We start from the raw sequence: 288,358 nt of genomic DNA, 5'->3' as shown, positions 1-288,358 counted from the left end.
GCTCCTAATTTGAAACAAAATGGATGGCAGACAGAGTGACACCGCCCCTAATTTCAATTATCCATGGATTACCCCAGGGAGAAATCCCCTTGCATGTGAGCAAGACTGCAGGAAGAATTGTATGAGACAGAAAGACCAAACTGAGGGTAGAAAGTTGAGAATCTAATCCCAACAAAGAAGATTCCCAAGAGACTAAAATTAATAGGATGTAGGTATCAGTCAGAGTAGGCCAAGATACAGTGTAGTAACAAATATCACCAAAATTTCAGTAATTTAAATCAATTAAAGCTTACTTCTCATTTAAGCTGCATATCTTCTGTGAATCAAGAGGATTGTTCTGCTCATTGCAATCACTTAGGCCTCCAGGTGAAGGAGAAGACAACCTCATAAGCATTGTTGGTCACCATGTCAAAGGGAAGTAAAATTCATAAGAGTCACATATTAGCAATTAAATGCTCTAAACTCAATAATACACATACAATTTTTGGCATCATGTACTCTAGAACAAGTACTATGATCCTACTCCCTCACAAAGGCCCAGAATCATGTGCTCAGGATCAGAGAGCACTAATGTCTATCAAAAAGGAACTTGGGAACAGAAGTCCTAAGAAGTACTTATGCCAGTATAATGTTTTCAGAGTTGGGCAGGTTTCCAAATACTCTATCATTAAGGTTTTATTCCTAGAAAGAATATGACTTCTTTCTAAGAATTGAAGAGGAATCCCATAACAAAGCCTGGGAAAGAATAATAAAGTCAGATAACACAATGTTTAATGAGTTCATATACTTTTCTATTCATTTCTGCTTTTCTGCCTCAATTTAAATCAAGTCACCCTTTATGAACCATCATTTGGAGCAAGTGATTTTCCTACTGTATGCCACAGATTCCTTATTCTTATTCATATTAGCTGATTTGACATGCACAAAATTCTTCTAGCTATAGGACCTTATTCTAAAACTTACCACTTTAAAGGCCATATATCCAAATGTAGTCACATTTTGAAGTATATATGAATTTACAGTGGGAGAGGGACACAAGTCACTCCAGAACTAGGTAGAGACAGGATTTAAGTATAGAATTTACAGATTCTAAACTCACATCATCCTTTTATCTTCAAGTCACTAGTAAAGATTTTCTATGTGCTAGGCACCATTTCTGGTATCTTATTCCTCCGTTTTAGCATATAGTCCCCAGCAAAAATATTGACTCCTTTCAATAAGTAAAGGAATTGGAGCTCCAAGCTTGGAGACCTTGGGATAAGTTCAGATCTGCTCCAAGCTTGGTCACCTTGGGATAGGTCCAGATCTTCTGACTTTGTACTAAAAGAGAAACTCCTTCTCTCCTATCTTCCTCCTTTGGAATGATGCAGTCCTTTTAAATGATGCCATCCCATTACTTCACCAACAGTTAGCATTTTAAGCATCAACTCTGTGCAAACCATATAGGTGCCTACCACAGAGACACATAGGACACAATGTCAGTTTTTCAGGAAATTGTAACCTGGTTGAAATGGCAAAGACTGTGTAGCACAATATAAATACCAACTGATGTTCAAGAAGAAAGATATCCACAAACAGTGTAGAAATGCAGAAGAAGGATTACCACTGCAGACTGCCTATTCAGAGAAGATTTCTCACTAAAGTTTGAGTAATGCATTTGAGGGTTCCTGAAGTTAGAATGGCAGCAACAACAGAAGCAAAAGTTTTCAAGGCATGTTTAGGAGACAGTTTCTGGTCACCTTATTGCTTAAATATTAATTACTCATCATTGTCTGCAAGATAAAATATAAGACACTTAGTTTGCATTTTGCATTTGAAGTAGCTTATGTTTCATTTTTATTACCCACCATTTCTCCATTGTGCAGTGCTGAGCTATGAGTCTGTCATTTTATACCTGTGAACCTTCACCCATTGACAGGAACTGTGACATACAGGAAAGAGCAAGGGTCTCAGAGTCAGGTAGGTCTGAATTCTGGCTCTTCCACTTATTAACAAGTGGGACATTTGACACATTATTTAACCTCTCAATTTATTTGCCCATAAAATAAAAATGAAGCAACCACCTGGCAAGGGATATGTACAGATTTAATGAAACAAAGTATGTAAAGCACCCAACTTACTGCCTATTTTATTATACAAACTTGGGAAATGGTAGTTAGCTTAATAATAATGATGCTTTCCTCATGCCAGCAACTCACTTCTACTGCTTCTTAGCTTAGACAATTCCCATAGCACTTTTTCATATTTATAATGTAGGATTATATTACTGCATATTACTTATAGATGGAAGCAATGTAACGTGGTGGTTAGAAACCGAGTCCTGTAATCAGCTGGCTTACCATTTATTAACTCTCCCACTTATAAACAGTGAGATGTTAGACAAGTAATTTGGCTTCTCTGTCTCAATTTTCTTATGCATCAAAAAGAGAAGGATGTTGGCTATCTCATACACACCGTTTTTGAAGATTGAGTAACTTTACATCATGGTGTCCAGAACAGAGCATGAGTGCAATGAGTGGTAGCTGATGTTTTCTCCACATTATAGAGAAAGAAAGAAGTTAAGTTGACTGAAATCAAATGACTAATGGGACAACAACATTAAAAACAGTCCCATTTGTGTATTTTTGCTTTTGTTGACTATGCTTTTGGTATCCTGTGTAAAAAATTATTGCTAAGACCAATGTCAAGAAGTTTTCCTCTATATTTTCTTCTAGGATTTTTACAATTTGAAGTGATATGTTTAAGTCTTTAATATATTAAGTTGACTTTTGTGTATGATATAAGATAAAGATCCTATTTCCTTCTTTGCAATGGATATTCAGTTTTCACAATATCTTTTATTACATGCCATGCATACACAATGGTGTGTGCATAGCATTCTTTTGAAGATTAACTGACTATATATACATGAGTTTGTCTTTATTCTGTTCCATTGGTTCATGTGCATGTTTTATTCCAGTACCATGCTGTTTGTATTACTCTGGCCTTATAATATACTTTGAAATCAGGACAGAAGATGCCTCAAGCTTTGTTCTTCTTTCTCTGGATTGCTTTGGCTCTTCACAGTCTTGTGTTTCCATATAAATTTTAAAATATGATTTCCATTTCTGTGAAAAATAGTGTATATCCAAAGGAATTGAAATCAGTATCTCAAAGAAATATTTGCACTCCCAATTTCATTGCAGCATTATTCATAATAAGCATAAAATCGGAAACAAACTAAATGTCCTTTAATGAATAAATGCATAAGAAAATGTGATACACAAACACACACATGAGTATATATGTTATGTATATATAAAATTGAATATTATTAAACCATGGCAACATGGATGAGCCCAGAGAACATAATGCTAAGAGAAATAATCCAGACATATAAACACATTCTGCATAATTTTAATCACATGTAGAATCTAAAAGCATCAAGCTCATGGAAACAGAGTAAAACATGATGAGCAGGAATTAAAAAGTAGGAAATGAGGGTATTTTGGTCAAAGGATACAGACTTTCAGTTATAAGTTTAAAAAGTTCTGGAGAGTTAATGTATGGCATTGTGATTAACTGAATAATAATGTATGGTATGCTTGAAATTTGCTAAAAGAATAGATCTCAAATGCTCTCCTGACGTACATATGCATACACACATAGAGTAAACATGGAAGGTAATGAATGCATTACTTAGCTTGACTTGATTGTGGTAATTACTTTACTATATATAACTAGATGTATAGATGAAACATCACATTGTACACCTTGAATATATGCAATTTTTATTTGTCAATTATACCTCAATAAAGCTGGGGAGAAGGAATTTTGAGTTAGGTGACTCCACGGTCTGTGCTTTTAATCATCAGATATTTGGCTAGCCCTCCAGTCCTTTTCCACTGTCATTATCTAATACATGGATTTGACAGATTCTGCAGCCCCAACAACTATCAGACTGGAGACAGGACAGCCTGTCTCCCACTTTTGTTCACTTTATATGAAATCTGCATTGGTACCACCGCCTCCTCCCTCATTCGCCGCTCAACGTTTACAGCCTTTGCACATAAATACGGAAGACTCAATGGATAGCACAAACCGTGCAAGTCACATAGTTAGAAAGCAGACCCTCAAGACCAATATCCAGGTCCAATGCCTATGACTGCTTTTTACTGTGCTTTGCTATAAGCCATTATCCCTTTTGGACAATGACATGAGACACTGGGACATGTATTTATTCCATTATGTTAGGAATTTGTCCATATTTATCAGAGTGGCCACTCACTAGACATTTGGTGAGTGAATTCACTGACCCTCTATTTTTTTTATCTGTCTGCTATCTATCTATCTATTTACCTATCTATCTATCTGTCTGTCTGTTTATCTATCTATCTATTTGTCTACCAGCATACCCATCTGCCTTCCCGGCAAAACCCCCTCATAATGCACACTCAAATGGAGAAGAAAATGCTACATAAAGATCTGTGATAGGAGTGGGAGCTGTAGACATCAAGAAAAGCTCTCATGACTAGAAAATTGTATGTTATTCTACACCCAAGGTGCCTTCCTGCCCACATCTATTTCTTCCACACAAGCACAAAAAAGTCACGATTACATTGAACATTTATATAATGCTATAGTTATGCTTTTAGCAAGCAGTAGCAATCATCAAAAGAACTTTAAATACAAATGGAACAAAGAATGGAGGAAATCAAGCTGTATTCTATGATGCAGGAAGAACCTACATTTTTAGGGGAATCTATAATACACAAATAAATACTGTCTGCCCTTTCTTAATGGTCTGATTCATAATCTATGAGTCCCTCTCATTGTATCCATAACCAAAAGGTCTCATTTGGCACCTACATAAGGCTTGCCTGTTTTCTATTTTCTTTGTTAGATTTGTTATTGTCACTTCTCACTCTTCTATTTACTTTGTCTTCTTTAAAAATGTGTTTGTTTTTATATGCTTAAGTTTAAAGACACATCTTCATGTCTTAGTGCGTGTACTTACACATCTAGTCATCAGAGAATGTATGTAAGGCAAAGTAAGGCAAAATAAATAACCTCATATGAACATCTTTATATCATTCTACAAAATGACATATTGGAAGTTCCTTGACGTTTCTGTTATTTACACTTTCTGCATTCCAACAATCACCAAGTCCTGTTAATTTTATGGCCTAAATTTACTTCGTACTCACCTCTTCCTACCTTTAATAGTCACTGCCTTATAGCAAGCCCTTACCAATGCATAGATTATTGAGTGACTGATCTCCATTTGACCAGTAGCAATGTCAGTAATCCCCAACAATTCTGGCCAGAGATAGCCTCTAAAACACAGATTTGATGATGTGCTTTGCTAATTCAATGGTTGTCCATTTTTTGAAGCATTAAATATCAGGTCTTTAGCGTGATGTGATGGCGTGGCCTAACGTGATCTGACATCTGCTCTTTAGCTCCAACTTCACCAATAACCAAGAACAACTAGATGGAAGAGACAGAGCAACTCTAGCCACTTAATTACTGACCATTGTCTACAAAATGGTGTCTGTACCATTGCCCTTTTAACATATTCTTTTCCATGCCTGCTAGAAGGGTTTCCACAGATGTCTTTTTTTTTTAACTACAAAATGGGTTTATTTGAAAAGATAACCTTTCAGAAAACATTTAACTTATTACTCTCTTCTTTCCACTATTCATGATTAAAATAGGTAGTCTTGCCATAATAGGGATTGCACTGAAATACTATAGCTTACTTTTCATTATAAAGTAATGTATTTGCCTTGAAAATATTGAGAAAATATAGAAAAGTATATTTTCTATACTACTACATAAATTTTTAATTAAATTATTCATAATTTTGTCACTCAGATGTAACTTATTGTGAATAATCTGGTGGGCTGTACTGCTAGCCTTTTCTCTAAATACATATTTTACAAAAATACAATACTATTTATGGTGTTTAGTAATGGGCTTTTTTTAATGGAAGGGTATATTGTAAAAATCATCTCTTGCCTTTAAAATTATTTCTTAATATTATTGTCAAGGCTAAAATGTATTTCCTTAGACGAATGGAACAATTTCCTACTATTTAAACTACCATTATAGCCAAAGTTTCTCATTGTAAATGAGAAAGCAATTACATTCTTCATAGCTAAACCCTTGAGTGTGATTGTGGTTACTTCTCTTTGATAAATTTTGACAAGAGTAATTTCAGGATCAATGAGGATGCACAAGCTTAAGTCTTTTCTTTTAATACACATTTCCAAATTGTCTTCCAGAACATTCTACAAATTTGCACACCCAAAGTATATGTATTTCCCCACAAAAGTAAGATAAATGCATGCTATTTCACACACCATTAGACAATCAAAAAGTATATCTGGTTGATTGAATACAATCCTTCTGTGAAGGATTCCCTTGAATATTCAATTTTGACATGTGTATATTTCATATAAATATATACATGTTAATATACATATAAACATATATGTCATTTTTAATTGAGTTGTTTATGCATATATCATTGACTTATATGAAGGTTTTAAACAATATCTTTTGTTTGTCGTGTAGGCCACACCCAAATTTTATCTCCTTTTCTGTCTGCCTTTGAACCCCAAAATGATTTATGATACAATTCATCCAATCCCCATTGACTTGAAATGTGGTATTATGTATTGACTCCTGTATACACTTAGATCAAATTATGAAGATTTAAGAATAATTCATCAGCCTGTTCTTCTATCACTATACTCTTTTAAAATTATTTTGTTTAATATCTATATTGTTATTATTCTCACTATTATAATTTTAATAGTTGCCATTTATTGATCATGACAAACTTACATGCTTCTGTATAGAGTGCTAAATACTTTCACAAAATATAATTGATTTATTCTTCCAAACTGTCTATTTAATCTTCCAAATTGTGTCTATGAAATAGGCAAAATTATTTTAGAAATGTTTCTACCAAAAAACTGAGATAGATATTATCTATTATCCAGTAGATCTGAGATTAAAATTTAAGTCAGCCTGAACCCCAAACTGTGAAGATTCAAATCCATATAAATACTTTCAAAAATGTGTGATTCTTTACTTTTGGAGATAAGCTTTAAAATAATTTATTTTGTAAGGAGCACTTTTTTCTTTGTTTTATTTTATCATTTTTACATTTACTTACATGTGTACATTGTTTATACCACCTCCCCCCAACCCCTGCTTCTGGGCAAGAACACATTTCAATAAGAGTAAGAATTGACAAATAGGATTGCAATAAATTAAAAAGTTTCTGTACATCAAAGGAAACAGACTCAACAGACAATCCACAGAACTGAAGAAAAATCTTTACCTATTCAACAGGTAAAGAATTAATATCCAGAATATACGAACAGCTCAAAACATTAAACACTAAAACACCAAATAATCCTATTAACAAATGGGCACATAATTTAAAAAAAAAAAGCCCAATATCTAACAACAAAAATAGTATTGTTGTATTTTGAAAAATAAATATATATTTGGAGAAAATGCTAGGAATAGATGCCATCAAAATATTAACAATAATTACATCTGATGACAGTTCTGAGAAGTATAATAATAAATACATGAAGAAATATGTCTAATAAATACATGAAGAAATACTCACCATTCTAAGCCATAAAGGAAATGGAAATCAAAAGTACACTGAGATTATGTCTCACCCCAGTCAGAACTGCAAACATCAAGAAAACAAACAACAAATACTGGAGAGGATACAAGGAAAATGGAACACAATACACAATGTCAGAAATGTAAACTACAACCACTGTGGAAATCAGTAAGTTAAAAATAGACCTATTTATGACCCTGCTATATTGCCCTTAGGCATATATCTGAAGGAGTGTAAATCAATACTCAAAAGAGATACCTGCACACGGATGTTTATTGCAGCAGCATTATTCACAATAGTTAAGCAGTGGAATTGGCTTAGGTGCCCAAGAAAGTGTGGTACAAATAACAATGGAGTATTATTCAGCCATATAGAAGAATAACATTATGCCATCTGCAGGAAAATAGATGGAACTGAAGATCATGGTGTTGAGCAAGATAAGCCAAACTCGAAAAGCCAAATATCACACATTTTCACTAATACATGGAATGTAGATTTAAAAATGATAATGATGACAATGATGACAGCATATGAGTGTAAAAGAGGTACAGTTTTGGGAGGAATCACCAGAAGGGGAAAGGATGCTTAGGGTGAACTATGTCTTGTGTGTGTGTGTGTGTGTGTGTGTTATGTGAAGACAGAATAATGAAATCCTCGAAATCCTCTAAATACTGAAAAAGGGAAGTTGGAGAGTGGAGGTTAAGGGAATAGAGTGAGTGAACTTGCTCAAAGTATATTGTATACATCTATGAAATTATCACAATTGAACCCCTTATTCTATCAATGTATGCTAATAAAAATGAAAAAAATCACTGTTTGATTGTTTAGTGGGCTCTCTAGTGAGACATAACAGACATATGTGTAAAGCATATGTGAGCTTTATACATACATGTGTAACCTGCATTCAGACCAAGAAATTTACCAGCACGCTGGAAGACTGCCATACCCTCTTCAGCTCATTACTGCTTCTCACAGGTGAGCTTTGTCCTGACTGCTACACAAGAATCTTTTACTTCCTCTTTGATTTTAAAGAAGCATATGGATCTGCATTTATATTACTGAATGTCCTTTCTTGTTCTTTATGGGAATTTGTATTTTTATTTTTAAATGTCTATTCTAACATCTTGCTTATTTTTATATTTATTATTTTTCTTTTCAGTACTGGGGATCAAATTTGGGGCCTGATACACAGTAGACAAGTGCTCTACTACTGAGCCACTCCCAAGCCCTGGTCTATTTTTAAATTTGTTTGTCTTCTTAATTCAGAGCTGAGTAATTCTTTATATATTCTTGCTACTAGCCCTGGTCAAGTTACAAACACACACACACACACACACACATACACTCACACACATAAACTATCCTGTGTTAGTTGCTGTTCAACTCTTTTACTGAAAAGGGAAAGTTTTTAATTTTGTGAAATCTAATTAATCATGTTATATTCTATATATTTTTCTACACAAAGATTGTCTATATATATGTGTGTGTGTTTATTTTGCTAAACCCTTTATTTCATTAGCTTTTATGCTTAGATATACTGTAAATGATCTATTTCAGTCACATAACTTTTGGTCACAGACTGCTATGAACTCTGGGTTGAAGGTTCTTTTTCCATAGAGAGATACAGCAGTTCAAACATCGGTGTTTGAAAATAATGTTTCCATTGAATTACCTTAAACACATTTTCTAAAATAAATTAAACATATAACTGTGGGTCTGTTTCTTAATCTGTTCTCCTGTTCTTTCATCTATAAGTCAATGCTTTGCCAATAACACTTTCTTGATTACTTGTAGCTGGTGAATGGATGCGGACCTGCTCTGTGCCTGGGGCTCCTTGATACTCCTGGCTATTGTAAGAGTCTATACAGAGCCAAGTGTCTGTGGCTCACACCTGTAAATCCTAGTTACTTGGAATGATCACAGCTCCAGGCAAGTCTGGATAAATAGTTCACAAGACCTCATCTCCAAAATAATCAGAGAAAAATGTACTGGAAGTATTACTCAAGCACCTGTTTTGCAACCATGAAGTGAGTTCAAACCTCACTCTTACTAAAAAGTAAAAGTGTCTCTACACACTACACAGAAATTAAAAGTTTGTTTAAAAGTCTGGCTATTCTCACTTTACCCACATCTTGGCAAATTCTGTACCTCCTTTTGTTCTGACAGGAAAGACAACAGTACAATGCTCTTCTTCCCTAGAAAAACCTTCTCATCCTTTGATAGCTCAGTTGGTAGAGTGGAGGACTGTAGAAATAACTTCTCTTTTTCTAGAATTTATCTAGATTTATTTGGGTTTACAGTTCTCAAAGGGATTAATTCATTTGGTTTTATATGTTAGAGGAAGATGAATGATTTCTTTGTCTATCTTAATAAATTTTCTTAGTATCATGACGCCTAACATTTTCATTTTTGGGGCTTTATCTATTAAAATTTTGTTTTCTTAAGAAACCTTACTATTTCTTTCTTTTTTATTTTCACTGGATTATCTTTTATTTCTCTAATATTAAGTGGTTAAAATTTAGAAAATTGATTTTTCAGCTATACTTCCTGTTTAATCATAAGTAGTTATAGATTCAAATGTGAGCATGGCTTTTGAAGCATGCTACATATTTTCAGGTCACATTTTTATGATTTTTTTTCCTGCGGTACTGAAGTTTGAACTCAGGGCCTTCACCTTGAGCACTCCATCAGCTCTTCTTCTGTGATGGGTTTTTTCAAGATAGGGTCCCCCAATCCTCCTGATCTCTGCTTCCTGAATGACTAGGATTACAGTTATAAGCCACTGGCACCCGGCATATTTTCTGTATTAATAAGCTCAAATACTGTTTATTTTTATTGTGATTTCTTCTTTGAATGGTGAATATTTAATTTCTTGACAGTGGAAATCTTTCTAATTCTATTTTGTTTTTGATTTCTTGTTTTAATAGTTTTAATTTATATTTGAACTAGCATACATTAGTAAGATGAGGGATTTCATTGTGATAATGTGGACAGTGTTCCTTGAAGAAGTTCATCCTATCCATTATATTACCATTTCCCCCTCCCTTCTCCTTTCCCTTCTTTATCATAGTGTTTGGTGGATTTTATTATGCTGTCTTCAAGTATTTATATTTGTACACACATATATGTGTGTGTGTAGCATACTTTGATCCTCTTTATCCTTTATTATCCTATCCTTTCCCCCTCTCTTCTCCCAATCATTTTCCTCCAGACTGTTCTCCTTTCACATTTATGTCTCATTATTCTTTTATTGTCATTTTGATCTAGAATCCACAAATGAGGGAGAACATGTGATATGTGGCTTTTTTAGCTTGACTTATCTCACTCAACATGATGATCTGCAGTTCCATCCATTTTCCTGCAAATGATAGAATTCCTTATTTCTTTATGGCTGAGTAATATTACATGGTGTATAGAATTTTCTTTATCCATTCATTGATTATTGAACATCTAAAGTTATTCCACAGTCTAGCTATTGTGAACAGAGCTGCAGTAAACATGGATATACAGGCAACCCTAGATAACATTTGCCTTAGTTAAGAATTGTGCAGGCACTGTTCTATGTTGGTTGCTGTCTTTGCCTACAGCAGTGTAATAAGATGAAAATTAGACCAAAGTTGTTGGTCTAATATATAACAAAGTTATATTGTTATCAAGATATCTTTTATATTTACAGATATTTTAAGCGCCCTCATTATCAATTATTGAGTGAGATGTCTTAAAATCTCCAACTCCAGTGGTGAATTTGTTCATTGTTTTTCCTTTCAATTCATTGATTGCTTTATATATTTGGGAAATAAGTTGTTAAGTGCATAAAATTTTAGAATTACTGTGTTTCCTGATCTACCAATTCTAATTGTCCAATCTTTTCTATTTTCTTTTTCATCCATTTGTTTTATATTTTTATTTTTTAATTTTTAATATTGGTACTGGGATTTGAATTTAAGGCCTCACACTTGGTATTTAGGGGTTATACTACTTGAGCGACACCCATATCCCTTATGCTTTAGCTATTTTTCATATAGGCTCTTGAATTTTTACGCAGGATGGCCTGGACTGTGAGCTTCCTATTTATCCCTCTTCCATAGCTGGAGTGACAAGTGTGTACCACCATACCCAGCTTATTAGTTGAGATGGGGTCTTGCTAACTTTTTGCATGGACTGGTCATGAATCATGACTTTCCTTATCACAGTCTCCAAGTAGCTGAGATTACAGATGTGTGCCACTATGCCCAGCTTCTTCCTTTTGTTTTAAACAAATATTTCTTAGTATAACATTTGAATTCCACAACTGAATTTTTGGCTACAATTTCTTGAATTGATGCTTTTAATTGAGTAATTGCAATATACTTAAAGTCCTACTGAATGTATTCTGGTTAAAATGAAAATAAATAATTTGGGCTCCAGTACATTTTCAATGATCCTGCTCCTATATTTGATACCATTTTTCCATATTTCATATATGACATTTATATTACATTTACCTATATGAGTCTATATAGGTTTGTTTTATAACTCCAGTGACTCTTATGTTATAGTTCTTGCTTTAAATAGTTATATAGCTTTAAAGAATTCAAGGATGATATAGATGTACATTGCATGAATCTTTTTCGTGGGACATGTTGAGGGGAGCACAGTTAATTGACAGCCCCCAGACACTGTCTACATAAACACACTTCTCCCAGGTTGCTCATTGCCAATGAGACTAGTGTTCAATATGGGAGTGCTCTAGCAGACAGCCTAACTTGGACTTTCTCAAAAATGTGCTGCGATCCCAGACTTTCCCACCCAATCCAGTTTTTATTGTCTATATTCACAAATGTCTGACCTTCACTGTAGTCTGAAGGTTCATGCTGCCTACTCAAATTCTCTCCTTGGTTACTCTTTATATGCTCTTCCCTTAATAAATTTCTAACACACAAACTCATTGCACCACGGACAATTTAATAATGACCTAAGAAAAACCCATACTTCATATATGTGTCTATAAGTGTGCATGTGCATTCAGCATTTCCAGAGTCCTTCATTTCTTCTGTATGAAACTACGTCATTATCTGATATAATTATCTGATATAATTTTCTTTCTTCCTGAAAGTCTTGCTTTAGCATTTTTTTAAATTGTGTTTGACAGCAATGAATTCTGTCAGTATTTCTTTATCTGAGAAAGTCTTTATTATAGCATTACTTTTTTCCTTTCAGCATTTTGAATATCTCAATTCAATGGATTTTGGCTTTCATTGTTTCTGATATTATTCAGCCATTAATCATATCATTGTGTCTTTGCATTTGATGTACTGTTTTAATTTTACTGCTTTAAGATTTTTCCTCTTTTTTAAACAATTTTGCATGATGCACGTGTGCGTGTGTGAGTGTGTGTGTGTGTGTGTGTGTACATGTACATGTTCCTTGAGGGGTTGTGAACTTCTTTGTACTGTAAATCAGTGTGATTTTTTTTTCAACAAATTTAAGAAAAATCTGACCATTATACCTTCAAATGTTTTTCTGCCCTTTACTATCTGCTCTTTCTGAGTCCAGTTCTAGAACTGCACCATAGGTCTCTGAGGAGGTTGATATTTTTCTTCAACTTTTCTCTTCTCTGTAATTTTGTTTGGAAAATTTCTACTGATTTGTCTTTAAGTTCACAGATATTTTTTTTTATTTTTTATTTTATTTTATTTTTTTATGTGGTAATTATAGCTAACATTTTTATTTTATTATTTTTATTTTTATTTTATTTTATTTATTTTATTTTTTTTTTCTTTTATTATTCATATGTGCATACAAGGCTTGGTTCATTTCTCCCCCCTGCCCCTTTCATCTCAAATGTGTGGTGGAACTCATTTAACTTTTTTTTTCATTTTACTTGTTATACTTTTTAGATTTGGAATTTTTTTGGCAGTGCTCAGGCTTAAACTCAGGGCCTCAGACATGCAAAGCAGGTGCCATACAGCTTGAGCCATTCTGCCAATCCTTTCTTGTGTTGGATATTTTCCAGATAGGGTTTTGTGAACTATTTGCTCTGGCTGGCCTCAAACCATAATCCTCCTGTGTAGCGAGGCTTACAAGTGTGGGCCACCTACACCTTTTCAGATTTAGAATTTTGAAGATTTTTTTCACAGCATCCATTTCTCTGCTAAAACCTTCTCCCTATTTCTTCTTTTGTTTTATCTAACTGGGGTTTGAACTCAAGGCTAAGGGCTTCCCACGTACAAAGCAGGCTCTCTACCACTTGAGCCACACCTCCAGTCCATTTTGCTCTGGTTATTGTGGAGATGGAGGTCTTACAAACTATTTGCCTAGGCTGGCTTCAAAACTTGATCCAGCCAAACTCAGCCTTCCAAAGTAGCTAGGATTACAGGTGTGAGCCACAGGTGCCCAGCTCCCTATTTATTTTTTAATACTATCATTTTAATTCTTCAGACCTATTTCCCTTTAAATCTTTGAAAACAGTTATATTAGTTGTTTTAATGTTTTGTCTGCTTCATCAGACAGACACATTCAGAGTCAAATATTTTTGACTGGGTTTTTCTTGTTAGTTTGTTTTCCTTCAAGTTAATAATACTTCCTCATCCTTTGCATGCTTGCAGATTTTTTGGTTGAAAACCAAATATTGCAGGTAGTATGCTATAAGGATTCTGGAATCTGTGGTATTCTTCTGAATACTATTAGCATTCTGTTCTAACAGGCAGTGAGCTTGGCTGTAACCAAATTGTAAATCTGTCTCCCTGTCGTGGGCAGTGGTCTAAATCTGTGCTCAGTCTTTGTTTTTCAGGCATCTCTCAGGTCTCTCCCATATCTGCATATTTTTGTGATCACTCAAATTTTTGATGGGACAATTTTATACTTGGATTTGGGGTCTTACCTGCTCTGTGTTTCTTATCATTCCAGTGTTTCTCTCTTAATTTTCTGGTTTCTTTTTCTGCTTTTATTTTGATATTCTAACAATTGAAAGAAGAGTTTCTGCCACTGAAACTCTGTGTGCATTGGGAAATAGTCACAGGGAAGCAAAGATTCAAATCTCATTAGGAGTAGTTCTATTATTCAAGGATTGACCCCCATCGTTTGTACCAGATCTTTAGATAAGACTTCTGCTATCTACTGTGTGCGTAGTTTCTTACCAGGTAGTAATTGGAACACTGTTGTTACTCAAATTACACATATCAATCTATCAATAGCTCTTTTACTTTCAAAAGTTCTCTCTTAAATTTCCAGTGTTTCTTTTCTATGGAACATTGTCATCTTTCACCTTGCACCAGTAAGTGTGTAGTTTTTTTTAACCATACAGTCTGTGAGTGTTGAGCAGGACCTCAGAATTCTACAACCTCACAGTTTTTCTATGGCACAGGAATAGTCTCTGAAGCAGAAAATCTTCTCCAGTTTCTACCTGCTCTTTTAGTGCCTTTAAACGGTTCTAGTTTTTATATTAATGTGGTTCCATTTTTATCATTATTATCTATGAAAGAAATCACATGTCCTCATCACGCAGCCATTACTGAAAGTCATGGCCCTTATTTAATGATATTCTACTTGAGCTATTTCCATTTATATGTGTAGATAAAATTGTATAGTACATTTCCAACATTTTTGTAGTGCAGTGTTTATTCCAAATTAGTAAAATAAATTTAAAAGCATTGTTTTCAATGCTTAAGAACTATTGATATTGCATGGATACTGTGTTCCTTGAAGATTTAAAGACTTCTATTAACCGCTCTGGGTGCTGCACTGCCTATGTATTGTGTAGAAAGTTTTCACATCACATCTATTATCACTGTGCATTTCAGACTTTCAGTATATCCTTGTATCAGTCTCTTTAATTTATATTGATTAGAAAATACTTTTCTAGATATTTATAGTTTATTAGCAAAGTGCTATACATCTTCTTTCATCTATTTTTCTTTCATCTTTTCATCCATTATGGCTCTGTGGTATCCATGGTTGTAAGTACTTTCTATATCCAAATGTATCTTATTTGACTTTTATGTTATTTTTATTACCCTTTTTTAATTTAGTTGTTTGCATTGTCAGCCCTATCCTTTAGGCTGTGAGCACTCTGAAATCAAGAATTATGCTTTGCTCACCTCTGTCTCCTACTCTAGTAATTCCCATGTCTTTACTAATTGTGTGCTGAACTAAATGCCAAAAGAGAATTATAAGCTGTTTATTAAACTAATCCAAAATGATCAAATGGTACTGCTAAATGAAACAGTGTAGTTTTATTTTCTCATGTGATGAAACTTAGAAGAGTGTTGACTTGTTCAAAGTTACACAGCAAGTTTGCAGAAGAACAGAGATTTCTTGCCAAAAAAACATAGCATCTTGTTAAAATGAATTCAGTCTAAGCCTCAATTACCACATCTTCCAGATATAAAAATTCAAGGGAATGAAATGCTAAGTCCAAAGCAATGTCAAGCTCTAAAATTTTGAAAATCTTTCCATTAATAGTCTGCTTTGTGAAACCATTTTTGCTAATGACACCTGAGTGTAGGACTCCTGTTCTTGGGATGTGTCATCCAGGAGCATGTCAATGTGTGATGGATGTGACTCATTTACAGATTTTTGCAATTTTGTAGAGAATCTCCCGGCTAGTATTTGGCAAACTGGTTTGGTTTATTAAACTTGAATTTTACCATCTAGAATAAATAATGTCTATGTGTGTCCTACTAAAGGAATATGTCCCAATTGGGAGAAACAAATAAGCTGGCTCTTTACTCTCAACCATATCTATTTATTTCTATATGACAATAAATTGAATATTGAAATGACTAGGCTGAAAGTCAGGAAAGTTGGATTTTAGGTCAAATTCTGCCACTAAATTGTTAGTGTCTTATTTCCTTTCTAAGGGTCAAATATTCCTCATCTTTTATTGGAAAGATTTAAATAGGTCCACAGAATCTGAGCACAGCTCAGAGGTGCTTTAAAAGGGTCTGTTTAATGGATAAGGCCAAGAAACTTTCAGAAGCCATATCTTCACGTAACTGTGCAAAATAAAAGGGAAGATAGATATTTTTGGAGTTTTTTTTTTAAACTCTTCCATTAATCCATGAAGTAAAAAAAAAATAGCATGTCTGTTTCAATAGAAGCCATTCTCCAAAAAATTCACAATAGAGATACAAGAAATGACTGAGAAATCACTTTGGGCATGTTTGCCTTAAGGTGGTTGATGACAGGATACATGAGAAAAGGCTTCATAGGACAGGTCAAGTTAGAGATGATCCTTGAAAAGTAAATAGATATTTACCTTCCTTATAACTTCATTCATTTCTCTAATCTTGAATTTATTCAGTATGCAATCATGGGGATTCTGCTGTGGAGCAGATGGCATTTGAGAAATTGAGAGCAGCGTGGGGAGCATTATGGAGCTATAATCAGGAGAAGAGACGGACATTCTCTGTTAGTTGCTTTCTGTTACTGTAATGAAATATGTGATGAAATCAATGTAAAGGAGAAAGATTTATTTGGGCTCATTGTGTCAGCTCATGGTCACTTGGCCCTATTTGTATGGTCTTATAAGTGAGGCAGAACAAAACATCAAGGTGAAGAGCACACATGGTGGACCAAAGATGCTCACCTTGTGGCTTCTGGGAAAGAAGATAAAGAAGAGCATGAGAGAGAGAAAGAAAGAGAGAGAGAAGGGCCAAGGGCAAATTATACATACCATTCTAGGGCATATCCCTAGTGACCTACTTCCTGTAACTAGGTGCCACTTCCTAGTTTCTGCCACTTCCCATTAATGCCATCAAATTATGAATCTATCAATGGAGTAACCCACTGATGACTTTATAGCTCAATGGGTTTATTAGGAAGTAGGTCACTTCCAATGACGAATTTGGAAGAACTAGGACATTGAGAGTCTGGCTTTGGAATGGATATTTTCCCCTGGCCCCTTGGTACCATCTTTTCTTCCTCTCTTTCCTTCTGTCCACCATAAGATAAACCACTTTGCTCCACCATGCACTCCATGTCATGACGCTGTGCCTTGCTATGAACCCACAGAAATGGAGCTGGCTGATCATGGAGTGAAACTGTAAACCAAAATAAATCTTTCCTCCTAAAAGTTGTTTCTGTCATGTATTTTGTCACAATGACAGAAAGCTGACTACTACAACATTAATCCAACAATTACGTGTATGTGTCATTACATGTTACTACATTAGTCCTCGTGTATTCATAGTTTTTCTTTCCATTGTGTCAGTTAACCATGGTCAGAAAATCAAATGGAAATTTCCAGAAATAATTCATAAAGTTTAAATGCATGCTATTCTGAGTAGCAAAATAAAATCTTGCAGCATCCCTTTCCAACCTTTTCACATTTGGGATGTGAATCATCTTTTTGTCCAAACATACCCAGGCGCTACATGCCCATTAGTCACTTAGTGAGTTCTCAGCTCTCAAATCAGTTGCTGTGCTACTATGTTCAAATCACCCTTATTTTGCTTAATAAAGGCCAGAAAGTGCAAGAGTAGTGATTCTGGCAGTTGAGATAAGTCAAAGAGAGACTTTAAATGCTTCCTGTAAGGTCTCAGATTAGGGAAAGAAAAAAATCATATACTGAGGTTGCTGATATCTATGGTGAGAACAAATTGGAGAAAATGGTATATAGAGTTTGGGACTACACATGATTTCAGGCCTCACTGGGGGTCTTGGAAATTATTTCAGACTACTATATAACTATTTCATAGTGGGAAAAGTACAGTGTGACTTGGTAAATTCTAGTGATGGTGGGGAAAAAAGTGTCCAGAAAGGCCTACTTTCCTGAAGATGTGAAATTTGCACCGATTTCTACATTTCCTGGATTAAGTGGAGCTGGAGGAAGGTGATAGAGGAAACGTCACATGCGAAAGTCTTGAAAAGGAAGGGAGCATGGCACCTTTATGAAACACAGACAAAGTCATTAAGGGTGAAGTCCAGAATCGGGGAGGAAGTAGGAAAAGCTCATTCTATGCTAGAGGATTTATATGGAGAAAGCAAGTAACTGACCCTGAGAATTACAGGTAATTGCATTTCATTGGGTCTTTGAACACCTAAGCTAATGAATTGGGATTTATTGATGGAAAAGAAGCTGAGTTTGTGTTATAGAGAGGTTTAGATGGCAGGTTATATAATCCAGAATTAGGCACCATGTGTTAAAAAAAAAAAAAGACATTTAGAAAACTCATTGACCTTATAGCACATTTTTACAAACTTACATTTGTTGCCAGGTGAGATTACGAAGAAGGGGAAAAAGAACTTCACTGTAAGAAATGGGCTCTGTGAGGGACACAATGTGTACAAGCAGCTGGGTGTGTGTCTGCATTGATATTACCACCCATCTTCTGGGTTCTTTTATGTGGCTACTTGCAAAAATGTGTGAGGAACGGAAACTTAGCCTCTCCCTTTTCATCACTGATGCCATTTGTTGTTGCTTTCAGCCTTTTTTTTTCTTCCTTGAAGTGTCACCCAAGCAGTACAAAGTGACACAGGGAAGAATAAAAGCATCTCTTTTTCATAGTTGGATTGCGGTAACAGATGGTCATGTTCACTCAGCAAAGACAAATAGCTCAAATGATAAACACAACAGTGTAGAGAAGTGAGGGAGGAAGATGTGAGCCAGGATCCCCATTCATAGCCAGCCCTGGAAAGAGAATAGTATCTTTTCACAAAGAAGGGCTGTTGGAATACCTGTGCTGCAGAGGATTGGAGTACTCCAGGAGTGAGAAGAATCTGCTGGGGCACACGCTCAGACAATCAGACCCCCCAGCTTCTGCATCCAACCTTTCACCAAGGGTCAGCTAGGGTTTGTCTTAAATTTCTGTCTCTCTTTCCCCTTTTCAAGTGTATTCAGGCCTACATTTTCTCTCATCTCTGTTTTTTCAAAAGCATCCCAAATACTTCTCTCTCCTCTGAGATTTCTTCCCTTCTAGGATCTATGTTGTCAAAAACATCTTTTCTAAAATGCAGATCTGATCATATTACTCTTCCATTTGAAACCCAATAAAGATTCCCTGATGCATTCATCCTGAAACTGGCATAAAATGAATCAGACCCCTGCTCCCGGGGATCCTTTTCTCTACCCAATGTTTTCCTCTAAAGGTACATATTCATTTCTGTTCAATGACTGATGGTGCATTTACACCTCCATGAAGGTTTTTTTTCATGATTCTTGCCTCATATTTTCCCTTTTTGACCAATTTTTAAGAGGATAGGTTCAGCCATTCAACCATTTAAACATTCATCATCTTGTCTTTATGTGGTCTGTTTTGAGCTTGTCTTCATCAGCATTGAGTAATTGACTAAATATTCCCTTTTAACATCACCTGTCTTTTATAGGTCTCTGTCATTTCACCAATGATTATTGAAATGTATTATAATTAGTGGTTAATGTGACAACCTCACCATTATTTGGAGGCTTCCTGGAGAAAATAACAACTCTTCATTAGTTGTTATTTACCCACATAACCTATGATTGACCTCTCAAAACAGCAATACTATAGCTATTTACAGACAGTTGCCAAGAGCAGGAGCTATACTAAGGCCCCCTTCCAAGGGCAAGGTAGCAGAGCCTCAGTATAATCCTTGTGGATCCATGTTGTTCGTCATGTGGAGAATGATCTGTTTGCCGATCCACAAATTGTGGAGACAAATTATGTTCTTAAATCATGGACTCAGTTAAATACTTGAGATGGAAGGAACAATTAAAAGATAGATGGATGGCAGTCATGTGTCTTCCATATGAGACATTCTAGCTAATTTAAAAGTATCGATTAAATACCTGTTGTGTACCAACCTTGTACTAAGCAGTTAACCAAGTGCTCCCCTCAACAGAGATGCTTGTCCTTATTCAAGGTCATTTATTTCTAATCTATAAATAGCTGTGTTTTATTTCCATACACACAAAAATTCCTAGCAAGGACTCAATGCTGCATCAAGGTCTGAGTCCAGTGCTGAACATATAGAGTAGGAGAAATACTGACCTTGGACTCAACAGGATTCTAGTCCTAATTTTGCTATTCTCTCACTGTGAGAGCTTGGGCCAGAACTTCTCCTTCTCTATATCTCAGCTTCACTATCTATTGCCTACTCTACCTCCAGTTTCCTCCTCAGAGTTTCTCTAAAAATACTGTTTCCTTTAACCTGAATTGAAGTAATTCTCCCAATAGTCATCTAGATATAAACACCAAAAGAGGCTGCTATATAATCAAGGGTCTCTCTATTCAGGCTAGTTTAAGACGTTTTTGGAGAGGAAGATTTATATACGGGGAAAAGAAAGAGACCTCTAAGGTAACCTGATTATGGGTCTCGTGTTATTCTGATAATATGTGTCATTAGACAAAGTAGAGAGGTTAGAAATTGGTATGACCTATTGAATTAGCTTGTTTTTAGCTGAATTCATGTATAGTGCTTGGAATTTTGTTGACCTGTAGTGAAAGCTCCAGAAATAATATTGTTCTAACATATAAACAAAAAAACTAAGACCCAGAAAAAAGATATGACATTTCCATGTTCAGTAAGCAATCCCATCACCAAAAGTAATGCCTAAAACAAAAGAACAACTGTGACAGCAAAAAAATAATTGTATAGCCTTTTAGGTTTGCAAATGTCAACAGATAGAAAGACTTTCTCAACTTTAAAAGAGAAAAACCAAACAGATTAAGTGACTTGCCCAAAGAAACACAAGGAATTCAGAACTTGATAGTTTAACACCAAAGCCTCTCTGTATTCCATTTATATCACAAACTTGAGAGTAGATTTAAGTCCTCACCCCACCTCCCTTCCTTGTTTTCCTAAGTTCTTGGCACCTGAGTCAGTTGCATAAGAAAGTTTCGGGAAAGAAGAGTATAACAAAGTTAATGTGTCTGTTCCTTTTCCTATCAATCATCTATCTTCGAATTACTATCTATGCATCCGGGGGATGTAAAGCCCTGATTAGCGCAAAGTGCCTCTTCTCTCTTCAGAGTCCTTCTAGGCTCTGCCTGCCTCCCCAAATACTCCTTTGAGCCCACTGGGAAACCTTGAAATCTCCTTTGAAACTCTGAGCCCCATCCCCCCAGCAGATGTCCAAGGACGCTTGCTCACTTAATGGCCTGCTCTTGAGGATCCATACTATCTCGCTATCAGCCTTTCTGAAACATGCATTATCCATCCGTCCTTGAAGCAAGTCCCACGGTACAGTGATTAAAACAGTTCTGTGTTGGATAAACCCGGTGCAATTTTCCCAAAGTCATCATCTCGGCATTTCCCCCGCTTCAGCAGAGCACCTTGCCTCCAATTTCTGGCCTTGCTCATTTGTTTTTCTTCAGACAATCGTAGAGATCCCCTTTCAGCGACCTCTGCTAAGGGAAGGGAACAATACACACTTAGCCGACATTATGCAGACGCAGTGACAAATTGGTCTATTTTTTATGCTTGACAGAAATGGTAGGGGCAGGGAACAGCAAAGACATATCAACTTATGATATCTTTGACCACTGGAAGGTAGAGTTTGGAAAAAAATGGTTTTTTTTCTTTCTTTTCTTTTGTCTTCCTCCTTGTATCTGTTTTCATACATTGTTCCTTCAGTAAGTCCCAGAATGTGACAAAACTGACAAAGTAGGCTTCAATTCCAGCACATGTTTTCAAGCAATATGAAAGGAGAGCAAATTTTTATCTTTACTCTTCGAGGCTGGTTCTTTCTTCTAACCTCTTTCCTCAGCCTATCCCTTCGAGCGATCACTCTACAAGTGATCTGGTATTATTCAAATGTTGGATATCTTACTCTAACCTCTCTTTCATTCCTCATGTCATTAAGTCCTAGTGACTCATTCTTAGATGTGCTTTTTTGGTTCACCCCTTTTTGCATTTCTCCTGTGTGTTGATTTATTAGGAGGTGACTTTTCTTTGTCAGTATTTGTGTAGTTTTTGTTATTCCAACTGTATTTTCTTGCGCTGAATAACCATCTATTGCTTTGCATTATGTTGCAATGAAAATAAAGCAATGATTAACTAATTATCTTCCTCACCTCTGTGGGTGTTGTATTCATGTCCACTGCTCAAAGGTGCTGTTACTCAGAATTGCATCATGGACTGTCTCTCTCGAATCAGAAAGTAACCAAATCATTTGTATTCTTGATCATAGAGGATTCATTGTGCCTGGGAGATAATTGTATGCAGTAAGTTGCAACATGGAACTGTCCACTTAGAAGTAGATCAGGAAATACAAGGGAAGAAACCAGAAAAATGACTTTTTTTCTAATCTGATCCTTTTCCTGAGTCCTACTCTTCCTGCTATGGGGTCCATCCCACCATTCTCCCAGTAGCTCCTTATTCATCCATCCCCTTACACAAGACTCTGGGATCTTCATGAAAAAAGAGCTTTACATTCTCTATCATGTACCCTCTGCCCCAGTGATTCTTCATATGCTTAAAACTTTTTAATTGAGTTGAATTTTGACAGCCTTTAAAGCTAGAGGCTTTATAACTTAACTTTCATTTTAAATTTTCACTTTTACCTCTCCTTTATTATTTTCATTTTATTTTTCTTGCTCTCTATTAGAAAGTCTTTTAAAATATGTGTATATATATATATACATATATATATATATGATTTCAGCTCTGTGAATGAGAAATGGAAGAAAGGAGAACTATGTGTCCACTGGTGAGCCAGAGAATTGCATTAGAGGATTTTACGCTCAAAAAATATTATACTCCAAGCAAGAAAACCCACAGAAGGAGGTGAACTCCTGTAGAATCATGGGCTCACCTATTCAGGGGATTTAGCTGGTATTATTGTGTTAAGTAAAAAACAAAAGCCCTATTATAAGCTGACTTATGAACTAATAGTATTTATTATTTTACATCATGAAATTTCCAGTTGCAGGACAGAATTCAGAATGGATAAATTCATTATCTTCAAGGAACTGAAATTTTTCCATCTCTCTTCTTTGCTCTCTTTAGAATATAGACTTTATCCTCATGTTCCTTCTCTTATAGTTTACAAGATGGTGACTGTATTATACTGTTCTCATTACTATAACAAAGTTCCAGAGATAGGCTAATCACATAAAGAAAAGAAGTTTCTTTAGCTCACCATTTTGGAAATTCAAAGGCATGGTGCTGAGTGCTAGAATCAGGTAAGGACCTCACGATGAATGGCAGGCGAATGTGTGAGAGGGAACCATCGTGTCAGCAAACAGAATACTAGAAAGAGACTGGATCCCACAGTCCCTACTAAGGGAACGTCCCCAAATGCTACTGAGCCCCACTTTGTAAAGGTCTTCTACCTCCTAGGACCATGCTTAGTCTCTAATACTTACAGGACAAACCACATCTAAACTGCATCAGAGGCCAGAAGCAAGAGTCCTCTTATTTAGTTATTCACACTGAGCAAGGAGACAACATTGCCAATTAGTAAAATGTGTTCTTTCCTTTAGCCAGTTTAGATGGTGCTCCTGGACCTTGATTAAAAAGAGGCACCAGAACCGGAGGTGTGGCTTAAGTGGTAGAGCACCTGCTTTGCAAGCATGCAGCCCTGAGTTCAAATCCCAGTCCCACCAAAAAAAAAAAAAGGAAAAGAAGCACCAAAAAAATTTGACTCACTGGCTTGTGGTAGATTGTGGACCCATCAATGGCAAAAAAGGAAGAGTTACCATGACTTGCTTAGACCAAGATTTCTCAACCATGGCACTCTTGCCACTTTAAGGCAAGATAATTCTTTTTCTTGGGGACACTATTTTTGGATTGAAGAGTGCCATCCCCAGCTCGCTAGAAGTTGATTGCACTCCCTTCTCAGTTATGCGAAATAAAAAGTATCTGTGCACTCTGCCACATGGCATCTTCAGATAAACTTGCCCCCGGGTTTGAGAAAACTTGCTTAGACCAAGAAGTTTGGGTATTTGAGAATCAGACATAGTGTCTGCTGCTAATAACAAACTGTTTCCCAGTTTTCTCATTTGAGAAGTAAACCCTTGAAGTTTTAAGTTTATTTGTTTGTTTATATATTTATTTGTTTGCTTGTTTATGCTGTGGTGCTGGGGATTGAATCAAGTCCTCATACATGCTAGGTAAACTCTACCACTGAGCTATATCCCCAGTAGTTTCTGGTTTTGCTTCTTTTTGCTAACATGGTTCTTATTATGAGTACTCAGACTATTACATAGTCCAACTAGAATCTCTGATGTTTATTTCACCAGTATCAGAATGTAGAGTTTGCAATCGCTACAGATCACCTCAAGGTCTCCCTGGTTTTGTCTCATACTAACCATGCTGCTCTCTACAATGGTATCCCAGTTGGAAATATGCTGTCTGAAGAGGAAGGCCATCTGTTTCAGGTTACACACACAGAGAGAGAGAGAGAGAGAGAGAGAGAGAGAGAGAGAAAGACAGAGACAGAGAGAAAGACAGAGACAGAGACAGAGAGAGAAAACCAGGGAAATTATGACATACAGCAAGCAACGCTGTTCATACTCATTAAAATAGTCACCATTTAATTGGCTGCATTCTGTGAACAGGTCATGTGTTGGGTATTTTATGTTAGTTGTCTTATTTAATCCACAGTAGCACATGTAATTTATGCATCATATATGTGTATATACATGTATTATGTTTATTTTTGTCCATAGTCAAATGACAATATTATATTCATGCATCCATAGTATGTAAAACTCTGGGCATGACACAAAAACACAATTTATCCTCAACACCCTGCTCCTCTAAATTCACTATCTAGTCCAGCATCTGTCCCTGTCTATGTCACTTTCTTTCTGTAAGTACATCTTTTGTAGTTCTGACTCTCTAGGATTCCATCATTTTGAGAATAGTGTTGCTGGGCTCATGCAGCAGGAGGAAGTTGGGAAATTCTGAAAGAAAATGGAGGTCAGGGAAGGAAAGCCTGATCTGCCTTGCACACTTGTCATCACAAGGCTATCTTCTGACTCATGTGATAAATCCTGTTATCTCAGTCACTTTCTTTAGCCACAGCTGCACACAACACAGCAATCACCATCAGAGGGGTCATTTTCAAATTGCAAAGGACAGTCCAGGAGAGGAAATAACAGATAGCACACACTGCCTACATAGATCCATCATGCAGGCTAGAGCTGCATGCAAAATCCCATCTTCATCCTCTATGGCTCTCCTTCATCTTCCATTGCTTTTGCATTTGTCCAGATTGGAACCACATTTCCTGTAAGTATCTAACTGCTCTCTGTTCTTCATTTACTTAATTTTTTCTGACCAACTTAATACTTCACTTCTCTGATATTGAAAATAGAGACAACCCAGTAATAACTATAATAAAAAGCAAGCAGCAGGCCTTTATTTTTTTAAAATGACTTCTCAGTTCATTTTACATGGTCCTTGGCACAACATCTCCATAATCTGGTCCCGTGTCACTACTATCTTTCATGTCTGTCAGATTCTACCATACTGACATTTTTGCATCATACACTTTGTGTCTGTCCCCAACAATATCTCATTAGGTCATGCTGGAGAATGTTCTCTTATAACTCCATTCATGCCCAGGATACTCTCTCACACAATCCCCTTTTTTCCTTTTTGTCACTCTCAGAAGCCAGAGTATAATATCTATTATATAGATGACTGAAAGGAGAACCAAAGAAATGGGTCATAATTCTACTCATGAACTTTGTACATTATAAAGCAGATCAATAGCATCATGACTTCTGATTTTCTAATTCTTTTTGTTTGATGAACAGAAAAGTCAATAATAAGCTATAATAAAAAGTAATTGTCCATGGTTTCTCAACTCACTTTGCCCAATTCTGAGAAAGCATTGCCCAGTCAACCACAGTTAACTGAGGTTCAAAATATTAGATGGAAGATCCCAGAAATAAACAATTCCTCAGTTTTAAATTGCACACTGCTCTGAGTAATATGATGGGATATCATGCTATCCTTCTGTATCTCATCCAGGACATGAATCATCCATTTGTCCACTGTATCCACACTATATACACTACACACCCATTAGACACTTAGCAGCAACTTGGCTGTTAGATGCATGTCTAGGTATCAAGGGTATCAAGAAACCCTTAGGAAGCCTAAAGCTACATCACAATACCTACATCATTAACTTCGCTTCCTCTAACCACTAAGCTAACATCACAAGAAGGTTGATCACAGTACAATAAGATATTGAGGAAGACAGAGTTACATTCAAGTAACTTTTACTGTAATTTATTGTTTTGATTGTTCTACTTTATTATTAGGGATCATTGCTAGCCTCTGTGACTATGTGAGAAATATGCATATATGTGCATGTGCATGCATGTGTGCGTGCATGCGTGTGTGTGTGTGTGTGTGTATTGCTGGGTTCTGTACCATCTCTTGTTTCAGACATCCATTAGAGATCTGGAAATGTATACATTGTAGATAATGGAACACTACCATATTCACCATTTCCCAACACATAATCCAAGCATAAATGGTATACCCCAAATTCCCATGTCTCACAACTGCTTTATCTTCAGATTCCAGCTGGTGATATCAACACAGCCCTTTTAAGGGTATTCACACAAAACTTTCTCTCCTGCTCCCTTTGTCCTAAGCTCAAAGAAACCATCTCTCTGAGATTAATTCTGAATCTTCTGTAGCATTTGTATAAGAGATGCCATATCTTAATTGCATATTTGGAAAACCCGCCCTGTGCCTGTTTCATATGGCCTGCCATTTGGTGTTTACGACCATCATGCTAGAGTTAACAGCATATGGGAGTCATCCACTCTGAATACTAAGCTTACCCAATCCTTCTCTCAGAGCCAACATGACAAATAACTAATAAAAATGATTATAATAAGAGAGGGTCATATAAATGCCAAGTGCAATAGTGATTTTTCATTCTGAAGTTTCTTAATACCTCTTCTTCACCAGCATCATTAATGTGGGGGAGAGGGAAAGGCAAGATATTACACATAATTAGAAATATTCTCTCAAGCTTAATTTCAAATCCTTCTATTAAGGGTTAAGACTCGATTTTAGGGTCAACTTGAAAGTGAGATGAACTTTCAGGGATAATTGAACTAGGAATTGTGTGACCTTTCAAAACATCTCTCTTTGTATTTATGCATTTCCCCAGCCAACAATAATAATAAAATAAAAAGATACAAGAATAACACTTAACTAAATCAGATGCAGATGGCTGTTTTATCAAGCAAAGGCAATTTTTATCATTTTAAAAGCTTTTGTTTTTGTAAAGGAAAGAAAATGGGACATGTTCCCTTGCTTTTTTTTTAATAGAGGAAAAAGCATATGTTTTTTAATTTGAAATGGAGTATTAATGGTGTTATGAGAATTACTGCACTAGAGTGAATTGTAGAAAATGCATTTACTTGCAAGCTTTCTGGTAAATTTTTCTCTGACTTAGAATTAGTGGCATATTATATCAGCCCACCATTCCAAGACAATGCTGTACACACACACTGAGAGTCAATTTCCTGAGCCTCTTTTACTTGAGCATCTTGTTTTCTTTGTTTATATTATTGATTTAGGAAAAATCATTTGGTGTATATTGAGTGTTTACCTAAAAGAGAATGTGGCAATGTATGGCAAGGAGACAGAGAGGGGTATACTATAACTGGGATAATAAAAACCTTTTATCTCTACTGAAATGTATGGTTCACATTATCCTATTTGAACCTCACCATATACCTGAGAGTTACGGAGATAGAGACTATCATGTCAATTTTATAGTTTGGAAGTCAAAACATGTAGAGTTTAATTGACTTTCCTGTGGTGCCCTCCCCCTGCACCATCAGTAATTGAACTAGCACTAGAAGATTTCGCCAGTCTAAAGTTCCTTCTGCACAAAGCTGCTTCTAGATTAAACATTAACCAAACATCCAGAGGCATTTATAGAGCACCTACTGTGTGGCTGGCCCTGAAGTTGAAACAGTGACACACACAACAGCAGTTTAAAATGCTCTTCCTTTACACAGATGCTATCATTGAATTGCAAAGACAAGACATAAATACATGATGTATTTATTGGAATTAGATGTGAGTATGGATAACTAAAACATTAATATAGACTGGTAGTGTGGAAGCCCTTACCCTGCTAGAGGCTTTTAATAAAGGTCTTGAAAGGTACAGAAAATTAATCATGATACTAGCTAACATTTATTATGCAGTTACTATGTTACAGTCATTTGAGCTGTAACTTCATTCATTCATTCAAAACACATTTTCTGGTTTTGACCCAAAGAAAGTAGTATGGAAGCATGCAGTAAAAAAAATCTGGTTCTGACACCTTAACTGGAAGCATGTGACTTCATCCTTTTGGTTCTTAGTGTATTCATCTGAAAAAAAGTGGTTTGGAAAGAGTACCTAATTAAACATTTCTGTGAATTGTGCATACAATAAAATGAAATTCTTGCAAGTAAAAATAATCCTATGATAATTTGTGTTTTTATCATTATAGTTGTTTTTATTATTATTCTGTAATAAATCCTAAGGATACAGAATCGAATAAGAAAATGCAATTACCTTAGAGTTAAGAAAATCTGTCTAGTAAAAGAGATTGTCTATATTCCTTCCTTTCCCTTTTCCTTCCTCCCTAGGCACTCCTCTTCCTCCCTCTTTTCCTTCCCTCTTCTCATCCTCTCTCATTCCTGCCTTCTTTCTAAACATTTTGTTTATTTTTCATCCCCTTTCTTCCTTCTAGAATTATTTATTATATGCCTTCTTTCACCAGAAGAAAAGATAAGTGCTCACCACTGGCCCAGCCCTGAAAGAGATTCCAATCTAAACAGGGAAATAATTCACAAGTTATGTGTCAGTCTGAAAGTCACTTAAAGAGTATCCAATGACTGTGTGTCCCTGGGCTGCAATGGAGTATCTGCATTACTATCTACTAGCTCAAATCTATTCTATCATGAAGAAGTACAACATGTGTATGTAAAATCATTGATCTGTAGACTTAGTATGTTTGTAAACAACACATAGAGCAAAAACATTTCAATTAACAGATTAATATAAAGAGGAAGAGAAATGTTACAGGTTAAAATAAATTTAACAGACACATCAAACACATTGAAAATGTTGATCATGTTTGATTCCAATTTGGAAAAGTATCTTGTGAAGAAATAAACATTTTTGATACAATGAAGAAACATTGAATATAAATTTGATCTATATGAAAATAAGATCTGCATATTATTGTTCAGTGCTATATGACAATAATAATATAACAATATGAATGAGGAAGGCGAGTAAAGAGGGGATTTGGAAGGAGAAGGTGGAGACATCTGTGAAAGACACTTACTGAATTAATGCTAAACATAGTAACATGTGATATTTGTCTCAGAGGACTCCATGTTGAGTCAGAAAACTGTAGCCAGTGGGTTGAATCCAGCTACTAGTTGTGTTTATAAATAAATTCATATTAGAACTCACTCACTCTTATTTATTCACATACTGACTTTTTTGTAATGTTTTTACATCGCAATGGCAGAATGAGTACTTGTGACAGTAATTTTTTTTCCCCTTCAAAACCAAAACTATTTACTTTTTTGGCTGTCTGCAGAATACATGCCAACTCTTGCTGCAGAGAGGAAGCAGGAGATAAAAACAGAAAAAAGAAAGAAAAGTTGCAGAAGGGTAGGGAGAGAATCACATAATGTTGATAGACTGGGTATTGGATACATAAAATATTTTTGTATTATTCCTACTTACATGAACATGTGAAGAGTTCTGTATTTAAAAAAATTAGTAAACATATCCCATCAAGTCCATAGCCATTCTTAATTCATATTCTATCACCTTAAATTTTCCAATGGCTTCAGATTGGTATTTTAGCGTCCTTTCTCGGCATTCTATCCACTTTCCAATATACGCCAAAGTTGCTCCTTTACAATGTAAATTGAATTATGTTACTGTCTATAACCCAAAAGTCTTTGGAAAAAAATCCACACTTTATTAAAAATTATGAACATGAGTGAAATGACATCCCTCACTCTCATGGGCTGTTTCCTAACACCCTCTGTAACAGCCCCTTCTTGCTAATCTTGACAAATTCTAAGCCTATTCAAAAAATCAGACCTCTTACATTACCTGCACTACTTAGGAATACCCTTACCTACCTGACTCCGATTTCTTCCATCACTCAGGTCTCATTAAAGAAGCCTTATCATAAAGGTTAAAGTAACCTCCCCACTAATTAATTGACAGTCTTTATTACCTTACACTGGTTAATTTTTACAGAGTGTTATTTATTTGTCTTGTATATAGTTTTCTCATCCACTTTAGAAAGTAAGCTATATATAAATGGCAACTAACCTCTCTTGTTTCTTACTCATTTTCCAGTTCTTACAACAGAAACAGGGAGAAAAAAAGAGAAAAGAATAAATTGAGAAACTAGCAGATTCATAGTGAGTAGAGGAGACATTCTGAAACAAAGATCATGGGAGTTCATGTGAAGTCAAAGAAGCAGAAGGCTGTTAGGTGTAGAAGACTGCAGAGCAGAAGTCTAAGAGAGATGAAGGAAGTAGAAATTCACCTTGACTTAGCTCACTAGACATTCCTGGAATACTTCATAGGTCAAAGGTGTGGTGTTATGCAGTGGGAATATAGAAATGTCTCACGCAAATTCCTTTATACTCAGTCTAGTGGCCAAAATAGGATAATAGCAACTGAACTGCTAAGCAGTACTGATTATTTCCTATGTTCCATGTGCTGTTTCAGGAACTCTACACTTAATATCCCATTGGCACTTCTTTTTCACAACTCTACGAGATATGTGCTTTTAGAACATCTATTTTAAGTAAAGGAAATTGAGACATAAAGAAAAAGTATGACTCATTTAACCAGCAGGTAAAATACTTATAAACAACTGCCAATGAATTCAAAGAATAGTATTAGTGAAAACTTTGCCAAAACCATCTGTATGACTGAAGGATTAAGATCTATCAGGATGTGACAGAGAAGGCTTCAGAGAGGAGGGAGTCAGCACTGTTCTGCTCCTTATAGAATGAGAAAGGCATTGTCTCCTGGAAACAGGAGTGATGGAATGTTCGGGATGATGGAACTTATTGCTCACAAGAATCTGAGAATATTAAGACCTATTGTCCCAGGGTGATGGTGGTGACTTTTCTGCAACACAACTCATGTAGTTAAGGAGACAGAAAGACAGGCATTAACATGTCAGAGTCAAATATCCGAGACTGTCATTCAGGAAAAGTAATAGGAGAAACCAAATAAGACTTTCTTTCATAAGGCAATAGCTCCTGCTCTATTACAACACAGGATTGTGTCATTCATGGAAGGATTTAATTGAAACAACTGTCCCCAAGAGACTACATTGACCACTTCTGTGCAAATGATTGTGCCCTGGACAATGTGGATAACTTCAAGAAGAATGGAATCCAAGCCCTTGAACCTACCTGGTTTCTAGTCCCTCTCTGTCCAATTATACACCAATAGGTATATGAGAGATTAATGAACATTTTTAAATAAGACTAGTCCTAACCACGATGTGCTGTAATTCTGTGACTTAGAATAAAAAAATAGTGAAATACCTTAATATTTTTATATGTATTACAGGTTGAAATAATAGTATTTGGGACATATTAAGCTAAATATATTGTTAACATCAATTTTACCTGTTTCTTTTCACTTTTCTATTACAGATTCTTAAAAAATTAAAATTCTAATTTGGCTTTCATTTGCGACTCATTATATTTTTATTGGATGATACTGTCCTAGTCTAAACAGCTGCTCTTCCTCTCCCCTCTTGTTGTAACTGGCACTTTACTGTTCACTTGCCTTTACCTGTGCTCGTCTGTCAACTTCTGCTCATTGTTGAATCTCACTCAAAAGGCCACTGTTTCAATTCATACTTTTATGAAATCTCTAACCACATTGGATAATTTGTGAAGTCTTAGAAGTCTTACAAAGTATTTATCATGGTTTTGCTTGCATTTTTACAACTATTTTACCACAGTATAAACTCTTATGAAGACACAAGTTAATGACCCAAAGAGCCTAGTGTAGTGCTTTATGTCAGTTTTTTTCTTCAGAATTAAAAATAATTCAATATTTCTATAATCTGTTATAGAGTTACAATGCATCAGGGATCCCAGAGACTCTGATATGAGAAAAGGAGAGATATATCCTCTTCATATTCCCTTATTCCTGCTGTTGAGACATTGCAGTTAACTAAGGTAGATTCTTAACAATCTTGGACAGAAAAAAAAAGATGCAAAATGAGTGTCTAAGAATGGGAAAGGTTGCATTGGTCATAGAAGGGAAATTAACAAAACATGGATGTATATATATGTCAGACAAGAGAAAAAGAGGGAATGAGAAGGAGAAGGAGGGAGAAAAGATGGAAAGAAACAGGATGAGGAGAAGAAAAAGGAGGAAGTCTAGGAAGTTGGAAAGACCACCAATTTGTGTATAAGATAGTAGAAAAAAATAGAGACAGACTGATGTTAGCTAAAAAATGTTGACCTGATTATCATGTTAAGGAATTTCCCAAAGTGTATGCTCTGTTTTAAATGTATGTATCCTTCCAAAATTAATATTTTGGAACCTAACTTTAAAGTGATGATATTAGGAGGTGAGGCCTTTGGGAGGTGATTGGACTAAGAACTCCACTCATATGGGTATGATAAGTACTCTTAGAAAAGAGCTTGAGGGAGTGATTTTATCCATCCCCTTTTGCCCCTCTTCTATTCTACTGTTTGAATACACAGCAATAAGACACCAGAGAGCAGCTGTCATCATGATCTTGGCCTTCCAGCCTCCAGAACTAGCACATAGGCTGATATCTACTCTAGTTTTTTTGTAGCTGCACTAATGAGTTAACATAGGTCAATGGTAAGGTATTTTATACGTACTTCCTAAGTAGGCTAACTCCTGCAACACATCAACCCTCAGCTTGCAAAGATTTAATGACATAAAAATTTAAAGCTTACATTTACTGTACAACACAATCCAGTGTGGAGAATTAGAGATTCAGGGTATCCTTTGTACTACACAGTCATTTAGGTCCACATATCCCATATGATGTGTTTTCCTCTTTTCTAGATGATAAAAGTCCATTACATCCAACAATAGCAAAAGGAAAAAGAAAGGTTGAAAATTATTAAAGGACCACTCAAGGGGTCATAGATAGCTTCTATTCCTATCTTACTAAACCAAACTCAAACACATGGTCGCACCTGATTTGAAATGGTAAGAAACATGGTCCAAATATGAATTAAACAAGTATTGTCATTATCGCTGGAGTTTCTAGCACAGTAATGTTTATGTGTTTGTGTGTGTGTGTGTGTGTGTGTAGAACAGGACTTCTAATATTTTGTTTTCTTCCATTTAATTCAGGATTTCTAAACGGAACTTCTAAAACTTAGAGACTATTGACATTTGGGGCTGGATCATGACAATAGATCATTTTGTGAATTGTATGTTCAACAGCATCCATAGCCTATACACCAGAATACTAGTATGCCACGGTCTTTATCTCAACTGCCTCATTTATATGCCAGCACAGAGTATTTCTCTCTCCCCCAGTCTCTTTGATTCTCTTACCTCATGACTAATCATTTACCTCTGGATTCTGTATTTCTAAACTCCATTCCTTCATCTTGATCTAAAATACAGAGTTCAACTTTCCACAGTTATTGAATCCACATGCATAGAGAAAGGTATACATTTACTTCTTTCAATCAAGGAATAGGAATCACGCAAAAACTAAAAGTACTACATCCCATTAATATCGACAAATTGACATTCATGCTCTTGCTATCACATCCTGAATTCTTGGTAGATATCACTAATCAAAGATGATATTCTTTCCTTCTGAGCCTAGAGTCTAAGACTCCAAAGAGCACTTGAGGTAGTCAATGTTGATTGATTGGATCCGGCCTAAGAAATTAAAACAATTTGTTCTTTAAACTTTGATCCAATGCCTTAATTTTAGAGACCAGGAAACTGAGACCTAAGGAATTAAATGGATTGCTAAGCAAGCCTATCCAGTCTTGATTTTCTGGCTTCCTAAAATTCAGGAGGCTTGTCAAAATCCTATTCAACTTTATTACAAGTACAGCCTTGGAAGAGTAGTTTGGGTGAATTTGTATTTAACTGTAATTCTTGCTTTTTAAATAGCAATGACTAATCCAGTATTTTAAGCAGACATGGAAGGGGTGAAATTTCCCTGACCACTATGATTTTTAAGAGCTCAAAGAAAAATGAAGATTCTAAATTCCAGCAAATTGCCAAAGCAACAGTCAGATGAAAACAGGGTTAATAACTACCATCTAATACATACATGGATCTTGAATGTGGCTCACATCTTGGAAGGACAGGATTTGCAATTCACTGTTAGGCTATCCGCTTTTATTTTTTTAAGAAAAAAAAAAGAAGAATCCAGTGGGGAATCAGAAACTGTTTATGCTTTATCGTTTGTATACAATATAGTACATTGGGAAGAAAAATTGATCCTGGTTCATTTTCTCATTAGGGTTTTATTTGCCTACCGTCAGTTTTCTGGGCTGAGACCCATACCATCCACTTTTATGTGAAATGGGCCAATGTTCTTATCTTGCCTTTCAATAATTATAGGTCTCCCCAGGAAAGTGGCTTTACAGAGGAATTTTGTAAAGGTTTTAAAGATTTTTATTGTGAAGGATGCAGTTCTTCCACAATTATTAGTTTTAAAACGTGCTTTGCAAGCATTTGCTAGTGGAACAGCTATTGATCCCTTTATTAACGGGAGACTTTCTATTGTACACCCACATGAGCACTGCATCTTGGCATCTCTTAAACTGATATAATAATGCTGTGAACTAAAACTGTCATTTTTCTTGTTGAAGGGCCTCTTATCCCCAGTAATGGTGACAGAATAAACTTTAGGCCTATGGGCAATAGTAGCCACAAATTTCACTTTCATTTTAACAGTTACATTGAGGCTACAATGTTGCAAAATCTACACAAAAGTCAATTGCCAAACCTATTAAATAGATAACCTCCCAAATATCTCTTGATCCAGCCCTCTCCTCTGCATCAGCCCTCACTTAGCTACCAATCATTTCCTTTAGTGAGCACTGTTAAGCAGCTTCTCTACAGGATGTCTCCTGCTGGTCTATCTTCTGTTAGAGTCTAATATTTTCCCCCACTGCCTACAGGGGTAAGTTCAAAGACACCATATGGCATGCTAAGCCCCTGGGATCTGATTCTTGCATACTTTGTGAGTATGCAACTTGACATGCTTCTGCATGAAACTCATGAACCAGTCTAGCAAATTAGAAACCACATATCATATCTCATTTGGTGGAATAGAATAGTTTATGTGATTTCTTTCAAGGCAACAATACAGTCTAATCTATGGCATGAGAATTTTGAACAAGACAGATGAGTTTTAATTTTTGTTTCTTCACTGTGTGAATGGCTTTGAGAAAGTATTTAACCTCTGGAAATTTGTGTTTTAAAATGGGCATAATGATAAGAAAAAAAAGTAAAGGACCAGACACAGTAGCTAGTATATCATTTCTATTGCCATAAAAATGAACAATATTTCCGTAAGTTATATAATATAATGAGAACATGTGAAAATAACAGAGGCAAGTGGGCTAAATGCTCATATCTCTGAATCTCACTTTTCTCATTTATAATATAGAAATAATAGACTGGGCATAGCTGGTATGATGGGATGAAATGTGATCATAGAAATAAAGTGCCTAGTATGACACATGGCATAAAAATGATGTTTTGAAAATGATAGACATTATTGCTATGATGTTCTCCGTATAATAGAACAACACTAAAATCATTATTAAACTGCATTTGAACCTCACTATGTTGGTAGTGATGTAGAGGTGGGGATATACTGTGAGCCTTATATTCAATGACTTTATTTAAATAAGCATTGTTTTAAATTACCATTGTGTTCCAACTATAATTCTAAGTGCTGAAAATATAAAGACAAATGTTATAACACTTATTTTCAGGGAGCTCCCAATTTACTGGAAGAAAGGGGATTTTTAAAAAGGTAGAATATAATATACACATTTGAGAAAGACCCAAATAGTGCTTTGCAAATATACAGTGAAACAATTTGCATTAAAGAAAACGTCATGGAAGTGCTGACAATTTGAGCTTGGAGGAATGGCATTCCACAGGCAGTAGTTAGAGGACAATACTCTGAAAATAGATAACAATTTCAGTACAGATACGGGGATGGGATAAGTCTTGAGAACACTAGAGCACATGCAAAGGTAGTGGAGTGGGATGTCATGGAGCTAGAAAACATATTGACAGGAGAAAGGAGCTTAGTCTGTCATCATGTATCAACCACCAAAGAATTTGGAACCGCAGAGAGGTATGGTCAGAGAATGTTCAGAAAGATGAACTGAAACATAGCAAAGGAGGAAGGACTGCATGGAGATTTGGGATCAGTTAGAAGTCTGTTGTAATAATCCAGGTAAGAATGACTAAAGGAACTACGGAGCTTACTGTGCATATTAAAAGAAAAGTCCAGATGTGAGAAAGGCTTCTGCTATTCTAAGGGAGCAAACATTTAGACCACTATTAGTATGCAGGGAACACTGTTCTTTCTGGTAATTATTGCTATGTTCTTGCTTGCAAATCTAACAAGTTATTTTGATGTCTAAACAAGAGAAGTTTATCTCATCAAAAGCAAATTTCCTTAGCAAATAAGGCCAAGTGAATTTCCTACAGCCCCACACCAGTAAGTGTTGGAACTAAGATTAGCACACAGGTTGGTCAGATTCAAAGTCCATGTGCTTTCCATCCCCATGTTTTCCCACATTGCCTTTTGGCACAGCAAGTCTCACTCTGCTGGGTAAGACGGCAGCATAAAGTGCATGAAGGAGTGTATGCGAGACAAAGATCTGAAAGTCTCTATGAGAAGTAGACTATCCAAAGCCTAGTGTGCTATGTAACCTAGGACTATTGGGCAGGTATTGAAAAAATATTGCTAATAGGCAAAAGTATGTTTTCAAGCATTATGAATCTCACTTTGTGATTAGGAGATAAATAGTTGTCTATATCTTTACATCTCTCTCTCTCTCTCTCTCTCTCTCTCTCTCTTTCTCTCTCTTTCTCTCTCATATCTTTGAAATGACTTGTAGGTACTCCTAGAGTGGGATAATGGCTCAGATGTTTTTCTTTCTATTATTTGGTTATAGCTAATATTTTTAAATTAATGACAGCTTTGGGAATTGTGCATAAAACTTTATGGTCATTTTCTTAATCCCTACAATGTTTTATGAAGCAGGTAATAATGCAATTTTCACTATTTCTATTATTATTAATTATTACCCCACCTTCATATGAAATTGTGGTTCATGGAAAGTAAGCAAAATGCCTAGAGCATGGCTGCTTGTTCCATGATGAATATAGATCACAGGCATTCTAGTGATTGGTAAGGGCACTGGTGAAGCATGCATGCCTCCACAGACTAAGCTTTTTGTTTTCTTTTAGATTTTTATGATTTCCAAATTTGTAGTGGTTGTCTCACATTGTCTTTTTTGTTGTTGTTGTGCTGGGTGGGAACACATGTAGCATTTGTAAAAGTTCTTACAATATATTAAATATGTCATACTTGAATTCACTCCCTCTATCATTCTCTGTTATCCTCCTTTCCCCAGTTCCTGGAATAGCTTCACCAGGTCTCATTTTTCCTGGTGAAGCTATTCCAGGAAATAGCACCATATTCATCTTCCCCCTCCCTCTGGTATCATGACCCGCAGACAGGACCTGCTCTGCCATCCTATTCTTCAGTTTTGTAAAAGAAAAAAAATGACATTCTTGTTTGTTTAAAATAGCTATACAGGGGGTTTCCTTGTAACATTTCCATGAATAGTTGTAGTATAACACAAATTGGTTCATCTCTTCTATTTTTCTTTTACCTTAGTTCCCTTATTATGGAAATTTCAGCAGGTTTAAAAACTCTATTCATTCTTGTTCTGAGAGCACATCAGCCATATTCACCTTCTTAGCTGCAGTGTAATTCTTTATTGTTTATCTATTAGTTCCTTTTACTCAAGATAAAAATATTTTGGTGATTTGTAAATTGATTTACATAAGCTATAAAGCATTATTTCTGGATAATATTATCATTTCTGGATAATATTATTATCTATTTATTCATGGAAAAAATAGTCAACTTTTAAACAACTGTTGTTGCAAAGGAAATACTTGTACTTGGTAAGCATGTAAATTATTTAAGTGGTAAAGAATGAAAAGTAGATGTCCCTGCAAAGATAGCCTTGTGGCCTGCATTTCAAAGAACACTGCTAAAATTAATTTTTATGGATATTTCCAGAAAGTTTGGACATACAACTTAGCATATAGGTTTTCTTTAATTTATTAAAAGCAAATGGTGTCATATTATATATTGCTCCCTATATTGATTTTGTTGTTTTTGCATAAGTGTAGATTTAAGATTCTTCTATAATTGTGCAAAAGGAAATTCTTCCTGTTTGGAATAGCTATAAAATATCCCATTGTATAGGTGTACTTTAATTAATTTGACTAGACTATTTAGAGAGTATCTTACATATAAATGACCAAAACAACTTATAAGATATATTCATAGACATGAAATTACTAGACAGAAGAGTCTGTGCAGATTTTATCATAACTAAAACAGTCAAACACCAGCAGCAGTAGGTGAAAACACTATTTCCATATATACTTACTACCCTTCTTAATTTTTGGCAAAACAATAAACAAAAATCGAATCTTATCACTATTTCACATTCCTTTTCTTTAATTTTGAGAAAATTTGATAACTTTCATAAGTTTTTCTGGCTGTTTGTGTGTACATCTGCATAGAAGAATTTTCTATGAACCATACTTTGATATTCGTTTCAGTTTCACATTGGGAAATAGTTATATTTTTCTTTAATTTATCTGTTAAGGACTTCAGCTCTGCTGCATATCAAATTTTCACATTTTAGTCTTTAAATTTCGTTATCATTCTAAATAATCTACAAAAGCATTTTTGATGTACGTGCCTAATAAGTTACACCTTGATAGTTTCTGGTTTGATAAAGTATAATATACAAAATGATTTTTACCTCAAAACTTTTTTAATTTAAATTAATTTTAACCAATAAAGAAATAATAAAAGCTATGCATATTAATGGGAACCACATAATGCTTCAATATATGTTTACATTGTATAATATTTAAATTTTGGTAAACATAGCTATCTCCTCAGACATAATTTCTTTATTGTGAAAACTTTTAAAGTCCTCACTTCTAATTTTATGAAACATACAGTACCTTCTCATCACCTATTTTGATTAATGTTTACTGTGTCATACATCATCTCAAATTTTTGAACTATCTAATATTCAATTTGGTGTGGAAATTTCAATGAGCATTTACCTTTCATTCTTCTGCCTATACCATATGGCTAGCCTGTTGCCCAACTGAATTATTCAAATACGTTTGAATTACCACAATAATCCATTTTTCCAAGGTCCATTGAACCAATTTGGAGTATTTTTTATGTTCCCCTAATTTGTCAGTTTGTTCTTGCCACAATAACACAGTTTTACTACCTCTTTGTGATGCCCTTTAATATCTGAAGGTGCTCTCATTTCTTTTCTTGTTCAAAATGCTTCTGGAAATTTCTTCATGTTTATTTCCAGATCGATTTTGGAGTCATAGTTTCAAGTTCCAAAGCAAAGCATTATATTATTATATTTGTTGAAAATACACTGAATATTTAGCTTAATAGATATTCTTTATGTCATTTATCCCATCTTATAAAAAGAACTTGAAAAGTTTTTCTCATTTATTCAAATTTCCTTTTATGGTCACCAGTAGAGGTTTACAGTTTTGTTTCTTCATAATAGGCTCTGCACAAATATCATTCAGTTTCTTTCTAGGAAATTAATCTTTATAACCACATTTATAAATGAAATATTTCTTGCATTAAGCTTATGTTAATATGTCATTGAATCTTTATTAATAATTCTAACCAGTTACCTCACAAATTATCTTATTTTAAATAATTTAAGACATTCATCTGTTTTTAGTACTATATAGGATTTTTATGCATTGTAAGCAATTGCCCATATGTCCTCTTTTACGTGTTAGGCTTTATTCTTTTCTCCATAGGCAATGGGAAATGCTTCCAGAACAATGTTAAATAAAAGTTAATATAGAATTTTCTTTACTGTGTCCCTAACTTTAATGGAAATGCTTGTTTCAATATTTCCAAGCTTTAACTGATATAGGGTTAAGTACCTCTCTTTTTTGTATTTTGTTAAGAATTAAAAATTAAGTATAGATAAATTTTATAATTTATTTATTTGGATATTTACTGAGATATCTATAGCTCAGGTCTTTTTTTCTTTGCTTTATTAACGTATTGAGAAATGGTAATATAATACTTAAAATTAAATCAATCCTTTTTCTTAGAAAATAATTTCCTCTTAGTTATTATGTGTTACTCTATTAACTTATATGAAGATGGATTTTATTTTCCATTGATTTTTATATCAATATTCAGAGAGGGTAATATCTGAATCTTTCTATTTTGTCCTAGCTGTTTGTTTCAGTATCAATAATGTTTTTTTCTGATCACACACCCCACTTCCAACAGAAACAAATATATGCATGTTTTTTAATTAGATAGTTAATGGAAATTCTATTTTCCCAAAGCAACAACCTTTCATTATATTTATTAATTCTACCATTTCCATTTCCAAAATCATTAATTTTGCTTTTACATATTAATTCCCACCTTCTGTTTTCCTCATATTTATTTTGCTTTTCATTTTCTAACCTTTTTAGATGAATGATTAATTCATTTATTTTCATATTTTACATAGTAATGTGTTTATAGATATAAATTATTCCCTAACACAATTATAACTCTATTATGTAAGGCTTTAAACATTGTACTTTGTTGTTATTTTCTAGATATTCAGCTATTTTTATTCAGCTTTCTTCTTTGTTTTAGTGGTCATTTAGAGGGTGAGATGGTTGGGGTTTCTGAACTTGTCCTAGTAATTCCATTTTGATTTTAGCGTTACCAGAAAATGATCCTTCTCTTCTCACCCAAATAGTGTCAGAATTGAGATATTTATACTCCAGCTCCTGTCAGTCACTAGTTGAGTTCATGCTAAGCCTGTTAAAAACAGTCTAGTTGGGTAGAAAGGAATTTTTTAAAACAGAAACATGAGCTTAAATTTCTGTTTGTTTTAACCAATTTTGAAATGTTATATAAACAAACACAAGACTAAGATAAGAAAGTGTTCCACGGCAACTTTAGAGAACTTGTATTTGCTGCTTTCTTGTATAGAATTGACAATACCTTTTATGTTTGCTATGCTATTCTGGTCTCTTTTTTAAAATGTTTGTTAGGGTATTTTCATTGTACAAGGTGGGATTCATAGTGACAATTCTGATCAGACTTATATTGTACATTATTTACATCACCCCCATTGTCTCTCCCCCTCAACCCTCTCCCCACCCCACATAAAGCAATTGCAAGAGGTTTCTTACTTCTATTTCATATGAATATGAAGTCCATCTACCGTATACCATCTCCTTATTTTCCCTCATTCCCCCTCTCCTTCCCACTAATACCCCCCCCACATGCACTATACCTATTTAACAGTCCTGTTTCTCCTCTCATCTTCTAGCCTTGGTTTTCCTTCTCCTTGACAAATCCTCTTAAGGTAAGAGCTTAATTAGAAAGCCCAACCAATATTATGTTCATGTACTAGTTTTGAGATTTTCTATACTTGTTTCTTTATATCAATGCATTAACACTAAGAACAACAATTAATGAGAGTAAGATATTCATTTTTGTATCATTAGAAGGTATCTTTGTCTTGATTAATTATTTAACTCTTATTTTATGTCATAAATGCTTGAATATAATATAATACAATGTTATATAACATTTGAATATCATATCTTCATTCAGTATTTTAGAACTTTTCAAAGATACTAGTTTTAAATTCTTCTAACTTTATGCTGTATTTAAATTAATTTGATGGGATTTCAAGGAATAGTATGAGTTCTTCCCCTCATAATGAAATACTACATATTTTCCTTGGATAGTTCTATCATTTTATCTTGAATTAATTTACTATTTCTGTGCCATGCCATTGGATTTTATTTTTGCTTTTGGACCTGTGCTGCTTTGGTTCACTTCTGATTTAGTTTCTTCAAAAATAAAAATAAAACCCTGTCTGTTACATTAATAATTATCAATAATAAGTCAAAATATGTCTTTCTTGCTTCAATGAACATAAATAATCCTTAGATAATCCCTCCATCACAATGAAAAATAAGAAAAATGCATATGTGTGCACACACACAAACACACAGACACACTTCCACTTTCCATGTTCTTGCTTCTCGTTTTTGTTAGTTTTATTACCATGGTTTATAACACAATTTGTACAGTAACAAAAATTCCAGCCATTCTTTATCCTTAGTTCTGAATTAAAATAAATTCAGTGCATAAGACCTTTGTTGCCATAGTTCCTCTATTTCTGTGCATTTTATTTTGCTTCATTTCTTGGTTGGCTGGATTTTATGGGCATCTCTTTTTTCAAGTAAGGCTCAGGGGTGACATTTATTCTGAGTTCTATGGTGTATAAAAGTGGGTTTTGGTTGCCTATATTCTTAAACATTGATTTTGTATAGCATAAAATAATTGGATCATGTTTTCTTTCCCCTGGATCACATAGGCATGGCTTGTATACATTGCTACACTTTATGCTACATTGAGTGCTTTCTAGAAGAAACAAGTTTTGCTGGTCACCATGGCATGTACCTATAATCTCAGTACTCAGGATGCTGAAGCAGGAGGATCATGAGTTAGAGGCCAGTCAACATAGTGAAATTCTGCCTTAATAAACCTCAAACAGAAATGGGAAAGAAGGAAGGAAGGAAGGAAGAAAGGAAGGAAGGAAAGAAGGAATTTTGTCTATCCCTCATCCCATCCACTGTAGGAGATTGTGTTTGTGTGCACACGTGCACTTGTGTGTGTGTGTTTAAACGCCTATAGAAGTCATTATCTTTGAAATTGAAAAAAATGTTATTCACAGTTATGTCTCATATGTAATATGTTTTGTTTAGATGCTCATCTGTTGGTTGAATCTTTAAGTTTTGATGCACCCTTTCACTTTGTATATGTATATGATTCTGTATTTTTTCTGTTCTATCATTAAAAGCTATTTTTTTCTAATTGTTTTTCTTTTTCAGAAATGTTATTAATCCATATGTTCTTTTCTTCTGCACTTCATAGCTACAAATTTCTTTCTGATTACTTTTATTCCTTTTCTTTCTATTTTTTTAAAATATTATTTTTCCAAACCTATCTTCCATAGCTCTGGTTTTGGTGTACAGAGGAGTCTTAACTGTACTGTTTGTTTCCCTTCTAATTTCTTTAATGGTCTTTTGGTATCCTCTGGTGCTTTCTCAAGCATGAGTTGATGGTGTGTGTTTTCACAGGTATATGTTATGCATTATATAATAGTACCATACAGGATCCTATTATGTTGTCAGTCATCATTGAATGGAACCTCTTATTCCAGGTCAGTTATTTATGTTGTATAAAGAGAAGAAGGAGTTAGACAGTTGGAAACTTACTTTACGAGGTGTTGATTTGAACTTTCTCACCATATCTGTCATACCCCCTTAATGGTCAATTTCTCTACTTCTGAATTAATAAGTATCTTGTGCTTGCCTGAAAGCCTTATATGGTCACAGTTCTCTGGCTGATAATTTCATCTGCTCATCTCTTTCAGCTAATTCTGTCTTTTGCAGTGATTATGAAAATAATCTAGTAGCAAATCTATCTTCCAAGGAGGAGTTCAGGCAATAGGTTCATGGAAAATTACTAAAAAGTTTACTGTTGCCATGCTCAAGAGAAAGGTCCAGTCAGAGTTTGAATCAGCTGATCTTTCAGTATTCAAAAGAGTGAGGAGTCTGTATAGCCTAATCCTGTGCAGTTGCAATAAACATGGGGAAAACTGTTTCCTCAATCTTCACCTCACAAGCCATATCCTACATTCCTGCTCCGGGTGAATAATGCATGGGACACTCTCTGATTCTTCCCATAGAAAATGGGAAATATTAAAGGGATGCCTAGCAACTACACACCTACACATTAGAATTACTGACTAAAGACTAACAATACCAAGTGCTGGTGAGAATATAGAACAGGACCTCTCCTTGCTTCTAGGAATGAGAAATGGAATAGCCATGTTAAGAGACAGTTTGACAGTTTCTTGCAAAAGCAAATATAGTTTTATCATTCAATCTAAAAACTGCACTCCTACATGTCTACCCAAGTAATCTGCAAAATGCCATATGTACAAAATCTGCATGTGAATATTTATAGCAGCTGGATTATAAATGTCCCAAACTGGATGCAACAAAATAGTCCTTTGACAGAAGAATGTATAAATAAAGTGATACACCTGATAAAGGGGAATGTTAAATACTACTATTAAGAGAAAAACCTCACTCTGTAATTATTACACATACTATATGACTCTAATGATAGGACATTTGGAATAGTAATTATTGAAGTATAAAATTATGCTCTAAATATAACATAAAATAAAATGGAGTGGGATTAAATAAAATGAAACAAACTATAAACCTATTTCAATATTTCCCTTAGTCCGTGTAGCAAGTGATCCCAGCCCAGGAAAGTCTGGAATAACAAAGTCAATGGGCAGTGAGAACACTCTCTGGGCATCCTAATGCATTGAGGCTACACTTCCACCCCACTTTTAGAAGGCAAGCCACAGAATTCACAGTTTCCATCTCTTATAGATGCACAGTAAGACTTGTGGGAGACTTGAACCATGGGACTAATTCTGGGCAATATAATGTGACCGAAAGGGATATGGAGCACATCCCACTCTTACTCCTAATGCCTTTGTTGGTACTCTCCCTCCCTTCTTTGGCAACCTCCAGAGAACAGATCATTACAATGGACACAAAACAAGAAGAAAAGAGCCTGGATCTTCCTATTGCTACTTGAAATGGAGTTACCAAGAAGAACCACCAATTCAAATAGGGCTGCCATATGAGGGAGAAGTAGAATTTCATTATGTTTTGGCACTGAGGTTTGGGGATTATTACAGGTGATTATTACAGCAAAGACAATCTTCCAAACTGGTTGTTCATCAAGGTATTTGATACCCATTCTATTCATATGAAAAATATTGGCTCAGATTTGAATTTTAGAAGGTTAAAGTAGGAAGAAGTGGAATTACTATTTGTCTGATTACAGAATGGATTCAAGATTCTCCTTATTTAAAATGATACCCTTCACTTCCAGAAGGACCTGCTAATTCCTGTATTATGTAAAAGATTATCTGCTTGTTTTACAGAATTCTGAATTGAATGCTTAGAGTTGTGAGGACAATTGTTTATGAAGATGAAAATGTCATTAATTATAAATTATATTAATATAAGGAAAATATTCTGAAGCATTGCAAAATACTTTATCCCATTTTCCTCCTTTCTGCTATATGTGTTGATCATTTTACAAAAAGTGGAGGATTAGAGAAGTGAAACACAAAGCTCAAGTACATGGAGGAGCCAAAACAGAGCTTGAAACACATGTTTGAATCACTCGTCCTGTGCTCTTTGTTTACAATGTGCTTTCTCTGAGCCAGAAAAGATGCTCCAGTTTCCAGAAGAGTTATGTGAGGCAAGGCAATCCTATGCTTACCTCAAGAATGACCAGCTAGCACTAAGGACTCTTTAGACTTCCCAATAATGACCTAGACAGATATTTGAAGCAATCAGAATGCAGTCTGGCTATTAGGCTTGATGCAGGCAATGCTGTAGGAGCTTGCTGTTGGTTGAATGTAGGCTTAATTACCTCCATAGGGCACGAAATAAGGGAACCTGGGCAATTTAATTCATATCTCTGAGCATAAACCTGTTAATTATTCGTGGTTAAAAAGAAAATTCTATCTTTAAAATGCATGAAAATTTACCTGGCACAAAAAACACGTTCACTATGTCTATAATCATTACAATTCAATAATTGAAGTGGTACCAATAAGCAGTGGAGAAGTTTTGTTGGAGATATTTAACACTTGCTATGGCATAAAAGGCATTGAGCATTTAAATGGTCTATTATATTGTGTGTAAGTTACTTCAGTTTGACCATGACAACTTCTAGTCCCTGAAAAACACATACTCATACAGAAACAACATTTCTTCCTCCATATCTAACATGATCCTACCATAATAGTAAAGTAATAGGTGGTTGCCAATACGAAATAAGAAGCTGTGTTGGCTCACTTCATATTCCAAACTGAATTCAGGACCAGATTGGCTCCAATAAAGAGAGCTTAAAGATAAATTTTAGACTGGTGGTAAGCCAGCTTCTCACACTACCCACAAAGTCTTCCTATTCATAATTGCTGATTATGATTTGGCTTTATTTAATACATAGTGGGGGAAAGATCTGTTAAATATTTTTAAATGTTAGTATTTTACAATTTTATGTTGATATAAATAAGAGTTCATTGCAGAAAATACTTACAAATATGAAGTAGAATATAAAAAACTTTTAATCCTACCAACCATAAATGTGTCACTCCATTTTAAGATTTTTCTATTATATTTTAATATATTTAGGTATAGATCATATAATATGCTTTTAATATATTTAGCATTATGGAAAGAGTGGGCTTGGTGAATACATAAAAAATTTATAGCCTCATTTTTCAAATTCTGCAGAACAGCCAACTAAAAGAAAGTTTTGTTGTATATGAAATTATTCTTTGAAGAGCAAGTCTTTAGTCTTTATGAACAAACATAAATGAAATTGTTCATATGTTGGTGACCCTTCTGAAATGCCTAAAAGTGCTTGGGTATACTGTTTTTAAAGCAGGTGAAACGTTCTTCTTTCCCTGGAGTCTTATCTTCACCATTAATTCAGAATTTTATTTTACTTCTAGGTAGCACAAAGTTATGTTGTAGTCCAACCTGAATTAGTGGAAGTCTGAATTAATAAGATCTGCTTATATTTAATTTTCTTCTTTAAGCATGTGTTCTTCCTGATAAAATCACCTCAGGATGAAAAATAAATTAGTAAGAATTAAAATATGCAACAGCAGAGTATCAGTTCAGGGTATACCTTTAGAAATCAATGAGACCACATGAAGTCTTTAAATCTTGCCCTAAAATGATGAGGTAAGTGGATTGGATCTTGGCTTGGATAAGTAATTCCAGGAAATAAGCTCAGGCCAAAAAGCGTCCCAGGGCCCCTCGGTCTCTGGAGATATAATTTGAGGTCATCAGCAATAAACTTGCTGTGGAATGTGCTAAGGAGGGTTGTAAGGCAAGCCCAGCCCAATTGAATTTAGTACAGATTTAGCACAAGAATAGTGTTCATCAGAGCACCATGGTTGTTGAGGGATCCAGATAGATATGGAGGAAACTCACCAAATCATGAGTTGGTGTTGGAAGGAACTGAAGAATGGAGCAAGAGAAGGTTAAGGGAGAGGAAAGTTAGTTGATATGAATGAAAAAAAATAGTAGATGTTTTGGAGTGCAAATAAAAATTGGTTTACCCAAAAATGAATCACTCAACCATGCTTTGAGTATTGTGACTGTGTCTATGTTGTTCTGAGATGCATGTTTCCATGTTTTGCAGCATATCCCCTTTGCTAAAATCATAGGTAAATACTGAGGCAAGGACTTAGTTGTTCTTCTATCCCCAGGATATAGACCAACATCTGATACAATGATAACACTTTGTGAATGATTATTAAATGTGCAAATGAATGAATGTCAAAAAAAATAATCTCTATGTCTCAATAGTAATTTTTTAGTCTGTAAAAGGGTCAGGTATGACAGAGATAAAAAGTAGCTGACAGAGCCGGCTGTAAGTATTTTGCTGCATTCTGATATGATGTGAAGCAATTTGTGGAGATTAAAGGTTTACATTTATCATAAGTATCAGACATAGACTTTAAGAAATAGTCCTGAGTCTGCAGGGAAGGGATGGTTTTCATTAAATATGTGATATTAATTAAGTTCATCGAAGGTCATTTTGAGCCTCTTTGCATTTTAAGCATCCACATTTTACCACTGAGACCCTGAGGCCTGAGATTTGGAAATCAACAATAAAAAGTTCAGTATTTGCTATGGAGTCAATGTAGACAGCTGTTGGGGGACACATCTGGGCTCCAGAAACACTGGGAGTTCTACTCCTAGCAGCACTACTTATCTCCTACAGCATTCAAGCAACTTTCTTTCCTCTGGCTCACTAATTGTGCACAGAAGGGCACCAAGTACCCTGTCCCATGCATTTTTCCATCCCCTTTCTCATTCCTTACATAAATGCAGAGCCAATATTCTGATGGTTGTATCAGAAAAAACAAGTTACCTTTCTTCTCTGGGATCTGCCTTCTTATAGAGCGGTGTACTGGTTTTCTCCCTGACATCCTATATGCTTAGGTTATAAGCCTAGTCCTTAGGAAGAAAGGTTTGTGGTTCTCAAGGGATGTCTGTGATTTGCTGTGTATACCCATGATTCTGGGGTATAATAACGGAGAGCCCATTATGGTGCACACCTACCCCATGTCCTCGAACTTCTCCTTAGTCAGTAGGACAGGCAATGTTTAGACCCTCAACTGGTCTAAAATTCAGTTGGCATAGCTCCACTAAAACAACACTGAAGGAGGCACTTGACCTCAGAGAATCTAGAATTCCTCATTCATGCAATGGATATGCCAGGGCAGGTGCACTCTGGAATTTGAAGTGTTGGAGAAGAGTTCATTATGTCAGGGGTGCCCATGACCACCCCAAGGCTTGTTGATTCACTAGAAGGACTCCTAGCACTCGAAAGTTGTTACATTGATTGTCAAATATTGTTAGAGCAAAAAATGCAAATTAAAATTAGAAAAGGGGAAAGGGGGTATAGAGCAAAGTCCACTGGAAACTAACTGCAAGTTTCACAGTTTTCTTTCTTTGTAAAATTGGATAGGCACTTTAATTCTCCCAGACCCAGGGAAGTTCACCTGAGTCTTGGTGTGCATGGTTTTCACTAGGGATTAGTTTCATATGCATATAACATCTATGTGACTGGCCTCAGCTACACTGAATGTAAGTTCCCAGAGCAAAAGGAGGTATCCATCATAAATGACACTTGTTAGCAAAAAATATCCAGCCAAATTTGTATGGCAGGAAACAGGATTGTAAGCATATGAAAATACTTTTACAGGCAGAGTATTCCAAGGACTCAGAGATCACCTCTCATGAGTTGCCAAAGGCCAGTCTAGATGATAGACTTTTCTTGGAAATGTGCACGATTTGAGCAACTCAGGATTCCTGAGTTAATTTTTTCTGCACAATGGCCAATTATAAATATTGACTCATTTATGAGGTGGAGGTTCTTAGTGAAATGAAAAAGTGCTGACAACAATGAGGTATGTATTTCAAAAATAAGATTACTATGTTCAAATATATTGCAAACACTTTCTGAAAGGGGAGAATTTTTTTCTTTCTTTTCCTCCTTTTTGAGATAGCAAGATATCTAAATGCAATACCAAATACTTAGTAGGTGCTCAAGTTTTGCTAGATAAAGAAGGACTGAATAACTTTTATAACATGAATTTCGTTGTTAAAACTTTTTCAATCCTGATTTTTCCAAAATCCCAAAGCTAAAGACACTGAGACTCAGTTTCCTCTTTGCAAAATGAGGATGGCCATACTCATCTGTCTTTCACAATCTTTTGGAAAATTAGAGTTGGGGGCCTAGACCTCAGTGTCAGGCACCCAAATGATAAAATGGGCCCTCTTCATGGTACACAGACAGAAGTCAATCTATCCTAGGAAAACCACTTCTTACCTATAAATTTATGCATGTAGTTAACTGGCATCAAAACAAACCTAATGAGTTTCAAATGAGGATATGGTCAAGCCAGACCTTTTCTCTGGCAATAGTGAAGAAAATACCAAATATGAGCATTTTCTGACACAACAAAATTCTGGATGTTGTATACTCGGTGTGGTATTGCCATTCATTTTGCTTCTTATCAGGTGTCTGAACGTGCATATACAGGTATTCAAGAAGTTTATTTTTTATTCAGCTTATTAAGGAGTTCCATGTACATTAAAGTCACTACATAGTAGCAAATCACAGCTGCTCTGAAGAGTTCCTTGCAATATGACAGATTCAGGTCAGTGTCATTAACAAAATTCCAGATTGATGTCTCCAGCCTGATGATCACTGAAGATGGCAAATTCCCTCTGCATAGGGGCATAGAGAGAGAGGGTTTGTCACATCAGATCATTGTGCCCACTTATTGACAGGATACTGAAGAATACTGAACCAGATGCATAGGCATTGATAACAACATTGGAACAGGAGTCCAGTGTTTTCAGTCTTACTTTGTCTCTGTTATGAATTTACTATGTGACCTTTGCTAGGTCTCTTTACCACTCACTTGGGGTCTCTCTCTATCCATTTCTGACTGAAGGAAATAACACATGGATACTGTATTTTTTTCACTCAACAAATGCTTACTGGTCACATTCCTGAGACAAATACTATACAGGATGCAACAGAGGGGGACTGAGGTAAACATACCATTACCTTAATACTGTGATTTTATACTTGCTCCACCTACTTATATGTAATGGATATTAGTTTATTCTACAATATGCAGATTCTAGTAAAGTGATATATTTTTTCCTAAGTTATATCATGTTATGAGTCAATAAGAAAACTATTGCATTCATTAACGAATTCCCTTGAATATGCTTTAAATTCATGTCCTCCCAGGAAAATGTGGCAGAGAACTTGCCCTTCATCTCTACTGACAACTATCAAGAAAACCTGTGTAATTTGGGAGAGTACTGTTTCCACAGAGGACTTCACTGGGGTTGTTCATAGTGGACTTCATTGGCCTCAGGGTCTTCAGAATAGGACCTAGATACTGTCCTCAAAATCATATACCAGATGTCTGTTCTTCAAGGCACATAGGCCATCAGTTGTAGCAATCCAATTCCCCATATGGGAGCAAGATACAGATCTCTATTCACCCATTCTTGGGAAATCCAAGCCACCATATTCCTCTTCCAAAGAATCAGTTCTCTCTTCTGAGTTAAGCATTTGTTCTCTTAGCCTTTCTGCAAATCCTAGAAAACTCACGCATTGGTCCACTAGCATCATTCTTTAGTGGAACAATGTGTGAGTTTTCTAGGATTTGCACAAAAATACCATAAACTTGAAGGGGGTTAAACAAAAATGTATTTTCTTATGCTTTTGGAAGCTAGCAGTCCAAGATCAAAGTGTAGCAGGTTTGGTGTCTTCTGAGGCCTTTCTTCTAACCCTTCATATAACCAGCTTCTTATTATGTCCTCCAAAATCTTTCCTCTATGGGGCACTTATCTCTAATGTTTCTTTCTGTGTTTCCAAATTGCCTCTCTTATAACAACACCAATTTATTGTATTAAGACCTACTTTAACAACAATGTTTCACCTTAATCACCTGTTTGAATGCCCTGTCTCTAAATACAGTCATATTATGAGGTACCAAGTATTAGAAATTCAAAGACACAAATTTTATGGGGACACAGTTTATCCCGTAAAAGGCATCATCACACTATACTGATGCACAGAATAGCATTGTTCTAGACCAAGATGAGAATAGTGCTCAGGTAGTTGTACAATGCTATTCTCCCAGGGGGAGACTTATACAGTATGAACTCTGAAACCATGAAAGAAGTTTCAGAAGCTTCTAACCCCTCTCAAAGGTTGAGAAAAGCCTTTAAAGGATAAATGTTACATTTTTCAAATGGTACATGTAAATTCACAGAAAGGAAGCAATGAGATGGCTTATTTTATTATGAGCGTATATGCAGGAAAATAAGACACAGCTAGTCCCTCCATCAGGATATACCACCTCGTTAATTATAATAATTATTAATAATAGCTATATTTATCTTGCTTTTACTATGTATCTGGTGCTTAATATGCATAATCTCCTTTAATCTTCTAATCCTACAAAGTCATTGTAAGGATCAAAACTAGAAATGTGCGCAGATAACACACTTTCAGAGGAACAGTGGAGAGGAAATGATATTTATTTTGCTTTTAATACATACAAGATATGTCCAGATATTTTCTCTATATAGTCTCTTTTAATCTTCATAACAAAAGCATATGGTGTGAGATAACATTTTCATGTAAGGATGGTGAAACCAAGCTCAAAGAGTTGAACTAACTTGCCAAAGTTTGCACAGCCAAGTCTTCGAATGGGCCAGGATTCACCTGCAAATGAAGCTGACCCCAGATTCTTCCTCTTAGCATTCTAAAGGAGTGAGTGAGAAAAGTGGATATCTTCCATCATTACTAGGCTGACCAGAACTTGAAATGAGACAAGTCATTTTAGTAGATGAGTTCCTGGTACAGACTTAGGGAAGATGTTGGTTCCTGGTACAGACTTAGGGAAGATGTTGGTTCCATGGGCTTTACCCGGTTTTGGGAGGATAAAGAAAATGACAGTGAGGTAGATCAATCAGCCAACATAAGGGGAAACCATAGCAGTGTATGGAAAGAGGTGGCAGGCTGGGCAAGTCCTATTACTGAGCGTCTTTAACGAGCAAGTCAGAAGGATAGGCAGGAAAATGAATGAGTTTAGGTTCAAGAGTAGAACTCCATACGTTAGAAAAAAGTGGAGATACAACCAAAAAATTTCACTGTCATCTTTCTTTGGAGACAAAGAAACTTGGCAGACCAAGTCAGGATTTTAAGAGTAGAAAAGGGATTCAAGTGCTGCAATACAAGAAAAGAGTGGAATGGCAGAAGGACTGACTGGATGCTGAGTGTTTTATCATGTGCTGGCATACTTGAAATATATGCAATAACTGTCAGTTGCTCTTAGGTTAAAATCTAGAATCTTCATCGAGTTGCAAGATGCATCATCAAATGATTATGTAATAGTCTTATCTTTTGCTACTACTATTCAGTATATCACTCCATGTTCTTTCTTTTCTGTCTCCTATCTTTCATCTCAAACTAAACTGCACACTGCACAAACAATATTTCCTTCTTCCCTTCATTCAACTTCTCCTTCAAGACTCTTATTAAGCATCAGATGCTCTGGTGCTTTCCGTGATCTTTCCTTCCTGTCTAATCTAGGATACAGGTCCTTGCCATCCCAATATCATCATACTCTTCCCTCTCCTTAACATGTCCAGTACTTAAAGATCATTGTCTGACTTCCTCTCTAAACTGCCAGCTTTGAAAAATATCTGTTGAACAAATGAATGGATATAACATTGGACTCTAACACCTTCAAGCTCTACTAAGGACAGTATTTCTCTAGATTTTACTTTGAGATTGGACCTGTAGGTGGTAATCAGATGTCTGCAGCTGTAGAGCAGGTGGTCCACATAAGCTGGAAAACTAGGTATGTCCTGCTGGCCTCAATTGCCACGTCAAAATTCAATAAAGCAGGCTCACAAAGTCCCTAGCTTGGTAATTTTCAGCACATTAAGTTTCTACAGTGTTTGCAGGAAATACGAAAAAACGTTTTCTCTATATTTCCACTAATTTAGATTGGGTAATTTCCCCCTTTGCCTGCCTCCTATTCAACCTTTCCCCTCAGTGGACTCTCCTCCCAGGTGCTTTCAATTTGCCACTGTCCCTTGTGCTAGGGGTGGAGTTTTAAGTGAAAGTTCAGGCCTTTTCAGGACTGCACTAGCAGCCTTTAATGCACCAACATAGAAATCTCTCTGTTGTTCCTGGCTGGGTTGCTAAGCAACATCTCTGCTTGCCTGGAAATGGGGTGATGCTGTACCAAGCTTGTCAAGGGAGAGGATCCTGTGAACAGTAACTCAGAGCTCCTACTCTTATAAATTCAGTCTTTTAGACTCCTGTTTCCAGATCCCATTTTTATTTTTTAAAAAAAATCTCTTCTGATTGCACCCTTCCTTTACTTGGGGCTTTAAATAAATTTGTTTGCATTTGTTGCTTGTGATCTTCTGTAAGGCATGGATGTGTCTCTTCTTCCTCTCAGCTCTGTGCTAGAGAAGATTCCAAAAGGCGACAAGGGAAGCCAAGGGGCATGGTTATGGGACAGGGATTGCAAGCCTCAGGAGTAGGCCATGCCTGGCTCAAAGGAATCATGAAATCTAACTTCTATTGAATGCTTACTATGTACGGGATCCCTGGGCAGGCCTTAACTGCACTAACTCCTGTAAAAACTGGCAATCTGCACAACAGAAATATCTCATGGCGACCCAGTGTAGTGGGAGTTATTCTCACAAGTAACAGATGAAGAAATTGGGGTAGACAGAGGGTACATGGCTTTCCAGGGTCATGTGTAAAAAGGACAGCACCAAGAATTGAACCCCTTCAGGCCTTAAACTCAGTGCTGCTAGCCAATCTATCTTTCTCTTGTTACTTAAGGCTTATGCTAAATAAATAATTGTGAAAATGAGATGGACCATTTTTGTGCCCTACTTTCATGATGGGAATAATAACAATTCTCTATTAGGGATTTGTGAGGATCAAATAAGATATATGTTGAGTATATGAGACATCATAGAAGTTCAGTAAACATGTACCTTGCCTTCATTTCCTCTTCTGTCAATATGTGCTGAATCCTACTCCCTAGGACCTAACTGACACTGACCCTATAAGGTTGAAGGATGACACTTGTATTCTCCTTTGCAAGAGACATCACTTAAAGAAGCAACAGTTTTGTAAACATTTAAAATTGCTCATCATGATATAGTAACTTCATTATTTCTCTCTGTCAACGACCTCTCAATGCTCCTACAAGAGAAAAAAATAGTTTATATATTATGGCCAAAGATGACAATTTTGGACTTCTGGGATTAGGAAATGCAAATATTATGAGAAAGTAGGGTTACAGAGGAAGCTGAGAAATGAAAAATGTCTTCTCAGACCACAATCTACTGTCTATTGAGGTCACTCTGTCTTTCCCATCCACTCTGTAGATTCCTACTAGCTATGTAAGGTTAGAATAGATGGGCTGAATGGGTTTTCAGGAGCCTTGGACCATACTAGTTCCAGTTCCATGCATTATGTTGGAATGAGAGAAATTAACCTAGTTGATCAAAGGTAGCCTTTTTGTACCACAGTTTTGGGGAATAAACTACAGGTTTCATCTCCTGACCTCAATCACCCATGTCACTGCTCGCCACCTGACCATTTCATGCCCTCAGTACTAGTTTTCAGGAAAGAACACGCACAAGTCAATAGCATTTTGCTAAGGAGGCAATAGCTCTACCTGGAGCCAGTAGGCTTCCTTGAGCTGTTAGAAAGGGAGTAAGAAATACACCTGGGCTCTGGGCCAGATAGTGGTCTTCCAGATGGAAAATTTGCCCTAAACAGTGCATTTAACCTTATTCTTTGCTGTAGCTCAGTGGTCAATTGTCAATACATTTAACACTATCCTGATATTCTTGATTCTGACTCATGGAGGGATTTAATGGTTCTGAATTAAAAAAGTGGGGCCACATGACTTTTAGAGTATGAGCTATTCCTATAGTTAGCTCTGTTAGAATGCTTATTTGAATTTACTGAGGAAACAGTGTGTGGCATAGTAAAGGAGCCTACATTTAGGGCTAGGATGTAGCTTAGTGGTATAGCACATGCCTTGCATAACAAGGCTCTGGGTTTGATCCCCCAACTGCAAAAAAATAAAGTCCTATTTTTATAATGACAAACCATAATTTTATTACTAGGGGTATAGTCCCAGACAAGTTATTTTACCTTTATAAGATTTAGTCTCTTCATATACAAATCGAAGTCATAATTAGACTCACCTCCTTATGTTGCTTTGAAGTTAAATAAGATGCTATTGTTCCAAGGCAGGAATTTGTTGGTGTTCTCCCAAAGTTCTTGCCTTAGAACCCAATAATCAATATGATAATATTCAGAGGTGGGGCCTTCCTTTGGGAAGTGATTAATTCATGAGGGCTCCACCATCATGAATGAGACTAATGTTACTATGAAAGAACTGCAAGCAGCTCACTTGCTCCCTCCACCATGTGAGAACACAAGAAGGCACCAAGTATGAGGAACAGACCTTCACCATACATCAAATTTGTTTACTCCCTGATCTTACACTTCCTAGTCCCCAGAAATGTCAAAGATACATTCTGTTGTTTATAAATTATCCAGTGGAAGGGTTTTGTTATAATAGCCCAAATGGACTAAGCCATTGATAATGTACATCAAAGTCCTACTATAAAGCTTAGACTGTGAAATTAACTCAGTTAATTTCAGTCTTTTTGTTAATATTAATTTCTATATCTGTCAACCCAAGTCATTCTTTTATTTATGTCAATTATTTAACAAATAGGTAGATTTCCTACATGCCAAGTACTGTTTTATGTTCTTTAACAGTGTTTTTCTTATAACAACCATATTAGATACAACCTATTAAGAATCTCCTTTTTACTGAAGAAGAGATTGAATACAGAGAGGCTAGATGTCTCAGTCAAGTTGCACAGCTAGTAAATAGCCAAGCTCTAAACCTGTTTCCCATCTTTAAGTAAGTGTTCTTACTTCTCATGTCAGAAATATTGTTGAGTATAGTGAGTAAATAACTAGCTTGGGAATCAGAGAATATGAATTCTAATTACAGTTCTGTAGGTGCCTGATAATTCAGGAAAACCCAGAGACTTGGTGAAGCCTTTAAGCTTAGAATCCTTTCTTGCACTAACAACATATCAGGTGACAATATTATTAATTTGTAATTATCTATTATACAATAACACCATATAATTAACAAACCTGTGGCAGTGTTTATAATCATCTCGTAATTTATAAAAGCATTACAATTTCCTCACTTATTCAGGCCTGTGGCAAAGTCAGACCAATCTTCCATTCCTAGTTAAGGCTTGCAGGAATCACTACAGGAAAGCACAGCCATCCTCTACAACATCAACACTGAACTTAGACTTGCAGTTTGGGTACCCATCCCTTTCTCCTTACAGTCATCTCTGAAGCTTCTACTCAAATTGTCAGTGCTGTTTTCTTCTTGTGGTAAACGACCCCATTTACAAGTCCCATAAAGGCAGTGGCACTATAGGAAGGGGAGTGGGAAGTAGTGAAGAAGAGGTCTGTAGAGATGAACCAACTTGGGTTGTAATATTATATGCATGGAAACAATGTAAGAATCTCCTTGTGTTGCTGTCTGTATTTCAAACTAGCAAAAATGCTTTGTTTTTCTTATTATTTGTTATGGTTTTTTGTTCAACAAAATTGGAGAACAAGAGGAGGGAACAGGTTCTGCCTGAAAGGGGGGTGGCCCAAATAATGTATACACCTGTAAGTAAATGTAAAGACGGTAAAATAAAATTAAAAAAAAAAAAAGACCATGAACCTTAGCTACAGCAGAGGCTCTTTGTCCACTCAAGGGAGGCATTTGGATTGAACCAAGATAGCCTTTGAATACATTCTCCAAGCAAGGAATTTTGAGTATAGAGATAAGATACTCAACTCAGGGAGTAAATCAATTTGTGACACATGAGATTCATTTGTTTATTCCAAGATTCTTAATAGAAGTTTTTCTCGTACTAATTTAGCACTATCTCCTTCAAACTTCATGTGCATCATTGAACAAGGTTTGGAGACTCTCTTCTGTTGATGATACAACATATTCAGTACATTGTTTTGCATCCTTTAACCAAACTCAATGTGTTCTGATTTCAAAGCCTCTTTAGTTTAGTTTTTACTAACAAGGAACAGACCTACTAATAAATTTGGTTCTAGTATATGTTAGGTTTTATTAATGTGACCACAACTACAATCTGTATCAGGAAGTTTATGCTTATATAACAACTGCTTGAGAGCAGAATGGTGCAGTATGAACTACATTGACTTGGTATGTGATCCCAGGACAAATGATGCTTGAGATACTGAAAAAAGGAACTAAATTCATGGTTTAAACTAGATCATAGATACTTACCCAAGCTTCATAGTATTTTATTTATTTAGTATTTAGGGGTCTAAGCAATGTTATTTTAAAATGTATGTAAGGGCATATTCTTATTGGGAAAAATTCCAGAGCTTTTACGCTTCTGAAAAACATATGTAACTCACCCCAAATTCAGTGAAATTAATGAGATCTCAAATTCCTCCAAAATTTACTATAAGTTTATCTATGTTCTTGATTCGGATATATTCCATTCCATTCCCTGCAACCTTCTTTTTTAGGCATTAATTGTGTTTGCAATCAGGGCCTCTTGCTTACTAGACAAGTACTCTAACACTCAAACCACTACCCCAGCTCTTTTAGTTTTAGTTATTTTTCAGCTAGATTCTTATACTTTTTGCTAGGCTGACTTTGGCCTGCTATTCTCTCCTATCGCCACCTCCCAGATAGCTGGTATTACAAGCATGTGCACCATTCCTGGTTTTTTCTTTTGAGATAGGGTCTTGCCAAGTTTTTTCCTGGGCTGAAACTGAAATCCTCCCATTTCTATCTCCTGCATAGCTAGGAAGCTGCAACCTTTTTGGTTTGTGTTTGTTGGTAAGGGAAGAAGAGTTCATAGGCAAGTCTTGACCCAGAATGTTGGCAGACTGATATACTAGGGACTAAAAAGTAAAACGTGACCTTATCCTTTTATTCGAAGTTCCTGATAGTGATTTGGAAAGAGAAGAAATGTTGAGATAGGGGAATTCACCAAACAAATGCTGCTTTCTAGATATTTTGGTTGGCAAAGCTGGAACCACTGATATTACACAGGTCTTAGGAAGAGAGTGACTTCCACTCAGCCTGAGGTCATTATAACCATCCAAGTTTCTGGCTGATCCTCAACTTGAAAAATACCTGTGTATAAGATTTTGATGAAGACTGATGATGCTCTGTATATGTGTTTGTGTGTGTGTATCTGTGTGATAAGAGAGGAGAGAGACAGGGACAGAGACTACAGAGAACCACATGCATGTGAGTTTGTCAGCCCTCTAGTTGAAATGGCATGGGACTGATTCTTGTCTTGTGTAAGACAATTGAGCTAGATGACTTTTCCCTGTGACATAATGAAAAGAGAGTTTAAATCTTTGGGTTTAATTCCTAATCTTGGCAAGTTGAAGTTTTTAAAATCATTAAAAATCTCTTTGCTTCTAGAGCTTTTGATTCTATATGTCTGATCTGTCCATTCACACAAGCATAGTGACCATAAATTGACCCTAATGATGCATTTCTTATTTAAAGTCTATTTTGATATTAAAAATGTAATATCAGATTTCTTTTTGTTGAAATACAACTATCCTTATTGATGATTTAATTTCAACCTTTTTATCTTTAATTTTTTAATTTTCAACTTGCAACCTGACAGCCTCTGTTTTCTACTAATTAGTTTGATCCAATTATAGTTAGTGTGATTACCTGTGTAGTAAGTTATAGGATTATATGTGTTTGTACATCCAGGTATTTTAATTATTTTTCTACCTTTCTGCCTTCTTAATTTTAATTTTGGCTCTATTTATTTCAAAGTGGTATGATCTGTATTTGTTACACTAAAGGTAAGTCACCTCTGACCCTTTGATGGTATGATCTCTTCCCCTGATCATTTAACACAATGGAGTGGATCTATATTATGATGGTCACTTCCTTTTTACAGAACAGAGGATAGGATTCGTTATTTGTAATTCATATAATTATCAGTATAGACAACAAGACAAGATACTCCACATTCCAAATTACATTTTTGGAATTGTATAACCCCAAAGTCCTATCACTATTATATCCATTTGTTTTACATACCAACATTTCTACTTTGTAAGATGTAGTGTCTATGAAACTATGATTTTAATTTTTGAAGAGAGACTTACATTAGTATGACCCTCTTCTTGCTCTCCCTTTTAAAGGGGGCAGATATGCCATGGTCTAGAATTTTCCAATGATTTTATGTGATAGCTAATTAATGGCCTTCTGTGGTTTCCATGGCAATGGCACGCTTTACTGCCAGGCCTTATCCAAATGGGCATTCTGTTCACTCTTGTGTCTTAGCATCAGCATATTAATCAGAGAATATAGGTCCTCAGTCACTGCATCAAATTGGTAAAACACTAATTTAATTAGAATCCCTCTTGAAGGCATCAGACTTCTCTTCCTCCCAGCTAGGGGGGAAACTTGTTAGTTCAAAGCACCAAGCAGGCCCAAGCAAGACATTTGGAAATTCACAAAACTTTGTCCCCCTTCTTAGCAAAGTATTTTTCACTCACCTTAGAATAAATTCCTGGCTTCTGAGTTTTTCTGCTTGAAAATTCCTCTATTTCCCTGACCTTTCCCATCATTATACATGATGGTCTTTTCTCTATAAGATGAAATGGTTGAACTGAAATTTTCAAGGTGAAGGGCAGAGGCTTCTCCCACACATACCATTGATGAAGTCTGGTGAAGAATTTAAGATTGAAAGTATTAACAGAGTTGTGATGAAGATTGATTAGTAATCTGGAAACTACTTTGCACATGCAGGAAGTCATTACCTTCAGAGCCTTTGGAAGTGTTTGGAAGGTGGTGATGACAGAGAAAAGGAGAACAGGCAACTGAGCAACAGTCTAAAATTTGCTCCTTAGGTCATAATGAATAGATAATTGTTCCCACTTACATAGATTCTCACTCCCTGAGTAGGCTTATCGTTTAAAATAATACTATCTAAAGTTATTATTATAACTGGCCCTTAAATGCCCTTAAAAGGCATATTTATACAATTGTGTGGTTTTTTCATTTATTATTCTTTTCGTAATTCTGTTCCTTTCTATTTGTTTAATTTCTGAACACTTTCTAACATTCAGAATGCACACATCTCTTCTATAAAACTTTTTCCAACATCATGAACAGAGTTGAACCTTCTTCAGCATTCCTTCCTTTGTGCTATAATTCATGATAGTACTCATTATGGTGTTTTGTACTCACATTTTTAAATTTTTTTTAATACATCTGTCTCCATATTAATTTGTGAAAGACAAAAAAGTGCAAACTGTTTCCTTACAAATATTTGTATTTCTGACATTTTCCTTTTCTCTATAAAGTGCTTAAATATTTGATGATTTACTGGACACCTGAAAAACCTTGTGCTTTGTGGTTCAGCTGCAATGAAACCTCTAGCATGAAGGATTTCCAAACTAAATGGACACAGAACCATCTCAAACACAAGTTCTGAAAACCTATGTAAGTGGTATGTGTTAAAGTTGGCAAAAATATGTCAATTCATACTAAAAATAAGAAGAGTAAAGTTGGAATTTACCATTCTAGAAAAAGAACCCTCCCCTCTACCCACACTTAAACTAGATAATTCTTGGCTTTTTGTGCACAGAAGACCTCCCCTTTCGCTTTAAAATAAAGTATATATCAGGGACGGTATTCACTTTTATGTCACACTATCACTGAATCTAACAACTCTGAGATGAGATGAATCTTCACATTTTATCTAGGACAACATTTTCATGAGGGAGAAATGCATTTTCCAGAAATGGAGATAGCAATGAAGGTATGCAAGACTAGCCAAAACATGGAATGATATTCTAAACATTAGCTATGTTTTATAATGTAGGCTACTATGGGAACTCTTGCTTTTCTTCTGTGAAAGAAGAATTCAAAGGAAAGTGGAAAATAAAACTAATCAGCTTCCTGTCCCTGCAGTGGTCCAATCAGTATACAGTGGTGATTTTCCAGTGATACAGAAATTTACACTGGCAGAAGCTTAGACCAGAGTAGCTCTATTTTCTCTTCCAATGATACATTTTGTGATTCACTTCCAATAGGGAAAGGAGGATCTAGATGGTCCAAAAGCACCTTTTGCAAATTTCACCTAGTGAAAAGATACCTGCTGAGTTCCTAGAGACTAGGAAGCAATGTTTGCCCAAATCCAGCATACAATAATATGAGATGAGCTTTCTTTCTTAAGTCTCTTATTCTACCTTAACCCCACAAGGATTCTTACTTTTCCCAGAAGCCAAATAAATGGCATTGTTTATATGGTGTGTGTGTGTGTGTGTGTGTGTGTGTGCACGTGTTTTGTGTATCATGAGTTTATCAAATCACAACATTTTAGATACTAACTTGGGTAAGTATTTCTAGAAGCCCAATGATAGATCAATTCAATACTAAAACTTACCTTATATTATCTTTTACTTTTGGTGATTTTATTTAAAGTAAAATTTTGTCTCACAGGGAAAACATTTTTAGGAAATCTGATACTACACTGTTTCTTTTAGAAGAAAGTGGGTGGGAGGAATTTCTTCACATACAACAACTATCAAAACAACCTTGGACAGAAAATTACTTCTTCTCTTGGCAGTTTTGTTGGAAGGGAAAACACAACAAAGTGACCAGCATGATTAGAAGGTGTATTGTCAAGGCAATCAAAAGGCAGAATTCAAATCCTTACTTAGGCTGTTATTGTGTGTGTGCAATCATGAGCATGGCATTCTTATCTGTTTCCCAAACTAAAGAGTTTAAGGAGTTAATATCTAAGGTTACTTATTGCCCTGTAACTAGATGAATGTGTTTCCTCCCAACTCTACCTATTGGCCAGCTTCCATTAATTTTAGTTTATTGAAAAGAAAAGAAACCATATAGGTAAGATAGCAGTGACTTTGCACCCCACCCCTGTTTGAAAATGAGTCAAAAGAACCACAAGGAATTAAGCATAAAGAGGGAAGAAATCTTAACCGAAGAAATATCTTCTTTATCTATGTCCATTTCCTCCCATAAGGAAAAATGGCAGTGTCAGTTGTACATTACATATATTTCTCTTTCTTTTCAGTGTTTAATCTTAGCACCTGCACAGCAGAGATCTTTACAATTCATTGCATATGCTCTCCCCTTCACCCCCCTCCATACAGCACCTGAGCCCTAAGAAGCAACCACCTCAAAGCTCCACAAAAGGCTGAGCCCCTTCTTCATGACAGAGTATAGAAGTAACAAACATGCCCAACGGTTTTATACAGTTGCTACAACATTTTAGTTTCCAACAAGTGAAGATTTTTCTCCTTTTCTTTGAATATTAATTACATTTTACAAATTTTTGTGTTTTGTTTTGTTTTGCTTTGCTTTGTTCTGTTTTGTTTGTACAACAAAAAGGGAAAGTCCATGGCAAGGAGTCCCGGGTTAACAGAGTTTGGCGGTCATCTGGTCCGACTGTTTGAGGATCTCGGTGTTGTAGAGATCCAAGGCGTGGTTCACTCTTATGATCTCACTGTTGGTCAGTTTCAGGCGGTGTTTCAGCATACAGGAGAACAAGTCCAGCTGGGGTTTCCCCGGGGCTACAGGAGGAGCCAGGCGATTAATTCGGTCCCGAATATCCAACAAGAGGAGCATCACGGATGAGGAAGAATAGAATTGGCCACCTTGGGTGTAGGACTGGTTTACCTGCTGCACAGCACTGCGAAGGAGGTCAGCATTGAACCTCAGGCTGTACCCGAACACCTGCACATCTGAAATCTTGATATAGAACTGCCTCTTAGAGGGATCAGACAGGTCCACGGGGCCCTGGCCAGTCTCATTACGCAGTAGGGTGGGTAGCCGAGTCCGACTACGTAGGTAGATGTGAACTGTCTCAAAAAATGTTTTCCACCGATTGCCCAGCAAGAGAGTCCAGTTATAACATTGGCTGTTTTGGAGACGGATCTTCTCCCAACGTGGGTAGCCAAACTCCCCAAAGGGCATGTTCCAGCCCTCTGAATGGCTGCCACTGAAGGGATTGACATAAACAAAGAACATGGGGTCCAGGCTGCTATTGCGCATTTGACAGATGCGCATGGACATACCTATGACCATGTGGATGAAGTCCATGCGGTTCTTGTTGCTCTTGAGAGTAAGGGACATGCGCTTGCGCCACCGAGGGTCAAAGAAGGTGTCAAGGCGGATCTCATTGCTGATGAAGGTAGTGTGGACATAAAGGCGTGAGTCCATCTTCTGCAACAGGTACTTCAGTTCCAGGTCCTGGAAGTCCAGGTCGGTCTCAAAGCTGATGAACTGCTCACTCCGCTCAGAGTCCACGTTCTGTGGTTCACAGCGGCCTCGGTACAGCTTATAGCCCTTGTTGCAGGAGCCACAGAGCGAGATGTTGGCCAGGCTACACATGGCGCAGCTGTTGTTTCCTCCTATGATGCAGGGGATGGGGCGCTGGCACAGTGTGGTGCTACCATGGCACACACAACTCCTCTGGCTCTCCAGGAAGGTTCCCCAAAACCCATTCTCATTGCAGTATAGAAGCGACTGTACCCTTGCAAGCCACTGCTGAATTGTCCTGAAAAAAAGAAGGAAAATGGAGAAAGTTAAGCACCATGGGTGGGGTTGCAAGTTGTTGTACACAACTCATAATGTAAATTGGAGTCCCACTCAATTAATGAAAAGACTGGGCAGAGCAGTTATAATAGGAAAGACAATGAAAAAACTGGGAACTACATTGTACTTCCTTGTAATGTCACAAACCAGCTGTATGATATTGTACTTTACACTTCTAATCTAACATGGCTTCATCTGTAAAGATAAGGGGTTGGAGTGAATGTTTTGGGGGTCCTTCAATCCCCGTGATTCCATTATGCTACTTAGTCCCTAAGTAGTTTGATTGAGAAAGTAAAAGTGTGTAAACCTTAATAGTCTTTCTTGATGAAAACACACTGTGAAAAGTCAGCAATGAAAAAAAGCTCAGGGGTTATTCTTTTCATCTACCTGACCATCTTTCACACATTCCTCCAATGGGATTATACAATATCTAACAACTTCAACAGAAACCAATCATGTTTTATCATGACCTAGAAATTGCATAGTGCTCTCATATTGACAATAATACCTTTTTTTCAAAACATGTAAAAAGATGTTATTTCCTCCATTTTTTCCAGAGTTCCAAGCTTTCAATTCAGTGGTGTTTCAACTGCACCATGTACCGCTAGGTCCCCTTTCCTCTGCCCCTTGATGCTATAAATGATACCAACGTCTATACCCAGATAGACACTAAAACATTCCAATGAAGACAGATCAGGGAGCAGATAAGAAGCAACAGACAAATAGGTAAAAATATGTAAGACATTTGGCCTAGAGGCCTCTCATCTTTCCTTATTTTTGTATAAGTCACCCGTTGGCTGTCTTCCATCTCACAAATAATTCCTTACATGTTTCTAACACTTTTTACCCTTCACAGGGCATTTTCACTCCTATTTTCTCACTTGAGCCTCACAACAACACTCTGAAAATAGCTTGAGACTTGAGGTCAGTCAGAGATTGCATAAAATCCTGGCTCTTCCACATGTGAACTGAGGTGGTGCTGGGTAGTTTCCCTCACATTCCTAATCATTCTTACCACATTGGGCTGTTGTGAGGATTACATGAATTTTTACATGAAGGCTTAGCTCCAAACATGGCAGGTATTAAGGGCTTGATAAAACTTAGTTCTTGTTATTCCTGCAAAGGGACTCTCAGGTCTCTTTTATAGACTTGACACAAAAGCTCAGAGGTGAAATGATGGACTCAAAGTCATACAACCAGTGAGACTGGCACACTGCTATTGCTTTTGGCATTTCTGTCAAGGAAACCTTTCTTAAGGCTACATGTGCAGTGGTGATGTAGATGGTGATGAGGGTGGTGTCAGCAGTTCATGAGTTCCCTTTCATGAAGCTGGAAACAGAAGCCCATTTGCAATGTACTTCCTGCAGTGGGATGTGCTAGCAACCCATCTGTTCTATTATTTCCATCAATGGGTCACAATCACCAAACCATAAACACCAAGAGTCAGGGGTAGATAACAGAGCCTACTACTGAAGAGCATGGATGATAGCTCAAGCAGAATTGAGTTAAAGACTCCATTCTGTAACCAGAAATAAGTAACTAGGAACAAGTCACTCCGTCTCTGGAGGCCTTGGTATCCATATCTAAAATGAGGATAAGAAAGCTCATCTCATGCAGCTGGCAAGAGGACTGTGTGAGATTATATATTTAAAGTGCTGAGAAATGCGTGGTATGGAGAAATTATGAAAAAGGTAATAATAAAAAAGTATTCTTTCTTATCCCAGAAAATAAGCTCTTCCTTTGAAGGTACTGAGACACTCAGGGATTTCACTATCTCTCTGGAGTTTGAGGGAAACCATTTTGTTATATCCATTTGAAAATGGATACTGTTGAAATGGCTGCCTGGCTTGCTTTGCTTTAAGTGGGTTGCCTATCAGCTGAGAGAAAACAGTGGAATAATTAGCTTCTTGAAACCCTCTCTGCCTTTTAAAGTCATAGAACTAGTCCTCCATCCAGCAATAAAAACTCCTTCACAACATCCAAGACATTGTATCTGGAACCCTTATTGCCTTGTCAGTTCCCCTGCAGGTCCATAGGCTTGGAAGGAGGGGCCCCTCCTTCCAGGAGCACCTAGCACACAGCTTGTCTCTATAAATGTTTGCTGAACAAATGAATGTTTACCGAATGAATGAACAAAGAATATTAATATTGTTCTTATTTTTATTAAAAAAAGAAAAACAAACTTCTTTTTCTCCCCTCAGGACCACAGTATTAGTTTTCCATACCATCCACCCACACAGCTCCAGGCCTCCCTGGTCTCTGCTTCGTGAGACCAATCCTATTACAGCCTGGAGAACAGCAGCAGGCCCAGCCTTCAGGAAACGGAGCTGGAATACTAATGAGCCGTGTGGCTCCCACCTCCCAAACCAGAACATTGACTGGATATTGGGGTATGAGTCATCTGATATTTTTGCGAGCTGCAGGGGCCCTCCACACAGTTCTGATTGCGTGGTTCCATCTGACAAGAGCGTCATTTCAAAATGCCTCTCTCAAATGGCCCACACTTGCCCCTGTCACTCCTTCTCCAAGTGATTGGACAGTACTCCATTTAGAGCTCCTCTGTTCCCATCTGCAAGGCATTCTATAACTCCGTAGAGCGCCCCCTTTCTCGTGTCTCATCTTTGGAATTCTTTGTCAGTTCTACAGCCCCCACTCCTCGAATCAATGCTTCATTGTGGCTGAACTCTCAGAATCCTCAGTGGGGGAAATAAAAAGATGAAAGTTCCTGGTGATTCTGCAACAAGCAAGGGGGCTAGTGGTGATTAGGATTCCAGCCTTGTCAGGCAGGAGGGATTGGGGACAGAGGCCCTCTGAGATGCATTAGCGGGCTGCATGGCACCTGCGTCTCCTGAGCTTGGAATAATTGTGAGGTTGTGGGCTGCATCAAAGGAGGCATTAATGATACAGCACGAGGGTGCAGAAGGGAGGTGGTGTGCAGGGAGTGCAAGATTGAGGGAAAGAGGATAGAAGAAACAGGGAAAAGGTGGAGAATGTGGAAGGGTGATAAAAGAAGAGAAAAGAACTTGGTGTTGGGATGATGGGGCAAAGATGGAGCAGATAAGCAGAGGGACAGAATGTGATGGAATATAACTAGAGTGGGCAGGGTAGGGGAAAAAAGGCCATTATTCATTTGTCATAACTTAGAGATTCAGGGAATGTGAACACTGGATGGGCCATTTGGGGATAGGCTAGCCATCTACTCCTCTCTTTTCTGCAAGAAGGAGGAGGACCAGAGAGCAAACAATGTTACTGGTGAATTATGATTCCCAGAATCAGTGAACATTCCTTTGCTTTTCAATATTTCTTTAATAGATTAAAAGGAGAAAAAAACAAGCTTATCCCATTTTTGGTGTGCATTTTTTTAATACAAGCAACTTCTAGTGAGAAATCAGACTCAATCTGCACAATCTCATGTATCTTCTCCATCTCCAGTCAGTGCTCTGAGTATGGCTCTTTGGTAGCCATAATCCTCTGCAAGCTTTGACTTTAGGGAGGGACCCTGTGGTGACCACTATCAAACACTCACTGTATACCATGCATGGTGCTGGAGGCTCTTCATACTATGTTCCTAAGCAGCATGTATAACTGTAGCCACCTCTGTGTGACAGATGAAGATGATGAGTACTTGAGAAGTGAGTTAACTTGTCTGAGATCACAAACTTATTCAGCATTCAAATACCAGACTCTACTTCTGGCATGGGTGCACTTTCTGCTATGTACCATAATGTTAAATTATAACAATAAGGCAAGCAAGAAGAAGGAAGCAAGCCACAAGAAGAAACATAAATGGAAATAATGGGAAAATACAGGAAGCTTGAACATGTGAAGGGCTTATTATCACATTCCTTGCCTCCTCTGGGTCCACCAGGGTCCCTCTTCTCCATTCACAGATAATTGGGGCTCACCGCAAGTGCACAGGGAGAGACAAGGGACTAACGGTGGGGGGGGGACTATGATCTATAAATATCATTTCCCAGGCTGGCCAGTGACAGCCTGCCTCAACCCTGGCAACAGAGAAACAGCTTAATAGGCTGGCTCCAGAGGGGAGGGTCTCACAAAGCTGACATAGTCCCACTGCAAGGCAGTCAGTGTAAGGCAAAGAGAACCATGCTTTAAGATGCTTTGCTCAGTCCTTAGGGATCCACATCTTCCAACTGCAGCTGAAACTGAACTCTAATACATCCAAATCAGCACCTTTTGGATGGGCAAGATTTCAATTCATTTCCATGGGGGTTAAGAGAAAGAAAGGAAGGAGAAAGGAGAAGAAGGCGGGAAGCTGCATTTTCATTTCTGAACTGGAAAACCCTGGCATAATTGATACGTATCCACAGTAGCTCCACATGAAGGAACTTGGAACACAGAAGCAGAGAACCTTCAAAAGAAGACATCTTGCAAATGTTCAGCCCATTTCCCTCATGTTTAAACCTGCAAACCAAGACCTGTTTGCTGAGATGGATGATCTGTTTCTCAAGTACTTTATACATGATGGCAGTTATCTCTTTGTCCTCACATCATTCCAATGAGATAAGACTCCCTTCTGATTTCCACTGTACTCATGAGGAGGTTAAGGACCAGAGAGGGACTGTGACTCAACCATGGTCACAAAGCCTTGATATACCAGACCAGATTTCAGAATTTCTGCATCTAAATGGACACTCAATTACCCTATTATATATTCCTTACCCTCTAAACCCAGGTCTGGAGGATACACTGGGCTCAGGGCCATGGAGAGACCTCAGTTGCTCTTCTGCAGGCTCTGTTTTTACCTCATCCATGATTTTCTGGCAAACTGACAGGTCTCCCCATGACACAGCATGGAGTCACTTGTCATTTGGAGGACAGAGGCTCTGCCACCCGGAGCTTCCCATCAGTACTTTCACAAGCTCACATCTTCCTTTCAGAACCATCCGGCTGGGGAGCCCTAGCTGGGATTCCTAATTCAAGCAACCTCCCTGCTGATTTTAATTGGAGGTTTTGCCTAAACTGGGAATGCAGTGCCTGGCCCATGGCATTTTAGGGAAGATCATACAAATCGAGTGCTAAGGGTGGGGGAAGATCTAGGCTAAAATAGGAATAAAAACCAAACAAACTACAATCCATAACTTGTATATGCCTACCAGGAGTGTGTTTTTAAAACTGGAGAGAAAAATGAAAAAAAAAAGGAAGATTGGAGCTCTGAATTATTCTTTTATTTATGTTCTGTGCTTCTTCCTTGGCACTTCTTTGACACTGTAATGGGTGTCTGAGTAATTCTGTACAATTCCACAAAATGTATGCTCTGTAGACCACAGACTAGACTAGGGAGGCAGTTGTTTTTAGGTGTGTGATGATGCACTGTTCTTTTGTTGTGCTGTGAGTGAGTCTGTGTATATGCATGTGTATGTGCATCTGTGTATGTGTGAGTGTATTTAAAAGAATGGTGCTGATAAAAGATGAAACTGTCCATAGTGGTAGATGCTTGAGGCTTAGCTGAAAGGAGCCTTGGTTTATGGCTGTGCTAGTATGAATTATAACTGGCAACCGACTCACTCTGTTCATCACTTTCCCGAGAAATATTTAGCTTTTAATCATTCTCCTATTTGAGTTTCTATCATTGCGTACTAGCCAGTTTCCCCTTCTACTCTCAGTTCCTCACATGCTGTCACAGCCTCAAGTGAGTGGCTCGTAACAATAAGGAAGAAAAGACCAAAAGCAGATTGTATGGTCTCCTGCTCTGCTGAGGATATTTTCTAGTTTGAAATTGTAGGAATGAAGGCAATAGGTCTTACTTGTGAAGGGCTGGGTCAAACAGTGAAAGGAGGAATAAGGAGAGCAGCAATGTAAGAATTCAACGGGGTCTTTAAAATTAGGTTGTCAGGAGCTTAATTGGGGAGGATTATGAAACAATTTTTGCAATTACACAGTTCTGTGTCTGGAAGGAGGTGACAGGCAACATCAGCTGCATATTCAAATTCAGCATTTTGCTTTGGGGCATGACATATTGAAGGCAAGTGAAGGAAGGATCCAGCAGCCTCTCAGGGATAGCAGAAGGATACAAACAGCAGGGTGCACCCAGGTGCAGGGCTGCAAGTGTTATTTATTCACTCACCCTGGGGAGTTAGATAGGTTGCACGATGAAAGACTCAGACCAAAAAGCTACTAAAGCAAGAAGGAGTTAACCAGGGTCTAGTGGGCATCTAAATCAATGACCTGTGTGATCATATCTACAATCCCATATCTAGGGGAGTAAGTTAAATAAAGGCCAAACCCTGTTCTACAGCTATTTGACTTTAGATGTTTGACCTTGCTATTTGACCATGAATAAATCACCTGACCTACTGATGATCTCAATTTTCCTATCTGTCAAATAGGGAAGGTAATACAAACCTTTCATTCTGTCTTAAGAACTGAAATTGAATATGCAAAGCTCCTGGGAGTTGCTAGTGCAAGGACATTTTAACTGACCACTAATCATCATCATTATTGAGGGCAAAGTCAGGAATTGTGGCTCACATCTATAATCCTATCTACTCAGAATATGGGGATCAGAAGGAACAAGGCTAGAGGGAAGCCCAGGCAGAAATTTCAAGAGGTCTCATTTCAACCAATAAAAATCTGAGCATGGTGGTGTACACGTGTCATTCCAGCTACTGAGGGATAGCAAATACGAGGATTGTGATCCAGGCAACTCAGATATAATGTGAGACCCTATTCTAAAAATAACTAAAACAAAAGGGTGTGGCTTGCAAAGGAAGCAAAAGGCCCTGAGTTCGAACTCCAGTACCACCAAAAAAATTTTAAAAAAGGGAATAACCATGCTTTATAAATGTCTCAGGAAAAATATTGCTCTTAGTTACTACCACAGCCCCGTTGATTATAGTCTAATATCCTAGTCTTACTGGTTGTTCATACTCCACAGTTCTAATGAATGCTGTCACCATAATACTTGCACAAGAAAGAGCTAGATGTAGGCTTTGGAGTCAGAAAAAAAAATGGTTATTGGATCTTAGCTCTGCTACTCATGATTTAACCTTGAACTAACTGCTTGTCACTTCTGAGTTTCTGTTGTTTCAAGTACAGAATGGAATAATAACATACTCCTTGAAAGGTTATTCTGAGGCTAAGATAAGATGACGTCGTATATAAAGCTCCTGACCTAGAGTAGGTGTACAGTTTCTCTCATGAAAACAAACTATTGTGTTTCTTGTTTTCCTCTTGAGCTCACATGGTAAATGGTACCTTTGAAATCAGTAATTATAGATTTAAAAATGCAGGGGAGAAAGACTTCAACAAAATCTTTTGGGTCAGTTGACTATCAAATATAAAACAAAAAGAATTGTGATACTTAACTTCTCTTATACCTCCCAATCAAAACAGATGGATTGCAGATCTAAATGTGAAAAGAAAACAATAACAACAACAACAACAAAATAACTCTTACACAAAAGCACAGGAAAATAACTTCATGAAATAGAAGTATGGAAATACTTCTTAAAAGCACTCACCATAGAGGGAAAAATAAAACCCTGATAAATTGGGATATGCTAAGATTAAATATGTCAATCAAAAAATACCACTAAGAGAGTAATGAGAGCTCTCAATGAGAGGCTATGTTTTCAATACCACTAGCCAACAAAACACTGTGTTCATAATACATGTCATGGCCAGAATATTTGTATCTCTCAAAATTCATTAGTTGGAATCTCAGTCCCCAAAGTGATTGCATTAGGAGGTGGGACCTTTAGGAGGTGATTAAGTCATGAGGGTAGAACCCTCATGGATGGTGAATGGGATGAGTACCCTTGGAAATGAGGCCAGAGAGAGACCTGCCATCCTTTATAGCATGTGAGAACGTAGTTAGAATGAGAACCAAAGCCCTTAACAGACACCACATTTACAGATGCCTAGCTCCTAGACATTGCAACATTTAGAGCAGTGAGAAATAAATTTCTGTTACTTACAAAACACCCAGCATATGGTGTTTCGTTATATCAGGCTGAATGGATTAAAAAATACATGAATTCCTACAAATTAGTAAGAAAAAAGTCATTGGCATAAAGAGAACATAGGCAAATGATAGGAGCAGCGGGCACTTTTTTAAAACAATAAAAAAAGGGCGTTCAAAAGACCAATAAGCAAATGAAACTCTACTTTGTTCATCATCAGGACAATGCAAATTAAAATTTCAATGAAATACTACTGCAGCAGAATGGTAAGATAAAATATAAAAACAATGGAAAGTGCTAAATATTGACAAAGGAATGGTGCAATTGAAACTTTCTTGAATTGCTGAGGCAGTGAAACTCATTTCAGCAAGGTTTAGGAAACCAAAGGTATCTACTAATGTATCTAGCAAACTGAGCATATAAATATACTGTGTGCCAGCAGTTCCACCTTTAGTAGGCCGCCCCCCCAAATATGTAAGTCCACTAAAAGACATGTGTACAATGCCCAGGAGCAGCAGAAGTCCATACACCCCGTGGAGTACTCTGGAGGACGAATGAGCCTCAGCTGAACAAAAACAGAGTAGAGTGATCTCACAGAAAAATGAAAAGAAAAAAGAAGCCAGCCATGTTGAGTACATAGTGTTAGGCATGATGGCACACACCTATACCTCCAGCACTAGGGAGACTGAGGCAGGAAGATTGTGAGTTCAATGCCAGCCTGGGGTATATAACAAAAAAGGGGGGAAAAAGCAGAGCTCATGCTACATGGCAAGAAGGCAGAATTGGCCTATAGTGCATGTAGCAGTAAGAAAAGTAATTCCCTCAGAGATCACCAGTGCCCAGAAGAAGATCCTGGGGCCTGCTGCAGTGCAGATAAAATTCTATTTCTTGATCTGGGTGCTATTTACACATGTGAATTCGGTTTTTGGAAATCCATCTTACTATAAACTAAGATGTTTGCACTTTCTATAAGTATGCAATATTTCAATTAGACATTTATAAAATAAGTCATTTAGAACAGCCAGACTAATATTATTAAGGCTGCAACACATGACATTTTTATACCCCTTTCAAACTGTTTTTTGTTTTTCCTTAACTTTTATCTTCACAATTTCTTTATGTCCTATGCTAGGTTAAGGGGGTATCACAAACTTCATTTGACCACTATGAAAAACTGAGGCTCAGAATGGAGAAGCAATGCCTTGATGGTCACCAGTGACTTGTCACACACCATTGTGATTATATCTCATCCACGTGTGAGTGTGCTGGCTGGATTTGGACAGAGGAGTTGGAAAGGAATACTGTGAGGTGGGCTCTGGAGAATGATTAAGAAAAGAAGAATGATAAAACAAAAAAAGAGTTATCCACAAAAACTGGAAGAACTTAGTTCTATTTCTGACTCAATCCCGAGCCTCCAGATTCTATTTCAAATTAATGATTCCAAATCTGAGCCTAAGGATAAAAAAAAAAGTTAAAAAAAAAACAATAAAAAAAGAACTGGAGAAGGTTATTTTCTTGCCTTACGTCAAGGGAGGTGAGTCAATTGCCCCACTTGCTACAAATGTAGAATGACAAACACAGATAGAAATGGAGAAGTCCCTACCATGATTGGCCTGAATAAACCTTGTGCAGCTCTTAGGGTGAAGCGCAGGTGGTAGCATGCACCTCCCCAACCCACCCAGATCTTTGTCTTCTTGAGTTGCCACAACGTTGGGACTCGTTGCCAGCTTTTCTGCTTCATAAACAGAAAAGAAATGTCAGATATTTCTAGCTCAGAGCTTCATTGCCACATGGTTGGGAGGGCACTTGTAGGCTCCTATGATTGACAGACAGCTGCCCTGGGCTAGCCTGGCTTTATTTGTGGGCTTGTATATCTTATTTAATAAGACTTTAACATACATTTAGAGTAAGTCTTTGTCACCCAAATTACCCCTTGCTATAACACATACACACAAACACACACACACACACACACACACGCACATACACACACAGAGAGAGAGAGAAATCAGCAGTCAAGGCCTATCAAAGTAAAAATTTAGTCTAGGGAGAGCAGTCTGTGGGTCCATGGACAGATGTTTAGGGAATGCCTGGACCGTACAACAGGTGGGACATTGAGTCAAAATACATTAAGTGACTTATATGATGTTAAACAAGTTTTACCTGGAAGTCCACACTAAAATCTCCTCCTTCAGGAAGAATCCTGCACATTACCCAAAATTACACTGTTAGTCTTTCTCCAGCCTTCTTCAAATATTTCACCACCAAGGTGAGTGTGCATTGAAGAAAAGAAATAATCACACTTTTAGAAGATTATTGGACACTGGTTTTGAACTGACACTAATTCTAGGAGGTGTATAAAGTCACTGTGGTCTATCACTGTCAGGAGTTTATGAAGGTCAGATAATCTATGGAGTTTTACCTCAGGCCCATCTTACAGAGGGTCCAGTATACATTTCCTGTGTTATTTCCCCAATCCTAGAATATACATATATAATTGGAATACTCAGCAATTGGAAGAATGTCTTTCCTTCCTCCTCTGGTGTTCACACTGTATATATACTCACCACACAATGTAATGATAGTAACTTCTGGGAAATTGTTCATCTTTAACCAACTTCCAAGAAAACCAACAATCAAAAACAATTATAATGAAACAAATAACAATGTACCTTGATTACTGTCTGTGAGTCATAAGCAGAAGAGCAAGCTATGCCATACTCAGAAGTCCTACCCATGGAAACGCTGAAACAGGAGATTTATGTATTTGTGTTATTTCAACCTCCACATGTATGGAAATTCATTTTACAACAGTACAAATTTAATACAGTTTCCCTGGCAGAAACAGTTGTCATTCCATTTTGTTTTACTCTTTAGTAAAATGATGGTAATATATCAGATGATCTTTTAGATTCCCTTCCAAGCATGCCACATCATTTCACATAGGTCATTTAGCTTTGCAGAGCCTCAAATTCCTAAGGTAAAAGCATGAGGACAGGACCAGTCCTGGACCAGTTTTTATTGTATCTGTTAGATTTCAAGCTGTCTTATTATCTTGCTATCTTGTTTACTACTCTCATACTACCTCCTGTATAATGTCTATAATACCTGGAAATTAGTAGGTACTCGCTAAATATCTATTGAATGAAGGAATGGATAGATGAATGAATGGACATTTAGTATAAATACAAAGGTAGATATTCTTTGAGAAATACAGAGAGCTATGACTATGTAGGATGGTAGTAGAAGAAGAAATATTGTTTCTTAATATTGAGCAAGTGACTACTTTCTGTGAGCCTTAGTTTTCTTTCCTGTAAATGGGGAGAGTAATCCTTGCTCTTGTTCTCTCACAGGTAATTCTAAAGATCGGAGATCAGTGTAAAAGCCTTTTGCAAACTTTAAAATATCTGTTCTTAAGGAATTTGTCTTGGGAGTAGTTTACTTTTCAAGATAAGGAATGTCCCTACGCCAAATGGGGTAAATTTATTCCCTAATTATACCAGAAATGTGGAGCCTTCCTGCTGTTACTTTGGCAGCTGCTGGTTAGCAGTCACACCACCTCGCAGCAGGGATGCTACCTGCAGGGATACAAGGTCATTAGCATCTTGCTTAAGCAGAAGGTGTTTGAAACTCTATTCCAAGAAGACAATGTAGAGGATGAGGCTCTCTGTTAAGGAGAAGGGAATCACCACCTGTTGTATCACACCAAATAGTCGGGGTCATAAGCCTCTTCATCTGGTATAAAGCATTCTTTTCCAAGCCTGTGTTCTGAGAACCATAATCCCCTAAAACTTCAAGAAGGGTTCTTTGGCCAGATAAGTTTGAGAAATATGCAAACCTATCCACTTCTTTTGTCACTCCTTTTCACAGTATCTTGTAGGATTAATTTAGGCAAAATAATTTTTGCTTGTTTTCTACTAAGTACATGTACTGAGGTGAAGCTATATTTCTGGCATTGGGAGGAATCTTCTAATCTATAGTTTGTGGGGTTCCCAGACCAGCAACATCAATATCAGTTAGGTCCTAGAACCCATCCCAGACCTATTCAACAAGAAACCCTAGCTGGGCCCATCATCTGTGTTCAAGAAACCGTCCAGGTGAGCCTGGTACCTACTGTAATTTCGTCAGTGAGCATCACATAACACTCATATTGATACACAAGGAACACTGAATCCTTTTATACCCAGAAGAGAGTCCAATGATTCTTTAGTTCATCTTACTAAGCCATATCATTGCTTCTATTTCTCTTTTCCAATGACTTCTTATTATCTCCATGATAAGTTGAAAATTCCACAGCTAGGTGTTCAATCCTTCTGTAATTTCATCCCAACATACAGATCTAATGTCATTCAATAACAATAAGGACAACCACACTAATTGTTAATATGTATTGACTGTTTACTAAGTGCTAAGGACACCACATATATATCTTGAGTAATTCTCATACTATCCCTGTGGAAGAGCTACTATCCTCTTCATTTTACATTAGGAACACTGAGAACCAGAAGACAGTGAATACATAACTCACAAGGATTTAACAGCACACTATTTAGGTCCAAAATCCATTTATAAATTATAAAATCAATTTATAATTGAGATTTCTTATTTCCCATTTCTGGATGAACCTGATCTCATACTCAATTTTTACACATACAGCTAGTCATTATGTATCAGGCACTTCACTTGTCACTAGGAATACACTGGTGAGTAAAACCAATAAAACTAAACAAAACGGGTCTTTGCCCTCATAGAAGTTTTGGTCAAATAGGGAAAATCTGGGATTAAACACAAAATTGCAAATGTGGCAACTATTAGAAAAAATCTGATATGCCAGATGCAGTCATACATGCAACAGAACAGTGCAACCTGGTCCAGTACATCAGGCCCAGCATTCTTCAGAAATCAGATTTTAATCTGAAATTCAAAAGATAAAGAGAGTAATCCAGGAAAAGAGGAAAGGGGATTGTCTAGTATCCCCAACTGGAAAGTATTTCATTCTCTTCACTTACAGGTATTTACCTTCACTGTTATTCAAGCTCAATAATACAGAAACAAAATAGAATTTATTTTATAGGGCTACTGTAAGGATCCAATGAGTTAGTACATGTAAGGAATTTAACACTTTCTAGCACATAATAAATGGTCAATATGTGTCATTACTTTTTTTTCTTACTGTGTGACCTTAAGCAAGATGTTCTACTCATAGTGGCAAGCAACTAGAAATAAAAGCATCTATCTCCATCAGGAAAAACTCTCTTAATTGACCCCTGTTAAGATTGTGCCAGAAAACTGACAATCTTCCTTCTGTCTGGTAAACACGGTGTGTGAATGCCCATGGCACACTGGATACTCTGTTCCTACAAATCCCACACGCTTCTGCCCCCACCAAGAAGCAAGCATACTCACTGAGAGTTTTGATTCTTTATTTACACCAGTTATATTTGCTATTATTATATAATAGAAGTAAGAGTAAAATAAATAAATAATCTGTGAGTTTCTTTTATTCCTGTGGAAACTCATTTCAAATCTATGGAAAAATTCTTTAAAGAACACTTGCTAACAAAAACAGTCATCAAGGACTGCAAGTGTGGTTCAAGTGGTAGAACACCTGCATTGCAAGCTTGAAGCCCGAGTTCAAACTCTGGTTCCACCAAAAAAAAAAACAACAAAAAAAAGAAAATGGCCATCAATTTAAATAAAGGGCAAGTAACTGAGAAAGATTTGGAGGGTTCTTAAAAATCTAAAAACATTGTTAGATGTTTCTTAAGAGTCTAAACTGTTGCTTCATTTTGAATAAACCAAAGTGGGAAATACTAAATAATTGTGACTGTGGTTTATGCAAGAAATCCAGTAGAATGTCAAACAGAATACACAAACACCCTCAAGGAAAGATTTTGGCTCTACTTCGAAAAGCTGGCAAGAGAGTTACGTTTATACATTTTACATTAAAATAAATTGGTTCATTTTTTATGTACATTATGACAGATACATGTACCTCATATATGTATGTATAGAATGTATACATCCCTTCTTCAACTTCACTTTTCCAATTAACCAACAAACTATTGGTCTCTAATTTTGTCCAATAAAGAACCTTTTGCTTTGCCTTTTTACTATTTGCTAAAGGTGACATACATGTTCTATTCCTGCCTTTCCTAGGATAGATTATATTTTTATCCCCATAATACCAATTAGGAAACTGAAGTTTGAATATGTTAATAGTGAGCCAAGTTTTCATAGATAGTGAATGGCAGCCTTACCTTTAGCCTGTCAGTCTCCAAAGTCTGAAGTGTTAAGGATCTCAGTTTTGTTTCCTCTCCACTATCTGGTTACACTTTCTTAGGCTCATGCTTTATCTTATACAAGAGACACATATACTTTTTGGAAGCAGGATCATCATCAAAAATCTAGGGTCTACTACTGCTTTGACCTTGATTATAGTCATGTTACACTTGGGCTTTCCTTTATAGGTTATGAAAGGTTATCGTACAAATTGACCAGGGCATCGGCTCCCTGAGGTAGTTATTCTTTTCCTTACCATACAGATGAGGGAGCAGAGGACCCAGGGAGGTTTAGAGACATTTAGAGGTCACATATCTAGTAAGTGGCAGAGCTGGTACTGTCCCATGAATAAACTGAAAACTAACTTGAATTCAATAAAATATAAGAATCTATTTCCCTCTGTCCCACTGCAGGAGTCTATGGAGATTCAATCTAGAGACAAGTAAGGATAGAGTTCAGAGAAAAGACTGAAAACCAGTGTGGATATTGAGGGTCGTCACAATCAAAATAACTATCATCCTGAAAGTCAGAATCTTTCTATAGATACCAATTAAATACTAATGGAGCAGGAAACATGTTAAAAGCCGACATGAGTTCAGAAGCCATGGCCCTAGGATTGGAGACTGAGGTTGATGCCTCTGAGAGATTTTCATCTCAACAATGCATAATTACATTGTGCTTGTCTGTGGCCTGCACTGCCAGGTCAAGGCCATGTGGGTTTAAGAAGTGAAAATAAACCAAAGACCAAGAATCATTGGAAAATGCAAATAACTACACTTTCTTACCTCAAGTTAATCTCCCATGGATCTTCTTTGCCTCATAATACTATAACCTATCAAAAATAGGTGATAGCAGGATGCAGGTAGAAATAACAAGTCACACAAACAGTAAACACCTGCACTTTTTGAGAACTTTGTTTAATTTTACTAAGTTAATAAGCTCTGAGAGTGTCTTTTGGGGCTCACTTTCTTTCTTCTTTTTTTTTCTTTCTTTCTCTCTCCCTCCCTCCCTCTCTCTCTCTCTCTCTCTCTCTCTCTCTCTCTCTCAACATTTTCCAGTGCAAGACATATTTGTGGGATTTGCGTACAGGTCAGTTGAAGACAATCTCTATCTACAATTTTGACTTCACCAAAGTACCTGTTGGAAGGCCTGATTTTGGTCATAGTCTATTCAGAAATTTTCTGAATGACCTTGGACAAGTCACTGAACTCCCTTCCAATCTTTGTTTCTTCATGTTTAATGAGCAAGAACAATGCACACATATTCAGCAAATGTGGGAAAGCCACAGTTTCTTGTATGGTAATAAGGCTCAGTTTTTAGAAGATTATGTTTACATGCATTTGGGGCACATTCTGAGTGGAAAATAATCTATTTCTCTATTCATTGGGCAGTTTTCTGAACATCCACTGGTACTGTACTGAGAAATATACTAAGAAATACCTGGTGAAGAACGAGAAAAGATACATGAACAGATAGTCTCATGGGAGAGACAGACAGTAAATAAATAATCAAAGTATAGTGGTAAATTGGGATTTGCAATTCAACTAGGAAGTTAGAATGCTAAGAAAGCCTACGAAGCAAGTCCTGAGACAGCCTTTCAATGCACAAAACATGTTCCTGAGGAAGGAACAGCTGAGTTGAGATCTGAACAGGTAGAATCTAGTGCTATGCAGAGATAAGATAGGAGCATTCCATGTAGGAGAAGCAGCCAATGATATACCTATAAAGTGGGAGGGGACAGTGCACATTTAATGAACTAAATGAAAATTAGTGGAGCTGTAGCTGGAAGAGCCAAGCAAAGGTGTGAAATATGGTGCAAGAAGCAGGCAAGGCCCAGCTCATTGTAGTTCTGTCAGTTACCTTGAAATTCTGCTCTTTCTTCCCCAAAGAGTGATTAATTCACCAAAAGGTTTTAAGTGGGGACGGGACAAAATTGAATTTGTTTCTTAAGTAATAATTCTGACAGTTTCATGGAACATAAATTGGAAAGTGATCAGAGTAGATTCTTGGAGACTTAGTTAAGAGGCCATTGTCATTTCAAGCAAAAGAAGATCTTAGTTTGAACTATAGGCTGCTCATTAAAATTGACTAATTAGCATCATCTGAAAGCAGTGCTGTTCAAAGATTCAATTACTGACCTTTTACCAATATTTTTGAATTGAACTATTACTCTCTCCTTCTTTGTGTTATTTCTCCTAGAGTTGGGAAAGACTTCAGAGATAATTAAGCCCCATTGTTTTTTAAATTGTTTCAGAGAAAAATCACCCTATTTTCCCAAATGGGTTTTAATTCAAATTTCCCATAAAGAAAATGGTTAAAGAGCTGTTTGAGTTAAAAGTGAGATACTATTGTTCACTATTCAACATGAACCCCACTCCTGCACTGACTTACTTGAACTCGGGTCCCTTGCTTCCCAAACACTGTCATTTTTAGCCCTTCCAAAGACAACAAAATGATGATTTGAGGACGAAGGTACATAGCTTCCAATGCCTTCCAATGGCTGGCACAGGAATGGGAGACAAGGTGTGAGCAAACATTTATGGTATGGCACAGAAACCAGCTGAAATTCAGCATTTACCAAGGTGACACTACACATCTTTCTTTTCTTCCCATCTTCGTTCCTTCCTACCTTCTTTCTTTTTTTTATTCCCTCTTTTTATTTTTCCTTTCCTTTCCTCATTCTTCTTTCCCCCTCCCTCCCTCTCCCTTCTATATCAAGAGGTGATTTCCACTACAGAGCTGTTTTGAGTCTTGGCATGTCATCTAAACATCTCAGACTATCTCACCCCAAGGATGGGTAGTATAGCAAAGAGATTTCTTTTTCCCAGAGCAGAGCATGAACTCAGTCCCCTACTGCCACAAATTATGCAACTGAATTCCCCACATTTGGGAAAATTTCAGGAGCCAGCACATCCAGAATACAATGGATAAGCCTCACCCTTGGAAAATCACCTTCATGATCATGGTATCCACTCTGCCAAGTAAATATATTCAAGAGATTATAAGAACAGATTCTGCTTGAGTTGGAATCTTGCCTCCTACCTGATGCAAAAATCTTCAGCAAGTCATTTAACATCACTATACCTTGATTTCTCCATTTATAAAGTAATAAATTAGTGCTTAATAGGACAGCTAGGACAGGCTCTGTCATAGGACAGTCCCGGTGCTTGGTGAGTGCTGAGAAGTGTTAACTATTATATATTGCCTTGACCTAAACTCAGCCCTATAACCCCCCCACAATGAGTTTGATTTCAGGCTCATCTTGCATGTACAATCCTCTTTCATAGAAGATTCAAAATTTACAAGTTTACACATGATCTATGGTTAGCACAACAGTGACTCTCAAAGGTAGCAGACAGAAACAATTATACCCATCATACAGATGAGAAACCTAAAGCTTAAAAGTCTCAGTGTTTAATAGTAATGGTGATGGTGACCAAACTCAAATTCCATCTTCTGTGTTTCCTCTCTTTAATTCTATACATCTTAACGACCTCGTGGTGCAGAGACAATTTACACGAACTTCCTTGTGGGTCCCTGTGTCCTCTGACATGTCCAACAGTAGTGCCACGGTCTAACTCCAGGACCAGCTATCCTGTAGGGTAACAGAAGTTTACCACAGCATACCCAGAACCTCATATATGATGGAAATCTAATAAATATTTTGTTGGGTGGCAAATTCCCATTAGCAGGTGTGGTCTGGAATTAGTGTTGTTGCCCTTCTATTCAGCTGCACTGAGTCATGAATCAGGATGGGTCTCATTTATCTTGGTGCTTCCAAAGCCTGGTATATAATAAGCTCTTAACTGATCTGCACTGAGCCAGACCTCTTCTTATAAACTTCAAGGAATGTTCCTGCCTGGGTCTCTATATAAATGGGTTCTAGAGTTGACTTGGGGCTACACATCAGGAAGGTTATTATCAGGCTCACCACAGATCCAGTTCCTGAATCTTAGCACACTAGACTAGAATCTATAAACCCCAATGCTGGTTTGCTGCCAACCCCTAACCTTGATGAGCTAACCCTACTTTGGCATCACGACACACTCCATCCAGGTGCCCCAACCACAGCCTAGACAACATGCACTATTGTGCATGTTTTTACCAAGCTGACCAATACCATCAGCAAGATAATTCTAAGCCTGTCGCAGGCCTGCTGCAAGACCTTGGATAAGTTAATTATATCTCTGGCTTATCAGTTCTTTCATCTGTAAATGGATCTAACAGCATCTACTTCATAGACAGCATGAGGATCAGATGAAAAAAATATGTCATCAACACTCAATCTCACCAGGTGATCACTACGTGATAAGGACTTTATGTGCAAAATGTCAGTGTTTAGACAAAAAAAAGAATAAAAGTAAGCATAATGTAGTGAGTGTTTTCTGTGTGCAGGTCACTGATTGAAATCATTTATGTGGGTTTAATTAGCAAACCATTCCTATGATGTAGACACTATTATTAGCTCCATTTTACAGTTGAGAAAACTGAGCTTGAAAGATTCAATTTTAGTTTCTTTAGTAACTTGCCCTAAAGTAACAACATAAGGTGACAAAGTTCAGTAGTCTCAATACAGAAACTTTGCATAGCCAGCTCTATTACAATAGCTGCTGATTAAGTGGCTGTACATCTTTGTGATTACTATTGTTGTTATTGATCTTATTATTAATCTTATTTTCCTTATGTCTGATATAGTTCCCTCTATCTCCCATTATACTCAATTTTTCCTATGTACCTGATCGCAAGAAAGAAAAAGACTCCTCAGCTCCCACAATGAACAACCCCTCCACTCCCTAGCCCTTTGAGTCTGGGTTAGGCTTTGGGTCAACAGTATATAGTAGAAGGCTAAATTTTAAGATATTTTACATTTCCTTTGTTTTCAGGATGCCCTCCTTTCTGAGCCCAGCTGCCATGCTGTAAGAAGCCCAGGTCACTTAAGAGGGCATGTGTAAGCACTGTGGTTGACAGCCTAAGCTGAGCTCCCAGCTGCCAGCCAGCATCAGCTGCCAGCTCTGATCCACTCTGGAGGTCCAGTCTAGGCAAACCCCAAAGACACCAGCCCCAGACAATGTGAGCAATCCCCAGCTGCATCAAATACAGAATCATGAGGGTTAGTAATACAGTGTCTTAAGGCACTATGCTTTATGGTAAATGTTTTTGCATCAATAGATGACCAAAATAATTACTTTGCCTTCCAGCCCAATATTAAATTTCCAGCAAGCCTTGAGGCCAAGCTCTAAATATCTATAGTTGACCTCTCACTAAATCTTACAGGTAAACATCTCTTTTAAACAACAATAAATTGATTAACATTTATTGACCTTGGGGATATTTTTAATCTTTCTATACCTCAGTTGCTTCATCTATAAAATAACAATAGTAACTGAGAAGGAAATTACTAAATTCCTTTAAGATGCTAGACCTTTGGAAATATATAGTAAATAACTTCTTCCTCTTCCTCCTCCTCCTTCTTCTCTCTCTCTCTTTCTCTCTCTCTCTCTCTCTCTCTCTCTCTCTCTCTCTCTCTCTCACACACACACACACACACACACACTTTCCTTTTAACTGAATCAGATACTTTACTAGGCTTTTTAAATTTTAAAATCTTAATCCTCACACTTAACCCAAAGGCAAGAGTCATTATCCAGTTTTGCAAATGAAGTACAAATACTTACATAAAACCTTATGGCTGGAAAATGACAAGATGGAACCAGGATTTTGACCCACCTGTGTGCAACCAATATGCTGTGCTCTATCCTCTCCTGTCCTGTCTCAACACCAAGCCTCTGGGAGACAAGTAAAATTCTCAGTGACACCTGTTGCAATAGCACCTGCTCAGAGCACTCATCTCCTACAGAGTTCAACAAGCAGACAAATTGAAGCTGAGCAATCAGTTCATTTGCAAATACAAACTTGCTCAGCCAGAGGTGACTTAAGGTTCCCAGTGTTAGCAACTGTCTGACACTGCTCTGTGGCAGAAAGGTGCCCTGCCAGTGTGAAAAATGCTCATTAAAGCCTCTGATTCAGATGTCAGGAAGCAGCCAGGCTGGAAGTTCAGCTCTCCTGGGAAGGCTTCAGAGCCTAGTATCTGTGTGCTCCCAGACCCCATCCCAGAATTCAATACTCCTTAAATTAACATAATTGAGTGACTTGCCAATGGTGGATTCTAGACATCCCTCCAGGTAAGTGCAGGAGGAACACAAGGATTAGAGCAAGCCTTCTTTTCTAGGGAGGATGAGGGTAACACTGAGAGTTCTTTCTTTTTTTTTGTTAAAATATTTTATTTTACCTTAGATTAGGTAATCCAAATACATGAACATATTAGAAAACTTGGATATAATAAAAGGATGTAGAGTGAAAGAGATATCCTTCAGCCTTATCCTGGACCTGGATACCTGTTAATTTCCCTTCCCAATGATAATGACTGCAACCAGTTCCTTTAACATTTATCTATAGTTATCCTAAACCTAAAAGTTATATCTCTCTATATAACTAGATACATATATTTAGGTATGCTACATATAAATATATTGTGATATGTTTACATATATTTGTATTTTGATAGGTACAAAATATTTTTATTAGGATATATTTGTTGTACAGAGGGAATTTATTGTGACAATTCCAAATAGATTTATATTGTACATTAGTTAGATTACCCTAACAGTCTCTCTCTCTTGACCCCCCTCTCTGCCTCATTTAAAGCAATTGCAAGAGGATTCTTTGATCTATTTCATATAAATATATGAAGTCCATGAAGGTCTCAGTGGTGACAGGACATTTCTAGCTATCCACTCATGATAGCTTGCAAAGAACAGAGACACATTAACAGATGTGGACACCTGTGGTCAGAATAAAAAAATGACCTGTCTAAGGTCATACAGTTTATTGCTGATGATAAGGTATGACCAGAAATCCTGACATCCTGACTGTGCAGTGATCTTCCCATTCCCCTATTTTGTTGCTTCTTTCTCCTTTCTAAAGCCTATCTAGCAATTCTTCTGGAATCCTCCTGAGTCTTCCCCAGGTCTAGCATGTCCAGTGATCCCTTTGTTTTGGAGAGTCTTTTCACACTTAACAAACGTGCCTATCCAGTGTCTTTAAACTTGGACTTTATACTCCATTTTCTGAGGTGACATTCAACAAAACTGACAGGTATATCTGTTTGATGTCTGGTAATAGTTAAATATTGCCCTCCTCAACCAGATTTGCATCCAGTTTGGTCAGCCCTTGGAGATGCATAATCTTATCACCTAAAGATGTGAGCAAAATCTACCTTTTAAGGTGATGGGCTGAATTATTCAACCTTCCCTGCAAATTCATATGTTGAAGTCCTAAGTTCCCAGTACCTCAGAATGTGACTGTATTTGGAGGGAGAGTGTTTAATGTATAATTAAATTAAAATGATGTCATTAAGAAAAGTGAGAGGAGAAAGGTGCAGGGAGAGAGGAGCTGCTAGGGGACTTGAAGTCTTAGGTTCCAGAAGAGAAGAGTGATTAAAAGGATACAGTTTGGATTTACAGATTTAGGAAGTATATTGCCTTTTCCTTTTACATCAGATTTGCTAAATCTCAGCTCCAAAGTCAGATAATTCTTTATTTGGGGGACTTTCTGATTCAATAGTATCATCTCCCCTATTGTAATGATCAAATTTGTCTTCCAACATTGCCAAATATCCCCTGGGGCCAAAGTTACCTCCATTTAAGAACCACTGATTTCCATTGTAGCTTTGGACCAATTAATTGACCTCTCTAAGTTTCAGTTTCCTGAACTATACAATAGGGAAATAAATAAATAAATAAGTACTTACACATACACAACTATGCAACTGACACAGAAACTGCTAAGTGAATTTAACTTGGCTCATTCTTTAAAGAGTCATTTCGTTCCTTTTATTGAAATTGAAGACAAGACTCCCAAGTATAAGATGTAAGAAAGATCTTTTCTGGCTGAAGTAGGATGATGACCCCCCCAAACCTATCTTCTTGCCGTCCTGTGATGTGTTCATAGAAACTCTGGAGACAGCATTACAGACAATTCTCAGCCGCAGATCAGAAATCCCTGCAAGAATGGGTCATGAGTGACCTACATTAGAATGCTGGATCCTTCACTGTGTGTCCCTCCCAGGAAGTAAACCTTACGTCCAAGAAGGTGTGTGCCATGACTCTAGTTCACACCTGTAATCTCTACCATCTCTATCGGAGTATCTAGAACATCCAGGGCAGGGCTGGGACCAGGTAAAGCAAGCAAGGCAACTACAACCTAAGGAGGCACTAGCTCTCTGGTAAAGATCCTGCACTCTAGGATCAAACAAGCGAGTGCCTCCTTAAATTTGTCACTGTAAGTTTACCATTTGTTTACTCCATTCCAGGCCCTAACCAATGACCTTCAGTAAATGCATTGATCGATTAATTAGTTGATCCAATTTCTTTACCATTAAGATCGGGATGCTGAAAACCTTTTTTGCAGAGTAATTTTAAAATTAAACAGATAGGCTGGTTGCTGCTAGCTCACACCTGTAATCTTAGCTACTCAGAAGGCAGAAAGCAGGAGGATCACAGTTCAAATATAGCCCAGGCAAATAGTTCATGAGACTCTATCTCAAAAAACCCAACATATAAAAAGATTGGTGGAGTGGTTCATTTGGTAGAGTGCCTGCCCAGCAAGCAATAGGCTCTGATTTCAAATACCAGTAACACCCACACACGAGAAAAAAATTAAGCAGATAGTACATTTAAAGCAACCAGAATAGTGCCACATCGGTATTGTGGCTTGTGTTTGAGGTCTTCTTCAGTCAGCAAGATCAGAGCGAACACAGAGGGTGGATGCTCATGGTACAGCCTCTTTGGGTATCTCTAAGAGACTGGTTCCAGGATAGCCCAAGGATACCAAAATACATGGGTACTAAGTCTTTTAAATAAAATTTGATTAGTTACTGCATATGGCCAATGTACATCTTGCTATACACTTCAAATCATCTCTAGACTTGGGAATATTTTAAATTTGAAGTTGGTTGAATTCAAGGATGCAGACACCATAAATGCGGAGGGACAACTGTATATTCAGGAAAATAGTGTGAAATCCAATATGGTTAGAGCTAATAGTTGAGAAACCAGAAACAATACAGAGCATATGATAATATATAGCATATATCTGGGCCATGCAAGGCCTTGCTTACCACCCCTAAATGCACCACCTGCATTCCATATCCCTCTGCAGGAAACAAGTGTATGCTAACTGACACCAGGTGCCAGATGGCACCTGCAGAGGTGGAGGTGGTGGCAGCACATACCTCTCTCTAGGCAGCTGGTGATTGGGGTTGTGGCGGCAACGCACGCTGAGGCCAAAGAGCTTGCGGGCAGTGCGTTGAATCTTTTGCCTCTGTGCCTCAGTGGCACTCTGCAGGAGCTTGTAGCGGTTCTGCAGATCCCAGTCATTGCCCCAGTGCTGGTGGATGCTACCGATAGTCAGGAAGTGGTTGCTGGGAAGGCGCTTCATAAATGATTTAAACTCATCTGGCAAGAAACAGAGGCCAAGAGAGAAAGGCTAAGCATGGTATAGCAGGCCCCATCTGAAACCCTTTCTAAAGCTTAGCCCCAATTGTCAATGCAAAGACCTGAAAATAAGACCAGTTTGTCTGAGCCAATAGAACACTGGATAGCCTGTCCTGCTCCTAACACTGCTTTCTCATGAAGGGTAACTTCATGCTGCATACTGCATCCATGTTTAAGACAGGGTTTTCCAAACTGTGTCACTGGAATGCCACCTTTATGATAATGATCACATCTCATTTCTGCTTCTTATTACCTTTGAATCAAATCACTGTCTTTTCCTTAAAAAGTGAAAAGATTTTTATGCAATTCTAGATAGAAAAACACTATTGCATGCCTTCAGTAGGATGATAGCTGTGAAAATAAATATGAAGAAAACAATGTTAATAAATTCTAGTCAGATACTGTTGCCTGCTAAGTGACCAAACCCTCATGTCTTCTTTTACTTTGAAATATAGGAAATTAGCACGAACTAGAGAGGTGTTAAAGGCATATTAGCACCCAACTGGAACTCTCTCTTTGATGTAATCTGCAGGTTTGACAGAGAACTAAAATGGACGAAACTCCCCAGTGGGTTATCCAAGTGTTATTTGATGTTCAATGATAGAACTATCTAATATCATCTTGCATTTTTAGAAATTCCAGCAAAAGAGCATGACAATCTCTTGAGTCTCCTTGGTGAAGTTTTCTGCCTCAGTTTGTAATATTAGAGTTTCAAAGCATAATTATGGACTGCAGTTTGACATAGCCTTAGAAATTATCTAGTTCAACTTTCTTGTTCTAAATGGAGGATAGGGGAACCGAAGCCCAAAGTGAGAACATGGTTTTCTGAAGGCAACACAGTCAAGGAGCCACAAAAGGCAGATCTAAAACCTGAGCTGCTATTGTGTGCTCTAACACTTCCTGCCACTGCCTGCCCCACATCCCCTAACTATTGAGAAAGTTGAAAACTTAAAAAGTTGATCATTTTGCAGGATAAAAGACCAGTGGTTGAATTTTTAAAAATCCCACAGCTTAATAATTTTATTTCATATTATAAAGCCTACAAGGAAATTTCAGACATAGTATACATTCATTTTATTTTAAAAAAATGTTTACATAGCTCTCAGTAGGCACCAGGCAAAATCTTAAGCGCTTGATTTTTATAACTGATTTTTATAGCAAATCTATAAGGTAGATACTTTCAGTACAGTCATTTTATAGAATTAGTGTACAGAGAAGTTAGGTAATTTGCCCAAGGTCAAATGGCCAATAGATGGTACAATTAAGATTCTAGTCTATCTCCAAATTTCATTTTCTTATTTTGTATTTACACTTAACCCTCAACAACACAAAGAGCAATCCTGAGGTTCAGCATCTTGACAGAAAAATAACAGGTACTGAGAAAGGCACCTCCTAGCAAACCTCAGGCACCTTTTTGTATACAGATATGCAAAACTTCAAAATCACATCTTTTCTTGTGGGACTGAGGTTTGTACTCAGGGATTGCCACTCTACCATTTGAGCCATACCTCCAATCCTCAAATCACATCTCAATCACTGAACAGTTATGGTAGGTACACTTATTCTTCCAAGGCCTCAGTTTCCCCATCTGTCAAATAGGTATAATGGTGTGTAATCCAAAGGCTTTTGGAGTGGTATAGGACTCTATCTGCCTAAGTAGTTACTGATACATAGAAAATACTCAATGTATGGTAGTGTAAAATTGACAAGGGCTATAATTTGGATAAGAAATGTTCCCTAAAGTCCCCAAGTTGAAAACCTGATCCTCAGGTTGATGCTGTTGGGAGATAGTGTAACCTTTAGTAGGTGAGGCCTAGTTGAGGTGTGTCTTTAAAAGGATTTTGGGAATTCTAGCCCCTTCTTTTTTTTTTTTTTTTTGCTTCCTGGCCACCACGAGGTGTACAGGCCTCCTCTGTCACACCTTCCGGCTATGATGTATTGTACCACCACAGCAATAGGACCAAGCAAGAATTGACAGAAACATCTGAAGCCATGGGCCAAAATAAATGTATCCTCCTTTGAAGCTGATTATCTCAGGTATAGGGTCACAGAAATAGGAAGCTTACTAACACAAGACAATTCAGAACTCTGCACTCATTTATTCAGTGATCTGGCTGGAGGCAGGAGACTGGCCCTCATGACTTATGCTGTCTTACTAGCTTGACTTTCCTTCCATAGGAAGGAAAGGTTCTGCTCACCTCAAAGGGAATAACAGTTCTTGCAATGAACAATGAATGAATCTGACAATAAAATAGCACTTAAAGGGTTGATGTGTTAAGCTACTTGATTGAAAAGAAATAGTCTTTCCCAAAGGAAGGAGGTATAGATCTCCATTTATGCATAGAAACTAGGTCCTGTTTGGCTAACAACACTACAGAGCCATCAAGAAGTCTATGATTCTCAATGTGGGCTGATCATTATTCTCTCCAAATTACTTGTGGCTGAATTGTTAAGCATAAGCACTGATAGTGAACATAAGGAATAAATATAAGCACAAGTCACAGATGCATGTTTGAGTAGATGGATTTGTCTTAATGGGTGAAACCATTTCAGACAGATAAGTACATAGGAATGTAAACTTTACAGAGAGAAAGTGTGTTATAAATCATTTCCTTATTCTGCGAGCATCTTGGCTTTCTGTTTTGTAACCCACCTACTCAAAGTGGCTTCTCTTCCTTGGGAATTAGGATTGTACATTAAAGTTCCCAAATACTTCTGCATACTTCTTTTCAGCAATCAGTAGAATTTTTTTTTTGCAAGAACATTTTATCAAATGCTGTTTTGTTTGAGGCCAAATAATCATCACAATACATTTCCATCATGGACCTTTCTCTTTTATGAATCCCCAGGATTTAAATAGACTAATGGAGGCAGGTCCATGAGTGAGAACCATGGATTTCTTGATGGCTCTTCACTGTTGTTAGCCAAATAGGACCTAGTCTCTATGCATAAATGGAAGTCTATACCTCCTTCCTTTGAGAAGGGGCTATTTTCTTTCAATAAAGAAACTTAAAAGCATCACCTTTTAAATGCTCTTGCAAGACCTTGCAAGAGCAGAATCCCTGATACATCCTGTGCCCTCAGAGCCATATGAAGGCTTAGAGTTCTTGGAAACCAGTCATTTTTAAATGCCACTCCTTGAAGCTATGCTTTTATCTGTGGTACACAGTGGCTCCAAGGTAAAATTTTTGTTTGATCAAACAGTTTTTTGACTAAAGACTTAAATAAATTCAAATATTAACAACATAAACATGTACTCTCATTTATCAGATGAGGGAACTAAGGCCTGAGGGTTAAAGTAGAATTAATACCTTAAAAAAGCTGCTGTGAGCACTGGATTTGGAATAAGAGACTGCATTACCAATGCTGTCATTTACAAATATGTAACCTTGGGGAAAATGAAGATTTTGAGTCTTGTCCTCCCTGCTCTGTAATACAGAAACATCACTCCTTACTTTAATGTAGTTACATAGGCCCATTTAGTTAATGAATATTTGAGTGAAAATTATATGCTAAGTATATATTGAGCATCTTTTCTTGAAAGTATCAAGGATTCTCATGTCTGAAACTGAGTATGTCTTCTTCTTTTTAAACCTTCAAAGGTGATCCTGCTCAGTGAAGGATTCTGGCATCCATCAAATTCTATGATGTGGATATCTAAACAAGGTTCCTAGATATCATCTCAATCCCTGTTATCTTCAGCTTTTACAGTCAACCTAACATCACACCCTATGAAATCTATTTTTGAAGATCAACTCCAGCTTTCCCTTCTAAATATCACAGTCTCTCAGCACACTTCCTATTTTTCTACCGGGACCAGCAACCTGATATACATCAGGGGTATCTCTCTCTTAGTTATCTTGTGTCCCCCCCCACCATTGATCTGCCTATACTCACCCTCTGATCTCTCTATCACAGGTTCTCAGACTTCTGCTTTTATCAATGTGGCCTTTCTTGATGTTATGGTCACATTGACCCAAACTCTAAATCATTTGCTTCCAGCTGCTCCTCCTTCTTTACACTAGCACACTTGAAGTGGCATAATCATTTACATGATTATATAATTAATTCCTGGCTTTCTGACAAAACTCAAACCTCTGTGGAACCAGAGATCTAACTTTAGACCTTACCTACTTAACGACCTTGGATAACTGACTTTCATCCACTGTAACTCGTTGTTCTGAACCATAAAAAGCTAAATTAGCAGAAAAGTGACTTACAGCTTTGACAATCCATGAATTCTTTGAATATATATATATATTCAATATGTATATTGAATATATTGAGAGAGAGAGAGAGAAACATACACACATGCATATGCATACACATATAAACATGTATGGGTGTCTACTTATTCATTTACACTCAAACACAAAGAGACCCAGTAGTAAATACTACTACCTCTGACTCTCTAGAGGCTTCCTGTGTGGTCTTACTCTATCACCTGAGTACAATAGAGACAATACATCAAATGACCACAAACTGGATTGTGCTATTCATTATTTCATTCAGCAATGATTTATTGAGTGCCTATTCTGTGTCAGCTACTAGATCTGGCTCTAGACTCTCTAAACTGACACAGTAGGGTCACTAAATTTCCCCACATGTCTTCCCTAACTCCAATTAGATGAGGTCCCTTTTCTAAATTTGGCTTAAGGTCATTCATACCATACCATTGTTAGACTCTCTACCTGAATTCTCCAGGTCCTTATAAGCTTCTGCCCAAGCCTTGGCCATGTTGGCCAGCGTGAACTCGATGATCTGGATGTCCGTGATGGGACAGTTGCAGTGAGGGAACTCCTCTGCACACTGGCACCGGCACTGGCTGCTTTGGCACACGTACTCCCCCTCACCATTGCACATGATGTAGCTCAGGGCCGACTGGACAAACTTCTCTTGCAGATACTGAGGGAAGATTATCTGAAGACCTGTGCAAGAAGAGCAAGTAGGGAAAACAGAAAGGATAAGAAAGGCATCTCATTACCAGCTTCCAAAGGTGATACAGAGATATCTGAAGTAGCAAGATTTCTCCCTGTGCATTAGAACCCAAATATGTATGGGCGTACCTAGGCACAGAGAGAACACAGTCAGTGAGCTCTCCAGTTGCACCATTCAACTTCTCAGGTCATGATCTTGGCCATCACTGAACTGCATACTCTATTCTGTTATATTAGCACTGAGACCAGAGCAGATCCAATATGGACCTTTTCCATTTGGAGAGAAAACTCTTGTTAAAAAGCACAACATTATTGTTTACCTTTCCTTATTTCTTCATTTACTTTATTTCCTTTCTTAAAATATTTATAAACCCTATTTATGAAGAACAAGTCCCGAACGAGGCACTAGGCATATAGTGATTTAAAAAAGAAACACCACACACAGTCTTTCCCCTAGAGGAGTTTACAATATAATCAGCAGGGGTAGACATGGACACATATCATCAGAACACAGCCTTATAGGACAATGGCAAAGGCAGCCATAGAAGGCAATTGGATACCAGAAGACTATAACTAATGTGGTCAAGGCTTGAGTAGCAGAGAAACCTTTGTACAGAAGAAAGACTTTGGGTTGAAAATAGTGTGGTTGAAAAGCAAGTAAGAGACTACTACGTGGGGTTGGTAGCAGTGGGAGGAGGGAGAATGTGGGGGAAAGGGTACAGGAGGGTGAATACAGTGCAAATACTGTGTACACATGTATATAAATGGAAAAATGAGACCTGCTGAAACTATTCAAGGAATGGGGGTATGCAGGATAAAGGAGAATGATGGAGGGGGAGTTCAAGTATGAGATATTTGATGTAAGAACTTTTGTAAATGCCACAATGTACCCCCAGCACAACAATAAAAAATCAAAAATAGAAAGATGAGCAAAAGAGCAAAGATGGAATAAATGTGTCTGGAAGATTCTAGAAAATTAAATGAACTTGAATAGATGGTTGTACAGTATTGTAGAAAAATATATTACAGAGGGGGCAGAAGGTAGAGTGTATAAAGGACTTTATTTTATAGAATAAGGAATGTGTTTTGTTTTGTGGTGGGTCTGAAGTTTGAAGTCAGGGCCTCATGCTTGCTATGCAGGCGCTCTACCACTTGAGCCACTCCTATCTTGCATTAGGTATTTTTGAGATAGGGTCTCACAAACTATTTGCCCTGGCTGGTTTTGAACCACTAATCTCTGCCTCATGAGCAGCTAGGATCACAGGTGTGAGCCACTGATACCCAGCTGTATGGATTATATCTTGTGGATCATGGATGTATGTTGGTAGTTTTCAAGGGCAAGAGTGATATAATTTAATAAGAGCATGTATCGTAAAAACTACAATATCAGTGAAGAAGAACATCAGAGATGATTAGTTTTCTCTGCTCTAAAAATGAAAAAACTAATAACTATTAAGGGGAAGTAGCTGGCCTGTGGTTATAGAATAAACACACCTGACCTCATTTTCTGATCATTTCTCTAAATTTGAATAATAAAGTCTTAATCCTGAGAACAAATGATTGAAAAGGATTTATCTGGATACCATAAAATGTCTGCAGAGCTGGATCTTAATGCCAATGATGTCCAGATATAATTTCAACTCTGAACTTACTTAATTCATTAAGGTACTTTGATCTGGGACATTTCTTGCCACCTTTGTTGTTGCTTATAGCTTTTGTCTCCAATATACACGGGGGAAATTGTTTACTACCCACTAGGGAAGAGAACTCTAATCTAATTTGGATTGTTACTTTTTCTCAATCTTGTTTCAGGGATATCCCCTAACCCTACTCATCTAAGTTTGCTGAATAAACCGGCATTTCTTTTACATTCTGCTTCTCAGCTGTGTTTGTAGATTTTTGTCTTTGCTTCTTTTTCCTTCAAATTATATATAACGAAGCCCTACCATTTCAACTGTTCTTGTACAGCAACTAAGAACAACAATTTTCTGAGGGTCACTGTGGGAATGAGGAGTGTGTCTGCAGTATGCTTCATAGCAAGAAACTATGTGCCCACAGTGAAAAGTTGGTCACCCTTACAGTTGGGCTCCTCCTAAGTTATCTGATACTAACTATTCAGCTTCTTTCTAGTGCTCTGTTTCTCTTATGTTCAAATGGAATATTTTAGTGCCTACATCGGAGGTATATTTAGAGGACTAAATGAAAGAGCTCCACAAATTAGAACACAGCAAGCAAACAACAAATGTTATCAATTCCTATTTGTGAAGTGATGAAATGGCTGCTGTTGCCGCTGGTGTTGAAGATGACAACAGTGATAATGATGATGATGCTATCTAATTATATTTTTAAAGATTCAACAGAAGCTTCAGGACAAATGAAGGAACAATAGCTGTAGGTATTTAATCAGAAGAAGAACATTTTCAGAAGGGTGTCTTTACTTATTTGGAGAGCTTCTGCAAGGAGGAGGGCTTAGAATCCTGTGTTTATTGAACCAGAAGGCTGTTCAGGAAGGTGTATATGTAACCTACATGGTAGGCACGCTAACAGAGATAGGCGATGGTCTGCTGTACACTGGTCTGCTGTAAGACTGTATAAACTGCATACAATAAGCAAGGGGTCCACAGGAGATGGAATGATTACTTGAAAGGGCTACTGTACAGAGGTATGATACATATGCCAAAAATTTGGGCAAAACAAAACAAACTGTGAAGTTCCTTCTAAACCGGGTGTACAATTCTTTCAGCACATGTATTATTGAGTTCCTTTATCTGTGTCACCATTTTCTCTTCCAAAGCAAAATTTATTTTTAGCTGATTTCAATCCCATATAGGCAACTTGGTCTATGGATTGGGGTTAAGTTTCTGTTGCTTAAAGGAACACTACAGACTATCTTCTCAGTCCTATTTTTTAGCTTGCTCATCATTTTCTTTCTCCCTTTTGTAGGGGATAAAATATTCTATTCTTGGTCCCAGTCCAAAAGGAATTTAGGGAGAACATTTTTAGAAAATTGCATCAAATCATTTCTCTGTTTCGCAAGGATACAAAAGGCAGTATTACCTACCCCATTTAATGCTACTGAAAACATGAATTTTGGGGCTGGGGGTTTTCTGGGAGCAGCTGAAACACAAAACTGACTGCTCTTTAAAAATGGAAACTCAGAACATGTCAAGCTGTCTCTGAGGCAGAATCTCCTAGGCAATTTCAAAAGAGAATAATGAAGACACAGCAATTAAAAAGCACTTTTCTGCAAAATGTCATCACTGTTTAAAGTTACATAACCATTTCTACGGCAGCGGAGGTTCACACAGCAGTCACAGCCAGAGTCGTCTCCCGATGACCTGTGTCCAACAAAGAGGCCCATTGCTGACCTCCAAGATTGGCGCCTGAATCCTCCTGGCTTCAATGGGAGTCATAAATAATTTGGAGGGGGATTTGGCCTGTGGAACCACTGTTTGAAAGATATACAGCTGCTGGCTGGGGTGAAATATTCTATCCCCATGGTTCCCAAAGACACACACACACACACACACACAAATGAAAAGTGAAAAAAAGGCCACCATTATCACCAAGGATATAAATTTTGCCTCATAAAACCCAGGAAGGCAATAGTTGAGAGTAAAATTTCAACACAAACTCACCCACGCTGAACATATGGAATATTTTCTCTCCAACCTTGTTAACTTAAAAAAAAATCTTGTTATACTTTAAAGTGGAATGTTTCACTCTTCCACAGCAAGAGGAGCAGGCAATGTATATGTAGGAACACCCAAGCTGCCTTCCTTCTCTTTTCCTGACCTTTGCTTCATCCCCTCAGTCCTTTCCCCACCTCATCTTCTATACACATATCTGACAACCTTTTCTGCATTTTGTAGAATCTTTGTGTGCTGATCTATCTCCTCTTTGTCACATGATGGGATATCTTTATATTCTTGCTTCACTCCTTCTTATCCCTTAATAGTCTCTTATTACTCACAACACACCAGACACTTTGCCATTTTTCCCATCTTTTCAATGAGTTCACATTGTTCCTATATTCTTTGCTCTGGTCCATGCCTAGAATATTCTTACCCTAGATCTCGTCATGATTCCTTCCTGAAATTCAACCCATATGACAACCAAAGTTAGTTACTAGCTTCTCTTATTTCATTAATTTGTTATTTTACTTCCATTTTCCCCTTTAAAGAGCAGATTTGGGAAGAAGTAGCCTGTCTGCCTACTACAAATCCCCCAAGCCTGTGTAAGCTTCTGACATTCATGAATTCTCTCCCTCATCACAATGGAAAAGAAGGTACCCTGTTAGATTTTGGGAGTATTAGAATAGCGAAGTTACCTAATCAATGTCCCATAACAAAGTAACAAAGTCAGCAATCCAATCTAGGAATTTGGAATGAGATCTGAAATACTTGTGGGTCATTCCACATCTTCATTGGGATGGAGAAGGGACTGAAACAAACTCTGCTCTCCAGCACAGAATACACTGGCAATGTCTTAGCTTCTCTGAAACTCTGGGAGTTTGACCTGTAAGGTTGAAATCTCAACCTCCTTATTTACTAATAAGGAAAGAAAAAAACCATAAACATCACTTAATCTATAATCTGGTGGTTATGGACTGAAAGTCTGTGCTTCACACAAATTTACATCCTTAAACTCTAACCTCCAACATGATTTGATTAGGAGGTAGAACCTCTGGCAGGTGATTAGGATTACAAGAAGTCATGAAGGTGGGGCTGTCATGAGTGTATTAGTGCCCTTATAAGAAGAGACAGTAGGGATCTCTGTCTCCATCTCTCTCTCTTTCTCTGTCTCTCCATGAGTGCACTCCAAGAAAAGGCCAGTAAAAAGGTGATTGTCCACAAGCCAAGAAGCTGATCCTCACCAGACACCATACTTCCTGGAACTTTTGTCTTGGACTTCCCAACCCACAGAACTGTAACAAATGTCTTTTGTGTGACCTACCCAGTCTATAGCATTTGTTATAGCCATCTAAGCACACTAAGACACTGGCATAACTAAATGTGTGATGAATACTACCGGAACCAAAACAGATCCCATTTTAAGAGGAAAATTCCTCCCAGTGGATTAATAGGTATTAGGGATAAGGAATCTTGAGGAAGAATAATCTAGAAGCAACATGTGAAAGACCTCAAGCAATATAAATCCTTCCAGTTGAGAGTCAACCCAATCCTCACTTTCCTTTCTGATTAGTAGCCATCTACTTTTGTTTATTTGTTTCCAAATCCCTAGAGGAGAAAGGGTTCTTGTGCCTTAGAGAAGATTAAAACTCTGAAGGAAAGGGTAGCACAGAGCAGACATCTGTGAGCTCACTGAAGGAAAAACATATTTTATAGCAGTAACAGTTAGGGACCTTCACTATAATGGGTAGGGAATCTGAGTTTCAGAAAAAAATAAATGGGGTGCCCTGTTTTGTTGAGTTTTACACATTAAGGGACACTCAAGTAACAGAAGCACATTCAGGGGACCCCCTACATTGGATATCTAGAGACAATCGATGGCATTGTTGATGTTGCTACCTAAAGCTAGCATCTGGTTCAGTTGAACATGCTCTGTGTGGCTGGGGGACACTAGATGTCTGGAAAAAAGACTCAATTGACAGAATCTGAAGGTGAAATGAAGAAATAAAGATTATGGATCAATCATCATTTCTGGTCCTGATCTTAATTTTGAAAGTTCCTGATAGCAGCTCTTAGCATCATCCTCCTTTCAACGAGTAGTGCATGGGAACTAGATGGAAGAATTAAAGAGGAGGTTTAATACATGTCATATGAGCTTCCTACCCTCTGAGGAAACAGAGGGGCTATTTGGAATTGAAAAATCAAAGCACAACATTCGAAAATGAGATAGAACTGCCTGTTTAATAATTAAACCATTAAAGTAGCATTGGGCCTAGTACATAGTAGGTGTTCAACAAATATATTACCAATATTGAGTAAGTCAGTGATTTATTATAGAGATATAAGAAAACAAGACTGGACATGACAACTATGGAAGATATCATGGTGCATGTGGGCATGGGTTGGGTTTTGAAGTATGAATAGATTCCAAATTGGTCAAGAAGGGCAGCTCTGGATGCCAAAGCAGAGGAAAGACCTTGAACAAATATGGGTCAGTGTGGTAATAACTTGGATGGATCTAAGTCTTTTTTAAGGCATAGACTATGCACTACCATGGGCTGAATTTTCTCAGCTTTATTTTACTTTATTATATACCCTCATCACTCAATGGTATTTTTGATAGATTTTCTCTTTCCTGACCTATTTCATTACCTATAAAGTGTACATTCTATTCAAGTACCAAAAAGAAGAGGGGAAAATGACAAGTTCTATTTTGACTGAGTGTAAATATTCTTCTATCCTGTCCTTTTATCAGAATGCAGCCCCCTGTAGATATCTCTGAGCTCTATAGGAGTCCCAGCTGTTGTCTTGTACCTGCTAAGTTCTGCTTGTCAAATTCTGTCCATTTCTGAAATGTACAAGGTGGAGAGAACGTCAAGGACCACACCTTTTGCAAAAAGCAGGCTGATTCCCTTCTTTGTGAAAGCCCAGGGATTTCAGACTGGCAGATAAAGGACTTTATGGCTCACATAGCCATGCTGAACTCCAGTGTAATGAAGGCATGCAGGTCAATTACCCATCTGTCTGTGTTTCTATTGCTGTGAATTACAGTATCCATCGCTGACAGCTCATTGGAGTGGAATGGAAATAAGAAGATAATTCACCAAGTGAAACTGTGCAGAAAGGCCAAAAAGGCTATGCTCTCATTCAGAAGTTCAGCCCTGTCTCTGTGATGGGTCATTTACACTTTGGGAAATGAAGAAAGGCAGCTACCTGGGGTGGGAGCAGGGAGAGAAAAGGGGATCCCTCTATGTAAAAATTAGGATATGGCCTCTCGTGGAAAGAGTAACATGTTGTCTTTGCAGTTATCACCATCTTTTCTGCAGGATCTTGTAAAGTAGACAGAGTCTTTGGGGGAAAAATACATGTAAGCTGGGATTCAGGACAATAAATCTGAAGTCTTTTTAGCTATCAGAAGTTTGGAAGAATGAAACAGATTGTCTTGGTAGGTAGAGGACTCCTCATCTTTGGAAGTGTACAAGCAGTTTTGAAACTTAACATGTCAGAAATGCTTTACTTAATGTCAAGTTCTAAGTGGCATGTGGTAGATTGTGCTATCTTTAACTCATATCCAGTGCTTCTTCCTAACCTCTGGACTCACACAGGTTCTTATGACATGTTTTGACCAAGGAAATGCAAGTGATATGTCATTTCCAAAATGAAACTATAAGAACCAATACTGAGTTCATCAGCTTTCTTTCACAAGACCAAGAGTTTTCCAGACAGAGGCCTCTAGAGGAGCAGAATCATAATAGGCTGTAAGGATCATGAAGCATACTTGAGAAATAAGCATTTACCTTTGCAAACCACTGAGATTCAGGAACACATAATATAACCTACACTGAAAAATACAGGAGTTGGCAAATTATGGCCACTGGACTGAGCTGAATTGCAATCTATTTTTGTAAATAAATTTTAGTGGAACATAGTCATGCACATGGAAGGGTTGAGTAGTTGCAGTAGAGACCATGTGTCCCACAAAGTCTAAAATAGTTACCATCATGCTTTCTAAAGAGAAAGCTTGCCAACCTCTCTATGAAGTGACCATGAAGATTTGTTGCAACTCTTATTTTCCTATGATTTCACTCTGTTCTATTGCTCCTTCCTTCATTAAGCAAAGATTGATTTGGCATTTAATATGCCTCAGGCACTATTCTGGGCTGTGAGGAAAAGGGCAAGGAACAAGAGAAACTGTCCTTGCTCTTATGGATATTACCTTTACTGTCTAAAAGTGAATAAATAAAAATCAAGAAAGATTTATATTATCAAAGGGATTGGTATCAGGCAGGCTTCAAAATGACAATTTCAAATTTGAAAAAGATAATATAGTCTAAAGTATTAAATCACCAAAGATCAAGAGGCTACATACTTTTTTATTCAATTTCATAAAAATTTTAACCCAAAGAACACTCTTGGAGCTTTAAGGAGAGGTTTATTCAATTTAAATATATGCTTCTTCATAGAATTCATGGTAAAAAAAAAAAACCTGATACCTGTAAGAGTTGATGCTATCTGATCCTTGGATTAATGGATGTCTCCAAATTTCTCTTCTACCCATCTCCTCATTTTAGCTACATAGGCAAGGCCATCCATTGCTTCTGACTGTCTCCGTCTTCAAGCACACCATACTCTTTCCTCTTCAGATTTTGCCTTCAGATTTTATTAACTGTATAATCTTGGAAAAGCTAAGAAACTTAAATTCTCTGGTCATCATTTTCCTCATCAAGCCTCCTTTGTAGGGCTGATGTAAACTTTAAATGAACTGTTTTATATCTTGGTTATGGTAGTAGTTACATGATTGAATGTTTGTTGAATTCATAGAATATTTTAGCCAAAAAGAATAAACCTGTCTATATATAACTATGCATCAATGTGCATAAAATAAATAACACACATGAAGCTATAGTACATATGTTAACTGATACAGAGGATACGCATTTCACTGATGTCATTTCCTGTCCCAAACCCCATCTTCTATTGCTTTCTCTGGAGGCCACAGGTAGTTTAATGTAACCACTCTGTTGGCAGCCAAAAACACCTTGCACTTATCTCAAATTCTAATAGAAACACTTATTGCATTCTATTATGTGTGGTTATATTCGTGTTCCTTCTAGTATGACATATCCTTGAATGCAAGAGGCATTGATCTCCCATTTTCTTGTCATCTAGCATATTAGTGGATCCCAAGAAAATGTGTTTGAATAAAGGTGCATTTAGACAGAATGTGCTTCAGAGAGGACTATGTTTCTCTGTTCTATGATTAGCATGCTCCATCTATCTGGAGCCATCCTGCATAAGCAGAACCTGTATTTTCATTCCCAGTATTACAGCTTGAGACCTGAGCTTAGTTTAACTTCATTGCAGTAATTACAGAAACAAGTGCTCAGAAAGGTCTGTATAAAAAAAATACACAGACCCCCAAAAACATCCAAAGAAAGAGTGGCACTAAAAAGGACTTGATCACTAATTTCAGCACATATTTTGTTTTGGATTTGTTGCTATAAGTAGCTATCTTTTATTTCACTACTTTCTTTAAAACTTAACAAATACAATGCTAGATCACAGTAGGCATGCAAAAATAAAAGCGTTTAATTCAGTCAGGTATGGCGGTTCATGCCAGCATTTGAGAGTCAGGGGCAGGAGGACTGTGAGTTCATGGTCAGACTGGAATACATAGTGAGACCTTATTTCAAAAAAAAAAAAAGCATTTATTAAGAAAGTTCTTTCATTCACCATTTTATTGAACCAAGTGCTACACTAGATGCTAAAGGTATGGAAAATTAATAAGATATGATGGCTGATCACAAAGGTTTCAGTTGGGTGGCAGAATGAGATTCGTAAACGTACAATAATGATAAAGTTTGTACACAAATATACACAGGTTTCAGTACAATTTTTTTAAGAACAGATCCCTGGTTTTGTAAGACAGGAATTTGGAACAGTTATTTTGGATGAGATTAAACTTGCATGGTTTGTATATTCAAGCATTTGCCAAATTATGTGCCCCAGATTCACAGATCTTCACATGTGCCCAGGCTCAAACACATTCAGGAAGCTCTGTCTATTTAATCTACCTTTGGAGACTCTCAACACATATTAGCATAGTTAAGGCACTGAGAAGTCCCACAAAAATAATTGTGTGTCATGATACTTAATCCAATGTTTCAGTGGCAGTGAACATTTGCTAAATTACTGTGTGGTGATAAATAAATTCAAAATCCTAGTGTTTTATAACCACAAATGTTTATTTCTTGCTCATGTTTAATGTTGACTATGTTTTGATTTTGCTATAGTTGACTTCTTTTATATTTCAGAGTTAGGCTGAAGAAGTAGCCTTCATCAGGAATATGCTGTTCTTATGACAGAGGGAAAGGAGCAAAAGTCAACCCATTCTGTCTCCTAAGATGTTTGCATTGCTGTGGTATGTGCCATGTCTTTTCATATTCCATTGGTCAAGGAAAATCACACAGTCACGGCCAACATTACACAGACTCCTCCCACCATAAAGTGCTTCCAATCACATGGCAATGCATTGGAGCATACATAATGACCTTTGAGGGGGGACAGAATACTGAAAACTATTGCAAAATACACTTATTTTTGCACATAGCTTTTTAAAAATATTATGCTACTACATGATCCAACAATTTCTCTCTTGCTCTCTCACATAGATAGATATAAGATAGATAGATAGATAGATAGACAGATAGATAGATCCAAAAGAATTATGAATAGATCCCCCAAACAAAAACATGGTCATGAATGTCCACAGTCTTCATTAAAATCATTAAAATGATGGAGCTACCTCAATGCCTGTCAGCTGATGAGCAACAGATAAACAAAATATGTCATACCTGTACAATGAAATACTAATTCATCCACAAAAGGAGCAGTTTTATTATATATGCCACAACATGGATGAACTTTGAAAATGTGATGTGCAAAAATCCAGACCCAAAAAATCACATACTGTATGTAGTTTCCACAGGCTGGAGAGAGGGAGATGAGGGGTGACTGATAACAGACATAAGAATTTATGTATGGCTGATGAAGAAATTGTAGAAAGAGTGACTGATGCTAGTTGTACAGCATTATGAATTCATTCAATGCCATGGATTTTTATGTTGTAAATGGTTTAAGTGCTAAATTTTATATTGTGTACGTCTACCATGCTAAAAATATATTATTTAAAGCAGTTCAAGCTAATTTAAACAATAACACTTTTTGAGCACCTACTATGAGCGAAACACTATATGAAGGAGAAGTGAGCAAAAATTTTAAAGTGTATGGTTTCCACTCTCGATGCAATTTAGTGGCAGTTGTGGACAATTGTGCATGTAGACAAGACAAAATATATCTAGAATGTAAGAAAGGCCCATATAAAGTACTGTGTTGGCAATGCAAAAGAGAGCTTCATTTAAGATGAATTGTGAGGGAAAAGTAAGGTTGATTTTTAAAATAAACAAGTACTATATCTATATGTAATAAATAAACTAATTATCTTGGGTGATTTATCTGGGTTTTGGCCATCCTGATGCCTGATTTCTGCAGTCAATGAGATAGATAAGGAATCTAATAGGACATGGCTGTTAAGTAGACCAAATTGCCATATTGACCACATATCTGTCAGAATTTCCATGATGCATATTTGGCTACAAGTTAATCTAAAAGGAATAGCTCCATTTGACCACATTCAGACAAATATCCTTGATATTCCATCTCTTTGCATCAGCTAACACCCCAACAGTGCATGCTTGCTGAGAATGTCTACCTCCTTCTTGCTCAAGATTCCAGGTTTCTCCAAGTCATAGGCTGCACTTACTCCTGGAGTGTCCAAAGACCTAATGATCATCTACTCTAGAAGTATTTGGTCTTTTCTGGTTATAGATCCTTTTGAGAATGGGAATAACAATGGTAAGCAGTCACATGTACACATGTATAAAATGGCAAGTAATTCTACAATAATCACAGACTCTAAAATTAACAGCACAATGTATAAGGGTTTGTGGTTCTGGCACATAGAAAGATATAAAAACACTTGTTCTAATAAAAACTATGGTTCTTATTTATATGCCCCATGTTGAGAAACAGTGTGGTACAAAGTATAAGAGCCCTGGCATTGAGCACACCTAGGTTGAAATTCCTGTTTTGCCACCTGTAAGATAATTACTTAACTTTGTGAGCCTCAATTTTCACATCTGCAAAAACTGGGTTTACATGAATTATTAATATAAATCAAAGAGCTCTACATTTGGCACATGACAATTATCCACAAGTAATATTCATGATTATTAAATAAGTCCCAATGGTTTATAGGTATATGTTTGCCAATTAAATGCTGAACAACAGATATGAGACACATGTATTCTCGGTCCCATTTTGCAAATTAAAATATTTATGGAAGTCCAAAGATTTAGTTAACTAGTTCAAAGTCCTATCACCATCAACTGATCCTCTCTATTCTATTTTCCTCTTCCAGTCTTTAATTGATATTTCAACACACATCTTAAGAAGATTTCTCTTCTCTCTGACAAAGCAGGAAACAGAGTACACAGGAATCAAAAAACAACATTCAGATGCAGCCAGATGGGTGGAAGTCAGGATTGCCATTTGTCATGAAGGCATTGTTCTTTTATTGAATAGGCCTTTTAAACAGAGCTCCAGGAAGACAGAAACACAGATTCTCATCAGTACCTCCCAGGCTGCTGTTAACTGGGCAAGTCGGCTCTTGGTCAGGAGCCACTCTTTGTGACATGAAACTACTTATTAATGAGGACTCACATCAAAGCTGTTGACCACAGAAGGCACTGGCAGCAATCACTTAGTGTTTTTCTCCAGGGTAATAAGCCATATGGGGTGGTAAGGTTTTTGGGGGAGGAGATGGCTTTATGAAGAAGAGACCTATTCATGTCCTATCTCCTCTTCCTCTATAACAGCAATTAGGCATGTATTGATTCCCTTGTCTAGCTCCCATGTTTCTGACACAGTCCCATGTCTAGAGCTCCCCAGGAAGAGTAAAGTAAATTTGAAGCCCAAGCAACTAGGAATCAAAAATTCAGAAACCTTGGGAAAGAGTTTTTACCTCTTAAAGCCTCAATTTCTTGATTTTAAAGGCTCAATTTCTTTGTTTCTATAGTAGGGAGCAAGATAATTAACTCTTGGTTGTGGGGTGGACAAGTGGACTAATAGATATAAACACAATGCCTAAGGAAAATAGCAGCTAAAAACATTTCTTCAAGCATTCTATTTGCAAATGGATCTTGAAAGTAGTCATCTTCATTCCCCTTGTGATATCTAACTATTGAGAAAAAGAGTTATTGATGCTCCTTTTCTTAGCCTACTCCTTACAGCTTCTCTTCTTGCCCTCCCTCTTCATTTACTCCCTCCTGTTCATTCCTCAACCCTTCCTCCTAATTCTCTTCCTTCTGAAACAAAAGTGGCAAGGCAAAAATCCCTTCTCTTAAAGAAATCTAATGGAAAAGATAAAATCCCAACATAAATAAATATGCTACAAGGCGAATAAAAAATATAAGCCTTTAAAAGAGGTACAATCAAAGAGCTTAAAGGAACCAAATGGAAGTTATATCCAGTCCTATATGTGTGTATATGTACATGCAAGATAATCCAAATAGGTCCAGAAGACTAAGTAGGATGACAATAAGTTGAGATGGGAATGCAAGACACCACTGACAGAGGACAGAATTGAGCAAAAGTAGAAAGGTGAAAAAAAAACAAAACATGAGTTGGAAGAAAGATGATCTACCTGATTGGCTATCAGTCACTATCATTGCCTCTGACTTGGTAGGTAAGTGTTTTATCAGACACACTTGTAAGAAACTCTCACCAACATTGCTCCAAGTTGAAAGGAAGTTTGGGATCCCCTCCTGAAGTGCCTAAAATACCAAGCTGGGAAATTAGTTCTAAAATTCTAGGAACCTAGAGGAGCCATTGAAAGATTTCATGCAAAGATCAGTCCTAATTCACTATCTTTAAAAAAAATAAATCCAAAAGAATGAATTAATATACACTGAATTCAGATCTATTAAGGATAATATTAATTACTTGATTTGCTGATAAAAAAGCAATGATTAGACTAAAATTTTTCTTTTCAATGACCAAGTAATCTTTTTATGTATATGTATTTGGTTTAGTTTTCTAGTCTGTGATTCACCACTATGGCTACCCCAGTGGTTGTCTTTAAAATTTTATGCAACATAAATAATTGCTAAAGTTCTGTGGATTGATTTACAGAGTTCCTGCTAGGTAAAGAACACCACACTTGTTCATTCACCCTATTTTTAATGAGCACTTGGTATCAGTCAAGCACATATTCCATGGAGGATGCAGAGATAAATAAAGCAAATGTTTTGCAAATAATACACTGATGGAGGTGGCAAAAATAAGACCTAACATTTTTAAATGCTAAATCTGAGCCAAGCATAATTCTTATAAGCATATTCACAACACAGCAACCATAGGAAGTAAGTGAGGAATAAAGGATCAGAGGCCACATGACTTATCTGAGAGCACTCACTGAGCAAAGGGATAGAACTTGTGCTTGAGCTAAAGTCTTCCTCAGTTCAGGACCTTTCCCTGAAACCACTATTCTGCATCAGACCTCTTTGTATGAGGAAAACAATGACAAAGGCCATAATGTAGAAGGTAACCAGAGCAAAAGAAACCAGGCAGCTTCTCTGAAGAGGTGATATTTGGAGGATTCAATTGCATGACACCTGCCTGGATCATGTAGCATCCAATGCAGAAGGAAAGGCCCTCTTGAAGAATGTTATCCATGCAAGGCAGCAAAGCACATGCCTCCCATAGGTCCTTGGGAAACGGTCATTAGGTTGAAATGAATTCAGTATAATGTAGGATAAGGGTTGAGAATTCAGAAAAAACAGAGCTTTTCATGGACTAGTTGATGTGCTTGTTCTTCCTCTCATTAACTCATTCAGCAAACGTTTTCTTGAGCAGTGTCTATAAGCCAGGTTCTATATATCATGCTAGAGAAAGAGATTGTTCTTTTGCACTAGGAGTTCATGCTCCAATGAGGGAGTCAGATTAGCAATGACTATACTTTGTCTGACAAGCCCTAGAGAAGAAGATGGACAATAGAGAGAGTGGCTGGAGAAGTTTTCATGCAGAAGGTGGAAGTTAGGAATTAGAAGATGTACAAAGGTATAGGGCAATACATACTTTAAATTTTAATTTAAGAAAGGATGCCTGTAGGAAAATAGAAATTCCATAGACCTGGAGTATGGACATGATGGGTGTGCTGGATTATGGAATAAAACAAATTCAATAGATAAGCAAAAGTTAGATGATAAATAGCCTGGTGCTAAGTCTGAACTCCACCAAAATCTCTAGGGAAGCTTTGAAAATTTTAAAGAGGAAACCAGCAGCATTTGATTTGACCTTAAGAAGACCACCTTGACAACTGTAATGGGATGGATCTGCAGGTATGAGAAAAGAACCAAGGCTGGTTTGTAATCATTGTTATTTTCCAGGGAAAGGAAAAACAATGAGTTGAAGGGCTGAACTAAGGCAGGGGTAAAGAAGGAATGATTCTGGTGTGAGGGTATTTGTGTTGGGCATTGAAAGATGGACCACACTCATTAATTAAGAGTCTAGGGATATTATTTAAGAAAAAAAGAGAATCTTGGTGGGAAGTTGATAAGAGGTAGAGTCTAGTCTGAAAGGAACTGAGGTTTCAAGCAGAGTCAGAGGAAATCAAAAAGCAGGGGTCAAACAGAAGGAAGAAGAAAGAAAGAGGAAGAAGAGGGAAAGGAGGAGAAAGAGGAGTAGAAGGAATGACTTGAGACCAAGAAATGAAATGGATCGTTTGAATGTGAATATGAGGAGGGATCACTCAGAAGCCAGCGGCAAGCAAGTAGCCTTGCCTTGAGGTTCAGCAGAGGGTAGATGTTGCCATAGTTGGCAATCTTTGACCCTATTTTCATCTACTAGCCTACACTCCCATCTTATAATCTTCACCCGCCTCCCATCTATCTTTCTATTTTCAAAATGGAATGAGCTAATGACCTCACTCTTTTTCACTGAATTAAAAAATACCACATGCTAGTCAACCTAAGAGGCCATTTTGTAAAACATCATTGTTTTGGTGAACAGTAAGAAAATAATACCTGGGCAATTAAACTGACACACCATCAATTATAAGAAGCATTCTAATGTCACAGATGTTAAAATCTGAAAAACCATGCAACTAGAAATCCATGAAAAGTAATCGAGAAGTTCAACAAAATGGCCCCATTACTATATCCATGAATTGTATTCACCCATAATCCCTTTCTTCCTTTCTTTGCAGTGGATGGATGGGTGCTTCCCTCTCTTTGCAGTGGATGGATGGGTGCTTCTATTTAAGGCAAATGATTGTAGTTATACACAAAACAATATTCAGTCTTGCACGCTCAACTTTTTTTTCTTTATTCATATATTTATATGTGCATACATTGTTTGGGTCATTTCTCCCCCCTGCTCTCTGCTCCCTCCCTCTTCCCCCAAACCCCCTCACTTCCAGACAGAATGTGTTCTGCCCTTTTCTCCAATTTTGTTGAAGAGAAGACATAAGCAATAATAAGGAAGACATAGTGTTTTTGCTAGTTGAGATAAGCATAGCTATACAGAGAGATTCCTAGCATTGCTTCCATGCACATGTGTATTACAACCAGAATTGATTAATCTGTACCTGACCTCTTCACTACTTCCCCGTCACCTTCCCATATTGACCTCTGTCACTTTAAGGTTACTGTATTAGCTCCTCTGCAGTGGGGACATCAGACAATTTCAAGTTTTGGGTTTCCTACCCATCCCCATTCCTCTCGTATGTGCTCTCCCCTTTTGCACACTCAATTTTATTCTTAAAATCACTTCCTCTTGCTTGCAGCATCAATTTTTTCCATAGTCTAGCAAAATTTTCATGTTTATATATTTAAAAAGAGGAAAATATCACTTGACTCCACATGATATTATGCTATTGTGTCATCACCTTTAAAACTTCTCTGTAGAATTTACCAGTGATTACATCCAACTCAGTATCTTACCCTTATAAATCCATTGAAACATCTTTTGTCAAGGTCCTTTACTGCTTCCATATTTTCAATCCAGTGCTCAGTTCTCAGTCCTCATCTTAATAATCCTGTCAGTAGCATTTGATACAGTTGACCACTATCTCTGTTTTTAAAAATATTCTTTACTTTGCTTCTAAATATTATACTCTCTTAACTCTCTCTCTACCTCCCCAGCCACTTCTCAGCTTTTTAAAAACTTGTTCTTTATCATAATCGTATCATTCCAACCTTTCTACATTAAATTCTTTGTGGTTCAAGAACTATATTCCTTAATTTCCCTGCCTGTACTCTGTCTGACAATGTAAGCTTGTCTAATTTCTTATCCTTGAGTAGGATTTCTATGGTAATTGATATTCTCAGTTCTCTCCTTTGAACTTCCAAATGCCCACTCAATATGTACATTTGAATGTTTACAAGACATCTCAACTTTAGGAGCAAATCTTCATTTCCCATCAAAACCAGTCCCTCCCACAGTCTTGCTGTATCAGTAAGTGACAATTCTACCATTGTAATTGCTTAGGGCAAACCTTGAGGTCACCCTTGTCTTCTCTCTTACACTTGCATTTTCCAGTCCATTGACATATAATGTCAACAATATATTAAAATATGTTCCTAAGTTCAATTGCTTCTCACAAACTTCATTGCAACCATTATGGTCAAAGCCAACATTTTTCTCTCACCTTGATAAATACAACAGTCTCCTAACTGGAATCCTGATGAGGGTTCTTGTCCTTAACATTCTTTCTGCTCAATTGCCACAGTGATCCATTTAAAATGGAAGTTAGGTCAAGTTTCTTGCATCTCTAAATTTACAATGGTATCTCAATTCATCTAGAGTAATTATAATCTAAAGTCTTTTGCATGGTCTCCAAATTTGCACATGACTTGTTCCTTCATATTATCTTTGAGTGTAAAGAAAATATCTTTTTGTTTACTTGCTTATTGTCTGCTCCCCCAGCACTGACACACTAATTGTAAACTCCAAAATGATTAAGCTTGTTCACAACTGTCTGTCTAGTTCTTAAAATGATATTTGACAAATAGTTGATGCTCAATTAATAATGCTAAAGGAATCAACAAATGTATGAAAGGATAAATTTCTAAATCATCCAAAGATTTCAGCAAAATATTCTCTCTGTATCCTTTTCCACATCAGTGAGCTACTGAGGCAGAGCTCTGCTCTCTGTATTCTTTACCAGATGGCTACCAGATTAAATTACATGACAATGTGGGCTTCTCAAAGAAAGAAGCATAAAAATAAGAAGTTATCATTATGTTATTCTTGTTATTTCTACTATTTCAGTTGTTGCTGCTATGACTACTAATAGCCTCTGATCATTTCCATCACCTTTTCCTTCTCATTTCTCATCCATACCTCCAATCCTCTTCCACCCTTTTTTCTATTTTATTCTAACTTTGCACTATTTAATGACCATTTTATGAATGACAACAAGGTCATTAGGGGCCATTTATATCATCTTCAATGGACCAAAATAAACCTCTGCAGAATCTCTCCTCCCAGCTTCATTCAAACAAACGAGAAGAAGAACAGAGTAATAGAGAGCAACACTGTTTGAGAAGGAGGAGCTTTGTGGCCAGTTGGTTCAAGTTAAAAAATTCCAACTCAATCACTTATTGGGTAACTGCTCTGAGCCCCAGTTTCCTCACCTACAAAGAAGTATGCTATTTATGCCTTACTCATAAGAATCATGTGAGGATCAAAAATACAATAACTATAATTTTGTAATCAATATGAATTCATGATAAACATGAATAAGCAAACCCAAATCAAAGAAAAATAAATCAGTACAGTCCTTGGCACTTGGGGAAGCACTGAGTAAACTGTTGTTCTTTCTGTCTCTACCTTCAGTCCATGAAGTTGCCATTCTGGCTGGGCTGGTCTATCTCTCACTCTTCCATGCTTCTGCTTTATTCACGATTTCTCTTTGCAGAAGAGCATATTATTAAATAAATGTTCAATACTGTATATTCAGAAATGCATACATATAAATAATATGCATACAGCTCTATGAACTGTCATGACAAACACACTCATGTGTTGTTATCCAGATTAGGAACATTACTAATACCCTCAGAAACTCCCTCATCTCCCTTCAGTTGCTACCCCATGGGGAAGTCTTCCCCAGTTAGCACTCTTTCTAGATTTCTAAAACAATTGCTTGTTTTTACAATTTTGGACCTATACAGGAATATAATAATGCAGCATGAAGTCTTTGTCAGACTTATTTCAGATTTGGCATTATATTTGTAAGATTCTTCCATATTGTTGCATGTAATTTAAATCTATTATTTCTCATTTCTGTATGTTAGCTCATAGTGTGAATGTGTTTTTCCATTTTCTTGTTGATGGACAGACATATTGATAGTTTCCAGTTTGGGCTATTTTGAATACAGCTGCTATGAGCATTCACATTTTTTGGTGAACTTGGACACATTTCTGTTGGCATATCTCTAGGAGTTTGAATTTCTGGGTCACAGGGCAAGAACATATGCAATTTTTAGTACATACTGTCAAGAGTTTTCCAAAATGGTTGTGACTAATTTATGCTCCCATAAGCAATATGTGTAAGTTCTCAGTGCTTCACATTGTCACTACTTGATTTTGTCTGTCTTTCCATTTGCACACAAAATAATATGCTATACTGTTAGATTGCGGTTTTAATTTAAATTTTTCTAAATACTAGAAATATTGAGTATCTTTTCAAGTGTTTATTTGCCATTTTAATATTTTTGTTTGTGAAGTACCTGTTTTGTCTTTATCCATTTTGTTTTCTTGCTAGACTGGTTGACTTTTTCTTACTAATCATGTAGGAATTATTTATATATTTTATATGAGTTCCTTGTCAGATACATGTATCACAGATATTTTCTTCTGATGTGTGGCTTGCATTTTCTTTCTATTAATAGTATACTTTGATAAATGAAATCTAAATTTTGTTGTAATTTAATTTTAAGTCTTTTTCCTCATACTTAGTGCTTTTTGGACCATTGAATAAATATCAGCCTACTCAAAAATCCTAAGATACTCTCCTGTCTTATATTTTTTTAATGCCTTTATTTTCCAAAGACATCTCTTTTCTATGGGTCCTCCACCTGAATGGACAGAATAAATCAGTTATTTTTCTAAATTTCCATAATGCTATATATCACTTTCATTACCACTATTATATTTTTCATTACCTTGTCCCAGTCATTCAATTATCTGAATTCTTACTGGCCTTTTTACTGAATCCTGGTCATAATGTTTCCTAAGTATCCCTAGAATTTGTCTATTTCTTCCCACCCCAACTGCTACCTTCATGGTCTTAATCTGTGACATTTTATATTGAGAACTCAATAGTCCCTTGTCACCTACTCCTAATCTACCCCTTGCTACATAATTGTCCACACAGAACCGAGTGGCATTCCAAAATACCCTCTTTATGCCACTAAACCCTTCCATGATGTCTTCTTCTCTAAAATTAATGTTCAGTTCACTAACATACTACAGAGGCTATATAGGATTTGAAAGATTATCTTGGCTTACTCACCACTGATGCCTCTGTTTCAGTTTCATAAGACTCTTTAATTTCCTTGAATGCTCCTTCATAATGACTCTTCTGTCTGCCACTGCATCTATGCCACTAAACCTACTAAACCTTTGGGTCTCAACCTGTGTATCTGACTCCCTAGTACATTAACTCCTCATGTTATCTGGTACCATACAACCCCATAATTTTCTCTATTAAACCCCACTACATTTACTGTTCATTTGAATCTTATTTTCCCTGACAGAATGTGTATTTCCTTGGAGTAGAAACCACACCTGTCTTGTTTACCACTTATCATTTTACCTATCTCATTACTAAGATGGATTCTTAAAATATGTGTGCATAAATAAACACACGTAAGTTAACTTAGAGTGATGGGTGCTAATATCTGCAGCATCTAATGTAAGATTAAGCATATAGTTTCAATAAATATTTAATGATTTATCATTTTCATAAAATCCTAGAAACAACATTGGAAAGGAATTAAAGCTACTTATTTCAGTCACCCAATTCAACTGAACAATGCTTAAATAATCTCTATAACATTCCCACTAAATATCATCTATTTATAACTCAGATAACATGACTCACTACATCATCCAGTAGGTTATTCCAGATTTGGGCATGAATGTCATTAGGAAGGTCTGTCTTAATTCTGGAGATGGAGATTAATGGTAAAGCACCTACTGAGATTGCATGAGTCCCTAGGTTTGATTTCCTAGCTCCAATTTTTTTCAAAAGTCTATTTTATACTGAGTTAAATGTTGGGATCCTTCCATACCCTATTCCCCACTAGCTTGAGGTTGGCCCATTTTATTCATATTAATGAAGCTACGTGTCCTGAAAGACATCCATTCTTGTATTTTAGGACAAGTCCTTCATACTTCAAGTAAACCTCTCTTCACTATTCACACAACACTCTCCTTCAGCACATCATAGCTCCCTCACCATTCCCCTTCAAGTGTGATGCTTGGACATGGACCTAATCCTCCAGTTCTTCCTGGCCCAATATAGAGAGGAAAGAGCTGTCGGCTTCTGTTTTTTTTTTTTTTTAGAATGCATGCCTCCAATAATGGAATCAATGGCAGATCTGGGTTTTGAAGGAAAGACTCACATAGACTCATTGGTTTCAGAGGAAAGAGTTTCAAACTTCAATACAAAACTCAATAGAAATTTAAAATGAAAAATCATGCAGATAGGAGGTAGGGAATCTGGACCGTAAGCTTTATTGACTTCAGGATAAATCATACTTTAACTATCTCTAAAATCTCAAAAACTTCCTTAGCAGTAAGGTCCTGTTAATCCAACCAAGTTTATTCCAATCACAATTTAGAGTTCTTTTAACCCTCAGCATTCTCAGCAAAGTGATGAAACACACACCAGAGTCAATCTGCATGGATTCAAATCCTGGCTCTCAATTCACAAAGTTATTATGGACATCATTTAAACTAACAGGAAGATCCTGGCACACCCAAGGCAGATTTGTCTTTCTTATCCACCATTTTAACAGATATTACCAAATCATTCTCTCTCTACTAAAGGGAATAAATGTTTTCCTATATATTGAGGTTTTGTGGTGGTGGTGGTGGTGATGTGTGTATATATGTGTTAACATTAAAAATCTATCTTGGCCTGAATTTCCCCAAGAGGATTTCTCTTATTCAGAGCTTCCTAGTAGCACTACCAAGCCCTCCCTGCACCGTTTTCTAGCCATCTTCTATAACGTGAGTATGAATCAGAGTTGTCAAGGAACCAGAATATAAAAGTCATATTAGGCTCTATGCAGTTCTGACTACCAATTTCAACCTAGCTTCCTCCCTCTGAAATTCAGAATCACCTTTTGTCATATACCTTTAGGGAAGGTCACATTTTTAGTTTGCTCAAAGTTAAAGCTTGCCATTTTTTCTGACTATAAAGTTAATATATGATCATTGTAGGAAAGTTAAGAAAGGAACTAGAAGCTTGAAATAAATCATCTACAACCTAATCATCTAGAAGTAACCTCTTGTAACATCTGGGTATTTCCTTGCAGTATTATTTTTCTTCTCCTTTTACATTATTAAGATCATGGCATACATTGAATAAGAAACCTTCTGGTTGTTAATTAATATGAAAGCATTTTTACATATTCTGGAAAATTCACTATAAATAACATGTCAATACTTGCCTAATATTATATTCTACAAATGCAACACAATTCACTTAATTTTCTCATGTGGAAAACTGAGATGTTCACATAGTTTTAAACATATTATAAATCATGCCCCTTAAAATAATACCATGTATACCAAAATCCTTGTCATTTGTCCCCTATAACCTCCTCTTCCCTATAATAGGAATTACAAAGGTTTAAATTGTTATTTTAAAAGGTATACTTCTTCAAATACACACAGAGCACCTAACATGAACTTGACATATGATAGCCATTGAGTAAATATGAACATTTAAAAATAGCAACAAATTAATCCTGATGATGGTTATATTCTTAATAATCATATCTGAGAGTATCTTTCTCTTTATGATCCAGCCAGCATTAAGCATTGTCATTTGTAAACTCTGCTAAAATTGTGCATGTGTGTAATGAAGGTGACAATTTCCACTATACAAATAGCAATAATTAAGGAATAATATTTTGATGTGTTAAAGCGAACACAGGAGCTGCATGGTTTTACCTTACAATAATTCTTCTTTTCATCATTCCTATACTTCAAGTCTGGGTACTGAGAATGTGAGCACTTGTCTTTTTTCCAATGCGTGATGTGTAATTTAAATAAGTTAACTCTTGGTTTCAATTTCAGTATGATGACAACACTCAAATGATTTATTTTGTAAGTAATATGCTTAGTCAAATTCTTGATAAAGGTTTGTTTTTGGTAGTGTTATTGTTGATATGGGAGGAGGCAGAATGTCATTCACCTGTCCCTTTACTCCCTTGTATTACTTTCTGTTTTACCTAATTTTTTTAATTATATAGGACTCTTAAAATATGTTATGAAAAAGCTAGTGACTTTAGTTTCATGTTTTATAACTTAATATTCCACATAACTTAGTATTCTACCATACTTTTAAAAAAGTGCACATGTATGTTTAAAACTACAAATAATTAGCAAGAAAAGAGAAAGAGAAATTACGGAGAATCAAAAATTCTGTAAAGTGATCTATATTGCTTGGGATTCAAATAACACCTGCCAAAACATACTGGAATTCAAAAATAATAATGCAGAGATTTCAGATGCTATGATATAAAATTGTAATATATTGGGTCTGAAGCATCTATAAATAATGTTTAGACATTTTCATCAAAATAATCAGATAAAACCCAGATTTTCATACTTTCTATTGGAAAACTAATTAATAATCATGAGTTTAATGTTGTGTATAGGTTAAAATTCTAAAAGTAATATATCATATCATAACTGTCTTAACTTTCATGTGTGTTTGTTTTCATTGATATTTCTGTCCTTCATCTTCTTCATTTTCCCTCCATACCACTCCTCTTAACACCCTCTCCTCCACATCTCACTGATGCTTTGCCCTCCTCCCCCTGCCTCTGGCCCCACCTTTTGCACCAGTTTCCTACCTTGAAGGTGCAGTTTGCTCTCCGTGCTTTGAAGAAGGACAGAACTCACAGAGTCCAGATTGTCATAGCTGTTACAGCCCAGGGGCCCAGTGCGTGTCTCTGTGACCTGGAGTAGACATAAGATGAGAGAATGTTAGGGAGGTCCAGGAAGACCATCAAATGTTATTCCTCAGAAGAGAGGCCAGAAGATAAGTCTTATGGCCTGAGTCCAGGCTCACCTCCTCAACACCTCATTTGTGCCTGGAAACATGCTTGGCTAACAATGACTAGATGGAACATCACAGTGGTCAAATACACAGACTTAAGTCACAATGCCTGGTGTCTATCCCTGGTTATCATTTCACAAGGTCCCTGCAAGTATTCTATAAACTAGTAAGTTAAAGTGCTATGATATATTTCAGAAGCATGTGTTTTGCAATCAGGAAAATCAGCATTAAATCCAAGCTGGGCCATTTATATACTGTGTGACATAAGGAAGTCACTTAGCTTTTCTAAACCTCTGCAAACTCATGATAATAAATGTCTTTCAGGAAGATTGTGGCACAAATGTGATGCATATAAGTACTTAATACAAGATAGGGTTCAGAAATAAGCATCTGATTATAAAATGCTTTTATAAACTGCAGTGAGTACCTATGTACTATTACCAGATAACAACAATAAAATTATCCCCATTTTCCAAAAGAAGTTTCAGCAACACACATAATCAGTGCCACTGCAGGTGGAAAATATCTGGATCTTATGGATCTGCATTTCCAAGATATTGTCTTCAAAGACTCAAGGTGGTGGACAATAGAGGAATGGCTTTTCAAATAAGATTGGTTTAGTAGAAACAGAGGCTCACATCCCTTTGCTCTCCAATATTTGGAGCTGCTTTGAAGTTTGCACCTGACTATAAAGACACAGCCTCCTTTGTTAGGGACTGACAACTTGAGGAATTGTCAACATCTACCTCCTTTGCTCTTTTCCAACAGTCAAGAAGGATCAGTAAATTTCCTTTGTAAGCCTCACCTTCCCCACCTATAAAATTTTAATAATGTTCTTATGCACCTAAACAAGTAAACAGGTCATATTTTTGATGTTTAGCACTTGGGATAAAATAAATACATGGAAGAAAATTGGTTTAGTTTTGTTTTACAAGTAACTTATTCCTTTTTATGCTGAGTTGTAGTATTATTACCGACTAAAAGTTACTCTACTAAATATAACTGTAGTGAGGAAGAAGGGGAAATAGGCAAAATTTCCCCACTTGATTCAGTAACTGACCTTCAACAAATCAGATGGTGAGACAAGTTCTAGTCTACTTGCTGGGTCTTGAGAGAGTGGAAAGAAATGGCAAGCAAAATCCAAGGGCAAATTCAGTGCAGAAACCAGTGCCAGTGTTAGAATGGATTCTTGAGAAGCCTGTGTGCAATTTGTCAGAGAAATTTCTCCTGAAGAGGCAAGAGTGCACTTCCAGGATGCACAAAAGAGGATTATCTTCTGACAGAACTTCAATATCTCAATTCTGCATCCCATTGCGGTGGGGAGGGGGGAGGAGCCATTTGGTGATAATGAAAAACAGGCCTTTGTGTCTCCCTGAGTCTGATGGCTTCATAAAGATCTGTCTCTCAGTGCTGACTTCCCTAACAACACAATCCATCCAATATAGACGATTCTTCTTTGATAATCTGGCCCTTTGTTTGTTGATTTGATTTATTCCTTTCCTTATTCCCTCCTTCCTTGCTAAGACTCTCCATACCACACATTTCTCTTCCTGTGGTCAATTTCTGACTCATCCATCTGAGTCTGCCTTGACCTTCCCCTGCCCCTTTTCCCCTAGAGATATCCTGGGAAGTCTTAATACAAGGCTATTCTGCATTTTATTCAGAATAAGTAAGAGTGAAGACTGAGAAACAAAATGCAGATATAATCTAGATTAAGAAAATATGAGATTAAAAAAATCTGCATTAATTCTTCAAAAGAAGTAATCCTTTATATCAAGAATGTCTTCTCACATTGCTTTATAGAGGTAGTCTCTAGATTTATTGTACTGTAAGTGGAATCTTTTAAAAGTTCCTGTTCCCTGAGACTCTGAATTGAAAGTCTGGAGCTGGTCTATTCAACATGGTTGTAACGTTGAAATAATTAAAATTAAATAAATTTACAAATATACTTCCCTGGTAGCCACATGTTAAGTGTTCCATGATGTCATGTGATTAATGACTACTATCTTGTGCAGCACAGATACAGGCCATTTCCATCATCTCTGAAATTTTTATTGGATAGTGCTGTAGCAGATGAGGATGGCTCAGCAAGCAACAGCATGCCTATTTATCAAATAAAGTTTTACTGGAACACAACCACACCAATTTGCATATGTACTATCTATGACTGCTATGATGCCGTAATAGCAGACTCCAGCAGCAGCAACAGAGAACATATGACTGGCAAAGCCTAAAATATTTATCATGGACACTTTACAAAAAATGTTTGCTGCTCATTGGTCTAAGGAGTAGTTTTAGTCCCTTTTTAAGGTATTTTCTATTTGTGCAACTCTGAGCAAAAGGTTTCAAACTGTGGACCTCAGTTTTGCCATATGTAAAATAGAAGGTGAGGAGAAAAGAATAAAAGACACAAGTGCTTAAAAAATTATTCCTCTAGGTATCAATAATCTAATTCTTGCCAACTATGTGATCTTGTTAGAGAGTGCATCAGTAAACAAGCACATATGGTCCCACCCTAATGACAATGCTTGTGCTAGGGAAGATGACAACACCGGTAAGAATGTTTGACTGGGGCACCATAAGCTACATAAGTATGAAGCCAGAAAATATATCTGTCCATCTATTCTCAGAATGTTTGTATTGCAATGTTGTTGTGTTGAGAACCTGCCACCTCAATCCACTCTCAAGCTGTACCTTGATTGCTCCAGTTGATATTTGGATCTCATGTAGCCTCCTCATGGTGCCATCACGGTCAACGAAGTAGGATGATGCAAGCTGGTGCAACGCTTCAACACTTTGTGTGGCATTCCCTGACTTCCTGTCAAGGCGACTTTTGTCCATATACATAGTCAAAGCCTCCTCTCCTGCATGGAAAAGAAAAGAAGATAAGGAAGTTTACTTAAGCAATTAAGCATTTATTTAAGCATTTAAGTGGGAGGAATGGTACGAAGGCCTGGATCCCAAAACACTCTTGAATCTCCAGCCACTTTTGTCCAAATTTCCTTCTGTTTCTAAAAATGAAAGAAACAATGAAAATAAAATAGTCAGGAGGTGGTTGTAAATGCTAAGCTCCATCATGACAAAAAATCACTGAAAAACCCTCAGACACTGAGTCCAACTCCAACTAATCCATTTCATACTTCTCATTTTCTTACAACACAGCTCACTTCCCCTCTCCTAAGAAAGTTCAGTTCTTTGGTAATATGATGAATTTGGCATAGGTATTCCTTTCTTATTTTTTTCTATTTCTCCTTCTTCCTTCTCATCACTCAGTTCCTCCTTTTCCTCTTCTATATGCTCTTCTCTTCCATTATTTCATCTCTTCCTTTTAAAAAAATGTTTCTTTCAAGCCAAGATGCCCCACCACTGACGAATGGATTAAGAAAATGTGGTATCTATACACATGGAATTTTATGCAGCCATGAAGAAGAATGAAATGTTATCATTTGCTGCTAAATGGATGGAATTGGGGAACATCATTCTGAGTGAGGTTAGCCTAGCCCAAAAGACCAAAAATCGTATGTTCTCCCTCATATGTGGACATTAGATCAAGGGCAAACACAACAAGGGGACTGGACTTTGAGCACATGATAAAAGCGAGAGCACACAAGGGAGGGGTGAGGATAGGTAAGACACCTAAAAAAATTAGCTAGCATTTGTTGCCCTTAAAGCAGAGAAACTAAAGCAGATACCTTAAAAGCAACAAAGGCCAACAGGAAAAGGGGACCAGGAACTAGAGAAAGGGTAGATCAAAAAAATTAACCTAGAAGGTAACACACACACACAGGAAATTAATGTGAGTCAACTCTCTGTATAGCTATCCTTATCTCAACCAGCAAAAACCCTTGGACCTTCCTATTATTGCTTATACTCTCTCTTCAACAAAATCAGAGATAAGGGCAAAATAGTTTCTGCTGGGTATTGAGGGGGTGAGGGGAGAATGAGGGGGCGGAGTGGGTGTTAAGGGAGGGGGTGGGGGCAGGGGGGAGAAATGACCCAAGCCTTGTATGCACATATGAATAATAAAAGAAAAAAAATGTTTCCTTCATCCTCCCCTTTCTAGATGAATGATGGAAGGACAGATAAATAGGCACAGAACTTCAGAGGCAGATAGAAATACTCAGCTAGGGAAAACTATGTCCTCATGCAGAGAGGGAAGACTAAGGCGTCGGTGTCTATATTGCTGCATCCTTTGCACATAGCACAGGGTTGCACATATGATGGACACCCAACAAATACTTAATTCACATTTTTTAAATTCATTCAACATACATTCTTATACATTCCAAGCACTGAGCTTCTGAAAGCATAATAGAGAAGAGGTCATTCGTTGTTGGAGTGGAGTGAGAAATGATCAAAGTACAAGAAAGAAAGGACATGCATACAAGAAAGGACAGATGAATGGATGGACAGATAGATAGATAGATATTTGCATAAATAGAGGACTGAATGGATGAATGATAGGCATAGTTTTATAGATAAAAATAAGAATATACAAGTTCATAGATTTTCCTCCATGAAGTTTTCCTTTGAAATGCATGAATAGATTACTAAGAATCCTAGGGTATAGTGACTTTTACTTTTGAGAACAAGATGTTTCATTAGAGCATGAGAAAGGAAGCTCTAGATATGCCCCGAAGCACCTCATCATTATTCTCCTGCCTCCACTCCCTACTAATTTGTGAACATAGGCATATTTCTTAACTTCTCTGTTCCTCAGATTATTTAGTAGAAATATTGAGAAAAATAGCACCTAATTCTATAGGATTATTATGAAAAGTAAATTAATTAATACATGTCAAGTCTTTAGTACAGTGTCTGGTTCACTATAGCACTTGAAAATCAATGAATATGAAGCAATAGGTAACTCAGTGGTAAAGTATGTGCTTAGCATGCATAAGGTTGTGGGTTCAATTCCCAGCACCATAAAACAAGTACAAGAAAAGAGAAGGGAGGGAGGGAGGGAGGAACTAGTAGTACAGGCATAGACTCTGGAGCTAGACTGTCTTGACTTGAAATAGTTAACTTTTCTATGCTTCAGTTTCTTCATGAGTAAAATGGAGACACTAATGGTACTTACCTCATAGGGTTGTCCTAAGGATTAGATTATTTACATGAAGTACTTGAATCCTACCTGGGACATAGTCAGCATGTTGCTAGTGTTAGCTACCACTTTTTGACAGTTGTGAGTTATTGATTATATAATATTTTTCTTTACATGTAATCAATTCACTAAAATAAAAATATTTAGGGAACATAAACTATCAGTACTTTCTGTAAAACAAAGCCTGGTATGTAAGACAGTTGAAATGTGTTTAGAATGCTGATGACTTTTTGAGGTGAAGAGAAAAAAAAAACAATTTACTTTCAGAAGGAGTTTGTCCTGTTTTGCCCCTAAATGACTTTTGAAATCCTATTTAGCTTTCTACCCAATTATAATGTTGCTTCTTATCAGCCCCTCCTTTGTCCCTGGCAAACTCAAACACACTCCTTAAAGCCTACTTCAGCATCACTTCCCTGGTGAGCTTTCTCAGGCTGACCCTAACCCCCAAGAAAGAGATCATAACCTTCTCTTATGATACTCTAATTTGTCCACTCAGTTCAGTATGCATGCTCTACGCATTTCTTGTGTGTTGAACACTTTGGCAGGTATTGGACTGACAAGTGAATAAGACACTGAGATGGGCTATAAAAGTGTAACTACACACCAAAATTTGGAATAATACTGTATCATCCAACATTAATAATTTTCTCTTTTGATTACATGTTGAAATGAAATATTTTGGTTATATTATGCTAAATAAAATATATTATTAAATTGATTTTCCCCCTTTTTTTTTCTTTTCTTTTTAAAAATGTGGCTCCAAGAAAATTTATAAAGGCATATGTGGCTCACACTTGGGGTAACTTTCTGTTTTTGTTGATTAGTGATGATTGGGGCAGACATAGGCATATGACAATCATTCATCATACCAGGTGAGTAGCCAAGATCAATGCACAGAGTAGAATAAAGACCAGAGAAAGGGTGCCTACACCTATGTAGATAATGTGAACTGCAAGATCCTGATGATTTGGCCTCTCCAGCTGTATCCTTCACTGCTCTGTGCCCATGCTTTACCCTGTACAAAGATGCCCTATTTTCTTTCATTGTTAGGACTCTGCATTTCTGTTCTTTTCCTGGCTAATTTCTACTCATCTCAATTCTTCAGCTGTCAACTAAGACATCACCTCCTCTAGGAACCCTTTCTGTTTTCCCCTACTACTTACCTAAATTGGATTAATAAGTCTCACCATATGTATGCACTGTTCCCTTTACTCTCCAATGCATCACCAATCACATTTCCTGGTGATTTCTATCTCCTTCTCTAGCCTGTATCCTCCACTACATCAAAAGCACTGTAAGGTCAGAGAATGAGAGTCTTATCATTCCCTTGGCATTGCCTATTTAGCACAATATGGGCATGTATTATGTACTTGACAAATTATTGGGAGCTTATAGGTGAACAAATAAACATAAACTGGACCAACTCTGCAGTGTTCATTGGTTGACATATCTGCCTCAACAACTACACCAACACTAGCAAGGATGCATCATCACCATACAAGAAATCTCTAATTTTCACATACCTAGACCTGATTTTAATTCAAAGTAAGACAGTTTACAGTTTCTCATACACCCTTCTCTGTTATGCTCTAGGACATTATGTTTTGTTCTTTGGACTACATTACAACTTGAATAGATCTGGTTTAGAAATGTCTCTGAGCTTCAGAAACAGTGGTTTCCTGGGACAGTATATAGTGAGGAAGAGGAACAAAGAATCTCATTCATCTTTTCATTGTTCCCAGTGCTTCTCCAGAAGTCTGACGAAGAATGGATGCTCAGTTATCATTTGATAGATAAACTCATAGATAGGTGGACAGATGATTGAATGCACAGATGCTTAGATACATGGTTGGAGAAGTAAATGATTAAGTAAATACAGTAAGAGTTAGAACCATGATTCAGAGGAAATAAATATTCCAAGTGCTAGCTAAGACTCTCTTAGGAATCTATAAAACAGAAGGTGAAATAAGCCCATTCCCTCTGGACTGAGAGCTGGCAGAAGCACACCTTAGATCAAGAGGGGTTAATGGACTTCTTGCTGCATTATTAAGACTTAATTTTGTGTTTATTAAGAGAATGTTCTGTTAGAGTTGCTTTACCACTTGGGCATTTCTACCAATTGCCTCTTCACCCCACACAAGCCTTTCCTCCGTCTTCCTGTCCTCCCGGAGGGCTTTGCCTCATTCCCTGAAGCACATCTCTCTGAGGGTAACAAAATAGGACTCAGACACACAAGGATGAGGAAGAGGTAGGGGTGGATCCTTTTACCTTAGAGTTGATAGAAGATGTTGCTCCAAGTAGGTGATTGGAGAATCTGGGGCTTTGGGCCCCTGGGATATCCCTCATCCTTTATTCCTAAGCCCCTGTGACTTTTCTTTTTTCAGCTTTCCTCCCAACCAAAGATAGGTCTCCCAAAATACAGGGTGGGTAATACTAAATATACTACACACAAGCATATACAAATGGATAAAATACATGAGCCCTCACATATAAAAAGGCATCCATGGAATACACACATTTGCATACACACAAAAGTTCACATATGTACACACTTTGCATCCATATATATATACATATATATGTACAATGTATATGTATATATGCCCAAGTATAGATTAACTCAGCCTTGAGAGGCATATGTGAGCATCATTTAGACAGATAGGCATACACATTCATACATGCATACCAGATTAATTATGCATGCCACACAGATAGCCAACCTCCAAAATATTTCCTTTGAACCAAAATATAATCTTCAGAGTGACAAAAGAAAATACCCATTATCCTACATGTCATTACAGACATAGAATTTGTCCCTAAATCATCCTCTATGAGATCATAAATATCAAATATTCTTATGAATTTAATAGATTTCATTCAAAATTTTGAGGAACCCTGGAAATCCGAAGTTGTTGTAGCCCCCATCCCCACCCCCGCCACCAGCTCCTCCACTTCTTCATTCCCACTCCCTATCCCTTCTCTTCCCTCTCCCTGAAGATCTAAAGGAGGTTTGAAGATGTAGTTCAGCAGTAGAGTGCTTGCCTGGCATGCACAAATCCTGAGTTTGATCTTAGCATGGCAAATTTTTTCAAGGCAAACAATGCATTTATTTGTCCTATATATAATAGTTTAAGGCTCATTTTTGTTGCTTAATTATGTCCTTAGGAACTTACTTGATACCTCAAAGACTTTATCAAAACATTACTTCTCAGTGAATACAGTGTTCTTAGGGAAAAAATAAAACCACTATAACAAATAACATTTTCTACACTTCTTTGTATCTAGATGGGGAAACTGATATTAAGATAAGAAAGTGCATTTCTGAATGCCTCTCACTCATCTAGTGAGTGCTAGCTCTTTAGTTTCACTGTATAATGGCAATAATAGTAAGAATAATGACAATAAAAATAATTTGTTGGATGCCAGACAGTTTGCTAAGCACTTTTAATACATCATTTTATCCAATATATATTAAGGAACTGTGATTATTATGTATTAAGGGACTATGATTATTATGACTGTTTACAAAAGAGAAAACTAAGGTCCAGAGAACTGAGTTACTTGTAGAATTAACATTAAACTGGTGAAAAGCAGGGAGCAAGACTGGAAACCAGGTGACTGAAGTACAGAGACTTCTCCTTCATTCACTACAACTCCCCACGCTCCTGCTCTTCCACTGCATAAAGAGGCCCTTAAGAAATATTTTACATGAATGAATGAATTACATGATGATGCAACAGGGTCCTCATATAGTTCCTGGCATAACATTTTATCAACAGGAAATCTCTTCCTCTTCCCTCTCTCTACTCCTCAAAAGTAAGGGCTGAGGGAACATTTAGGGTATGCTGTCCAACAACAGATTTCAATCTAAAGCTTTGCATATTTTAAAATGTTGTGTTGTAAAAACAGGAGAGGAACAAGGCTCTGTGAATAATTTACCACCTCACCTTGAAGAAATTAAAAATATATTTCATGGAGAAAAAAAGTCTTTGTTACTTAGGATTTCCAGGGACTGAGACCAGAGCTCAGCTTTTAATGAAAGAATTGAATTGATCACAATCAGTTTTCCCAAGTGAAATGGGAGGGAGGAGATATTCTAAGAAAAGGGTACAGGCTAATGCCCCACTCAGTGTAGAAATTAACTCATTTTTACTTTATAATGGAATATAATTTGTACTAATGATTTCACATTCAAAGTCCTATTTAATTTAATATCTGATTAATCTGACAACATATATATGCTGATTGGTTGATTATTGGAATGGATGGGTAGGTTGATGAATGAGACAGTTGGTTAAAGAGATAATTGATATTGGATGGAAAAAATAATGCTGGCTTTGTGGACAGAAAACCTTAAGTTAAAAACTTAGCTTTGCCAATTATTAGCCATGCCTCCTCTGGGTCCCAATTCCCTTATTTATGAAACAGAAGTAATATGACTTATCTTGCAGTTTTGAGGGCGACAGAAAATGTACAATGTTTGTTGTGCAGCACATAGTCATTAAGTAGTGCCTAATTATATTCTAAAAGTGAATGAATTTTCCAAATAAATACCTCCAACTACATTCCACATGTTATCAAATTACTAATCTCCTCTTCCTCAAATGTACGCTATATGCTCAGTCTAGAAAATGCAACCATTTCCCTTTACCTAGCCAGCTCCTATCAAACTAAACTGCCACTACTTTCATGAAATTTGTACTGACCACTCCAGTATGCAGTGCTCCACCCTCCTCTAAAGGGTTATCTTCTTATCATACTTCAGTTCACCTTGCCTCAGTCAAATACATCAATGTCTTTTTCTTGGAATGAGCCATGACTAAATGGACCTGGAAGCAGATGTTATAGCACAAAGGAAGTTTTCTGAAAGTTCAGTGGACCTAGGCACTGTAGAAAACACTAACCCAGCACCTAAGAGTTGGTAGATTATAACATCAAATGTTGCATGCAGATTCTAAATGCTTCCAGTCAGTATCATTTCCCATAGTCTTTACAAGTTTCCTCCCTTTAATTCAGCTTCTTTTCCTGAAAGATGGATTAAATATGGTGAAGAGGGTGGGTAAGGCTGATAAGGGCAAAGCAACTGGCCTACTTTACTGTCAATCTATTCCAAACCCATATGAGATGCAAATGATAGCCCATTTGTAAAATAATAACCTCAAGTATCAGCCCCTAAAGTAGACTTAAATAAACAAAAGCAATTCCCCAAACATCTGAAATTTAATTTTGCCTGAGATTAGATTTCCTTCCAAGTAACTAAGACAAACTGAACTAATTCCAAAATTAACCCATATTCCACAAAAATTAGTAAACTCTCAAATTAGACTTTCCCATTAACCTGAATCATCTGCTCAAATATGACAACAACTCAGACAATTGGCTTCTCTAGTAATACATGTTTTTTCAGTAATGTTCAGTGGTACAGAGGCTAAGGAGGCCTTCGTTCATTGGACACAACATTTTCCTTCTACCCCCAGACCCAAGGTCATGAACAACCCATGACTTAATGGCTGCTGACCTACCTCCCAATGTAGCAGAGATGAGGAGGTGGGTGCCGTACTTTTTGATGATGGTATCGATGAACTGCTGAGTGGTGGGTCTCCTGCCAAGCAGACGGATGCTCCTTTGAAACTCCGGCATGAGGGGCAGTGGATGACGGACCAGATCTCTCCTCTCAATGGCTGTGTTCCTCACCTTCCAACGGGCAAACTCCCTGGGCAGGAGAGATGAGCAACACTCCTCAACTTACCATTTCTACCTTCAAGTCAAATCCCAGGCATCTCTCTTTAGATGAGAGAGTGTCCAAAATTACTTTCAATATTTGTCAAGTGATACTTTGATCTAGAGTTTTCAGTTCTCTGAAAACACAAATATTTATTGAGTACTTATCTCATCACTGCAATACTGAACCAGAGAGACAAAGCCATGTCAAGTTGCTTATACAACATGAGAAAAACACAAATCAGGAAGTCACTTGTGCTAGGTTATGGGTGAAAGAGTAGAGATAATTATGATGATGATTGTAACAATGAAGATATTTATGATATGTTATCATCCATAAGAATAGCACATCTCATTCCTTACTTAAGCATAACACTAGCACTGTGATAGGCAATTACTGTCCATTTCTATTCCATCTCACAGGAACTCTCTCTCTCTCTCTCTCTCTCTCTCTCTCTCTCTCTCTCTACCCCCCCATCTACTACTTGCTTGTCCATCTCTCTCACTAGACTATGAGTACTACTATAGAGATAAATAGACCTCATGTACTCACTGACCTTTCTGTAAACATCTCAGTGCATGTTACATGACAGGATTCATAATAATGCTTGCTGGATGAAAGCAAATGAAAGGAATGATAAGAAGGGGTATCAAGAGAGGCAGCAAGGATATACAATGGACAAAGCTACCTGAAATCTAAGATATTTTAAAAATCAAATATTACACCAGAGTTCACTTTAAAATTCCATTTTTACATGAATTCACTGAGCATCTACTATTTAGTAGAAGAAACAAAAATATGCTCTGAAGACCATAGGGAAACCACAAGTTTTCTTTCACGATCAAGGCAGAGGAACACTGAGTTAGGGAATAAAAATATTGCTTTGCCTCTTGAAAATTATGTGAAGCAATATTGGGCAAAACATGTTCCTTCTTTGGATCTACATTTCATCTCCTATAAAATTCAATTAATAATATTTATCATCTACATTCTATGGGCACAGAGATTACATGGAAGATAGTGTGAAAAAAACCTCTGGAAATTGCAAGACACTAATACTGATTTACAACTTCTTCACAATTTCCCAGATATGTACATGTAAATCATTAAAGGTGCATAGACAGTAAATACTGAAAATGAAAACTGACGACAAGTACAAATTTAATGGGAGTTGGTTCAGATTGCTTTTGCTTAAATAACAAGCATTGTTCCTACCAAAGATGCAGTTCCCCTGGAGCGATCAGCTCTCTGACCTGCCTGAAGTTGCATACTCTCAGTCCCTTGAGAAAAACAGACTACCCAAGAGGGCTGTAAAGTCAGTCTAGATAAATGATGGAAAGCAGAGTTTAATGAAAAGGTCTCTCTCTCCTGCCACAATATGGAAGGAATGAATGAAGAAAGCGGCACAGGGCAAGAATAAGTGGAACAGGGTATGAATCAGGCTGGAATATGCCCTGGTAATTCAGTGGTAGCGTCTGACCTATGACTCACAGGAAACTGGTTCTAGAAAAAGCCTTAACATCATAATACATCTCCAAGTCTTGGTGCTTATGGTCTGCATAAGGAATCTCTGCACATAATTATTAACATAATTCAACTTCTAAGGTAACAGAGTGCCTTGTATATCTCCAGTGCTTAAGCCAGTCAACAAACCCCTGAAGGTCATGTAGGAGGTGAAAATGGACACATCACAGTCCCAGTCCTTATGAAGCTCACAGTCTGTCAGGAAAGACAAAGCATTTCCAGTTTATTGTAAATTAAGGACTACAGGATACAAAAGATGAGAGCATGGGTGTCTTGGGCCTCTAGGGAAATCCTCAGAGAGGAGGTCTTGTTTGAACTCTAGTTTTGAAGTCTGCATAGGATTTAGATAAATGGAAGTGCAGTTAAAAAAAGAAACAGCCACATGGAGAAAAGGGCAGAAGCAGAGTGAGTAAAAATGAAATGCAGAATGTGCAATGAGAAGAGCAGAATAGAGGAGGAGTATGAGGACGGATTTAAGAGGGAAAAGGAAGAAACAAGTGGGTTGACTAGGTCTAGGGAGGGATCTTGGAAGCCAGCTAAGGATTTTATATATGGGTCAAGTTGTTTATGACATGAGTCCCAATGAGACATGGACCCACCAACTTGCTTCCAATAAAAAGAACATGAAAGTGACATACTACCACTTTTGTGATTAGGTTACACAACACTGGAACTTCTATTCTGCTCTCTGTCTCTTCTCATATATATTCTGGCTCTTTTGCTCTGTCAACATGACATGGCTGTTTGTCATTTTCTCCATCTTTCCTCTCCCCTCCTTCTGGCTCTCATTTGCTGCCATGTTATCAAAAGATCCATGGACAAATCCATATAACAAGCACCCAAAAGAAACCTCCAGCCAACAGTTCCCAAAGATCTGAGGCCTCAAAAGTAGCCAAGTTGTTATGTTTAAATTACATACAAGCTGGACACCAGTTGCTCACACCTGCAATCCTAGCCCTGTTCGGGAGGCAGAGATCAAGAGGTTCATCATTCAAAGCAGCCCAAGCAAATAGTTCACAAGACTCCATCTCGAGAACACCTAACACAAAAAACAGGTCTGATGGAGTGGCTTTAGCGGTACAGTGCCTGCCTAGCAAGCCTAGAAAGCATGAGGCCCTGAGTTCAAACCCCAGTACTGCCAAAAAAAAAATTTGATATACATATATATATATATGGCAAATAAAGGTGATACATGTGTACCTTTTCTTTATTTATAACTTACACTTTGGCCTGCTTTTATTTTCACATGAACATACATTATTCAAAATTAGTATTTATTTGTATACAGAGAGGTTAAGTAACTTGGTAAAAGTCATCCAGCTAGTTAGTGATAGAGCTGTGTGTAGAAAACAGACATCCTAAATATCGTAACTCTGAAATCTCTTTTCTAATGTAAATTTTGAGAAAGAATGTTAAAACACAGTAAAACCAGTACCAGTATAGAGGAATAATGCCACTCCCACCAAATTTCAGAGTCATGACTCAATTATTTTTTGTTTGTTTTAAATTTTCAGTCTTTAAATGTGGTATTTATACACAATGGAATTTTATGCAGCCATGAAGAAGAACGAAATGTTATTCGCCGGTAAATGGATGGAATTGGAGAACATCATTCTGAGTGAGGTTAGCCTGGCCCAAAAGACCAAAAATTGTATGTTCTCCCTCATATGTGGACATTAGATCAAGGGCAAACACAACAAGGGGATTGGACTATGAGCACATGATAAAAGCGAGAGCACACAAGGGAGGGGTGAGGATAGGTAAGACACCTAAAAAACTAGCTAGCATTTGTTGCCCTTAACACAGAGAAACTAAAGCAGATACCTTAAAGCAACTGAGGCCAATAGGAAAAGGGGAACAGGTACTAAAGAAAAGGTTAGATCAAAAAGAATTAACCTAGAAGGTAACACCCACGCACAGGAAATCAATGTGAGTCAATGCCCTGTATAGCTATCCTTATCTCAACCAGCAAAAACCCTTGTTCCTTCCTATTATTGCTTCTACAACAAAATTAGAAATAAGGGCAAAATAGTTTCTGCTGGGTATTGAGGTGGGGAGAGGGAAGGGACGGAGTGGGTGGTAAGGGAGGGGGTGGGGGCAGGGGGGAGAAATGAACCAAGCCTTGTATGCACATATGAATAATAAAAGAAAAATGAAAAAAAAATTTTTCAGTCTTTGTGAAGCTTGCCAACTACATACCCAGAGTCTGCCATTTACGCTGCTTTTGGAGAAAAACAAAAACAAAAACAAAGGTAAGATGTCAATGCTGTTACCTAGTCCTCCCTAATGGAATGGATGTAAGGCCTACATGAAACAATGCATGAAATGCTGAGCATGGAGCCAGGCCCGTGGGAAAAGCTTGGAGATGTCATTATAAAGCTTTGGCTCCATTCCATGCCAGGCACTGCCCAATCAGAACTATGGACAGAGTTCATGGTCCCAAAGGTATCCAAATGGTTGAATAGGAAAATTTTTAAATTAAGCTCTGCTATTGCAATGACAGTTTTTAATCATGGAGGAAACAAAAATAAGGATCTCTGGCAGAATATGGAGAAATAGGTGGGTGGGAGTGGTGGTGTACTAGCTGAAGTTTGAAAGAAACAGGATTTGGCCAAAGATTGGGTGAGAGTATTTTAGGGAGAATGAGATACTTGTGCAAAAGTGGCAAAGAATGAGAGATAAGACAGTTGGGAAGAGAGGGGTGTGTGTGTGTGTGTGTGTGTGTGTGTATGTATATGAGAGAGAGAGAGATGAACTATAGGAGTACAGACTAAAGGACTGTGTGGCAAATTCTATTACTAGATTTCAGCTTATAAACTTTGTTCTTATTGGCCAACAATCCAAACTACAAATGTTTGAGGCTGGGTTTTTGTTGATCTGTAATCATTACAGGGATGTTGGAGCAAAGACTCTCGTTATCACAGGATTCTATGATTTTACACTCTTTACAAAAATACACTTCAGTAAAAGCACCTAGATCTATTTTGAAGTAGATTTAAACATTTGAACTGGAAAGGTGATTTTAGGGCCTTCTATTTTTCCAGCCCTGAAGACACAGCAGTAAAGAAAATTGATTAAAGTCCTGCTCCCAGGGAACTTGCATTCTGGCATGAGTGCACAAATCACAAAGAAACCAACGTGTAACATAAAAGAGAGAAATGTTTTCCAGAAAAATAAGGAAGAGAAGGAAACAGGATGTCCAGAGGTGGTGGAGTGTCTGATTTCACACTGGTTTGAAAAGGTCTTTCTAATTTGATGCCATTTAAGGAGCTACTTGAAGGAGTGAGGGAGGGGCTATAGGACCATCTGGTGGTGGAAGAATGTTCTAAGAAGAAGGAACAGCAAATGCAAACGTCCTGAGGTAAGAATGTGTTTGCCAGGAGATGAGACATCAAGGAGGAAGGCTTAGATGTGTAGATGAGTAGAGGTGGTGAGATGAAAGAAGGATGATAACACAGTATCCAAATATGGAGAAGAGTGACCAAAGATCTCAAAGGATTTGACTATTAGCCTAAAAAAGACTTAGCATTTTTTAAACTCTACGTCACACAAGAAGCCAATTGTAGATAAATGGATGGAACTGGAGAACATCATCTTAAGTGAAGTTAGTCAGGTTCAGAAAACTAGAAGCTGCATATTTTCTCTTATATGTGGAATAGACCTAATACAAATACAGCAATATTATGAAAAACAGGCCACTCTAAGGGGAGGTCACCTATGAGAAAAGGATGGCAAAAGAAGCAAGTTAAGAAGGTGAATATGGTTCATGTACTTTCTATACAAAAATGAATATAGAATTTTTAAACCTGTGGAAATCACCATAAGAATGAGACGAAGGTAGAAAGGAGAAAAAATAGAAGAGATGAACCAATTCGGGTTATAATACATATATCCATGGAAATGTTACAAGGAAATTCCCTGTTATAAGGAAACTCTTAAGCAAACAAAAATTTCATTTTGTTTTATACAAAAACAGAGAACGTGAGGGCAGAACAGGTTCTTCTTGGAGGGTTGGTACCAGTGAGATGGGGAGAATGTGAGAAAAAGTATAGGAGAGTGAATATGGTACCAATGTTGTGTACAGGTATATGAAAATGGAAAAATGAGACATGTTGAAACAATTCCAGGAAAGCGGGGAAGGGGAATAAAAGAGAATGATGAAGGGGGTGAATTCAACTATGATATATTATAAGAACTTTTGTAAATGTCACAATGTACCCCAGCAATCTGATTATTTTTGAAGAAAGGCATAGGCAAATTTCTGTAAATGGCCACACAGTTCAGTCAACCACTCAATTCCTTCTTTATAATATGAAGCAGTCATAGACAATATATAAATAAGTGTGGCTGTGTGCCAATAAAACTGTATTTACAAAAGCAAGTGGCAGGCCAGATTTTGCTCACAGATAGTATAACCACCTTCTTAAAGCTTCACTCTGACTCCATTCACAGAAGGTATCAAGTTTAACTCACCCAGTTCACACATGGGTGAATTTTGACTGAATAAAATTAAGTTATTTCCCCAGAATTGGATAGCAAAAGACCAGCAGCACTTGATCAGAGCCTAGGGCTCATGAGTCTAAATACAGAACCCTTTCCATGTACCGTGCCACCTGAAAACAATATGAAAGAGAATAAAAGAAAGCCAGGAAGTCTTGCTTTGCCATGTTGTCCAACTGATCTGCTGGCCCAGGAACAATTTCATGTGAATTCTCAGTGAATCAAGCATAACATAAAATATATCTTTCCTCCGAAACCCACAGAGCAAGCAAATTCCTCTTGGAGGAAAAGGCAGAACGCACAATGGCATAGGATCTGCAGAATATGCTTATGCCCAATTAAACATCCCAGCAGGGTGGGTGAAACAATTAGACTGAGATTAAAAAAGTATCCTGGATGGAATGCATGGGGTGTCTGAAGCAAGGCCCATCCCACTGGGGGAGCTAAAGGCAGAAGAGCAGGTGATGACAGGGACAAGAGATGGAAGAAGACTGTACCCAGGGATGCAGGCTAAAATCACTCGTCTCTGTAAATTGTCCCATGAGAGTTAATGTGAAATAATGCTGGAAAGAATTCTTTGTAAATTGCAAGGTTGTGAAAAATAGCTTGCTGCTGTTGGTATTATCATTATTTACTATTATCTGCACATGTATCTACTGACTAAAATTTTCTGTCTTGGTTTCCTCATCTGTGAAATGGGGTGTGAGCCACTTCTAGCTCTTCTGGATTCATGCGTGATTCTGCTACTGATTTCTAGATAATTGAGGCTAACAATGACCTCTGAATAGGCGCAGGGCTATTTTACCTCTCCCCACACAGTATGTTTTATGCCTTGTTTGTTCATCAAATCCGATCTCACTGCAGAGAGGTAAGAGGTATTTATCAAAAACAGACATATGTTATAGGTTTTAAATAAAGACAAAATAAGAAAATAATAGTAGAAAATTAAATTTGGGTAAAAATTATATGTAAATTCATTCTATGAAGTCATGAATACTTGATGAACTTGAACTTCCAACATCTCTGAGCTTCCCAGCACTCAACAGACAAAGGACAATCACAGCCAAAAGAACTACCCCATCAAGAAGATAACAAAGCAGTTGCTCAAAGTTGTTAAGAGAAATGCAGATTCCTTGCATTCCGTGACAAGACCCATACCTTTCCCACAGTTTCTCATGGAGGTGGATGCTGTTGAGTGATATCCTCAAAAATACCTCGAATGAGTCTGACTGCCTCAACATAGCCTAATTCATATGTGAAAACACTGTCAGTAAAGCAATTCCACGAGGGTCAAACACATTATAATCTAGGTATGTTCTTCTCTGGAAGTCTGACTTCATCCAAGGATGCAGTTTAGAATATTTTATAGACATGGTGCTCCCAATAAATGTTTGTTGAAAGCATGATTGATTACAGCTATGGGATGCTTGCATTTGTTTATTCCAGGGCGGCTGATCCCTTTGGTTGCATTAACTAATCATTTGGAAATGGAATAAAAAGAAGCCGCTGAGTATCAGGGTGATGGAGGAGAACTCTGGGTCTGGGTCTGCTTCCATTATTGTTAGCCGCAAATTATCCCCAGAGATGAACAAAAGGAATCACAGAGGAGGAGGGTAAGAAGATGAAATCACTGAGCTGAGAGGAGTGAGGGCATTTCTCTTGCCTGCTGTTCTCAGTCTCTCCCCACAGATCCCCAGTCGGCTCAGGGAAAGGTGAACCCAAGGGCACATGTGAAGTAGAAATGATGCATTTTAACGAGTGAGGGTGTCACTGCCAAATCCCCTGCCTGCATCTGTGCCCTAGAACATAAGTGGGAGGGCAGCTGAGGAAATGCAGCATCCCAGTGAATCTATGGGAGCATTTTGGCCCAGGAAGGGTGAAGAGACAAAAAGAAGGAAAGAGAAATAAAAAGAAAGAACAGCCTCTGAAAACGTGATTATGAATAGCACTATTTTAATTACAAGTAAAGACACTGACTTAATGTCACAGAAAAAATAGTCCTTATTACAATATGCATATAAGTCTAATTTTCCAACTGTGTTCACTTAACTGTTGTCATTTCCATTCTTATATCAACTGTACAATGTTTTTGGAGATCCATAAGGAAACAAAGATCAGAGAAATGGGAATATCGAATCTAGGGAAAGCATAATGGATCAGAGCTACGTGTTCCTCATTGAGCCAATACTTGAGAAGGAGAAACGGAAACCCAAGAAGCATATGCGGACTGACACAATATTCATATACATGGGCAATTTCCAGAAAAACAAGGGGGATTCTTCATGGAACACCGTTACTGAGGGCAGGGGCTACCAAATGTGGGGAGGGCAGTTTCGAATGCACTTCCTTTGTTTCACTCCATGTGCCTGAGCTGTGTATCTACTGCTTTGCCACATAGAAACCAAAACATCAGGATGGAAGGGCTTTTGGAGAGCTCACTCAAGGCTATTACCATCATTTCACAAATGAGGAGACTGAGGCCCAAAGAGAGAGAAAAGGACTTTCTCAAAGTCACAACACTATTGCTGGTAAGGATAGAAGGAGAGGCAGAAGCCAGGTTCCTGATTTTTGATTCAGTGTTTGCACTCTAATCCACAGGTCTGTTCCACTATCCAAGGTCTGTAGAGCACTCAGTCTTTCACAAATCCCTGTCACTATATACATTATCCTCCCACCAATTTGGAAGACAGGAAGAACTGTCATCCCCATCAAAAACAAAGGAAACAGGGTCAGGACAGTGAAGACCACTTTGGCAAATCTGTGCCAGACCTGGGCAGGAAATCCAGATGTTATGATTCTCTGTCTAATTTCTTCCCAGCTTCCTCCTATTCTCTCCCCTCTTGCCCATTCTGGCATCACAATGCAAATGGAGGAGAGGCATTGACTCTACCAAACACCTTGCCAGGACTCCCTGCAAGCCTCTGCAGAAGAAACATAAGGATATAGAAAATCCAGAAAACGTTTATCCTCCTGAGCATCTGAAAAAAAGACACAAAAAGTCATTTTTCAAAGCCTGAGGCACTATGGTATGAGCACAAACTTCCCATCCGGACAGGCCTGGCTCTGAATCCCAGCATAAAGCCACTCACTAGTGGGCAGCTCTCTCAGGGTCTCTGAGCTTCATCAGTGCAATGGAAACCTTAGCACTCACCTTGCAGGGTTGCTGGAAGGATTAAACATAATGAATTTAATTAATCTGGCAGTAGTAGCTACTCAATAAATGTTAGCTATTTATCCTTTGGCAAAGCATTCTAAAAAGGTAGTTTGTCGTATAACACATAACTTTTAATGGATATTTTAAATGATCTTAATGTGCCTATGGGCTCTAAGGATTACACAAACCGCATATAAATAAAATATTTAAAATTCTGTTTACTCGATTTGTCTCTCTGCTTACTTCCAAAGCATCTATTGTGAAAGCATGACTCATAACTAAATATAGATTAATAAAAGTTTGGAGCAGCAATTATTTTCCAATTATCATAAATCCCATTAAACATTGCAATTATATGAGTTTTCTCTTTCAGATCACAAAACTTGAGATCTCCAAGGGACCACAGAGAATGTCTTCATCATTACCATCAATCTTCAGATGGAAACACAGACAATCTGAGAGGGGAGATAATCTTCCCAGAGACACACAGCTGTCCAGAGCAGAGCTGATTTTAAAATTCAGGTCTTGGACATCATGTCTCTGCTTGTTTCCTTCTATGACAATACTTCCTTTTGGGAGAAAAATGAGTAATTTTTCCACCAGCGAGTAATATTTCATTTAATTATCAATTTGTTTCTTGGTAAAATATTTTAGGATTAGGAAGCACACTGCTATGTAGGAACTGACCCTACATATGCAAAGCTAGACCCTTCTTTCATTTTCCTATATAGAAGTCTTTCCTGTCTCTGCTTTAAATGAGTTCAGAAATATATTTTTCTTCAACTTATTCTATATACATTCACTAAATTTCTGGCTCTATGTCAGGAAACAGGGATCTAAAACCATCCTTTACTTAACCTAAATATACTGAAGTCTTTAAAAAATACTTAACTCATGAGTGGGCAAGATATGGCTCACAGACCAAATTTGTTCTACTGCTTGTTTTGTAAATAAATTTGTGTTGGAAAGCAGTCACACTCATTTGTTTAAGTGCTGCATTTTCTATAGCTGATTTTGAACTGCGACAGGGCACAACATGCCCACAAGTCTAAAATGTTTACTAACTGACCCTTTACAGGAAAAGTATGCTGATCCCATTGACCTGTTCTGTCAAGTGTGTATTTTAAGGAAATAATCAAGGATGACAGAATAATGATTTATAGATTGAGCTATTAAGAGAGATAGATCAGTAGATTCTGAGTGATTTTTTGTTTGTTTGTTTGCTCCTTTGTTTAATGTTTTTAACAAAAAGGGTCTCCTGCCTCTAAGAATGTTTGAAAACTTTGGGCTAAAACAAATTAGAAAACAAGGATGTTTTCCCACATGGCCTTTTGGAGCAATTTTATGTTTTATTTTTCTTTTTTGGTTGTTTTCTTTTTTGAGATAGGGTCGTGCTCGATAGTTCAGGCTAGCCTTTATATAGCAAATCTCTTATATCAGCTTCCCAAATCTCTGGAATTACATTGCGGCAACTTAAAATCTAAATAACAAGTGTCAATATTTAAATACACATCGGGAGAAAGTGACAAAAAAAAATGTCCAGATCACACCTGAGTTAAGGGAGGAAAACATTTCAAGTGAAATTTAGAATTTGATGAATAAAGTAACTGACATACAGTAAGGGTGAAAACACCACTGGGGGCTTCTAAAGCATTCTTAAGAGGTATTTGATTGCCCACAGAGCACAAGAAGAAAGAAGGTATGACCAGTTTTCCTACCTGGTGAGACCTGATGAGTTGCACTCTCATGAAAATACAGTTTCAAGAGCTAGAGCCAGAATAGCCAGAAATCACTGACAGCAAGGTGAAGCCCTGCTTGACAAAGCAAGCTCTGACTGTCAGCACTGAGCAGAATAGAACAGGCTGCCCTGGGAAACAGGAAGGTCCCAGACTTTGAAGATACTGAAGCATAATTTGCATAACTGATTGACAGATAAGCTTATGGGAGGGATTCAGAAACCAAGAGGTGATTGGAAAGTGTTACTGTTACTGTCTTTACTGAATAGGAGAAGCTATGAGTTTCAGAGAGAAAAAAATGTATATGGAACACTACTAACTGTCTTCGCAATGTCCAGGAGAGTTGGAAACATTTCAGTTGGGAACTATAATTGTTATGACCACTGACATATGTGTTAGTCTCATATAGGCACCAGGATGATGAATTACAGTTACAGAATGAATTATCTACTTAGTTTTATCAACTCTGAGACAGTTGGACAAGACTCCACAAAGAGATGCCAGTCTTCAGTCTTATCATAAAACTAACTCCAGAGTCTGAATTTTACTTTTTTATTTCTTCTGAAGCATACAAAAATGCTTTCCTTCCATCAAACTATCCTTCAATTAGTTGCTCTTCTTTCAGGTCTCCATACATAACTACCAAAATTATTCTTCTTTGACATAAAGCATTTTGCTGGCCACATCCTACAAAAGCCATTTTCTAGCAACCATTCTTTTTGCAAGCTCACATGGAATCTCGCTCTCTCTCTCTCTCTCTCTCTCTCTCTCGCTCTATCTATCTCTTTTCTCATGCCTATTTATTTTCCAATATCGAACATGCTAGATTTTTAAGTATAACAGTGTATTAGCACCTGATATGGATGGACCAGATACTTTCCATTAATACTCATAAAAGTCTAGGGAAATTTTTATGATGGTTCTATTTTACAGAATAAATTCAGGCTCAAAGACACCAACCCAGTCTTAAATATCTACTACAATATGCGCACAACAGATTCAATTTAGGATTATTTTCAACCTAAGATTCTGTTTAGAAAGCTATAGAAAGCTAATTGCCTATTCTGAATCTCAAGTCCATAAACTTATATGAACTGTACTTTAACTACTTCATATTTCTTAATTACTTCTAGTACTTTCTACAAGGTGCAATTGGTTCTAGAGGAACCAGTACTGAACTGTGGACAAAGACATCGTGAATCAGCTACCTGATCTAATATAGTCTGGACTACCTTAGACATGTCATGATTCTAATAAAAGATTTCACTTTTTCCAGCATAAAATGGACAGTTGGGTTTGATTAATGGCCTTCCAACTTTTGCTTATATATGAAACACCTGATTCATTAATTTTTTCCTTCAAATAGTTGTGCAGGAGACATAAATCATAATTCTGTTTCTAATTTGGGTCTTAAGTCTATGAGAATAAACAATACAGTCAAAAAACTTGCATTTTCTCTGGGGAAAACACTAACAATAATATTTCAATAAATATTTTGCAAAACAAGTGAATGAAATGAGGTATAAATGGTATTTTTCAGTGGATCAAGATATTTGTGAAACCTGTCTCTCCTCTCACTACTCTTCCTTTTGGGAGAAGCACAATGTGAAAACTTTCAGACTCATTTCTATCTGTGCTTTTGGAAATAGGTGCTTATGCACCTATTATGCATTTCCACCACATAATTTGGTGGAAATGCATGTTAAAATACAGAAACAAGAGCTCACTCAAAACCTAGCAACTCTAAGTATCAGCCTCTGCCTTTCTAACGAGCTCCCAGGTGACTTTATGAAAGTAAAATTGGGAGAACCAGGACTAAAGAACTTCTGGGGCCTCCTCTGCTGTGGACAAACACACCCTCATTCCCACCACTCATCCCAGGCATGGATGTCACTCCTACAGGGAGGCTTCCCCACTTGTGCAGGCAGCACAGGTGCCTCCACAGCTGGTGATTATTACCATGTGATAACCTTATTATCATCCATCTTCACTACATAGAAACTTCCATGAAACAGAGATTGTATTTTTTTCTCAGTTCTTAGTACATAGCCCAAAATTTATAAAATACCCAATAAACAAATAAATCAAGGCAGCACAAATGGGTTTATGAATGGCTCTTCTCTCCTCTCAGCATGAAGAAACCCATATTCAGGCACTCCCCACAATCAGTGTTTCACTGCCAACACTGAGCCCCTGGAGCCTGGCAAGTTACCTTAGGACTCTGCCTCTAAATTGCCTAAGTCTTCAGTGATTTCCTGTTTCTATTTATTACTGTACTCTGTTCCATGTGTAGGCAGAGGTGGCAATTAAATACTCGGAAGTGAGAAATTTTGGAATTAATCCTTAACACCTTAGTGCTTTCATTTTTTCATTTTCCAATCACTATCATGTCTAATAAGTCCAGAGATTTGCAGGAAAGGTGTCTTATGTGATTAAATAAAGCAAGGTTCTTAGCCAAGACACACGAAAGCACAAATGCCATCCACCTGGCTGCACTTCTTCCACTTTAATAATCTTACAATTCTTCCTAAATATTACAGCCAAAATAATCTTCTCAATGTGTGGGTTGGCTTATGGCACCTCTTTCTGCTTATTGGGAAGTAATCATGAGTCCCACTGTCAAAAACACCCCCAACACTAGGAAACTCTCTTTGTTTCCATTTAAGATCCCTCATGTCCAGGAGTAAAGATCAAATTTCTGGATATTTCTTCTAACACCCTGTGCTTTTGCCAGTAAATTCAAACTTCTCTGTGAACCTATCAAACCCAATCACCCACATTCACATTTTCCTCAAATTTGTATGAACTTTTAGAAACTAGACATTAACCTAAAATGTACCCTAGACAACTGAACACTGAATAGGACACTGTCCTGCCTGCTTAGTTCTCCAGCTTGTTCTTTGACCCCTAATCTTTCCCTTGCCTCTGCAGTTGCATGTTGTTGCTTTGTTTTTTTCTTAAGCCCTATCAAACACACTCTAACTTCCAGGTCTTTGGACTTTCATGTACTGGAAAAACTCCCTAAATTATCTGATTCACACTTACCAATACTACCTTGTACATCCCCAAAGCTTATCTCACCCTATTTATTTAAATTACTTTTACCCATTTACCCATTTGCTTTCTCTCTATCCCTGCTATGTGATGCATTCTGAAAGGGAAAGGGGTACCTTGCTCTGAGTGTCTTTAGCACATAGCACACAACCTGGCATATGGTAAGTTCTCCAATGATTGAGAAAAGAATGCTTAGTTGACTCCATGACTTCCCATGTATTCAATCATTCAATCAATACTTTTTAAGAACCTACAGTATTAAAAGTACTAATTCTAAATGCCTGAGATACAATAGTCAGTGAGGACAGGCAAACCACTGCCATTGGTTAGCTTACTTTCTAGCAAAAGAGACAAACATGGAACACATCAATCCTTATACAACAAAGTACCTGACATGGTTAGCCTCAAGTAAAAAAGAAAAGCAAGCCAAGGGACAAGTGTAAAGGGTAGAGAGGATTCATTTTAGGATGGGGTAGTGAAAGCTACTCTTATAGAATTAGAGAAACTTAGATGCAACTATTCTCTTCCAAGCAAAGAAAAAAACAAGGGTGAAATGTCCAATGTTGTGAGCGAACTGAGGATGAAAAATAAGAAGGGCCATTTTGAGAGATAAGGAGAGGTAGCAAAGGCTACATGGAGTAGGGTCTAGTGGGTTATGATGGGGACTTTGGATTTTGTATTAAATAAGATGAAAAGCATGTGGAAAGGTCTGTGAAGGGTGATAGGATCTACATCAGGTTGCAGAAACATCAGTCTGGCTGTTGTGCTGAGAAGAGTCAAAGGCAGAGGGGAAAAAAATTGGAAGCAGAAATGCCACTAGACAGACACTGCCATAATCCATATGAAAACTGGTAGTAGTTTAGACCTGGACAATAAGTGGATGCACACTGAAAACGTCTTTTCTAAGTAGAGTTGTAGGATTTGGGTGTGAAAGGAAGAGAAGAATCATAGAAGCTTCCTGACTTGGGATTTAAATAACTGGGTCAATAGTAGATGCCATGAAATGAAAATGGAAACATTGGCACAGGAGCACATTTGAAGAAAGAAATCGAGAATCTAAAACTTGATATGACACCCCTCTGAAGGTTATTAAATTGTTTAGCAATTAGTCTGAAATTCAGGGCATTTGTCTAGGCTGGGGGTATGTATGTGAATCATTAGGACAGATTCTGTAGACATGAGAGCCAGAGAGCAGATGAGATCAGCAAAACAGAGGCACAGAAGCCCAAGTAATAAAATCCCAGGTATTCCAAACTCTAGAGACTGAAAAGAGAAGATTCCAGCAATAGCTATTCTAGTGAACAAAGATCAATGAGAAAGAAGTTGAGTAAAGAGAGGGTTTTAATTCACATGAAATCAAAACTCTCTACCATAGCTTATGTAGACTGGCCTCTGTTTACCTCTCCAACTTCATTCTCTCCCATTTTCCCTTTAATTGCTCTCCAACCACAATGGCATTTTTCAGTCCTCAAATAAGAAGAGATACACTGATGCTCTATGCATTTGTAACCTATTTAACACATTATTCAAAGCTTAAGGCAACCAGATCAGGGAGCAATCTTTGGCCACCAAAGCTAAACTAGTCCCCATCCCAGTAATCGGTTTTCATTATTTGTGGCAATTAAGTTGCTATTGAAATCATTTTATTTTTATCTATTTTTTATAATTTATTGTCTTTTTTCATGTATTCTCTATACCCAAGCCCATTTCCATATGATAGCATAAATACTAGGGAGATAATGATGCCTTATTCATTGAATGGTTCATCACATGAGCTATCTAACTGTGCTCAGCACTTAGTAGATGCCACGTAAATATTCTTTAAACACACAAAAGAATTCATCGTCCAACTCCCATCCATCTCAACCATTTATGTAGACCTTCCCAAGACCTGTGTCTCAATACAGAACATAAGAGGTACTGAGATGTAGACGTTTTGCACTACTCAGTGAATTCTCTGAGCTTGTTTCCTGCACAGGGAAGATTATAAAGATCCTCTCCCCATAGGTTTCCTGTTAGACAAAGGTACATAAAGGGATGAGCACATAGAAGTGCTCTTAAATGATGAGAAATACCTCATAATTCTTACCCTTCCTTTCCCAGCATTCCCAAAGGAGAAATCTCAACATCTTGTGACCCTAGAGTCCAATTCTTTTACATGTGGGCTTTGCCCCCATCAAACACTCTTAAATTATCAATACCAGTTCATCTCTGTTTGAGTGCAGTGACTTGCAATTTCTAGCTTCCTTGTAAACACTCGTGAAATGTTTCACTCTCCCTCCCCTTCCTCGGGGACATGAAGCATTTTTAGCCTTGAATTGCTTCCGCCTCATTTTTACTAGTGTCTTATACCCCTCCAGTGCTTGCATTGGGATTATGGGAGTTTGTCCTATAATCCCTGCTGGTCACTCTTATTCCATGGTTTTTTTCTCTTCTTTTAACACCCCCTCAACACACACACTCCTTTTTATAAGCTAACATTTATATAGTGCCTTCCAGTTTACAAAGTGCATCTCAAATAACTCAGTTTAATGCCCAAGATTGCCCTGCATGGTAGAGGTTTTTACTTACTCCATTTTTAAAATGTAGAAATGGAAGCCGTATGGATGACATGACTTGTATGAGGTCTCAGAACCAGAAAGAAAAGGTACCAGGAGAAGACTCTGAGTATAAGTGAATTTTGAAGTCCTTGCTCTCTCCATTTTACCACACCATTCATTCATTTGTTTGATTATTCACTAATTAATCCATGCATACATTCATTTAGCAAATATTTATTAAGCAGTAGATACTAGATACATTTGAGATATACTAATGAACAGAGCATTTACAAATCTTTCTTGGTGAAACTTATAACACAATAAATATTTTAAGCAAGAAATTTAGAAAGTGATAAATACTATGAAAAAAAAGAAAGGTAAAGGGTAAAGGAAATTTGAAATGCTGCAAAAAGGGGGGCAATTTTAGAAAGGACAGTCAAGGTTGGTTTCATTGAGAAGATGATATCTCAACATACACTTGGAAGAGGAGGAGGAGTAAGCTATGTTGACGTCTGGTGGAAGCAAGAGGAATACCAGGAAATTTGGTGCCTAGAGTGGTAACTGAGGAGCAGGGAATAAGAGGAGGTAATATCAGAGAGAAATGGGAAGCAGACCAGTAAGACATTGTTGGCCACTCTAATGAGGTTGGGTTTTACTATAAAATAAATGCAGAGCCATTATAGCTAAATGAATGACAAATTTGACTTATGGTTTACAAAGACCACTTTGTTGAGAATAGAATGTGGAGGAGCAAGGTTAGAAGTAATGAACTACACAGGAGTCTATAGCCATCATCCAGGAGAGAGAAGGCTGTAAATTGAACCAGAAAGTGACAGGAGAAGAAATGAGAGTTGGTCAGAGTCTGGATTTGTATTTTCAAGGTAGCAAAATTGGAATACCTAATGAATTAAATGTGGTCTGAAAGAACAAATGGAAACAAGGAAAAGTAAAAGGTTTTGAGCAACCTGCAATATGGACCTTACGTAAACTGAGATAGGGAAGACTGTAGGTGTATAATCAGACTGATATTGAGAAGGAAAATCAGAAAAACATATAATATATTTGAGAAGTCTACCAGTTCTCCAGGGGGAGATGTCCAATAGGCAACTGGATTTACGAATCTAGATTTGGGTAGAAAGACTGGAGCAAGTAATATTCTTGATACCTCCATTCAATTTCAAAACTAATCTGAGTGAAGATTTATTTATCTAACAAATATTACATGACTACTACTCACCAGGAACTATGTTGGACACTGGAGTTGATATTGTAGAGAGAAAATGGACATAGTTCCTGACTCAGACTGTTTATAGTCAATCAGGAAAACAAACTAAATATGAGAAATAAATAACTATAACTATAAAGAAACTACATTGCATTCTGTTAAGGTTTTGTTGTGGTAAGTACAGTGGGTAACAATTGTACATAGCTTGAGTACTTCACCTAATCTTCAGGTTTTATTAAAAGTTTCTTAGAGGAAGTAAGATTTAAGATGATACCTGATAAAACAATTTGCTAGGGACATAGAAGGAAGAGAAGTATTTAAGGCAAAGGGAATATCCTGAAGGTGAGACAAAACAGGGTATATAAGAAACAATATGAAGAATTCAGAAGCCATTGAGGTGGGTACAGGATGGGGTGCTGTGTGGACAGAGAAAATTTTGGAAAGATGGACACACTGCAGAAGAGACAAGAAAGATTTTTAAAATTCAATATGGAATCTTTGAATCCAGGAAAGAAAAAATAGCAAAGTTTTGAAGAATATTGAGAATATTTGAACATATAATGTTCATTAGAGTCTACTATACTGCAAATGTTTATTTACTTAGGGGTTTTAATGACCGGATTATTGAGTTCTTATGAAATTTATTTAATATTTTTATCATAATGCATTAGTGAGAGTAATAAATCTAGTTATTTATTATTTATACATGTCTTTATTCCTAGAAAAAGCATGCCAAAATATTATATGGGGGAAATATCATGGTGTCTGAAATTTATTTTCCATTTTTTCAGAAAAAAAGAGAGAGAAAAAAAGAAATAGACAAGAGAGAAAAAAAAGAGAGTGAGAGAGACAGAGGAAAACATTACTGACATACCTAAATAAAAAATATATGATTGTTAATTACCCACTTCTTTGTCTTTGCTAATATTCAAATTTTTGAAAAATAATATTTTGAAAATAAAAGGTTCAGAAATTTGTTCAAAATGAAGTTTAGGAAATATTTTTGAAAGAGAATGGCATGTATATGTGATATGGTATATCCAAACAAAATCTTGTTGAGATGGCCCAACAGAGCATCCATACTAAAATGAGTGTGCAAAAGACCAAAGCTGAAGTCAGGAGAGCAGACAAGACAGTTGTCTCCTAGGAAGTTGTGAGCTGTCTCAGGGGTACCATCTGCAAGTCCTGACATGCTGGTTCCCAGGGAAAGCAAGTCAGCCACCCAGGCACAACCTGGCAAGCAGGTGTCTCAGAAAGGGTGTTTGGACCCTGTGTGTGTTGAATGTACATTTCCCAGGCATTTTTTCTCCAGACCATACCTTTCTCTAGCAACCAACATAAAAGACCAGCCTCGCTGGTGACCAAGCTGACCATAGCAGCCACATCTCCAAAGCCAAACTCTCCTACCCACCCCTCTCTGAATTTATCTGATATTTGCTCATTTACATATATAAATGTGGAGGCAATTTGACACAAATCTTGATTCATCACACCCTTGCCATTAAAAGTAATTCTACAGCTTCTTGGACAAAAGAACACACAAAGTTCCTGATACTTGTTAACAAGCAGGTGATGAACTCTACCGCAGCAAGATCTTCAGGGTCCTGCAATCTCCTCAACACAGTTCTGTCTGCCAACAGAGCTGGCTGCACAGGAAAAAGAAAACAACAGCTTGCAATTTCAGGACCTAGGAGAGAAAACTCAAACATCTCTGGAAAACAGAATGAACCCCAGACCCTCTTCCTGGCTTTGTCGCCAAAATGTTTTGTGAACTTGGGCAAGCTGTGTCTCCTCTCTGGATGTCAGTTTCTCCATCTGTAAAAGTAAAAGTTTAGAGAATACTTCTCTGAAGTTCTTTGCAGTTCATACTGTGATTCTTTGAAGCATGTGGAGAACAAGTGAGTGCAAACTGTGAGTGAAGATCAGTATGAATCCAAAATGAGGCCAGAGGAGTTCTGATGAAGGAGTTCCAGTGGAAGGGAAGAGCTTTGGTAGGCATCAGGGGTGGGTGAGGATTTCAGTGAACAAAGAATAAGGAAAAAGGAACTCCAAGGGAGGAGATAACTGTGAGCAAGGTTGGACTGAAAGCAGCATGAAATGGATGGAAAAGGATCTGCCAGGACCAGCACATACTGCTTCCTCTAGGAAGACTTCCAGATTGCCAATATTCACACTGCCTATCCAGCCTGAGTCAGTCCTTTATGCTGATCTTATTAGTACACATTTATGGGATATGAATTGTTGAGCACTTACAAGGAGTTATGTGTTTTAAATATTGTCTCAACTGTTTGAACTAAAAGGGGAAGATATTTTTAAAGTCAAGGTAAAGATGCAAAAATGTCATGGTTAAAGTGGGTACATTTCTTGTTCAAGGTGCCCAGTTTGCTACACAACCCTTTGCAACTCTTTCATGTTGTTTGTCCAGAGCTTCTTTATCTACTGGATGGCAAGCTTCTCTAGGATGACTATTCTAAGAACCTTGTAGAGAGTAAAAGCTGCTTATAAAAAGTGCAAACTCAAATGTGACACATTTTTCCTATGATGAGTAAAGATTGTAGCAGGCTAGGGAACTGAAAAGGAGGATGAAAGGAATCTACAACCCGACCCCACTGAGTCACACCAGGTCTGTTTATCCTCAGTCATTTCCCAGGTTGCCCAGCCAAGGAAATCTCTGCCCTCTTCTTCCCTTCGCACCTACCAGTGTACTCTCTAAAAGGCAGGTGCTTCACAGCTCACAGAAACAAAAAAGAAATCAAGGAAATGAGGGTGGAGGGAGAAGCCAGCTTCCCTCTGCTGACCTTGCGTGATCTAGCCCTAGAAAGCAGGACACTGGGGGATGAGGCCACAAGAAGGAAAAACAAACTCTAGTAGGAAGAGCAAAATGAAGCATGAAGAGAATTAAATGTTTAAAACAGGATGACTGAGACATGTATTTGGGTGAGGTTTATAGAGAACCTTTGAGGGCCGGACTTCTGCCAATGGATCTGGCTCCATTTCACTGGACTGAGCCCCAACTGGCCCTGATTTGGAAGAGACATAGACAGAGTTGGAGGAACACCCATTCTTTTGCTGGGTAACCCTGGGAAGAATTGTACCAACCCTGCCTACCCCACAGGTTAACCACAGAGACCAAATAAGAAAACATACAAAGAAGCAATGTTATGTACAATCTGCATATTAGGAAACTAGGGCTCAGAGATATAAGTGATTTTTGTCAGCATCATGAAACATCAAAGAGTGGCTCTAAGTTACAGAGAGCAAATACAGCACTTGAATTAGAGGATCTTCTAATTACATGTGTGTGCGCATGTGTGTGCATGTGTGTAGACACATATATAACAAGTATGTAATAAATTTGTGCAATTTATATACTATATACTACATAAAGTTGATAAGCATACAAATTGTGCTATATGCATTATATAATTACATTATTTAATGTTCACAATAACCTTAATGGTTAAATCATATCTCCACTTATAAACTAGGAAATTGAACCTTACACAGGAAAATGACTTGCCCAAAGTCATCTCTAAGTAAACTCAGAGCTCAGATTTGAACCTGGTTTCTTCTGACTCCAGACTTTGGATACCTGAACTGTGATATTATTTGATTACTGATAATTAATGGTTAAATTTCATAATGTATATTTCAAGAGAAAATTCTTACTTTTCTTTGAATAAATACTTTAAGCTTATAAAAGTCTACCTTCAAATAAATAGAACCCCTCTAATCAATGAGGAAACACTACAGTTAATAACCTAAAATCATCTCTAAGTTTCCTATAATTTTGCCCTTCCTTGCTATGACTTTAATATAATTTGTGTCCCCCATGGGTCCGCTGTGACTAAAGGCTAGGTCTCCAGGTTGGAACTCTTGGGAGGTGGAAAGACCTCTGTGGGGCAGGGGATGAGAGTAAGACGTCTTTAAGTCACTGGTGGCATGGCATATTTCCTGTGAGACCTGTTTGGTAGCTCTCATGAGATGGTTGTTATAAAAGGAGCAAGGCTAGCCCTTCCTGTCCCTTTCTCTGTGCTCCTGTTCAACATGAAAACATTTGCTCCTGAATGTGTTCCCACCACGATATGCTGCCACCTATCATGCTCTCCAGAGGCCAATGGGGTCTCCCAATCATGGATATTGAATCTTCAGTGCTGTGAGTTAACTAAACCTTCCACTCTATAAGTAGCCTTTGTTGGGTATTTCATTATAGTGATGAAAAGCTGACAAATACACTCATGAAATATGTGTAAGATCATTAGGACCATACTGCTGTCCCAACTGCTTACTTTAAATGATCCTAATGATGTCATAAAGTTAGGTGGGGAGGTTTCTTACATAGTTTAATATGATGGACCCTCCAAGACTAATTCTGAAATGGACAATCCATTGGGTAGGTCCAGTGCAACATACTAGATGCTTACAAGTGAGTCCATCCATAGCATAAGATCTCCTGAAACCTGACGAGGAGTGAGACCCAGGACCACCTGCAGTGCTGTTTTCACTAGCTTTGTCTGGACACAGTATCCCAAGCCATGAGCTGCAAGTTTCCAAGCACTAGTCTTGAGTCAGTTTACTCTACCAGTGGCTCACATTCTACATGGCACAGACATTAAGACATTTGAAAACTGACTCTATTAACTGGGAAAGGAGTCATATAACTCTGATTACCTTATAAGAGAATTTCCAAACAGCACAACAGTGCCACATCCTCTTGTCCGCCTTCCCCTTTTAATCACTGACCCTTCTCTGCCCCCTCTTTCTTTCCTCCATCTCCCTTCCAGTTTCTCAGATTCTTTGTCAGTTTGCTCTTGTCTTCTCTCCTTTATTTCTTTATCAGTTATCTTTTCTTCTTTATTCCTTTCTCCTTTCCTTCGCTTTTATATTTCCCCCTTATGGCAGCAAGACAAAACATCTTTACTTGAGGATTCATTTTCCCATAATATCTCTAACAGTTATCTTAATGAGTTCTTTCCTAAATTCATCCAAAATAAGGTCCATAACTTTCCATCATATTTCCTAATGATGGTAATTTATGTTCAATTATCCAAGTAATGCATGAATACAGTTTCTTTGGGTTTTTTTAAAGTTTTAATTATAGATAATCACATCCTTATCTTGGTGAAACCTTCCTGACTTTCTTTTAGGTTTACATGAGCAAAGTCTTAGAAATACAGTCTTAGAAAATATAAAGAATCATTTTATGAGTATGTACATATTGGCTTCATATATATGCATACATATATATATATATATGTATAGGCACTACTATATGGATAACTGTATAACAAGTCTTGTTTTAACAGATTCCCTTACAGCACATTTTATATCAACAAAAATAGTCACATTTTATTTTCTTCAACCACTTTGGAGTGCTCCACATTGTCAACAAACCATAACTTACTTATGCATTAAAATATTGGTGGATATTTAGGCTGGTTCTAATATTTTCACTCTTATTTGGCAGGTTGTCTAACAATGAGAATCTATCCATGTTTCCCAGCAGGTAGTTACATGTCTTCTCCAGATAGATGGTATTTCTGGGCCACAAGGTTTGCACATTTTAAATGATATGCAAGCTACTTGATTTCCCTCCAAAGCAACTGTACAAATATAAACTCATTTTTGTGTGGGAGGGTGCTTCTTAATTTCCTCTACTTTTTCTATTCTCCTTTACTTCTATCTTTGTTGTTAGAAATTCATAAATAGTAAGGTTGAAGCTTTGTGTGCTGTTCAATGACTTGTGAAAAATTTACAGTATCATTAACCACCATCAAAGTAAGCTACAGTTGCATCATTCTAAAATGTGCCTTTGTAGTTAAACCTTCCCCACCTCTCAGCCTTAGCAACCTCCATTCTGTCCTCCATCTCCATAGTTTTGTTATTTAAATGGTATCATAGAGTTTGCAGCCTTTTGAGTCTGGCTTCATACACACAGCATAGTCTGTTTTTATATACATCCAACAAGTTGTTGTGGTTATAAGTCGCTCATTTCTCTTACAGAAGTTCTATTGTATGGATACATCACAGCTTGCTAATCCATTCTCCAGGACACTTGAACTATTGCCTGTTTTTATTTTGCCCTTTTATCCATAATTGTTGCCTCTTTGTCTTCTGCCTTCTTTTTTCCAGTATATCAACTTCAATAATAGACCAGATGAAACCCTCCTAAAGGAAGGTGAGAACTTTTGCCTCAGACAGCTTTTACTGGTTCACGAAAGTAGCATGCTTCCTTGTCCTCCTCACTCCACATTCGGGGATATCAGTTTGGTACCTTGATGGTGGGAAAATTTATACCATGAAAATTGACAAACACTGATAAAAAGAGATTTTGTTTTGGAGATGAGTGAGAAAGGAAATCATTGTTAACAATTTCTGCACATTGCAAGCCTTGTTAAACAGATACCATCATATCACAGATTTCAAAAGGATAGCCTACTGAGACAGAACTATAGCCAAACCTCAAATAATTTATAGGTCCTGACAGTGTAGTACAGATGGACACAGGTGAATGCTGAGGGAAAGAGTGCCTGTTGAGGTAAGTGCCTTGTGTTTTTAAGTGGAATAAGAAATTGCCATAACTTTTCAGAAGAGAAAATATTACTTAAGATCTAAGCCTAACTAGGAATTTCTCCAGGCAGGATATAGAGCACCTATGAAAAAAGCATTGAAGAATATCCACTAGATTCTACCCCATGTCCCACTTCTCATTTATTATGCAAACCCCTTAATCGATGCGTTTTGAAAAGAGGTCACCCTACCTCTACTTAAGGAACTCCCCAATGGCTGACTTTGCATCAGTTCCTCACATTTTTCTTCATCTATACAGAATCAAACTATAACCCCCATGTCCTTTCTCACTATTCCCACCTCCCCCCAATTCTTACATGAGGTACAAAAACTTTGTTCTCTGGGACTCTTCTGTATTTACCACTCAAGGTTTATTCAGGATGATCTCTCATGTCCCTTGCAGAACCCCTGACTTCCCTGAGCCTCAGCCCTCCCATTTATCCCTCCCACCTCCCTGAATCTTTTTGCAGCCTTGCTGCACCCAGCGCTGCCTGTATTTAGAGCTTCATCTTTTTGAGTGCGAACCATTCCCTACATAGTCAGTGGCAGCGCTGCCTCCCTGACTAATTCTGTTTATGCTTTTTTTCTGACCACATATAGAGCTTATTAGGGAACCATCTTCATGTTCCATAGATTATGCTTGTGACACTGCTCCAATGGGGAGCTTCAAACAGAGAGATGGATGAGAGGTGCCTAAGAAACTAAGAGAGGCCCTGTAATAACTGAGTAAGGCAAATTCATGTAGCTTGTGTTTTTTAATATAATTTAAAGCACTTTCTGTCAATTGATTTTATTCTGTCAATTGATTTTTATACTCATAATATTCCAACTAAGGAAACAGATATAATATCTTATTTCCATTTTATTGATGAGAAAACTGAGATTCAGGGATATACAGATTTGCCAGGGCTCAGAGCAAATGTTTAACTGAGCCAAGCTGAGAACTCTAACCTCCTCAGGTGTGTCCCAGTGTTCTTCACAGAGGAGAGAAATAAAGCAATATGAATTCGGGATATTTGGGGGAAGTTTTATATGAATTAATACAAAGGCTGAGTAATTTAATATTTGAAAACAAATATGATTTAATGCATGTAGTAATTGAAAAAAATTTGTCTCCATCTACACTCTTTGGTTGGTTTATTCCCATTTCTTTACAACTCACCTCAACTCTGTGATTAACCATAGGAAACCTGCCCCAGTGCCTGTCTGTGTGAGGTTCCCCTCTGAGGGGCTACCAGCTTATCCATTCCATTCATTCATTTTTGTTATTTGCCATGCCACAATTGTTTCACACCAGGTTCCCCTACTAGAATTGAGCTCCTTAAGGGAAGAGGCCATGTCTAATTCACCACAGTAACTTAAGCACCTAAAGTAGTACTTATTAAGTGACAGGTGCTTAACACGCATACCTCAAATGACCAGTGAAAAACCTTTCAGAGGTAGCCAAAGTCCCATTCACATCAATTGTGTTGAAAAACGCAGAAATTAGTTAAAGTGTTGACCATTGAAGGCCTGCATTAATGTACTAATGAGAACAAATTTTAATTAGCATATCAATTCTGTTCACACGAAAAAGATGCCTACTAAAAATGGTTTAAAATATTCACATGAAATACTGTCAATGGCACCCTAGAAATTGTGTTCACACCAATTTATTATTTAGAGATTTTCCTTCTGAGGAGAGAGCAAACAAAACCTCACTACCTGCCCAAATCAGCACAAATTCTGAATTAGTGGGGTCCAAATTAATGATGCTTGCCCAAATGTTCATTTGCTTTGACCTAATAACCCTCCTCCTGGGAACGTGTCCTAAGGAAATAAGTCAAAGGCAAAAAGAATGCTATGTGTGTGAACAAGACCAAAACAGCCTTGCTTAAAATTTTGAAAAGGCAGCAATAAAATAAAAGATCCAATATAAGGAAAGTGGTACAAGAGCTTAGAAGAGACTTCTGTGGACACAGCTATGTATCTGAAACTTAAATTATACGAGAAATGTGGGATATTAATACTGTAGCTGCAGTAAGCTACAGAGGGAAAAAGAATGTAGGGGTTTCAAATAGTGAGTGCATGAGTACGATGTCTAGGGTCCGTAAATGCTGTTGAATTAAGCCCAAATTGAGATTTAATAGTAATTATTTAGTAGGCCTCACTGAACCAGGAATCTCACTACCCAATTTATCATCTAACCATTTTCTCTTTCATTCATCCTTTATATCATTCACTGAACATATTCTATGCAGGAGATATTCAGTATACAAAGAAAAAGACATTATCCTTGTCTTCAAGAACAAACTGATGTGAAAAACTAGCCCCGGCTCAGCTCAGCAACATCATACAATTAGTCTAGTAATAAAGCACGCGAGACACGTTTAATTCTCAAAGAACAGGGAGGGAGGAAAGAAGACTTCTGAGAGGAAGAAGCATTCCCTCAGACCTTGAAGACTGCTTGAGATTTTAACACAAGGAAAAAACATGAGTGAAGTCACAAAGGTCTGAGTGTTTCCAAGGGGTCTTGCAAAAATGAACATAGCGCCACCAGCAGAAAGTTGTAGGAAATGCACATGATGAGGATGAGTGTGGGTTGGAGAACCTTGAGGGCCAAGCCAAGGAGTCCAGCTGAGTCCACGCTGCTAACATCAGTCCCGTGAGTGTGGAAATGAGACAGGCTACTGATGGGTCAAGAATTACACACAATCTCATTGCTCACTGCCTTTCTTGACTGGCCTGGCAAAGATACTTCTCCGCATATGGAATATTTTATTCTCTTTTTAAGAGCTCTTCATTTGTCATTTGGGACAGAAAGTTGGACCTGGTTGCAATCTGCAATCAATCAGCCTGCCTTTTTGGAACAGCCACCAGGAAACTAGTTCTCTTCCTCTGTGGATCTTTCTGCATTGATGTAAGCATTCAAAAATCACTTAGGCAGTGTGTATGAGGAGGGAGAGAGGGCACAGAAACAGAAATAGTAAAAGGATAAGTGGGGGTACTTTAGGGCAGATGGGACTCTCTGTGGGCAAGTAAGAACAAATCAGACTTGCCAGGGAGTATCAGCACTTGGGAGTGTTTTCTTTTGAAAAGTATTGAAAATTATTCATCATACTACATTTGTAATAGAGCCTCATATTTTCACTTACTCATATATAAATCAAGCATTTATTCAGATAGACACATAAACATTTTAAAGCAAAAAACAGTCTATGATATGTATATAGTTGGGTTTGTGCAACTTGCTACATGTAGTTTTCATTTTGACAATGTATTGTGTATTTTTCCCAGATCTGTACACAGATAGTTTTCTTTCTTTTTAGTGGTTTTTTTGTAATATAATTGATCCATACAGTTTCTTTGAGCAATTCCTTATTGATAGATATGAGGGGCTTTTTTTTCATTTTTTGTTCCTCGTGGCAAGTACAGAGTGTCACAATAACACTGTTGTTAATTGCACCTCTGTACACACTGTATTTCTTAGAGATGATTCCTAAAGTGTAATTATAGAACCACAGTTCATAGACATCTTGAATTTTCAAAAACACTGATTTATATGTCCATCAACAATGTCTGAAAGTATGGGCTTCCCTAAGCCCCCAAGGGTTTAAATGATTTTGACAAAGTGTTTCACTCCTCGTTTTCACTCACTCCTGTCCTGTGCCTGAGAATTACCACGTATAGAAGAGATGTCAGTGTTGAGGAGTGTGCTGAACTTGACAATGGGGCTTGGATGGAGAGTGGTTGAGATCCATGTAAGGCAGGAGCCAAGATCCTTGGGTTGTCACCATGGCCCTGCAATTAAGCAATGCTGAGACCCTGACCTGTCACTTCTATAAGACTCAACAATGTGGGGTGAGGCTTCCTAGGCCTTGGTTTCTCATCTGGGAAATGAGGACAGTGGATGTGAAAAGTGAAGGTCTTTTTAGGCTCTGCTATCTAGTGATGCCATAGAAGACTCTAGTAGAGAAAAGATTGAGGCAGGAAGAGAAGGATACAAAAGAGAAGTTTTTGTTAGAGAAAAGCCTTTTAAAAATTCACTATGCAGCAATTCCAGGAGCTATAACCTTTGGAAGAAGGAGAAAGGGATTCTGAAAAGGGGCTAGGGAATAAGAAAGTTGTTCTTTTATTTTTGAAAACCCCAAATTTAATTTTGCCCAAAAATAATGTTTTTCATGTTGAATGAAACCAAGAGGAAAGTAATAGCTGGTCACAGGGGAGAGAGTGTGATAGATCACCACTCAAGGTTGTACGTTTCTGTGTACACCACAAACACAAAGGCTGTCTGCCCCTGGGAGGAAGGTAGATTCTTTTCTCTTCAAAGTGATATTAATCACAGCTGCCAAAATCGTCATCCTCACTGACCACCACTTTGTAGATTTCTCTTAGACCTTTTCAGAGCACAAATTGATGATAGGACTTGACCAAGAATAAGAGCTATGAAGAAACAGAAAAAGGATGAGCTGGGAGCTCACAGATTTTGAAGCCTAATTCTGCCCCTTACCAGTTCTGTAGCTGTAAGTGAAATCATTTTCTCTCTCTGGGCTTACTTGTGTATTTCTTTATAATGAAAAGGTTGGAAAAAAAAAAACCTGTGGTCTTTAAAGTCAGTGGACCAATAATACCAGAGGCATTGGTTTCACTTGGAAGTTTTTTAGAAATGCAAAATCTCTGGCCCTACCCCAAACGCAGTGACCCAGATGCTCTGTAGATGGGGCTCCATGATCCCTTTTAGCAAGTCTTACAGGTGAGTATGAGGAAGGTGCAAGTTTGAGAATCCCTGAACCAAAAGGTCACTAAAGTACCTGCCACTTTCATAGGATGGAGCTTTGTCCTAATGATGATGAAAGGGTGGGTAGAGAGGGTGAAAGTACAAACTAGACAATGTTTTCCTAGTCTCAACTCTCCCAGGCCAAGCATCACACTGGGTTCTGATGCTCTCATCCCTACTAGGTCCTCCCTAGGCTGTTTCTTTCTGTCTTGCTGCTGAAATTATAGTTCTTGGACCAGCAGCATCAGCATCCTCTGATGAGCTTTAAAATCATCTTGAGAAATTCAGAAGCCCCGGTAACACCTGAGACTAAGTGAATCATAATCTGCATCTTTAATCCTAAACTGACTCAGATGCATATTAACTTTAAAGTAACATGCCCCAGATCACTTCTCTTCTTCCTTCGCTTTTCTTGAGTCTTCTTTCTGAACACTTTGCATTACTTTCACTTTACTTTAGTTCCTATTGGAAGTGCTCATGGTTTCTAGAGGCATGACTCAAACCTGGGCTGACTCTCAGATTTAATAAATTGCATGCTATCCAGAAACTGGAATATCAAATTTCACACAGCTAGAAGCCAATGGAGCTGCATTCTTCTCTCCCACTGTGGGAGGCAGTGTGGTACAAGTGAGCCCAAAGCTCCAGCCACCACCTGAGTTCCAATTCCAGCTCTGTCCCTATCTCTGTGTTTGACAAAGACATTGAAACTTTCAAAGCCTCCTTTCTAAAATGGAAATACTTCTGCATGGCTCTGAGTCTTGAATTAGATAATGGGAATGAATGTCAAAGCCCCAATTCAAGACTTATAATAGCTGTTATCAAAGTTACTGTTCCTCACCCTTTCCTTGGGGCTTTTTCAAAAGCTGATCTCAATCACTTTCTCCCTTCCTCCATACTGCTGAAAACGGGAACCAATTTCCACATTTTCCAGTCTGCCCCCAGGGTTTTTATTAGGGAAGCAAATACTGGGTTACACCACTCCTTCCTTCTCAATAAATGTGTTTATCACCCTGTAAATTCCAACATATCAGTAGCTTGTTACAGAGGGAAAAGGTCGCTGGCAAGAAAGATGTGTCATTCTACAGGAAATTTGGGTTTAATATATACAAGGGAGCTGGCACATGGAAATCTCTTTGGAAATGATAAAGTCCTATAATGAAAAATACCACTACAATACTGGGCTCATTTAGGCAGATAAATATTTAATATAGATCAGCCAAGATTAATTGCCTACTGAAATACGCCCGTCCTCTGGCTGGTGAGGAAAAAGAGCATCTTTACATTAATTTATGATGGAGTTTTTGAAAAGGCAGAGCTTCTCGGGTTTATTTTTCTACCATTGAGAAACGCATTGCAAGGTTCCCAAGGCCTTCTGCTAGCCTCTGGGCTCCTGCTGCAGTGTGGTGTGGACTGGCCACTCCTTCGCATACTAATCAAGTTCTTACAGGCATGAAAAAAAAAAATCTAGAGGATTACTGAAATCAGGACTGGAGTAAACCACTGAAAAGGTCTGCTTTGGAGGCTCTTGTGGGACTGGTGCAGACGGATCTGCAGGTTCAGAACAGAGCATATGGGAAAGGGTAATTGAGGGAAAAAAATGAGGGGATCACATGCATGCGTCAGTACTGAGGAATCCAACTTCAAACATTTATATACTTTAACCTTTACCAGTGGAAAAACTAGATATGAATGTTCCCATTTTACAAAGTAGACTCAGGCTGGGAGCAGTTAACTGAGTTGTCTGAGGTCCCATAGGAAGTGGTAGAGGTACAATTTCAGTTTAGATATTTCTTATTCAAGATCCATCCTTCAAACCTTCAATCTAACTACTCTAATTGGTAAGTTTTGCACTTAGGGATTTAATATCATGGAAGGAAATTCAAGTTTAGGCTTTCTGGCTCTAAGACTCTTTATTCTCCTCATCCATTTATGCTAGTTAATTCTCCCACCCAACTTTCCTTCTCTGCCTCTCTGTCTCCTTCTCTCTCTCCCACTCCCTCTCCCTTTCCTTCTCTTCTCTTTCCCCCACCCAGTTCTTTCCTGACTATTCACCAGCTTTCTTGTGTCTTCAATATAATTCTGAGGCCTCAATGGTATACAACTTCTTCAGAGCCTTCTTCAGAGGATCCAGAGGATGTCTGTTCCTGATTTTCAGTGAAGTTTCACTACTAACTCATTTTTAAGAGAACTGGGATCAAGAATGTTAGGATGGAGAATCAAATGGGTTCAAACAAAACCACAAACATGCTTGGGCAAAAAAACTGAAGAGAACCTGGAACAGGTATTCAGATACTCCTCCAGGTATCATCACCATGATCGTCATCATTGTTAAATTAACATGACGTCAGCATCAGTTGGAGATCACATTGTTAACAAATGTTAACAACAACAAAGTTGTCACCACTGACCTTTGATATTGTCAAACATCAATGTTATCAGTACCTTCTGCATCATGAATATATATCCTCTGCATAGCTGAGTATCAAGAGCATTAGCTCTACCATTCTTTAAATGTAACAAATTTGGTATGTATGTGTCTACTGTGAACTAGAAATATGTATAAGGAAGGGTACAGTCTTTGCATATATGAAGTTTTGATGTAGCTGGTAAAAAATATAATTGGCAATGCAGCTAGATTTTTAAATGCCTAAACATTGATGGTTGGTCTTTTGAAAGTACAGAGACAGTCAGACCTGCTATGAAAGAACACACATGAGAGGACTGGGACTATGGGAAGATCCACTGAACCAAGAGATCCAGTGAATTAATGTGTTTGTCATTAATTCATCCATCATTTTGAACAACTCACCTAACCACTCTGATTTCACTTACTACAGAGAAAAGGAGAAGTGTTAGATAAATTTTAACCCTTTCCATTTTTTTGCAATACTTGAACTGCACAAACATGTGGTTAGCTGCAATTTTTTTTGCCCCAAATCACCAAATAATCTGGTTGATTTTATCTTAAGGAACCAAAAGAGAAATCTGAACTAAGAGGGGAGCAAAATAAAACACCTTGCAAATCACATCTATTCTATCTCTCCTCTCTGGGGACCTGATCCTGGATTACTCAGTTTATAGGTTAGAGAACAGTTCAGTTTTAAATAATTCATAAAGTACTTTAAGCTCTCTTTTGAGCATTTTCTATCATATGAGAAACCTGGTTCCAAGGAACAGTTCTTGAATAACATGCTAAATATATCATTGCATGATGAAATTTCCTCATTATCCTGGCTCAGAGATAGTTCACATTTTTTACTTTATTCCACCTACTCTTCTGAGAATAGATAGCTCTAGGTTTGATCCTGGCACTTCTCATCATTGTCTGTGTTACCTGGGGAAAGTTCATTAACTTCTCCGAACTGCAAATAGCTCATTGGTAGAAATAGTATAATCACATCTCTGTGGGAAAGTCATTATGATAATGTTATTGGTGAAATATATCAGAACACAGAGCCTGCTACACTGGACTTGTCCCCTGAAGAACAGAGAATCAAACAGATAAATGAGGCAATATAAAGGACCTAAGAAATCAAAAATGCAAAGATTTCCAGGACCAAATCACATGCAAATGTACCAATGATGCCATCTTAGTGGTAAAGCCTGAGTGTCAACTACACCCTAAGGAAGAAGATATGACCCAACCCAGCACTGATTTAATAAATGATGGCAAACTTATCAAGACATTTCAATTTTTAAAGAAAAGCCAGATGTCTGGATATTTCTCTGAAACCTTCCTTTTACTTTTTAAAGCAGAAGCCTATTGTTATTTTTTTAATTTACTATTTATTCTGGCAGCACTGAGGTTTAATCTCAAAGTCTCACATGTCCTAGGCAAGTACTCTACCTCTTGAGCGACACCCACAGCCCACATTGCTTTAGTTATTTTTCCAATTGGGTCTTGAGTTTTTGCCAAGTGTGGCCTGCACCAGGACCCTCCTATTTATGCCTCCGATGTGGCTGGGATGACAGGTATGTGCCACTACATCCAGCTTTATTGGTTGAGATGGGAGTTTCACTAACTTTTGACTGGTATGGTTTCGAACTATAATCTTCCTGATCTTCACCTCCCAAATAACTGGAATTATATGTGTGAGCAGTGGCACCCACCTAAGAGTACTGTTATTTATAAAACTCATTGTTGGTCAAGCAAAAACATGTCTTTGGGGCAAGATTGTGATGTTCTATTTCAGGTGGAGAACACTAGTGTGGGAGATTGGTAAGTGTATTGTCTATTTGCATGCAAGGACTCCTTTCCTTCACCCTCCTTTCTTCTACCTCATCTGAAGATATTCATTTAAGGATGACAAATAACTTCAACCTCACAGTAGTGTTCTCTAAATAACTCACTGTAAATGATATTGTCAGTGTGTGACTCTTGGAGGCCAGATATGTAAAACAATCACAAATCAGTAATTTTTTCCCTTTTATAAAACTTCCCATGCCTTAGGCATAAATTTATGATGTGTTGTGTGTAAAGCAGAATGCTGGATGCTTTGGAGAAAGAACAGATAACTAAAACATGGAACTTGACCATTGTGAACAACAGACTCTATAGTTATGAAAGCTGGAAACAAACAGTAAAAACATAATACAGAAAGAAAATTTGTGTCTTTCAGTAGTTATTTAACATGTAAATAGCCACTGAATGTCTAAATGTATTAAATGTAAAGCAAAGTCTAGGTGCTATGGGCTCTGAAGAAGAAAGGGTAATGAATCTTGAATAAGATTTCACCATTTAATAGTGCTCTCTCTAGGTAGACAAATTATGAAAAAAAAAAAAAGCATCCCTTTCAGACATAATTGTGGAGCTTCATGCCAGGACACAACCTCTACTAGCCTTCTTCATTAATATTCTCTTGTATAGTGGGAAAACTGTGCAACTGCATATGGCTACCCAGAAAACCAGCCTGAGTTAACAAGGGTATCAAAGGCCTCTGAAGCAAACTTCCACTTGGACATACATTCTCTCTTGATAAGACTATGCAAATTAAAATCTCATCAGTAGCAGCACAGAGAATGATCCCTTAGTTCTATTAAGGTTATCTGTGTTCTGGCAAGTCTGACCACTAAAGACTTTCTTGCTTACAAGTGGCTTCCAGTAACAAAATCCCTCTCTGAAGCTAACCCATGAGAAACTCTCTGCCTCCCAGTACAGGCTCTGCAAATACAAATTTACAAACTTTTTGCATGCAAAAGATATTGGCCCAATGCCTATGGCTTTCTCTAGTTATTTTTCAAAAACAAGTTCCCAAGTACTGATGAAAATCCAGCCCCCTGTAGCAGGTGGATGAGGAAGCAGCTGAGATGTCTGAGGATGTCTTTCACCTAGTCTTGCCTCCCAGAAGTAGGTGGGTGGTACTCAACAAAAGAATAGGATCCAAAAAAGGGAGAGAATTATAGAGTAAGCTGAAATAGAACTGCATAATAGGTACAGTCATGACCTTCTCTCTCTACCATTCTCTATCTGCAAAAGACAAAGGATCCCTGCCCTGAAGCATGGTGAGCTGGCTGCTTCTAATGATACAACATCAATCTACTAATTCCAAGAAAAGAATCTTAGGGAAAAAAGCTTTATTCCCAGTCAGGAGATGGCAATCAATGAGAGTAAATTTTCTGAATTTTTTAGAAAAGAGGGTACCCATGGAACCATAGCATTTAAGAACTGAAAAGGATTGCAGAAAATAGCCCTATATCTCATTTTAGTGATGGGTGAACAAAGACCCCAAAATGGCACTGGATTTAACCAAGTCCATTTAACAAATTAAACATAAAGCTAAGATTAGAACCAAGATCTCTTAATATCCTACATTTTTCCAACCAGTGCTACCTACATTGCTTCATCTCAAGAAGACTTAATAGATGAATAGAAATACATAACAGATATAGTCAGAATAGAAGCAAAAAATAAGGTCATAGACAGCATACACTTTTAGAATAGTTTTACAGCACTATTTTATAAGTGATTATTAGTCTGTCATTAACACTAAACCATTAGCTCTTTCACCTATGAAGTTATATTACTATTTATATCTATAACAATTATCAGGATGCTTGGCAAAAAAAATGGACTTGTATACCTGCATTGTGAAAGAATACATGAATGGTTGAGATGACAATAAACACGGGAACTAAGACACAATTTTTGGTCTATGGCCTACTAATTCAGACTTTCATGGACTTCACCAATACAGAAAAACCCAATGTTCACCTTGAAAATTATTTGAATTGCTAACTTTCATCCAATAGAAAAAGAGTCAGGTCTGTATCAGAGGTAGACAAGCAAAAGTTTTATGTCCAAAGATCTGCAAGATACACTCAATGATGAGGGGATTTTGTTGGGGTTTTATTGTATGATCGTTTTTGTTTTATAATGGTGACTACACAAAATACCATAAGTATAACTGAGGTCAAAAACATAGGAATGAGAGTTCAGGACCCAGGTTACTAACAAGAGTTTTCCCAAGAAGATTATAATGCATTTATCGATTCAGCTGCTGATTCCACAAAGGTCCGCTGAATGCACATAACTTGTTTTGCCTTTAAGGAGGTAACAGAGACCAAAACAGACAAGAATCAATGGCTCTATGAAACTTAAACTCTGAATCAAAATCTCCTCAAAGATGATATGGCTTTTTATGAAAGTTCCTACTTATGGTATGAATAACCAGTAAATTGAAAGTAAATCCCCTTGTGGAGTACAAAGTGTTCTAAGAATACTTGAGGGGTAAAAGTGTATTAAAATATAAAACTTCTTGGGATTATGTTCTGCTCTAAGAATTAAGAAAAGGGAAAATAATCTTCTACATTTTTTCCTGAAAACTAATATGCCTCATTCTCTGTGAAGCATGTTTGCAAAACTCTTCTCCACAATTCTTCTTTGAAAAGTATTGCAAGAAGTAATAATGATCTACAAATGGAGTCAGTTAGTAGTAAGGGCTCATCAAATGGAAGGCACCTGTGGAACAGTTAAAATGAGTATCGAAAGATCTGTCAGAAGACTTGGATAGAAGTCAATGCCCCATCGCTTACCAGATATATTGTCCTGGGCAAATCACTTAGTGACTCAGAGCCTTGGCTACCTCATATGTAAAATGAGTTATTGTTCCCTGCTTCATACACGAAAATGTTTTCTGAACTTTAAAACATTGTGGACAGATGGTGTACTTGTGTAGGAAAAAGAAGTACAGGAAGAGGAAAGATACAAAGAGAAAATGGAGGAAGAGAAGAAACAGGAATAGTGCAGTGATAGACATGGAAACTAGAAGCCTTTAAGATACAGCACAAGGCAAGAATGCCTTCCCACTTCTCTGCAATATAGTACCAGAAGTCTAACTTGTAGCAAAGAGACAAGGAAAAAAATTTAAAGGCAGCTAAATCAGAAAAGAAAAAGTAAAATTACCTGTGTTTGCAGATGATATGACCATATCTAAAAAATCCTGAAGACTCAACAGTAATGAAAACCTGCTATAACTCATAAATGGATTTAGCAATGTTGCAAAATCAACATGCAAAAACCAGGAATGAACTACACAAAAAAGAAATTAAGAAAACAAGAACAAATACTTAGAAATAAACTTACCCAAGGAAGTGAAAGACTGACACACTGAAAATCATGAAACATCAAGGAAGGAAACTTGAAAAAGACACTGATAAACGGAACAGCAGCCTATAATCATGCATTAGAACACTTAATGTTGAAATTTACATATTACCTAGTTAACTACAAGGTAAATGCATTCCCTATCAAATTTCCAATGGCATTATTTGCAGAAATTTTAAAAAATATTAAAATTTTTACTGAACCACAAAAGGTCTCAAATAGCTCAAGTAATCTTGAGCTAGCAGTTCAAACCTGAAGGCATCACACTTCTTTATTTTTTAATATATTACAAAGTGATTCTATTAGCAGTCTGCTATTAGCCAAAAAACAGGCATATATGCCAATAAAATAGAGAGAGCAGAAATAAACATATGTATATATGATTAGTTAATGCTTGGCAAGGATGTTAAGAACATTCTGTGAGTAAAGGTCTGTCTCTTCAATGAATGGTCTTGGCAGAATTGGATATTCACATATAAAAAAATTAGATTATCTCACACCATATATGAAAATGTATAAAAATTTTAAGATAATACCTGCAATCATAATAGTAGTATAAGAAAAAACAGGAGAAATATTTGTATTTATGTAGACAACAATTTTTTTGGAAATGACCCTAAAAGCATAGGCAGCAAAAGTAAAAATAGACAAAGGGAATTGCATCAAATTAAACAGCATCTGCATAGCAAAAGAAATAGTCACAGAGTGGAAAGACAACCTATGGAATGGAACAAAATGTTTCTAAACCATATATTGGATAACTTATTAATATCCAAAATACTTAAGGAATTCAAAATTCCATGGCAAAACAGAAACAAAAAAGCCTACTAAAAATCAGCTATTTTCCAGAATAGATATTTTTCCCCAAAAGGTGACAAAAAAAAGACTAGCAATTGTGTTGAAAGGGTGCTCAGCACCACTAATCCTTAGAAAAATACAAATCAAAACCACAATGAGATATCACCTCACAGCTGTTAAAGTAACTACCACAGAAAGACACGTGTTGCTGAAAGTGTGACGAAAAGGGAACCCTTGTACACTACTGATAGGAATGCAAATTTATGTAGCCATTTTTGGAAAAAACGATGGAGACCCCCACCTCCCAAAAATTGAAATTAGAATTGTCACATGATCCAGCATGACATGGATACGTAGTCAAAAGAAATGAAATCACTATGTTGAAGAGACATGTGCTTTTTTATCTCCACTGCAGCATCATATAACAGACAAGATATGGAAAGAATCTAAATGTGCCTATATCTATCAGAAGACAGCAGATGCATGCAGAAAGAAAATCTCACAGAGAGAGAGGGAGAGAGAGAATATAATTCTGCCTTAAACTGAAAGAAACTTTGCCATTTGGGAATAACATGAATAAAAGTGGAGAATATAACTAAATGAAATAAACCAGATCCAGAAAAACTAACGCTGCATGATGTCTTTTATATGTGGAATGTATGAGAGTCAAACTCACTGAAGCAGAGGATAGAATGGTGGTTGCTAGGGGTCTAGTGGTGGGAAAGAAATGGGAAGATCTTGGATAAAAGGCACAAAGTTTCAGCAATACAAAATGAGTAAGTTCTGGAGATCTAATGTACAGCATGGTAACAATAAATAGGAATTTATAAGACAATACATCTTAAGGAGTCTCACCAAGAAAGACAGACAGGAGAGATGGAGGGAGATAGGAAAGAAGTATGGCTACTATGTGAAGAGATGAATACATTAATTAGCTTGATTGTAATGATCATTTCATCATATATACATATATATATATAATATATATATTCACCATATATATACATAATATATATAGTAGTAACAAGATGTTTCATTCCAGGGGCTTATGTCTTTACACCTCCCCAGCACTCTGCTCAGACTTTGCAAACAGATTTCCTGGGTTTGAATCACAAGTTACATCACCTACCAAATGTGTGACCTTGGGCAAATTACTTCCCTGAGCCTCCATTTCCTCACAATGAGGCTAGAGGTAGAAATATTATAGAGAGTTGTTGTATCAAATGGTTTAATAGGGCTATACAAGCATTAGATATTAGTATCACATCAAACCAGTTTATTAGATCCATTCTTTTGAGATTCATATTTAACTTCCTTCTTTACTAATGAATTCTAACAGCATTTTGTTTTATTCTGTTCATTGCTGTTCAAAATGCAGCCTCAAGCATAGGACAGTTACAGGCTAAGAAGGCTCTACCTCCTGAATATTCTCTCTTTGGAAATCCCTGGTTTTTAGTGGTGCCTTACTGGTCCTTGTTTATAACAACTATTTAAAAGATGGTTGAGCTGAAACTCTTAGACTAAGGACTGCTGCCTACAGGAAATACAATACAATCTCCATATTTCTTTGGCTGACATGTATCCCAGGCCTGGGTGCTCCAGTGCCTTTTTGTAAATCAAAAGAATGTTGAACTCATTATGTTGGAGCACAAGTTATCTTGTCTGGGTCAACTATTCTTGCACATTTTCTCTGGACATCTAAAAGATAGGACATCTAACGGTTCATCTCCAATATTACAGCTGTTGTTCATTTTGTTATCCTAAAATTATGTTCTGAAATCAGGCCATTCAAATGCAATTATTAGGTACCAAAGCACTATCTCCCATCAGAGCAGTGGAATGAATCCAAAGTCAGTGTCCCTGCCCCGTGCCAGTAAACAAGAACAATAGAGCCCATATTTACATGACCTGCAGGGCTTGCTAAGCACATTTACTTTCACTTTCTCTTTTGAGCATCATACTACAGCTCTGTGGGGGAAGCTCTGTGGGGGAGATAAAGATTATAAATTCCTCTTTAAGAAATTAGAGAAAATTAAGACTCAGAGAAGATAAATCACTACTCAAAGATCTAAGGGAAAATAGAACCAGATTCAAATATACATCACCCTAATCCTTCAGGTCTCCCTTGCTGTGTGTAATAACTAAGATTGTGGGGATGTGATTTGCTCCTCCCCCCCAAAAAAGTTCATGTGGTAGAAGTTTTCAGTGTGGTGGTATAGAGGTGGTGAAACTTTTAAGGGGTGGAGACTAGTGGAAAATAATTAGGAGATGGGGCCTCTGTCCTTGGAAGGGATTAATGTTGGTCTAATATTTGATTAGTTATTAAGAGAATAGGGTGTTATAAAGCAAGTTTGGCTGATATGATTCTCTGTCTTCCTGTCTTCCAGGTGAAAATAACCTCTTCCCTTCAAGTGCAACCACCATGGTGCTTTCCACCATGTTGTAACATAGCATGGGCCTCTACCAGAGCTGACCAGATACAGGCACCAAGCTTTTGGACCTCTAGAATTGTGAGGTAAGCAACTCTCTTTTCTGTATAAAGTGCTGAGCCCAAGTATTTCAGTGACATAAAACAGAAAAATAAAACAACTTCCGGAGTATTTTTTCATGTTACTTGAGTACCTCAGCATATCACTTTTAGACTATGTCTTCACGCAAGTCTTATCTTCATTACATGTGCCTAGCACCAAGTATACCCAGAATCTAAGCCCACTGATCTGCTCAAAGTCAGTGACCTTCACTACCACCTTCTTCCAGCCCTCTTTCCTTCCTTAGTTACTCTAGAACTTGTCATCTCCCAAAGCTCTTCCAATGCTGACATATTATATCAAAACACTCCAATCTCTGACTTGTTTATCACAACATCTGCTCTACCACCTCTTCAAGACCTCTAGGTCTGTGACCCTCTCCTTGCCTTTTATCTGCTACCCAGTGTGTTCTCATTTTTGTTTTTAACTTAGATCAAATGATCTATCCATATATTTATTTTTGACTAATACTCTTTTTAAAAATTAATTGTAACTGAGAAGTAAAAGCTATGTATACTTTTGGTATACAACTGATGTTTCAACATATGTATACATTGTGGAACAGCTAAATCAAACTAATTAACATACGTAATGCCTAACATACTTATTTTTTGTGAGGAGAATACTTAACGTCTACTCTCAGTGATTTTCAAGTACATAATGCATTATTGTTAATAACAGTATTGCTAATTACAATATTGAATGACAGATCTTTAAATTTATTTCTCCTATCCAGATAGGAAAAATGTATCCTTTGACCAAAAATTCCCAACTCCCTCACCTCTCCATCACTGCTAACAATGTCTACTCTCTGCTTCTTAGAGTGTCTTTTTCAGATTCTACATATCAAATAAGACCCTGAAATATTTGTCTTCTGTGACTGGCTTATGTCACTTAACAGAATATCCTCCAGGTTCATCCATATTGTCACATGTGACAAGATTAACTTCTCTTTAAAGAATGTGTTTATGTGTCACATTTTCTTTATCCATTCATCTGTTGATGATTACATGTTGACTGCATATGTTAGCTATGATGAAAATGCTGTTATGAATATGGGAGTGATGTACTGATTTCATATCCTTTGAGTATACAAGTACACTTATTAGTGAGTCTTCTGGATCAGACAGTAGTTCTATGTTTTGGCTAAAACTCTTAAGTCTCTGGTCTGACTATCTTTCTACCTCATCCACTTGGAAAATCACCATCATTTTGAAACCAACATGTTCTTTGTCCATGCTGTTATCCAAATTTTTCAGTTATTTTGAAGAATAATACCCCAGCTGCACAGAATATAGCTTTATAAACTGTTGATCATCAACCTTATCAAAGCCCTATTTCCAAATAACCCTTTCATACTTAACTCTGTTTTCCTTGAGCATAACCTTCAATCATTCTGCAAATGGATGACATCAAATATATCCAAACACTACAGATATTTTTGGCACCCCCAGCACTCTCTTCATCAATGACCAGTTTCATATTCTACTTCACAACAACAGAAGTCATTAGAGGTCTCTTCAATCCTCACAAGTGAAATCTATACACTTATCTGCACTCACATCTCTTTTTCTTCTTCTTTTTTCAATTGAGAGGCACCCCTCTTTTAGCTTCCCCCTGTACTCTCATTCTTTATTTTCCTGCCTCTTCAGAAATTCTTTCACCAAAACTAACATTTTTACAATGAGAAAATCATAGAGAAGGAGAACAAATAGTGACTGCCAGGATTGAGAGATGATAGAGATATTTGTATTTATGGAGTTGGTCTGTTCTTGATTATGGCAGTAGTTACAAAACTCTATCCAAGTAATAAAATGATGTTATATTAATCTCCTGATTTGATATTATACTGAAATTAAGATATAATCATTGAGGAAAACTGGATAGACTGTACACAAAACCACTCTGTACTATCTTTGCAACTTCTTAAGAATTCACAATAGTTTCAAAGTAAAAAGTTGAAAAAATATGTTTCAAATTTCCATTCACATACTACTTTAGGGCAAGGTGTTTGCCTCTCTTGCATGGGGCACTGCTAGAACACGTGATTGTCCTGCTGTGCCTTGTGCACCTTCTTCCAACTTTCCCTACTCTCCTCACCAATCCATACTCTACCTTTAGCAAAAGTGAGCTAAAAGGACAAGTGGAACATGCCTCAGGGCAAAATCCTCTGAAGAGCTACCTGTTGTCCTCAGGATATGGTTTGAAAATTGTGTACTGAGATCCTGCAGAGTGCCACAGCAAACTCACTGGAGCACACTGCATTCATTTTAATGATGGAGTATCTTTGTGAGGCTTCACCTTGGGCAAATGGTACAATTACAAAGTACTGCACAAAAAACAATGAGGAACAGGAAATAAGAATAGTGATATCTAATCAAGAAGTTAGGGAACTGTAGGTAATTGAGATTATTTGAAGAAAAAAAATAATACTTTTCCATTAGATTTGCATTCATTTTTTTCCAAATGGCCATTAAGCTTATTAGGACATAAATACTTCATTAATTTGTTTGGACCTAGCTACTTCATAAACAGAATTATTAGCCTAGAGGAGTTATACACACATCACTGAAACATTAAGAACATCATGAAATAAGAAAGTGTGGGAGCTTCTACCTTAAGATTAGATTCAAAGTCTTTTATATAACATGTATAGGGTTTTATTACAGAACCCTGCTACTGACTTCTCTGGCCTGCAAGCTAGCGATTTTTTTTTTTTTTTTTTGCCTGTCTCCCATGCTTAATTACTTGCAGGCCTCTGAACAAGCTTTTCCCTCTCTGGACACTCCTATCAATCAAACACACACACACATACACACACAGATACACACCATGTAAATCTATTGTTGAAAGCTTTCCTTAATCTTGCAACATAAGCTATCACTGGTTGCAGTGCCCCTTCCTTGCACTACTGCTCCATTTTATACTTCTTTCCCAGCATTTCCTAATACTACATGTCTCTACCCAGCTACTCCACAGTGTGAGTGAAGAATCAATAAAGAGCTGGTGTCATCAAAGACTAACCCAGTGCCTGTACATAGTAGGGACAATAAATATTATTGAATTAATTCACTTCTTTACATCAAGTCAGACAATCCCAAACCAGCAAGCAACATAAAAACTTTCAGATCATGTATTCAGTTCTTTCTCATACAAGCCGCGTTCCCCTATCATTGTAAAATAAAACAGTTGTCACACTAGAATCACAGAGAGGCTGTCACAAGTGCTCAAGGATAGTGACTGCACCCTTACTGGCCTTCTCTGGAAAACAAACCTGCAATATGCAGAAAAGCAAAGTAATCCCCCACACACCACCCTGAAATGCTGCTGATTGCTGGGCAGGTGCTCTGTTGAGAAGCCAGCCCTTGGGGAACCAATGTCCCCTGAGCACTACACATCAAAGACAACCTGGTGAGCACCGTACAGCAAGAACTGGAAGATGAGATGTCACAGCCTGTTTCCATCACCTTGGTTGATTAATAAATTAGAAGCTTGCAAATCATGGAACGTGTACTGTATGCATGAATCAATGTATGTTGATAGCTTAAAGATACCTTGCCAGTATGCTGGCTTCTGGATGCCTGTCACATGGGCCTCAGGCATCAGAAATATTCTTCTCTCTGGACCACATGGGCCTCAGGGCATCAGAAATATTCTTCTCTCTGGACCACCTTCTCTATCTTCCCTTATAAAGTGTCCTCTAAGTGCAAGGAGGACCATTTGTTACCTTCACGGTGACTCTGCTATAGAATTCACAAGTCAGTCATGTCCTTGTTCTTGAGGGTTCTAGCAAGGCTCCTCCTTCAGAGTGCCTGTTGCTGAGTTTCCGAGGGTTGGTAGTTCAGATAATTGTTTTAGCTACCAGTCCTCAAGTACTTGCTCTGTACTAAATGCAATCCTATATTGTCTTCTTAATGCTTCACAACAAACTTGGGATTTGTCCACAGTTGACTAATGAAGAAATTGAACCTTAAAGAATTTAAGCTGTGTGCCTAAAAATCCATGGGTGGAGTATAGCAAAACTAGGATTAAAGACAAGTTTGGCCCGAGTCTAAATAATTGCTAAGCCACAGTGACCATTTTAGGATTCACATAAGCTTAGATATGGACTTGTGGCTGGAATTTTCCATTAAGGTGAGCAGGGATGACTTGGGTAGAGATAAAGGGTGGAATTCAAAATGCTTTTCCAGACAGTCTGAGAATCCAGTGCTAATGAGACCCAGTAATTCTTGTGCCCAGAAGGAAAGCCTTGAGAGATAAAGAAATTGCCTAGAGGCAGAAACTTGGGCATTCTGGTTCCTTTCATTAGAGACACAAAGGCATCCAACAGTTATAGTACTCTGCATAAAAGAATGCATCCTGCCAAAGGGTGCAGAGCCTGGAACTGGGGCAGGTGAGTCTGTATGCCACAGGAAGAAGATTGCCTGAACAGGTCTTTAGCTGGGTTTGGTGGCACAAAGCGGTACTTGGAGTTAATGAACTCAGTCTTCATTGCCTTTGTCTTACATACTTCCTTTCTCTCCCTGAATTGCTGCACAGCTTTCTAATCCTTCTTTCTTCCTCCCTTCCACCAGTTTTTCTGCTGCTGTCAGACTACTGTTTTTTAAATGTGTATCAGTGCACATCAGTTTCATGTTTCAAAGCCTTCACCTTTCCTAGTTCCCACACTAGGAAAGACACCAGTTCCAACCTGCTTACCTTGAACCCACTGCAAACTCATGGTACCATTTTTCTAAAGTCATTGTTTTACAAACTGTAAGGCTTCCACCCATTAACAGAGGCTGAAGTCAATTTTGCTGGTAGGCACCAGTCTTGATCATCTAAATAGATGATTCAGAAAATAATAGATTATATTTGAGTGGAATAAATGTATCAAAATATGTAACAGTATGAAGATTCAGTTTTGGTTTTGTAAAGTTTCATTTTAATCGCATTTTTACCTATTGGAAGTCAATGTAAAATATATTTGTTTGCTTGGGTTAAGGCCAAAATAGGTTATAACAACAAAACACTACTATAAATAGCTATCTAGTAATACTCTGCTAATTAACTAGATTTTGCAAGTTAGTTGAAATCAAATTGCCATCCCAAATTCCTTTCATTTTTGGCACCAAGCTGCTCTCTGTTAAAACTCAAAATATACACGCAACATATAAGGATCTACAGATACAGGTTTTCTCCTTATCCCCTGATATTATAGGTGCTACTTTACCTGCATGAGATGCCTTTCTCCTCAGCATCTTCCAATGAAATTGGGATCCTCTTTGGAGATTGTGTTTTGCACCCCTTCCTCTAGCAGACCTTCCCTACCTTTGCCATCCCAGTGCTGGAAGATCCCCTTCCCTATACAAACATCGTTATCAGGAAATTTAGCATTTAGCATGTGGCACTGTGGTAATCTGCCTTATAGTCAGTTTTCCCCAAGATACCATGAAGTTCTTGAGAACAGGAATCAAGACTTTCCTCCTCCATCCCCAGAAGAGTGCAAGGACTGACCACTAGGAGTTTGGAAATTAGCAAACATTTTTCAAATGAATAAATTAGCTGCAGGTGCTCCAGATGAAAGATCCAGCCCCTCCCTTCTTCCTTGCCTAAGATGTGGAGCACAGATCCTATGGGTTTGTTTCTGTTTCTCATAATCTCACCAGGATTAGCACTGGACATTTTTGGTGTCAGTTTAAAGATCCTGTGTCAGTCTGTCCCTGTGATGGGGTAGACAAGCAGGTTCATTTTTAGACACTGCTCCTGACTAAAGCTAGAAAATTGCTCTGCAGAGATTATAGAAAACTGTGGTTTGCAACTCACAGAAGTCACTTCAGTAATGGCATAGGAGCAAAGAGGTAAAATACCGCAAAGGTGCCAATTTGTTAGCAATAAAAGCTCTCATTCTTAGAACTGGGGAATCAATTTTAAATAATCAACACTCAAGATTATTTTGAATTGACACCAGTTAATCCTCCATCTTGGGAGGTCTTTCTTTCTCCACTCTCCTCCATTCAGTGAGGCTTTGATCAGAAATTTGGTTTAAGTGATAAATAAGATGGAGGAGGGAAGGAAGGTTCATGGCTCTCAAGAATGCTGCCAAGGGTGAGTGGTTGAAATTGACAAATATGAACATGGGACGTGGTCCCATTCTCATGTTCTTTTAAGCCAGTTGAGCATGCAGTAAAAGAAAGAGACAGTGTCTGTTAACACATTTGGTCTAAAGTGAATTTTTATGACACAGGAAAAATGTATCCAGACCTAACAATGAGCCTGAATACCTTACTTCCTCAAGAATACTGTAGTTAGAGTAGAAACCCACCAGAATTTCCAGAAGAATGGAGACTGTTAGGAGTGGAGCACTAGTTTACTTAAATACTCTTCTGTAACAGAAAGAATAATTCACTTCCATTGATATATTCCTGTCACCCAGGTCTGAGACCATTATCTAAACATTACATGGAAAATCCCTTTCCTAGTTGATATTCCAGCCATACACTTTGGAAATCTAACCAGGACAATGGTGCCTATGTTTAAGCCACTCCAACTCAAACTCATGAAGACCAAAATCTATGATCACTTATTTAATACTCTCACCACCTCTTTTTTTCCTTTTTCTAGAAATACTGTGAGGGGAGTCTCTCAACCTATGCACAACTCAAATTGTGTGCCAAATAATTCTTTGCTGCAGGACTGTCCTGTGCATTGTAAACATATTTAGGAGTGTCCTTGATTCCTAGCTCCTACCCACTAGATGTCAGTAGTACACACCCCCATACCACCAGTTGAAAAGCAAAATGTCCCAGACATTGCCATAAGTCCCCTTCAGTAGCAAAACCACCACTAGCAATAAGCATCATGGTAGCTTGTGTCCATTGTAGATGGATTAGATCTAAATATTTGGGGAAGGACCCAGGCATTGGGTTCTTTTTTAAAGAGCTATTGCAGGTAATTCAAATGCTCAGTCACATTTTTTGCAAACCAAATCAAGGTCTTACCTCAACTGTGACCCTGCCCTCTGTTGAAATTCCTATGCCTATACCACAGGGTAGAATGCTGAATTTAGGAAAATGAAATGAAAACAGGAAAAAGTAAGGCTTGTGACAGAAAAACTGAAGCTTCTTATTGCATTCTCTCAATCATAAACCAGAAAGTAGATGTAGATCAATGCATTGAAAGCAAACGTTCCACGGGATAATTGTTTTCATTAGCCAGGTATCAGGTTCCCAAACTGAAGAATACTGTGACATAAGCTGGGACCCAAAGAAGCAACATTCAAGCTGTCTAAACCAGACAGATGCATCAGTTCCCAACACTTGGTCACCACAAGGTCAAAGAGATTTGGTCAAATACTGTAACAGAGACTAATAACAATAAAAGCCCCATGGTAAAGAAGCCTGTTTAACTGTGTAACTGTATCCAAGGTTTTATGCATCTAAATAAACACAAATATATGTACACACACACACACACACACACACACACACACAGAGAGAGAGAGAGAGAGAGAGATGCGAGTTATCTGAGAGAGGCAGCATAGCATAGTCAAGGATGCAGGCTCTGGAATCATACCATCTGGTACAGGTCTATTCCACCATTAGTTAACCTTTTACCTTGCACAAGTTATGTAAATGGAGATAACAGCAATGCCTACTAAACAGGATTATTATAAATATCAGTTGAAATCATTTCTAAATTGGGTATAATGCAATGCTAGACACTTAAATTTTCAATGTTAGCAATTGTTGTTATTATTACTTTTTTGACTACAGGAACCTTTTTTTCCAAGAAAATACCTTTTAACATCACTTTCAGCTAGAAATCTATGTAATATACATAAAGAAAAGCTGACTTGGACAAATTTAACCCCACTAATAAAAATATAGCCCTGGAATCAAGAGACTGGAGACCTTTTTCAAGTTTAACCATAAGTCTCCTGAGTGGAGCAGTAATGGGCTTTTATCTTATCCCCACTTCTCTGTTAGCTCTTTGAGGGCAGGGACCATGTTTGTCTTGTACATCATTGACTTCACAGTGCACAGTATCAAGCACATCAAGGTGCCAATGTATACTCTTGAGGGAGTGTCAGGTAAGGAGCCATGTAATTCATCTAAGTAGAATCATCCACTCAGCCCCAGTTCCACTCATTTCTTCAAGCAGCTTTACCACAAAACCATCTGTGGATTTTTTTTGTATGAAACACAAAAAGAACATCAGGAAACACATTAGAACAGAGATTCAAACAATTCTGAAATAAATACATAAGACAGTTAGGCAATTACACTTGGTTTACCAAGATCTGATTTTTGCTCAACTTTCCCATGGATATTTAGAGTGGAACATAAGCCACAAACCACTTGTTCTGCAACTTTTAGGGCAATCCTGCCCTCAATATGAAGCCACTTCTGTCACATAAGTGACCATGTTTACCCCTCTGCCTTGACTCTCTAAAACAAAGCCTACAAATGTTACTATACTTCTCCTACAAAAGTAACTTTTAAATTTTGACTTTTAAAATATCATGAGAAGAAATAAAAATTTCTAGTAATGCATCTAGCTCCTGGGATTGAGAAGGGAAACCTCATTTTATAAAGCTTTAAAATTCTGAGCTCTATATACTTAATGTGATACATCATTTCTCACCACAACTGTACGAGATATTTAATATCATCTTCATTGTATAGATGAGAAAACTGGCTTTTCCTTTGCCCCATAGTCAAAGGAAGTCTGTTGGTATTTGGTGGTAAATCAGATAACTAAGAAGCAGGGAGTCGTGATAGCACACTAAGGCTCATGCTGTAGTGTCAAGTGCTTGCTTTTGGATTTTGGCTCTGCCACTTCCCAGCCATGTGATGTGGTCAATTTGCTCAGCCTCTTAGTTTTCTCATCCATAATATGGAACAATAATAATTTTATTTACAATTTATAACTAGCAGAATGGCTGCTAGTTAGCAGAAAATAAAGATAAGTTATTTTATTAGAATGATTATTTAGAACTCTAATGAAAAAATTGTCAGATAAAAGATCATTTAAATTTTACAAAGCATTCTTATACAAACTGCATTTCATTCAAACTAAAAAGCAGGGCAGACATCATTATCCCTTTCTACAGAGGAGAAAATTGAGTGTCTGAGGGGTCATTCCTATCCATGCAATGACAGTATTTGTTTACTCACTTTTTTCCTCCTCCATTCTTTGCCCCAACTCTGAACTGTGTGGAGGAGTGGATGTGAGTTGTGTATGTGCTTTTTTGTTTACTTTATTGTTTACTTTTGGTCATCTCTGTGTCACTAAATCATAGCACATGTTAATGGCATACAACCAGTGTTAAATTCTAAGATAATTAATTTATAAATGTTGTACGAATGAACGACCCAGAATGAGAAAGCTAAAAGAAGACTTAAAATCAAAGAAAACCTGGGTCTCCAGACTCCTAACTCACAGTAGTCCACTCTACTAAGGCATGTTGTATTTTTTTTGTGGTACTAAAGGGTTAAACTCAGTGCTTCGTGCTCGGCAGGTGCATGCTAGGCAGGTACTTGCTAGGCAGACACTTTACCACTTGAGCCACTCCACCAGCCCTATGTTTTATCCTTAAGTTATAATATTTCACAGAATCATGGAATTTCAGAAAGAGACCACCTCAGCTGGCTCACCCATTTTGTAGACAAGAAAACAAAGGATCTAAAATGTTCCATTCCTTGGCCAAAAGTATGCAGAAAGGAGGTTTTAGGTAAGCTGATCTAGTGTCCTGGTTCCAAGGTCAATGGTGGTGCCACTGGACTTAGGCAGATTCAAGAACAAAAAAATCCCTTAGCTTTCCTTAGCCTCCCTTAGCTCAAGCCCTCCTTAGCTTAAGCTGTCTCAAGTGACATGCATCCTCATACATCCCAAACTCTACATGTTCCCTTGTGACTGTGTGCAGGGACATGAAAAGGAACTGCTGCTGGAATTTGAAAGGTTCCCATCCTTACCACTAAGGAAGCCAGCCTTTGTGTGCATATGCAAAAGGAAGAAGATGGCCCTTTTCTACCTAAGGGAGTCTCCTTTCCAGTTTCTTTCTGAAGCTTCTAGATCATCCTAGGCTCCAGTCTGGGGAGGTGGGAAATGGCTGAGACATGAGATCTGGCCAGTTCTCTAACTTCTGCTCTCTAGCGTCAGTCTGGCAGGAAGGCCCTTCTCTTATGATGCAATGTCAAGTTTCTAATATTCTATATCCACATTAGCATACTGTAAGACAGACATATGGGAAAATGTCTTAGTGTTTCAACAAAATGGCACACAGGAAGGAAAAACGTATCAATTAACAACAGCCCCAATGAGCATTTCCTAGCTGGCTATTGCTCTGAGCTGTACCTATTTGCATGTGTTTCCATGTGCAAATTACAACAGCCCCACCTCATCATAAGTGCCAAATCAATGTTTATAGTATTTATAACTTCCTGGTAATGTCTATCCTTCACTTTTTCCTTTGTAGCATTTATCATGTATATAAACGTTTGTGTGCTTGTGCATGCATATATTTAATGAATGTCAGTTTCTCCTATTAAGAAGGACCTTGTTTATTTTATTCATCATTCTATCATCTACCCTAAATATAGTCCTGGGCCGATAACTGTTGCTTAATAATTATTTGAGGATTAAATAAAGGAAGGAAGAAATAACTAGATGACCAAGGGGCTGGCTTCTGGGTTGAACTCCATCAATTAATTAAGCACGTGACCTTGGTTAAGTTTTATACTTAATTTTGGAGCTAAATAGTACCTTAGAAATTAGCTCCTTGCATGATTGGAAACTTTGTTTAAGCAGTGGAATCCAAAACAAAGCACACATGAAAACTAAGCACAAAAGCAGATACAAATCTCTTTATAAGGAAAGTGGAGGGCTGGGGATTCTCCCTAATCAATCCTTTTACCCCTCTCTCCACACTGCAGTGGTTTCTATGAGTACTTTAATCAATCCTCCACATTTCAAATAGCACAGGTTGAAAGCCACTGATGTACAACAAATAAATGAGGAAAGTAGAATTCAGAAAAGGAGGTGGGCTCCCTAATGTCACAAGATCAGGGCATAGAGAACTAGAATTAGTGTCCAGATGTCATAAATCTCAACTCTTTCACCTCTCACCATCTCTAAAACTACCCCCAAAATGTTTATGAAGAAATCATAATGAAGAATGGGTGAAACAGCTTTATCAGACCTATGAGCACTGTGCATTTGATGTTGTGGGAGGAGGCAAATATCCGGCATTGTATTTGAGAGGAAGGCTTTGGGGTTAGGCGGATCAATGTGTGGACCTTAGCTCCAGTCCTTACTGGATGGATGGCCAACTACAACAAACCCACCCTCCTCTAGTCCTAGTTTCCATTTGTAAAACAGCAAAGCATTGTCCACTTCACAAAGCGTACTGTGAGGACAGCACTTCTTTCCATTCTAGCACACTGTAAGTGTTCACTAAAAGGGTGCTACTGTGGAGCATGCTGTATGTGTGGCTCACTTCAGGGTACCTGTTGAAGTATAAATTATTTCAACAACAGTAACAAACAATTTGATCAGCTAATATGGGTCCTAACTTCTCCTATAAAACTGCACCATTGCCACCACCACATCATAGTATGACTACTTATCCTTAGGCCCACTTACCCTCAGGGTCTAGCGTAATGTCATGAACATCGTATTTGCTAAGAAATATTAGTAAACAAGAACTGCATACCTATAGTTCTAGTGCATTCATCTCTATAACGATGGACTTATACTCATAATTATAAGTCCCAACTTTTTTCCAATTCATGATTTGATTCAAGTTGCTCAGCAGATCAACTTTAAAAGGGAAATAGGAATTTAAGTCATTCCAATCTTAGAGTGTCCTTGAGTCCCAAATGGAAAAGAAAGTCAAACATAAAATCAAGCAGTTGTTATAATCTGTAAAACTCAGAGTAGGATATCTGGATCTCCACTACTTCTTCTGTTCTCCAAACCAACATCTCACCAGTATCAGGAATTTCAGAGAGTGGCATATGTTCTCGAGAAGGCAATATGCACCCATATGTAATTTATGCATAATCACAAATAGCAATGGCTGCATTCTGCCAGAAACTATTTTAAGGATCTAAATTTTAAATTAAGCAAAAGACTACTATTCTTAGGTAATTTAAGAATAGTTCTCCCAAGGGACAGATCTTTGAATCCATCATTATATTGTCAAAATTCTGATGTTATGCTCTTCTGAGGAAAGAAATGCCTCCATATTTCTTACCCTTATACATTTTTCCCTTTTCTTACTCACTCTGAATTAATTTTACTTCCTACAGTTCATAATTCCCAGGGCAATTTTCCCCAATAACTTTTTGGTTATTTATCATTCTTCGGGTCCTACAGAAAGTCCATCTGTGAACTCTTGTACAAACAGAACTATCATAAGACATTAGGCAACTTTCAAACCAGGGTTTGAGCATTCAGTAAAGAATGACAGGCATTTTCAGTTGGAAGTGATCTCAAAATTCACCTGTCTCCAGAATACTGCACCACAAAATGTGCAAAGACTTGCCTACTTTTCATATCAACCACTTAGAAGACCTTCAGATGTGAATTCAGGCTTTCTTAGCTGAAGGCCAATGTTCTTGCTTTCACCATGTTTTCTTGCTCTATATTCTAATTGGCTCAGAAATGTTAGGGTTTGCCCTTTCTTCCTTGACATTAAGCAAAAAAGCTCCAGAGAGGCTTCTGCATCCTGCAATTCAAGTCCACAATATTTATGATGTGTTTGTGATAACAATGACATAGAAAAAAATCAACTGGGGATCCAGAAACAAATAAATTTTATACATGTAGCTGTGTGTATAAATATATATGCATATAGTTCTCTCAAGGATACATATATATTTTACTCAAATAACTTCCAGTTAGGTGAGAAAGAAATATAAGAATACACTCTAATTAAAAATGCCTTATAATTGGAGAGGAATAAGTATAGATAGCTGTAAATACGTCAAGGACATCATGATTAAGTGGAAGTAGAAATTTTTTCTTAGAAATTTTCTTATTTCAAAGACGAAAGTTCTTTGAGCTGTTGGGACCCAGAAAACAATACCCCAAATCTTTGCACCTATTCATGCTGAGTGCTATGAACCAAACAAAAGGAGAACCAAGGTCTCATGACCTTCTTCTTCTCCCTAAACTCAAAGTGAGACTTTCACTGGAGCGTCCTTATGTGCCTACAGATAGATCCTTCAAAAAGGAGCTCAACTGTCATGAATCCCTTCCCCAGAAATCTCATTAACTAGGGAAGATTAACTCACAGGACAGGAGACACTAGCCCAGACAAATTTAATCACGTGCTACCACCTATCATTCCAAGTTGTAAAGAAGAGAAAACAAACAAAATCTACATTAAATGATTAGAGGTTTTAAATGAAATGTTGTATAAGTCTATGCCCAGCACACAATTAGTACTCAATAAATATTAGTTGTTTAATCTCATCACTGTTAAAATGTATGCAAACATTATCAAAATGTGAAAAATACTCTGTGAAAGGGCACAATCTCTTGACCCAGATATTTCTCCATATAGCAAAGGACATCCTGACCCCACAAAGCCTAATAAGAATGAGAGGTGACGGTTATCATACCTGTATATCTTATATCTGGTTGTAAATCCTTGACGGTGTCTTTCCACAAAGGATAGGTAGCTCCTGGAGTGGTGGAAAGGCCCCCTGTCTGAAATAAGCCAATCAAATTCCTTGGAGACATGTTGATCTGTCCCAGCTGGCTCCTGGTGGGAGGGCTGCACTGAGATACGGCCCCATACAAACAGGAAGTAGAGGAGCTCAACAAACCTCCAGTTCATGCTTTTCTGCCGGCCTTTTTCCTCTCATTCTTGCTCCATTCTGTGGAGTCCTACAGAGAAAAGAATCAAGAAGAGAGAAAAGAAGGAGGAAACAAAGAAGGAAGAGGGAAGAGAAAGAGAATGGAAGAGAAAAAAGTTAACATGTCTTCAGCAGTACACCATCATCTTATATCAGTAGAAGGCAGACTTATAAAAGTGAGCACATTTTCTGGTTAACAGCATGGATCTATAGTGATCTGAGCCCATGTCCTTGTTTTGTTATGCTGTTCACGTGTGTAAATTTGTACAAAGTGGTCTCAGGGATGTCGTTTCCTCATTTGTAAATCGAGGATGTGTCTATGTGCATATATCTTGGCACAAAGCAATTCATGTTCAGAACATAGGAATTTAAGAGCAAATGGAATGAGTTGATGAAAAAACAGTCTCATGCAGCCAGTTAGGAACATGGAGACAGAACTCAAATATCTGTCCTACCTATTGTCTCCACAAACAATCTGCCTCCTACAAAGGAGACTTAATAAACAAGAGTTCCTTTCTCTTCTCCTCTCATACAGACCTGTACCCACTGAGCATATGCTTAGCTTTAAATGAACAACACATGATGGCTTTTTAACCTGACTATTTGAGATGGACACGTTAGAGATGCAGAGTTCGTGGAGACTGTTGGAATCCACTTCTACAAAACTCAGAGAAATGTATACAGAACCCCAAGGAAACTTGTGACCACAGAATTTATCAGTTGTTGCCTCTGAGTCTTAAGGTCCCCTGGCAGTCAGAATGGAAGTAAAGGACAAGGGGTTAGGTGGCGCTTGCATACCTCTTTGGTTGGTGTCACAGCTCAGTGGGGCTGCATTGAACAAATGCTTGAGTCCAAGAGTTAGCTTAGAACATGGAAGACAAATCACTCCTGACTTTTGGCCTGACTTAATGCTGCTCATACTTTACTCTTGTGCCCCCACCTCCACTTCTTATTCCAAAATGACTTATCTTACTCCATATTGAAAGGAAGTTTTGAATGTAGGTTAAATTAAGTATACACAGTATTATTTCAGGCAAGTTATTTAACTTGTATGAATCTAAATTATCTCATCTGTAAAATGTGGCCACCTATACCTAGAATTAGCATGACAATTAAATGACATAATTTATGTAAAGTGGCCCCTCCAGTACCTGGCATATAGCAAATGCTCAGTAAATGGCATGAATGATAAGGAGGAGAATGATAATGATGATGGATGTTGATACGATGTTGTCGATTTAATTCTCCACTAGGGAGCTTTCTTGTTCATGGCTGTTCTCATTGCTTGGTGAAGCCCTATTTGTACTTCAATAGCCAGATGAGATCATGTCCTCCATGGTCTTTTCCTTTCTCAACGCCTTTAAAAAAGTATTATTACTTCCACCCTTCATTTCATTCACTCTAGTTGCTCATTTTCTATAACTGTATGTCAGCACTGATTATCTTGTATTATACTTCTTTGTTTCTGTGTCTGTCTTGTTCACTAGGCTGTAAGCATGTAGCCGACAAGCACCTTTAAAAAACAGATTCTTAGCTAGCCATGTGACTGTGAATAGTCATGTCCTCTTTCTAGATCTCAGATTTTTATACCTACCATTTAAAAATATGATGAGGACACAAACATTTTGTCAACTGTAAAGCCATCTTCAGTTTTAAATATACCTCATTTGTCTACGCTTCTAACTGAATATAAGAGGGCTATAAAGATAATAAAAAAAATCAAAAAGAGAAAGATATAGATTTCCTGCACAGCAGACAATGTCCCCCATTTTATTATGAGTTGCCAGAGAAATCTACCTGTCACAGCAAGTCCCAGTTGTCAGGAAAAAGGAGGGAGACATCCATACACAGAATGGGCTAGAGAAAAAAAAAGCTATGGCCTGAAGTTTTGTTCAAAGCCTAAAACAAAACTGTACATGTTGTGCACAGAACTGTAACAGTTACAGCTGCCAAGACTGTTTTCCAGAGCCCACCCAGGTGGCAAAAAGGGGGTGCAGCCAATTGTTCAGACATCCTCAATGTGAGCCACAACCTATACAGCCCTCTACAGAGCTTGTGAGTGGGTGCAGATCGGAGTCTGCAAGAGAATGCTTAACTGTTATTGCAGAGAAACAAGAGGGAGACCATCACAGCTTTCACAAGTGGAACGGAAGTACGGGTGCATATGTGCATATATCTGTGTGTCTGTGTGTAAGGATGTAGATGAGACCTCAGACTATACTTCTAGAATCAGCTAAAATCTGAAAGCTCTATAATCCAGTTTCTCCCAAGTGGGGAACCATTTTGCCAACCTATGGGACATCTTTGTCACAATGAAGAGGAAGCTACTGGCATTTGGTAAGTAGAGGACAGAACTGCTGCTAAACATTCTACAATGCACAGGATAGACTGGAGCAACAAAGAACACTGAACCAACATATCAGTACTACAAAAGTGGAGAAACCCCATTCCAACCCAAGTCCTTTTTATAGATCATGACCTGAGTGAGAAAGTGAGACTCCTGCCTTCTAGCTCCTGGTTAAGAGTTCTTCCACATGTTTTGGCAGGGCAGTGGATGTAGATGGATGTGTTTGAACCTACTTTATTTTGAGGGTCTATGATACATCTACATTTCATCAAGTAGAGATGAGTACTTCACAAAAGAAGTCAGAACATACCTCTCTTGACTTAGAAAATCATAAAAATCCACAGAGAAACAGAAATAAAATGAAAGTTTCTATAAAGTACAATTTAATAGAAATGGAAATTTTGTTGGACTTGAACAAAGATTAGTACATTTATTACCCAAATGTTGCCATATGTGATGTGATAACAGGCACTGTAAGCCCCATTCTGTAAAGACCATATTAGCACTAACTGTGCTAGAGACTCAGGAGAAAATAAGGGTCACATGAATGGTATTTGTTGATCATCTACTATGTGCTTGGCTCTAAAATTGCCTGTTCCCTTGGTAGCAACCAAAGCATCCAGTCCAGATTAGATATTAATAAAATCTATCTCACTTAATATGTAAGCATTAAATAACTTTTCCCAAGTTCACAATTTTTAAGTGTTACATGCAAGATTCCAACCTGCATATATTTCATTTTAAAGTCTATATATAGAACTTATACAACATTCCTCACCTCATCTCCAGGTGAAATTAGGTCTTGCCTTTCAGAGATTCAAATTATAATGCAGTAGCCACACCCATGAATAAGTGTTTCTAATGTAAAATATGTTCCACAAACACTACAACAAAAGAATAAAGTCCAATGGAGGAATAGGGGCCAGTGAACTTGTTCTCAAACAACAGCTCTGGGAGGAGTTCTATCGGGGAAAGAGGGCAGTAAACAAATGAGCAATAATTCAGTGTGGTGATGTGGGGTGCACTAAAGAAAATCAAAGCAGGTCAGACGGGATTGAAAGTAAGGATATGATTTTCTACACAGGGAGGTCAGGAAAAGTGTCTCTGATCAAGGGCTTTCTGAACAGAGGCCTGAAGGAAGGAATAAGCACTGCAGATGCCTTAGGGAAAAAGGAATGTCAGTGGGAGGAAGGGAAAGAGAGAAGGTCAGGTTCAGTTCGTGTTTAGAGACAGTCAGAGGCCAGGCTGCATTTCCATCTTCTATAAGAAACTCACAGTTTAGTTACTGTAAAAGTCATTTTGAGGGAGGAATCATGCATTAAACAAGCATTTACTGGATGTCAGGAACTGCACTGATTGCTTATGTGACCTTGTGGCAATGCCATGTGAAGGAGGTGTTATGGTGCCTATTCTATACATGGAACAAATAGGAAACTGAGGTTCTGAAAGGTCAAGTAACTGACCCAATGCCACAAAGCTAGCAAATGGCAGGGTTAGAACAGTAGGCTGTGTTAGCCAGTTCTAGAGCAACAGGCCACATGTGGCTATCAAGAATTTTAATGTGGCCAAGTCCTAATGCAGATGTGCTAGAAGCATAAAATATGCACCTCCCAGAATTTCCAAGGCTTGGTGGGAGTAATGCAATATAAAATGTCTCACTAATGTTTAATATTGATTCCATGATGAAAAGTTATTTTGCATATATTGGGTCAAATATAAAATACAACAAAATGAACTTCACTCATTTCTTTTTCATTATTTTAATTTTTGTTTCTATTAGAAACTTTAAAATTACACACTTGGCTGCTATTCTGTTTCTTCTGGATACTGGGGACCTTTGATGCATCCTTATATTCTATGACACTCCTCAGGAATGTTATCTATTTCGCATTTCCGTCGACCTCACTCACTTTCCCTTACAATATTTTATCTAAGCCATTGTCCTCTTGCCTCCTGCTTTCAAAATCACTAAACAAACAAAAAACAATAAATACACTGCAAGTAAAAATTCTTATCTTCCAGGGCCACAGCTCTTAGCCCACATTTCCTAGAAACAGCCCAGAACACCTTACACCACCCATTTCAGAACTTTGATTCTTACAAAAGAAGCACAAAGGGAATTTTCTGCTTCTGGGGTTTACAGCTTAGTGACACAAGGCTGGTTCTATTCCAAGTGCTGCCCTTGACCCCCCCATGACCTCCAATGAGTCACAAGCCCGCTGCTGTGTGATGCTCTAGTCTGTCCAGAGCTCCTGACACTGGCTGTGGCACGAAGAGCCATGAGGCCCTTGGCTGAACCGTGCTGTTCATAAGCCTGCAGTGTCATTAAGGGAATCGGGTTGATCCCACCCAGGGTGCATTCTCTAATTGTTGCCACTATAAATTATTCACATCCTAGGCACACACTGAGGAGAAAGAGATGAGAATGACTTTCCACTAGCCCTGTTACCAAGCACATCCTCTGGGACTTTCTGCATGCAATGCTGGGCCATGGCCCACATTCTAGGCCAGGGGACAGAAGGAATGCTTCACCCTTCCCCCTGTCCAGGGTCCCCAGGACCACGGCTGATACTGCACCTGAAATCATCCCACAGTCCCAGTCTGCTCCATCTGGGCCAACTGAGTAGTCTCACTGAGACTTTCATATCCAAACCTGGATCTCTATATGAGTCTTCTCACCAAGATGCAGACGGATGAAACTGAGAGCCCTTGGGTATGTTAATTAGTGTCCATATGCCTCATTTTCCTCATCTGTAAAACGTGGGCATTAACAGGAGAATGAGTACCTCTGAGAGTTCAGATAAGGAATAAATAGGATGTTTAAATGCAGCTATTTCAGTCTTAGTTTCAACTGAAGCATGAAACTACAGATACCAACCACAGTAGTCCAAGAGAGGAGCAAGACCACCACATAACACATAAAAAAGGGCAGCTAAAAGCCAGGTGCTGCTGGCTCATGCCTGTGATCTTAACTCCTTGGCAAGCTCAGATTGGGAGGATCATGGTCCAAGGCTAGCTCTGGCAAAAAACTTCAAGAGACCCATCTCAACCAATAGCTGGATGTAGCTATTGGTTATCTCCCTACAGCAGGAAGCATAAGATAAGCCGATCATGATCCAGGATGTCCTGGGCAAAAAGGAGGCCCGATCTCCAAAATAACCAAAGTAAAAAGGGTTGGGGCATGGCTCGAGAAGTGGAACACCTGCCTAGCAAGCACAAAGCCCTGTATTCAAATCCCGGTACCACAAAAAAAAGGCAGCTAAAACATACTTATGAATACATATAACCTCTCACCCACATCATAGCATAAAGCCTAGGACTTGGGTTTGAGTGGAAACCAATGGCATTGAGTCCTCCCACCAAACTCCTCAGGCAATGAGAAGTCTCCCACCTTGAGCTTCAACAAGAGCACTCAAACCACATGCTAAATGTTCTGAGAGTGTAGGTAAAAATGGTAAAGTGTTGCCAACTCATGCCAAAGAAATCTAAAAACAGAATGTTGAAGTCAGCAATCAAGAGGCAGGCTGAAACCTGGCAGCAAATGCGGGACTGTAATTTGGAAAGCGACTTCTTGACTCATGGATAAAAGGATTGTGGCCCCCCTCCACAGATCGGAGATGGGCCACATGCAAAAGAAAGCCAGGTGAGGTTGCCTAAGATCCGAACCCAAAGGGGAAGGTTCCCAGCACAAGGAAAGTGGAGTCATCCTGCCATTTACCAAGGGTCTGAGGAGTGAGTGGTAGGAAAAAACTGAGAAGAGATATATTTTCCTATATCAAAACAACCACTAGTGAGAGATCCTGGAGAAGAAAAGAAGTGCAAAGATACTGTTAAAAAAAGGTTAGCATGGCTGGGCATGGTGGTGCATGCCTGTATTCCCAGCAGTCAGGAGGCTGAGGCAGGAGGAATCAAGAGTTGGAGGACAGCCTGGGCTACATAGCAAGACCATGTCTCACAGAAAAAAAAAAAATGTTAGCACTAAATGGCTATATCATTCCTGGGTATATGTCCCAAGGAATACAAGGCAACATACAGTCAAAATACCTATACACCCATGATTATAACAGCACTGCTCACAATAACCAAAATATGGAATCAGATGAAGTGACCATCAATCTATGAGTGAATAAGGAAAATGTTGTATATAAGAAAAATTAGAATGCAATGATGTCCTTAGCATTCATATTGGGGGAAATAAACCAGCTAAGAAAGACAAATATTGCATGTTCTCTCTAATATGTAGAACCTAGTCCTTGAAAATGAATGACAGGAATGTAGAACAGGTTCTATTTAGGGATGAGTACAGGTGCAGGGGGGAACCGCAAAGGAGAGAGTTGGGGGATAAACATGGTCTAAACACACGTATGATAATAGAACAAAAAAATCTACTGAAATTGTTTTAAGAAGAGGAAAGGAGGATGGTGGAGAATAAGAGAGGGAGGAAATTTGATTTGGGTACATTGGATGCATATATGGACATGTCACAATCAAACCCCTTTGTACAACTAATATATGGAAATAAAAAATGGGAAAAAAGAACAGGAATTCCTGTGGAAAAGATAAAAAAAATGAGGTCAATGATTTACTTTTAAAAAAGTACTATTTAGGGAACAATTTTCCTTCTTCCTCCTTATTGACCCAACCTTACACCCTGAAGAAGTCAGAGATCAAGGTTAGCAAAATGGCAGCAATATGGCAAAATTGTAAGTTAAGAAAAGAGGAGAATGGTGTAATATACCAAACTGGTCCTTAATAGCTCAACATGTACCACATATGGGGAATACAGGTAAAAAGAAAAAATTTTAAAATTATCCTTAAAAAATTATGACTTAGCCTGAATTAACATCCAGTTATCGAGAACCCTGATAGATGAACAGGTTTAAATAGCGAGAGACAAGAATCAAATGCATTTTGTTTTTGTTTATGTTTTCCAGTCTTACCTTATGAATTCTGTTCCTCCAAAGTAAACATTTCATGAAGAACACTTAACTCAGAGCCCAACTCAATGTAAAAGCCTAATTAAGTCCAATTACAATTTACTAATCAGAGCATACAAGGCAAGAGAAAATATTAGAGATTCTGGTATACACGTTTATTACCTATTTATAAGACTCAGCACAAATTGCTGAGAACCACAAGTCACCAAAGGCACTAGAGACCCAAGTAGGAGCCCTACATCAGGCAGAGGCTGGGTTCCTTTTTTCCTACCCTTCCAGGGTATTGTAATGCCTTGGTATCTATCTGTGCTAAATAAATGATATATAGTTTAGGGTTATGTACCTGATTTTTAACTAAATCAATTCTCACAAAATGGGTAAGTGGCTTAAAAAGATTCCTACCAAAAAAAAAAAATCCCAAACCTATGAATTTGCAGCAATGTTAATAAATCAAGGAAACATGAACAAGAAAAACAGCATAGAATAGCCACACTACAGTGTTAAATCAAAATAGTGAGATCTAATCAGTTTTGTCAATAATTGGTCAGAAACACTCTGGATGATCAAGGAGATCAATTAAAACACAGATTTACATTTACTATTATTAATGCTGACTCTTGTTACAAGTGGATATTAAGCATCAAGGAATTAACATATTGGCTAGTGGAGGTAACATATATAAATAATTTATATACATATAGGAAGGCAGATGGTCAAATTTTTTGCTGTTGTGTGTGTTTATTGTAAAACATATGTAGGAACCACTACAATGAGAGTTAGTTATAATTTGTATATTTTGTATTATAATTTCTAATCACACAATCAACTTCTCTAGGAAATTTCAAACTAAAAACATCCCATTGCCCTCTTTAACTTCACCTTCTCACAGCATCCCCATTCAGATGAATGATGACACAATCTCCCATATCATGCCTGTTGAAAGCTTAAAATTTTCCTTAATTTCCTCCTTCACCCTATTCAACCACCACTGACACAATCCTACATCCTGTCCATTTACTTTGTTTTCTTATTTATCTATGTCTTTTGCCAGTACAATGCCTTTCTCCTATCTTCTCTGTCAACCTCAGAGTGATCTTACAGTTCTCCCTTGGAAATGTCTCTTCTCCTACTCTATCCTCCCTTGACATCTGTCTCTTGGACTGTCACAATCATCTCCCTGTCAGTTTCCTGTTTCATGAATCTCTACTACCTCTTTCCTAACACTTGTTGCCAAGGCAAGTTATCTAAATACAAATATGTTATGACCCTCCCTAATTAAACAGCTTCAATTATTTCCTATTAATTGCCTTCCTAGAGCTGGATCTAATTCCTGCTTCCATTTTACCATATTCTACTCCCAACTCATCATGTTCTCCAAGTTATCTCCCCAGCTGCACTGATGGGACACATTAAAAGCTTTCATGCTTAAGTACCTTTGCTTATGCTGTTACCTCTCCTTGCAATGTCCACCCCTACTTCCCAACGTCACAACAGACTATGCAGACCTCACATGACATTTCAGATGCATTTGTTCAGGCTGACTGAGAGACTTGAACACATACCACTTGTTAGATACTGTACCAGACTCTTTCTCATGTCCCATGACATTAAATGCACAGAACAATCCCACACAATAAATAGAATTATTTCTATTTTGCAGATGGTATGACTGAGGAGTTCTTTTAAAATATAGTTATTTTTATAAAGTAACATCAGAACTGGCAGACGTTAACTTCAGAAAGTCAATTTAAGTTCTATGACTCAAGACTTTAATACACCAAGCTACAAATGCACATCTTCCCTAGCTTTAGCTTTCATAATTTAATAATCTTGAACTATTATAAATCTGCTGTAAGGATGTTAATGAACACAATGGCTGATAAGTCAACCTGAGGTGAGAAACTTCTAAAAATGCTGGCGTTAGAGTAGGCCATAAAAACCTGAATACAAATTAAAATAAAGAGAATGCTTATTTTGTGATCCTAAATATTACTTTTTAAATTAACAATATAAGCATAACTTATGCACAGCATCTTTTTCTTCATAAATGTTTCATTTGAGCCACATTTGGAAATGCACAGATCTAAATTCCTGCCTTTTGAGCTCTCCCCCCAGATGATCAGCCATCTCTGCAGGAGATCTTTCAAAAAGGAAAGTGAAATAAACATTTTAGTGTTTATTCTGTGCCAGTTTGAAAAATCCAACAAAAATCTACTGAGTCCAAGCCATTTTAATTGGCTCTCAGGGTCTAGGGTATAAGATGGAACAGAAACAGGTGACTTCAATATAATGAACTAGCAGGGCAAAAACAGAGAATTCCTAGAGTTCTATAGAGCATGGAACCAGCCCCAGACCTGGGTCTCTGACAATGCTTCCTGATGATGTCATCCAGGCAAGGCCTTGGAAGACAAAGAAGCATTTCCAAAGTAACAAAAAGTGGGCCCTATACCTCAGGCAGGAAGAGAAGCACCTGGGAAAGAATGAAGGGGTTACGCAGGGATATAAGATCTACAACATTTCACAGTTGCTACAGTGGGAATTTTTTGGTAGAATGGCAAAAGATGATGCAAGAGCTGAATGAGGTTCTTTGTTTTGAAATCTTACCTTTACATATAACTGGTACTTTCTTACAGGCAGAGATTCCATAATTCACCTTTTATGTATACCCAGAATCATATGCTAGATGGTAAATCAATATTTATTAAATGAATGAACCATACAAATCAAAAAGCAAGATCAGCCCCATGGGATCAGAAGGGGACCCTGAAGGCTTTTAAATGGAAGAGTTCTGTATTAGAGTTGTTTTTTTTTTTTTTTTCTTTTTTTCATTGTGTGGGTGAGCAGTACTGGAGTTTAATCTCAGGGCTTTGCACTTAACCACTTAAGTCTTCTTTGCTTTAGGTTGCTTTTCAAATACAGCCTTGCTTTTTGCCTGTGTGTCGGGAACTGTGATCCTCCTATTTACGCTTCCAACATAACTGTGATCACAGGTTTATACCACCATGCCCAGCTTATTTGTTGAGATGGGGGTGTCTCACTAACCTTTTGCCTAGGCTGTCCTCAAACCACAATCCTCCCAATCTTCACCCCCAGAATAGCTATGATTATAGGCATCCATGGTCCCTGGCCTAGACTTGCATTTTAGACGAATTACTCCAACTGCAGGGGGTAGTAGAGAAAATTAAGGAGGGATAAAGATAATGTAAAGGAGGCTGATACAACATTCTAGGTTATATATTGTCTGAAAAAGCTGTCTTATATTTGACATGGAGCAAAAAAAGGGGCAACAGTAGCAAGATTTGGTAACGGTACAAGTGGGGTGAAGAAAAGAAGTTATCTATAATAACTCCCAAATCTGGTTTGTAGCCTAGAATTGATGATGGTACCATTCATGTTAATAAACAGTTGAGAAAAGGAATTGATTTAGAGCTAATGATGACAAATTCTTTCTTGGATCCACTGATTTAAGATGTCTGTCTGCAGAACATTCAAGTCAGGATTTCCAGTGGGCAATAGAATCCTTGAGCCCAAATGAAAAGAGACGCCAGGCTGGAGGGAGAGATTTGTCAGTCACTGTGGTCTAGTGGTGGTTAGAGCTCTTGAAGTGGATGAGACCATCCAGTGAACACATGTGAGTCACAAGTGATGGAAGCAAACAGTAAGCAATGTTCATATTTGGGCAGCACGAATAGGAAAAGAATTCCATGAGGTAGATTGAGAAGAGATTTATGAAAGGAAGGAACAGCAGAGAGGTCAAAGAAGAGAAAGGTCTCATGTTTCAAAAGCTACAAAGTGGTGTAACAAGATAGAGCCTCAAAATGTCTATTGTATTTCAGAATATGGGGCGGCAGTTTTTGACAGCTGGAAAGGAACTGAAGATTTACTGAAAGAGATTAAGGCATGAATAGGACATAAGAGTATGGAGAGACAGAATATAGAGTTCTTGGTTAAGAAAGAAAGAGCAAAAGAGCATTAGCCAATGCCTCTCCTTTCTGCCTAGCCAAAGAAAGAAAGTCAACAGGCAATAAATTTTTTTTTGCTTTATATCAAGGCTTTAGTAGACTTTATATACTTGCAGGACAAATACGTAATTAAGAAAGAAAATTAAAATATGGGGGAAAGAAAATTAGTTCTGTTTGAAAGAGCCATATGGGGTCTGGGATTGAGGTGGGATGTCAAACTCTGGACCAGCTATCAAAGAAAAATAAGAAAGTGCCCATGGCTTCAGGAATATAAGTCTGTGAGTCTCAAGTTGCAGAACAAGAAATTGAGTTTCGTCAGATACCTGGACAAAGTATTGTTGGAACAAAGGAGAGAAAAAATAACTCAGAATAAGTTCAAGAAGACTTCTCAGGGGAACTGAGATTTGATTTGGGCTCTGATTCAAAATGATTCAAGCAGGGATTTTCCAGCTGAAAGCTGAAAAAAAAAAAAGTACTTCCAAGCAAGCATTCCATGTCATGGGACCCATATGAGCAAAAGTATGGAATCATGAAAACTCAACTACTATGTGCAAATTAGTAAATAAGATGCTGTGGTGTCTAGAAGGATGAGTGTGGGTTTTCAGGGTGTTTTTGTTTTGTTTTGTTTTGTTTTAAATGATGGTCTCCCCACAGAGGCATATTGAAGAGGTAGGAGACAGAAAAGAAGCCAAAGATGGAACCAATCCTATACTACCCCCGTGCTCAAAATATAATTGCTCGATAAAGAAACAAAGTTCTGATGAGGTGATGAATTCTGAATTCTGCACTATGACTAATCTATTCCTACTATTTAGTGAACCAAATAAAGAAAACACAAATTTTTAAAAAGTATTGTACTGTTTGTTTTCTAAGGGACCAACCAGCCCCATCTGTGTGATTTTGAGAAAGCTTCATCACCTCTCTGAGCTTTTGGGTTGCTAGATTCTTGAATTCTAGATTTTAGCATTCCAGCCACCATTTTTTAAGTCCTTACTATACTAATGATAGTGACAAAAATAATTTATGAATGCTCTATGTGACAGAAGCTGTATCAAGAAGTTTGCACAGATTTTATTTAAATTGGTCTCCACTATGGGATGGTTTGTGGTAGATTACTTTATTGTGCCCAAATCTTCATTCCTCCCTATCATCAGGCTCTTTGTTATGTGGTTTTACAACTCTTCTAATGAGGCAGAGTCTATTCCCTTTTCCTTGAATTCGAGCTCATCTTCCTTATTCCCTTTGCTTCCACAGAATGAGGCAGCAGTGACAGTGTGCTAGCTCTAAGCCTCTACCTCAAGAGACCTATGGGTTTCCACTAGACTTTTGTGCTTCTGCAACTTCCACAAGAATGATGTGTCTGATGTTTTGGACAGAGCATAAAGGACATGTGGAGCAGACTCTCCAATTAACATGCCTCAAGCTGAGCTCAGCATTGTGTCCGCCACCAGGCTTCAGTAATAAAGCAGCCAGCCTCCATTTACAAGGCTAGATTAGATCAGCTGGCCACTAGCTGACCCAGTGATTCAGGAGCTACAAGAAGTGCCAGCTATTAAAGCCACTGAACTGAGTAAGATGAGAGGAGAGGCTGGTGTACAAGCAAGTCGTAATGGTGGCTAATGGACACAGTAGGTAATATTGTTCCCATTTTTCAGCTAAGGAAACTGAGAGTCAGTGAAGTTAAATAAGGTGTTCAAAGTAACTGGATGGACAATAAGAGTAAATGATGAGACTTGATGCCAAAAGCCTGGGCTCTTACCTCATACTATGCTGCCAGCCACTGGGCCCAGTATCCTGTTCCTGGGTTCCTTTAAGTCCATGCTGCATGTGAGTCCCAAGTGTCTCTGCTTTTAAAATGTATTTCCCTTGATCAGAAATTCTGAGGGTGAAGCACCAGAACCTGTAGTCTTAAAACACTCCCAGATTTTTTTTCATGTATTAGTGGAAATGATTAGCCCATATTTGGAGAAGGAGAGAAGGACTTGCCCTAAAGGAGGGGGCACTGTGAACTCGCTGAGATTCTCTCCAGCCCATAGGCTGTGAATATGCAGTCCAAACTAATCCATCTATGCATAAGAAAAGAGGCTTGCAGGTTTTAAGTCAGAAAGGAACAAGGTGTTTCATTGGGAGCTTGAGGAAAAAAAAAAAAATTGCATCTTTTGGATGAAAGGACCCTTAATCTTCAAAACACAATCCATTTTCCATACCAAAGCCCCTTCAAGCCTAGGAAGTCTGCTGAGGCCTCAAGTCAGGCAAACAGCTTGTGTGTTGCAGATTAAGGGGCCTTTGACCCAAAGGATCCATTTTTATGACACTCCAAAGGAAAGTCCTGGTCTATTTCTAGCCCACACATGACCTGACAGAGGCAGCTCTAAATGCAGTCTAAAGACACTGCTGCTTTCCTGCTGGGTCTGCCACACAGTAGGCAGTTAGATGAATGGAAGGGCTCCTCAAAGAGATCCTTTGCCCCCAAATACCATACCCACCTCCTTACCAGGATGTCCCACATGTTCATTATAGAATAAACACAACTTTGAAACACTGAAAGTTCTTGCTCAAGGAAGAAAGCCATAATGTCAAGCAGTAGGAGCAGGCATATTTCTAGCACCTCAGAACTAAGGAGGTGCATTACCTCATCCGATTCTCACAGCAACACTGTGTTGGCAGCACAATGGGGAAACTGAGACTTCACATAACAGGCAAGAAAACGGAGTTCCAGAGATTTGAGGCTATGTGCCTAAGATCACCCATCCTTCTCTCAGGCTCGTTCCTAGATCTTACTCCAGCACCAGAGAAATGGGCAAGGATGAGATAAAGTCTGAAGCAGGGTTGTTCATGGACGATACACTAGAGCATGCCACAGGCTTAGCTGACAATGAACTAAACTGAGTTAAGGTGATAAAATTCTAGCCCTATTTCTACTACCACTGAAGAGGCTAGACTTGAGGCAACTGGTATCCCCACATCTCTGAAGTTGCTCTCTGTACCTGGATAACTAGGAAAGTTGACTTAGGAGGTTTGGGGGGTTTACTCCAAGTTTAACCTTGTCTCAGGCTATGATTCTATGCTGAAAAAAAGGAAACTTGCATGGTACATGGTACACATGTACTGTGCATGTGTGTGTGTGTGTGTGTGTGTGTGTGTGAGAGAGAGAGAGAGAGAGAGAAACCATGCTCTATTTTGGCTTGCCTTCGATGTGGAGACATCATGACAGACAAGAGAGATGGAGTCTAAGGAAGTGAATGGATTTGATTTGTCTAAGCCTTAGGAAAGCAAATATTACTGAAATGTTGGCTGACCGCCACTGACTTCCAAACAGAAAATGGCTTCCAGACATACTGTGGGTACTCAGCAGGGTCCGTCAGAGTGAGTGATGCGGTGGCCTTGCATTGCTAGAGAGCACGGAGAAAGATTATAATGTTCCCTTGACTGAGACTAACAAAAAGTGTCAACACAGGAGGAGGAGAGAAAGCATCAGTTGAGCTCCCCAAAAAGGTTCAGAAACAAACCTCGTAAGGGCCTCTGGAAATGGTTATCCTAAGGCTGCTGAAGCCAATCTATATTATTGGAAGCACAGAGTCAGCCAAACCAAAATAACAGTGGTCCAGGAGTCAGAAGACCTGGGCTCCACTCTTAGCTAAGTCCCAATTCATTGTGTCAGCTGTGTCAAGACTCATGCCATGCACAGACCTCAGTTTGGGTAGAAACATTTGGAAATTGTAAATGTTCTCTAAGGGACCTTCTAATTCAGGTGTAACATGGTAATACTATGACCAATAATCAGTCACTTTCACTCAACAGGTACTTTCTGGATACCTTGCCAGTATCAGTGATTCTCTCAACAGGTATTTGTAGGACACCTTTCATAGGCTATCCCATGTGCTATGGGATGAGGTAACTGATTTTCTTAAACCTAAAGTTTCCTTTTTTTAAAACATCAATACTCTTCTCAGGTGGGGGATGGCTCAAGGTCATCCACTGCTTCTGCACAGAATACAATCTCAAACACCTACAGAATCCAGGCTTCCTTCCTATCTTCAAAAATTACAGAATCTTAATCCTTCATGGCTTGATGTTCATCTTCTTATGATAATCCATAGGGGATGGAAACAGCTTTCCTTAAGAATCACTGTGATCTCATAGAGTCAGGAAATTCTTATGGGTCTCACCTGAGCCTCACTTGCTCTCCAGTGAGATCATTCTTGCGAATGCTGATACATATGGGTAAAAGTCTCTTGGCTTGCACATATTTAGGTCTTACGGACATCCCCATGTACATTCCAGACAGAATGAAAAGAAAACCCATCAGAAATGGCAAGATGATGTTCCCTCCTAGTGCTCTGGAATATTTTAGGTTGAGTGGTTCTTGAAGAGAATCAAATACAGTTGTTTCATTTTATGAAAAAAGACCCTTACCAAGGGTCCCTCTGCTAGTTCATGGCAGAAAATCAAGACTGTAGACTATGTCTTCATGCCCCTTCCTCTGTACTGTTTTAACTTCTCTAAGCACCTTCTCCTGTTCCTGCAGACATTGATTTTTGGGATAAGGTTTTGTTTTGCTTTATTTTAACATAAGAACCATTACCAGTGAAGTCTACATCCAAAATTCAGCTACTCATTATTCTGAAAGCAATAATACTGTAATGTGTGTGAGGGATGGAGAGACATTTGAGTCGTTTGGAAATGCCATGGAGAAATGATGGAGAGGACGACGGGCTACAAGAATGGGAGTGAAATACAAGAGAGAGAGAGAGAGCAAGTGCTAGGGAGCATATAGAACAAGAATACTGCAGTCAAATGCAGAGATGGAAACAAAGAGGTTGTATTGATTTAAAAAGGCAGCTCACTGAGCCAGCCTGGCTCTTTCCAGTCTGCTCTGCAGGTCTGTGAAGGCACCCAACCACCCTCAGAGGTTCAGAACTATCTATCAGTATGCAGGAGGTGAATTGTAGGGAATATGGAATGATGGGTTGTGTTCACTTCACAGGATGAGGAAGAGAGAAAAAGAATAGCAGACAGAATATGAAAGTGAAAAAAGATAGATCCCTCTTAAATGAATATAGCAACATATATTAACATTTTATTATAATATAAACAAATAGGTGAAAGAGTCCCAAAGGACATGTACCTGATGCTATGGAAATGGATTAGGCAGCTTTCTCTTCAAATAGAGGGCTAAACACATGGAGGGAGAAAAAAACCTTGTCTCTATTTCCATTGGCTCCATTCACATGCAGATTTTATCCTCTCTAACCTGACTAGACCAGCTTCACAATTCACCTCCTGAACTCAATCCAACCTTTCTCAAGCCTTGCAAGAAACAGATGCTTGATAAATGTTTGATGAGCAAATATACAGCCTCCAACATTGATTTCATCATGTCAACTATGACGAATTTTTAGTGCATCACCACTTTTGTACAGAATACAAACTCAGGAGCCTACAGAATCTAGGCAGAAAACATGAAGGAATGAAGTGCCCAGGAGTAGTTTAACAAGGAAAACTGACAACAAAGGGAAGGCAAAGGACCCAGTCTATAAGGACAGCAGTCTGTTTCCACATAGGAATGTGATCTCTATGTCACCAGGTGTCCTTTATAAGGAGAAGTCGGGAGGAAATGCAGATTTATATAAAAAATTTTTCCATATCTAAGCCTTGGCAAAATATGTCTTCCCAGCCCTATCCTATAAGGGTCAAACTCAACTCATTCAGGTGCCAACGGGTGCACCTGTTTGTGACTCCAGGTTCTGCAATAGCTACTCAGGAGACAGAGGCAGGAGGATCTCAAGTTTCGAGGCCAGCCCAGGCACAAAAGTAAGCAAGACCCTGTCTCAAAAACAAAAGGCTGACAGAGTGACTGTATACCAAGTGCAAGACTGAGTTCAAATCCCAGCACTGCCAGAAAAAGAAAAAGAAAAAGACTGCAGGAGGTAGGGTCACTACATAAGCTTTTCTTCTAGCTCTATAGCTTGGAGGGAATATAATTGCCCTTTAAAACATATTCTGTCATACCATGGTTACTTAACACATTCTAAAGTGGAAAGACTGTTTGGCAATCTGTGGTTCTAATCCTGGCTCTCCCCATCTTGATGTGCAGACTTGGGCAAGTGGGCTCCTCTTTCTGAAACTCAAATTTGACATAAAGATATTGGCTTAAGCAAACTTTTTTTAAAGTAGCCTCAGAATTGGCCATGGTATAGGGAGAGGTGTTGGAGTACAGGGGAAGACCCCAAAGACATTTCTATTGCTGCCACAGAGCATCAACCTCTAAGGCTGTGAATAGTTCTGGCATTCAGACTGTAGGTACTTGGTTTTTGCCTTTGCAACTAAACTAGTATTATCTGAACTCAGCTAAGCTTCACTAACAACTTATTATGTGTGCCAGTCACCATACTAAATGCTTCCCCTGTATTTTTGTTGTTGTTGTTGTCTTTTTTCAACTATTATGCCTTAACAATGTGTTGGATGTATAGTGAAAGACACAGGAGAATACAAATTGGAACAGGGATGCTCTTTCATTGCCACTCCTTGGCCACCTTATCCTGGCAGTCACTTTCAGATTCTGGGTTTGATGTCCTCTTCAGAAATAAAGAAGACTGAACTAGAAGGAGTCTTTAAGATCAAAGACAGGAGGAAAAGGAAGAGGGAGGGAGGAAGGAAGGAAGGAGGGAGAGAGAAATGAGAGAAAGGAGGTAGAAGAAAGAAGGAAGGGAAGGAAAATGAGGCATTAAATGAAGGGCACAGATAAAGTAAATTTTAGCAGCTCTTTTACCTGCATGGCAACTCCTAATAATTGTTTTCCTCTAGACCAAGGATGTAAGACACTTTCTATAAAAATATAGGTAGTAAATACTTTAAGTTTTATGGGCCACATTGTCTTATCTCAATTATTCAACTTTATCATTATGGCATGAAATTAACCATGGACAATCAATGAATGAGCATGGCTGTGTTCCAATAAATTTTTATTTGTAATACAAGGAGTGGGCCAGATTTGACACATGGGTCTTAGTTTATTGATTGCTGAGCTGGACGTTAATTTGCTCTTTATTCCTGTAGGACTTATAAATATTTCACTCATATTTTATTTGATTACTTATTGTTGGCCTTCTCCACTAGAATAACAACACCAAGAGGGTAGAACCTTATCCAAGACAACCCTGTATCCTCAGTTCATAGAATAATGCCTAGCACATCGTGTTAGCTCAATTCATAACTCTGGAATGTATTCATGCACATATGAATAGATGAATGAATGAATCAATCAATCAACAAATGGATGAATGAGTGAATGCTATTAGATACTACCTAGAAAGAGCCAGGCATTGGGCCTTGTCTTTTTAATTCTCTACAGAAATTATTTCTCCTATTTTAGAGGTGAGGAGGCAATCTCAGAGAGGTTAAGTGATTCACCCATAGTTATTCAAATCACTCATTTAGTTAAAGAGAAAAGATTCAAATTCAAGACTGTCTCACTACATTTCAGAAAATGCAATTTGCTCTGCAAATCCTCCTTCAGGGTCACATCTTACGTAGCCCCAGAATCCTGGTTGAGTCCTAGTGTCCTTGTAAGTCTTTATGAACAGTCTTGCTTCACTTTAAAGATATTCTCACTAACCCATGTGGCCATGGTTTCTCTGCCCAGCTACTCCTACACTCATCCCTCCCCAAGTGCCAATATGTTCTAGGAAGTTTTCATCACCCCAAAACCACTGTCTCAGGAGTGGTTTTCTACCCTCAGCTTCTACCCTGGAGGACTCTGGAGGTGTTCTACCTCTGCAGAGATGATACTTAAAGTGATTTTACTTATTTATTTGGAATTCATACTCCAGTTACCCCCTAAGACACAGTTAAAGAGATATTATAAAGTTAAATAAGATATAAATCAGGACAATTAAAAATAAAAATGGAACAAAGAATATTTAAAATGAGTGGAGGAATAGACGTTACCAGACACCTGGGATGAACTAATTGATCTGGATTTAGTTCTGAGGTTCCTGGCAGCTGAAGTAAAGTGAAGCTAATTGGCCCCCAAGGGACTAAAATCCATGAGTAGGGTCTCATTAGCATCATACGCCAGCCATTGAACAAAGAAAGGCAGCACTGAGAGATGCGACAGTGTGCCCCTACCACAGAATGCAGAGAAGGATACAGCAACAGCCTCAAATCCAATAACCTCCACTTGCCTAACCAGTGCACATCATGGCAACAGAAAGGAGGTGCAGAATTTGGAAACAGTTGAACTCTATGGGTCTCAGAAGCTGTAGGACTTTATTAAGTTGCTGATACTCTCCAAATTTTCTCTCATATGTAAAATGATGTGGAACCCTTGCTTATTTCATTGATTTGTTGTATTTGCATAAGTGCCAAATGCCAACCAGTGATAGAAACAGAGTAAACTCATGATTCATGTTCATTTCTCTCATGGAGTAGTTGAAAGACAATCCCTCCCTGGACCTGGCTTTCTAAATGGATACCAGTCCTTGAGAAGCAAGGGTGAGAACTAGTAGGTAACAACCAGATGAAAGTCCACAGGAGTGAGCATCAAAGGAAAAGTGGTAAAGGGGCTGGAATAGGAAGATGTTGCTCTGGCTATTTTATAGGCTCCAATGTCTTTCTCTCTTCTAGATGCTTCAGGATATTTAGCACAAAGCAGTAGCTCTTCTTTTACCTCCTTCACCTGTATCTCATTTGTGTTCATACTTTTCACTGCCTCATCCAACTGAGTCTACTTCCCTCAAACAGGAGCTCTAAGTACATGGAGATCCTGAAAAGAGTCTTAAAGAATACAAAAGCCGACAAGACGCAACAGATCTTCATACCCAGCATTTATGAGAACTGTCTACACAGGCTTGGGGAGACATAGCTTTTAAAGGGAGACCCAATTTTTTATACAGTAACTTTAACTCAGATCACAAAAAGATCCCTTTTGGATTCTCTCCTAATCCTGATAACAAGGAAGAAGACTAATTTGTTTGCTGCCATATCTTTGAATCTCTCTAACACTTACAAATATTAATTTTAATACAAGAGAGCAGGCCTAAAGAGTGGAAACTTGGATCAGCAATATTAGCAAAATATGTAAGCTAGAACATAAATTAGAATATCACTATACTGTTTTTATTTTCACTACATTTATTCATATAGTTGCTATCTTTTTTTTTAATTGGAGTAATGACATTAAGTTACCTATGGAAATATGTGCACTTAAATAAGAAGTGGCTAGATTCAGAAAAGTATTAAATATTATACATGGAATAAAGGTGGTATTTGAAACTTTTCAGACACATTGATCCAATCCAAGGCCTTTTGGTTTATGGACAATGAGAAGGGAAATAGCCTGCACAGAATCTCATGTCATACCAAGGACTCTGGAGTGAGATCATCCTGGGTTTGAACCACAAATCTGCCAAACAACCACAATTAACTCGGGACTATTCATCATCTGCCTATATCTCCATTTATGTCTCTTCAAAATGGAAAACTTACGTGTATTTCCTCCACAGCCTGGAGTTACACCCAACTTTAATACATCTAGCCCCTTGGGGACATCTAGACTTGAGACAGGAAGAATGCACCACTCCATGGACAGCTGATGTTTTGTAAGCAAAATTAACTTAGTGGTGTTTGCAAGAGCCAGATATTACTTTCATTCCCGTTCCTATGCTGTAACTACTATTAAAACATGACTTCAGCTGGCTCCTACCTATACTCGTGCTAGAAAATCCATGCATGGCATCAAGCAAACAATATATTAGGCAGGTTACACACAAGGCTCTGGAACTGAGATACCCCACAGTTCATAGCCTAAGTTCCTAAGTTTGGAGGTTGGAGACATAGTTCAGTGGTAGCCTGAACCTGCACAAGGCACTGAGTGTGTTCCCCAACACACATACGCATACAAAACAACAAAAAAATCTTAAATGTGCCATTAGTTATCTGACCATGGAATGCTACTTTATTTCTCTTTGCCTCAGTTGACATATCTATAAAATGGATATTATTAAAATACATTGGGCTGTCACCTGGATCAAATCAACTAACACTCACGAAGCAGTTAACAGAGCTCAGAACACAGGAAGCATTGAATAAATGTTTTCATTATTATTACCACATAGTGTCAAATCGAGCTTCCTCCAGGTGTCATTCAGCACACCGGTAGTTTGGGGGCTGTGCTATGTACAAAATATGACCTGCCAGGTGTGACAGGAGAAGGACCCACCATTGCATAAAGTGCAGATGCAGATTGCTCCGTATTGCCTCTGAGGAATGAGATATGGAGTCAGTGAAGGGTGAATTTTAGAAGAACATCCGATTAAAAACACATCAGTAAGAGAAAGCTGTCTATATGGGTCACATTCTTCAAGTCATAAACCCTGAACTTAACAACTGGTCCATTCCTGCCTGGCACTAGGCAGCACTTCCCACTTACCATCACATTTCCCACGTTCACTGCATTCACATTTCACTTTATGGATCTGGCTTCTCCAAAGTGTTCCCTCCTCCCACAGGAGAGAAGCACCCTGTTTGAAGGCCACTGCCACTCCCCAAAGGAGTTCTTAAATCTGGAAGCCCATCATTCTTCACTTAATACCTGCTTCCTCTTTCTTTATCTTCATTTCTGTAGGGTGTTTCCTAATCAGGTCAGTGAATCATTCCTCCCTCACTCAGCCCCTGAGAAGTGATTGTTGGCAGATATTGAAATCAGAGATGCTGTCATCTGCCTGAAGCTGTGTTACACAGAGGGACTGAGCTGTCTCCAACTCCCTGGCTGACCCCAACCCACCTACTCAAAGCTAATTATTCTTCCTTAACAGTGTGTGATTGTTCAAAACTCCACGTGTTCGCACATGTTGTTCCCACAGCCTGAATTGCTATTCTCCAATGTATCTTCTTAATGAATTTACTAGTTCTATGGTACTCAGTTTACACATTTTTTTCCTGCCTTCTCTTCATTCCTGATCACAGCCATCTTAGTTGCTCTATCCTCCAGAGTCACTGACAGTATGTAGAGAAGATGATACAAAAAGAAAGACACTAAAAGGAAGGGACTAGAGTCAGAGGACCTCAGTTTGTTTCCTACTCTGCTGAGCGTCATGTTGTTTCATTAAGTAACTTATTAGCATCCATGAATTCACTTCCTAATTTTAAAATTTTGATAATATTGTATTTTTCCTACTGCAGAGGTTAGCATATGCACTGAACCAGTGCATAAAAAATGGTGATACAGCACCTACTAAATGCTTAGTAAGTATATTATTATTATCATTAGTAGTATTTGCAATATACACCCATATAAACAGATAAATACATATATATGTACTAGCACTCTCATATCATACTCCATTTACTCAATATTAATCTTTCTCCTGAATTACAGGCTCCTTAAGTACAAAGCCCATGCTATCTTGCTCGTATTTATATTACCAGCAGTTAGCACATACTAGGTGCACAGCTTATAGTTAGTAGGTGGTCAAAGACCTTCTGATCATGGGCACATCGGCTTTCTCATTTTAACTACAGCTTCTAATACAAAGAGGAGCCTTTCCACAGGTGTTCATGAATAGATGAATGTGTGGGTGGATAGCTGGATTTCCAAGATGCTACAGTGAAAATGCTTACCTGATACCAAGTGCTGAGGTTATGAACTTAACCTCTGTCTCTTAGTTTCTAAAACCATACCTGCAGCCTCAAATGCCACAGCCATCATCCATTTATGCAAATATCTTTGTTTTGCTAAGAGGAGCGCTCAATAATATTATCCATTCAGCATCTGCTCATGCCTGATATATTTTTTAACTCAGTCCCTACTATGTCTTACCAAGATTCCCCAAACACATAAAAATAGAGTTTTAGACTTTCAGCACCCCCCACGCAATCAGCTTCCTCTCACAATATTAGTGTTCCAGCACTTATATCTCACCTGCAAAAAAAATAAAATAACATAAAAGGCTATTGCTGAAAAACTTCAGAATCAGCAAGAATCCATGCTACATCTTGAATGCAGGCAGAATCCAGATGGGAGTCTAATCTCTGGCAACAAGCAAAATTCTGAGAGCCAGAAGCACCCTACCCCCTGCCTCATTGAATATTCACACACACATCTGACTCCACTTTTATCACGCAGACACCCTTTCCAGATTGATCCCAGCTTAAGCATACTTGATAACAATTCCAGACTCTGAGCAACTTCATTCTACCAACTTGATTTCCCTTAATTCCATTTTCAACTTTAGTTTCATCTTTTCATCAACTCTTTTGTGATAAGAAGGTCTTCATCATGGTAGTGAATTCCTGGGGAGAATAGAAATTCTATTTCTGGTGTCTCTTGAAAAAAAAACGCCCCATCAGATATAGTAGTTTTAATGTTCCTCATCCAAAAAGAAAAGAATGATCTTACTAATAATTGTTCATAGAACCTTTCCCAAAGGAGGAAAGAAGGTGACCCCAAATCTTTTCCTCAGGTGATTTCACCTCTTTGGCTGCCTATTTTATAGCCTTCATGCTAGCAATCCACATCCTTTAAGGTCCTTCTTCATGGAGGCCTTGTCAACATCCTCATCCTATGTAAATTAACTTTCTCTAAAGTTTTACTAACTGTAAGTTCTAAATTTGGTTTTATACAATTAAGTCAATTGGCTCTTCCAAGTGTATTCAATTAGTAAGTGGCAAAGCAGAAACTTGTACCCAGATCTTTTGATCCAAGTAAACAAGGGATCTTTATCCACCACTCTGATGTTTAAGCTTTAATGATCAAAGCTAACATCTACTGAGCATCTACTATGTGTCAGGCACCAGTCTAAGATCTCTGCCTCAATGAACCTCATGCAATCTTAACAAGAACTTTATGAGATTTTTGTTACATTACACTAGAGACAGTGTAATGAGGCACTACATTGCTAAGTAACCTGCTGGAGAATACACAGAGTGAAAAAAGGAACCTGATTCACATCTAGGCAAGCTGGTTCTAGAATCTCAGTTCTTGATGACTAAGCTTACTCAGCTCTGGAGACTTGACTATAATCTTCATGCCAGACTGAAATCCATGTGCATGGTTTTTCCACATCAAACAGGCTTAAGCATAGAAAAGATACCATATATATTTTTGATTGACTAGAGATTCATAAAATTATCACACATTAAATGATGACCTACTATGGGCAAAAGATTACCAAGGTATTAGAGAAAATAATGAAATACATGAAGACATGTTACTAGTACGCTGGAATCAAATGTAGAATGAGACACTTACTCTGTGTGACCTAGAGCCTCCACTCATACTTCTGGACTCCATGACCAAGTCCAACTTGTAAAGTCAGTGTTTTGGACCAACATGAAATTATCAACATTTTCTTGTTCTAGGAAAGGTCATTTAAGTAAACAAAATTACAATTGTCATTGCCATCATATTGTAAGATGAAGTAAAGTACATTTTAACAGCCAACATTTAATAGGGAGGGCAAAATCCCTGAACAAAACATTGTCCTTTCAAATTTTGACCCCAAATTTTAGGCCGGCATTTGAGAGCCACCAAATGTTGGTCAAAGAAGGATATCACAGAAAGGCACATACGTGAAAGAAAAGCCCAGCAGGCAAAGACTACAGCAATAGGAAGGGATTCAATTGAAGGCTGTCTGAAATGGAATTCACAGATTGAGAAAGAAGCTAAAAATCCCAGAGATGTTTCAGATCTCAGAGTTTGTGATTCTATGGCTTTTCTTTCCTTCAAGGAACTTGAAATGTTATAAAAGTCTAATTATAGAAGGAAAAAATAAAGATTATGAGTTATTTTATGGCCTTTTCACTTTGGGGTTCTGTCTCTTCCGTGACATTATCCAGAAATGTTAGCTATCTCCTCAGCACCCACCAGACTCAATGTGAAGGAGGTTAATTAGCAGGAGTCAAAGGGGCCAGTTCCCTCACAGGCAGAGGCACTCATCAACTTCCAGGTGCAGCAAGAAGTTGCTCACATAGTCTCAATTCTTGGAAGCTCTCCCTATTGCCCCCAAATACCTCTGTGAAAAGACTCACAATTATGCCTGGAATTCTACCATCAGAATGACTCCTTTTTACAGTCCTAAGTGATTTTCTTTCCTTCAAGAGTAGCCATAATCTTTTACTTGCTTGGCAACCCACCTTTACTACCTCCTTCCCAGAGCTATCCAGATATTCTTTGGGGTTTTTTTGTTTTTATGTTTTTTGTTTTAGTTTAGTTTGCAGTACTGGGGACTGAACTCAGGGCTAAGCAAGTTCACTACCAACCACTAGAGCCATGTTCCCAGTCCTTTTGCTTTTAGCTTGTTTTTCAGATGGAAAGTCAAGACAACTTTGCCTGGACTGGCCTCTAACCAATATCTTCCTGTCTCTGCCTCCTGAGTAGCTGGGATTATAATCATGTCCCACCATGCCTAACCTTTCAGATAGTCTTAAAATGCCAATCTGATGGTGAGGAGATCAAAACCAGAGACTACAAGCAGATGGACATGATTTTTGTTCAAGCCATGGGGCACACTATATTTGTGGGTGAGCCATGTCAATTTCTTTTAACCTCAGTTTCCATATCAAGTTATTCTTCTTTCATAGTGTATGTGTGATGAAATGCTAAATGCAAACCACTAATATGCTGTCTGGCAGCACATAGGAAATGTTGTTAAAAGGCAGCTGTCATTATCCTTGGGTTACTGTCTTGATTACGTAAACCTTGATCAATGGCTCCCACACACCCCATAATAGTTCCATGACAGCTAGTATTTGTTTTCACTTCTCCCCATTATTACCAACATTTCACTCTCTGTCTCCTTTCCAGAATCTCTGCATTTGCTTGCTAGATCCCCTAGAGATATTTTCAGCAAGCCCCAATCTGTCTTACCCTCTGCCATCTTTTCCTAAACTGCTCCTTCTCCTAGAATGTTCTTCCCACTTTATGTCCACCACAAACCCACAAAAAAAATTAAGTCCCTTGTTACATTTCTCTTTTTTTTTTTGATTGTTGTTTAAAGACTTTTGTTTTTCAAGATTAGTTTTACATTCACAGCAAAATTTAAAGGAAGCTACCCCACACACCTCCATAACCTCTTATTGTCAATATTCTGCATCTAAGTGGTTCGTCTGTCTCAATATAGATTAACCTGCATTGACACCTCATTATCACCCAAAGGATATAGCTTACATTAAGGATCACTTTTGGTACTACACATTCTATGGATTTGGATAAATACATAAAACATGTATTTAACATTACAGTGTCATATAAAATAGCTTCACTGTTCTAAAATTTTCTGTGTTGCATATATTCATCCTCCCCTCCTTTTCAACCCCTGATAACCACTAAGCTCCTTACTATCTTCACAGTTTTACCTTCATATGTTGGAATCATATGGTATGTAACCTTTTGAAATTGGTTTCTTTCACTTAGTGACATTCATTGAAGTTTCTTTGTGTCTTTTCATGGCTTTCTAGCTCATTTCTTTTTAACTCTGAATAATTTTCCATTTTCTGAATATAAGACAGTTCATTTATCCAGTCACCCACTGAAGGAAATCTTGGTTGCTTCCAAGTTTTGGCAATTATGAATACAGCTGCTGTAAACCATGTGCAGGTTTTTCATGTAAGCATAGGTTTTTCAATGACTTTGAGTAAACATCAAGGAGCATGACTGCTGGATCTTATGATAAGAGTATATTTAATTTTGTAGCTGTGGCAATACCATTTTGCATTCCCACTAGCAATAAATGAAAGTTGCTATTCCTCCACATCCTCACCACCATTTGGAATTGTCAGTGTTCTGGATTTGAGAACCCTTTACTCTTTAATATTCAGCTCAAGGTCATTCCCTTTAAGGAATTCCCTGATCCCACGGAAAGAGAAAACAACAATCTGTTTCCAACTCCACATCAAAGGTAACAGTATAGTCTTTGTTATGCTGTGATATAGGTGAGCTTTTGGAGGATATAGACTTTGCTTCATCCATCTTGGTATCAAAGCAGGGCCTGATGAATAGTATCCACCCAGCCAACGATCCATTAGTAAATAAGTAAATAAATAAGCTCTAAAACAAAATGCTCTAAAAATTAATGGCTTGGCTGGGTGTGTACAACATTAGGGTAGCACGTGAAAGTTTGCAAAGCATTTGAACTTCAATTAAACCATCTGATCCTCAGAACCTCATGGAGTTTTTGCAGGAAATTTAGGCTCAGAGAGTTTGAGAGATTTGCCAAGCTAAAATATGGTGAAGCAGGGAATTGAACCCAAATCTTTCAATGCCCCTTTCACACCAAAATACAGCCCTTGTTATTCACAATTAGTGATAACTTATTAGAAAACCTGAACATAAGAGCTTGACAAGAATAGAAAACATGTAAATAAAAGATCAGAACTAATGGTTCCACTAGAAAAGAAAGTAGAAAAGCCTACATGTGGAATAACAGTGAATCCCTAGTACAGAAAAGGGAGCACAGTGGCACTGGCTTGAAACATGGGACTTTGTTAGTTTGGGGAAGCAATAATCAAAAAGGTATTAGAGAGGATGGGGATGATCTAACCAATGTATAATATAACCCTAATTGGAACTGTGAATCCCCTCCTTATATAATGGATATAACACAATTAAATTTTATGATAAAAAATTAATTTAAAAAGATATCAGAAATAGATTTTAGCAATTTTCTGATTTCACCAATGCCCAGTCCCACTTCTTGCCCTTGCATTCTGTGCTGAACTAGAGTTTTAGCCGTTGGAGAAAAGCTGAGAGATTTGTGCAAATGTTTTCTCTTCAACAGATGGAGCAGAAACCAAGAAGCGTTACAAGGAAGATGGATTGGTGCGTCACATTTGCAACAATAAAAATACACAACGGTTAAATGCAGTCTCAGTTAAATAGAACTGGGAACCCAGGGTTGGCCTAAATCTTTTTTTAATTAAAAGTGAAGAAGAATTTCTAAGTTCTATTTCAGCCCCTCAAAGCGTCAGACTAGTGAATGCAAGAATGTTTATGTGGCTTGGCTAAGTGTACAACTGAATAAGATTTATGTGGGCTCAAGTCTTAGCCAAAAAAATCCCCCAGCGTAGGAAACTGTAAAAAGGAAGTGCAGGGGAGGGGAGACCCCATAGGCAGGAAAACCTGGATTCAGATTCTAGCCTTGAATCTATGCAACTTTATGCATTATTTAACTCAAGAGTCCAATATGCCTTTCTTCTCCTTAAAGCTTCTGCATTGTAAACACCCTCTGGCATTTGCTTCCTTTTGCTACCTCTACTTCCATCTTTAAAGTCTAATATCATATGTAAATAGGTGATTCACAAACTTCATTGTCAGATATATAGTTGATGTTCACCCAATGTGTATCAAGAACCACATAAGTTTTTACATGTCTAGCTTTTAATAAGCACATTCAATTCCACATAAGTCTCTTTATATACAAGTGTGCTTAGGAATCCATGAATACATTGAAGCACAAATTACATGCACATATATAAAACATTCAAATTCACAGTCTATGTGAGTCACACACATGTGCAGGCACACATTAGCACACAGAACTTTTATTGTACAAAACAAAGAGCTTGGGTTGGGGATTGAGCTCAGTGGAAGAGCACTTGCCTGGCAAGTGCAAGGCCCTGAGTTTGGTCCCCAGCACTGAAAAAAAAGGAAAAAATAGAAAAAAAAAAAAGCAAAACAAAGAGCTTTGCTCACTCTACACACTTTTTTCAGTCAGGTTCTTCCTGTACCTGTTAAAATGTACCTTTGGATCTGAAGTCCTGTGAGAAAATGTGAAATGTGGAAGAAACAACTACCACATACAAAATGGATACCAAGTTTGCAAAAAAAAAACTTGATTATACAAGCTAATGCTTCAGAGAAAACATAAGCCAGAACACAGATCAACGGTGGTTTATCATGTGTACATAAGAGGAAGCAACCAGGGAAAAGATTATAAAACCAGACAACTGTGCTGCCCACCTATGAGAAGCACTTTTCTAGAAACCCGATAGAAATCATATAGAACCATGCATCACTGCTACCCTCTAAAAGCTTAGAGTCCTAAGAAAGAAGACTGATATTTAAGGAAACATTTTCTAAAAGTGTCAGCATGGATAGGTCTAACTAACATGAAAATTATAGCTGGATGGTCAGTGAGCAAAACCATTAATCCTATTTTGCTTCATTCTTTCTCTTACTCAAAGTAAGTGCTTTTCATAGTTGTCAATAAAGTCAGTGATCACCTTGACATTTTTATAGTATTCAACAGCTCCACTTCTCTCCAGCACACATGCCCCTTGGCCAATATGTTTACCATTACTGTTACTAAGCATCACACACCCCTCATGGACATTTTTATATACATATTCACTCCCAAGAATGTTTACATTTTTTATTTATTATACTAGTATTTTTCCTGAATTGAGAAAGGTGAGTTAGATAACCATAAAACACCACCCTCTTCTGAAGAACTTTAATTTCATGATACTACGATTTTTAAGATTTATAGTACTAAGATTAGATTTCTATATTCCACAAATATTCCACCCTTTAAGTCTATGATACTCTGAGTCTGAGTTTTTATTATTTTAAGATTTTCTGATTCTAAGGCTTGATAGATTCTAAAATTCTACAACTATGATTCTAGGATGCCACTATTATAAGAATGTGACACTTTGAGCTTACATTGATGAGAATGAGGTTGTCATGCCATTCTCTAGGAAGAAGGAACCTAAATCAAGATCAAAGCAGCTGTGTTCAGTGGGGGAAGGCAGAAGGGTCATGAAAAGAAAAAATTCCCGGGAAAGAGATGAGCTCTTAGGGCAAACCTCAAGACTTTCCAGGCTCCTCCTTCTGCCAGATCCTTGCCTTTGACTCCATTCTGTGGCCTAAAGATTGAGAATATTTATTGCTAGAATATATGTGCCATGGAGGTGGAAGCAGATATATCCTGCCATTTTATCTTGGCAACTAGCACAAAGCCTGAATATAGAAGGCTCATAATAAGTACTGTGATTGAAAGGGTCAATTGGCCTCACTGTCACACCCTTCCTCTCCCCTTTTTGCCATTGCCTTTCTCTAACTGCTTTTTCCTTTTTCCTCTGTATTTTTCTCAGAAATTCTATGCATTGTTCAACTCTCCTAGGAATTTAGTGATATATATATCACTTCTACCACTTTACAGATGAAAAGTCAAGGCTAAGGAATATAACAATTTAACAAAGTTCACTTAATTAAAGTGATGGAAAAATGATCTAACTCAAAGTGTCTGACTCCAAGTTCTGAACTTTTCTTAATTACACAGCTGTCCTATGTCCTTAACAACAATAAAAATAACAACATCACAAAATATTAAGAAAACCAAAGCTTAGAGAGGAGACCTGTGTTTTCTTTGCCTGAATTTAACTCTAAATGCATTTTCTTAATCAATACCAATTCCCTTTCAGGCCATCCAATACTTGAGCCTTCCACACCCAACTGTTCATTTCATTTTCTAGCCCTTTTTCCTCCTCTTGAGAGTGCTGTACATGGCATGTGTTTATTTTTCAATTAAAGCAAATTAAACTTAATTTTGTTTTGAGAACTTTTTTTTAGTATTTCACAGCCCACGGTGAGATAATTGAGACCCTGCTGTTTCTGGAAGCACTATTTAGAGAGAGCAAGCCTAGATCTGGCACAACCTTGGAGGAAGCCATCTTTAACCCTTCACTTCCCCTTGTCCCAACATTACAGCATTTCTTAAGTTTATCCACTCCCCTGCCACTGTCCTCCCCTACAAGGACATCTTCTCTACAGGTCGTTATCATGACCAGCTACAGGGTACCTGGGCTTCCCTTCTCATGTCTTCCACTTACTTCCTTGTCTTTCCCAATCCCAGATCTAATCAAATCAATGCTTGTCTTAACAGTTATCAACAGTTTTCTAAACAGAGATATGAATCCTTTTCTGGCTTATTTCTCTACTCTCAACTCCTAACATACTCTGCAGAGACCTAAAACACTTCCTCTCCCACTCTCCATCTGGAAAGGCCCACTCTATCTATCCAATTGAAACTATCTATCCTACTCAAGCCTCGTGGCTCACATGGAAAGACCCCTCTTTCGTGTATGCACCACCTTTAGCACTAGAGATTCTGTGTTATCTCAGACTGCACAACTGCCTCTGTATCAGTGGCTTCAGATCAGGAAAACACACTACTCATGGGAGGTTTTGCAGAATCTAGAACATACTACTAGTTCCTTAAAAATGTTTTGGAAAAAAATATGAGGAGAGAGCAGCAATAAAATAAACTAAAAGAGAGATAAAGGAAAAGAAGCAGGGAAAGAAAAAAGCAAGAAGGTAGAATGATGAATGCAGAAGGAAGGAAAGGAGGGAGGGAAGAAAGCAGTGGTGAAATTTACATTTAACCTGAGAAACTTTCTTTGATATTTTTGTCAGCATGACTACCATTTCTGAAATAATGTAGAGCACCAGAATTGCTTATCTAAAAATTTTCACGCAGGCAATACTCTGTCCTGGAAAGGCAGGATGTGCTCTAACCTACACAGTTGCAGCTTCAGGATGGTCCAGGAGAAAATGAGATAAACGTGAGCAGGCAAAACTTAAAAGAAATTGTTAAAAGCCAGTGAGTATTGCCACATTAAGGAATGCCACCAAGTGCAGAAATGTGGGAAAATTATGCCTTTTTAAGGTAATAAGTAAACAACTTCTCCTCTTTAGAAGTAGTTCTGGGGGAGAGGGAGGAGGGGGGCGGAGGGGAGAAATGTTCCAAACAATATATGCACATATGAATAAATGGAAAAAAAAGAAGTAGTTCTGCTTTAAGACATTTAGGATTTTTCTATAGATTTGTTTAGTTGTTAGTGTGCCTAAATATGTCTTAGAGGATACTAATAAGAAATAAATGAAAAACATAGCTTGTATTAAAGTAAATTAAGGCTCTGTTTATTACAGTTTTAAATACACTTGTATATATTATGATTTATAATATTATGATTTCCAAGAAAATGGGGAAATCATGAATCCTCTCCCAAATTTTTCTCAGACTTCTCAAAGAACTAGTGCACCATGGAAAATGACACAAAAGTGTTGTGCCAAGCAAATGATTGCTGAGTGGGAGTCAGTAGTCTGAGGTCATAGGTTTAGTGTTCTAAGATGTGACCCTCATCAAGACAGTCTAAATTTCATTATCCATCAAAAGAGGGGAATGGATATGATAAATGCTAAGATTCCTTCTAGTTCAACTCTAACATTCAAAGGTTCAGTAATGAAGACAGATACAAGCTTGGGAATGCTCCCTTCTTCCGTTTCCAGGAGTCCAGATCCTCCCAGGCTCATGTCCACTGCCATCACTGGCCCAATCCTTTCCTGTATAACTTGGACTAACATGCTTCCCATCCTGAGGTTTCTGGTTCAAACACATTTTATTTAAGAGGCAATCTTAAATATGGCACATACTTTCTTGAACTCATTTCATCTGTGATAAAAAATGCACTCCATGCTTTGTGATGGACAAGGGTGACAATGGCACAGTCTTACATCTGCCTTCTCTTTCCATGATACCCTCGGGGATGAGCCTAAGCCATGTCAGGTCTGCAAAGAGCTCATCACAATGGTTATAATCTAGGACAGGCTCTGTCACTCACATGTCCATTTTCGAGACTGATAATAAAGTTTAAACCAATGGTTTCAAATCATTTTTTAAAATCTTGGGACTTCTTTCTCAAACCTGACAAAAGTAAAATAAAGAAAACAGACAAAATGGACCTGCTTTGATGCAGATGGCAATCTGGGGATGGTCTCAGATCCAGCCTCACCTGATCTACCCACCTCCCTGCTCCCATGGTGGGCCTCAGAATGCTTCTCAGGACCTCCAGTGAACTTCAAGCCTGCAGTTTACAGGGGAGGAAACTGGGGTCCAGAGAGGCTCGTGGTTTACACAAAATTCAAAATGAAGACAGCATGCTAGCAAAAGGCTCCTGATGCTGAGGCAGAAGTCACTACATCAGTGCTTCCCAAATCATGAAATACAAAGTATCTCCAGTGCAGGAAATGACCAGGTGGTGCAAAGGTGGCACAGCATTCTTTTAAGTGATGCCATTTAAATGTTTGTAAGCGAGTATAAATCACTCTGAAAATCTTCACTTTTTATGAATATTATTGCTTGAGCCAAGGTCAAGTGAAAGAAGAAATGAATCCATTTAAATTTTATCTAGGATGAGTATCTTAGAAATATTGGAAACTGCTTCAGTTCTTTTTCTCACCTGCCATGAATTGCTGCTCACTGATCCCCTACATCCGACTAATTAAATGCATGACCAAGTCATGCATTCACCACAGAATATTTAAAAGCACAGGTAGGTGTAAAACAAAGAAAGGAATTTATTCATAACCCATTACCCAAAGATACCCACTCGTAAATAAGTGTGTCTTATAGAACAATCATGCTATTTGTCAAATTTTGTATCTTTATTACTATTGTTAATTATTATTACTTGGTGGTACTGGGGTTGAACTCAGGATCTTGCACTTTTTAGTCAGGCACCCTGCCACTTGAGCCAAGCACTTGTCCCCAATCCCCTTTTTGCTTTAGTTATTTTTTGGATGGGGTCTTACATTTTTGCCCAGGACTGGCTTTGGACCTTTGTCCTCCTACTTACAATCTCCCCTGTAGTTTGGTTTACAGGTGCACATCACCATGATCAACTTACTCATTAAAATGGGGTCTCTAACATTTTACTCAAGATGACCTTGAACTATGATCCTCCCAATTTCCACCTCCAGAAAATCTGGGCTTACAAGCATGAGTAAATGTGCCCATCCCTGTCATATTTTTTTTCTTTAAGTTAATAGTTCACCAAAAAGTAAGTCAACGTGGAAAAATGTCCTAAGTACCATTTTCAGAGCATTTACTACATACGAGGCATATGGCTAAGTGCTTCATACATGTAATATTCATTCTCACAGCAAAACTATAAGGCAGCTCTTAGAATACTTGGTAGCCTATTTGATAATCTCTACCTTCAGTCTGCCTTCTAATGTATGAAGGTGCTTCTCTAGTGTCATTCTTAAGGTCTGTAGGGTATTCCATTGCAGGTTCTGTTTTGTTGCATTTTTCTTTTTTTACCAAATATTCTGATAAAATTCCATCTTTACAAACTTGCGCACACCTAATTAAATAACTTCTTAAAATTGGGAATATCTTAAAACAAGCATTTACCCTTCTTCTTAAACATAGGGATAGAGATAGCTAAAGACGGAGGCAGAGTTGGAGAACGAGAGCTGATGATCAGGATGGAATTCTTGCTTTCTTACTAGTGCACCTCCTGTCTTGCTCTTTACTTCCCATTGCTCAATCCACCCCAGTGACACTGGTCTCCTTATGCTGGGTCCCACCTCAGCACAGTCCCTCCTGACACATTCTTACCTCAGGCACTTTATTCTTGCTGTCTCCTCCTGGAGTGCTCTCCCCTTCCGACCTAGGTGTGCACCTGGCTCTCTTCCTGATTTCCCATAGATCTCTGCTCCAAAATCACCATCTCAACAGGGAGTTTTCCTTTCCCATCTACAGAAACGAGCGAGCCTCTCCCACCACACCATCTGTCCCTCACTTCCCTCTCTAATCAGGTTCTATTGTGCTCTATCATACTTATCACCATCTAACATACAATATATTTTTACTTGTTTATTTATATATCTTCTCCCGCAATTAGAATATTAGATCCAAGATAAGGATGAGGGTCTTAGTTTTGTTCCCTGCTATAATTACACATCACAGAACAGTGTCTGGCACAGAAATGAACAAGATCTGCTGTTCACCCTCCTTGGTTTTATAAGTGATTTTAAAAAAAGGCTCTGCATTCAATATATATTTCTACCAACACTACGTGAGTGTCCTTTTATGCATTGTTATTCATACTTCATCTAACATTTTGAAAATCAACAAATAACAAACAAAACAAACAACATTTTGATGATATTATGTGGCCTCACATTGCTTTTGCTTTTTAGGGAACCAGAATGTTTTGGTGTTTATGCAATGGTTGGCTTCATGTGTTTCCCATTCCATTTATACATGAAAGTTCTACCCTTAGACACCTTCTGATAGTAGGTGAGTTAAGATCATGACTGAACTCATGTTCCATTGCTAGGGAAAGAGGAACTTACCTTGGACATCTTTCCCGCCTGTATCTACCACTCTTCTCCCTCCTACCTGTTCTCAATCATGTTCAATATTTTTCTCTGCTTTTCTTTCCCCCTGTGGGACTGAAGCTTGAACTCAGGGCTTCATGCTTATAACACAGGGGCTGTACTGCTTGAGTCACATCTCCAGTCCATTTTTGCTCTGGTTATTTTGGAGATGGAGTCTCATGAACTATTTGCCTGGGATGGCCAGGAACTGTGATCCTCCTGATCTCAGCCTCACAGTAGCTAGGACTACAGGTATAGGCCACCAGCACCCAGCTTGAGTTTTCCTTTCTTTATGCATGTGTTTGTGTATGTGTGTGTTTGTGTGTGTAAGTGAACAGAAAAGAGAGACAGAGAAAACCCACACACATATGTATACTTTATCTTGTTGCAACATCTGGTTGTCATAATGCATGCCACCTCCACCCTGTTACTTCCTGAGTTGCTTTTTCTATTATCAGAATGGATTTGGTGGTTCTATTTCCATTATAAGTAAAACTTTGGCACTTAGCTATGGCTCAGAGTTAGAAAGCAGCTTTTTCTATGACTGCTAGCCCTGGTCTCAGCAGCATTTGAACTTATACAAGTTAAAGGTGCAAATAAACAGGCTAAGCTGAGGTTTCCTGCTGAGGCATTGTGAAATAAAATTACTATTTTAAGAGGCTATGAAGTTGGCAGGCAGAAAACACTGGATGAGTAGAAGATATTCATGATGCTGACAGATAAAGAAGTAGAGAAAGTAAAATGCAGGTTGTTAAGGAGATTTAAGAAGTTTCTCTCCAGTGGTGCTATTTATAACATCTCCCAGGCCATGTAAGACAGATGCCTTCCTCATTTAGGTATGTGCAAGATCAAATTGAGGGTAAAGACTATGAACAGAATGGTTGAAGATTTGCAATGACTGACCCAGCTCAAGACCACCCCGACTTTTTGAAGCCACCAAACTGCTGGACAGTGCCTCAGACTAGTAGAAGGATGGAGAATAATTGATGAAAGAACATTACACTTAATGTGCAATGACACAAATGGGCTTGGGATCTGGTGCAGTCATGTATTGTACATCTCAGGGTGAATCCTTCTACCACAATGTCCTTTTGGGAAAATAGGGAGAATAATTCCAATTTTCATCTCATTTGAGATTAAATTTTAAAAAAAGAACATGTCAAGACATGCAAGCACTTGAAAAATAAGTGGCAATAACGATGCAGAGGGAAATCATGAGGACAAGGATAAAAAGAGGCCACAGAGCATCCAGCCTGCTGTCAATTGCCTTCTCTCCCAAGTGTCACCTGATGGACACAGTGACCTTATAAAATAGAAAATCAAGCAAAGAGGTTCACGAGATTGGTTGCAAGGGGTCAGGGTCCTCAATCCAACTCAGGACTATTAAATCCTAAAGATGAAAGAGTCTATTTGTAAAACCAGACAAAAATAATGAGAAAAAATTAAATTGAACTATGTGGAAGATAACTTTCAGTTTTGATGATAGATGACCTTATGTCAATATCTGCTTTCCAACCCATGGCAATATACAGAATTTAAAAATCTTCATATTTTTGCATCTTCTTTGTCTTTCCTTACTTTCTCAATCTCCCCCATAGTCACTGCTGTCACACTGCTACATTCAGTAGTCTGGCTGAGGCCAGAGAGCTGGTAAGTGGCGTTCAAACTCCAGCACTCAGGCTTTCAGCCATTCCAAGTTCAACTCAGAACTCAAGTCCTCAATGGCACACTATTGATATGACCTTAGAGCATTTATTGCTCTGCACCTCAGTTTCCTCATCTCTAGAATGGGAGATAATACAACCTATCCATGAGTATGCTGAGAATATCCAACATTAAAATGTACCCCTGAGAGCACAAAGAACTTGTAACATGCTTGACACATACACTTTCCCACTCCAAGAGTGACTTTATAATAGAGGCAGTTCAGCCATCTCTACCTGTTGTAGGGAAGATCCCATGCTCTGCAACAATGTATAATTCCCATTGTCAAGGAAGATAGGAAAGAACAAGCAAAAACTGTAGCTGACCTGGTAATATTTTCAGGAATCATTTGTAAGTCTTCACTGGACTTTGAATGATGTGGTCCAGTTGATAAGTATTCAGAATAAAATTCTTCATGACTCATCTCAGCCCTCCCCAGCCTTAGTCATCTCTGGAAATGGCATTTGATGAGGACCACTTCATCTAAAAGACTCATGTCTCCAAAATATGTCCCAACAGAAAAACTGTGCTATCAACCCTTGCCAGGTAATCTATTTTTCAATCTTTCCCCTACACTCCTAAACATACCAAAGTGCTGATTTCCCTTCTTTAATGGCCTCTGTGATTGTACAGATGTTTTCATAGCACCAGCAAGGTTCCTTGTAGTTCTTTCCCCTACAATGTGCCTGTAAACCCAGAACTCATCAAATTCCATGAGAAATTTAGCTTATCTAGTCTGTATAAACAGAAATGTACTTACTTAAGGCAGTTGTCTCTCTCACAGTTCTCAGAATATTCTTCCAGGTTTATCATGAGGCTTCTGAATACTCTAGAAACTGTGCAGCCCACCAGAATTTCATCTACTTTTGCATAGAATTCTACTTTCGTAGAATAGAGAGTTGAGAACTCACCACTTAACAGAGTGGGTGCTCTAAAATGCAATCATCTCCTGGATTTGTGCCCTTCCTCCTTCTGAATCAGTTTTTAATCTGTAACCCAGTTGTTCACATTTCCCCAGGATCCATTCTTTCTCACAGAGGTTGCCACTGGCTCACTTGCAGAGCCTTTGAAAGACTAGATAAATTATATCTCAGAAACCTTTTGGGGCCAGTACTGGGTTAACCCTTGCAAAGAGTTCTGGCTGTTCAGATGGGCTGTTTACTTGGAGCCCCACAGCTCTGACCTTTGTGGTTTACACAAAAACGATTTCATCTTGCTTTTGTTAATTGCCTTATGAATCTACCTCCCACCCTTGGGGGGGATTTAGTCACTTAGCTATTACCAAGATGTCCCCAACATACTTCCATACAGCTTTGCACCCTGTGAGAAACTCCCACACCCGGAGAACAGAATGTGTTCAGAATAATAGATTGCATCAAGCTTCTTATTCCTGTGTGTGGACAGCAGGCAGTTCTGGTAATTTACCATTCTTAACTTCCTCACACCCAGTCTTATTCAGTTTATTCTCTTTAAGGCCACCTGCAATCTCCAAAAGATAGTTCCCTTGGGAGACAAAGATCCCCCTCACTCTCATATGGAAAAAAATTAATTTCACTTATCCTTGGCCTCATTATCTTCTTAATTGTCTTCTTTACCCCCTCAGTAGCAAGGACTGTCTATGGATTTATAGAAAGCCTTTTCAGGCTGCTGTGTTCCAAGAGGATAGGGGGTTTCAAGTTAACACTTAATCATTTTGATATTAAAAGTTGTACTAGAGGCACAGGATCACCATCTATCCCACTCAGCTACCCTGTCTTGAATCACAATCTGTGCTCTGATGTATGACTTCTTCTAGATTTGCTCATTTTTGAGAGGACATCTGGGCCTTATGATGAAGCATGGGCACCATGAGCATGTCTGTCTCTGCTTTTACAAGAACTTCATCATGCAGCATTTCCATAGAGTCCAGCAATATCTAGTCAGTGAGGCAAGCCACAGTGCAGTCCTTCACAATTTACAGAAGTCAAGCCAGAGGGGAAAAAAAAAAACAGACAAGCTCATAAAGAGACTAGACACACAGTGGTAAGAGCCAGTATTAGAATCAAAAGCCCCGGGCTCCTGTGCTCTTATTGTATAAATTTGTGATTAAAGGACACATAAAATGAAAATATGCAGTATTTGATCTCTAAGATCATCATTATCATCCTCATCACAACTCAACCGATGTGTCTTCCCTTAGGCTCTCCCCCTCTCAAACTCTTACAGAAATTCTGAAATGACAATCATCAGTCTACTATGAATGACAGATTATTTATGGATTTGCAGTAGTCTTCTATCAGATTGTGGGCACCTAGCAATACTCGTCAACATACCCCTTAGTTACTTAGTTCAAGGTGTTTCCCGAACAAGGTAAGTAGCAAATATTTGCAGATTGAAGTGATTCCAGCTTTCATCCATTTTCACCAGACTTCATTTCAATTTCCTGCTCACCACATATTCATTCTTTTCCTCCTTTTCTATGCATTTACTCCTGTTCCCTCACTTCTTTTAGATTTCCAGGAAATGGCACTCAAAGGACTAGAAATTAAGATTAGAAGAACTTGTTGAAATGACTGATTAGAACTGGACATGATAAAACTCCATCCAGAGTACCTGATGATGACCTGTCAATTTCCAAACTGTTTTCATGTCTCAGACTACTTGCTTCCCAACTATGGAGATGTCAAGGGAGAGATGTGAAAACCTTTCACTCTCCCATGCAAGGCTTTTGTGATCTGACCCATGCCTCCCTCTCTTATTTCATCACATGTCATTCTCCTTACTCAAAAGCTTCAGCACACTTTATTTCAGTCCATATCTTAGAATTCTTAACCCTCCCCTTGTGTTATGACTCCATTTTTATTTTTATCTCTATCCTTCTTTTCATTTTATTAGCATATATTCATTGTACCAGGGGAATTCATTGTGCCAGTTCCAAATAGCCTTACATCATACATTGGTTGTATTGGCCCAACCACCTCCTCACACACAACCCTCTCCTTGCCCCACTTAAAGCAATTGCAAAAGATTTCATCGTTCTATTTCATATATGTATATGAAGCCCGTCAACCATATTCCCTCACCTTCATCTTCTCCATTCACCGTCCTCCCCCCAACAAGTACCCTACACATACACACACTGTACCTATTTTGCAGTCTTGTCTTTCATTTTTAATCCCAAAGTCAATATTCAAGGGGATTAATCTTTAATGTTGTTCCCCCCAAGACCACACAAAACTGCATGGCTGGTTTCTTATATAAACCTCAGCTCCAATATCATTTCCTCAGAAAAGGCTTTTCATGACTAACCTATCTAAAGTTAAACCATCCACATTCCTTTCTAGCATAGTTCCCCAATTATTTCTGTGACATTTAATGCTAGTTGAAATTATTATTCTTGTCTATTTGATTACTCATCTGTTATCCATCTCTCCCCACTAAATATTAGCTCCATTGAAAACAAGACCATGTTAGCCAGTCACCAATGACTCATGCCTATAATCCTAGCTACTGAGGAGGCTAAGATCCAAAGGATGGCAGTTTGATCCTAACCCCAGAAAAAAGATCCCAACTCAATCAGTATCTGGTATGCATCTATCATCCCATGCTATGTGGGAGACCTGGAGGACAGTAGTTCAGGTCAGCCCAGGCCAAAAAAATAATAATAATATTAATAACACTTCAGGAGATCCCATCTGAAGAGGAAAAAAAATTAAAAAGCAACTGAGCAACAGTGGGAATGGTAAAACAGGAGGATTGTGGTACAGACAGCCAGTATAAAAAGCAAGACCCTATCTCCAAAATAACCAGAGCAAAAATGGTTGGAGGTATGGCTCAAGTAGTACAGTGCCTGCCTAGCAAATATGAAGCCCTGAATTCAAACCCCAGTACCAGCAAAAAAAATTTTTTTCAAGGAAGAAAACAGGACCATGTTCATGCTGCATTTCTCAAGTCTAGATCGCATGGTTCAGTAAAATACTAGCCACATGTGTCTATGTAAATTAAAATTTAAAAATCAATACAAATTAAATAAAATAAAAAACTCAGTTCACCAGTAGTCATAGCCAAATTTCAAGTACTCACTGGCCACATGTGTTTAGTGACTACCATACTGAATAGCACAGAGAACATTTTCATATTCCAGAAAATTCTGTTAGACAGCAATAGCCTAGAGTAAGGTTTTCTCAGTAATAGGGAACCAAATGAATATTTACTAAATACCTGAATGAATGAATGAATGAATGAATTCTTCCTCCTTAGCCTTACCCAATTTCAGATACTCTCTCCCTCTTTTTATGACTTCTAACCTTAAAAGTGAGATAAATTGGGATAGTATCTAGCAAGGTAAGGGGAGTCCAAATGAATGTCATATGAAACAGAGCTATCATGGGCCCTTCTACTCAGAAAGAAAATACTTGTAGTGATAAGGATATACTTTCATAATACATAAAGAACTGAAAACTAGAAGAAAATCATATTTGTGCGATTTAGGAGACTTATGAATAGAAAGCAGATTTAGGGTCAAAATAAGAGATGAGCCTGTAAATCCCCCCCCACCCAGTGCAACACAGGCTGCTTGTGTGGCAAATGAACTCACTGTCACTAACAGTACTAAAACTGGGACTGAGTAGTAACGCATTATGTACATTATCAAAAAAATGTTTTGATTCCTGAATAGGGAGGAAGGTTTGGTTATTGAAAAACCTTCAGAAGTGACTTCAGATAAACTTCTCAAAGAAATAACAGATCTTTTTTAAATCCAGAGACTCGATGACATCTTCATGCCATCAACTTCAAGGAGTTAGTCATATGTCCTAACTATTTCTAGTATCTTTAGACATCCCGCTCTCATTAGCCATTCATTTGCAAACTTGTACAATGGAAGGGCAGTGGTGCTTCAGTAGGGAAGACTTAGGTGCAGATTCCTGCTCTGCCGGTCGTGTGACCTTGGACAAGGAAGGTAGCCCATAGGAGCTTCTCTTTTGTCTTCTGTAGAAGTATAGATGGGGAAGAATTAAAGGAGAGAACAATACTAAAGATTTTGGAACACAGCAGGAGTCAACATACACTACCAAGTAGGCTATAACTTTGCCTGCATCATCATCAACATCCCTACATTGTTGGTATATGTGGTATAATTTTGATGCCACAATGGCACTGCTTTGAGTAAATATGAAGCAATTGTAGAGAAAAGGAGTGACAAACAGAGAAAGAAATGACAACTGCTGTTAGACTGAACATGAATGTAAAACCAAACATTTACAGAGCAACTACTATGTGTCAGTCCCTGAGAATAAAAATAATGCTCCTAAGAAAAACATGTTAAAGGAAGCAAAACAGATCTCTACCCATAGAGCTTCATAACAGAGCAAACAGAGACATATGCTAAATAGGGTATCAGACAAAATTATTTTAAAATACAAAGAATAGATTAATTTAAAAATAAGGTCTTAGGAAGACTTCTTGGAAGGGTTACTTGTGATGAATGTCAAAATACAGACAGTGTTTTACAAACTAAAGGCTAAAAGCATGAAATGGTAGAAAGAAAGATAGAGATACTCAATCTTTAATAAAGAAGGATTCAAATGGAAATAAAGAGGAGATTGACTTGAAAAGTGACATTTGAAGACTTGTCCTCTTCACATGATGCCCATGTTCCATCATTATGGTTACCAACGCTTCAGTAACTGATTTGTTATGCTTTGGGTTTTCATAAAGGTGAAGCAAGAAGAGAAGAAGGGAAGGGTTTGTTTAACCTTAGTGGCCTGTTTAGGCAATATGTATAAATGACTTCATCTAAGGTATTCGGAGGGGGGAAAAATAGGATAAGAATCAGAAAGTGTCTCCTCACACAACTGAAGGGATTCTTGGACAAGACCTTTTCAGAGAAATAGAGGACTTTTGGGTCAATAGCATAAACACTTGAAAGCATTAACAGATGTCTTATTTGAATTGAACAAAGGAGAATGTTTTTACCATCCCCATCTATACCTCTACAAACATATATTCATTACAGCCAGAACTGGGCCTTCAAAACTCAACAGGGGCCCAACAGCTGATTTGGAATCTCTATGCTATTTCTCCATGGTTAAAATGGAGTCACAGCTCCCCCTTCTGGGAGCTAAAGTGCCATCCAGCCCAGAAAAATCTGCGTGGAAAAGGCTTTATTGCAGATGGTCCTAAAACCCTCATGTTTTTTAGTACTTGCCTGCACCCCAAAAAGAGCTTCTAAATGACCTGGAGGATACTTCTGGATGAACCTGATTACAACTTGCCAAGAAAGTCTGATTCAGAGGGCTTCATATTTCTACTTCCCTGGGGCTTTGCATGCCAGCCCTTCTACAGATGATGCCTTTATAAGGGGGAACTCAATTTGGCACAGAGGTTGTAATTTTCTCTGGGGGTAATGTAGCAAGCAGGAAAGTTTTCTAGCTCTGTGCGTGCACATATGTGTATGGATAATCTATGCATGTATGCTTGCATATGCTCTTGTGCCTACAAATATATAGAGAGGTGAGGTTCTAATTAATATAAAGAAATTGAATTTTCCCAAAGTATTTGCATCAATGGATGGGTATATACTATGCACTCTAGAAAGCAAAGTTTTCTTTAGTAAGGAGCTGAGGTACAATCCAGTCAGTGTCAGCCTTAGGTCTCTGTTTGTGTAAAATTATCTGAAGATAAAAAAGAAAAAATTCCTCTCTCTCTCTCTCTCTCTGTCCCTCTCTCTCTTCCTCTCCCTCTCCTGGTGTGTGTGTGTGTGTGTGTGTGTGTGTCTGTGTGTCTGTGTGTCTGTGTGTCTGTGTGTCTCTGTCTGTGTATCTGTGTACTGGGTAGAGTGATTGAGATATTGGACCTTTTCTCTCCAGGGTCATATTTCCAGATGGAGAAGGTCTGAAATGTATCTCTGAAATGAGAAGTTTGACGAGGGAAGAAAAGCAATTGTCTTGGGTCGGAGCATGGTGGCAGGGATGGTGTGGGGAGTGAAATATAGTGCCTGAGCAGGGTAGTGGAGTGAAAAGGACATTGATCTGGCTCACAGGCAACCTGAGTTCTAGTCCTGAGCTTGTCACCAATTCCCTAGAAAATTATGGGAAATTCTCATCCCCTCACTGGGTCACAGACTCCTGTCTGTCCCTCTTTAGTACTCCTTCCAGCTTTGATTATCATCAAGTGGGAAGGAGAGAAAATGAAAGCAGTTCCCAAGCATAGGGGTTTCCTCCTCTATCTTCACACTCCCTGCCAAAAATGAACTAGGAATCTCTACTCTAATCTGAGTGTCCTGAAGCAGACTCTGTCTCTGGCCATGGCCAAGGAAGGCCATGTGAAGACTTCAGTCTAAGGATCACCCTTTAGCCAGAGAATGGTATTTCTGCAAGTGTCTGCAGGTAGAACACTCACCCACCCGCCAAAGCAGGTTCCTGCAAACACGTTTGCTTTTATCTCTCCCCAGAAGACATATATGTACATATATAAATAATTTAAGGCAAGTGTAATTCTACCTTTTTCCCTCCCAAAAGGCCTTTTTCAGTGGTCCCTTGTAGAAGCTGTGTCCCACCATCTCTGCCTTGTTTTCTCCTAGCTTCACTGCCTAACAGCAAAACGATTGCTGCTTACCTTGAGAAAGTAACAGCTGCCGAGTCTGGAAGCCATGCTAACAGCAGTAAAACTCAGCATTTTTTGCTGAGTAGGGTAAGCCTGGGAGAGGCAGTCGGGAATCAAATCAATGGCCGACCCAGAGCCGGAGCCCAACATTACCTAGCCAGGGTGGCCAGAGACTTACCTACCATGGCTTGTAAAAGGTAGAGGAAATAGGAAAGAGGATCTTAACCCAAACTGTCTTCCTGACTGAGATTCTTCCCACAGCCCCCTGCCCTTGGCAGTATTTTGGAGCTAAGCAAGAGATGTGAGGTTCAAATCAGACAGCACTTTAAGTGAATTATGACCACATTTGGTTATGGTTTCCCCACCCACACTCCCTTCCCAAATTGTATGTCTCCTTCATACTGAAACACACACACATACATACACAGAGAACACACGCAAGAACACACACCACCTCTCTGCCTTCTACCAGTATCCTCCTAACTCCAGTGGAGCAATGGGGAGGCACTGTTGGGAAGACATTCTCTGGGGGTCTTCCCATGTCTACCAGAGATGGGGAAGTGCCCTAGAGAAGTGTCCCCTTCTAGCTCCTTCCATATCACCCAGAGTTGCCCCCACATGAAATTTCCTCTGAGCCCCTGGGAAACTGTGATGGATGAACAAGTCCCTGGAGGACGCTTTCTGCTTTCCCCTGAGGGGATCCATGCAAACTTGCCCAGATCCTTCCCCAAATACCAGAAGCAGAAGGTGCTGTTATATATGCTCCTATGAATATAAACCAAGAGACAGGGCAGATATCTATCCCAGACTTGCCAAGCCCCAAATAAGGAGCCCACAGCTGACTTCCCCCCTTTCTCTGTCACCAGCTACCCAGTGTCTCCAAATTCCCATCAGAATCCTGGAATCTGCTCAGTGTGGAATTTAAAGTGACAGCATTTCCTTTGCCTCTGGGTTTAGACATTTCTCTTTCATATTAAATGATGGGTCCAAGTGTGTATCAGGACTCCATCGTTTGGAGGAATTTTCCTTCAAGGGTACCAACATCGGGCTAAATAAGGAGCCATCCATATCCCCATCATGTCCCCCAACCCCAACCCCAAGCCCAGAACCCCAAGAGGAAGTCTACAGCGGGTTTCCTGTTAACTATGTGATCCTATAGTAAGGATCGCTTCCGAGTAGGCTGGAGAGACCTACTTAAAAAGACACACAGCGCACACATACAAACACATGCGTACAAACATGCACACACACACACACATCGTGCTGTAAGTAGGTTATAGGACCTCTCTTTTCACCCCCTCCCCTACACACACACACACACACACACACACACACACACACACACAAGCATCAAAAGCAAAGGAAACCACACGCAGATACACAGTACCACCAAATCAAGTTCCCTCCATGGTACACACGTCGGGAGCGCGCGGGGACACACACGCCACTTACTAAAACCTGCATTTAACCCTTCGAGCCCTAGGTACGGGGACCCTCCCCCCCACCCCGACTCCCCAGAACCTGAGAGGACTTGGCGGCCAGGGTGAAGAGGGGACTTGGTGCTGGGAGGGGGAGGGGTGGGGCGGCGGGGGCGCCCCGACTGCGATCCCGGGCCCGCTCCAAGGGCAGCGGGGCTGCGGGGCGTTGCACCCGGCGCCGCCTTACCTGGAGTCAATGTCCGTCTTTGGCGGAGAGCTGCGGGCGGACGCTTTTTATTCGGCTTGGTGGGAACTTGGGAGAGCCCTGCGTCCAGCTCGCATACCGGGGACGGCGCGGGGACTGCAGGCGTGGGTACCTGGCTCCTAGCAGCCTGGCTCATACTCAGCCGTAAAGTCCCTTTCGCTGGTCCTGAGGACAGGCATGAATCCCGGTTCCGGAAGGCGGTCACTGCTCCCTCTGCCTCCCGGCTCTCAGGCTCTCGCTCTCTTGCAAGCTCTCTCTCCCTCTCTCGCTGGTTCGCTCGCCTGCGCTCTCCTCCTCCCCCCGCGCCAGATCAGTTCGCAGCGGTGGGGACCGGGAGCGAGGCGGCTGGCGAATGGAGAGGGAAGTCCAAGTGCGCCGCGGTCTCCGGGAGGGGGGCAGCGGAGGCCGGACTAGGCGAGGGGAGGGACTTAGCCCGCGACGAGCTAAAATGAATGGGGGAGCGGCTGCCGGGAGGCGGGGAGGGAGGAGCCGAGCATCAGGGTTTATTCTGGGGAGTGTTTTGTACGCGTTTAGACGCAGTAGGGAAAGCTGGAGAGAAGCGAGGCCGCCTGGAGGGAAGCGAGGCCGCCTGGAGGGAGGGGCGGCCTGGGTGGGCTGAAGCCGAGCCACTGGGGAGTCTGTTGGGTCTGGGGACAGGGTGGCGAGTCTCAGCGCAGAAGCCTCCAAAGAGACTTGTATGTGCGCACAAATCCCGAGTCCTGGTGTTCCTAAAAGGGTCTGTAGTTGTGTACGTCGCGAGTGTCTGGGTGTTTCTGAATGTGCGGGTGCTTGTGTGGCTCTGCTTACCTACCTGGTGTGGGCTTTGTCTGAGAAGGTGTCCAGGTGCGTCCAGCTGTGTCTGTGTGTCTCTGTGAATATTTGAGACTATTTCTCTCAGTGCATAGGCAAAAGCCCACGTAACCTCTCAGAATTAAGCAAGTGCTTCTACGTGGGCAGGATGTAGGAGTGAGAAGCTGAAGAGAACGCAAAGTTCTCTGGAAACCACCAGAGGCAGGAAGGAGATGAGGATACAGGGACCAAGACATGCATGTGGACAGCCAAAAAGACTGCATTCAGCCTAAGGTGCAAGTGGGGGTTTTTCACCTTGCGCCTCTCCCTGAAGCAGAAAAGGACCTTACAGGATCTAAACCCCCACACAATGCACATTCTGTATGTTTACCTGCTTTTCTTCTCTGGTGGTTTAAATCACATCAGTAATGCAGAATCCCAGTCCCTTGAAGCTTAGGCAAGGGTAGTGGGGATACCAGATGGAGATGCAGGAAGCCAGAAGAAAAAAGTGTTGGGTAATTTAAAGGAACCCAAGTTCAGTAAAAAGTCAGGCTCTAGAGGGGTTAGAGTCCTGTCGCTTGTGGTCTAGGCCAAACTACCCCTTAAGTCTCAATTTCTCATCTGTTTAATAGAATAATATAACTAGCTATCTAATAAGATTGGTATGTAATTTAAGTGACTTAATGTACATAAAAACACTTAGAATGATACCTCCCACGTAGTGAATATGCAGTGTATGTAATCTGCTACTATGATTTCTACTGTAATTAATGTCTTTATTATCCAAAGAATAATGGGAGAGATATCTGATCACTAGGAAGTCCTGCAAGGATCTGGGGCCAGTGAACTAATTGGAGGAAGAGAAGTCTTGAAACCAAAGGTATGAGAAATGCTCCAGTGATGACTGGGAACTTAAATTTATGTAATTAATAAAACCAAAGGGAGAAAGAAGGTCGAAGAGACAGCGATATCTAGGATGAACCTAAGTCTCTGGAAAAGAAGGGAACAAGAACCAGTTGGGGGTTCCTCTACAACTCTGCAATTCAAAAGAGAAGTCAGCACCACGGACAGCTCTCCGACCACTGACCAGCCTGCAATTTGGTTCTGTCTGGTGGAAGTTTGTGCCTTTTTGTTTGGGCAACTTTCTTCTTCTCTTGGCCTCTGGCCTTAGTTTAGATCTTAGCTAGTGGTTCCTGAAGCAATTCTGACTTTGATTCCATATTAAGAGATACATTCACTACACACCTTCTTGTCAGTGGAAAACCCAGGTTTTCTCCTAATCCTTCCTCCCTCTTTTGTTCTCTCTCTGTGTCTCTCTATTTATCTATACCACTTTCTTTGCTTCCCCATCCCATTCTTTCTGTTTTACCCTCATCTCCCAGTTCAGAGCTTCCTTCTTGAGCAATAGTAGGCAACAGCAGGCTTGCTGGTAATGCAGTTCTGAAGTTAGTCTGAGACAACAACATGTCAGGTAGCTTCCAATGACCAAGGTACAGACTGAATCCTCTTCTTAGCTCCTCACTAGAAACAGGGGACTTAATATTATGGAGCATTTTCCTGTCTTTCTTTCTCCTACCCTACACAGAACCCTTTTCTATTTCTAGCTTCTGTTACAAAAAAAATGTTGTGGGATAGTGAAAAATACCCCATACTTTCATAATAAGAGATTGAGCCTTGGAAATCTTGAGTAACTTACCAAGATACAGGTAGTCAGAAGTTGATGGAGTCAGGAATTCCACACCCATATCCAGGTCCCAAATCTTTATTGTATCCTCAGGGAGTAATGAGGGGGTCCTGGAAGATCTTAAAATTTAATGGCATCACTACATTGAGCCCTAAATGTAAACTTAAATGGCTGGGATCATTGCATAATCTGTGCCAGTGGAGGATTTAGTAGCTGTTGCCCCTGGAGAAGGAGGTGAAAGCTTTGCAAGGATAGATTTAAGGCTCACAGGAGCCTTTTGGATTCTGAGTTTTGAATAAAACTCCAACCTTTCCAGGTCTTAGTTCATTTGCATTTGGCTCTGTTTAGCTTTCCTGTTTCTATGAAGAAAGGCTAAGAGGACCATTTAAAAATGTCTCCAAAGACTCCTTGGTCATCAGAAAAGTTCCTAGTATAAAGCATTCTTAATGACTTATGGAGAAAGCAATCAGAACCATATGGATAACATTTCTGTAGAAATACACACGGGTGGGAAAAGGTTTAGAGGCCAAAAATATATTTCTTTTTTTTTTTCTTCTTTGCCAAAGAAAGAACATTTAAGGCAGCTTGAGATATGTGAGAAATGTCTTGTTCTTTCTTTGGGGTGGGTGTTGGTGAGCAGCTGTTTGCTATTTCCACTGAATTTACCAAGGGTTTGCGTGGGGAGGAGAAGCCAACAGATTAGGGTAGACTTAAGAAGGAACTTCCTGTTTGTAGTTCTTGGGTGCAAGGGCATTTACTAAGAAAATGGGATTATTTCTCACCATCCCTTTCATATTGTGATGAATTAAATAAACAGTGCACAATATTTTAAGTCACAGCTAATTTTAAGAACCCCACAATTTCTGTGGACTCTGTCTGTGGACTCCATTGTATGGGGGGAAGTGTTTACAAAAACACCCATAAAATTTTGCACAGAATTTTATTGAATCCCTTTTTGCCAATGTCATTCATGGTTCTTTTATCCCTGGACCCTATCTGGAGGACCTCAAGAGCAGACAACTTTTCCAGTCTCCCCACCTGACCTTAGATTTTATAGGTTTCTTCATTTAAATTGGAGATGAAGAAATTGAAAAGGGAAAACAGGGGAATAAATAAGCAAGGAAACATCACTTTATTCTAGAAATACATAAGAGATATAGATAAATGTCCAGTGATAAAATGAAGGTTTTACTTCTCCATCCTTAAACGAAGAGGTTTTGTCCTGTTTGTGGAAGACTTTGAGCCACCTGCTGCTGTTTCAAATGCGTAAGTTTACTACTCTTGTCAAATCTCAAAGGAGTTAAAATCCCTTAATCTGAGGTGCTTTGGGTTCAGAACAGGCTGAACAGAAAAAAGCTTACATTTCTTAAGTGCCTACTGAATGAGAGGTGATGTGAAAGACTCAGAGATGAACGCCTTCCTGTGTTTCCATCTTCCAGGAGTCTGAAGCCCATTGCAGAGCCATCTTTATGCCTAAATATTCACAATGTATCACAGAATGTAGCTGGCATGTTCAGAATCCTTAGGAAATTCTGGAAAAGCAAAGCAGAATAACAGTTTATTTCTACATAAGGTATAGCATGCTTCAACTATAAGATGTTTCTATTTGGTTCTTATAGCAGTCTGATTAATAGGAACTGATATTTATTGAGTAATCACTAGATGTTAGAACCATTCAAGCCTTTAATGTCTCATTGGGCAAAAATGCTATGTAGTATCTCCTCTCTGTCCTCTTTTCCTCTCCTTCCTATTGTCTCCCTTCCCCTTCTCATCCCATTCATACTCTACTGAGGCAATACTTGCTTAAAATAAAATTCTTATGCGTCATTCTACTAATCTAAAACCTGGTAGACTACATACCAAAGCCAGAGCTGTACTGCTCAGAATTCAATGCCCTCCATCACCTAACCTCTGTGTTCCTTACAATCTTTTATGCTTAGTTATTACCATGTACCTTCTCTATCATGAAAACTCAGCTGCTGACTGGTTTTTAGTTCCTAGCTTCTCTCTCTCTGTGTGTGTGTGTGTGTGTGTGTGTGTGTGTGTGTATTTTTACACACACTGGTCCCTCTACTGTTATGTCTTTTCTACCCAGCAACCTCTCATATAGGCATGACAAAATCTGAATTCTCCTCAAATATTTAGTTCACATGTCATCTCCTTTACCACTCCACCTAGAATAAAGCACATTTTAATATGAAGTGTACAAGGCTGTACACGATCCAGCCCAAACATTTTCTCTAATACCATGCCCTGGCTTTGCCACTCCAACCAAACAGTTCTCTTCTATCTGCTAGAATCTAAGTTCCTTTCTGACCCTAGGCCTTCATGCTAGCTTTCCAATCCTAGCCAAGCCCTTTGCACCTTTCCAGTATCATTGAGAATGCCACTTCTCTCGACTCCAGACCAAGGTTATCAACTTTGTCATGCCCTAAATGTCTCCTTCATAGTGTAGTCTTATTATTGTAATTAAATAATTATCAATGGCTTTACTTCCTTAGTGAGCACTAAAACTCAAAGTCATAAAAGATGTATTCATGATGAGTCTTGGTATGTAAGCGTACAATGAATATGTATTAACTAGTCCCTATGTCTCAGTAGCTACTTCCCTTACTTCATAAATATCAATTCATTTAATCCTTCAAACATCTCTGCTATGTCACTATTATTATGGTCATCAACCCATTTTTCAGATGAGGAAAAGTGAGGCACAAACAAGTTAATTAAATCATACAATATCATATACTAGAACCAGGATTCAAATCCAAAGCACCTTCATTCAGACGTCAGACATCTGACCACTATGATACCTAGCCCTGTACCAGGGAGCAGCCTCGTGCATATTTATTCAACAAACAGAAGTTCTTCCAATCGCTGCAATCCTTAAGCATATTCTGTCTTTTCTGAGTCTGCAATTCTCTTCACTTTCTGTCTTTAATGATGGTTATTTGCATATGTCAACCTTGCTTTTGGTATTTCCAGCTATTGGCAGTGGTCTTTCAACAAACATACTGATATTCTGGAGTCATGCTGTCACATACTAACTCCTTGACTAGGATTTACATCTGTACTGTTCTCCTACCAGACTCCTCAGACACAAGAATTGATGTGTTCAGACATGAGCACATGCAAACTGGTTTTGCTAAGCATGCCTAGCTTTCTTTCTCTCTCTCTCTCCCTCTCACATCCATTTTTCAAAAGTTCCAGCTCCCTTAACCCTAAACATGCCAAGATATTGCCCTGGTGACATTTGATTCTAAAAGAGGTTTCAGAAAAGGAGTCCAAAAAATATTATCTTATTTGGCTGAGACTCAAGGAATATTCTGATTGCAAACTGCTCCAATATCCTCCTTGAATTAATAATTCAGTGTAGGTAAAGCTTTTTGAAATCTGACACATTTTATCCCTTGTTTTGCCCTGTTTCTTTGCAATCTTACTCTTTTGCAATGACTTAAAGATGAGGGAAACACAGCAGGTAGCCCTCTTTGCAGAATAGGAAACATCAGCTCAGGGCCAAAGAATGACTTGCATAAGAATAACATTTTGCAATGAAGGACTCACAACTTGAACCAGGTATTCAAAATCATTGAGGCTGGTGTACTGATTCTTTCTTTATTTCTCTGTGAAGGTGTTTGGGGTAGTTTAATCTATTACACTGTTTTCCCTCCTAACTGCTCCCTTTTTCTGTCAGCTGGTGCTCACTCTCTGCCATGGTCCACTAGGGGGAGCCCTACATAGGCTATTTTTAGCTTTTGCTTGCCTCATATCCATTTTCCTCTTCTGCTAATAGCACTTATTTTCCCTTGGGAAACCACCCTTCTTAGTTTCTCACTCCATATAGTTCCAGAGGTGTTGATCCTACCTCTGGATCTAGGGTATGTGATTAAAGCTGGCCAGTCAAGGTGCGTATTTCAATGGTCACTATGATTGGTTTAGTAATAAGCATTGCTACAAATTGATCCAATCAGAGTTAGCCATAGAATATTTGTAGGAACCTTTATCTAAAAGTGCTTCTAAAAATGAAATAATAACAATGGACCTACTTAGTTGGTAGGCACCATGCCTGGAGTTCTGGCAATTATCTTTGTCATCACAGGAATCTGCCTGTGAATAAAGTCAATGTGGATCCTGAGATTTCTAAGGCCATAGCCTATATGCTCGATCCTATAAACCAATAACTTTACTCTCTATTTTAGCCAGGTTGTTTTGGGTTTTTGTGACTTGCTGCCAAATGTATCCTAATAGAATACTGCAAATCAAATAACTGAGTTGTACATTCAGAACTTTGAAGCATTTGCTTTAGAGAGACCAGAAGTAACACTACCAATAGTACACCAGTAGAGAAATTAATCTGGAGCAAAGTGACTAACTATTAATACAGTTCCAGCTAGCATGTAAGAAAGCAGCAACTACCCAAGTTGTGAACTTTTCATCAGAGTTATACAGCAAAGAACACCGAGTGGTCTCTAGATACTGACAGGTATCCCTGGGGAACAAAAACCTCATTTTTACAACACAAGGAAATGAATTCTTCCAATAGCCAGTGAATTTAAAGAGGACACCAAACCCCAGATGACAATGACAGCCCCAAATGACCTTTTGCAGTGAGTGATAAATTCAGTTACTCCTTCCTGGACCTCTGACCTTCAGAAACTGTCAAGCAAGCTGAGTAGTGACTCACACCTGTTAATTCCAGCTTTTCTCTCTCTCTCTCTCTCTCTCTCTCTCTCTCTCTCTCTCTCTCTCTCTCTCTTCTATTTACTTATTTATTTATTGGTGGTACTGGGGTTTGAACTCAGGACCTCACACTTGCTAAGCAGGCCCTCTATCACTTGAGCCATACCCACAGGCCCCCTTCTTTTTTTACTTTAGTTATTTTTCAGGTAGCTGTGTTTTTGTCCATGGCCAGCCTCAGACCAGGATCTGCCTCTGTATGATTTCTGCTTACCTGAAATTACAGACATGTACCAACACACCAGCTTATTTATTGAAATAGGGTCTCCTTAACTTTTTGCTAAGACTGATCTTGAACAGTAGTCCTCCTGATCACTGCTTCTGAAGTAGCTGTAATTACAGATGTGAGATAAGCATTTAGCATGGAATATGACATACTGCTCAATCAACAGGAGTCATGCTTACAGGCATTGTGCTTTCTGGCAGGATTCATATAATTATTGAAAACAGTCCTTATTAGGTACTTACCTTGGGTCAAGATTTCTCTGACTGCTTTCCATATATTTGTATAATTGTCACAAAAATACCAAGTGGTAGATGCTATGAGTATCATCTCCAAAGGGGAAAAATTAGTAAGATTCAAAGTAAGAATTAAATTCAAAGTTTGTTCACAAATCAATGCACTTAACTGTGATTTCCTACCAACTCTAGATGCTTTTAAACCAAAATGGCTGACCTAGGTTGGAATTTTTGCTTGTTTGTCTATTGAACAGTGAAAGTTTCTTCACATCCCAATCACACACACCACCTCCATACCATAAGTACTCCACATCTGACAATGTCTGACCAAGTCACCACCACGACAGTCATTCAAACTGGCATTACTGATGCTGCTATTATTCTTTGTTGTTTTTATGTGCCATTTCTTTTACACTTATAATGTTTGAGAAAGTTTGCTAAGTGCTCCAGATATATTGTTCAAATTAATAAATTAAGTAAATTAAAATAAACTTCAAAAAGCTGTGAGTCACAGATTATTCTTATTATCATAAATGAAAAAGAAACTGAAAGGCAAACAATTTGCTTTAGAACACAGAGCTGGCAAGAGTCAAAGCTGGGCTTGAAACCCAGTCCTAAAGCCTCTGTTCTTAATTGCTATTGCATTTTCCAAAGTATAGCATGTAACACGGTGAATGAGAGCCTCATCTACTTGTGCCCAAAGTGACATCCCATTGGCATAGAAAAAACTTCCTTTACAGTTTCAAGTTTTGAGGAAGTATGGTTGGCTTGTTATTTTGTGACATATGTTTTTTGTCACTGTTTATAATTGACCTCTATTGCAATTAATTTGAGTTCAACTGGTTAATCTTTGTTTCATGCCATCACATGTTCACAGATTTTCATTATCTCTTGGTTTATCTCCCTTATGTGCTACCTCTTGTCCATCTCTAGCCTGGGGCAACTGTTTTTAATCAATCATGGAACTTTCCTGCAGAACTCCAAACACTTTTTAGAACATCCCTCAAGCAACAACTGCCAGTCAATTAGGTCTGGCACAGGAAGCTGAACCAAGATGCCAACCCTACATGCTCTGTCCCTAAGACAGGGGAAGGCACTCTGCAGATTTTAAAGGTAAAATCATGTTTGTCCATTGGCAAGATCAAACAGAAAGAATTATCTAACTTGTGAATTAGCATCTTTACATTTCTACCCTAATGGTCAAGTACTGAATAGCTTGTCTCATTCTCTGTGTTTGTTTAAAATATCAGCACAGAAAATTGTTTACAGAGCCTGAGTCCCTGAGTCCCTGCTGCTGCTGCTGCTGCTGCTTGTGCAAAATACAAAATTGATGAAATTCAGACATATTTGTGGATATCAAACCCTCTTTCATTAATATGTGGTCAGTAAAGGTTTTACTCAGAACAGGTATCCTAGAAACAAACTAATGTCTGTTTGATTTAATAGTGTGAGGTTAAACAAAGCCATAGCTAATGAATTGTCATTGCTCTTCTGTGCTAGGACAGTTGCCTATATTAGATCTTGCTGATAATAACACTATTAAATAAGCAGACCATGATACAACCAAGCCATGTACCTCTCCACACTAATCATCATCCAGGATCACTACACACTACAGGGGGTTACAGCAACTTCAGACACACTTTGAGAGGGAATAGTTAATCAAACTTGCTGTATCAGTTAACACTCCCTTGCTTGTAAATTAGAGGAAACTCACATAAAACTAGATGAAGCAAAAAAGAGAAAAGAAAAGAAAAAAATGTATTTATTGGTCCATGTATCTAAAATTCCAAAGTGTGAACATGCATCAAGCTCAAGTCTTTATCACCAGGTTCCACCCTGCCTCTCTCAGCTGTTACTGTCTGAGTTGACTTGGCTCTCAGGCTGACTTTCCGCACACATAGCTCAAATGACAATATTAATTAGTCCCAGCAATTCCAACCAAGGACCTGACGTTGTGTCCAGTTTGCCGTGGTAGAGTTGTATTGCCATTATGGTTTTCTGATGCTCCGTGTCCAGGGAGCAACTTAACCTCATCACAACCAGATGACTTAAGGAGAAAGGGAGGCTCCCCTGGAAAAATGTGGGGTGCTAGTACCAGAAATGTGAAGAAATAAGGGTTACAAAACAACAAATTTAACCATCACTAGCCCCTCTGACTAATCAAATCTTTGTATGAATCACATCTAAGCAAAAGAACAAAGAGATCATTCTACATTTTACATCTGTAAATATGTTTTTAAAAACTTTCATATGAAAAGCACTGGGTAAAGCTTGAGACAGTCAGCTCCATGCCTAGTTGGGTGACCCTGAGCAGCCTGTTAGAAGTGGGATGCTTCTCTTCGATGTAGAACAATGTTTTTCTTACAGCTTTAGGGTTGTTTCAGACGCCCAGAAGATTTTTTTTTTTAGAAAGGTTCTTAAATACTGCTGAGCCTTACACATTTTACAACTCAATGGTCACAGTTAATCTTGACTATTTTAATGATGTTATTAAACATTACCATAGATAGTAAAAAAAAAAAAATTCCATTTTTTTAACTTTACACGCCCAAACTTACAAGCACCAGAAAGAACAGGAGAAAGTGAATGTGATTACCAATGAAACCTAAAGATGTTATTTTTAATTGCCTCTTTTCCCTGGCTCAAGTAGACTAGTGAGCATAATTCAAGTATCCATAAACTGAAAATGCCAACAAATACTTAGCGGTAACCATGTATTCTATTTTCCCAGTCCAGCTCTCTGTCAGTAAGTAGCTTTAATGCAGTCATATGCTTCACACACTGATGGCTATTTCTAATCATTACATTCAGAGATCTGTGAAGTCAGTATGTGGAAGGAAAGAATACAAGTTGAATCCAGAGACCCATGTTTTCCTTTTGGCTTTTTCATTCATTCAATAGAGTAACTCTTGAGGATTCACCTTAAATGGCAACTTGGGGCTCCCACATTTTGGTCAAACATCACTTTGAATATTTCAGTGAGGGTGTCTTTGGATGAGATAACCCTCTCTGATGTAGGTGAGCCTCGCCCAACCACTTGAAGGCCTGAATAGAACAAAAGACTGACCCTTCTTGCTCCTACTTCCTCCCAGTAAGGAAGAATTCTTCCTGACTGATTGCTTTCCAGCTGAGAGGTCAGCTATTTCCAGTCTTCAGACTTGAAACATCAGCTCTCCTACTGCTCAGTCTCTGGACTCAAACTGGAACTACTGTGTTGTCTCACCTGGGTCTTGTCTATACTTCAGGGTTTGTAGAATCTTGATCTTGGAACTAGTCAGTCTCTATAATCACATGAGCAAATTCCTTGTAAGTTTCTATCTTTATCTATTTGTTTACCTATCTGTCTGTCTAATTAGTTCTGCTTCTCTGGGTAATTCTGACTAATCCAGACAGACCCTAAGACTATTATTTAATCCCTGTGTGTTTCAGTTTTGGGAAGACTAAATGAAAAAGTCTCAACAGTATCCTTCATCTCTGCCAGCTGCTGAGTCCCTGAACTCTGGCTTGGACTCAGGACCTAACTGCTTCACAGCAGTCTGCTTTATCACATCATCCAGGACCACAAATCCAGGACCAGGTGCAGCACAAACTCTGCTGCCCAGGTCTCAGCTCTATGGTAACAGAATCCTGGCTGCAGCTTGGATTTTGCTTGGATGCACTGAGGCTAAGCAGGATGGAGTGATCCACTTTCTATCCTGGCAAGGCATCACAGGTGTCCAAACAATAACTGATAAAGCAGCTTTGAAGCTCCTAAACTGCCATAGCGATATTTAAGGTTAATACATAAAATTAACTATAGCATTCTAAAACATTATAGGATAATAGTTCTGTGTGAAAATAAAGACTTTCACATAGTGGTTAAGAGCATAATCTTTGCAAGGAGACAAACATGGGTTCAAATTCCACTTCTGCCACTAGTTCAACTGGTCCAGGTTATTTCATCCCTATAAATCTCATTTTTCACGTATGCAAAATTGGCCCAATAATACAGAAATTGGAGAACTGACTAAGAATTAAAATTTTTACTGCTTGACATAGTGCTGGACACATTTATTCTCTATCCAGTATATGACTAACAGATTGTATGTTATTTCATTGTCAAGGGAATTAAGAAAGTGTGCTAGCCCTCATGGTTTGTAAGTATAGATTCAGAATTAAAACCCAGATGGTAGAGCATTAAATGGCAGAAAGCGTGCATTCACTGTCTGAGTAAGTAAGTGGAAAAAACTGACACACACATGTAGGCTCACCAACATTTTATAATCATCTTTTTTCCTCTTTCTTTTTGCTGCAAAGACATTAGGAAATGTCTAATGAGCAAACAGACTCTATTTCCTGCTTGGTGCATTACTCTCTTTGTGACAACTAGTCAAACAATGGCAACTATTCCTTTATTATTTAGCATGTAGCCATTTTTACAACATATGATAGAAAGGGTCAAGAATACAAGAAAGAAGAGGTACTTTTAAAAAATTTACTCTGTGTTAAAAAGTGACCTGTAAGCTGAAATGCTCCTGAGAGCTGTGAAAAGGCCCAACAAGTGTTCCATCTCTGGCTGGTTCCTCAAGTCCCTGAGAAGCCCCCCGGGTGGGCCAACATATGTCCTGCCTACTTTTCAAAGCTCCTTTAAAGACAGTCAAGGGGTTCCCTGAGCAAGGGACTCTTCATTTCCCATTGACATTCTGTGGACAAGGCTCACTGCAAAGTCCCTTGATCGATGAGCTTGAGTCAAACGCGATTTCTTGCTCCTCTCTCTGTTCTCACCAGATGCAGCCTGTGCACTGGGAAGAGTCAGGGATGTGTTTTTTCCCAACCCATTTTCAAGTGCTTGCAGCATTCATTATTTTCAAGCCAGAATAGTTATACTGTTCATCATAAGCTCAAACCCAGTTGAATGTGCTCCTGGAGAGAGTCATTCATATTACACTGCTCTCTGGGTCTCTAGTGGAATATGAGCTGCTGCGTTTCTCCTCTGCAAACAAATACACATCTAAGTGGTGATCCTATTTGACTGTGCCTGGAATTCATTGCACAAGCATCTGTCTCCTGGGAAGGTGCCATCTACCTTAGGAAAGATCAGTGGCCTTCACTGCCTGCCTACTAAATGATCATATATGGGTACCCTCCCTAAGGTCAATGCCGGGATGTAGAGCAATCCAGACCCTTCCCAGGGCTTCTGCACTTTTAGAAATTCAAGGGCACCTTTCCACACATTAATAGCTGCAAAAAGCTCAGGATTAATAGATCAGTTAAGTCTTCTGGTTCTGGGAGATCTTTGGTTTAGTCCACACACTTGGGATAAAATGTTATTTCATTAGTGGAGAGAGGAATCTGTTTTTTTTTTTTCATTTTTGTTGTTGATGTTATTTTTTTAACAACCATCACCATTCTCATCCAATTTAAACTGCATAATCCTCCATGCCTTAGTGAGCCAGCCAAGTTTAGGTTACGGTAGACTGAGCAAGGGTCTTTTACTCTTGGGCACGTCTGCATTCATGCTGCACAAACAGAATCCTTTGGGCTCTAACAGTATTCTAACTTGTGAACATTGTTGGATGGAAAGTGAAGGGCACAGGGATACTCACCTGTGGCAGCCCACTCTCTTCTCAGGTTTATCTGAACAGCGGGGGATACCTTTAAAAATATACACAGAGCACTGAATCAGGGCTAAAATGGTTTCTGAAGGTCAAGTCCTACATTCTATTTCATCTCATTTTTAATCTAATGTTTGAATCTCAAATATTGGGAATGATAGTTATACTGATTAAAATCCTGAAAATGTACTGAAATTAAGAAGTATCCCTTAGGCTACTTAGTAGACATTGCCACCTGAGTGTAACAGGAGAGCACCTGGTCCACAGAAAGTCTCCTCTTGGACTAGTTGTTTGAAGAGACAGCAGCTAGTCACATGTGGCTACTTAACAAGGGACATGTGGCTTGTCTAAAATGATATGTGCTATGAAGTTCAAATATACACACCTGATATTGAAGGCAGAGTACAAAAAAGGAATGTAAATGTCTATTATAATTTTTGTGTTGGTTTCATGTTTCAGGTGATATTTTAAGTACATGGTATTTAATAAAATAGTCCTGTAGTTAATTTCATTTTTCTCTTTGTTAACATGGCTACTAGCTGTTCCAAAGGACCTTGGAAACAAGAATGGTCACTTGAGGTGAAGATGGTGAAGAACAGGAGAGGAGAGTGAATTACTCATGATCCTGAAGATTCAGTAGAAGGCAAATAATAAGTGCTAACTGAGCATACTCAAGGTGACTCTCACTTCAGTATCCAGAGCAACTCCATAATGACTCTAATAATTGCATTCTCACTTTAAATGTCATCTAATTGGATTCAGAAAGATGAAGTGATGTGCTCCAAGTCCAGTCACAAGAAATAGTAGAATAAGAAGCATAAATACAGTTTTCTCCACTGTTAAATTTATGCTCTTTCCTCTAAACTAAAATTCACCTTTCTAGAATATATTCACTTTGCTATAGCCCGTGGGCTAAAGATTTTCAGTTCTGATTCTTTGTCTCCTCTTCTTATCTCCTTTTACCTATCACTTGCAAGACTGCAAACAGGATTTAATATTGTTATTTTATTTACTACAACCATTTCTGGCCCCTGCACTCTGCTTGATGCAGTACAAAAATAGTTTGCCCTTTGGGAAGAGAATGCTGGATCTGTGCACCTCCATGTCTGTATCTGTGTTTATGAACCAGGCAGGGTGGACGGAGATAGCAAGTTGGCTAAGTATGGCTCCAGGGGGAGTAGATTTCTGGCAGAGTTGATAATAGAAAATGGAGAATTTCATCTCTAGGTCAGTGACTGAATCTAGTCCAGTCTTTCACTGTCTGCTCTATATGATTACTTGCTGGATGGCAACAGGGATTTAGAATTTCTCTCAAAGATTTCTCTATTTTCCAAGTGCTTTCCCTCCCCACTTTTATCCCATTTCCATGCCATTTTTCTAGGCCTACTTTTCTTCAAAAACCTCCCCTTAATAATGGGAAATGAAAACTTAATTCCCACTGACCTCACTTCCTCCCATACCCAAAATGAGAGAAAGAATGAAGAGCAGACAATAAAGAAACTTGGGATTAAATGACATCTCCTCTACATTCTAATATGATCATTTTTATCATTAGATTGCATTAATTTAATAACATACTTTATGTGATTCATTTAGAAGCAAATAATATAGGCAGATTTTTCAGTTACTGATAGTAGACTACTTGACTAAATTGTCCATATATATTAGATGTAAAGTATCATTTTTCAAAGGGTGGGGCACAGTGAATTAATTGTATTGAAAATGAGAAGATTTGAATTTACATCACAGCCTTCTACTTATATCATTTGCAATCATAGATGTTTCTTGCCTATCTAAGTCTCTGTTTCCTTGTGTATAAAATATGAATAATAACCTTGTACCTTACTGTGTTGTCATATGGAACTCAATGTTACTTTGGCTGCTCTTCACTTATTTTATGTGATTTTATATTTCAGAGAAGTGGTTTCCAAGGTGGGTAAACATACATCTTAGAAATGGAAACATAATCCATTATGAATTATGAAAAGAAATGAATACAATTCTACTTCTGTATATTTTTCTCATCTTTCAGAATTTATTCTGCTTATGTATGTAAGCAGTAAGAAGCAGGGTATGTAGATATAATAATGTATGCCATTTACAAATGAATAAATTACATATACAGAGAATACATGCCTACAGTATTTCTATTGTTAGAGATGTATTATCAAATTACCATTAAAACTACTATTTTAAAAGAGATTTTTAAACTTTTAAGTTATTGCAGTTGAAGATGAAGAAGGTGAAGAAAACTAACCAAATTACTTTTAATTCAAGGACATGCCTTAGAACATAAATTTTAAAACTAACTAATCACATAGTTTTCCTATACCTCCCTGTTTTTCTTACAACAACAAAAGTAGAAGCATGCAGTCTTCTGAAGATTCTACTAAAAAGATCTAGTGGAGAGCATTCCAGCTTCAATAACTTCTGCATCTTTGCATTTCTGTTCTGGATCTCTTGGTCAAGCTGATGAAGTAATCTAGTTCTGTGAAAAGATTGCCCATAGTGAAGATTCCATGACTCCCGTTTACAACTTCTGCCCTCTAACTATAAGAAATGATCACTTCATTTAAAATTTTTAAAGTACACAACTATCAATGACAATGTTTTGCTCAATTAAAGTGCCTATATGTACAACCAGATTGAAGGAAGTCATACACTATTCCAAAGCATTTAAAGTTGAGTTGCTGAAGAATATTAAATGTTCTAGGAAAAAGTTCACAGTAAATGGAAAAATGAAAAGGAAATCCCTAAGACAACAGGCATACTATGATCCCTTCCCAAATGTATATATGACTTCCACATCTACATATGAAGGATCAACTATCATGAAAACTGTCTCTTACAGATTGAAGACAAGGCTTTGAGCAGCAGGCAGTACAGAATTGCAAGGCCAGCACTACTACTGCTTGTGAACCTTACAGGTTGTAGAGCAAGCAGGGGGAATATAATTGGGGCTTGGTATTCCAACTAAATTGAGGAGATGAAGACTAGTGCCGGGAGGCCAAGTTATCTAGAATTCTGGGGCACAGTGCCAGAGAGAAAGGAATTACAGGCAATGATCTCTAGAGATCTGCCAAGAATCCCTCTCATTTGCTCAGCTGAGTATGACATGTATATGCTGAAGTGATATCAACTGACATGAAAGAAAGAATTCTGAGAGGCAGTAGGCTGTACTTTTAGGGAGCTCATTCATAAAGGACTGGGAATAATGCTTGTTCTCACCAACTAGATAGTAACTACTAATATGTAATACAGTGACCAAATTCCGAGAATGGTAGCTCCCTAAAAGTAGAATTAAATTAGCATCAGAATAAATACTGCTGTAAACCAGTCATAATAAAACTGTTTAAAAGGAAGTCTGGAAATGAACTTGTAAAGAAAATGTATGTCAGAACAAAGGAACGTAAGATAGAAACATGTTTTAAGTTATACAGCTAACTCAGCATCCTATGATAAAAGTTCAAAATATCTATTATCTAATAAAAATTGCCAGTCATGCAAGCAGCCAGAAACTGTGATGATAATCAGACAAAAATGGAATCAGCTGTATAATATAAATAACCAAATATGAATGCAAGGAAGTGAAAACAATTATTATAAATATATTGAATATGTTAAAGAAAATAAAATAAAAACATAAATGAAGTGAGAGGAGAAATGGGAAACTTTTAAGGTGAAACTATAATGTATATGTAGATACAAAAATAAAATATCTAAAATGGAAATATACACTATCAATTATTACCAAAGAAAAGATCAATGAATATGAGACATAGTAAGGAGAACTCTCCAAAATGAAGCACAGAGGTAAAGATAAACAACAAAGAATAAAAGAATAAAATAGGCTCCAGTGAGTTCTGGGACAATGTCAAGTAGACTAATGTGTGAGGGCCAGAAAAAAATAGTGGTTAATTATTTTCCATGTTTGTATAAAACTATACGCTTGACAACAAGCAAATAGAAAACTATACATCAACAAATACAAAGCAGCAGAAACTTAAGACCATACCTAGGCATATCATAATCCAGTTGCTGAAAACCAATGGTAAAGAGAATGATTAAAGCAATCAGAGAAAAAAACATTTCCAAAGAAAGAAAGAATTACAGCACCATGATATTGAAGATGATGAAGCCACATTTTTAAAGTGCTGCAGACAAACCACCTTCCAGCAAGAATTCTATATCTAATGAAAGCTTATTTTCAAATCTAAAGAAATTAAGACTCTCAAACCAAGGAGAGCTGAGATAACCTGTTGCCAGCTGACCTGCACTGTAAGAAATGTTAGAGGTCAGAATGAGGGAAATGGAAGTACACAGTTGTAAAGAGTTTATGGAACATATGATTTGGTGTTTGACTTGAAGCTAGACTGCAATAAGCTAAAGATGTACATTGTAAACCTTATAGCAACCAACCACTAAACTGCTTTAAAAGAGGATTAACTCATGAACAAATGAAATAGAATTATAATGATAAATTAATATAAAACTGTCAGGAAAGTAACAAGAAAAAGTAAGCAAAGAAGAGTACAAAGAGAAAACAGCATAACAGTAGCTACAAACACATCCATATCAATAATTAATTAAATACAAACAATGTCATGCCAAGCAAAAGATGTAATTGAATGGATTAAAAAAAACAAGACTTAACTTTATGATATCTATAACCACTTAAATATAAAGCCAAAGGTAAGGTAAAGTAAAAGAACGAAAAAATTATGCCACAATAACAGTAAACAAAAGAAACCTGAAGTATCTAAATGATGATCAAATAAAGTAGAATCAGTAACAGAATATTACAGGGAGAAAGAGGAACAATTCATAATAATAAAGGTGCAGATTCACTGAAAAAACTATCAATAGATATATATGTAATAAAAGAACTTTTAAAATATGAAGCAGAACAGATAGAAATGAAAGGAAAATATATATAAATCCAAATTCCAGATGGGTTTATCTATGCTTCTCTTTTAGTAACTATGGAAATAAGTAGGTAAAAAGCTTAGAAAGTATTTTGAAGAATTGAACAATGTTATCAACAAACAACCTAACTGACATTTTTAGAGCACAGGATAACAATAACAGAACACATATTCAAGTACAAATGTAAGGCTATCAAAGTAATATAACACATTCCACCCCCCAAAAAGGTAAATAAACTTAAAATGATTAAATATTTACAGAGTACTTTCTCTTACCAAAATGGAAGTAAACAAGAAACAAGACCAAAGGAATGTATTTTTTAAAGCCTCAAATATTTGAAAATAAGCAACATACTTCCAAATAGCTGATGGGTTCAAGAAAAAATTACAAACAATTTTAGTTACTGAGGATTAAAGCAAAACATGACAAAATTGTAGAATGCAGTTATACCAGTGATGAGATAGAATTGTATTGCATTAAATTCTTATACTAGAAAAGAATAACATTCTCAATCTGTGCTCTAATTTTTATATAAAAATTGGATAAAAAAGAACAAAAGAAATATAAGTAGAAATAAAACAGAAAATGATAATAATGGATAACTGAATAAAACTGGAGATCATAGAGTCAAGTACGCCAGACCTCTAAAAGTAACCAAAGCCAAGAAATTTTTTAAAAGGGGGTTTTTATGCATGTGCTTTCTGATATTAAAATCTTCCAGGCTTCTGGCAAAAGGCAAACTTTTATCAAGGGTCTTCTGTTTAAGCAAAGGCAATACAACCATTTCTACTAGCTCTAGATCTGCCTTTCAGTAATACTCATGGAGTTGTTTACTCTCTCTTGTATTCTTCTTTGTAATGGTATTTAACTTCTGCTTAGAGACACCGTGAGCCTTTTTTTTTGTACAGGACCGACTCCTATTGATGTTCACCCTCTAATCGGACTGGCATCTGCCTCCTGGTACACCTGGCCCCTAATGTAGATATTACCCCCAAACAATCAGTCCTTACCTGCCCCACTACAGTGGCAGTCCAAAGAGGGCCATTCAAGGGTTAGAAATAGCTACAGGTATAAATACCTATAAGAAAAGTAACCATAAGACTCTCTGGTTGTCACTTTTCAAAATGAAAAATTAAATTTTTATCTTGGCTACTACACCTAGCAGGGCCCCTTCTGTTGCTCCTATCAGTGTTCACATTTGGGTCATGCCTTCTAAACCAGATTTATTTCTTCTAGTATAAAAGCCTTTAGGGCCCAAATCATGAGACAGCAAGGCTATCATCTCTGCAGATGAATGAGATCTCCATGAGCAACCTTGATTGTGCTGGACAAAAATTCAGACAAGGAGAGTCACCTGGTGTCCAAATGAGCCCCAAGGAAGAGAAGTAGGAGAGATATTTTCTCCTTGTAGGTAGGGTCTTCTGCCTCTTCTCAGCTTGAAGTAGACTGAGAAGAAAACAGTAGCCCCTCAACAACCTCAAAAAGATTTTTTTCAGGATCTTGTCTCTTTGGGGGAAGTTGAGGCAGGCAAGAATTAGGGAAAGTTCAAGGGCTCTTGGAAAATAGATGGCTTAATATTGCATTTTAGATTGAACATCCTTCTCTTTCTCTGAACCTTTTTTTCAATTGCAAATATGTGTGAGTTATTCAAACCCTAATTTAAGGGCCAGGGACCACCCATGCCCTTCCCCATTCATCGATTATTGGTTAGGAATCACCACATTCTTCCCTTCCCATAGGTTAGCATAAGTTTTTTTTTCTTTTATTCATATGTGCATACAATATTTGGGTCATTTCTCCCCTATTACCCCTGCTGCCTCCCTTTCCCCCTATCTCTTCGCTACCAGGCAGAAACTATTTTGCCCTTATCTCTAATTTTGTTGAAGAGAGAGTATAAGCAATAATAGGAAGGACCAAGGGTTTTTGCTAGTTGACATAAGGATAGCTATACAGGGAGTTGACTTGCATTGCTTTCCTTGCATTACATTTCACGTATGTAACATACGTGTTACATTCTAAATTAATTCTTCTTGAACAAATGTTTTCTCTAGTTCTTGGTCCCTTTCTCCTATTGGCCTCTGTCGCTTTAAAGTTTCTGCATTAGTTCCTTTGTACCTGAAAGAGATTCTTTCTTGGCTTGCAGTTTCTACCTGTTCCCACCAGGCCCCCCTTTTTAATTCCCCTCCCTAACTTAATAAACCCCATTAAACTCCCACCCAAAAAATCTGGAAATAAAAAACCAGACAATAATTTTAAAAAGGAAACTGACAACAAGCAAATAATTTTAAAAATCAATAAAGTAAAATTTTAATTCCAAATTTTTTTCAAGAGTGGTTGCCCTCATATGCGGACATTAGATCTAGGGCAAATGCAGCAATGTGGTTGGACTTGGATCACATAACAGGGGGAGAGCACATACGGGAGATATAGGAATAAGTAGAAAACCCAAAACATGAAAGTTTGATGTCCCCACTCCAGAGGAACTAATACAGAAATCTTAAAGCAACAGAGGTTATCATGAGAAGGGGATCAGGAACCAGTGTAAGGGTCAGTTAGAGTTGAATCAACTTGGATTGTAACACATGGGTACATGAAAGCAATAGTAGGAATCTGTCTGTATAGCTATTCTTAACTAGCAAAAGCACTTTGTTTTCCTTATTATGCATATGTCTTTTCTTGAACAAAATTACTGATAAGAGCAGAACAGGATCTGTCTGGAACTGAGGGGGGGAGGGGGGAGGGGGGCAGGGTGGAGAAATGACCCAAACAATGTATGCACATGTGAATAAATGAATAAATAAATAAATAAATAAATAAAAGAATAAAGAGGACAGCAAAAGTCACAAATAAAAAAAATTTAATTCCTACAATGACCAACACAAGTTGACAAAACTCTAGCCAAATTTAATAGGAAAATGAGACACAAATTACTAATATCAGGAATGGAAAAGTGGCTACCATTATGCACCCTGTGGGCATTGACTGAATAAAAAGAGAATGTCACCTCACAAATAATTTTATGATGTGAATTGGACAATTCAGATGTAATGTAATAAGTACATTCTAGTTCATCCTAGTAACTGATAGTAAAGATGAGAAATTCTTTATCATACAGTAACATTCAAAAATTGATTAATGTAATCCACCAGACTAACAAGACAGCTTATCTGATTATTTCAACCAGTGTAGAACAAATACTTTAAAAAATTCAACACCTACTCATGACAAAAAAATAACCTTTCTGCTAACTCGAGGGGATTCTCAGTTTGAGAAAGGACATTATAAAAATTCTGTATCTATCAGCTTAGCTAATGGTAAAGACTGAATGTATTCATACTAGTGCTGGAAACAAGACAAGAATGTTTGTGTTCATCACTGTAGTCACTGAGGTACTGAAACTATGACCATGCAATAAGACAAAACCAAGCAACAAAACAAAAAGGCAAACAGATCAGAAAATAATAAATAAAACTGTCTTTCTTGGCAGATTAGCATGTACAAAACACTCCCCATGTCTCAATTACAAAACTATTAGAACTAAGATGTGGGTTTAGCAAGATTTTGAGATAGCAAATCAATGTATAAAAGTATGCAAGCAATAAATAATTAGAAGTTGATATTTTAAAAATATTTATAACAACATCAAAGAGCATGGAACACTTAGAGATAAATTTCAGGAAAATGACAATATCTAGTCCATGAATACTAAAAAATATTACTGAAAGAAATTTAAACATTTGACTAAATGGAAATGTATATCATATTCATGAATCACAAGATATATTTTAAACTGTAAATTCTCCCCAAATTGATCTATAGACTCATAAATATCCCAAACAACATTCTTATAACCAATTTTTGTAGAAATTGAAAAGCTGATTGCAAATGTATATGAAAATACAAAAGCACCTACAAAAACCAAAATAATTTTGAAAAAGAATAAGTTGGAGTAGTTAAGCTACAAGATTGAAAGACAGAAAGGTATGGAATTAAGACATAGCTGTGTTGCCATAGGGAAAACACATAGATCAAGGAAACTAAACAGAATATCAGGAATAAATTCAAACAAATGGGTCAACTGATTTTTGGGAAAGAAGGTGAGGTAGTTAAATATATAAATATATTATCCTGTTGAACAAATGATGTTGGCACATATGTAGTCTTAAACTGAATATGTAAATATAAAAAAGTAAACTTCAAACTTTATCATATCCAACACCAAAAGAAATTTACTCAAAACACATCATAGAATTAAATGTCAAAGCTAAACAGTAACTCTGGAAGGTAATATAGAAGAAAATCCTCATGATCTTGGGTAATGGAAAGATTTCAACCTAAGAATGTCTAAAGTCCATACCATGAAGAATTTTCACATATGACATCATCAACATGAAAATCCTTCACTTTTAAGAATCATTTTAACGCAAATTAAAAAGGAAACTATCACACACGTGAAATCCCAGGTAGGTGGAAGGCAGTGGTTAGAGGTTTCTAGTCTGAGGCCAGACCTTAGGCAAAAGTTCCCTGAAAAAAAAAAAAAAAAGACTAAAAGACAAAGTGCTCTGAATGTGGTAGGTCCTGAGTTCAAACCCCAGTATCATAAAAAAAAATAAAATTAAAAAACCTAGCTATAGGCTGACAAAAAAAATTGGTAAGTATATAATTGATGAGGGGCTTATAAATAGCATATATAAATAGCTGATTAACTTCTCTAATGAAAAGAGAAATAATTAAATTTTTTAAAAGAAAGAAAGAAAAAAAAAGAGGGAGTCAGGGGAGCAGAGAGATTTTCTTCAGAGTTGCAAAGGATTTATCGGAGGTGAACATTTTCTGTATCTCCACTGTGGTGATGACTACATGACTATTGATGTGTCAGGACTCACTGAACTGTATACTTTAAATGCATAGCTATTATTATATGTAAGTTATACCTCAATGCAGATGTTTTCAAAATTGAATATGTGTGTGTTTGCCAATGAAATGTCTAGGTGGATGTATACTACTTCTAACACTGGTTATCTTTGTATTTCATGATCAGGTGGGATTTTTATTTTCTTTTTACTTCTTGTTGGCACTCATTTACTTATTCATATATTCAAAATCTATTTGTTAATTAGTCCCAGACACTCTGCAAATCATTGGTGCTTGGCAAGATAGAAATAGTTCCTGCTGTCATGGACTATATGCAAAAGTGATTCTTTCCTTGTCTGCATTTCCTACTCTTTTCATAATGGGTTTGTTGTGTTTTGTCATACAAAGGAGAATCATTCCTCATAACTTCATGAATCAGTGTTTCTAGATTCTCTTTCTTTATAAGTTTGCTTTTATGACTCTTTTCTACATTCATGATAAAGAACATAAGTTGTGCATACAGAGAATATTGTATAGGTCAACTGCTGTCACTGTGCATAGAGAATCTGAATGCTTCCCTACATATGTTAGAGAAAATGCATGACATGCTTCTAATTTTATAGCACATGAGTCAATATTGGTATTTGAAATAGTTACATTATTTATATAAATAAATATCTCATTTGGTAATCTATTTGAGTGAAAAAGAGGAGAAAAATGTGCTGATATATAAGGGTGGAATATGTGATTTATATGAGTATGCTTGCTCTAATAATATAGTCATTATAAACTTTCTGCAAAATCAGACTATTTTAGCAGAATGATGACTTATCAGTCATCAACTCCAATATTCTGATTTTACAGACTCACAATAACCTTTGAGAAGGAAGTGACCTTTTGGGGACCACAGTACTCATTACTAAAGGAGTAAGAAATAGAATCCAGGTTCCTCAATGACTCAAAATCCAAATTACACTGATGACTAGTACTTTGTAACCTTGGATTTACCAAAGATTTCAGTTTTATGCAAGTCCTTTTACCACTACCACTGCCATTGATTATTAACCAATCACCACATTTTCTGGAAAAACCCTGACACAACTTTAGACAGTTGTCCCAACAGTCATTACCAGTAGATCAGAGTGAACACTTGAGATGAAATACATCTGTAAAGACAGATCCCTCATCATACATCCAACAACCCATTAATCTTCCCAAACTAATCTTTCCCTCTTGCATATAGCCCACAACCTTCATGTGAAACATGCAATGATAACCTCTACTCTAGTTTCATGTACAAATTAGATGAAGTAATATATGTCAAAGAACTTTAGAAGTTCTGACATTAAACAATGGTACATTTTCACCACTCTTTCCTATCCTGCATCTCCCTCTCTCTCCCCCAGAGTTTATGTGGCTGTAGTATAGAGTTAACTCATTTTTTTGCAAAAACAAAAACAAAATCACTTTGAGTCTTCATTTAGGAGTAAGATATAGTGAAAGACATTTATTTGGATGCCTTTTCATTTGGAGGAATAGAGTTAAAAGAAATTAGCTATAAATAGGGAAGCTGAATAAGACACTTCCAGAAAGAATACTGATTCCAGGTAATAATGATTCCAGGCAGTTGGATGGAAAAGTTAGTGATTCAAAATCCCCCTGGCCATATTGTCTTATCAATCTAACCGGCTGAACGATGGTTTCATCCAGCCATGAGCACCAGTAGCTTTGCTATTGTTTAAGTTACTCCTTTCCACATGGGTGGTAGATTAAAAAAATCACTCTCAGATCCTAAGCACTGCCGTTGCAGTAACAAAAGAACACTGAAAATATCCTCAACCTCTCTTTTCTGGAAGGTCAATGCATATGAGGGGAGTGGCCTCATGGAGATACCTTATATTACTCATTTTTATGGCTAAAATTGCATTTCAATGGGGGAAGACAGAAGAGTTGATTAAACAAATTGATACAACAAAATGAAAGGCACACAGTGAACAGCAGTTGCAAGGGAAGCAATAATACAGAAAAACATGATAAAATCTGGCAGGCAGATAGAGTACATCCATTTAAGAAGATGCTATTTGAGCCAGGACCTGGGAGATCAGAAGAATCCAATAGGAGCATGCTAGAAGACCATGTTGGTAAAACATAAAAAGAGAGGGTAGAGCTGGAAAGAGGTTGGTCCAGACAAAAATCTCAACGTGGCTAACATTAGACAGCATAGAGAGCTAAGGAGATTGGGGAATAAGAGGGAGAGGAGAAGTAGTTTGAGCACTATCTATAAGAGACATTCATGGTTTGAGATGAGGCAGAGCTATTACTTAAGAATAGCCTCACAGAAAATGGTAGTTTGGGTTTTATTCTTCTGAAGTGTTATAATTAGTATTTGCATAGCTTGTAAAAGGAACATGGACTCCTCAGCCCTTCAAAGAAGCAACCAGAGAATAGGGCTTTATAAAAGATGCCAGTGCTTGGTTTGTCTGAAAAACTGCAGCTAGAGTATAAGCTCCTCTTCTAACATTGATGGTTTGAACCCAACAGATCCGTGTGGGCTCCCAATAATCACATGGAAATGTAGACACATAAATAAACATCATTCCTCTTCTCTTAACAAGGTCTGTGCTACCTTTAGCAAAAGGCTTGGCTTCACTCAGAGACGATTAATTGTAGCTGCTTAGAGGACGGGGCGTGTTGTGAGTGAATTAATGTGCTTCAAGGGCCCTGTGTGTCTGACTTTTCATGTTGTCTAAATTTGTAACCTGTAAGACTGCATTTCCATAAGTTTTGAAATGCAATGTGTTCTGTAGCACTCAGAACTCAAACAGGATGAAAAGAGCTTTAGAAAGTAAGATGTTATTATTGTATTTGCCTTCACACGAGAAAATAGTCAAAGGAAGACAAACAGAGGAGGTAAAAAAAAAATAAAGATCCTACATAGATTAGCACTCCTACACACCCTGAAACCTGGGGGGAAAAAGAAAAAAGAAAGAGAAACAGAAAACCTAGCATAAGAATAAACCTTATCAAAGACTGAACACTACAATCAGGTCTCTGTATAGGGAAAGTTTTACCTTTTTGAACCCCAGAGAAGAAAATTATATTCACTTGAGGAAGAAAAAGAGTTATTAACAAATCAGTTATCTGATGTTTAAATAATATAGCTGCTAAAATGAGCCTTCTAAGTAAACCTGCAGCAGAGCTAATTAGTTCAGCATTTTACCAATAACCTCATCTCCTTTTGCTTTTGCTTCAAAAAAAAAGTGATGGGCTCAAACTATTAACACATAACACCAAGTATGTGATAAAAAGCATATTAAAAAGGATAAATTTGGTGAGTTAGTCTTCAAACCTTTTTAATTAGTAGGCAAACTTGGAATTCTTGTTAAGGATTCCAAAATGAAGCACTGTTCAGGAGATTGGCCACACTGAGTTCTGACTTGGCCCTGCCATTTACACCTATGTAACTGTGGACTAGCCGTTTAATTTCCCTGAGTGTTGGTTTTGCCATCTCTACAATGCGCATGTTAATATCTATGCAGCCTGTCTAGGAGATAGTTGTGATGCTCACATAAGCCATCACAGATATAAGTGTTTTAAAGATGTTTAAGTTCAACATATGCATAAGGACTGTTTCACAATGAAAGAGAATTCCAAGAGATAACAAAAGAGAGAAGCTAGACCTAAGCTGTCCAATATGGTAGCGACTTACCACATGTGTTTATTGAGAGCTTGAAATATACCCAATGGGATAAGGAATTTAATTTTTAATTTTACTTAATGTTAAATGACTTGAATTTAAAAGTAAAAGCAGATAGTTTGTTGAATAATTTTAAATATTTGGAAAACTTGGATGTATGAATCTATTCTTTCAATTATATAAATTTTATGAAATCTAAATTTAGCACAAGTTATTCAGTTTGAATTCGGATTTGCTATAAGGGTAAAATGCACTGATTTTGAAGTTTTAGTGTGAAAAGAAACCATTTCATTAGTAATTTTTATACTGATTATATGTTGAAATGAGAGTATTTTGGTTATAATAAATAAGGTACATTATTAAAAGTAATTTTATCTGTTTTTTACCCCCTTGTTCATATGGCTACCATAAAATTTAAAATAACCTGTGATAAGCTTCATATTTACACTGGAAAGCCCAGCTAGTCCAATAGGTCTATAAGTGAACTAGGTCAAAAATGCAAGCATTCTCCCAACTCCAGGAAATAGATCATCTCCATTTTTTTAAAGGAAGTAGGATAGAGAGGATTAAGCATAAGCTTGGCATAAACTATTGTCACCAAAAATGTACAGCTGGAATTCCAACCTATTTCAAATTTGAACGTTAAGTCCCTGTTTTCTTGTAACATCAAATTGATGCATGGAGCATGCACAATGTTCTCTGCAACTAGAGAAGAATATGAATTCTGGCCTTAGAACCAGCAAATCTGAGTACCCAACTGGTTTGACCACCAAATCTCTGCAAAACCTACCTGCAGGTAGGAGGGTGATGCCTTAGAAAACTGACATAAGTGGAATATGTGTGCACTGCTAGAAGCACAGGTTATCTATCTGTCTATCTAGCTATCTATGTACCTATCAATCTATCTATCTACACACACATTAGCCATATTAGAATTATAGTAAAATAGCTATATATTTATTTTACATGGAGAAAATACACTGTATATATAGTATATAACATGCTCATGTTTTCAAAGATATTAATACTTTCCTTAAAAAATAATGAAACCCATTAGAAATTGTCAAAAAAATGGGACAAGGGAATAAGAAAGAGTAAAAGAGGAAGTGAATTTGGACAAGGTGTATTATATGTACACATGGAAATATTGCAATGAAATCCCTTTATATAATTAATATATGCTAATAAAAATAAAATGTAAAGAGTAAAAGAGATACATTTGATAATAAATGCAAAACAAATCTAACCAAACCTTTGTTTTATAGCTAGTGCATGCTCATTATCAAAACTATGGTAAACACAGAAAAGTGTAAAAAAGAAAGTATACACTTTTTTGAAACTCAACAATTATAAACAACTTCTAGGTTAATTAAATATCCTTAAAAATAAATAAATGCATTTAGCTTTAGAAAGCAGAATAGCATAAAGAAAACAAGTCACTATGAGTACAATAGCTATAAGAAAGATTATGAGGTAGCATACAATACCTAGACTTCTGGAAGCTTCTTTACATTTCATTTTGAGTTCAGATATTTTAGTTAATTCTAAGAGATAAATTCTTTCTTTGAATCCAATCCTCCTGTGAGAAGGTAGGAAACAGTAAGTACAGGTGCAGTGAAAGGACCTCTTCCCATCCCATCCAGAGGAAGAATGTGTCCAGAATGCTCCTGCCCACATGGGAAGACATGGTAGGTGGTCCTCTTGGCTGGATCCTGAAGAATGGAGAGAATTAGGCACATGACGATGAAGGAAGAAGGAACTTCAGAGATCTACTTCTCCAGCTCTGACACCTGTGATTTAGGAGGAAGGATGTACCCCAGGCACATCCCAAAGCATATGTTTGTTTCAAAGGAACCAGGGTAGCAGGTGCCTGTCCTCTGCTATGTAAATGGAATTTGCAGGCGAATTCAAATCCCAACACAATGAGCTCCAACTGTGCCCACTGGACACCTACTCACACAGAAATTTAAATAGTAATCATTGCCTCAGCATCGGCACCCCACAGCATGTTTGTGATGCAATTGTTACTCGCTCTTCCAGGTCCTGAAAATAAACCAATTTTCATAAGAGCAGGGTATAGTGTAAAGTCCTGGGCAGAAGTCTAGAGCCCCAGATCCTCCAGCTTGTTCTTACCAATTAGCAAGGTAACCTTTCCTTCAGCAGAACACTCACTGGCATGTGCTGTGTGTCAGGTGTTTTGCTGAGCCTCAGAGTAACCATGGTCAAGGGTAGGCTAGCTCTGCTCCCTAGGTGAGCCATGAGCTTACTTTCTAGTCCAGGAGGAAGACAATTAAATTAACTACTACAGAGTTAGTCATTTTCATTCTCCAGCCTTGCTTTGCCTTCTGAGATACTGGTAAGCTACATTAGGTGTTCTATGAAGCAGCTTTTTAAACCCATCCTTTCATTCATAAATACGTGGTTTTTTTTTTTTTGGAGTTCCTGCTATGTTCCAGACACTTTTCTAAGTTCTAGAGCTGAACTGTCCATTTTGTTAGCCACAGCCATATTTAGCTTTGGCAACCTAAAATAGAGCTCACCTTAACTGGATTGTGTTGTTATTGTAAATATGCACCAGCATCCAAAAACCTAGTATGAAAAAAGTAGTGTAAGATATCTCAATACTTGTTTCTATTGACTGGATGTTGAAATGGTAAAATTTTGGGTATATTTATTCAAATAAAACGTATTATCAAAATTATGTTCATGCATTTCTTTTTACTCTTTTAATGTGACTATTAGAAAATTTAAAGTTACATATGTGACTTACATTGTATTTATATTGGACAGAGGTGCTAGAGAGAAATACTGCAGTAAAAAAAAAAAAACAGACAAAACTCTGTCAAGAATGGCAGCTCATAAAACCAAATGAGAAAAATTGAAATGCATCCTCACTTATGTATATGAACTATTACCGAACTTAAGCCCTTTGAGGGCAAGAGCAGTGCTTTGCCCCTTTGGATGTGCTTGGCCAGTTGAGAAACACCAGAGTAGGAAGTCATTTCTAATTGAACCTCATGTCAACTGGATTGCATCTGAGGTCATGAATAAAGGTGGGAGACCAGAAAGTTGATTTTTGTTCTCTGTAAATAACTAAATGCCTTTGTGGCCTTTTACCAAGTTACCCTGTGGACTAATATCCCCTCATTGGTACAATAAGAAGGCTAAGCACACTGACATCTACAAATCTATAGTACTGGAATGATGAAGCACAACCCAAACGTCCCCATCAAATGTCAGCTTTCAACTAGCTTCAGGTTTTATTGAAGTCCTTAGGCAACATTTTTATAAATCTATCCTCCTGCCAGAAGAGTGCTCAGGGAAAATCAGAATAATGGAGAATCTTCTAAATATGTTGTTTCAAACTTAAAATATGAAAAGAGAAGGATGAATTTTTGCTGGGCTGCCACCAAAGCTACCCAGTGATCTTCTACCGAAATTCCTTAGGGGATTATAATTACAATAAGCCCTCAGAGATCACAGAAGCCCAGGGGAATTCTTGTGTAGTCCACAAACTATAGCTTGGTAATGAACTGTAACCAAACAGGGCTTTGAGAAACCAGGTGGCTCCCTGCAAAGCATGTTGCAAGGAGTTCCAGGACAGGACAGGACTCTCCTGGGGCCCAATGGGCCATTCAGCACATGGCTTCATGTTCATGCAAGTTCTCAGATTTTTGATACTATCTACAGACGAAGTTACGCATAAAACTCTCTCCTCTCTCACCCCCAACCCCTCTCTCTCTCTCTCTGGGTCTTTCTCTCTCTCTCTCTCTCTCTTTCTGGGTCTTTCTCTCTCTCTCTGGGTCTTTCTCTCTCTCTCGGTCTTTCTCTCTCTCTCTCTCTCTCTCTCTCTCTTCTCTCTGAAACACATTAACTTTGCCTGACGGTGATTCCATGTACTAAATAGGCCACAATTTTGTTTTGGCATTGGGCATTTGGTATTTAGCCTTGGCGCCTCCCTACCTTTCAGAGAAGCTGGTCCCAGGAGGAATTCTTTTTCCAGTTCCCCAGACTGCCCACAAGATCAAGACATTTAAATGCAAAGACTACTCTTAGAGAAATACAGTGGTTAGCCATTCTGAACAACACACAAAGGAGAGGTTGAGGAGCCATAATAATCAAGAAACCTTGATTATTTCTGGCCTTAACTAAATCTGCCTCTGATCCTTAGTCTTATATGAATTCTAAATTCCCTTTTATTGTATTCAAACTTTAACACTAATAAGAACCACCTGAAGTCAAGCATTTAAATCAGAATCAATTAGGGTTAGGTCCCTAGTTCCTCTGGTGATTTTAAGGTTAGGAACCCCTGCTCTAGGTGAACCAATACTTTCTGATGAACAATTAGAATAATATTACTAGCTAGGAGGTCATTCTGAGAAGAAGAAGACATGAATACAGGTCTCAGGGTAGGAAGGTTCACAGTACTGAAGGAACAGTTAGCAAATGAACCATGGCATGGAGATAGTCCAGGGGGAGTGAAAATGGTAGAAAAAAGTCACATGTATAATTTGAAAGTTCTCACACCCACATTTTAAAAAGTAAAATGAAGTTACAGTTAATTATAATGATACATTTTGTTTATACCAATACATACACACACATATATATACATATATATATATACATATAACAAATGTATGTGATTTAAATCTTTTGTAGTGTAGCCACATTCAAAAATTACAAACAATTAACTTCATCCTAATGTCATACTTTATTTAATTCAACATATTCAAAATATAATAATTTTAATAATCAAACAATTAAATATTGCTAATAAGGTGGTGAGGGTTCCACACCTTTTTGTTGGAAGGGAGGGGGAAAAAAAGGAAGGAGAAAGGTATGAGGAAAAGGAGGAAGGTAGACTCTCCCAATGTGAAATTGAAATTATATTTTCTGTTTAGCATATAAGATAGCATTAATTGGTTACTGGTGGATGGAAAAGAAAAGAGAACCGACATGGTTTAAAGACTACTGAGTCATGCATTTTGCAGAGCATATCTTCTGGGGAGTCAGATCATGCCGGTTTTCAGACCAGTCATCTGGACAACTCACTTCACCTCTCCAAACTTCAGCTCTCTCACCTATGAATAGTAATGATAATGTCTACCTCATGTAGGAGCCTTGAAAATTCAGCAAAAAGAGGCATCTGTAGTCCTTCATAAAATATACAGTGCTATAAAAAAACAGAAAGAATTGTAGTTTGGTTCCCAGACATCACATACCCTCACCAGATCTACTTCAGGCACTGAGTTTCATTTTCCACTTGAGTTTAGAAGTCAAATATTTAGCTGTGCTAATGGGGTATTGGATCTTTTTATTATGGCCCCACCACTCAGTATGTGCAGCTTTGCTGAGATAATAAAAGATGTTAGACCTGGTCTCACAGCTGCTTAATGCAGAAATGCTATGGGAACACACCTGGGGTGCAACTTCGAATGGAATCAATGGTGAAGCCAGCCATGTCCCCAGCAGAGATAAAAGCATTAATATCCTATTTCACCCTCAGCCCTCACTAGCATGACGTTGATTAAAATTATTTTCTGCAGTTCGACTTCTTTTAAAAAAATGCATAAAGGGTTTTGTGTGTGTGTGTGTACGTGCATGTGTTTGTGTGTGTGAGAGAGAGAGAGAGAGAGAGAGAGAGAGAGACAAAGAAAGAGAGATTTTAACAGGAGTTGTATTTGATGCCTCTGCTTGATGTCTGGCTTCAGATCTACTTTTAATGGCATACATTTCACAGTCCCATGGCTTAGATAGGCCACAGGGAGGTTTTGTTAAAGCAGTTGGCCTCCACCCTCCTCCCATCCCATCTTCTGCTAGTGTTCACGTGTATGTATGCCTGTTGGTTCAAGCCAATTTTACATAAGCTGAAATGAAAAGCCTCTGCTACCAAGTTGATGTGTCTGATAAGAAGATGGGCAGGTGAGGGGATGGGTGCTGGGTCCTGTGCAGATGAGACTACACATACAAACATATGTGAGGGAGTATTGGAAGAATATAATGTGGACATAGTTAGAAACTGCTAAAAGGGACTTACCTTTTGGGGAAGGGATGGAGCATATACAAGATGGTAAGAGGTATATGCATGTAAGAGGTGTCTTAACTTGAGAATCATAGTCTTGGGGTGTAAGGTCTCATATATGGAAGAATAGGAGGGACCATTGGGAAGGGGGCAAGTGTTTGGAGAATTTGTGCGAAAGACTGGTCCAAGGAAGCATATGTGTACATATATATGTTTGTGTGTCCACAAATATTTATTCATCACCACCTAGAAATCAGGCAATATGCTTGTGGTTTCAATGCAAGATATAAGGTTATGAATAACATAGTCAAGATCTCTGCCCTTTATGGCAGGGTTTCTCAACTATGGTACCATTGACATTTTAGACCAGATAATTCTTTATTAGGAGGAGCTTTCCTGTGCATTTTAGAACATATGGCAATGTGTCCATGTCTCTATCTAGAGAGAACATCTCCCAGGTGTGACTGAGAAATGTCCCGGGGAACAAGAATTACCATATGTTGACAACCACCAGCTTATGGGGAAAGATATATATTAAATAAAAAGCTTATAAATTGAGTTTATAAGAAACTATGTGTCGTGAGGAAGAACTGCAAGGACCTGAGTCCAACTAGAAAAAGCTGGTCAGATCATCAGGAATGAGAGGTTCAAAAAGACCTCTAGAAAAATGTGATGGAAAACTGGGGCATTAAAGATAAAATAGACTCAGCTAGGTGAAGCAAATAGGAACAGATATTCTAAAGAAAGACAGAACAGTGAGTAAACAAATACCCTGGTAGAGAAAGAAGGAACATGTCATTCAAAACAAACACAAAACTAAGAGACCCTGATAACTGAGTGACTAGGAGAGAAGCAGTGAGAGAGATGAGACAAGCTCTTGAGGGGGTGTGTATACCTTGTCTGAAGTAGAAAGTGGGTCAGAGGATGTGGGCATTGGACAATGGCACCTTGAGTTGTCACAGTTCTAAGAAGAAACTCTGAGAGAATCTTGTGGTTATAGGGACAGAAGTGCAGAAAAAGGCTACCTACCCTGCTTACAACTGAGGTTGATGAGAAGTTGGGGCAGAATGGAGCTAGCCCCAGCTGGTCTTGCTGTGAGATCTTTGTAAGAGAGCAGGTGGTTGCAGTTTTATGGTGAACTAGATTACATTTTTTTGGTAAAGAACATTTCCATTTTCCTTTGAGGCACACCTGGGGTCCCAGCCATTTCTCAGTGTCACTCATAGAACTACACATATACCCTGTATACACACACGCAACTTCACCCTTTTCAATTAACCGATAAATCATGGACAACATAAAACATATCAAGTCCTTTCACATCTGATATTCCCAATGTCAACTTACAGATGTATGAATGGAAACTCTGAGAAGTGACAAGACCTGCCTACAGTCATATAATCAGACCACAATAGAATGGGGATCTGAAGCCACATCTGGCTGATCTCAAAGCACCTCGGTCTGCCTGCGAAGAAGTGCACATATGCCATCTTTGATCAAGTCAGTCACCTCTCCTTAAACTTGTAGCCACTCTACAGAGCTTTGCTAGGATCCCTACTGTGATGTTTCCACCTCTGATCCAGGCCCCATAATATCATCAAACTTGAAATCAGCCCTCTGCCTATAGTTTGTAGGAAAAGGCAGCCTCCTCAAGGGGATATTAGAGTTCCTTCATGAGCTCACGAGCCATGTCTGCAGCTTTATCTCTACTGTTGTCAGAACAGCCATGTTATATTGTAGTCTCAAGTTTTTGCATATGCTCTTCCCATCTACAGGAATGTTCAGATCCCTTTTCCTTCCCTTCCTTTGCTTTAAGAAATAATGGGTGCTCAATAACCACTTGTTGAGTGTGTTTTCTAAAAATAATACCACATGCACTTGCTTCTCTATTATTCCTAATGCACACACAATTCTTCTGTGTGCACTAAGAACATTCATTTTAGATTTAATTGCCCATATACAAAGCCAAGTCTGTCACTTAATAGCCACATGATTTGAACATGTGTTCAAAAAAGATTGTGGAATGTACTAAGTAAATTAATGTTAAAAATATTTAGAACAATGCCTTCCATATAACAAATGAACACTAAATTTGTATTATGCTTATTTTCTCACTCTACTAATAGTTCCTAATATACATGCACCATATTTTTACCTCATGCTTTGTGAATCTGGAATGGCTTCAAAGCTTTTTTGTTCCAAACTCTCAATCAATTGGTAACTTCCTATGCAGAACCAAAATGGCCCATAGTATTGCTCATGAGCAGAAACAGATTCTCTTGTTCATGAGCAAAGGTCTTTCTTTTGTTTTCTGGTTTCTTTTCAAAGCTTCTCCTGAATACCAATTTTCAGTGGCACCCACGGACAGTGTCCCAGAAGATTCTGCCACAGTCTGCATTTATATGTGTGGTTTGGGCACTAAACCCATCTACATGGTTTATCCCAAATCTGTAGTTCTCCCACCCTGACCTGGTGATATCACGAACATTGACTTCACTGGAAATTGTGATAATGAAGAAGAGGAAGAGAATGATGATGGAGTAGAAGAGGACCATCGAATGAGTTCTTAGCAAGTGCAAAGTTCTCTCTAATGTCTCAATAGGGATGAATAGCACCTGTGTGGAGTTTGCATAGTTAAGTGAGGGTTTTGGCAAAGAGAAATGACAGAAAAGGAGACATATTGCCTTACTGATAGAGGTAGAGAAGACATCAAAAGAAAACTAACATTAGATATGTGTCTTGAAGGGTGAATATACTCTTACTCTGCCATTCTTTAATTCAGCCATGTATCAAGTAACAATTTTGTCTTGGTATTTGGACTAAGCATTAGACATATACAGAACACAATCTAATGGTGGGAAAGGGGGTATACAAGTGACTATTGTATACAATACACAATATACAGCACGATGACTGCAGAAATTGATGAACATTCAATGTGCAATTAGATCACTTATAGAAACAGAATCTAAGTCTACATGTGAGAAATAAGGGAAACTTCACAGGCGAAGGAATTAGTTGAGCTAAGTTCATAGTGAAAATAAGTTGTGCTCCATACTTTGCATAAATTAAATATCTAAGAGCTCATTACAATCAGGAAAACTAGGGAGTGTCCTCTCTTTCAGACAGAGGGAGCAACTGGAAACAAACACGGGAATTAAGTAATTTATAGAGGTCTGTAGATGGTATATGGGAAGCAATTGTTTGGTATGTAAATTAGCCAATGTCAGAAACTTAGAAGAGATCCAAAGTAGCAGGAATTTTAGACAGAAGGAATTTCATATACAGAGACAGAGCCATGTAGAATAGGCAGTAGATTTGGGAACTCATGGATTAATGTTGTTCATAGAGTCAGAATTGGCTGGGATAAGAGCTGAAAATACAATGTGAAAGCTGAAGGCAGGCTCTGATAATAAAGGGGACATTTTATGCTACATTAAGAGTTTGTGTTTTATGCTGTAATCTCAGGGAAGCACAGAAAGATTTTGAGCAAGAGTGAAAGATAAGACCAGATCTGACTGGGGAAAGATGGGTGAGGGTAGCAGCAAAAGGTTTGATGCCAAACTAAGGAGAGTATGCAGTTATGTGCAAATGTGTTGGCAAGCGTTAAAAGAAATCCTCTTTGGCCTTTTTTTCTCTGCCTGTCAATCTAACATATTGAAATGGAAGTTTTTGTGTTTATTTGATTTCAGGAAATGATATCGTCCTTATTTTTTTCTTTCTGTCTTCATTATCCCCCTGAACTGCATATCACTACATGCAGTGGCCTGCAGGCTCTCAGTTTTCACAAGAAGTGTACATTTGGGGTTGTTGGGCCTGTAAACATGAAATTAACCAGTGTCATATCTTTCACGGCCTCCTCCCTGCTTGCCCAGGAGCCCAAATTAAATTTCACACTGAACAATCCAAGCAGCTGACGTGCTCCACAGTCAACAGACATGCAGTTTGATGGCCAAAGGTGGATGTCTCTATCACTAGGCTACATGTCAACTCTTCCACCTCCATTTAGATGGCAAAATTTAGCTGATTTGAGAATTGGTCTCAAGCTGCTATAAACTCCCCCAGGACCAATAACTTGTCCCTAAGTACATGAGTGTGTGCATAGCTTTTCCAGCTTTTAAGTCGCATTTGTGCAAGTTTGCAGAGCAGGGAACAGCATATACATCTTGCAGGCTGGGAAACAAAAACTGTGAGAGGTAGCCAAAGCCACACATTGAGTTCACCACATTTTCCACAGAGGTCTCACCTCACAGTAACTCATGGACTCATGGCAACGCCCAGTGACACTTTCAGACAGGAGGATTATAAGGGTAGAAAAGAAAATCCTAGCAAAAAATCTGTCCCTTGTTAATTTCTTAAAAGTGGAAATTGTCACTTTTTTTTCTCTTTCAACCACCCCCTTTGCTTTGCAATTTTCTTTTCCAATACTATAAGAATGACAGCATCATTATTCCCATGACCCTTGCAATATCTTACTCTCTCCCAGTCTGCAGCTCAATGACACTCCTACCAAGCTAAATCTTCAGGTCTCTCTGCCCATAATGCCTTTCTCTGGAACTTCTATGGATCCAAGTCTTTTCTATCTTTAACCCCAGCTAAAAGTTCCCATCAGCAAAAAATATTCCTTATCATAACTAATATCTTCTTATGCCATGGTCCCATCTACCTGCATGTCTCAAAATACATATATTATAGCTACTATGTATTTTACTTTCTAACTCTGCTGTCTGAGGCCAAGGGCCATACCTAGTTCATGTTGGATCTTAACACAAAGCAATGTTTTGCATACAGCAGTCAATGTTGTATGTTTTACCTTAGTTATCATAAATGTTACTGTCTGTCATCTTCCACTGCCTCTCTTGGTAGGACTGTCTAAATTGATTTAAGAGATTGCTCTGGTGGTAGACAGTTAATCTAATGAATAAATTGAGAGAATGCATCTGATGGGTGCTAATGAGCATTAATTCTTCCAGAATCTGTTTACATTTTATGTCTTCTAGCACAGTAAGTTGCTAAAATTTGGTGCAGAGAAGGGTCCGGGAGAGAATTGGAGAAAAAGCAAGCTTTTTAGTGTGAAGAATAATCATACTGAAAGACACTTTTGCATTTATCCAGTCCAAAATGCAATGCCTTCTACATTCTTCTCTCCAAAATACATTCCCTTTCCATTGCTATTTGAACTTCTGGAAGGAGGACATAATCTCATAAGGTGGTTCCTCTCATGGTAGAATCTTATTGTAAGACACACTTCCTTAACCAAGCCTAAATTTACATTTCTTCTTCAATACAATGGCCCTGACCTTGTTTTCTGGAATTCCACAAAGCCAGCTCAGGTATTCCTTCCACAACACACTTTCAAATATCTAAAGACAACTTTGATACCTTCATCGTTTCTCAGTTTTGTCACTCTACACATTCTCATTATTCAGAAGATCACACTGAGTTTCAGGGAGAGAAAAGGAATTCACTAAGTGAAAATTGTGCCTCCCAGCCTCTGACAAACTTATATGTTTAGAGCCAAATACCAATGTGATAGTATCAACAGGTGGGATTATTTGGGAGGTGCTTAAGTTAAAAGGACTCCATCTTCATAAAATAGGATGAATTCTCTTAAAGCAGAGACTGAAATGAGTTACCTTGTTCCTTCCTCTATATGTATACAAGGAAAGTTGTCATCTATGAGAAACAGCCTCTCACCAGACCCTAAACCTACTGGCACCTTGATCTTGGACTTCTCAGTTTGTCGACTTTTCTAGAACTGTGAACAATAAATTTCTGTTGTTCATAAATTACCTAGTCAAAGGTATTTTGTTGCAAAAGCAGGCATAGACTAAGACACTAAGATAACAGAAGTTGGGAGCATTACCACTATCCTTATGGCTTTCAATGTCATGTTTTATTTGCCAAGTTATGCACTAATGTGAGTAGGCTATGTCACCCAATTTTGCAATTAAACATTAAGACATTTGTTTCTTGGAAGATGTTTTGTAGACACAGTTAACATATACAACCAGTTCATTTCAAAGGAGATTATCCTCCATAATCTGGGACTCATGCTATCAGGGGAAGACCTTAAGAGCAAGACTGAGGTTTTCCTGAAGAAGAAGAAATGTGACCAATGGACTATGAGTACTACACTAGAACTCACAAGATGTTTAAATGATAGATAAATAGATAGATAGATAGATAGAGATAGATAATAAGTAGAAAGATAGATTAGATAGATATCTAGATAGATAAATGGATAGATAGCTAGATAGAAATAAGTAATAGATAGATTAGATAGATAATGTGTATATTTGTGTGCGCGTGTATGTGTGTATTCTACTTTCTTGGCTTCTAGTCTCCTTCTGCTTCTATTTCTTTGCTTGAACCTCGATTGATACAAGGAGCTTTACCCAAAAACCTGATTACATAGGGGAGGATTTCAAATTTCAAGGCAGGACTAAAAGTGGAGACATTTTCAGAAAGTGAGTTTTCAAACTCCTCTCACTGGTTGCCATGAAGGAAGCTGTTCCTCTAAGACTGGAACTGGTGGCTAACCTAGATAAAAATGGAGCCCTGTTCATTCATGAAGACAGGTAAGTAAGGGGAGTCACACCTTTCCCATGCTCCTGGCTAGAAGCTGACTTTTAGTTCCTCCTACATCCCCAGGCTGCATCTGGAAGAAGTTGCAGACCAGACTGCGTTTCTGCCTGAGGCTAATGAGATATATCAGATGCAGGTGACACTTGGGTCAGGCAGGCACCTGCTCTTGTGAGGCCTGAGGCTTTATACAAACCTGGGAAGGAATTTGCTGCCATGGCTGCCGTGGCTTGTACTGGAAAGGTTAGCAGAGAATTCCTTGCAGGAGTTAAAACTTGGAATGCTTTTAAAACTCCCTCAGGACACCAATAAGTACAGAATTTACAGAGAATGGTAATGCAGAGAGGAAGGATCAGATTCTGGAATAAGCTCTCTTAAGGGCTGAGAGGCAGTTGAATAGAGTGATCAGGGTGTGTTTTATGTTAGGCTGCATATGAACTCACTTTGAATCTCTCACTAGTTTTGTGATTTCTCTGAGAATCAGTTTCCTGATTTGTGAAACAAGGATAAAAATGTAAGTCCATAGAAGATTGCAGTAAGGGCTAATTAACACATGCAAACACATGCCTCATGAGAACATATATAACATATATTTCCTGATACGTAAGTGCTCGATAAATGAGCACTATTGTTACTATTATTCTTTTCATCCTTAAAACATTTGTCTCATTGCCTCAGTTGCTTTAAGGTATCTGCTTTAGTTTCTCTGCGTTAAGGGCAACAAATGCTAGCTAATTTTTTAGGTGTCTTACCTATCCTCACCCCTTCCTTGTGTGCTCTCGCTTTTATCATGTGCTCATAGTCCAATCCCCTTGTTGTGCTTGCCCTTGATCTAATGTCCACATATGAGGGAGAACATACGATTTTTGGTCTTTTGGGCCAGGCTAACCTCACTCAGAATGATGTTCTCCAGTTCCATCCATTTACCAGCGAATGATAACATTTCGTTCTTCTTCATGGCTGCATAAAATTCCATTGTGTATAGATACCACATCTTCTTAATCCATTCGTCAGTGGTGGGGCATCTTGTCTGTTTCCATAACTTGGCTATTGTGAATAGTGCCGCAATAAACATGGGTGTGCAGGTGCCTCTGGAGTAACCAGGAACTAGAGAAAAGGTTAGATCAAAAAGAATTAACCTAGAAGGTAACACACATGCACAGGAAATTAATGTGAGTCAACTCCCTGTATAGCTATCCTTATCTCAACCAGCAAAAACCCTTGTTCCTTCCTATTATTGCTTATACTCTCTCTACAACAAAATTAGAAATAAGGGCAAAATAGTTTCTGCTGGGTATTGAGGGGGTGGGGGGGAGAGGGAGGGGGTGGAGTGGGTGGTAAGGGAGGGGGTGGGGGCAGGGGGGAGAAATGACCCAAGCCTTGTATGCACATATAAATAATAAAAGAAAAAAAAAAGAACCTCCAGAAAAAAAAAAAACACATTTGTCTCTCTCTTAGCAGATGAGATGGTAAGACATATCACCATGCAAATGAAGGTCTCTCCTTTGTGACATTGAGCACATGATTGGACGGTTGTGTCAGTTCATATAAATGTGGGCATGTTAATACCCAGGATGTTGTTACAGCACAATGGGTATGAGAGTGGGCACTAGAGAACAGCGGCAGGAGTTTGAATCCCAGCTCCATTACTTCATAGCAGTATGGATTTAGATAAGCAATCTCTCTTTGCGGCAGTTTCCTCACTTATAAACTGGAGATTACAATATTGCCTCTCTCACAAGGCTGTTATGGGTATTAAAAGCATGAATATGTATAAAAGACTTGGAAGAGTGCCTAGCACTTAGTAAGAACCTGATAAATAGCAACTATTCCCATTGTACTTTGAGTAAGTATCATAAGAGATAATGCTATCAAATATGTGGTACCCAACAGATACACTAAAATAACAGTAATTGCTATTGTTTATAATAATAGCAAGAACATCATCATCATATTCTGACTACTGCAGACCTGATGTGCTTTCTATAAGGTGATGTTCATATCCAGATCTTCCATTTTAACCTCTTTAACCTTTGTGAACTACTCTGGCTGCATTTCAGTTCCATGTAACATCTCTGTTCAAAAGAAAAGTCTTCAGTTACTTCCAGCTGCAGAATAATGTCTAGCATCTGGGCTTCTTTAACATCCTTGATCTCTTCTTCAATGAGCTTTTTAAGCCACATTTACTAACTTTACAATGGTTCTCATCTCTGCTTTCATTGCACAGCCTGGTGCTCCCTTGGCCTGTATCAAGTGTGTCTCCCAAGGATGACCAACAGAATAGCCACTCTGAAATAGTATCCATCACAACAGGAACTTTGGTAAGTACTTTACATGCAATCTTTCCCTTCAGTTTGATAGTCACAGTTACACTTTGAGTCAAAAATCATTTATCTCCCTTTATTAATGAGGCATCCAATGCTTAGCCAAGTGAAATGACTATGATAAGGTGCTGCAACAAACTCATGGCTTGAGTTGCTCATTAGGTTTGCTTGTCTTACATCCTTAACCCTTTGTTCATTTTAAACGTTTTTATGTAAATATGCTTCCAGAAAAGTGGGACTGTCACAAATCATGGCCAGATGAATTTTTATAAACTGAGTACATCTGTACACTGAAATCAAGAAAAAGAGTATCACTTAAAAATCCTAAAATTCATATGGAAGTACAAAAAGCCCTGAGCAGCCAAAGCAATCCCGACAAAAATAGCAATGCTAGAGTTATCACAAAACCAGATCTCAAATTATACTACAGAACCATAGTAACAAAAACAGCATGGTACTGACACAATAATAGACATGTAGATCAATGAAATAGAAGACCTAGAATAAAACCACACAGCTGTAGCCATCTGATTGTCTACAAAAGTGCCAAAAGCATAGGTTAGAGAAAAGATAGCTGCTCTAAAAAATGGTGTTGGGATGACTGGGTATCCACACATTCAAGACTGAAACCAGATCCCTAACTCTCACCCTGTGTAAAAATGAACTCAGAATATATAAACAACCTTCATGTAAGATCTGACAATTTGAAACTACTACAGGAAAACAGAGAAAACATTTCAAGATATAGGTGTAGGCAATAATTTTCTGAATTAGGCCTTCAGTGGCTCAGGAAATAGTAGCAAAAATTGACACACAAGATCACATCAAACTAGAAAGCATCTACACAGCAAAGTAACAATTACCAGAGTGAAAATACAGCCTAGAAAATGAGAGAAAATCTTTACCAGTTATTCATCTGATAGGGAATTAATATCTAGAGTATAAAAAAGAATACACAAAATTAAAAGCAAAAAACCAAATGGGTATATATGAATTATATCCATCTTTTAAAATGTTATAATGAAACTCAATATTTTGTTTAATTAATATATGCTAATAAAACCATGAACCCTTTCAGTCACTAACTTCCTGAAGGTAGTGACTATTATGATATATAATGACATAGGTTCTTTTGCTGTTCTAATACTGTATATAATGGAATCATGTATCAAGTATTCTTTGAACCTTTATTCTTTAGCTCAGCACGTATACCTGACACTCATTCATACTGTTGCCTTCAGATCATTTATTCTCATTCTTTTTCCTCTTTTTTATTAGCATATATTAATTGTACAACAGGGTTTCTTTTGGTATTTCCACACATGTACATAATGTACTTTGATCAAATTCATGCCCTCTATTAAGCTTTCCTATCCTTTCCCTTTTATCAGGTTATTCTCCTTCTTGCAGAAGATTTCCTGAAAGTTGACCTATAAATTCAATGTTAGATGGTCTGGTCATGTGCAAAGCATACACAGAGAACATATGAATACACAAACAGTTGGAAAGATGGTATTGGCAGTATGAATAGAAGCAGGTTAAGTCTTCCATGATAAGCAGAAACTAAAACAATATGTGACCACAAAGCCACCATTACAAAAGATTCTGCAAGGGATCCTGCACACAGAAAGTGACACTCAACTTAACCATGAAAAGGCAGGCAGCACCAAACCACAGGATAAGAAAAAGCAAGACAGTAGAGAGTAACATCAACTTAGGTACACACAATCAAACCTTCAAACAACTAAGATAACTAAATGGCAGGAATCACCACATACCTATCAGTACTAACACTTAATGTTAATGGACTTAATTCACCCATCAAAAGACACCGTTTGACAAAATGGATTAAAAAAGAAGATCCAACAATTTGTTGCTTACAGGAGATTCATCTCACCGACAGAAATAAGCATATGCTTAGGATGAAAGGCTGGAAAAAGATTTACCAAGCCAATGGCCCCCGAAATCAGGCAGGAGTAGCAATACTTATCTCTGACAAAGTAGACTTCAAACCTACATTGATCAAACGAGATAAAGAAGGACATTCCATACTAATAAAAGGGGAAATAGACCAAAAGGAAATAATAATCATCAATCTGTGTGCACCCAATGTCAACACACCCAATTTCATCAAACATACCCTGAAAGACCTAAAAGCATATATAAATGCCAACACAGTGGTTGTGGGAGACTTTAACACTCCATTATCATCAATAGATAGGTCATCCAAACAAAAACTCAATAAAGAAATCCAAGATCTAAAATATGCAATAGATCAAGTGGACCTAGTAGATGTCTACAGAACATTTCATCCAACCTCTACACAATATACATTCTTCTCAGCAGCCCATGGAACCTTCTCCAAAATAGATCATATCCTAGGGCACAAAGCAAGCCTCAGCAAATATAAGAAAATAGAAATAATACCATGCATACTATCTGACCACAATGCAGTAAAAGTAGAACTCAACAACAAAAGTAAAGACAAAAAACATGCAAACAGCTGGAAACTAAATAACTCATTACTTAATGAAGAATGGATCATCGATGCAATAAAAGAGGAAATTAAAAAGTTCCTAGAAGTCAATGAAAATGAAAACACAACCTACCGGAACCTATGGGACACAGCTAAGGCAGTCTTGAGAGGAAAGTTTATAGCCATGAGTGCATATATTAAAAAGATTGAAAGATCCCAAATCAATGACCTAATGATACATCTCAAACTCCTAGAAAAACAAGAACAAGCAAATCCCAAAACAAATAGAAGGAGAGAAATAATAAAAACAAGAGCTGAAATCAACGAAATAGAAACCAAAAAAACCATACAAAGAATTAATGAAACAAAAAGTTGGTTCTTTGAAAAAATAAACAAGATCGATAGACCCCTGGCAAACCTGACTAAAATGAGGAGAGAAAAAACCCAAATTAGTAGAATCAGGAATGCAAAAGGGGAGATAACAACAAACACCATGGAAGTCCAGGAAATCATCAGAGACTACTTTGAGAACCTATATTCAAATAAATTTGAAAATCTAAAAGAAATGGACAGATTTCTAGATACATATGATCATCCAAAACTGAACCAAGAGGAAATTAATCACCTGAATAGACCTATAACACAAAATGAAATTGAAGCAGCAATCAAGAGTCTCCCCAAAAAGAAAAGTCCAGGACCTGATGGATTCTCTGCTGAATTCTATCAGACCTTTAAAGAAGAACTGATACCAACCCTCCTTAAACTGTTCCACGAAATAGAAAGGGAAGGAAAACTGCCAAACACATTTTATGAAGCCAGTATTACACTTATCCCAAAACCAGGCAAAGACACCTCCAAAAAGGAGAACTATAGGCCAATCTCCTTAATGAACATTGATGCAAAAATCCTCAACAAAATAATGGCAAATTGAATTCAGCAACACATCAAAAAGATTATTCACCACGACCAGGTAGGCTTCATCCCAGGGATGCAGGGGTGGTTCAACATACGAAAATCAATAAACGTAATAAACCACATTAACAGAAGCAAAGACAAAAACCACTTGATCATCTCAATAGATGCAGAAAAAGCCTTTGATAAGATCCAACATCATTTCATGATAAAAGCTCTAAGAAAACTAGGAATAGAAGGAAAGTTCCTCAACATTATAAAAGCTATATATGACAAACCTACAGCCAGCATTATACTTCACGGAGAAAAATTAAAACCATTCCCTCTAAAATCAGGAACCAGACAAGGATGCCCACTATCTCCACTCCTATTCAACATAGTACTGGAATTCCTAGCCAGAGCAATTAGGCAAGAAGAAGGAATAAAAGGAATACAAATAGGTAAAGAAACTGTCAAAATATCCCTATTTGCAGACGACATGATCCTATACCTTAAAGACCCAAAAAACTCTACTCAGAAGCTTCTAGACATCATCAATAGCTATAGCAAGGTAGCAGGATATAAAATCAACATAGAAAAATCATTAGCATTTCTATACACTAACAATGAGCAAACAGAAAAAGAATGTATGAAAACAATTCCATTTACAATAGCCTCAAACAAAATCAAATACCTAGGTGTAAATCTAACAAAAGATGTGAAAGACCTCTACAAGGAAAACTATACACTTCTGAAGAAAGAGATTGAGAAAGACTATAGAAAGTGGAGAGATTTCCCATGCTCATGGATTGGTAGAATCAACATAGTAAAAATGTCGATACTCCCCAAAGTAATCTACATGTTTAATGCAATTCCCATCAAAATTCCAATGACATTCATTAAAGAGTTTGAAAAATCTACTGTTAAATTTATATGGAAACTCAAGAGGCCACGAATAGCCAAGGCAATACTCAGTCAAAAGAACAATGCAGGAGGTATCACAATACCTGACTTCAAACTATATTACAAAGCAATAACAATAAAAACAGCATGGTACTGGCACAAAAACAGACATGAAGACCAGTGGAACAGAATAGAGGATCCAGATATGAAGCCACACAACTATGAGCAACTTATCTTTGACAAAGGAGCTAAAAATATACGATGGAGAAATAGCAGCCTCTTCAACAAAAACTGCTGGGAAAACTGGTTAGCAGTCTGCAAAAAACTGAAACTAGATCCATGTATATCACCCTATACCAAGATTAACTCAGAATGGATCAAGGATCTTAATATCAGACCCCAAACTCTTAAGTTGATACAAGAAAGAGTAGGAAATACTCTGGAGTTAGTAGGTATAGGTAAGAACTTTCTCAATGAAACCCCAGCAGCACAGCAACTAAGAGATAGCATAGATAAATGGGACCTCATAAAACTAAAAAGCTTCTGTTCATCAAAAGAAATGGTCTCTAAACTGAAGAGAACACCCACAGAGTGGGAGAAAATATTTGCCAATTATACATCAAAGGACTGATAACCAGAATATACAGGGAACTTAAAAAACTAAATTCTCCCAAACTAATGAACCAATAAAGAAATGGGCATGTGAACTAAACAGAACTTTCTCAAAAGAAGAAATTCAAATGGCCAGAAAACACATGAAAAAATGCTCACCATCTCTATCAATAAAGGAAATGCAAATTAAAACCACACTAAGATTCCACCTCACCCCTCTTAGAATAGCCATCATCAGCAACACCACCAACAACAGGTGTTGGTGAGGATGCGGGGAAAAAGGAACCCTCTTACACTGTTGGTGGGAATGTAGACTAGTACAACCACTCTGGAAAAAAATTTGGAGGCTACTTAAAAAGCTGGACATCCATCTACCATTTGATCCAGCAATACCACTCTTGGGGATATACCCAAAAGACTGTTACTCCAGAGGCACCTGCACATCCATGTTTATTGCGGCACTATTCACAATAGCCAAGTTATGGAAACAGCCAAGATGCCCCAGCACTGACGAATGGATTAAGAAAATGTATCTATACACAATGGAATTTTATGCAGCCATGAAGAAGAACGAAATGTTATCATTCGCTGGTAAATGGATGGAATCGGAGAACATCATTCTGAGTGAGGTTAGCCTGGCCCAAAAGACCAAAAATCGTATGTTCTCCCTCATATGTGGACATTAGATCAAGGGCAAACACAACAAGGGGATTGGACTATGAGTACATGATAAAAGCGAGAGCACACAAGGGAGGGGTGAGGATAGGTAAGACACCTAAAAAACTAGCTAGCATTTGATGCCCTTAATGCAGAGAAACTAAAGCAGATACCTTAAAGCAACTGAGGCCAATAGGAAAAGGGGAACAGGTACTAGAGAAAAGGTTAGATCAAAAAGAATTAACCTAGAAGGTAACACCCACGCACAGGAAATCAATGTGAGTCAATGCCCTGTATAGCTATCCTTATCTCAACCAGCAAAACCCCTTGTTCCTTCCTATTATTGCTTATACTCTCTCTACAACAAAATTAGAGATAAGGGCAAAATAGTTTCTGCTGGGTATTGGGGGGGAGCGGGAGGGTGTGGGGTGGGTGGTAAGGGAGGGGGTGGGGGCAGGGGGGAGAAATTAACCAAGCCTTGTATGCACATATGAATAATAAAAGAAAAATGAAAAAATAAATAAATAAATAAATAAAATTAACCATGAAAAAAAAAAAAAGAAGCAGGTTATAGATGGTCTAAGAGTAAAATAAAGTCAGGACAGGCTAACAACCTTCAAGTTGAACACCTTACTCATATATTTTTAAAAATTTTATTGTACTAAGAACACTTAATATGAGATCTATGTTCTTAAAATTTTTAAGAATGCAATACATTATTTTTAATCAAAAGTACAATGTTGTACAGCAAATCTCTAGTGCTTATTTATCTTACTTAATTGAAATATTACAACCAACAATTACCAACTCTCCATTTCCCTGTCCCCCCAGTACCTAGAAACTGCAATTCCACTCTTTGATTCTATGAGTTACACTATTTTAGATACTCCACAGAATTGTACTATATTAAAAATGTGCCTAATTCTAAGATAGCCAGCTCATACATGATTATGAATTTTAAAATATTTCAGAAAAATTTTTTTGGAAAACTGTGAATATCAACAGAGCACCGACTGAACTGTTTCTGCCCAAGAGTCAAAGATCTCCAATCCTGCTCACTGACTCACCTCCAGGATTGGGACCCTGCCTGCTTCCCTCTATCTGAGCTAACTTCCCTAGATGTGCTGTGATGAACAGTCTGAACTACAAACCTCTGCCAACCATGTCCTATCCAGCGGCCTTTGTTTATCTTCTCAACTGTGGTGGGTGTTAAGTGTGGTTTCCACTTCTCCAGATAGTGATACTATGAGAATCCTGAGCCCCACGGATACATTTCTGGCCTTATGAAATCAGCATCTCTATATTAAATTTGACCCATATGTTGGAGCTGTTAGGTAACTAAGCTTCATGTGCCTTCACTTCCAAGCAGATGAAATCACTCTATTATCTCTGACAAGAAGCGGTTTTTGGAAGAGTTTGAATCTGGTGGCTAGTTACTGTCACAAGAATTTCCTCCATGTCAATTACATAAGTAAAGAAAGCCTGTTTTGGCAGGCATTCTCCAACATGAATTATCCCCACTCAACAGGTCAATTTAGACAGCTATTTTAAGGCACATGGCCAACTCAAGTGCAGACCTATCAATATATGGTTTTATTCACTAATGACAGTGGCACCTCACATTTGAAGAGCAGTTTATAACTTAGGAAGCATTTTTAACATGTGTTTCTGAGTATAATGTGCACACCTTTGTATATTTTTATCAATATTCTCTACTCTCTATACAGAATTTTACACATCAAAAAACAGGCTAAGAATCCCTTGTTGACAAAGTTACAAGCCAGGCTTTAAGTGCACTGAGTTCTGTTGTCTGTAAATTCCCCTTAAAAGTCTAAAACAACATGTTTGTTTCATGCCTTTTTGCTTAAAACAGGTATTTTCCTGGATGCCTGCATAATCCTTCTGTAGCTAAGATTACCTGGTGATTCTAACCCCAAAGGAAAAAGGAGAGGAGAGCTCGAGTAGTTTCTCTTCTGTGCAGAAATGTGAGCCCTAATTAGCTAATCAATTGCCTCTCAGCAGCCATCTGAGAGGATGGCCCTATGAAGTCCTTTGAGAGCATGTGAAAGGGCATCTCCAGAGCTGAGTATGGTAAGGCATATCTGTACTCCTAGCTACTCAGGAGGCAGAGATAGGAAGACTGTGGTCCAACATCAGCCCAAGCAAAATTATGAGATCCTATCTGAGAAAAAAGAATAAAGCAGTAGGACTAAGGAATGGCTTCAGTAGAAGAGTAGAGTACTTGCCTAGCAAGTGTGAGGCCCTGAGTTCAATTCCTAGAACTGCCAAAAACAAACAAAAGAGCAACTCCAAACTCACAAGAAGTAGTCCATCTCAGTTGACCTATGGATTTTCTAACCTTTAATCTCTGATCCTACTATGTCTCCCACAAGTTGTTGTACTTATTTGGAAGGCATACAGATTTTTTCGGCTTTGCTCTACCTGTCTATTTTAGTCAGCCTTTCATTTCTGTAACAAATACCTGAGGAAACCAACTTAAAAGAAGGAAAACCTTATTTCTGCTCACAGTTTGAGGTTGTAGTCCATGGTCACTTAGCTCCATTGTTTCTGGGTTGTGGCGATGCAGAACATCATCATGGGTAGAATGTGGTAGAGCAAAACTGTTCACCACCTGGCAGCCAGAAATAGAAAGAGAGAGACAAGAAGGGGCCAGGGAGAAGACACCGTTTGAAGACACATCCTCAGTGACCTACTTGATAGAGTAATAATGTCTCCACTTTGTGAATTGGCTGCCATTTTATCCTCAGGCCTCACTTCTTGAGAAATGGAACCTCCTCTGGGCAACTTCAACCTCAAGAGCAGCTTAACAGAAATTCCCACACTCTAAGACAGCTCCACCCCTAACAGAGACTCCCAAGCATGTGCTAACTTCCTCAAGCTCCCTCTTCTATAAAAGCCATGCCTAGCCCAGAGTCAGTGCTGCGCCATCTTTCCCTGGTCAGCCTAACAGTTTGAGCCTGTCACCAAACCTTGCTCTTGGACATGAGACTTCTCGTGAGCTGTCTTCCTTGCTCTTGGACATGAGACTTCTCGTGAGCTGTCTTTGCCAGCAGCGTTTTTCCTAACACTACTTCCTCCAAATAGGCCCCAACTCAAAAAGTTTCCACCACCTCCCAATAATGTCATCAAATTAAAAATCCATCAAAGGGCCTAATCCATTGATTAGCTCCAAACCCTAATCGTCCAATCTACTCTCAATGATTGAATTCTGTAGCTGGGATCAAGACTTCAGCACATGAGCCTTTGGGGGGACACTTCATATCCAAACCATCGTCCAAATCTGGGGAAAATTCAAAGCTCTTTTATATGAAGAAATATTGGTTCTGCTTACAGTTACCCCTCTGTCTATACGTGTAGTGAAGTAGTTTGCCATTCTATTTGAAAAAGAGCAAATGTCTCATTCTTAAATTGTTTTAGTAGAAAGACTTGTGTGTCCTCTTCTCACATGGTATTTAAAACTTAAGACAAGATTTTCTCTTTGACCAACAATTGAAGTATCTGTATCAAGAGTTAGAAAAGTAAAGGCTCAGATAGCAAGAACTTTAGGCATTTTGGGTCGTTTGGTATATGTGTGTGTGTGACAACTGTTCAACTCTGTCACTGCTGCATAAAAGCGACCATGTACAACATATAAACAGATGAGTGGCTGTGTTCCAATAAAATTTACAAAAACAGGCAAGAGGCCAGTTTTGTCCTGTGGGTCATAGTTTTGTGACCCCTGATCAATAGGACCGGTTCTGGTTGTAGAATCCTACCATCACTTTCGTGCAATCTAGAATCTGACAAAGATTAGTTATTAAAGCTAATATTTGACAGCAAAGTCAAATGGTCATGTTAATTTCTCTTCGTCTTACTCTCTCAAATGATAGGCAGGATGCTGAGTTGATAAAGCTTCAACATGACTTTTCTGCATTGATTTTGAAGGCAAGAAATGCTTAAGGGCCAGGTAGAGTAAGGAGAAAGTTAAGATACTTTTAACTGTGATGACAGATCTTGACTAACAGTGCCTTAACCCCTAGGGCATTTATTATTCATACAATTAGACCAGTGTCAGTTGACCTCAGGATTGGTTGAGTAGCTCTGAGCATGTCTTCAAAGACACAGGACCTTTACATTTTTCTACTCTGCCATCACCACCATATTGGCTTCCTATATGTCAGCTCATAGTGCCAGGATAGATCCAGCACCCTCAAGAACCACATCCTTGCAAAAGATCTGTTTCCAAAATATTAAGGGGAAGAATTGAGCTGAGGACTTTTCTCTCATGTAGATGTTACTTTTATGAGCAATTAAAAGTCTTTCCCAGGAATACTCCCAAAAAATTTTGCCTAAGATGAGTCATAATTAGATCATATAATCACAGCCAGTCAAGCACCAGCAAAGAAGAATGGGGTATCCCAGGGACTTAGAACAGTCATGATTCATCCTCAAGGATGTTACTCTCTAATACATTCCCCTGGATAAAACTTGAATGTTCAATGGAGAAAGGAAAGGAGAATGAGGATGGTTGGAGGGAAAATACTTTAAGGAAGAAACCAAAACTGAAGGTTGTGGCAAGTAGGACCTGCTAGGTAAGGGGAAGGTGAGGGTAACCGTGAATTTGAACTTTAGATAACACATTATTTTCAGTCATCATGGTTCCAAACATTAATGTTTCTAAGAATCATTGTTAAAATGCAATGTATTGGGTCCCTGTCCTAGAAATTGTGATTACATAGTACTGGGAGAGGTGGGCAGAATATGTTTTTGAACAAATTCTTCAGGGCACTTTAATGCAAGTAATCTGCTGCTTGCACCATAGTAATCAATCACTGTATGATTTTGAAGCCTTGATGAGATTGACATATAAAACAGAAACAACTGTCATCTCAAACTTCCAGTTTGTCTTAAAAACGAAGATACAAATATGTAAATACTGGGAATACAGGGCTCCCCTTTATGCTGAGAAAGCATCAAAATTCCACCTTTTTAATCACATGAATATAAGACCAAGATGGCTGCAATTAAGTGTACCCTTAAGGGCAATCAAGTGTATCTCCTGCTATGTGCATTTAGAGACCAACACTGAGCATGAAACCAAGGGGATTTGTGCAATCACGATGTGTATAGACAGCATTAATAGGGCCTCTAGGTCCAGAGAAACATGAATTTGATCCCTAATATTATAAATTTGAACAATAGTCTGAATTTCTTAGCCTCAGTGCCCACTTACATGAAATACAGGGAAATACTTTCTTTCTATCACATCATAGGGTGATATTTTGAAAGTTATTAAGAAGGAAATTATCCTTGTAAAGCATTTATCATGGTGCTTAGTGCCTTAAGTACACAATAAATGTTAGCACACATTACCATCTTTGTCCTCATCAGGCTGGTAATAGTGGAGATCATTTTATTTGCATTTACAAATGTTTGTAGTTATTATATGTGCCTTACCAGTCTTCTCATTTATAGATATAAAGCTAATTCCTAGCTATAAGATAATAACTTGAAATTTTACAAAATTTGTTGAGTTGAATCTTGAATTCATCATGATTCTTGATACTCTAATCAAAATTTCTAATAATCCACATACTAAATTCATAATGAACAAATGTGATCCAGTTCCCTGTACAAGTTGGGAAACACACCACTCTGGGGACACTATTTTATTAAAGTTCCCATCTCAATCTCTCTCTCTTCCCTCCTTCCCTCCCTCTTTCCCTCCTCACTCACTCCCTCTCACCTATGCCCTGGCTGGTATGCAGAAGGACTGCTGGGGTAATTAAAAAAGATAAGTCAGATGCTCATTGGTGGGACTGGGAGATAAGTCAATGTGGCTCAATCTTCTGGGAACCAACAACAATCAATTTCTCCAGCAGTCTGTCCAAGGCTGCAGCTATAAAGCATTCAGTGTGCTGATCAATGGCGGCCTTGGATGCAATGGAGGGAGACCCAAAGCAGTGGTTACAGCCTCGGGGCATTCTGCTACCATCAAGCCAGCTCAAGTTCAAGGTCAGGAGCCTTTGGACCCTGTTCCCTTCTCCCTTTTCTATCCAGTTCTCTGGCAGAGTGTCAAAACAATATGGGACAGTTAAAAACACATGAGAAACATTCCTAGAAGCTCTAGGGGGAAAGGTAGAAAACTCATTTGCTAAAGATAATAAAAATAATAATAATCTCTCATTCATCATCATAACCATAATGTCAGTGATTGTAATAATGACAGGGCACCTGATTTTATCTTCTGCTCTCTGAATGTGAAAGTACATCTCAATATCCAAATGAAAGTCATTTAAGAGCTGTAGTTTTGCAGCAAATGGAATTCATCACATTTAATAAAATGCTAATTGATGTGGAGGAAGGAAGCCTGGTCATTCTAGTTTTGTACATTTGTTCATTAAAGAAACAGTCAAGCATTATGACAGTTTAGGATGAAGTACATCCTGCACGTAGTGCAAAATTCTATGTATATGTTTTGGATTAACAGTTAATGTATAAAAATATGTCCCTTGCACTCAAAGAATTCACGTTGTACATGAAGCATGTAAACAAAGGATTATGACAATAGAGACATGAAACAAGTGACCAAAGATCCAGAGGGAGGTAAAGTTGGTTCTGGTGGGGAGAGGAGACCAAAATGTTGGGAGTAATTTAAGCTCTGATTTGAAAATTATATATAAATTCTCCAGGTAGAAAATGCTATACAAAGCAGAAAAAACACCACAAAGCTAAGAGAATATGTAGCAAGTTCCTGGATGTGCCTGCAATATGAAGTCTTATATCTTTCTTTCTTTTTTGGTAGTATTGGGATTTGAACTCAAGCACCTGTCTTGCACTTGTTAGGCAAGTGCTATACCACTTGAGTCACTCCAATATGGGGTCCTTGAAGGGAAAGTTACAACAGAAACTGAGAAGGTGGGTAGGAGAACAGAGGAGAAGAGAGAAAAAGTTCCTTCTATACAAAGAAATTCAGTTTGTATCCTTTTCCATCCCTTGGCCAGTGGGCACCACTAAGGATCCTTGGAAGAATCTCCAGTTCTTGTGTAGAAATTAGATTTTTATAAATAAAAAAGAGAAAAAGGAATAAATTGTAAAGAACACATGAGAAGACAGAGGCTTGAAGAGGTTAACCAAATTGCTCAGAATAGAAGAGATAATGGTGGATTTTGTACACAAGTGTTTTCACTCAAATTCCAGTATTCTTTCTAACACTTTATACCATAGTGGCTAGCAGGAGTACTTTGTTTTAAGATTATATTTGGCTTAAATCCTGTTTCTGCCACTTTGGAACTAAGTGATCATGGGCAGTTTAAATCACCTCCTCTAGGCTCAATTTCTTCACCTATAAAATGGGGAAAAATGCCTAATTATTGGAGTAATTGTGAATGGAATGTAGTAATATATGTAAAGATTTCAGCAGAGTTCTCCACATATTGTAAGATTTTGATATATGTTAGATGCCATTATTATTAATGTTAACTTCAGTTACCCACCTCATGTTTCCTTTCTGGACCTTTCTTCTACTTCTTTTGACATCTCTTTTAATACTTTAGTACCTGGGATTAATTCTAGGCATGATGATGGACTATCAGAAAAGTTATTTTGGTTTAGAGGGACTTTCCCTTACCTTTTTGAATACACCACCTAGTTGAATATCATATATCTTATGAAGAATGGTTTAAGGGAGATGAGAAAATTTGGAAAGACATACAAGCCATATTCATGTATTTCAAATGCTGACAGTTTTAAAAAGGATGAGACTGATTGCTGTTTAACTCAAAAGATAAAACTTTTGCCAGTTTTAATTAAAACTGTTGTAATTAAGGCTGACTGAAAAATCAAATGTTCTGAACTCTTTGGTAGGAAGTTGCCCATCACCAAAAGGATTCAAGTGATATTGATAATGGCAAAAGGCATTTTAACTGGAGACTGAATTAATTGACCATTATTAAAGCTCTGATATTGTCCTCTCAACATAATAAAACAAACCATTTATAAATGTGTTGAGGCTTCTAAATGAAAGAGTTGGTATAATAGGGTATGTATATTGAGATCTGGGGGCCACTTCCAGTTTGTAGATACATTTGTGTTTTTCAGAATACTGGTAGACCACATTCTTTTCAGTTCACCCCAGTCCATATCATTCTTTATTCTCTTCCCTTATTGAATATTTCTCATTTATTTTAGCTATCTGATCTCATATGGAAAGAACCCCAAATCAGAAATCAGAAGACTCAACTTTGCTTTCTGTTTCTGCCGGTAACTTACTTTGTTATTTTGGATCAACAGTCCTCCCATCTCAGCCTCAATGTTTGAGCTGTAAAATAAGGATAAGACTTTATTTAAAATCCTCTTCCTCTCTAGTATTCTCAAATCTATTAGCATGATCAGGAAAACTCACTCCAAAGATCTTTGAAAAAGCAATGACTTTTTCTGAACTCCATAGAGAAGGGTAGATTTAAAAGGTGTTGTCATTTCTAGGAAATATAATCATTAATAAAAATTGGTGGATCTGCAATCAGAGTTCTTGATATTTCCTTTTTTCCCAAGTTATTCCAAGTACTGATATGGAAATCTCCATATATTGTCAATGTGCTTTCTTGATAAATGTTTTATGGAGTTTGTACTCAACATATCTAAAGCCCCCCTTTTTTAGCTAACTAACTTAACAACTGAGAGGTATATTTGCTGGGGTTTGTTGCTGTAGTTCTGCAGCTGATAATGACATTTAAACATTTCAGAGAAATGTGAAGAAAAGAGAAGAATCTGAAAGACAAAGAAAATGAAGGTGGAGGTGTGAGTGCCTTGGAACATGGTCAGTCTGAAGCTTTATGTCTGAGGTTCTTTTCCTCCAAATAGCCACTTTGCTGGGTAACTGGAATCTGTTTACTAATTGCTTGACATTGGGCACTCCCCCTAACCCCATTACAATAAAGTCCCTCTTATCTGATGAGATCAGGATCTGTAATTGTAGGTTAATGGAAAGTCAGTTAAAGCATAAGTATGCTGGAGCATTCAAGAGCAGTCTACCAACTAGGAGGGTCTAACTTACAGTGGTCATTAGTCATAATTCCAAAGAAAATGGAAAGCACCCAGAAATTGATTAATTCAAAGGTCAGAGATGGTCATATTAAAATAATTAAAAATATAGAAAAGCTAAACGTAAGATAGTTGCCTAAATCCATTCAGAGACAATTAACATTTTGCTATAAATACTTATAAACCTTTTACCCTTTGCAAATATTTTCATCTATATATTTGCATATATAGTATATATAGATATATTTTGTGATATATGTATGTTTATTCTGTATGCATGTATGTTTGTGATATACAACATATATGTAAAGAGGTAATACAATTCAGGTGCTTTACAACCTATATTTTACTCAATATATCACAAGCATCTTTTAATAACATTAAATATAAAATTTTGTTAGCAATTTTGTCTCCTCACTCCAAAGTCCACTTACCCCCAAGTGTCACCTATGACACACATCTGTGTTTTTCAGGTTTTATACAAGGAGAACAAATTAATAATGTACTTTAAAATGTGAAAAACAGAAAATCAAAACAAGAAATGCAAACATATTGGCTAAAATGCAGCATAATTAGAGGTTAACAGTATACATCTCAGAATCAAATGAATATGAATTTTAAGTTCCTAATCTGCCCTCGTGTACTGTGTGACTTTGGACAAATTACCTATCAAAGTTTCCTATTTTTACATAAATAGGGGAAATTTTAAAAAATCATTAAAAATTTTAGGAGTACTAAATCAGCTAGAATCTGTGTAGCATTTTGCATAGACTTGATATACAGTAAGTAGGCAAATGATAACTATCATCATCATTATCACCAAATTAAATAGTTTATCTGATTTTGAAAACCAGGAACAACAAAACTCTGCCTGCTATTGTGAACTTCTAGATATCATCACTTAAGAATGTTTCCTTACTTCTGGGTATCATATGTACTGATGTCCTGTTCCATAAGGAATACACCCCCTCCCCAAAATAGATAGCTACTACACCTTGAGTACAAGGTTGATTAAGTGCTATTTAGCATAATTTGCAACAATAACACAAATTCAAATCGCTTGTCACACAGTTTTGCTTAGAAGCCTGCAGGAGCAATATGGTTGCCCCATATTTTATTTTTAATAGCTTTACTGAGATATTATTCACACATTATTTAAGAATAATACTCACAGAGCTGTGCAACCATTACCGTAATGAACTTTAGAACACATTAATTACCTCCAAAAGAAACCCTATGCCTTTTGACAATGTCTATTACTTTTATTTAATAGCTGGTAATCTATAGCATCTTTTCTTGTGCTTATTGGCTATTTGTGCATCTTTGGAGAAATCTCTGCTCATACCCTTTACCTATCTTTGAATTGTATTTTTTTTTAATTTTATGTTGCAAAGGTTCTTTATGTATGATAGGTACAAATCCCTTCCCAAATACATGATTAGCAAATATTTTCTCCATTCTGTGAGCTCTCTTTCCGCATTCATTGTGGTGTTTCTTGAAAGATAAATTAGTTTTGATGAGGTACAATTTACCTATTAGCTCTTTTGTCACTGTCCTTTTGATCTAAGAAACTACTATGTAAGCCAAGATCATACAAAAAACCAAAAACTTAATTCTGTGTTTTCTTCTGAGAGTTTTTCAGCCATTTCACTTCTTCCATTCACATCTGTAACCCATTTTGGTTTTGCGTGTGACATTAGAAAGAGATCCAACTTCGTAGCTGTAGTGTAGATATCATACTGACTCAGCATCCTTTGTAGCAAAAAAAATGTCCTCCCACTGAATTGTTTTAGCACCTTTATAAAAAATCAATTAGCCAAAAATGTAAGGATTTATTTTAAGATCCTTATTTCTATTTCATGTATCTCTATATATTTCCATTCTTTTGTTAGCAACATACTATCCTAATTACTAACATTTTGTCTTAAGCTTTGAACTAAGTAACTGAGTTTTCCAGACTTACTCTTTTTTTTTCCTTTCAAGATTTTGTGCCATTTTGAATTGCTTGCATTTCCATATAAATTTTAAGATTGTCTTGTCAATTTATACAAAAAGTCAGGTGGGATTTATATAAGAATTGCCTTGAATCTGTAGACCAATCTTGACAATATTAAGTCTTTGGTACACAGGCACAATATGGATTTTCATTTGTGTTTAATTTCTTTCAGAATACAGGCTTTGAAAGAAAGTATTTTGTTACATTTATTCATATTTTGTTTTTGATGCTGTTATAAGTAGAAATTTTTTTGGCAATACTAGTGTTTGAACTCAGGGCCTCATGCTTGCTAGGCAAGTGCTCTACCACTTGAGCCATGCCCTCAGAATTTTTTTTGCTTTTAGTTTATATTTTAGATAGGGTCAGATTTTTTTTTTCCCCCGGGGATGGCCTCAGTCTGTGATTCTCCTACTTCTGCCTTTAGTCTAGCTGGGATTACTAGTGTAATTATAGGCTACACTGAGCCTATAATTATTTGCCTTATATCACTTTCACATCGTACATTGCTAATGTATAGAAAAGCAATTGATTATTATATATTGCTTTTGTATTCTATAAAGTTGCTGAATTTTTTTGTTTATTAGTTTGAACAGTTTTTCATGTATTCCTTAGGACTTTCTATATAGAAGATCAAATAGAGCTAGATTACTTCTTCCTCTTCAATTTGGATGACTTTTATGGCTTTTTTTCTTGGACATACTAGGTATAGTCTTTGATATCTTGACCAAAAATGGTGGTCAGTTCCTGATATTAAAAAGAGGACTTTCAGTCTTTTTACATTAAATCTACTGGGCTTTGTGTTGCTATACCTAACAAATTGAGGAATTGTTCTAGTTTCTTCAGTGTTTTTATCATGAAAATATGTTGAATGTTTGTCAAATTCTTTTTCTGTATTTGCTGAAATTATTATATAGGTATGTTCCTTTGTTCTATTAAATGGTATAGTACATTGATTTTTATATATTGAACCAAACTTGTATTCCTGGGATAAATCTTACTTGATCAGAGTGATTTTTATGTTTCTAGAGTCAGTTTTCTAGGACTTTAGGAATATTTTACAGCTATATTTATAAGGGATATTAGTAATTAATTTTCTTTTTTTATGATGTCCTTGGTTTACTATCAAAATAGTATTGATCTTAGCTGGGCACTGGTAGCTCACATCTGTAATCCTAGCTACTCAGAAGGCACAGATCAGGAGGATCACAGTTCAAAGCCAACTTGGTCAAATAGTTCGGGAGACCCTGTCTTGAAAAAATCCACCACAAAAAAGGGCTGATGAAGTGGCTCAAGTGGTAGAGTGCCTACCTAACAAGTGTAAGGCCACCCTGATTTAAAATCCCAGTACCACCAAAAAAAATTATTAGTCTTATACAGTCAGTTATAATATGCTTCCTCCTTTTATGTTTTTTGAAAATGATGTTAATACTTTGTTAAAGGTTTGG

At 37.8% G+C, this 288,358-nt stretch overlaps 1 protein-coding gene, 1 long non-coding RNA gene and 1 other non-coding gene across 3 annotated transcripts; all 3 read right to left on the bottom strand.

Annotated features, from left to right (window-relative positions):
- Window positions 1-58,077: 58,077 nt before the first annotated feature.
- On the bottom strand, window positions 58,078-229,045 carry Brinp1 (BMP/retinoic acid inducible neural specific 1). Its single transcript, XM_074051152.1, has 8 exons — window positions 228,648-229,045; window positions 182,043-182,310; window positions 128,245-128,435; window positions 120,313-120,482; window positions 117,413-117,518; window positions 93,316-93,552; window positions 88,363-88,585; window positions 58,078-64,825 (listed from the first exon to the last, which is right to left on the bottom strand). The coding sequence occupies exons 2-8, from the start codon at window positions 182,258-182,260 to the stop codon at window positions 63,685-63,687; spliced, it is 2,286 nt and encodes a 761-aa protein (XP_073907253.1). The 5' UTR covers window positions 182,261-182,310; window positions 228,648-229,045; the 3' UTR covers window positions 58,078-63,684.
- LOC141415854 (U1 spliceosomal RNA) lies at window positions 81,895-82,059 on the bottom strand. Its single transcript, XR_012440810.1, has one exon. It is a non-coding gene; the product is annotated as a U1 spliceosomal RNA (small nuclear RNA).
- A 7,060-nt stretch (window positions 229,046-236,105) lies between the features above and the next one.
- Window positions 236,106-257,095, bottom strand: LOC141415621 (uncharacterized). The gene is made up of 3 exons (XR_012440616.1): window positions 256,890-257,095; window positions 241,920-241,968; window positions 236,106-236,202 (listed from the first exon to the last, which is right to left on the bottom strand). It is a non-coding gene; the product is annotated as an uncharacterized lncRNA (long non-coding RNA).
- Between the last annotated feature and the right edge of the window lie 31,263 nt (window positions 257,096-288,358).

Source organism: Castor canadensis, chromosome 13 (genome assembly GCF_047511655.1).
Source record: "Castor canadensis chromosome 13, mCasCan1.hap1v2, whole genome shotgun sequence".
Taxonomy (NCBI): domain Eukaryota; kingdom Metazoa; phylum Chordata; class Mammalia; order Rodentia; family Castoridae; genus Castor; species Castor canadensis.
This window is presented reverse-complemented; position numbering and strand designations above follow the sequence as displayed.

Coding starts and splice junctions, on each gene's coding strand:
- Brinp1 (XM_074051152.1), bottom strand. CDS start 182,260: ATGAACTGGAGGTTTGTTGAGCTCCTCTACTTCCTGTTTGTATGGGGC. Junction 120,483..128,244: donor CATCTCTGCTACATTGGGAG/GTAGGTCAGCAG, acceptor TTTTCCATGCAG/GAGAGGAGGCTTTGACTATG. Junction 64,826..88,362: donor CACCAGCTGCCTAGAGAGAG/GTATGTGCTGCC, acceptor TCTTTTTTTCAG/GACAATTCAGCAGTGGCTTG.